This window comes from Macaca fascicularis, chromosome 16, assembly GCF_037993035.2.
Source record: "Macaca fascicularis isolate 582-1 chromosome 16, T2T-MFA8v1.1".
NCBI classification, from domain to species: Eukaryota; Metazoa; Chordata; class Mammalia; order Primates; family Cercopithecidae; genus Macaca; species Macaca fascicularis.
Window position 1 is genome coordinate 17,073,577 of NC_088390.1, and position 271,093 is coordinate 17,344,669.

The 271,093-nt window shown below is 51.3% G+C and overlaps 3 protein-coding genes, 1 long non-coding RNA gene and 1 other non-coding gene across 40 annotated transcripts; 3 read left to right on the forward strand and 2 right to left on the reverse strand.

Moving 5' to 3' along the window:
* Positions 1 to 68,474: 68,474 nt before the first annotated feature.
* On the forward strand, positions 68,475 to 212,526 carry MPRIP (myosin phosphatase Rho interacting protein). 19 transcript variants are annotated; one of them, XM_074018688.1, is made up of 25 exons: positions 68,729 to 68,988; positions 101,868 to 101,945; positions 104,229 to 104,294; positions 153,203 to 153,354; positions 158,143 to 158,227; positions 162,612 to 162,855; positions 164,298 to 164,811; positions 169,014 to 169,152; positions 169,947 to 170,060; positions 172,393 to 172,449; positions 173,673 to 173,741; positions 176,750 to 176,839; positions 181,165 to 181,274; positions 184,930 to 185,500; positions 187,725 to 187,841; positions 190,594 to 194,400; positions 198,790 to 198,937; positions 199,760 to 199,877; positions 200,990 to 201,149; positions 202,385 to 202,504; positions 203,514 to 203,600; positions 204,338 to 204,500; positions 206,952 to 207,037; positions 207,553 to 207,615; positions 211,793 to 212,526. In XM_074018688.1, the coding sequence occupies exons 1-24, from the start codon at positions 68,866 to 68,868 to the stop codon at positions 207,583 to 207,585; spliced, it is 7,251 nt and encodes a 2,416-aa protein (XP_073874789.1). In that variant the 5' UTR covers positions 68,729 to 68,865; the 3' UTR covers positions 207,586 to 207,615; positions 211,793 to 212,526. The 19 variants fall into 19 exon arrangements, with proteins under 19 accessions (XP_045231229.2, XP_005583061.2, XP_005583060.2 ...); XM_045375295.3 differs by having other exon boundaries at positions 164,298 to 164,457; XM_045375294.3 differs by lacking the exon at positions 207,553 to 207,615 and having other exon boundaries at positions 68,475 to 68,988.
* Positions 196,868 to 196,974, forward strand: LOC123569679 (U6 spliceosomal RNA). Its single transcript, XR_006693480.1, has one exon. It is a non-coding gene; the product is annotated as a U6 spliceosomal RNA (small nuclear RNA).
* Positions 212,527 to 224,332: 11,806 nt separating the features above from the next.
* On the reverse strand, positions 224,333 to 230,648 carry PLD6 (phospholipase D family member 6). Its single transcript, XM_005583006.5, has 2 exons — positions 230,137 to 230,648; positions 224,333 to 227,128 (listed from the first exon to the last, which is right to left on the reverse strand). The coding sequence occupies exons 1-2, from the start codon at positions 230,561 to 230,563 to the stop codon at positions 226,881 to 226,883; spliced, it is 675 nt and encodes a 224-aa protein (XP_005583063.4). The 5' UTR covers positions 230,564 to 230,648; the 3' UTR covers positions 224,333 to 226,880.
* A 5,201-nt stretch (positions 230,649 to 235,849) lies between these two features.
* FLCN (folliculin) lies at positions 235,850 to 262,037 on the reverse strand. Of its 17 annotated transcripts, none has more exons than XM_045375287.2 (15): positions 261,789 to 262,037; positions 261,290 to 261,493; positions 257,903 to 258,016; positions 256,906 to 256,996; positions 253,099 to 253,371; positions 251,363 to 251,509; positions 248,811 to 249,032; positions 247,377 to 247,537; positions 246,086 to 246,177; positions 243,654 to 243,844; positions 240,717 to 240,830; positions 240,039 to 240,162; positions 238,840 to 238,971; positions 238,640 to 238,745; positions 235,850 to 237,489 (listed from the first exon to the last, which is right to left on the reverse strand). In XM_045375287.2, the coding sequence occupies exons 5-15, from the start codon at positions 253,345 to 253,347 to the stop codon at positions 237,288 to 237,290; spliced, it is 1,740 nt and encodes a 579-aa protein (XP_045231222.2). In that variant the 5' UTR covers positions 253,348 to 253,371; positions 256,906 to 256,996; positions 257,903 to 258,016; positions 261,290 to 261,493; positions 261,789 to 262,037; the 3' UTR covers positions 235,850 to 237,287. The 17 variants fall into 17 exon arrangements, 13 of the variants coding, with proteins under 13 accessions (XP_045231222.2, XP_015293197.3, XP_005583067.3 ...); XM_015437711.3 differs by having other exon boundaries at positions 261,759 to 262,037; XR_012425315.1 differs by lacking the exon at positions 261,290 to 261,493 and having other exon boundaries at positions 239,866 to 240,162; positions 261,759 to 262,037.
* Positions 262,038 to 262,527: 490 nt separating this feature from the next.
* On the forward strand, positions 262,528 to 266,419 carry LOC102132969 (uncharacterized). Of its 2 annotated transcripts, none has more exons than XR_012425319.1 (3): positions 262,528 to 262,631; positions 264,854 to 264,948; positions 266,044 to 266,419. It is a non-coding gene; the product is annotated as an uncharacterized lncRNA (long non-coding RNA). The 2 variants fall into 2 exon arrangements; XR_001485887.4 differs by having other exon boundaries at positions 266,003 to 266,136.
* The last annotated feature ends 4,674 nt before the right edge of the window (positions 266,420 to 271,093 follow it).

The window sequence follows — 271,093 nt, forward strand, 5'->3', positions numbered from 1 at the left end:
CCGGCCACTGCACTCCAGCCTGGGCGACAGAGCGAGACTCCGTCTCAAAAAAAAAATAAAGAGAGAGAGAGAGAGAGAAACAAACAAACAAACAAACAAACAAACATGTGGTGATGCTCTGCTCTGTGGATCTGAGCTGCTAGTGAATACTCGGTCTCTCCCCTAGAGAGCCCACTCTCAGCCAATCGAGGCACTAACAATCAGGTGGCTATCATGAAGGGAATGAAATTATTCTCAATTGTCATTGCCCTTATATTTGCATGAATAATATTGTCACCTAGTACTTATCACCCGCTTTCTATGTGCCAGGCTTTATTACTTTACTCACTTTATTTGATCCTCTCAGAAATTTATGTATTTATTTTCAGATAGGGTCTCACTCTGCCACCCAGGCTGGAGAGCAGTGGCACAATCACAGCTCACTGCAGCCTCAACCTCCTGGGCTCAAACAATCCTCCCACCTCAGCCTTCTGAGTAGCTGGGACGACAGGTGTGAACCATCATGCCTGCCTAACTTTTAAATTACTTTTTAGTAGAGAGACAGTCTCACTTGTTGCTGAGGCTGGATTTGAACTCCTGTGCTTGGGTGATCCTCCCAGCTCGGCCTCCCAAAGTGCTGGGATTATACACGTGAGTCACCTTGCCAGGCCTAGGAATTGATTTATTATTTCTATTTTTCTGAAAAGGAGACAGAGGGTCAGAGAGGGACAGTGACTTGCCTAAGGTCAGAGAGCTGGTAAGCGATCTGCTTCCAGAGCCCAAACCCTTCCCTCTACAGTATTGCTCCTCCACACTCCTCCCAGATGCCCAGACAGTTCCCAGGGAGAATAAAAGATGGTTTCACACTGAAAGAATAAGATTTGTTCTGGTTTTCTGGTCTCCTTACCTGGTTCCTATGGCTATGAGCAGAGAAGTTGTTTGTTAACCAAAAATTATAGCCTTGCAAATAACTCCCAGCCCATTTGCCCAGGTTTCTGGGTAGGAGACAAGCAGAGCAGGCAGTTATAGTATAGCCGGCCCTTCATATCTGCAGTTTCTACCTCCACAGATTCAACCACTAACCACAAGTAGAAAATAGAAAATAATGGCCAGGCACGGTGGCTCATGCCTGTAAACTCAGCACTTTGGGAGGCTGAGGTGGGTGGACTGCTTGAGGTCAGGAGTTCAAGACCAGTCTGGTTAAAATGGTGAAACCCTTTCTTTACTAAAAATACAAAAATTAGCCGGGCGTGGTGGCGGACACCTGTAATCTCAGCTACTCGGGAGGCTGAGTCATGAGAACTGCTTGAACCCAGGAGGCAGAGGTTGCAGTGAGCAGAGATTGCGTCGTTGCACTCCAGCCTGGGTGACAGAGCAAGACTCCATCTCAAAAAAAAAAAAAAAAAAAAGAAAAGTAAAAGAAACAGAAAATAATGCAAATGAAAATAATACAGTATAACCATCTATATAGCGTTTACATTGTATTAGGTGTTATAAGTAATCTAGAGATTAAACTGTATGGAAGGATGTGCATAGGTTATGTGCAAATACTACCCATTTTATATCAGAGACTTGAGCATCTGCATATTCTGATATTCTTAAGGACCTGGACCAGATCCCCTGTGGACACTGAGGGACAACTGTGCTTCTTTCTCACTCCAGGTTAGGAAGGAAAGTGGGTTGGTAAACTCTTAATCTCTTCTAGTTTTTGGATTGGTTGTTGCCTGGGGTGGCGGGGTGGGGGTGATCTGGGTGTGCAATGGAGCCACAGAACTGAACATTCAAGAAACTTTTAGATCCTAAGTTGGGAAAAAAGAATCTCTCTCTCACTCGCTTTAAAGTCCTCTGTTGTACATGTGGCATTGGGTAGAGATATGTACAGGCTTCTCCGGCGTCATCAGAACTTCAGAGGAGCGGTGGCTTCCAGGTGGATGAGCCTTCAGGACTTCAGGTCCAGTCTGACCATTTATAAATAGGAAAGCAGAGGCATTGAAACCTCTAGGTCCTGGGCTGCTTAAGGACATCAAAGTTCCTGACTGGTCCTCAGAGCCTAGCAAAGTATTCAGCTTACAACATACATTTCATGAATATTTGTTGAATGAATAAATAAATGGACAAGAAGGCCAGACGCAGTGGCTCACGTCTGTAATCCCAGCACTTTGGGAAGTCTAGGTGGGCGGATCACTTGAGGTCAGGTGTTCAAGATCAGCCTGGCCAACATAGTGAAACCCCCGTCTCTACTAAAGATACAAAAATTAGCTGGGCGTGGTGGCAGGCACCTGTAGTCCCAGCTACTTGGGAGGCTGAGGCGGGAGAATTGCTTGAACCTGGGAGGCGGAGGTTGCCGTGACATGAGATCGTACCATTGCACTCCAGCCTGGGTGACAAGAGCGAAATCTGTCTTAAATAAATAAATAAATAAATAAATAAATAAATAAATAAATAAAGGACAAGAAGTTTGGAAACTTAAAACAATTGCACAAAACCCCCAAGCTTTTGATTCCTTTGGGTTCTGATGGGTGGAGGGGACCTATTTGAGGAAGGAGAATCAATGAACCGGGTCCTTCGTGAGAAGATGGGGCCAGGTCCTGCCGTGAGGCCCTGGGTGACTCAGTGAGCACTCCCTGTCCACAGCTCAGCGACTCACAGATGTCCCCGGGGAGAAGTACAGAAGCTGAGAGTCTGGATGAGGCCCCAGGCTGCCTGGCCCCTGCCTTCCTACTCTTCTCTCCCACCTCTCCCCATTCACTCTGCTGCAGCCACAGCCATCTCGGTCGTGAGACAAGCCAGGCCCATTCTCCGCTCCGGGGCCTTGCCCCTGCTGCTGCCCTGCCGGGAGTGCTCAGCCCATGGCTCTTTGAAGGACTGAGTCCTGGTTCCAACAGCACCTCCTTAAAGAGGCCTTCCTGGGCCGGGCGCGGTGGCTCAAGCCTGTAATCCCAGCACTTTGGGAGGCCGAGACGGGCGGATCACGAGGTCAGGAGATCGAAACCATCCTGGCTAACACGGTGAAACCCCGTCTCTATTAAGAAATACAAAAAAAAAAAAACTAGCCGGGCGAGGTGGCGGGCGCCTGTAGTCCCAGCTACTCGGGAGGCTGAGGCCGGAGAATGGCGTGAACCCGGGAGGCGGAGCTTGCAGTGAGCTGAGATCCGGCCACTGCACTCCAGCCTGGGCGACAGAGCGAGACTCCGTCTCAAAAAAAAAAAAAGAGGCCTTCCTGGAAATCCTGGCCAGAGTTCCCACCCTGACCACCCCCAACCACTCCCATCTGGTTTATTCCCTGAGAACTTGCTCCTGCTTAGACTGACCTGGCACGTTCCTGTGCTTGCTGTTGGGCTATCTGCTTCCCTCATCTGAATATCACTATGTCCCCAGCATCTGAGGCTGCGCCTGGCATGTGGCAGGCACTCAACAGACAGCTGGTGCAAGAATGAAAGAAAAAGAGGCTGGGGCTGAGCGCCATGCTGACGCCTCTGGCAACGTTTATCTCTGAGCAGTGAGGAGCCCCAGCTGGAAAAGGCCACGTGGCTCATGATGAAGGTGATGATGATGATGCATGTGTGTGCACGGCAGGTGTTAGACTAACAATAAGTGGCCACAGTTAGCTGAACACCTACTATGTGCCAGACACGAACTTGATTTTTAAATCAGCCTATCCTCAGAATAAGGCAGATGCTGCCGTGACCTCCTTCTCACAGACAAGGGAGTCCAAGCCCAGAGAGACTGAGCGTTTTGCATCCAGCCTGGGGTGTGGGGAGCTGAGATGTACTCCCACAAACACCTGACCCCAGAGCCCAGGTTCTTTCTAGTGGGCAATGAATAGCTGAGGCTGTTACCAATTTTCATCAGGCCCTGAATAGCAGCTTAACTTCCCGCTGATCTTGCTGTTCTTTCTGCCCAGGGACCCCCTACCCTCTCAGAGCAGAAGACAGGCCCAGAAACAGAGTGTCCACTCACTCAGTCCACAAACATGTATTAAACACCTACAGTGTGCAGGGGTGCGGGGATCCAGCAGGGCTTAAGTGAAAGCTCACGCACTGGTGGAACTCACAGTCTGCAGGGGGCATAACAAAGAAGTAGGCAAAGGAGTGGGCAGCAGATACTGGTCTGAACTGGGACAGTCAGGGGACAGGACCAGGAGAGCTGGGGCTGGGGACCTGGGTGTGGGGAGTCAGGCAGCCTCTCTGCAGAGGAGAAGCCAGCTTGCAGCAGCCCAGGTGAGGGGCTGCCCAGCAGCTGGTGCACTTAGGAGAGAGTGGACCTAGCACACTAGTGGAGAAGAAAAGAAGGCCCGTGGGGGCAGGGGTGGGGAGCAAGGTGGAAACGGTTACTGAGCTAACAAATATTGAAATATCATCTTGGGTTCCCCCAGTGCCTGGCACAGAGAAGCCCCTCCAGAAATGTCTGCAATGAATGGAATTGGATCAGGTCAGTGCCCCACTTGGCAAAAACACAAAAAAACAATTTCTGGTGCAGCCTGTCTCACAGAAAAATTTCCTTCAGGGAGGAGGATGAAGGTGAACCTTCTGGTTTTCGCAAACCAAAACAATAAATTCAGATGGAATAAGGCAGATTAGCAATTCTCAGGTTGCAGGTTGCAGAGGCAGAATTTAAACATTTTGGGTAAAAAAACAAAAATCCACTTAAGATCTTTTTTTTCCTTCTTTTTTTTTTTTCTTTTTGAGATGGAGTCTCATTCTGTCACCCAGGCTGGAGTGCAGTGGCATGATCTGCAACCTCTGCCTCCTGGGTTCCAGCAATTCTTCTGCCTCATCCTCTCGAGTAGCTGGGATTACAGGTACCTACCATCGTGTCTAACCAATTTTTTTTTTTTTTTGTATTTTTAGTAGAGATGGGGTTTCATCCTGTTGATCAGACTGGTCTCAAACTCTTGACCTCAAATGATCCACTGCCTTGGCCTCCCAAAGTGCTGGGATTACAGGCGTGAGCCACTGCACCTGGCCCCACTTAAGACCTTCTATGTTGCAGGATTTGAGCTTAATCTCCCATTGCTATTGAAGGTTTATCTATTTTTCCCTTTTTGCAGATAAATGAGGAGTCGTCTCTGGTACAAGAACTAAACCAGCTTTGGGATCCCTAATGGCTGGGCTGGCCTAGTTGCTTCAGCTCTGGATTCAAACTGGCCAAGGATGCAGGAGCCCGGGGGTGGGAATGGTAAGATCCTGCTTCCAGCTGCCTGCCAGAATCATTGACTTAACTATATATAATAACAGGAGCTAACATCTAATCATCTTAATAAAGCTATGAGGTGAGTATAAGTATGGCCCCACCCAGAGATGAGGAAAATGTGGCTCAGAGAGAGTAAATTACCTACTAAATGTAAGACATCCCGGCCGGGCGCGGTGGCTCACCTGTAATCCCAGCACTTTGGGAGGCCGAGACGGGCGGATCACGAGGTCAGGAGATCGAGACCATCCTGGCTAACACGGTGAAACCCCGTCTCTACTAAAAAATACAAAAAACTAGCCGGGCGCGGTGGCGGGCGCCTGTAGTCCCAACTACTCGGGAGGCTGAGGCAGGAGAATGGCGTGAACCCGGGAGGCGGAGCTTGCAGTGAGCTGAGATCCGGCCACTGCACTCCAGCCTGGGCGGCAGAGCGAGACTCCGTCTCAAAAAAAAAAAAAAAAAAAAAAAAAAGACATCCCAAACCGCTTCCTTCCCGAGTCTTTCCAATTTCAGTCAATGACACCACCCCTTACTGTACTAAATTGCTCATACCAGAAATCTGGGGGTGACCCTTGATTCTTTCTTTGCCTCACCCCCACATCTTACCCATCACCAATTTATCTGTTCTATCTTCCAAAACACAGGATGTCCTCAACGTGGCTATTGCTCTTCCATTCCTCCCTGCTGTCACCATCACTGTACCCACCCTCTGCTCTCTGCTGAGCCACTAACTGCCCTACGACTACCACCCATTCTCCTCCAGCAGTGGCAGGTGATCTTTTTAAAACCTAAGTCAGATGCCGTGTCAGCCCTTACTGAAAACTCTCTAATGGCTTCTCATTGCCTTTATTTTTTTCTCTGTCTAGTTGTAAGATTTTTTTCTTTGTCTTTGATTTCCTGTAATGTTATACTGTGCCTAGGGGTGATTTTCTTTTTTTTGAGACGGAGTCTTACTCTGTACCCCAGGCTGGAGTGCAGTGGCATGATCTCGGCTCACTGCAAGCTCCGCCTCCCGGGTTCACGCCGTTCTCCTACCTCAGCCTCCCGAGTAACTGGGACTACAGTTGTCCGCCACCACGCCCAGCTAATTTTTTGTATTTTTAGTAGAGATGGGGTTTCACTGTGTTAGCCAGGATGGTCTCGATCTCCTGACCTCGTGATCCACCCACCTCGGCCTCCCAAAGTGCTGGGATTACAGACGTGAGCCACCGTGCCCAGCCGGGTGATTTTCTTTCTATGTATGCTGCTAAGTGTTCACAGTCCTTCTCAAACCCATGACTCGATGTCTTTCATTTACTTACAAATATTCCACACATACTCACAGCTATTTCAAAGTCTGTGTCTGATAATTCTGCTATCTGGATCCCCTTGGACCTGTTTTTGTTGTTTGTTTGTGTTTTTCCCTCTGAATTGTGGTCAGGTATTGTATTCTTATGAGGATAGACATTTAATAGGAAAAATGGTTGAAATAATTTATGTCATCTTCCTCTTTACTTTTACTTCTTCTTAGGGATTATACCTGGATCTCTGACCTTTGGGCTCCCTACTTCCCTGGTGCCATGTTTCTGCCCTCTGCCTCTCCTGATATGATTATTAATTTTATATGTCAACTCAGCTAGGCCACAGTACCCAGCTATTTGGTTAAATACCAGTTTAAATATCCCAGTGAAGGTATTTTTTAGATGAGGTTAACATTTAAATCAGTCAACTTTAAGAAAAGCAGATTAGGGTGGGCGTGGTGGCTCGTGCCTGTAATCCCAGCACTTTGGGAGGCCGAGGCGGATGGAGCGCTTTGGGAGGCCGAGGTCAGGAGTTCAAGACCAGCCTGACCAGCATGGAGAAACCCATCTCTACTAAAAACACAAAATTAGCTGGGCGTGGTGGCACATGCCTGTAATCCCAGCTACTCAGGAGGCTGAGGCAGGAGAATTGCTTGAACCCAGGAGGGGAGGTTGTGGTGAGCCGAGATCATGCCATTGCACTCCAGCCTGGGCAATAAGAGCGAAACTCTATCTCAAAAAAAAAAAAGAAAGAAAGAAAAAGAAAAAGAAAAGAGAAAGAAAAGCAGATTGCCCCAAAATGTGGGTGGGCCTCATCCAGCCATTAAAAGGTTTTACAAGAAAAGACCTATGGTTTTCCTGGGGAAGAGGAAATTCTGTCTCCAGAACACCTTCAGGCTCGAGTTGCGATATCAGCTCTATCCTGGGTATCCAGCCTGATGGTCTGTCCTGCAGATTTCAGATCCACTAGCCCCACAGTCACCTGAGCCAATTCCTTAAAATCAATCTCTCTCTCTCTCTCTCTATCACACACACATGCACACACACACACACACACCCAACTGGTTCTGTTTCTCAGGAGAACCCTGATACACTTGGCCTGTGTTCAGTGACAGCACCCAAATTCCTATCTGCAGTCTGGGCCTCCTTCCGGGCTTCAGAACTGAGGATTCATTGGCCTCCTCTGTGTCTCCTCTAGGATTCCTAGCGGGCATCTCAGTCTTAGCACAGCTTCACCAAAGTGAGCACCTGACTTCAGCTCCACGACCTGCTGTGTCTCAGCCATCCTGGTCTCAGGAGCTGGCACCATTCTTCTGGTGGCCCAGGCCCGGCTGTGGTCTGAATGTGTCCCCCGAAATCCATGTGTTGGAAACCTAATCCCCAATGCAAAAGTGTTAGGAGGTGGGGTCTTTGGGGAGGTGTCAGGTCACGAGGGCTCTACCCTCAGGAATGGACTAATGCTGCTATAAAGAGTCTTGTGGGAATGGGCTCTCCATTCTCCTGCTCTTCCACCATGTAAGGACTCGTTCATCCCTTTTTGTCCTTCCACCTTCTGTCATGTGAGGAGCCAGCAAGACGGTCCACACCAAATGTTGGCACCTTGATCTTGGACTTCCAGCCTCCAGAACAGTAAGAAATAAATTCCTATTCTATATAAATTACCCAATCTCAGGAATTCTGTTACAGCAGCACAAAACGGACCAAGGCAAATATCGGTACCAGGAATGTGGCTGCTGTAACAAACGCCTAAAAGTGTGAAAGCAGCTTTGGAACTGAGTAATGGGCAAAGTCTGGGACAGAATGGAAGTGCATGCCAGGAAAAGCCTGTATTGCCATGAACAGCCCATTGAGGGTGATTCTAGTGAGGGCTCAGAAGGGGACAGCTGTAGGAAAAGCCCGAATCTCCTTAGAGATTACTTGAGTGCTCAGGAAGAGAATGCTGGTAGAAATATGGACAGTACAGGCCATTCTGATGAAGTCTCAGATGGAAATGAGGAATAGTGTATTAAAAACAGGAGGGAAAGTGATACTTGTTCCAGAGTGGAAAAGAACTTGGCTGAATTATGTCCATGTGCTAGGACTTCATGGAAGGCAGAACTTAAGAGTGATATATGACTAGGCACAGTGGCTCATGCCTGTAATCCCATCTCTTTGGGAGGCCAAGACAGGAGGATCATTTGAGGCTAGGAGTTCAGGGCCAACCTGGACAACATAACAAGATTCTGTCTCTACAAAATTTTTTAAAAATTAGCAGGCATGGTGGAGTATGTCTGTAGACCCAGCTACTCAGGAGGCTGAGGCAGGAGGATCACTTGAACCCAAGGGTTCAAGGCTATAGTGAGCTATGATCACGCCACTGCACTCCAGCCTGGGTGACAGAGTGAGATCCTGTCTCAAAAAATAATAATAATAATAATTGAAAAAGTAATGAACTAGATATGTGGCAGAAAAAATCTCTAAGCAAGAAAGTGTGCAGGATGCTATACATCCTCTCTTAGCTGCTCATGGTAAAATGCGAGAGAACAAATGATTTAAAGATGGAATTTATAACCACAAACGAAGCAGAACACAAAGATTTGGAAAATTCTCAACCTGGCAGTGTAAAGAATAAAAAGGTGTGTTTAGGAGAAAATACCAAGGGTACGATCAAGTGCCCATGTGATAAGGAGATGAGTATGGCTAGAAAGAAGCCAGGTGCTGTTCATCAAGATAGACTCTGAAGGGATTTGAGAGATCTGGATGACTCATCTCATCATAAGCCCAGAACCCTTGGAGCTTGAGGGCAGAATGATTTGGGGGAATGGGCCAGGGGCTGGCTGCCTTGGGTCTCTGCTCCCTGTGTTTTGGCACAATGCTCCTTGGCCACCCCAGCTGTGGCTCAGGTGGGCCCAGGTGTGGCTTGGGCTGCTGCTCCAGAAGGTGCAAGCTGTGAGCCTTGGCAGCGTGCATGTGGTGCTAATTCTGCAGGCACACAGAGTGCAAGAGCTTTAGGGGTATCGTTGCCTCCACCTGAATTCAAAGAATGCCACAGAGGGATAGCCCCCATTAGGGCAATGCCCACCAGAATTGTGGAGTTGGGCCTAAGACTAAGACAGGCCCTAAATTCCTGGAGTCATCCTTGACTTCTCTTTCTCTCCCTGTCTCCTTCCCTTCCACCAATCCATTAGCAAACACCTTTGGCTTTACTTTCAAATAAGCCCAGTCATCTGAGCACTTCTCACCACCTTCATGCCTGCTTCAAGCCATCCCCCACCGGCCCCTCCTCAGTGGTCCCCCGCCCCCAGGTGCCTGTTAGTACCTGAGCTACAGCTGAGCCCTCCACTGCCCAGGACCCTCTGCCACTCCCCAGCTGCTCTGACTGGGCACTGGATCCTTATAATGGCCCTGGGCCTTGAACCTGGGCCTTCTCTCCCTGAGCCATCTGCTGCTCTCCCCTGCTCACACCAGGCCAAGGCTGACAACTGCCCTCTGTGCCGTTCCGCTGCCTGGAATGCTCTCTGCCCCGACGTGTGCTTGGGTGACTGCTCGCCTCCTAGGAAGCTTGCTCAGATCTTGGCTCCTCAGTTAGGATAGCCCTGGCCATTCATCTCGAAGGCAAGGGGCACAGAGTGTGGGCTCAGTACGCGTATGGGGGAGGAGGAAGGAAGGGAGGGGGAGGGGGAGGAGGAGGAAGGGAAGAATGCACAGGCCATTTCATTCCAGTGAAAACGGGTTACAAGGAACACCCAAAAGCAACCCGGGCGGTACAAAATTAAAGATGACCAAAGGCCACCATGAATGGGCGGGAGAGGGCAGCTCTGCTCATCAGCCCTGGGGCAGATGTGGAGACTCCAGATGTGTCACATCTGGCCAGCCCCTTCTCTGCCCCTTCCTACCCCCTGCCCCACCCATCCACCAAGGGTTCAAGACAATACAGGAGACAGCTGTCCTTCTCTCAGGACCCTGGGAATGGCTGGGGCTGGGGAAGACGCTCAGTGGCCCTTGAAACTCAGCTCATTTTTGCTCCAAACGGGCGACCCTGCCACCCCCATGAAAAGGAAGAGCACTAGAATGAGAGTCCAGACTCTCGACTCTAGTCCTCTTCATGTCCCAGGCTCAGTGTGTGACCTCAGACTAGGCACTTAGCCTCCGTGGACCTCAGTTTCCCCTTCTGTCCAAATCAGGGGGGTTGGATGTGGTCACCCAACAAAAAGCCCACTCTATACACCAAGCTTCTACAAACACAAGGTACACAGAATCGCTTTGTTAGGAAACCCATCAGGCCCATCTTGACCTAGATGGGTTTCACTCTGACGTTGTGCAGTCAAATGCTCTACCCCTGAGCTACACCCCCTACTCTGACGTTGTGACCGCTGCACCTGGGCTGATTGTACCCCAGACCAGGGGCAATGTCACCTGGCACCACCCTTTCCCACTACTCTTCCCTCTCGAGAGAGACTGGGGTTTCACACAGAGCCGCCAAGTCCCATAAATAGCAGCTGGCCACTCACAGGCCAACCCTCCCAGGCCCCAAAAAGGAAGTGAGAGACAGGCAGACACTTCTGTTCTTCCTGCTGAAAGTGCTGCTTCTGCAGTAACTCCTCAGATGCTCCCCAGAGCCCGGCACAGACCCAGCTCTGCCCACCTCTGTGGGTTGGCCAGTTGAGTGAGAAACACAGGCACAGCCAACGAGAGGGAGCTGAGGCCGGACCCAGGAGTCTTTTTCCTATGGCAGGGGACATCTCTGTGTGAGGAAGCCCCACGGGGAGTCCTTGGATGAGTTGACAGGAGGAGGTGACTCAGGATAAACTCCGTTAGGAGGTGCATTCACTTCTAGATCCAGAGTCATCCCCTACCTCCTTAGGGTAAAACTAGATTTTGAGTATCCCAGTGTTTGTGGATAACTTGGCCCCAGTAAGTCCCCTTGCAAGGGCCTTTGGAGATGCTTCTGCACATGGACACAAGGAGCCATGAGCAGAGACAGTCCCCGCAGCAGCATCTGAAACCACGAACCCCGGGAAGACAACGTGGAGCTGCTTTCGTCAGCCCTGCCCACGCCTTGCTAAAGTCCATCCATTCAGCTCTTTTTCATGTTGACCGCACCACTGTTTCCTGTTTCCTGCTCAGGTCCTGCCTGATACAGTAACAGCGAAAGGGATGAATGGAGCATCACAGAGCAGGTCAAAGACATGAGCCACACATTGATGAGTGCAGACAGGCGGGGCAGAGCGCAGCTGCTGTAAGTCCATTTTAAACATGGACCCCAACATAGCACTAGACATTGTTCATAACACCTCCCTACATACGTAAAACAGAAAAGTGGATTGGAGACACACAGAGGGGAGACTGCAGGGGCCTCAGCCTCTCATCCCTCACCTCTTCTCACAAGGCTGTCTCTACACTAGCGGTTCCCAACCAAAGTGCTTCTGCCCTCACTGTCAGGAGACATGTGGCCGTGCCTGGGGACATCTGGGGTGTCTCAGTAATGGAGGTGGGAGGGATTGCTACTGGCATCTAGGGAGTAGAGGCCAGGGATGTTGCCAACCATCCTAGGATGCATGGGACAGCCCCACAGCAAAGCAGGTGTGGCCCCAGCTCCTTCACAGCTGTCTACTCCATCCCGGAGTAGCTGTGCAACTTGTACAATCAAAAACAACACGTATTTGTTTTACAAGGAACTCACTGGGGACAGCACCCAGTCTGAGAACTTTGCACTATGGAAGGGTTTTGTTTTTGAAAACCGAAATTACAGAATAAATACTGAGAGAGAGAGAGAGAGAGAGAGAGAGAGAGCAAGAGCGAGAGCGAGAGCTAGAGAAAGAGAGAGAGAAACTTCACCATATGGGTTCAAATGAGCAACCTGAGTATTCTCAGCTCCTGTGGAAAGGGAGGTGCTAATCTCTGGCGAGCCCATCTGCTGTGGCGTGGGGCTTGGTTTTGAGCTGCTCTTTCCATTCCTGGCACAAGAGGAGCAGATGTTTAGGGCAGCCACGTGACTAACTGGGCAGCCAAGACCAAGACTCCTGTGCACGCCAAAACTCATGTTCTCGGTGGAAGGGAAAGATCTGCTGACCGCTCACTCAGGATGAGCGGTGTGGTGAGTCACCAGCGGGGCCTCTGTGTGCCCAGACCAAACAACTGGTTTTGAGCATGGCAGAAGTCAGTGAGGCAAGGCCCTGATGGGTGCTACCTGGCTAATCTGTTCATGCAGCTCACACGCTACAAGTGGCTGCTAGTCTCTTGTGGAGATTTAAATTTAAAATCTTGCTTCTCAGCCCCACCAGGTACATTTCAGGTGCTCAGCAGTGCACATGTGCCTTGTGGCTGCCTTCTGGACAGCACCGATGCAGACCATCTCCAACCATCCCAGAAAGTTCCATCACAGGCACTGAGCTGAAACTGGCCTTGATAATGGAGCTGCCAGGAGGGTGAAGCCTAATCTCACTTTGGTCAACATGTCAACACCCAGGGACAGGTGCCCAGGGGCTGGTGCCTAGTGGCAGAAAGGTCTTCAGGGAACCTCCCTGCTCACAGGCACTCTCTCAATGTCATCTCCTGCCTCCCAGCCCAATCATGCTCCATCCTCTCTTGGCTCCTCTCCTCCACTCTGCCCCAAGCCTGAAGACGTCTGTCCTTCCTCTAAGCTCCTGGAGTCTCTGGGAGGTGTTTATGGGTTAACTCTGTTGAAATGCACAGGGATTGCTCAGAATAAAGCTCACCAGCCTTTGTTGGCCTGGAGGCCCTGCCTGCCCTGCATCTGCTGACTCTCTGTCCTCCCCCCGGCTCTCTCCACCCCAGCCCAGGTTCCCCGAACACATCGGGCAGGGCCTGCTTGCGGCCTTTGCAGCTGCTGTTTCCTCTGCTCAGAATGCCGTTCTCCAATGCCCCCGGTCATCCCCCTGCCCCGCACTGCTTCAGTCAGATCTCTCAAATATCACCTCATCAGAAAGCCTCCCATTCTAGCCAAAAGAACTCAGGTATATGCACACTTACACACACACACCCCCCCACACACACATTCACACAGGCACACACACTCTCACACACTCTGATGCTCACACACACTCTCCCACATTCACACTCACACACCCTACATGCACACCCCACACACCCCACAGGCACAACCCCCACACTCACACACCCCACAGGCACAACCCACACACACTCACACATCCCACAGGCACAACCCACACACAATTACATACCCCACACACCCCACACACAATCACACACCCCACAGGCACACCTGCCACACACTCACACACCCCACAGGCACAATCCACACACACACACATCCCACAGGCGCACCCTCCACACACTGACACATCCCACAGGAACAACCCACACAAAATTATACACCCCACACACACACACCCCACACACACACCACACACACACTCACACATCCCACAGGCACAACCCACACACACTCACACACCCCACACACACTCACACCACACACACTCACACATCCCACAGGCACAACCCACACACACACCCCACACACACTCACACACACCCCACACACACTCACACCACACACACACTCACACACCCCACAGGCACAACCCACACACACTCACACACCCCACACACTCACGCACCCCACAGGCACACCCCACACACACTCACACATCCCACACACACCCCACAGGCACACCCTCCACACACACCCCACATGCACACCCCACAGGCACATCCCACGCACTCACACATCCCACAGGCACACCTTCCACACACACACACTCCACACACACACCCTACACACACATCCCACAGGCACACTCCACACACACTCACACACCCCCCACACACACACCCCACACACTCACACACCCCACAGGCACAACCCACACACACTCACACACCCCACAGGCACACCACACACACACACACACACCCCTGCGCACACGCCCTCACCCAGGCCCAGCCCACAGGCTCCATGCGCTCCGCACGCCCATGCTGCCGGCAACCGGCTGTGATTTTCCTAAGCAGACGCCCCCTGGCGGCTGTCCCTCCACCGGTGCTGGAGGAAGCTGGCACCCAGCAGCCGCTCCCAGGCTCAGGGGCCCGAACACCTCCTCTTTTCTTACCTGGCTGGGATTCGTGCCAGCCAAGGGCCTCGGAGGAGATGTGATGGGTTTCTGAGAGTCAGAGCCCTCGAATAGGGGTCGCAGCCCTATGCTTTGGCTTCCCCAGCTGTAGGAAACCCGTGTGGCAGGAGGACAGGTCACTGAACTCAGGATCCAACAAGCTGGGCTCCAGTTCCGACACTGTCCTGACTAGCTGTGTGACCTGGAGCAAGTCACTTAACGTCTCTGAACCTCACTCTCCTCCTCACTGAAATGGGGCAGTCAATGTGTTGAGCAGGGTTTGGTGAAAATGTTTCTCTCCCCGATCCTGAGTGGTGGTATAACTGACTACACATTCTCTGGAAGGGGATTTGGTAATATGAATCTAGAGCAGGGGTCTCAAACTCAGGTGCCCCATGAGCCAGGTAGGTGATGTAATAGAGGGAGAGCCCATTAGCATAAGGGCAAGGGCAGCTCTGATTTTTTTTTTTTTTTTTTTTTGAGATAGGGTCCTGCTCTGTCGCCCAGACTGGATTGCAGTGGTGCAATCTCAGCTCACTGCAACCTTGACATCCTGTGCACAAGTGATCCTCCAGCCTCAGCCTCTCGAGTAGCGACAGATGTGCACCTCAATACTCGGCTAAATTTTTAACTTTTGTAGAGATAAGGTCTGCTTGTTGCACAGGCTGGTCTCAAACCCCTGGTCTCAAGCAGTCCTCCTACCTCAGCCTCCCACAGTGCTGAGATTACAGGCCTGAGCCACTGCACCTGGCCTGATTTTAAAGAAAAAAAATTGGCCAGGTGCAGTGGCTCATGCTTGTAATCCCTGCACTTTGGGAGGCCAAGCTGGGTGGATCACCTGAGATCAGCAGTTCGAGACCAGCCTGACCAATATGGTGAAACCCTATTTACCAAAAATACAAAAATTAGCTGGGCGTGATGGGTGTGTGCCTCTAGTCCCAGCTACTTGGGAGGCTGAGACAGGAGAATTGCTTGAACCTGGGAGGCGGAGGTTGCAGTGAGCCGAGATCTCACCACTGCACTCTGGCCTGGGCAAGAGAGAGCAAGACTCTGTCTAACAAAAAAAGAAAGAAAAAAAGAAGAAAAAAATTTGAGGTAAAACTCACATAACATAAAATTCATCATTTTAAGTATTATAAAGTGTACAATTCAGTGGTGCTTAATACACTCACAATGTTGTGCTACCATCAGCAGTATCCCGTTCTAGAACATGTTCAGCACATTAAAAGGACACCCGTACATATTAAGCAGTCACCCCCCATTTCCTCCTTCCCTCATTCCTTTGAAAGCCATTAATCTTCTTTCTGTCTTTCTGGATTTACCTATTCTGGCCATTCCACATAAATGGAATCATACCGTATGAAATTTATGTCTAGCGTCTTTCACTTAGCATAATATTTTTATAGATTTATCCACATCATAGCATGTATCAGTATTTCCTTACTTTTTATGTCTGAATAATATTCCATTATGGATAGACCACATTTTGTGTATCCATTCATCAACTGTGAACATTTGGGGTGTTTCCATCTTTCGGCCATTACAGCAATTACAATGTACTGCTGAGAACATTTGTGTACAAGTGTTTGTTATCAATTCCTTTGGGATACACACCTAGGAGTGGAAATGCAGGGTAATTCTATGTTAAACTTTTTGGGGAACCACCACATCGTTTTCCACAGCAACTGCACCAGCTTACATACCCACCAGGAGTGTACAAAGCTTCCAAGTTTTCCACATTTTCACCAATACCTGTTATTCCCCCCACCCCAAAATTATAGCCATCCTGGTGGGTGTGAAAAGGTATCTCACTGTGGTTTTGATTTTGTGTCCTTAATGATTAATGATGTTGTACAACTTTCCCTGTGCTTATTGGCCACTTGAATATCTTCTTTGGAGAAATGTCTATTTAAGTCCTTCGCCCATTTTTAAGTTGGGTTATTTGGGATTTTCGTTGTTGAGTTGTGAGAGTTCTTCCTCTATCCTGGATACTAGATATTTATCAGCTATATGCTTTGCAAATATTCTCTCCTATTCTGTGGGTTGCCTTTTCACTCTCTTAATAGTGTTCTTTGCTGTATATAGATTTTTAATTTTAGTGAAGTCCATGTTATTTGTTTCTTTTGTTGCCTGAGCTTTTGTTGTCATAGCTAGAAAACCGCTGCTAAATTCAAGGTCATGAAGATTTACCATTATGTTTCCTTCTAAGAGTTTTATAGTTTCTGCTCTTATATTTACAATTTTAATCAATTTTAAGCTAATTTTTGTAAATGGTGTGAGGTAAGGATTCAACTTCATTCGTTTTTATGGATATCCAATAGTCCCAGCACCATCTTTGAAAAGGCTGGCCTTTCTCCACTGAGCAATGTTGGCATTCTTGTCAAAAATCAATAGACCGTATATCTCAGGGCTTAATTCTGGACTCTTAATCTATTTTATTGTCTATATGTCTGCATTGTCTCAATCCATTCCATTGTCTATATGTCTATATTCCATTACATAAGTCTGTCTTTATGCCAGTATCATAGGCTTTTGATTGCTGTAGCTTTGTAGTAAGTTTTGGAAATCAGGAAGTGTGAGTCTGTCAAAACTTTGTCCTTTTTTCTTTTCAAGATTGTTTTGGCTGTTTGCAGTCCCTTGCAATTCCATAGCAATTTGGAAATCAGCTTTTCCATTTCTACAAAAAAAGCCATTGGAATTTTGATAGATATCACATCAAGTCTGTATTTTGCTTTGGGTGGTATTGCATCTTAACAATATTAAGTCTTCCAGTCCATAAACACGAGTTAAGTTTCCATGCATTTAGGTCTTCTTTAATTTCCTTCAGCAATGTATTATAAGTTTCAGCGTATAAGTCTTTCATCTCCTTGGTTAAATTTATTTCTATGAATTTTATTCTTAAGGATGCTATTGTAAGTGGAATTGTTTTCTTAACTCTCTTTTTCGATTGCTCATTGCCGGCATATAGAAATACAAGTAATTTTTGTGGGTTGGCCTTGCACTCCACAATGTTGCTGAATTCCTTTGTTAGGGCTGATAGTTTTTCAGTGATCTCTTTCTATATAAGATCATGTTATCTGTGAATAGATACTTTTATTTCTTCTCTTCTCATATGATGCCTTTTATTTCTTTTTCTTGCCTAATTTGTCTGGCTAGAATCCCAGTACTATGCTGAACAGAAGTGATGAAAATTGGGCATCCCATCCTGTTCCTCTGTTGGAGTAAATGCTTTCAGCCTTTCATCATTGAGGGTTTTTCACAAATGTTCTTCTTTGCATTAAAGAAGTTTCCTCTGTTCCAAGTTTGTTGGATGTTTTTATCATGAAAAGATGCTGGCTTTTGTTAAATGCCTTTTCTGCATCAGTTAGGATGATCATCTGACTTTCTCCCTTCATTCTCATAATGTAGTGGATTACATTGATAATTGTATATTGGGCAGCTTTGATTTTCCAAGATAAGCTGTAAATCTGCATTCTGACAGGAAATCTTACTTTTAAAAATGTGTGTACAGGCTGGGTGGCTCATGCCTGCAATCTTAGTGCTTTGGGAGGCTGCGGTAGGAGGATTGCTTTAGGCCAGGAGTTTGAGACCAGTGTGGGCAATATTACAAGACCCTGTCTCTACACAAATTTAAAAAAAACTTAGCCAGGCATGGTGGCATATGCCTGTAGTCCCAGCTACTATGAAGACTGAGGCAGGAGGATTGCTTGAGCCCAAGAGTTTGAGGCTGCAGCGAGCTATGATCACGTCACCGCACTCCAGTCTGGGCAACAGAGTGAGACACCATATCTAAAAAACAAAACAAACAAAAAACTGTATGTACATTAAAAAAACTTGAATAGGCCAAATGAAACTCAGCTAACAGCCAAATTGGCCCTGGCCCACCAGTTTGAAATTGCTAATCAAGGGACTTAAAAGTCCTCCCTCCTTTTGACTCAGGAATTCCACTTCTAGGGATCCACCCAGAAGAAATAACCCAAAATGTGGGCAAAATTTGACACATGCACTTGAGTATCACCTTGAATTGCCAAAGCTAGAAAGTCCCTGAACACCCAGAAATAGGGGACACAAAAATGTCATGGTCAACCTAGTAGAGTGAATGTTTTGCAGCCACTTAAAAATGGCTTTCATGAAGACTATGAAATGTCATCAATAGATACAGGTGATATCATTTTAATGATGATTGTTCAATATCACCATAATTGTCATCTACTATGAACATACACTTTTTTGTGTGTGTGACAAAAAGAAGAGGGGTTCCCCAAGGCCTCCTCTTCTGGCTGGGGTAGTGTGGCTCAACAATAAGTCATCTCCCCACTGCCCACCTTTCCTCTATTTCCAAATTTGGATTGATGTCCTGATATAACATTTCTTGGCACTTCCCACATTTGATTCGCATTTTAAGCACTTGACTCTCAGGAGTACATCTCCGCACATCAGTTGCCCTTTGGCTGGCTGCATGCTAGTCCACAGCCATTTGCCCTGCTGGTCCCACATAGGAAGTGCTTTGGGCAGAAATCCACACCCTGTCCTACCCATCCCTGTTTTTCATAAGCACTTGAATCAAAACAATCTTTTATTTTATTTTAATTTTTTTTACTTTGAGATGGAGTTTCGCTCTTGCTGCTCAGGCTAGAGTGCAATGGCACAGTCTCAGCTCACCACAACCTCTGCCTCTCAGGTTCAAGCGATTCTCCCACCTCAGCCTCCCAAGTAGCTGGAATTACAGGCATGCACCACCAGGCCTGGCTTATTTTTGTGTTTTTAGTAGAGACGGAGTTTCTCCACGTTGGTCAGGCTGGCCTCAAACTCCTGACCTCAGGTGATCCACCTGCCTTGGCCTCCCAAAGTGCTGGGATTACAGGCATGAGCCACTGCACATGGCCGAATCAAAACAATCTTGAACATCATTTCTCATATCGCTGGCTGACAGGGATGCACCTGTCTCCAAGAAATCGACACCATGGACAACAGGATTCACTGGGCTACCATTTTGGACCATTGCAACTGCAGCCCTTTCTCTAAGCAGCTGGGATCACAGCCTCTTCCATTCTTCCCTCTTGTACATCGTGTCACGGAGCAGATGTTACACCCAGAAACCCGACAGTTCTTTCCAGGCTTCAACCTGTAAAACCCAACTCCACTCTGAGTATTCTAGGCCCACACATCAATGACAGTGCCTTGAAAACAGATCAAAACAAGGGTCCCCTCCCAGAGGGGAGGGCTCAGCCTCCACGAGGAGATGCCGCTCAGCTGTGTGCTGTGAGGTAGATGTAGAGAGAAAATGCTTCACAACCAGCAAGCCAGGTGCAGTGTGGTGCAGGCCCATCCAGCGGCCCACAGCGCCCTGCTGGGCTCAGAGGACAGAGGATGCTGCAGGGGGTGGGGCAGGGCTGCGTGGAGGGGGCCGTGTTTGAGCTGAGCCTCTGTGCTGAGTTCAGTAGGGACCTCCCCAAAAGTCATGTCCACCCAGCACCTGTGAACGTGACCTGATTTGGGAACAGTCTATTCGCAGATGTGATCAAGGGAAGATGAGGTCTTGCTGGATTAGGGAGGGCCTTAACCAATGGCTGGTATCTTTATAAGGCAGGGGACATTTGGACAGAGAAACGGGAAGGAAGGCTATGTGAAGACAGAGGCAGAGATTGCATCCAGAGCCCAGGAACACCGAGGGCTGCCAGCCACCAGCAGAAGCCAGGGAAGGGGACAGGAGGGGCGGAACCTGCCGATCCCTCGATCCTGGACTCTGGCCTAACAGGATAAACTTCTGTTGTGTTAAACCCAGTTTGTGATACTGTGTGATGGCTGCCACAGGACACCCTGGCAGCTTGAAGGAGGCCTTATCTAAAGGCCCTTCAGCACCTGTGGATGGGCGGGCACTCCTCCTGGGTGACAGCCCTCCTGGGTGACAGCCCTGGTGACAAATCTCTTGGGTGACAGCCCTGCTGGGTGAGAGCCCTCCTGCCTAACAGCCCTCCTGGGTGACGCCCCTTGCTGCCCCTTAGTGGCTGCCTAGCGTGCAACACAGCACCAGGCTCTGGCACTTCCCTATGGTCACCACCAGGTGGCGCCCCTGACCTAGGCGCTGGGCTCCTCTGCACCCCCCCCCCCCCCCCGCCGCCCCCCCCAGGTTCCTTGTTGGACTGGGAGGAGCTAGCTTGGGCGGAGTGGAGCCCTGGGCCGCCAACCCTGGACCAAAGGCAGGTGGTGAGCATGGGTGGATCTGGCTTCTTTACCTTCCTGAGGCCTTGGGCGAGGGGCTGGCTGCCTGCCCTGTGCAGAGGTGCAGAGGACTTTGTCCCTGGAGCGGGTGGGTGCAATGAATTTCAGGGCTCTGACCGAGGGACAGAGGGGCACAGGAGGGGAAAGCGTCTCTCACTCTTGCCTAGCCCCTATTCACAATCTGGGAAAACTTCCAGAGGTTGTGCAGTGTGGGGTTTTTCAAACCAGTCCAGTGGCTCGAAACCAGTCCAGCCTCCCCTCTGACTCTGGGCCTGAACCCCTGACCCCATGCAGGCTGACATGAGTGGGAGTGTCTGTCCCAAGGACGGCAGGAGCAGCCTTCCCTTCTGAGGATCTGCTGGGGTGGGTGGGCTTCGTCCTTCTCCTGGCAGAGGGAAACGCTGGCTCCTTGAAGGACCATTCCTTAGGGTGGGGCGGGGTGGCGTGGGGATGGGAATGGTGGAAAGAGCACAGATCAGGAGGGAGACCCAAAGTCCAGGCCCTTCTGCTGCTTACTTGCTGGGTTCCTCCTTCCTCTGGCCGAGTCTTGGTTTTCTCCATTGTAAAATGGGTCTGACTCTGTCCCCATCTTTCACGGATGGGGCATCAGCTGACCGGATAACACACAGGAAAAGCTCTGCAGAGAAATCTCTCTGGGCGTTTTTGGTTTTTAGTCTGGGGTTTTGTTTTACGTGTGGTAAAATGCATAGAACATAAAAGTCACCATTTTAGGCCAGGTGTGATGGCTCACACCTGTAATCCCAGCACTTTGGGAGGCCGAGGTGGGTGGATCACGAGGTCAGGAGATCGAGACCATCCTAGCTAACATAGTGAAACCCCATCTCTACTTAAAATACAAAAAATTAGCGGGGCGTGGTGGCAGGCGCCTATAGTCCCAGCTACTCAGGAGGCTGAGGCGGGAGAAAGGCATAAACCCAGGAGGCGGAGCTTGCAGTGAGCCAAGATCGCGCCACTGCACTCCAGCCTGGGTGACAGAGCGAGACTCCATCTTAAAACAAACAAACAAAAGGTACTATTTTAACTATTGTTAAGTGTCTAGTTTGGTGGCAGTAAGTACATTCACACTGTTGCGCAACCATCCCCATCGTCCCTCTCCAGAACGCTTTCATCTTGTAGAAATGAAACTGCCCCCGTGAAACACTGACTTCCCTTCCCCCTTCCCCAGCCCCTGGCAAACCCCATTCTACTTTCTTTTTTTTTTTTTTTTTTTTTTTTTTTTTTTTGAGACGGAGTCTCGCTGTGTCTCCCAGGCTGGAGTGCAGTGGCATGATCTCGGCTCACTGCAAGCTCCGCCTCCCGGGTTCACGCCATTCTCCCGCCTCAGCCTCCCAAGTAGCTGAGACTACAGGTGCCCGCCACCACGCCCGGCTAGTTTTTTTTTTTTTGTATTTTTAGTAGAGACGGGGTTTCACCATGTTAGCCAGGATAGTCTCGATCTCCTGACCTCGTGATCCACCCGCCTCGGCCTCCCAAAGTGCTGGGATTACAGGCTTGAGCCACCACGCCCGGCCCCCATTCTACTTTCTATCTCTAGGGATCTAATTACTCTAGTGCCTCACCTACGTGGAATCATACATGATTTGTCTTTGTGTGACTGGCTTATTTAGCTTAGCATAATGTTCTCAAGGTCCATCCATGTGGTGGCATGTGACCGAATTTCCTTCCTTTTGAAAGCTGAATAACATTCCACTGTGCAGATGTCCCACGGTGCGCCTCTCCATTCATCCGTGGAGGGACATCCGTGGAAGGGACACCGCTTCCACATTTCAGCTATTGGGAATAAGGCTGCTGTCAACACGGGTGTGCACACATCTCTTTGAGACCTACTCTATTCTTTGGGGTATGTTCCTGGAAGTGGGATGCTTGGATCATGTGGCAATTCTGTGTGTGTGTGTGTGTGTGTGTGTGTGTGTGTGTGTGTGTGGAATCTCCTTCCTGTTTTCCTCAACAGCTGCACCAGTTGACATTCCCACCAACAATATGCAAGCATTGCAATTTCTCCACATCCTTGCCAGCATTTGTTATTATTATTTTTTTACAGTGGCCATCACATTGGGTATGAGTGATATCTCCAGGTATTTCAGCAGCTAGGATTTGATGCAGGCATCCAGCACTTAGAAAATCCCTGGGTGAGCTGGAGGAGAGGTCTTGGGTTGCCCCTGCCCCATGGCTCCCAGAGCCCAGCAGAACCAAGCTGCCCAGGAGGTAGGAATCAGGGGTGCCACTGAAGCACCACTGTCTTCGTGGGGTGCAGGGAGTTGGGATCAGGGCCACTGGGCAGCTCAAGACCAGACACTGGAACACTGCTTTAGACACTTCCACGTTCCTGTGACCCTTCTGGGTGGCAGAACACAGCCCAGAGCTGCAAAAAGATGCCCCCACCCCCACCTCCTTGGTCTCACCTGAGCATGTTTACTAGTGGATCCTAACGCACACCTGGAAGCCATTGCAAGGGATCTGGAAATGCAGCCTTCAGCTTCCCAGCCCCTGCAGGTCAGGAAGGCACAGAAGGAGGAGGTGGGAATGAATGTGGAGGGCCACACATCAGGCCAAGGCAGCAGGCACTCAGAACACAGCAGCCTAGAAGCAGGGTACAGGAAGGGACGCCCCTCAGCCACACCAGCCTTCAGGGCCCCAGGCAGCCTCCCTCCTGTCACAGGCCTTTGTGTATGTTGTTCCTGCCTTCTCAAATGTTCCTCCCTATCCTCTCTGCCTCTGCATAGCAAGGTAGCTTCCACTCAGCCAAAAACTATCACTCTCTAGCATAACCCAAATATCCATAAACAGAACACATCAACAAATGACAGTGTATTCATGCAATGAAATACTATACAGCAATGAAAAGGAATGACCTCCGACCACATGCAACAATTGAGAGGATCTCACAGATGTCATTGTTGAGTGAAGAAGCCGGACTCAAAAGAGCACCATCCACAAACCTCCATTACTAGGAAGCTCAAAAAGAAGCCGAAATAATCTATGGCACAAGGGCTGAGAAGAATGGTTACTTCTCAGGGGAAGTATTGGATGGGAGGGGACAAAGGAGCCCTTTAGGGGCTGGGCATGAACTTGGTCTTGTCCAGTTTGCTCTGGGGGCTGAGCCTGAGTGCACCCATGGGTAAAAGTTCATCAAGCTGAACACTTAAACTGTGCACTCTTCCTACGATGAAAAAGTAAAAGTAAAACAGACCCCTTTCTCTGAGAAGACTTTTCCCAGACTAGAGCACCTTCCCCAGGATGAGCTGCCAGGGTTCTGTGCACCCCTCCTGCAGGCTATTGTCCTGCTGTGATGGTCTGTTTCCCCATGGGATGGTCAGGTGGTCGGCTCCCCCAGACAGTAAGCTCCATACAGGAAGTCTCTCTGTCTTCCCAGGGCCTGTATGTCCAGTGCTCAGATCTTAAGCATCTGCTGCAAGCGTGGGTGACCACCATCATGGAATGAGCCCACTCTCTAGCAACAGCAATGTGAACCTTCTGCTGGTAATGTAAATTTGAAACCCAGGGCCCAAAAGAGATTCCTCAGATTTGCTGTGCAGCCATGGAAGGCAGGTTTTTGAAACAGAAACTCTTCTTCCTAAAAATATTCCATGTTCAAATCTGTTCTCTGCAAAAAAAGACGGAGGAGGAAGAAATGAAGTTGCCTGTGCCCACCTGGAGGGCAGCAGCCCAGGAAGGGCCAAGGGACTGACAGTGACAGCTCAAGCGTTACAGCACCTGGGCCTCCTGCTCTCCCAAGCCAGCAGGATTCTCACTGGCTTAGAGTCTCCCTCCATTGCCCAGGCATGAGTGCGGAGGTACAATCTCAGCTCACTGCAAGCTCCACCTCCCAGGTTCACCAGATGGCAGAGCCAAGCCAGTGAGAGACAGATGTTGGCTCAAGTGGTTTTGAGAGCTGATGAGTTCCCTGTCCCTGGAAGTATGCAAGTAGAGACTAAAAGACCACTTGTGAGGAATACTGTGAGACAAGCAGGGCTTGGGACTGGAAGGATGGCCCCTGGAGGACCTCAGAGACCCAGGCCTCTTGTGTCTGTGTCCTTTTGGAACTCTTGGTCCTCGCCGAGGGAGGGATGCCCTCCAGGCTGCCTGGGACCACATAAGATCTTGGGAGACAGGAGCAGCAGTAACAGCTTCGTGTATGAAGGTGCTCGCAGTGCTGGGCACTGTAGGGAGGGCCTTCCTACCGCATCCTCTCAACGAAGGGCTTCTGTAGAGTATGGTTAAGAATGCAGATTCTGGCCCAGTAATAAGAATGGGATTACTGGCTCACACCTGTAATCCCAGCACTTTGGGAGGCCGAGGTGGGTGGATACACGAAGTCAGGAGATGGAGACCATCCTGGCTAATACCGTGAAACCCTGTCTCTACTAAAAATACAAAAACTTAGCCGGGTGTGGTAGCGGGCACCTGTAGTCCCAGCAACTCGGGAGGCTGAGGCAGGAGAATGGCGTGAACCCGGGAGGCGGAGCTTGCAGTGAGCCGAGATCGCGCCACTGCACTCCAGCCTGGGCGGCAGAGAGAGACTCCGTCTCAAAAAAAAAAAAAAAAAAAAAAAAAGAATGCAGATTCTGCTGTGGGTCATACCTGCAATCCCAGCGCTTGGGGAAGTTGAGACAGGAGGATGGCTTGAGCCCAGGAGTTCGAGGCTGCCTGACCCCTGCACCCCAACCTGAATGACAACGAAGTGAGACCCTGTTGTCTCTTTATTTAAAAAAAATATTGGCCGGGCGCGGTGGCCCAAGCCTGTAATCCCAGCACTTTGGGAGGCCGAGACGGGCGGAACACGAGGTCAGGAGATCGAGACCATCCTGGCTAACACGGTGAAACCCCATCTCTACTAAAAAATACAAAAAACTAGCCGGGCGAGGTGGCGGGCGCCTGTAGTCCCAGCTACTCGGGAGACTGAGGCAGGAGAATGGCGTGAACCCAGGAGGCGGAGCTTGCAGTGAGCTGAGATCCGGCAACTGCACTCCAGCCTGGGCGACAGAGCGAGACTCCGTCTCAAAAAAAAAAAAAAAAAAAAAAAAAATATTAAGGTTCTGGAGCCCGAATGTTGCAGAGAACCAGGCGGTCACCAGCAGGTGGCGCCGCTGACCAAGGCGCTGGGCCCCTCTGCACCACCCGCCCCCACCCCCCCGCCCCGCCCCCCGCCCCGCCCCCGGTTCTGGGTGGTGCTGGGAGGAGCTAGTTTGGGCGGAGAGGAGCCCTGGGCCGCCTGCCCTGGACTGAAGTCTGGTGGTGGGCACGGGTGGACCCGGCTCCTTTACCTTCCTGAGGCCTTGGTTGAGGGGCTGGCTGCCCGCCCTGTGCAGAGGACTTTGTCCCTGGGGCGGGTGGGTGCAATAAATTTCAGGCTCTGACCCAGGGACAGAGGGTCACAGAGGGTAAAGGGTCCCTCACTCTTCCCTGGCAGCGGCCCCTTGTCACAATGTAGGAAAACGTCCAGAGACTGTGTCGGGCGGGGGTTTTGCAAACCAGTTCAGTGGGTCAAAACCAGTCCAGGCGCCCCACTGAATACAGATTATGTCGTGAGTCACACCTGCAATCCCAGTGCTTGGAGAGGCTGAAGCAGGAGGATGGCTTGAGCCCAGGAGTTCGAGGCTGCCTGCTTTTTTTTTTTTTTTTTTTTTTTTTAGATGGAGTCTCCCTCCATTACCCAGGCTGGAGTGCAGAGGCGCGATCTCGGCTCACTGCAAGCTGCACCTCCCGGGTTTACGCCATTCTCCTGCCTCAGCCTCCAGAGTAGCTGGGGAAAAAAAATTTTTTTAAAGGTAAGTTCTGGAGCCCAGCTGTCTGATCCAACTCTAGCTTTGCCACTGTCTCGGGCAGGGGCTCAGGGTCAGACCCCAGGGACAAGGATTCCAGAGCAAGTGCTTGGTTTGGGAGATGCAGGAAGCCACAGAGGAGGGCACAAGAGGCAGGGGAGGGAAGAAGCCAGTAAAGTATGCGTTATCAAGGCAGTTACCAGTGAAGCGCCAGGCTCCGTGCTGCGGGGAGCCCTGGGAGACAGCATGGAGCAGGCCCCAGAGGTTGCCCCACTGAGAAGCAAGGGGCTGGAGTAGTTGTCCACCACCCCCACAGCCACTGTTGGCTGAGACCCTCTCCTGGGGCAGGGACTCTCCAGGCCTCCAGCTGTGGAGCCTGCCCGTCCTTGCAGCTGGGAGAAGCAGCCCAAGGATCCTGCTCAGGTGTCCCAGGCTTAGACGTGAAGAGGCAAATCCTGCATGGGGAGGGTGGGTGACTGATGGATGGGACACCAGCTGTGTCCTCTGCAGCCACTGGGCAGCTGTGTGACCTCAGGCAATTGCTCAGCCTCTCTGTGTCTTCTCATCCACCTTTGGTAGGAGGCTACCTAAGCCCAGTGAAGGTAGGGGGTCTAGAACTGTGCCTGACACACAGCAACACATGCCAGGATCTCAGGAGCCCAAGAGGGAGTCCCGTCACACCCCGTTTCACAGAGGAGGATGTGGAGGTCAGAGTGGCTAAGACAACTGCTTGATGCCACCGGGCATGAGGGGGCAGATGGGGCATGGGGGACCCCGATCCCACACACACAGGACCCCTGTCCAGTGCGCTCCTGTGATTAGATCAAGGCAACGCTGCCTCCAGGACCACCTCCCTCTTGCCCTGCACCAGCCAGGCATCCTCTGGACAGGGACCACAGCACCATGGCCCCCACCCTTGGCCAGGCCTTCCGGGTCCTCTCCAGAAGGTGTCTTGGCACCACGCTGTGGCATCAGCATCACACACAATGCTGAGATGAAAAGTCCTACGCAGGTATCTTCACACACCTGAGCAAACATTTCTACAGGAATAACTCCCCCCAGCGGGATTCTTGGATCAAAGGGAAGCACACATGATTATTCTAGAAGTTGACAGGCATTGCCCAATTGACGCCCTCACCCACAGGGCTCTTTCCCTTGGCAATACCGGGTCCTTGTTTTTAAATCTGTGCTGACCCGATGGGCAGAGAGTAGCACCTTGTCATGTCGTCTCCTGCCTGTTTGATCCAGGATTTTGTGGACCATGGGTTTGGCAGCTGCTGGCACTTCTTCTGCACGTTCCCTCTTTGTGTCCTTTTCCAGATTGCTATTTCTTTGGGGCTTTTTTGTTAGTGATTTGTAGGGTGCTTTAAAATAAAATCCTGTGTCTGCCATGGTCTGCAGGTGACAAATATTTCTTCTTGGCTGATTGTTTTACTTTCAGCCGTGTTGGTGGGGACTTTGTGATTAGTTTTTGTGATTGGTCTTTGGAAGTTGCTCATGTTTGTGTAATTGGATTTGTCATTCTTTTCCTTTGTCATTTCGGGGTTTGTGTCAGGAATTCTTCCCTCTTCAACCTGTTCCTCTGCCTCCCTACACAGACCAGCTGGCGTTCTCTCTAGATCTGCCTCTCCCTCCATGCCGTGCTCTCGGGCCCTTCGTGGTGAAGCCAGGTGGCCGTCCTCCTGCTCCTGCCCCTGAAGGAGAAAGCTCCAAGACCTGCTGTGTTCATGTCCCCTTCCTGGACCCCACCTCCACATGCCCACCTAACTCCTCGACATGCCTGAGCCCCTATCGCTCTCCTCTTGCAGCAGCCTCAGGTGCAGAGCCCCGGGACTCTGGTCTGACACCGATGGCTTCTCAACTGCAGTCAGCACACCTGCTGCTCACCAGCCCTGGCCAGGCCAAGCCACAGCCAGGCCCAGCCCTGGATTTGAGATTGGTATTTCTGCAGAATGCATCATCCAGGCATCTCTGGGTTGTCTCTGCCTCCACCCCCGTACCCCGTGCCCCGATGCCCCAGGGCTGCTGCTGCTGACGTCTCCTTCCTGCCTACATCAGACCCAGCTCCCCCATGTTCATCCCTGGGGCCCGGGCCACCTGCTGCTCCCGCTGGCTCATCCACTGCTCCTTACCAGCCGCACACAGCTCATCGACCTACAGCCACACTTGTCATACGTCCTTGCAGACCATGAGTCCAGAGGAGCACGTGATGCAACCTCCCACACCTGACTCTTTTACAAACCAGCAGCCTGCTGGGAGGTTGCTCTCCTTGTCTCTGGGGCAGCAGCAGGGGAAGCAGGGAGAAGGAACAGCCTCCAAAACACTCCTCAGACAGAGCCACCATGGAGGAACAAAGGGTCAGCATCAACAAAGCCCATTTAGCCCAATCAGCCTCCTGCCCAGCAAACCGAAGAGGCATGCTCTGCCCTCAGCCAGAGTCCCAGGGGCCTGGCCCTGGCAGCCTCTTTGTTATTCCTGGCTCCCGGGACCGGGACTCTCTGGGTACCCATGCCAGCGAGACCTGTATGGCCGGGAGCAGATGTTTCCTTCTGTAACCTCTGTGGGCTCAGGAAAACCCCACTCTGCAGGTGGCAGGAAGGGGCTGCATTGAGCAAGGGGCCCAGCAGCTGGAGTGGGCCTGGGTCTAACTCTCCACTCCTGTTCGCATTGGCAAAGCACCGCAGCTGATGCGGCTGCGGGAGCGCCACGCTCAGGGAAGCCGGCGACGGCTATTTCCCAGCTGCTTTGCAATTTGCTGAGTTCAACATACACGTATTGACTGCCCACTGTGTTTTTTGTGCTCACTTGGAAATTCTGTTGAGCGCCTACTATGTGGTAGGCACTCGTCTGTGTGCTGGGGGTATGACCTGGGGCAAAACTGTCAGTTCAGGTCCCCTGGGAAGTAGACAACAGATTGGAGTTAGAAATGCAAGAACTGTGTTAGGAGAAGGAGCTGTAAAGGAGAAAGGGGCGAGGGGCAGAGTAGTCAGGGAGAGCCTGGAGCGCACCAAGCACAATGCTTGTGAAGGACAGGGGCCATTGAAGAGCTGGGTGGGGGAATCTCAGCTGGCCCCAGGGGTCTCTGGAGCAAGGATGGCCAGTAGTGGGGTCCCAGGGTGGGCAGGATGAGTTGAATGTGGTGGAGGATCCCCAAGTAGCTGGAGGCTGTCAGCTGACTGCACTTCTTGGAGAGGCTTCTCTCTCGAAGGCTGACCTGAGAAGAGCACCTCCATGGCGGCCACCAGAGATTAAATGCAGCTGCCATCCTGTGGAGGGGATGGACAACACACCAAGCAGCAACGGCACCCCCTTCTAGAACAGAGGCCCCAAATGACAGTGCTTCAAGGGAGGTGGTAGTTGGCTGCTCATGGTGGCTAATGCCTGTAATCCCAGAGCTATGGGAGGCCGAGGTAGGAGGATCACTTGAGGCCAGGAGTTCAAGGCCTGCCTGGGCAACATAACGAGACCCCATCTCTACGAAAAATAAAAAAAAAATAAAAAAAAAAAAAATTCAGCTGGACATGGTGGCATGTGTCTATAGTCCCAGCTACTCAGGAAGCTGAGGTGGGAGGATTGCTAGAGCCCAGGCTAGGCTGCAGTGAGCTATGATGGTGCCACTGCACTGCAACCTAGGTGACAAAGTGAGACCCAGTCTCTAAAAAGAATTATTAAGTGGGAGGGCAAGCCCTTTTCCAGCCTTTCTTAACCCTACTGTTTAGGATGTGGACATGATGGTGCACTGTCTTGAGCTACATGGACGAGAGAAACACCTTAGGGATGGGAGAGAGGAGGGTGGATCCCTGTATGACTGCATGGAGCAGAGTTGCTACCACAGCCCTGCTGTGCCATCACCAGACGGTGTGCTGTAGAAATGAACCTCCATCTTGTTAAAGCCATTGTTGCTAGACGTAGCTAAAACTAGATCCTAAATACCAACGTAGCATGTTCTTTTTTTTTTTTTTTTTTTTTAATTCTGAGGCGGAGTCTCGTTCTTCACCCAAGCTGGAGCGCAATGGCGCAATCTTGGCTCACTGCAACCTCTGCCTCCCAGGTTGAAGCAATCCTTCACCTCAGCCTCCCGAGTAGCTGGGACTACAGGCACATGCCACCATGCCTGGCTAATTTTTGTATCTTTAGTAGAGACAGGGTTTCACCATGTTGGCCAGACTGCTCTCGAACTCCTGACCTCAAGTGATCCGCCCGTCTCGGCCTCCCAAAGTGCTGGGATTACAGGCATGAGCCACCACGCCTGGCCAAACACAGCATGTTCTTTTCGTCCACATAAAACTTACCATCTTGACCATCATGAAGTGTACAGTTCAGTGGCATTAAGCACACTCACATTGTTGTGCAGCCATTACCACCGTCCATCTCAAGAACTTTTTCGTCTTCCTCAAATTGAAACTCTGTCTCCAGTGAACAGTAATTCCCTATTCCCCTTCCCTTAGCTCATGTAAATGGAATCATATAGAGTTTGTCTTTTCGTGGCTGGCTTTTTTCATGGAATATTATGTCCTCACGTTCTTCCGTATTGTAGCATGTGCCAGAATTTCGTTCCTTTGTAAGACTGAATAATATTTCATTGTGCGCATAGACCACATTTTGTTTATTGATGGTCATTTCGGTGCCTTCCACCTTTTGGTTGTTGTAAAGAATACTGCTATAAACATGGGTGAACAAATATCTGTTGGAGACCCTGATCTTAATTATTTTGGGGGTATTTTGGGATATTTTTTGGTATGTACCCAAAAGTGGAATTACTAGATTATATGGTAATTCTGCACAGTGACTTTTCAACTAGTGTTTAACATGGTGTTTTGACAGAATAGTTGTAAGATTACACTGAAAACACAGCTGGGAAAGTGCTGTGAAGGCGGCCCATGAGCTTGCAGGAAAGGTGGTCAGCAGCACACCTCCACTGTAATGGGTTTGTTTACCTGCTTGCCTACCAACAGCTGCAGGCCCCTTTCCTGGCCCTGCCCCACATTGCCCCCCACATTGGACCCAGCTGTGCTGCACCTCTGCCCTTCTGCCCGGCTCCTGCTTGTTACAGGGAAGGGCTGGAGGGCTCTTTGTCCAGGTTTGTCATCCAATATAAGCGCTTAATGCACACGGATGGCTTTACCGGCTCTCAGCCAGTGAACTCAGCATCTGCTCCAGCCCTTTAGCCCTGAGCTAGGCTATCTACCTTCATAGGCCAATCACAGGCTGTCACAGGTAAATGACCACACGTGGTTTGTGCCTCACTTTCTGACTTTGGAACATAATCCCACAGTGGGGGTGGGGGAGGGCCATGTTTCTGGAGCTTCCTCCTATTTTCAAGCTTTATCTTGCAGAACAAAACCTCCTAAGCAGAAGCCTCGATGTCCTCTTTCTGTGGATTGAATGTGTCCCCCAAAAGGCATGTATTCAACACTTAACCCCCAGTGCAATGGTATTGGGAGCAGGGGCCTAATAGGAGGTGTTTAGGTTATGAGGTGCCCACTATCACGCATGGATTAATGCTGATTATAAAAGACCTTGAGACTGTGAGTTTGGTCTCACCCTCCTGATTTCCACCATGGGATGAGGCAGCCAGAAGGCCCTCACCAAATGCTGGGCTCAGGCCAGCACCATGTCCTTGGGCTTCCCAGCCTCCAGAACTATGAGCCACATAAATGTCTGATTATTATAAATGACCCAGTCTCAGGTATTCTGTTATAGCAGCACAAAATGGACTCAGACATCTGTCTGCCAGTCCTGCCCTCCTGAGGCCTGGAATGCTGTTCGCCGCACTTCCCAGCCTCTCTGCTTTGCCTTATACTAACTTCCTTCCCTGGAACCAGCAGTTCCTGCTTGTCTGGGCATTTTCAGATCTTACTGATCTTTCAAGGGCACCTCCTCTGTGAACTTACCTGGGTCCTTCCCAGCTTGGAGGGATCTCACAACACATGCTGTAGCCAGCACCACGTTCTACCGTCTCTTCTCTTCCTGGGCCAGAGCTTCAGCATGGCCTGCAGGCTTGTTGGAAATGCTAATTCCAGGGCCCCCCACTAGATCTCCTGACTCAGAAACTGGGGGTGGAGCCAACAATCTGTGTCTTATTGGCATAGATACTTCTAGGTCTACCAGGCTGCCAGGAGGCCTTAATGGCCCAACAATCACGGGGCACGAAGGCAATGCCTGCAAGTCAGCAGCAAGGTATCCCAGCTGGTCTCCCCATGGGTTCTTCTTCCCTCCTCTTCTTCTTAAAGTGGAAGCAAAATTTACACCAAAGCACACAAATGTTGGTGTGCAACTCAATGCCTTTTAACAAATGTGTCCACCCCGTCATCACACCCCAGATGAAGACATGGAACATTTCCAGGACCCCAGAAAGCTCCCTGGTGCCTCCTTCCCGTCAATAACCCCATCCTCCACCAGCCCCACCAGGAAACCACCACCCTGACTTCTGTCTCCATAGATGACTTTTGCTTGTTTTTGAATTCCATACTGTGCATGCTCTTTTGCGTCTGGATTCTTTCGTCCAACTTTATCTGTGAGATTGATCTAAGTTGTTGCATGGCAGAGTCATTTGGTCTTTTCCTTTGCTATGCAATGCAGGAGAACATTTGTTTGTTTTTAGTTTATAGAATGCAGTAAGTTTACTTTTGATGGACAACAGCACTTGTTTCTCTTGGGTGTCTGACCCTTTCCCATGATTTCCAACCCTAGCTTCTAAGCTCTGTGAGGGTAGAGTTTGCGTCTGTCCCTCCTGGCCTGGCATGCAGGTTGCTCCTGTCAGTATTTACTTAGTCCAAATTGCAACCGGGGCAGGTCCCTGCCAGCTGAGGGAGCTATTCTTCCAGCTCAGCCAGGGGTTGGCCAGTCTTGTACCCTGGGACAAAACCCAGCCAGAGCTCTGGGCACTGTGGTTCAGAAGGCCTGAGACACATGGTTTTACCAGGGCTGGGTACCAAGAACCATGCTTGAGGCTGATGGCATTTCACCGGCAGCGTCTCTGGGGGCCTGGGGGACTCGACCGTGGGAAGCCTGTTCTGCACACAGCCATGGCGCAAGAAATGCTTTTTCCTGTGACGGTTCAGTGAGAACCATCATGGCAGTGGTGCAGCATCCTCCCAGCTTGGTTTTTAAACACGGGAAGGGCTTCTAAAAAGTCACACAGCTGGTTAATGTTTGAACCAGGGTGGAAGAGGTTTGTTTGAAGCAGTGGGTGGAGCTGTCTGAATGCCAGGACGAGGGTCACCCTGGAGGCGGGTGACACAGGGGGCAGTGCAGGTCAGAGGCAGAGGCTGGGCCCAAATGCCATGCGAGCTCCAGGCCACTTTCCCAGAGAAGTGAGAAGTGGCCAGGCTACCGGAGACGGTGTGGCCTCTTCAAGCCCTCACTGGTCCTGATTTTGAGGGGTGACTCATGCCGGCTTGGACATCCACTTCTGGCTCAAGTTGCTCTGGGTTCCTCCACACAGACCAGAGGGATTCCTGCGTCACAGGAATCCAGGAAGCGGTGGGGGGAGTTGCAGGTTGAGAAGACAGAGGTGAGTGGCCCCAGGGCCCCTCCCCTGTTGAGTCACCGGAAGGGAATGGAAATAGTGTGGGCTGAAGCTGAGTCAGGGCCCAGCCTCACCTTCTCAGGACCTCATCTGGGCTCTGAGGTAAGAGGCCCACCTGTCCCTCCCTCCTTGCTGCCTCCTCTGCCGAGCATGAGGAGGGCAAGCAGGAAGGATTGAGGTTAGTTCTCAAGAAGGACTTCCTGACCCGCGCTGGGCGACGCTAAGAGGCATCTCACAAAGGAAGTTGTGAAATCTTCCTTGGGACCAATTTGAGGTTTGGTCTGGGTCCAACCAGGACTATCTTTATGGCTCTAGACTGTTTTCAAGAGTTAGACATTCCTTCCTCGACGTGGCTCAGGGAACACCCAATGTGTGCCAGGCCTGGTGGCAGGAGCAGGGCCAGCTGAGTGTGGGACATGCCCCACTCTGGAGGTCTCTAGGTCAGCATTACAGCAGCCTTGGAGGAGACCACCCCCACCCCTTCCCTCCTCCCCTCCTCCTGGCTCCCTTGGGCAGTCTGCTCTGCCAGCCACACCACACTCCACTTTCGGATTCCGGAAGGAAACTATGGGCAATAAATAGGACAAAGGGTCAATTTCCTTCCTACGCAAATCCCAGTAGCATTTGCAGTGTGCCAGGCTTGGGAGGGCGCCCTCCTAAGTGCTTTACCTGCCTTCACTCCGCCACAGCCCTGTGAGGAAGGTGCTCCCCTTTCACAGAGAAGGAAACTGAGGTTCAGTGGGGTGAGCAGCCTGGCTACAGTGGCACTGACAGCGAGCAGCAGACCCAGCCTGTGACCCGGGCAGTGGCATGGCAAACAGCCAGCAAGCACTGGGTGCTTTTCCTGTGCTGGGCCAGCACTTTGCAGGCATCGACTCAATTGAATCCTCACAACCACCACACATTGGTAAGAAAACCACCCTGACAGTCCCGGGAAAATGCGCAGTCTTCGTGCACTGAAGGAAACAAAAATGGACACATCAGTCATCAAAGAAAACAGAGAGATCCATCTGGAGTGCCTTGAGTTGGCAAATGGTTTAATTTTGCTGTATAGGGACACTGGCCTTGCTGGGGCACCGTGGAGCGGGGCCCCGTGCTGGTGGGTTGTTCACTGGGACCACCTTTCTGGAATGCTGGAAGGCAGCGTGGCAGGACCCACAGAATGCCTTCAAAAGCCGGTGGTCAACCAGGCACAGTGCTCACGCCTGTAATCCCAGCACTTTGGGAGGCTGAGGCGGGCAGATCACGAGGTTGGGAGATCAACGCCATCCTGGCTAACACAACATAGTGAAACCCAGTCTCTACTAAAAATACAAAAAATTAGCTGGGCGAGGTGGCGGGCGCCTGTAGTCCCAGCTACTCGGGAGGCTGAGGCAGGAAAATGGCGTGAACCTGAGAGGCGGAGCTTGCAGTGAGCTGAGATCGCACCACTGCACTCCAGCCTGGGCGACAGAGCAAGACTGTGTTAAAAAAAAAAAAAAAAAGTCAGTGGTCCATGCCCCGTCTCCTTCCTTAGACTCTTCCAGAAGAGACTGGTTAGAGGTACAGCACAGATGAACTTACAAAGCTGTTCATGAAAGCATCATTTACAATGGTGAAAAGGCAGAAGAATCACTGAATTCCACCAAGGCGGAGCAACCGAGGAAATCATGGGTAGAACACTAGGGAGCCACAAGAAACGACATGTTTTAGAGGATATTTATAGCACAGGAAAATGCTCATGATCTAATGCTACACAAAAAGGGCAGGATAGAAAACAAGGCGTATTTGAAGAAAGAGGGTGGCATGGTTGTCCATCCACTGCTTTCAGGGACTGGACTAAGTGACCCGGATCAGAGGGGGCGAGAGATCTGCTTCCTGCCTGAGCCCTGTGAGCAGCTGAAATCACTCGTGTGTCTGCAGGAATCATTCTTACATTTGCTATTCTGAGATAACTTCAAACCTACACAAAATTTGCAAGAATAAAAAATACCCTGCCACATATTCTTCACCTACATTCACCCATTATTAACATTTTATCGCGGCCGGGCGCGGTGGCTCACGCCTGTAATCCCAGCACTTTGGGAGGCCGAGGCGGGCGGATCACAAGGTCAGGAGATCGAGACCACGGTGAAACCCCGTCTCTACTAAAAATACAAAAAATTAGCCGGGCGCGGTTGTGGGCGCCTGTAGTCCCAGCTACTCGGGAGGCTGAGGCAGGAGAATGGCGTGAACCCGGGAGGCGGAGCTTGCAGTGAGCCGAGATCGCGCCACTGCACTCCAGCCTGGGCAACAGAGCGAGACTCCGTCTCAAAAAAAAAAAAAACAAAAAACATTTTATCGTATTTATTTTCTCTCTCATTCTTTGTTTGTTTGTTTGTTTTTGACGGAGTCTCACTCTGTCACCCAGGCTAGAGTGCAGCGGCGCCATCTTGGCTCACTGCAACTTTCATCTCCTGGATGCAAATGATCCTCCTGCCTCAGCCTCCCCGGTAGCTGGGACTGCAGGTGTGGACCACCATGGTTGGCTTATTTATTTATTCGTATTTTTAGTAGAGACAGGGTCTCACTGTGTTGGCCAGGTTGGTCTCAAACTCCTGATCTCAAGTGGTCTGCCCGCCTCAGCCTCCCAAAGTGCTGGCATTACAGGTGTGAGCCACCACACCCAGCCTGTTTTTCACTTTTCTATTTGATGCTCCGGAATTCAGGAGCTCTAAGAGGAGGCTGCCTGGGCGACCTGCCTGCTGTAGGGGTGGACAGGCTGCCTCCCAGCTGCTCTGAGGATGGCCCTGGGTCTGAGGGAGGGCGTTGCACTCTGGCGTGTTTGGGACTGGCCTTTGCAGATGTAAACACGGAGCCTCCCTCAGGAACCCAGGGCAGGCGCCCCTGGGAAGAGGAATGGCTCCTTCTTTCCTCCCTCAGTCCCTTTCCTGAATGCCTATGTCACTTCTGGGCACACAGAGGCTCAGCTTGCAGGGAGGCACTCTCCAGGTGAGGCTGAGGTCTGGGGGCTCTCTGTGTGCCCCATCTGCTCCAGCACACTCTCCTCAGATGGGCCTCCTCTGTTCTCTGCTCTGTGCTCCCTGCAAGGAGTCCAATCCTTGAAGGTAGGAAAGTCCAGAGACGAAAAGAGCCAAATGGAGGAAGAGGACCCTGGAAACCCTTGGGTGCAGCAGAGCTTGGGAGGTGACGCATCTGGCCCAGCTCTGCTCCTCTCTGCCAGTTCCCGAAGCCAGAAGTAGGCAGCTCCCTTTTCCCATCTTTTCAGAGGAAGTGTTGAGTCCAACAGGATGGGGTCCAAATCCCAGCCTCACCACCAATTCTGGACAATTTTATTCTCCTTTCTTAGACTCTGTTTCCTCATCTGGAAAGGGGGGCTGTCTGAGAACTAAACCTGAGAAGGCGCAGGAAGGGCTTCCCGTGGCTTCTGCAAAGAGTTCCACGAACACTCGCTCTGCTTCATCCGAGCAGCAATCCTCGCTGGGCCTCAGGTGCAGGGGGTAGCGGGGAACAAAACACCGTCCTTGCCCTTTTGCAGCTTCCAATCTAGTGATTCTCGTCATCAGTACATGTGGCCAAAGGCCCCTGGCTGACTTGTAGGCTGTAGGGTTGAATATGAGCTTCTGGTTGGTGTGGAAAATCTAGGAAACAGGTGGAAAGGGCAACTCTTTGGACCCTGCAAGAGTGCCAAGGCCATCAGGTTATAAGTGGCAGCACAAGTGAACTCAGGTCTTCTTACCTGGGGCTTGTCAGGTACTAGGGACAGGAGGCACCCAGACTCCTCTGAGGAGCCACAGGGCCAGCCAGGCCTCAAGAAGAACAGAGTGTCAAAGTTCAGGGAACCCTGTCTCTCACCCCTTCAGGAGCCAATGTCCCTGCAGGGCCCTGACAAAGCACAGCTGAGCGTATCCCATTTTCTCTGTATCTCTTTCTGCCTTCAGCTTCCTCCGTGGCGGCCTTTGTTTTACCTGACCGTCTTCGATGGCTCTCAAATGTCATCCCTGCCCCACAGAGAAAAGGTTGCTGAGTGGCCAGCCATCCAGCATGAGGGTCCCCTGCAGCAGCACGCTCAGGCCAGGGCCCCCCTCAAGATGCTGGTTCCATGAATGGACACAGGCTCCTGCCTGTCTTGTCACTGGGGCCCTGGTGGGGAGGGACAGTCAAGGAGCACGGAGTCTCACTCTGTCACCCAGGCAGAATTTGTGCAAAAGATCTGGCCTGTGGCTCCTTCCTTGGTAGGGGCTGTGGGCCTCCATCCTTCCCAAGATTCCCCATGCAGAGCCAGGGCCTAAGCCTTGGACCCTTTGGTCATCCAGGCCCCTCCAAGGCCCTGGGCCCACCGAGACCTCTGGCCTGTGGTCCTCTGGTCCCCAGCTTATGTAAAACGTGGCATGAGTGAGAAACTCAATCACAGCGGGCGAAGACTGCCACCTCTTTCCAGCCTGTCTTTCCTCCACCACACTTCGGGGAGGTGAGGGGGCTCAGGCTTGATCATCAGGGGGTGTTCAGGCACCTCTTGCATAGGAAAGTTGTTCCTCGGCACCCCAGCATGGGCTTGGCTTCCAGGAGCCATTCCTCCTCCTGGGCTGACTCACCTGCTTGGCACCAGGACATGGGAGATTCAGGGCCAGGGGTGGGGTCCTGCGGTTGTGGGCTGCATGTGGGTGGTGAAGGCAAATCCGAGTTGAAATGCATAGAGGCTCTCTAGGACACAGTGCAAATGTACCGGAAATCCACCCACTGATTCCAACACCTGACCAAGATCCCCGGATGCAGAGCAGGCAGGCTTTGCCCGTAGCCATGGAGAAACCAAACCAGTGGGAGGTTCCTTTCCCATCTCTGCAAACCTGCTGTTCCCAAGAGCTCTGCCTACCTTGAATGTCCCATTTCTAGCTCTAGGATTTGCATCTGACAGTGGGATGTGTGTTTATGAAGGGAAGACCCCAGAAAAGAATTTTTTGGGAAAATAAATGATCTTCCCTCTTGGCGTGCTTTGACAATACAGATTTTCCTTGCACTTGGAGCTTTCCTTCTCTAGGCTATTTTCAATATAACAGTGGATGTGATTTTGGCCCTGGAGCCAGACTACCTGGCTTCAAAGCCGCTTGCCACTTCCTAAGTGTGAGCCGTGGGAACTAAGGTGAGCCGTGGAGCTCTAGGTCCCTCACCTGTGAAACGGGAAGAACCACGGTGCCCACGTTGCATCATACACTTGCATACGCAGGCACAACCTGCTTGCAAAAAGCAAGGTGCAGGGTAAGGGAGCAGCTGTCTTGGTCACGTTCCCCAGAAGCAGAGCCTGATTTGTATGGCAGTGATTGATGAAGGACAGGCACCCAAGGAGAGCGGTAAGGGAATGGGGGTCACTGACGGAGAGGGGAGAAGCCATGCAAGGCTGTGACCCCAGGCAAAATCCCACAGAAGCAGGTCCCTCGGCAGACTGTGGAGTGGAGTCACATCTCCGTTTCCCAGCCTGAGCTAAGGATACACGTGTCAGTCATTAGTGAAGGGCCATCCTGTGGCAGGGGGACACTTCCAGCTCTCTGCAGAAAGGGCCAAGGGACTCCAATAGCCTGATGACAGTCTTGCTGCAAAGAGTCATAGGTGTGGACAGTTGGAAACCAAGGCCACTCAGGCCAGGAAAGGGGCGCATGGGAAGGTGCGAGGGGTCACACTTCTGTGACCTACCTGTGGAGAGTGGACAGTAGCCACACAAGACAAAGGTGAGCGTTCTGAATTCAGAGACCAGAAATGGAGGCTTTCACAAATATGCATGCACCATGATTTTTCATGGGATAGTCTATCTGGAAGATCATTCCAGGCTGCAGTGTGTAAAGCTACCTCATTCCTCTTTTTCACAGTTGCAGAGTTCACTGAGTGGCTACATTATTATAGAGTTCACCATCCTCTATTGATGGGTATTTAGATTCTTTCCAATTTTGCTATTACAAGAAAAACATACCACAATAAATATCCTTGTACTAGGGCCATCAGCACATTTGCAAGTGTCCCTGTAAATTTCTAGGAGTAAGTTTTCAGATCAAAAGGCATGTGCATTAAAAAAAAATGTTGATAGTGGCTTTACCAGTTTATACTCCCACCAGTAATGTACGAGAGAGCGTGTCTCCCACACCCACGCCAACACAGTGTTATCATAGTTTTGGATGATTGCCAATCCGATAGGTGAAAAATGGTCTTGAACTATAGTTTTCATTCACACTTCTCTGATTATAAATAAGGCTAAACATTGTTTATAAGCTCCAAGGCCATTTCTATTTCCTGCTCTGTGAACTACCTGTTCATGTCCATACTTGTGGACTTTTTTTCTGTTTTATTTTTTCTATTGCAGTTTTATTTGTCTTATTGATTGGTAGGAACTCTTTATATATTAAGGAAATTTGGATCTTGCATAGAGTGACTTGAGGATAAAAGCAGAGAGAATTCATTCATCCAAGGGCTTCCCATTGGTTCTGCTACCTAAATATCATATCCAAACCAGTTATTTCCAGTATGTGAATTTTTACTTCTTCTTTTGGTTCTGTGAGCTAACCTATAACTTCCTGGCACATTCCTTGCTTGCTTTACCTTGACTGGACTTAGCCAGAGTTGATTTTGGTGGTGTAAGGAGTCTTGATGTATCCACTCTCCCTCACCAGGTTGAGTTTCCAAAGAGGAGGGTCTGAGTTGATGTCGTTCCCATCTTCCTGCTGAGGGTTCCTCAACTTCCAGGTCCAGACAACTAGTGACCTTCCTAACCAGCTCGCTCAGGGGCGTTTGCAGCCGCCTCTGCCCTGTCCTCGTGTCTAGGCCAGGGGTCTTGCTTTCTTCACTTGGAAGATGATGTCACTGATTGATTTAAGAGCTTGTTTGGGCTCTCAGCTCTGGGAGTGTAGGCAGCGGGTCTCCCTTGATAATTGTGTCCCAGAGCTTCAAAGGTGAGGGCCAGCAGAGCCCCTGGGGATCTTGGGGACCAACCACCACAGTGGACAAAGGACATGCAGTGCAGAGGGGGAGGTGGTGCAGGCCACACACTGTGTTGGGGGACACCTGTGGACCCAGGACCCTTATCTGAATCACTGTTGAGGGCTCGTTCATTCTCTTGGCAAGCACTCCTCAATGGCTGGATTCCCCAGCTTAGAGGCAGGGCCGTGCCATAGTGAGAACCGACTCCACATGCAAAGGCAACCATAACTGCCCTGCAGGCCAGGGACAGAGGAGCCTGTTTGGGGAAGTGGGGAGGTGGCTCAGAGGGGGTGGCCTGGAAAGACTAGCTTGTGTTGGGGCATCGCAAGTGCAAAGACCCTGAGGCAGGAGAGAATGAGCATTTTGAGCATGGAGGCCACAGGGAGAGAGTCCCAAGTGCAGGGATGTCGGTTGGAGAGACTGTCCTCCAACCAAAACCGTAACTAAGACCTGGCAGAAATGGAAACAGCGGGCAAAGAGCTTTCTAGGCAGGGGAAGTGGCCAGGGAAGTCCGTGCAGCTGGAAGGAGCTGCAGCGCTGCAAGGAAGTGTGGCTCCAGACTGGCGGGGACAGAGAGTGTGAGCCGGAGCAGTCAGACAGGATGGGGTGGACACAGGCGGGATCCCGCTCGTTGGTCTGGCAGGCTTTTATTCCAAGTGCACCTGGGAACACTGCGGTGGCCCTGGTGTTTCTAGTGGGCAGGCCGTGGCACCATGTGGGAGTGACCGCTCCTTCCATGGCCATGAAAAGGGCCTTAGAGATTGTGGCAGAAGCTGTCCCAGCACCCACACCCCGGGCCCGGCCACAGGGATATGGGCCACGCTTCTGGCTGCCTGGGGCTTTCTCTGCGACACACTGCACCCTACGAGGAACCACAGAACCAACTCCAGCACCGTCAACCCAGAACAGCTGGCAGCCAATGCCCAGTGAGAACTGGGTTCAACACCCCAGCTGGCTGGCCGGGCTGGGGAGCCTCTGAGGTATGTTCTGCTCCCCCAGGGAGGGAGCTCCATGTACCCGCAGTGCTCCCTGTCACCCCCTCCACCCCGCCGGGAAGGAATCCTCCCCCAGGGATGGAGGTTCAGGTGCCCAGAGCGCTCCCTGGCACAGCCTGTCTTGGCTCCTTCTCTTGCCTGCCTCACTTCCTGCCTCATTTCCTGATTCAGCAACTGGTGTTTTCTGGAGCTCTCCACATAAGCTGAGATCCTCCTCTCAGGCTGGGGGAGCCCACCGTAGCCAGGGCTCTTCCCAGAGACATGTGTCCCCACTCTCAGGCCCCAGCCACTCGATATCACCTGACGTTCCTGAACTATGACTCCCCCAAAAGGCTAGGATCCATCCTTCCCGCTCACCGCTGAACCCCCAACTCCAGGCAGAGCCCCTACGCATCACAGACGCCCGGTGGGTGTTGTTGGAGGGATGGCGAGGCGGGCCCCGAAGGCCAGAGGGGCTGAGGAACAGCCCCCAGGCCAGGGAGAGAGAGGCTCAGCCAGACCTCCTGGGCCAGAAGCCCTCAGACCTTGTACCAGGTAACCGGCTGCAGGTGAGGGACTGGCCGTTCTGAGCAGAGGCTGAGTCCTGTCCACAGCAATCCTGTCGAACCTGTCTGGCCGGGTACAGAGCTGCAGGGCCCACGTCCACGCTCAGGGGCAGGTGTCGTCAGGCGAGGACCATCGGGCAGCTTTCCCCCTCCAGGGCCCCTCCCTAGACAGGGCTCACACCAGACTCGCCCAGGGCCACAGCCCAAGACAGAGTGTTTGGCGCGTCTAAGGACCAATATAGATTCCAGAATTCATTCATGGTTGCTGAACATTTCAATGCCAGACTCCAGGTCTGGGGCTGGGGACACGGGATGGGCAGGAGGGGTCTGCTGCCTGATCTGATGGATCTTCCATCCTGGTCGGGCAAGGGGCAGATAAGAACCAAGTGGACACACAGGGAGATGGGAACTCAAGGCTGGGTTGACAGGGGCAGCTCTGTGGGCTAAGGACAGAGGAGACTGTTTGGGGGATTGGGGAAGGTGACTTGGAGGGGGCAGACTACAAAGACTAGCTTGGGTTGGGGCATGGTGAATGCAAAGGTCCTGAGGCAGGAAAGAATGAGGATTTTGAGGCCCTGAGTACAGGCTGGCAGTGGGGAGAAAGGAGGCAGGAGACGGGGGTGGGGGGGCAGGCCTCAGGGCCAGGTAGCCATGGCGGCAACCAAGTGTGGTTCTGGGGGCATGGAGGAGCCAAGAGGAGAAGGTGAGGTGGAAGGTGGCCAGACTCCATTTGTGTTTTTAGCAGACCCCTGCAGTCAGGACTTGGGATCTGGACCAGAGGAAGGGAGAGTGACATCTGGGCTGTGACCATTTTCACTGCAACAGACCTGGGAAGGGGAGAGGGCGTGAAGCGGCCCTGATGTGGCTTTCCATTGGTTACCTCATGCCCCACTCTCCGCTGCCCCTTCCCACTTAACACTTCAGGAAACAGGTTCAGAGAGGGGAAGGGAATGGCCCGAGGTCCCGTGGCCCGGAATTGTACCTAGACAGGTGCACCTGGTCCCCAGACTGCTCTCTTCTCACCACCCCACACTGCCCCCAGTCTGTCAGGTAAGAAACTTTGGGCGGGGGAAGGGAGAAGGAAATTGAACAAGGAGGTGATTATGGCCTCTCATGCACAACTGGGAAGCAGGTGAAAGGCCAGGCGGCCCAGCCCCTGCTTCCAGGGTCCCCAAAGCTTGTTATTAGTATGTTGTGCTCACCTCCCTGTCCAGGAGTGAGAATTGGCTGCGTCTGACTCCCCGGGGAGGCTGTGCCCCCAGCCTGGGCCCTGTGGGTACTTAGTCATCTCGCACCCCAGAGTCACTCTGAGCTCTGACGTGAACTGACCACTGAGCTTCAACGAATTGAGTGTCAAGTGCAGGAACAAGGTTGGATCCCACCCTCTTCTGCTTCCTCAAGCCACAGCCTGGAGTGAGGAGCCACCTCCACTCTGACCTCACCTCCTGCCAACTCCCTGGCTCCTTCGGCGGGGGGCCTGGCCAGCCTGTTCAACCACTCTGGGTTCCAGGCTCCTCAACTGGAAGGAGATGTTCCTTGGAGTTCCTCCTGGCAAGTCTGGGCAAGCCAGCCTGACGGCCAGCCTGCGACTGGTACTCCTTGCCCAGAACTCTGTCAACTCCACCAGTGCCTGTCACGGAAACCACATGGCCACCAGCTTCAGGTGACAGGCCTCTTGCCTAGGTGATGAGCTTCCCAGGCCCATGCTATGGTGTGTACTTTTTCTTAGGAAGACAGTCGAGAGCAAGGGTCCCATCCTGGTGGTCCTCAGCCCGCAACTGGCCCACAGATGTTTACTTGGGCTGACACAACAGTTTTACTTATTTATTTATTTATTTATTTATTTTGAGACAGAGTCTCCCTCTGTCACCCAGGCTGGAGTGCAGTGGCGCCATCTCAGCTCACTGCAAGCTCCGCCTCCCGGGTTCCCGCCATTCTTCTGCCTCAGCCTCCCAAGTAGCTGGGACTACAGGCACCCGCCACCACGCCCAGCTAATTTTTTTGTATTTTTAGTAGAGAGGGGGTTTTATCGTGTTAACCAGGATGGTCTCAATCTCCTCACCTTGTGATCCGCCCGCCTTGGCCTCCCAAAGTGCTGGGATTACAGGCATGAGCCACCACACCCTGCCTAGTTTTACATTTTTAATGCATTGCCAACATTTGAACATGAGTAGTTTTCACACAGAAAGATGGCTCATTGGCTCCTCTGAAACACTGGACGACTGGGTGCCCTGCAGGGCCACAGTGAGCCAGAGGTGGGGGACATGGGCTCCAGACAAAGCCCATGCTCAGCAGGCCATACCAGCCATCGACACTGCAGGCCTGGCCCTTGGGCATCGGAGTAATGGTCTAGAATTTCCTTCACATTGTCAAAGGAGCCTGTGACCCAGAAATGGTAAGTAAGGTCCAATTCTCACCAACAAAGCAGGCATGACCTCAGACAAGTCCCTACCCCGCTCTGGGCCTCAGTTTCTCCTTTGGTAAGGAGGTGGGTGAGGTTCCTGTCCTGCTCCGGGAACTGGCGATTTGGGAAGGCGGAGACATTCCCAGAATCCCCCAGAGTCCTGAAGACGCCCACGCCCTTTGTCCCAGTGATCCTGAGAAAGGCCACACTGATAAAGCTGTGGGTGGCCAGATGACAGCATTCTTGAGCCTCAGACGAAGTGGGAGGGGCCCACCCGCTCGGCTCCTCATAGCCCAGGGCAGCAGGGACAGTGCCTGCTGGGGCCGTGGGCGGCCCGGTGCCAGCCCCTACTGGCATTTCAATGATGCCACAAGTGCTGGGCCACAGCAGGGAGCCGCACAGTCATATTTTGCAAGGTTTCGAGGAAAGAATGCCAGTGTGGTAGGAGGGAAGACCAGTCCCCTCCCTCCCGCCCCTCTGGGCTCCATCTGAAGCTGGTTCCTGAGAAGCACGATTGTGCCTTTCCCCTGAAGGAGGGGCCCCCAGCTGTACTATGGACCCCCTGACTTGTTTCGCAGCCCAGCCCACCCTGAGAGCAGAGCTAGGCAGGGCCTTGGTGAAGAGGGTGCAGGGCTGGCTTGGCCTGGTCATGACACTGGGATAAGGAAGCCTGCTCTCCTCCCACCACTTCCAGCTCACAGGGAATCTGAAACAACCTCTTCTCTAGACCTGGGGGTGCCTTTCAGCCACAGCACCTACAGTCCCATCACAGCACATGCTTGTCAGATAAGGCATCATCTTGGATGAAAAATGTAGATTTTCCCTCCTGTGAAACGCAAGTAGGATGAAATCCAAAAGGACTTAGGGAAACACAGACACCTTTGTTTCAACGCCTGGCCACAAGGCCCCCCAGAAGCTTCTAAAAACAAAAGGGCTGACAGATCTAGCTCAGCTGGTAGGCCCAGAGCTTCCTCGTCCAGGGGTGCCGTGCAGGTAACCGACCCCGGGCTAGGGCAGTGGGGGCTTGAAGACCAGGTGAGCTGGTCTTCCCCGGGCAGAGGCAGTTCTCATGGTCCCAGGGCCTTGGGTCTGCTGCTGGGTGTGATGAGTTAAGAAGGAGCGCATCATGTGCAGAATGAGCTCAGGTCCTGGCTATGGGACCTCTGGCCAGCACTGTAACCCTCAGAGCCCATCTTTCCATGGGGTCTTTAGAGTCCTTCTCTTGCAGCTGTTGGGAGAATGAAACACTGGCCCAGGGCCAGTACCAGGCACAGGTCAGTGGCGACAGGTGAGATCACGCCATGTCCCCAGACACATCTGTCCTCTGAGCCTTTCACCTTGGGCACGCCACTGGACTGTCTCTCAAGTAGGAGGGGCCATGGGCGCCCCTCCCTGGTGGTCAGCAGCGGGGTGACCACTTCCTTTTTTTTTTTTTTTTTTTGAGACGGAGTCTCGCTCTGTCGCCCAGGCTGGAGTGCAGTGGCCGGATCTCAGCTCACTGCAAGCTCCGCCTCCCGGGTTCACGCCATTCTCCTGCCTCAGCCTCCCGAGTAGCTGGGACTATAGGCGCCCGCCACCTCGCCCGGCTAGTTTTTTGTATTTTTTAGTAGAGACGGGGTTTCACCGTGTTAGCCAGGATGGTCTCGATCTCCTGACCTCGTGATCCGCCCGTCTCGGCCTCCCAAAGTGCTGGGATTACAGGCGTGAGCCACCGCGCCCGGCCTCATTTCCTAAAGCAGTGAGTTCCCCATCAATGCACGTGGCGGTTACTGAAGTGGGGCTGGGGCTGAGCCTGCTGGTGGGGAGAGGGGAAGGCTGCAGTGGCTGGGGAGCCAGGTCCAACCCAGCAGCCTGGCGGCCCCTTCCCACTCTCAGGGAATATCCCACGCCTTCCCTGAGCGCTGCCTCTGGGCCTGGCCCTGCTGGGAAGGGAGCTGAGAATACCACAGACAGGTCCCCAGCCTCACGGGCTGAGGCTACTAAGTAACATCCCTGTCCCTGTGACACTGGGAAGAGGAAGTCGGGAAAGAAGGTTCAGGAATCCTTTGCTATTTTCCTAACACCAGACCCATCTTTTTCTTTAGCATGTCAGCAACTCCCCTCCCTTCTGTGCCTGGAGACTCCCCTTTCTCCTCCAATACATATTTTAAAATTATATTTATTAACATAAAAACTATAAAACCTTTCAAACATCCAGAAAAATATAAAGAAACATACCAAATATCCATGTTCTCACCACTTGAATTTAACAAATGTGAACATTTGCCATGCTTCAGATCCTCCTTTTAAAACAAAATTGTATGACATAGCAAACGATGAATGGATCATCAACACAACGGACTGTTTTTCAGTCACAGAGAGGAATGATGTGTGGACTTGCCACCGTGTGCATGAGCCTCGAAGACATGATTCTGAGTGAAGGAATCAGACACAAAAGGCCGCAGACTGTCTGATCCCATGTTTTGAAATGTCCAGCTCAGGCAAATCCATGGAGACAGAAAGCAGGCGAGTGGCTACCAGGGACTGCCGGGAGGGGATGGGGAGTGATCACTTAGTGGGTACAGGGCTTCCTTTTGGGGTGAAGAAAATCTTTTAAACTTAGGTCATGGTGATGGTTGCTCAACTCTTTTTTTTTTTTTTTTTGAGACGGAGTCTCACTCTGTCGCCCAGGCTGGAGTGCAGTGACCGGACCTCGGCTCACTGCAAGCTCTGCCTCCCGGGTTCACGCCATTCTCCTGGCTCAGCCTCCTGAGTAGCTGGGACTACAGGCGCCTGCCACCGTGCCCGGCTCGTTTTTTGTCTTTTTTTTTTTTAGTAGAGACGGGGTTTCACCGTGTTAGCCAGGATGGTCTCGATCTCCTGACCTCGTGATCCGCCCGTCTCAGCCTCCCAAAGTGCTGGGATTACATGCTTGAGCCACCGTGCCCGGCCACAACTCTTTTACTAGAATAAAAATCACTGAATTGTACACTTTAAATGAACGAATTTTCTGGTATGCAGATTGCATCTCTCTCTCTCTTTTTTTTTTTTTTAAGACAGAGTCTCTCTCTGTCACCCAGGTTGGAGTGCGATGGTACGATCTAGGCTCACTGCAACCTCTGCCTCCTGGGTTCAAGCGATTCTCTCACCTCTGCCCCCTGAGTAGCTGGGACTACAGGTACCCACTACCACACCGGGGTTAATTTTGTATTTTTAGTAGAGATTGGGTTTCACCATGTTGGCCAGGCTGGAGTGCAGTGGCCGGATCTCAGCTCACTGCAAGCTCCGCCTCCCGGGTTCACGCCATTCTCCTGCCTCAGCCTCCCGAGTAGCTGGGACTATAGGCGCCCGCCACCTCGCCCGGCTAGTTTTTTGTATTTTTTAGTAGAGACGGGGTTTCACCGTGTTAGCCAGGATGGTCTCGATCTCCTGACCTCGTGATCCGCCCGTCTCAGCCTCCCAAAGTGCTGGGATTACATGCTTGAGCCACCGTGCCCGGCCACAACTCTTTTACTAGAATAAAAATCACTGAATTGTACACTTTAAATGAACGAATTTTCTGGTATGCAGATTGCATCTCTCTCTCTCTTTTTTTTTTTTTTAAGACAGAGTCTCTCTCTGTCACCCAGGTTGGAGTGCGATGGTACGATCTAGGCTCACTGCAACCTCTGCCTCCTGGGTTCAAGCGATTCTCTCACCTCTGCCCCCTGAGTAGCTGGGACTACAGGTACCCACTACCACACCGGGGTTAATTTTGTATTTTTAGTAGAGATTGGGTTTCACCATGTTGGCCAGGCTGGTCTCAAACTCCTGACCTCAAGTGATCCACCCACCTTGACCTCCCAAAGTGCTGGGATTACAGGCATGAGCCACCGCACCTGGCGAGTGGATCGTATCACAATAAAAATGTGCATTAGTCTACTGGGGCTGCTGTGGCAAAGTACCACGGACTGGGTGACCGAAACAAGCGATTTTCTTAGAGTTCTGGAGGCCATAAATCCTAGATCAAGGTGTCTGTGGGCAGGGCCCTTCTGAGGGCTGTGCAGGAAGGCTCTGTTTTGGGCCTCTCTCCTCGGCATGGCAGTGCCGTCTTCTCCCCATATCTCTTCACCTCATCTTCCCTCTATGCACCTCTCTGGGTCCAAATTCTCCCCCACCCTTTCTTCCCCCCTTTTTTTCTTTGAGATGGAGTCTCACTCTTTCACCCAGGTTGGAGTGCAGTGGCACAATCTCGGCTTCACTGCAACCTCCACCTCCCAGGTTCAAGCAATTCTCCTGTCTCAGCCTCCCAAGTAGCTGGGACTACAGGCGCACACCACCACGCCTGGATAATTTTTGTATTTTTAGTAGAGACGGGGTTTCACCATATTGGCCAGGCTCGTCTGGAACTCCTGACCTTGTGATCCGCTCACCTTGGCCTCCCAAAGTGCTGGGATTACAGGCGTAAGCCACCGCGCCCAGTCCCAAATGTCTCCTTTTTATAAGGACATGGGTCATGCTGGATAAGGGCCCACGCTACTGACCTCAGTTTAACTTGATGACCTCTGTAAAGAGCCCATCTCCACAAAAAGAGAGATCATTATTGCTCCTGTTGCTGTGGCTATTGATAACATTTGGGGATTCGTGGGAAGAAGGATGTACTGAGAGCGTCCGTGACATTGGGATCCAGGCTGGCAGCATCTCCCTGGCCATCCGAGATGGCTCTGTTCCCTGCCCGGGTGCTTGATCCTACCCTCCCTATGCCCTATGGTCCCCAGTGCTAAATTCCCAAAAAAGCTGGTAGGCCCTTGTTGCCCACGAAGCCCCCAAGACCCCAAGTGTAAAGCACAGCAGAAAGTGTGGGGGCAGGGGGAGCCAGGGCAGGCCTCGGAGAGCTCAGGGAAGGCCACAGAGCTCTGGGCTTCTGCCTGCTGTCCAGAGGCTATTAGCAAGAACAGAGCCTGGGGCCAGAGTTCAGGGCAGGCGGGCAGCAGGACACCCTGAGGCACCCATTCCTGGAGCAGGGTCCCAGCCAGGCTTGCTGGGAAGTACCTGACTCCATCCCCCATGCCCCACATGTGTAGGCCCCTCTCCCTTGGGTCAGGGCCAACCACATGGTCCTGCTGAAAGCCAGCCCCCTCCCTTCTGTGGCACGGCCTCCCGAGGGACTCAGGGTTGGGAGAGCAGCCAGGAGCAACTCCAAAAGCCAGGACCTGACCAAGTCCAGAGCTAGACCCCTTGCTCTCTGCAGAACCTTCCTGAGAAAGAGCAGGGCTCCTATCTAGTTGGGCCCACATCCCCAACCGGGCATCCCTGCCCCCTCTGATATGCCACCCTACATGGCCCGTGGCCGGTTCTGTTAAGGGGCACCCTCAAAAGCAGGCTCTGAAATAAGGGCTGGGGACAAGTTGTTTTGGGGGACATATGATCCCAGGAAACACCGGTAGAGGAGGGAGGAGGTAGACGTGAGGGAGGGAGGCCAAAGTGACCTGCGTTGAGTGGGGTCACGCTGTGGGCCTGGCTCCCCTGGAGACCCTGCAGAGAGGCTGTCCCTCCTGGAGCCCAGCAGTGGGTGTCACTCACTAACTCACGACCTCATTGCTCTGAGCTTCCAGGATTTCTGTCCCACCTCTCTGGAAGTGACAGGCACAGGAGCCCTGGGCTGGGCAGGGACTATCCATCAGGACCTCGGGAATGCCCCAAGCACAGGCAGCAAAAGCATATGCTTCCCCCGCAGAGGGGCCGGGCTTGGGTCCCCTGAAGCACTTCTAGCTGTGCAGCTGTGTGTAAGTCACAGTGAGCTGTGGCTGACAGCAAAGGCACTAGAATGTCAGCTCCCTGAGCGGAGGGGCTGGGTCTGTTCTGTTTCCTGCTTTATCCCCAGAGCCCAGCCCAGGGTCTGGCACACGAAGTGCTTGGCTAATATTTGTAGGTAAATGTCTTGTGGCTCATGGTGTAAATCTCATTATCAATCATTGCTACCAATTCATAGACACTTCCTATGTGCCAGGCACGGCGCTGGGTGCTTGGCGCCTCATTTCTGCTCTGGATAATCCATTGTTGTTACAGTAGTAGGATCACCCCCAAACGGACACGTGACGAAACAGGAGCAGAGAAACCAAGGTCACCTCGCCAAAAGTAGCAGAGATTTAAGCCAGGTTCCCGAGCCTGCATTTCTTATTCATTGAAAAAAATTAGGCCGGGCACAGTGGCTCACACCTGTAAGCCCAGCACTTTGGTAGGCCGATGTGGGAGGGTCCCTTGAGGTCAGGCGTTTGAGACCAGCCTGGCCAACATGGTGAAACTCCATCTCCACTAAAAATACAAAACTTAGCCAGGTGCGGTAGCACATGCCTGTAGTCCTAGTTACCTAGAAACTGAGACAGGAGAATCACTTGAACCAGGGAAACGGAGGTTGCAGTGAGCTGAGATTGCACCACTGCACTAAACCTGGGCCACAGAACAAGGCTCTGTCTCAGAGAAAAAAAAAAAAAAGAAGAAGTAGAAGAAGAAATTATATGTGGAATCGAAGAAAAAAGTCAAATACACACAAAGAATAAAACAAGCCTAGAGATCTAATGCACAGGATGGGAATAACAGGTAAGAAAGTTGCACAGTGCGTGGGATTCATGTTAAGTAGATTTTAGCTGTTCCTGCCATAAAAGCAGAAACTACGGGCCACTATTAGTATCTCAGATGATGGATCTGTTCATTTGTTTCATTATAGTTATACTTTTACTATCTTTATATATGATATAGCCTTTGTACCGTAAATATACACAATAACATTTATTTATTTATTTATTTATTTATTATTATTATTTTTTTTGAGACGGAGTCTCGCTCTGTAGCCCAGGCTGGAGTGCAGTGGCTGGATCTCAGCTCACTGCAAGCTCCGCCTCCCGGGTTCACGCCATTCTCCAGCCTCAGCCTCCCGAGTAGCTGGGACTACAGGCGCTGCCACCTCGCCCGGCTATTTTTTGTATTTCTTAGTAGAGACGGGGTTTCAACGTGTTAGCCAGGATGGTCTCGATCTCCTGACCTTGTGATCCGCCCATCTCGGCCTCCCAAAGTGCTGGGATTACAGGCTTGAGCCACCGCGCCCGGCCTATTTATTTATTTTTAATTAATTTATTTTTTTGAGATGGAGTCTCTCTGTGTCTCCCAGGCTGGAGTGCAATGGCGCGATCTCAGCTTACTGCAACCTCCACCTCCTGGGTTCAAGCGATTCTCCTGCCTCAACCTCCCGAGCAGCTGGGATTACAGGCGTGTGCCACCACGCCCAGCTAATTTTTGTATTTTTAGTAGAGACGGGGTTTCACCATGTTGGCCAGGCTGGTCTTGAACTCCTGACCTTGTGATCCACCCACCTTGGCCTCCCAAAGTGCTGGGATTACCGGTATGAGCCACTACACCCAGCCAAAATGTATTTATATATATATATATATATATATGCATGCATGTATTTATTTTTTGAGATGGGGTCTCACTCTGTTGCCGAGGCTAGAGTGCAGTGCTGCAGTCATTGCTCACTGCAGCCTCAACCTCCCAGGCTCAAGTGATCCTCCCACCTCAGCCTCCCAAGTAGCTAGGACTACAAAGGGCACACAATCACACCTACCTAATCTTTGTATTTTTTGTAGAGGCAGGGTTTTTCCATGTTGCCCAGGCTGTTCTCCTGGGCTCAAGAGATCCTTTCACCTCAGCCTCTCAAAGTGCTGGGATTATCAGCGTGAGCCGCAATACCCGCCTTTGCCTGTTCTTGAAATTCAACCAGAGCCTGGCCTTTTTGCCATCATGGTATGCTGTGTCGTTTGTTCAATAAAGATCTTGAGCAAATTCTGACCAGGCCCTGTGGAGAGGTAGGTGGAATTCAACCCTCACACCCAGTTTTCTCAGCCCTACCCTCTGGTTCCAGAGTGAGGGTTGTGTGCACGATTCTGAGGGCTGTGTGTGGTGCTGCTCAGGAGCCAGGAGGACACTAAGCCATAGTGGGTGTGAATCCTGGTACCCTGCTTCCTGGCTTCCAGTTACCCAGACCTCAGTTTCCCCATCTGCAAAATGTGAGTAAGGATAACACTTCCTCTTCAGAGAGTTGTTGTGAGGATCAAGATATGGTGCTTAAACCGGGTGCAGTGGCTCAGATCTGTAATCCCAGAACTTTAGCAGGCTGAGGCAGGAGGATCACTTGAGTCTGGATGTTCCAAGAGACTATGAGCTATGATCACGCCACTGCCCTCCAGCTTGGGTGAGAGAGCAAGATCTTATCTCAAACATTTTTTTAAATTAAAGAAAAAAGAGTCCATGCTTAGAATAATTCTGGCATTGGGCAAGTCATACAGAAGTTGTTTTTATAACATGTGTTTTTTTTTTTCTCTCATTATAAAAGTCACACATGCGTGTGGTTGCAAAGTCAGGTGGCAATGGATACTCTGGTCCTTTTTCCTGGAGCTGCTGGACCATCACAGGGCAGAGGGGGTCAGCCTTCCTTGGGCACCTCACTCAGCTGCCCTTGTCCGCCTGGACAGACTTGCCTCTGGGTGTGGCCATGGTGAAGGAATCCTGCCCCATCGCTGACAATGAGCTGCATTCTTCAGAGAGGCTGCCCCAGTCCCCCCAGCTGACGTAAGCCCCGGGCGTGGCAGGTGCACTCAGGAGGCAGGGCTGCCTGCCCAGTGATGGGTGGAGCCACATGCCTGTCCAGGGCTGGGTCCACCCAGTGTGGACTGAGGCCACCATGCGCACGTTTTTCAGCTATGCCTCATTCGCTTGCTGTGTGAATCTGGGCTACAGGGTCTCCTGCTGTGCGCCACAGGCTAGTCCCCTGCATTGGTGACTGTACCTGAGGACCCTAGGTGGTCAGGGATGCCCCAGGTGGGACTTGGCAAGGGAAGCAGGGCCTGTGGATGGATGGAGAGCTGTCATGTGGAAAGGCAGTCTGTCCCCAGGTCCTGGCCCAGCCTCCACCCCTCCAGAGCCCCCTCCAGGCCTCTCCAGACCAGGCCCACCACATACTGCCTGTGCAACCTCGGTGAGTGACCTCACCTCTCCAAGCCTCAAAGTCCGGATCCCCATTGGGAGGGTGCAGTGAGAGGGTGAGTCTGAGCCCACTGGTGCCTGGCAGGCTCCGTATGCATGGCATCTACCTGCCCACACTCACCCCAGACATCTGCTCATTCCAGAAACTTCCTGGGAACATCCACCATGTGCCAGGCACAGTGTCAGATAGGAGGGGACAGAGAGAAATAAGATCAACAACCGCCTTGCCCTTGTGGAGCTGGCGTTCTAGTACAGGAGACAAAGTGCTTCCGAGAAGGGAGCCGTGCTCATCAGGAAATCTGCCTCACCGCTCAGGAGAAGACTTCGGAGCAAGATGGAGAAGGAGCCACCTGGGGTCTTGGGGGAACAGCATTCCAGGCAGAGGGAACTGCAGCTGCAAAGGTCGTGAGGAGGAATGAGTGCCCAGTGTTTGAGAAGCAGAGCTTGCCTCTCAGTGCCCACCCTAGGGAGCAGATTTTCTACCTCATTCTTAGGGCCCTAGGGGATCCCCTCCACTGTGAAGGCAGGAATGCATGAAGATGACATCGGCCCTTCTACAGAGCTGAAGTTCTTCCCACAAACGAACCAAAGTCCCTCCGGGGGACTTTGCAACTGAAGCTGAGCCTTCTCTTTTGGTTGCTCCCACCCCCCAGACCCAGAGACAGCTGGTTCCTCCTGCCTCCTGCTCACAGCTCCGGGAAAGCATCCTGGTGCGGAAAGTCAGTGAAACACCAGGTGGCCTAAGGTATCTTCCCAGGACCCCAAGGTGACTAGATGGGGCTATCTTATCAACCCTGGGATGCAATGAAAGGGGCAAAGCCCTGCAAAAGAAACTGGACCCAGGGCACTGAGGGAAGCCTAGGTCCCATCTGAGCGCTCTGCACAGGGACAGGAGGAGACACAGTCGGGGGTTTTGTAAGGGAGGGGATAGGTGGGTGGTAGTCATGAGGGGTGTTCAAGTCAGTGCCTAGCAACCAAGAGGAGGAAGAAGGGAGTGGGGGATCAAGAAAGCCGTAGCTTCAGGCACAGCTGGATCCACAACTCTGAGGCTTGGGCTATGATGGCTGCTGCCCATCTCCTGCCCCCATATCACCCAGGTCTCAGTCACCTTCCTCTCTGTGACATAATAGCCTCATAGCCTCCTCCCTAGGGCTCCCTCCTTCCACTTGCCACAAATCCATTCTCCATATATTGTTAAAACCATGCCACTCCACTGCTTAACCCCACTCCCCATGGCTTCTTGATGCCCTCCACATAAAGCAGAAACTCCTTACCTAGGCCCCAGAGGCCCCCGCTAACCTCCCCAACCCCACCTTCTCTCCTCTCTCCTCGATGCCTCTGTCCTTTCTGTCCCTTGAACACACCAAGCACATCCCCACCTGGCCAACATTGCACCTGCTGTCCCTCCTTCCGGTGCATCGCCATGTGGCCACCCCTTCTCAGTGGGACAGCCCAGATGTCGCTGTCCTCGGCTGCCCAGCCCCCAGCCTTCTGTCCATTCCCCACACCAGCCCTGTCTGCAGCTCCTTCTGCCATGGAAGTGTTCTTTGTCCACTGTCACCAGCCTCTGTCAGAAATTACCAGCCCCATGTGGCTAACGAGCCCCTAAAATGTGGCTACTGCAATGGAGGAACTAGACTCTTAATTTTCAATTACTCCAATTACTTGAAACTCAAACAGCCACATGGGGCTAGTGGCCACCATTTGGACAGAGCGACTCCAATGTTCCACGTGTTGTAATTTTATTTACTAGCCCTTAACACAAAGTGACATGATCTTACTTCACTTGTTTTCTGTCTCTCTAACCAAAGCATCAGCTCTGTGAGGTGAGGATCACCTCTGTCTTGTCCACTGCTGTATGCTCGGGCTTAGAAGTGGGCCTGGCATACAGTAGATGATCAATATGTAATTGCTAAATGAATGAATGAATGAATGAATGGGTAAATGAATGACTCCTAGGGCCATGAACTCTGAATTTCTCAAAAAGGAATGTTAGAGCTGCCAGGGATTGCTGCTGTGTGACCTCAAGGCAGGATCTTGCCCTCTCTGGGCTCAGCATCCTGACCAAGGGGTACCAGGGCCCCTCTGGTCCTAAGGCTCTGAGACTTCCTGCTGCTTACTCTGCCCAAGCTGCCCCCATCTATTCTTCATCCCCGATGCCCACCCCCAGCCTCCCCAGCCATCTCATAGGAAGGGGGCCAGACGGGCTTCCTGTCCCCGGAGTCTGTGTCTAGAGAGCCATCAAAGCAGGCTCCTGTACCTGTCTCCTAGCAACAAATGGCCTTCGGAAGTATTTGGGGGCGGGATAAAGTGGTGGCCGCTGTGGGGCTGTGTTCCAAATCAACAGCTCTCCAGCTGGCCAAGGGCAAGTGTTTCCCAAGAGCCAGGCCAGGGCAGGCTTATGGTTGTGGCACGTGCACCAGGAGTTGGTTCCAGGGTCCTCCAAGCCTGGGTCCTGCAGTCGGCCACCCTCACCCTCTCGTGCCTGTGCTTGGGGTTCAGAGGGAGCAGGGGGTGCTTGGGCCCGACATGCTTCTTGTGGGGACCTGTAGGAACCAGGAATGAGGAAGTGAGGAGCAGGTGCTGACTGTGAGTGACTCGAACCCTGACTACCCCAGCATCCAATGCTCACACGTATGCACATGTGCCTACTTAGACAGACACAACACACAGTTATCCACACTGACACACACTCATGCAGAGGCATGGGCACAGACATGCACTTATCTTATTTTATTTATTATTTTTATTACTTTTATTTTTAGAGACAAGTTCTTACTCTGTTGCCCAGCCTGAAGTGCAGTCACGCCATCCTAGCTCACTGCACCCTCAATCTCTTGGGCTCAAGCGATCCTCCCACCTCAGCCTCTCAAGTAGCCGGGTCTACAGGTGTGTGCCACGATGCCCAGCTAATTTTTTTTTTTTTTTGAGACGGAGTCTCGCTTTGTTGCCCAGGCTGGAGTGCAGTGGCGCGATCTCGGCTCACTGCAAGCTCCGCCTCCCTGGTTCACGCCATTCTCCTGCCTCGGCCTCCCGAGTAGCTGGGACTACAGGCGCCCGCCACCACGCCCGGCTAATTTTTTGTATTTTTAGTAGAGACGGGGTTTCACCGTGTTAGCCAGGATGGTCTCGATCTCCTGACCTTGTGATCCGCCCACCTCAGCCTCCCAAAGTGCTGGGATTACAGGCATAAGCCACCGCGCCTGGCCTCTAATTTTTAATTTTTTTTGTAGAGATGAGGTCTCACCATGCTGTCCGGGCTGGTCTCAAACTCCTGGCCTCAAGCAATCCTCCTGCCTCAGCCTCCCAAAGTGTTGAGATTATAGGTATGAGCAACTTGCCAAGCCCAATCATGCACATATAGATATGGACACATAGACCCGCATATATACAACAGACATGCAAACATACAGAGCTCAATCAGACAGAACAGATACACACACACAATGACACTCAGACAATCACATAGAAGCCCAGATATATATGCAATGGGTACAGTCAGATAGCCCAGTTGCCCACAAACACACATAAATAGGTACCATCATCTCACAGATCATATAACAGATATGCAAAGATGGATTCATCTGTATAATTCACATGCATATTCATAAGTCAGAGATGCAGGCACAGACTCCCAGATAAACAAGCCAACATGCATGTAGATACATAACATGGTCATTTTTAGAGACACCCTCAGAGATAGCCAGACCACCCCCCAGACACGCACAGACACAGACACATAAGGAGATGATATATCCATGACTCTTATACACACACACACACACACGAGTCACAGCCCCTGAAGTGATCTGGTGAACTAGAAGTGTCAGCCCCCATTCCTGTGGACTCTGAGCAAACCTCCACTCCCCAGCCTGGCCGCACACAGGCACGCAGGCCAGAAGGGCTGCCGCCTCCCCCTGCCCCGGCCAGCTGGCTGTCCTCCAGGCTTGGTGCAGATGGTGGGGCCAGGGCCGGGACAGCCCAGCCTGCGGCCTGTGTTGTCTGCCTCGAGTTCCAGGCCTCTTCTTCTTGGCTGTGTGACCCTGAAGGCTCCCTCCCCACAGCTGAGTGGGCACTGAAAATTTGTGTAACAACCTTGATTTCCGGTTTATTTTGGAAAATTAAAAGATCCGTCACGACTAGGCCCAAATCCTGTAGGACAGATGGCTACGACCGAGGCCATGGAGCTGTTGTAGGGGCACGGACACCCCAGCTCACTGAGGCCACTGCCGTCACCTGCCTGGCCCTGGAGGCCTCTTAGTGTGCAACCCTGGAACTACATGCTTCCCTGCATGTCTTGAAAAAGAAAAACATGTCAATCCAGAGAGTAGGTTACTACAACTTTCCTGGCGCTTTGTTTAGTGATACTTACCGAGAGCCTTAACAATGTGTTTATCTTTTGCCCTAGCAATCCCAACCCATGAATTTATTCTAAGAAAAAAAAAATTAAAGAAGTACACAAACGGCCAGGCACGGTGGCTCATGCCTGTAATCCCAGCACTTTGGGAGGCCGAGACAGGCGAATCACGAGGTCAGGAGATCGAGACCATCCTGGCTAACACAGTGAAACCCCGTCTCTACTAAAAAATACAAAAAACTAGCCGGGCGAGGTGTCGGGCGCCTGTAGTCCCAGATACTTGGGAGGCCGAGACAGGAGAATGGCGTGAACCTGGGAGGCGGAGCTTGCAGTGAGCTGAGATCTGGCCACTGCACTCCAGCCTGGGCGACAGCAGGAGACTCCGTCTCAAAAAAAAAAAAATTAAAAAAAGAAGTACACAAACATTGTTCATGAATGGTTAGATATGCACATACACATACATATGCAGCCTCGTGTCCCTGCGTGTATGTACATGTGCATATACACACATACATATACATATACACATATATATATATGGCTCACAGAAACCTCTACTTCCTGGGTTCAAGAGATTGTCCTACCTCAGCCTCCCGAGTAGCTGGGATTACAGGCACGCACCATCATGCCTGGCTAATTTTTTTGTATCTTTAGTAGAGACCGGGCTTCACCATGTTGGCCAGACTGGTCTCGAACTCCTGACCTCAGGTGATCCGTCCACCCTGGCCTCCCAAAGTGCTGGGATTACCGGCATGAGCCACCGTGCCCAGCCTACATGTACATATATACACATTCATGTAGACATACACCTTGTTATTAGTGTTTTTACAAATACGGCCTCATTCAGCAAAAACTATGTGAGGCTATAAATACTTTCCCCTTAATATGCTGTGAATACATTTTTAGGCTAATAAATATCTACACCCTGATTTTTTGAATAATTTTTGTTTAGTGATTTTAGATTTACAGCAAAGTTCCACAAAGTTCCCATACTCTTCCCCCACCTTCCCCTAATGTGAATATCTTACATAACCATGCTACATTTGTCAAAATTAAAAAGCTAACATTAGTAAAACATTATTAGCTGGATGACAGAGTTTATCAGGATTTCGCCAGTTTCCCACTAATGCCCTTTTTCTGTTCCAAGATCTCATCGGGCATCTCACGTGGCATTCAGCCTCCGTCATCTCCTGAGGCTCCTCTGGTTCCTAACAGTTCTGACTGTTTTCTTATATTTCACGACCTTGACACTTTCGAAGAGTGCTGCTAAGGTATTTTTTAGAATGCCCCTCATTTGGGTTTGTCTGATATTTTTCTCATGAGACTGAGGTTACTAGTTTTGGGGTAAAAGACCACAGAGATGAGGCGCCCCTATCATTGTGTCAGGGGGTACTCAATAGCCACAAGATTCACCACCAGCGATATTGAGGGAGCGTCTGCTGAGTTTCTTCACTATAAAAGGACTGTTTTTCTTCTTTCCATAGTCCATTAGAGGATGAGGATGAAGCTCCACCTCTTGGAAGGGATGGTTATCTATGTGTATTATTATAATCTGATTTTATATGACAGAACAATGTTTCATTTTATGGATCTGACCTCATTTATTCAGCCAGTACCCTCATGTCACACACTTCCATGACTTTCAGCTTTTCTTTTACAAACAAAGCTGCAAACCACAGCAGGAGCTCAACTTCAAATTCAACAAAAATTGTGTTTTTGGTTTTTTTTCTTTTGAGATAGGGTCTTGCTCTGTCACCCAGGCTTGAGTTTTAGCGATACGATCACAGCTCACTATAGCCTCGAAATCCTGGGTTCAAGCAATCCTCCTGTCTTGGCCTCCCAAGTAGTTAGAATTATGGGCATGAGCCAGCCAGGCACAGTGGCTCACACCTGTAATTCCAGCACTTTGGGAGGCCGAGGCGGGCGGATCACGAAGTCAGGAGATCAAGACCATCCTGGCAAACACAGTGAAACCCTGTCTCTACTAAAAATACAAAAAAATTAGCTGGGCATGGTGGCGGGCGCCTGAAGTCCCAGCAACTCGGGAGGCTGAGGCAGGAGAACGGCATGAAACCAGGAGACGGAGCTTGCAGTGAGCCGAAGTCATGCGACTGCACTCTAGCCTGGGTGACAGAGCGAGACTCCGTCTAAAAAAAAAAAAAAAAAAGAATTATGGGCATGAGCCACCATGCCTGGCTAATTTTTAAAAAATGTTTTTGTAGAGATAGGGTATTGCTGGTCTGGAACTTCTGGCCTCAAGCAATCCTCCTGCCTCAGCCTCCCAAAGTACTAGTATTACAGATGTAAGCCACCTCATCTGGCCTCAACAAATAGTTTTCAAACAACTTCTCTGTAACAGACACTGCACACTCTAGTGAACAATGTTTGTATACCTCTTCAATTTTTTTTTTTTTCTTAGAATAAACTCACAGGTTGGGATGACTAGGGCAAAAGGTAAGCACATTGTTAAGGCTCTTGATAAGTATCACTAAACAAAGCTCCAGGAAATTTGTACTAATCTACTCTCTGGATTGACAATTTTATCTTTTTCAGCCTTTTTTTCTTATTACAAAAATAATTTCTGTTTTTAGGAGATAACTGGAAATCACTTACTGGGCATTTAATGATATTAAAGAATTATTGTTTTTTAGGTGTGATAATGGTATTGTGGCTACTCTTTGAAAATAGTTCTTATCTTTTACAGACACACAGAGTGGATAAGGGAGTGTGGTTGAAATAAGACTTGTCCTGAATTGATATGGAAGAGGGTAATGGATACATCCACCTTCATTATATGATTTTCTCTATCTTAGTAAGAAAACAAAAGCTTGTATTAAAAATTTTAAACATGGCCAGGCGCGGTGGCTCAAGTCTGTAATCCCAGCACTTTGGGAGGCCGAGACGGGCGGATCACGAGGTCAGGAGATCGAGACCATCCTGGCTAACACGGTGAAACCCCATCTCTACTAAAAAATACAAAAAACTAGCCGAGCGAGGCGGCGGGCGCCTGTAGTCCCAGCTACTCGGGAGGCTGAGGCAGGAGAATGGCGTGAACCCGGGAGGCGGAGCTTGCAGTGAGCTGAGATCTGGCCACAGCACTCCAGCCTGGGCGACAGAGTGAGACTCCGTCTCAAAAAAAAAAAAAAAAATTTAAACATGATATAAATCTCTAGCTTAGATGTGAGTCCCCATTCTTTCACCTCCCAGGGTTAACTGCAATAAACAGTTAGGTGTATGTGCCCCTGACCTTACCCACGCAAACACTAACTGTGAATATTGCTAACACACATGCTCTTAAAACAAGGATGAGCTACTACAATGCATACCATTTCTCCAATAGCTTTTCACTTCACCATGTTTTGAGATGGTTGGCCACGTCAACACTATCTCAGTCTTTAACAGCTAGCTCCATGGTACTCCCTTACGTCAAAGAACCATAATTTATTCATCCGATTCTCTAATGATAGACAATTGGAGTATCTCCAATGTTTGCTATTAAGAACAATGATGGAATGAACGTCCTTGTACATAACATCTGTGTACCCGTGTAAGCGATTTTACAACCTATCTTTCTAGAAGTGGAATCACTATGTCAAAGTGGTCACACACTTAAAATTTAAATAACATGTCCCACTTGCCCTTCCGGTGGACTTTCTGTGTCCAGTGCACTACATTCTTTCCTAGTGCACATCTGGAGACTATGGTCATTTGATGACTGCTGTAGAAAAGCCTCACGGAGTCACAGCTGGAAAGGGCCTGGGAGATCTTGTGGTCTTGCCTCCAGGGAAGGCTGGGGCCCAGCCCCCAACGCAGTCAGGGCTGCGTGCAGCTCCCTGGGCTGGAGGTTGTGCAGAGCAGTGCTCACGAAGATACTGCCCATGTCTGAATCCCAGTCTTACCATTTACTGTTGTATGACCTTGAATACTTGCCCTGTCCGTGCCTCAGTCTCCTTATCTGTGAGTTGGGGATAATACTAATTCTGGGGTAGCAACTGGAAAGGGGCTAGGAGATTTTTCTTGAAGCTACATTTACTAAGTATATATTTATTTGGGGTGGCTTTCAGGGGATTGATGGAAGATGGGGGGTGGGCATTAAGGACTCCCATCAGGCACCACCAGCGCTGCCAGAGCTAATTTCAAATGAGGACAGCTGGACTTAGTGAGACGTGACGAATGCCCAGCACATGGCACAGAGCCTGGCACACCGTCAGTGCTCGATCGTCATGACTTCTTTAGTGCTGACAGGTGCTGGCTGGGACAGGGAGACCAACATTTCAGAGAGACTGTCCAGGAGAGGGAGGCCTGAGCAACAGGAAAAGGGGGGACCCAAGAAACAGCCTAGTCTGGCCTGCCACTTACTACTGTAAATCAAGTTTGATCGCAACACAGCTGCGCCCCTTCATTATGTATTGTCTATGGATGCTTGCACGTGACAATATCAAAGCTTAGTAGTTTCGACAGAGACCATACGGCCTGAAAAGGCTAGAATATTTACTATCTGGCCCTTTACAGAAAAAATCTGCCAACCCCTGGCATAGGGGTTATAGGCACACTAATACATGCTGACAGTTCTTGAGCTCACCCTGTGTTTCAGGGACTGTTCTAAGCACATCACATATATTAATTTCTTTAGTCCTCACAATACTCCTATGACATGGCTACTATTTACGGTAGCTAGTCTCAACGGAGGCCCCAGTGAGCCACGTCTCCTGAGGCTCATGCCCCTGTGGGCCCCCCACCTTGAGTCTGGGACATCCTGTGCCGCGTGCTGACTAATGGCATGCGGTCGAGTGCCAGGCCTGGCGTTTAGGACGGGCACTTCTGCTTCCTTGCTCTGGGGAACACTGAGGCGCTGCATGCAGAGCAGAAGGGGAGGCCATGGGAAAAGGAGAGGCTCTAAGGCTGCAAGGAAAGGACGAAGGTTCAGCCAGCCCTGTCTCAGTCCAGCCTCCAGTGACCTCACCCAGCTACCACGCAGCCACACTTACAGCAAGCAAGACCAGCAGGACTGCTGGGCAGAGCCCAGTTAACTCTCTGAACCAGAGAGATAAGAAAACGGTGCTCAAGCCACTCTGCTTTGTGGAGTGGGGTGGTTTTTTGCAGCAATAGCTGGCTGAGACACACCACGCCAGAGCCATCACCTTTCCACCCTTTATCCAGTGGTTCAAACTCCTGTGTGGCTATGAGAATCCCCCGAGGAGGCTTTATCAACACCAGTTAAATCAGAATATCTGGGAATGGACCAGAATAGGAATCTTTTTTTGTTTGTTTTTTTTTTTTTTTTGAGACAGGGTCTATCTCTGTCACCCAGAGATAATAGTACTGTGGCACAATCTCAGCTCACTGCAACCTCTGCCTCCCAGGTTCAAGCCACCCACGTAGCTGGGATTACAGGCCTGCACCATGATGCCCAGCTAATTTTTGTATTTTTAGTAGAGATGAGTTTTGACATGTTGGCCAAGCTGGTCTCGAACTCCTGGCCTCAAGTGATCCACCTGCCTCGGCCTCCCAAAGTGCTGGGATTACAGGCATGAGCCACTGCGCCTGGCCTCCAGAGTAGCAATTTTTTTAATCCCCCATGATTTGAGAACCACAGCTCCACCCACTATTTCCAAAACTTGCTTAGCAGAAATATTTTAAAAACAGATTCTTCGGCTGGGCACAGTGACTCATATCTGTAATCCCAGCACTTCGGGAGGCTGAAGCAGGAGGATCTCTTGAGCCCAAGAGTTTGAGACCAGCCTGGGCAACATAGTGAGACCCTGTCTCTATGGGAAAATTAACAAGCAAGGTGGCACACTCCTGTAGTCCCAGCTACTTGGGAGGCTGAGGTGGGAGGATCACTTGGGCCTGGGAGGTCGAAGCTGCAGTGAGCCCAGATCACACCACTGCGCTCTTGGGCGACAAAGTAAGACCCTGTCTCAACAACAACGACAAAATAGATTCGTGCACTCCAACAGACACACAATTCCATGGGAGGCTCTAGAAACCTGTAGCAGTCACACATTCCTCCAGATGAAGTGTATTATCAATGATTAGCAGAAAAAGGGTGAGATGAGAGCCCAGCTCTCAGATGTGGAGAACTGTTCAGCAGTTTCCCATCAGGTTAAACATTCACTTCCCACAACCTGGCCATCCCCACTTTTGGGTATTCCCAATAGAAATAAATGCTTGGCCAGGTGCAGTGGCTCACGCCTGTAATCCCAGCACTTTGGGAGGCAGAGGCAGGCGGATTACGAGACCAGGAGATTGAGACCACCCCAGCTAACACGGTGAAACCCCGTCTCTACTAAAAAAAAATTAGCCAGGTGTGGTGGTGGGCACCTGTAGTTCCAGTTACTCAGGAGGCTGAGGCAGAAGAATGGCTTGAACTCAGAAGGCAGAGCTTGCAGTGAGCCAAGATCCTGTCACTGCACTCCAGCCTGGGTGACAGAGCGAGACTCCATCAAAGAAAAAAAAAAAAAGAAAGAAAGAAATAAGTGCTTATGTACACCAAAGACAAGCACAAAGATATTTGCAGCATTATTCATAATGACCCCAAATTGGAAACATCCTGAATGCCTACCCACGGGAGCATGGACAGATAAATTGTAGTATTTCCACACAAGGGACTACCAGGCAGCAATGAAAAAGAATGAAGTACTGATACATACAGTAGCCGTGTGGATTGATGAACTTCACAGACATACTGTTGAATGAGAGGAGCCAGGCACAGCTCGCAGCGGATTCCACTCATCTATGGTGATGGAGATCAAAATAGTGGTTACCTCAGGTTATGTGTGTGTAAATTCTGCTCCCTAACAGGACACAGGGAAAACGTCCCAGGATGGCAGTCAGAGCCACAAACCAAGACTTAGCTGCATTTGGGGCTCACCTGAGCGGCCTTTTCTTGCTTGCTTGTTTGTTTATTTGAGATAACCACTATACATCGAGGTGTACACAATGCAGTGAAAAAAGCGTACAGCCCAGTGAATCTTTACATGTTTACACTGAGTATTGAACTTCACGAGAAGTGAAGTTCCAGGGGCTATTCTAGGCCCCTGGAAAGTGAACTCAAGGTTATAAGACACAGACCCTGTCGGTATGGATTCCATAATCTGCTGGAGGAGATATTACAATACAAGGTGGAATGATGGCTTTTCAACCATTCGCCCATGGAGTGTTTTCAGTTTGCTCTTTTTTTTTTTTGTTTTTTGAGATGGAGTCTCTGTCGCCCAGACTGGAGTGCAGGGGCGTGATCTTGGCTCACTGCAAGCTCCACCTCCCGCGTTCACATCATTCTCCCACCTCGGCCTCCGGAGTAGCTGGGACTACAGGCGCCCGCCACCATGTCCGGCTAATTTTTGTATATTTAGTAGAGATGGGGCTTCACTGTGTTAGCCAGGATGGTCTCAATCTCCTGATCTCGTGATCTGCCCTCCTTGGCCTCCCAAAGTGCTGGGACTACAGGCGTGAGCCACCGCGCCTGGCCCCCATGGAGTGTTTTTGAGCCCCTGCTCTATGCCAGGCACTGAACTAGACAGGGGAAATGGAGTAGCAACCAAGACCCCACCCTACCCTGAGGGTTTTGGAGAGGAGGACAACTAATTGATTCTACCTCCTGAACATTTTCCAAATTCATTCCCTTGCCTCCCACCGACCCTATCCTGGTCAGGCTGCTACCCTCTCTCCTCTGCAGCTCTCTTAGTCCTCACCTCTGATTCATTCTCCAGATCAGCAGCCCCTACTTAAGTGCTCAGCCGAAAAAACTGAAAATTGATGACTGCCCCTGGCCCAGGCAGCTCCGGTGCTGGCCTGTGTGGGCTCAAATCTTCACCTGTAGATCTATAATTGTGACCACAGGCAAGTTCCTGATATGTCCTGAGCCTTGTTGTTTAACAACAAAAACCACATCTGTCTCCCTGAAGAGGCTAGGCTTGCACCATCCGCTACTCCTCCCAGTGCCTCTCAGTGCTGGTCACTCCCGCCTCTCCGAACTATCCAGTGATAGAAAGCTGCTTCTGTTCATGAACACACCCTTTGGTTTCAAGGCCTGAGACTCTGTAATTGGTGCCCCAGTTTGAGGTGTCTTTGCTTTCACTGTCTCTGGCTGGGTTTTACTCAGCTCCAGACTCAGCCTAGACATTGTCTCCTCCAGGAGCCTTCCCTGAAGCTGCCTACAGGGCTGGGTGCCCTGTGTGGGCCCCCACAACACCCTGGATTGAACTTGTCTGTCTCCTGTTTCTGTTTATCTCCACTTGCTGGAGTGTGGGCTTCTGCTGGGCAGGCAGCCTCTGAGTCGCTGAATGAAACTCTTCTTTGCACCCCTACTGTGGACCCCTCCAGTCCAGTTCAGGTGCTGGATGTGCCTACTGACCGGAGAAGAACATGCTGAGCACTTTAAGGGAGGTGGCCTTGAGGCATGGGTAGGACGTCAAAAAATTATATATATATATAAAAACAAGTTGTACATGCACACGATACTAAATTCAGCAGAAACAAAAGGGATTGCAATGAAAATTAAAAGTAGGTCACCTCTCAAACACCCAGCTCTCCTCCCCAGTGGCCACCTCTCCTATCAGTTTCTGAGTATTCTCTGCAGGGCAGAATTATCAGTGCTCCGCCCCCTTTTAATTTTGCAAAAATTTAAAGCAACGGAAAAGTTGTAAGAATAATATAATAAACACCTTTTGCCTAGATTCACCAATTAACATTATGTTACTTAACAAGCATTGTATCATTTAATGTTCACATTAATTAATTAATGCCAATTTTGTAGATGAGGTCAGTGAGGCACCAGGCAGGTTAAGGGACTTGCCAAAGGCCACAGAGGTCCTGCCGGGTGGAGCTGGGCTTTCCCCCTTAGGCTGCCAAAGACTTTGATCTGCTTTCCCACAGCTCCCTTTGGAGGAAAAGCATTTTCTTACACTAAGTTGAAATCCACCTCCCTGGGATATTTACCAGATGATCCGTGGAAAAATACACAGCTCTGGAAGCATCTGCTACTTCTCTTCCTAAAACCTCCCCATTCCCTGAGCAACAGCTGCTGTGGCTGCCACTACCACATGCTCCAATGTCACCTCCTCTGTGAAGGCTGGGTTAGCTCACTCCCCTGTTTAAAGACTCACCATGACTCCCAGCTGCCAGTGGGATGACATGTGCACGCCTGGGCTTGGAATACAAGGCCTGGGTGATAGAGCCCTCTCCCAATCCCTCTTGCTCCTTCCCCTATCTCCACCTACAGCCACACTCGACCCTCTCACTGTCCACTTAAACCTCCCCCTCCTCCTTGAGGCCACCCGAATTTTTCTAAAGAGCGCATTTCTCCCCTCTCTGGGCTCCTGCAACCTTCTGCCTGAGCCTTTGACAGCCTTTTCCAGGTTGTCTTTTGGCCAGGAGGCTGGACAACGGAGGATGGGAGTGACAGCTTGGCCCCTTCCTAACAGAGTGATCCTACACAAATTATTCCAGGTGTCTGAACCTTCTTTTCCTCAAGCACATCATAGGGGAAAGAATGCCTAGTTCAGTACCTGGCAGAGAGTCAGCCTTCGCTCATCTCCCCTAATGGAGCTGACAGCTCTTCAAGTCCGCTGACATCTTCTCTTAGTCATCCCTTGAAACATTACCCGCTGTTACTTCTCTGCTCCTCAGTCTCCTCCTGTGTAAAATGGGGATGAGAATGGAGAGGTTGTGAAACTTTAATGAGCGAGCCCTTGGAGCAGTATCCAGCCCTTCCCGACGCTAACTATGACTCCTACGAGTGGGCCTGGTACACAGTAGGTGCTAAACTAATCCTCTCCGAGCTGGGCTTGGGGAAGATGCCTCCGTTGGGTGTACAGCATGGGCGCGGGAAGGCGAGCCTGGGAGCAAGGGGGTTGCCGAGAAGCAGCCTGAGGTCGGCTCCGCCTTCCCCTACAGCCCCCTCCCGGACCCTGCAGCTGTCAGCCGGGCCGGCCTCGGCGCCAGTCCACCAAACCTGAACGTCCCATGCCGGCGCCCCCACCTTCCCGGCCTGCACAACTTACCTTGCGCTCGGCGGCCCTCGGTCCCGCCCCCAACTTCTATTGGCCCAGAGATTCCTTTGTTAGCGAGAGCGCGCCACCGCCATTGGCCAGTGGGGCTGCCGATCGCGTCGGGCGCGGCCCCGCCCCGTACGCCCCGGCGCCTCCCCGCGCCCGGCCGCCCGCCCGCCCCGCCCGTAGTGCGTGAGGCGCTCCGCTCCCATTTGCAGCGGCCGCGGGGCGCCGAGGGCAGCGGCGGCGGCGCGGACTAGCCGGGCCGGCGGGCGACCGGCGCCTGAGAGGCGGGCCGCAGCGGGAAGCAGCGGGCCCGAGGCCGCGTCCATGGGCCCGCGGCGGCCGGGCGGCGGCGGTGCGGGCGGGAGCGGGGCGTCGCGCGCGCTGTGAGGCCCGGGCGGCGCAGGAGCCTCGGCGCGTGCAGCGAGCCGCCGGCCGGGGAGGAGGCCGGGACGGGCCTGCGGCGGGGCCAGCGAGGGATGCGGCGGCGGCCACGCTGAGCCCCGAGCCCGCCGGGAGCTCCAGGCCGGCCGGGCCTGCGCCTCCGCCGCCGCCGCCGCCGCCGCGCTGACCATGTCGGCAGCCAAGGAGAACCCGTGCAGGAAATTCCAGGCCAACATCTTCAACAAGAGCAAGTGTCAAAACTGCTTCAAGCCCCGCGAGTCGCATCTGCTCAACGACGAGGACCTGACGCAGGTGAGCGACCGGGGCCGGCCGGGACACCTCTGTTCTGGGAACCGCGGACCGGGGGCAGGGGCTCCGCCAAGGGCTGCAGGGAAAATAAAAATGGAGCAGGGAAATGCGCGAGTCCTGGGGCATGGGGACGGGGACGGGAAGTGCATTGACAGAGCTGGGACAAAGGGAAAATCCTCGAGTATGCCGAAAAATAACATCCTTTCCCGTTCCCATTGCCCGGCTGTGTGATTCATGCTTTTTGGGTGACTCAAAAGTGCCTGGTTTCGCTTAGTAGGAACAAAGCGCTTAGTGATTGCATGCCGCTTGACGGGACCCCCTTCAGAGTCCGGCTTGGGACTGGTCTTGGACTTGTCCAGCCAGAGTGGCCCGGGGGTCGGATTGTTGGGAAGGACTGTGGGCTTCCGTCTAGTGGGACGCAGCCTGCCCGGATTCTGAATCAAAGTCACTGTCAAGGACTGGAGAGAAGTGAAGGGTGTCCAAGTCTGGCGAGGAGAGTCTTGTTCTTGAACTTAGGCTGGCAGGCCGTAGTTGAGTGGGGAGCTGGGACCAGTTCCCTGGTCACTGGCCGAGGGGTGAGGAGACCTGTGGGTCCTGGGGAAAGTTGATTTCTGACTCCCAGCCTTATCTGTCAAACAGGGCTTTGAACTACTTGCGGCTCCCAAACGTGCATTAGAGTCACAGCCCAACACAGAGTTCTGGGGCCCCCGCTCTGGAGTAATTTGGGAGATGGGGAATTCGTATTGATCAAAGGCTCCAAGAGGCTTGGCTGCGGTCACCGTGGCCCTTGGGAACCCCTGCAGTGATTGCTCTTTGAACTCCTAGTGTTCCAGGATTCCGAGCCTTGTGTACACCTCCTTTGGATGTGCCTGGGTACCCTCCCCACAGCCATCATCTCTGTCCTCTTCAGAGCTTTCTCAGCCTCCTGAATGAAGCCAGGGGAAGTCCCTTCACATTCCAGTCCAGTGTGACCTAGTTGTAGCCACTGCTGTCGCAGAGGAACCCCTTAGACTGAAAACGAGTGAACGGGCCTGGTTGTTTTTAATGCCACTTCAGTGCACCCAGGGTTTGACTAGTTTACATGGCCGACTGGAGTAGGGTGGTGGGGCATGGGTTATGGCCTGGGGCCTTTCTCTGAGGTCAGGTTTCCAACTGCCAGGAAAAGATTCTTTTCATCTAAACCTCAAAAGCTTAACCAAACACTCAAGGCTGCAAAGTCGTAGATGGTTAAGATACCAAGAGCTTTAAGGACGGTCAGCTTGGGATGGGTTGAACTCGTTTACCTCGGAGGGTGTTCTGGAGTATAAAGGAGAACTTGATTCCTCCTTCTCATCTGGATGCTTTTTTGGGGGGAACAGTTTATTCGATGAGGAGTTGTTAGGAGACTTTGCTTCAAGTCTTGGTTGTCACTTCCAGCTGTGTGACCTTGAACAAATCCCTTTACCTCTGTATCTTAATTTCCTTATCTGTAAATTAGCAATCCTGGTCCCCAGCTTACCTCCTTCACTGAGCATTTGTGAAAAGCAAGAAACGATATTTTATGAAACTTTTTTCTTTTACAATTTAACAAACCAAAAAAACCTGTCACTTTAAGAAGTTTCTGGGCAAGGGTTGTTCTGAGAGAGGATTGTAAGTTTCCTGGTTATTCTAAGCAACTGCCAAAATTGGTAAATTTACACCTCATAGGGGCTATTTGCGAATTCTTAAGCTTGGATAAACTAGGATGGAATCTGCATGTTCGAGTCCAGTCTGCTAAGATTTTTAAAAATCTGTTGATTATTAATTGGATTCACGGGGAGAGGCAAACTTAAAATACTGTACTCTCACTGTATTCAAAGTTGAATTGTGGGTTTTGAAACAGGCCTGAGACCTTCAGGGCACAACTGGAATGGTAGTTTCTGAAATAATGAGTGGGGTTATTTGTGCTGGGAGAGATTAGCCCAGCCTTCTACCTCCTGGGATCTTTCAGGAAGAAACTGCTCTTGAAAAGAGAGGAGGGAGACTCAGGGCTGTTGCCAACAGCCTTCTCTGCTGCTCTCTGCATCCGGCCCTCCCCCAGCCTCTCACTCTCATCCTTATGGCTCCATTAGAAAACCTCAACCAATCGTTTCCCATCAGTCTCCCCCAAGCCCCTGCTTCCTGCTGCCCCTCCCAGCCTCGAGCTTATTTTAGACCGTCAAAGCTGGAAGATACATCAGCCACCATCGAGGGCACCTCCTCTTTAAGAGGAGAAGATACTGGGCCCAGAGAGGTGGTGGGCAGCCTTGGCCGGCTTTTGCTTTTGAGATGTCATCTTCGCAGGAGCAGACATTTGTCTGAGCCTTTTGGTTTGAGGTTTATTTCCTCAGCTGTAGGTTTTGTTTGTTTGTTTTTCCCCTAGAGAGGCACAGAAACCTCTTGCAGGGACTGTATTATGGCATCAGACCTGGAAGGGACTTGGAGATCAACTAATGTAACCACTTCCTCTTACCGGTGAGAAGATTGAAACCCAGAGAAGGGAAGCTACTTGCCCAGTTCAGGGATGGAGCCAGGATTCTGAAGCCAATGTTAGTTTCCCTACTCCTGTTCAGGGTCTACATCTACAGTGGCCACGCCATGAGCACGTGATGAGGACAATAATGTCAGGGATGGTTATGTTGCAGGAGGTGCCTTGAGAATGCTGGCTTGGAGCAGAGGAGTTCTTTGCCTTTTTCTCCTCACGGGAATTCGGAGTAGTCTGGGATAAGTGATAAGTGACCATCCTTTATTACTTGTTCCAGGCCCCTGTTCACAGAGTGTCATTTATCCTCCAGTTCTCCTGTGCGTTTCTCAGCGAAATATGGACTCAGATATACAGTTAAACCTTTTTATCCTGAACTGTGTGCATGTATTTGCTCTGCGACATGCTTTTTGTTTTCTGCTTAACAGCATGTCTTAGCGTTCTTTTCATGGTGTTGCATATAAAGATGTCAGAACCATTTTGCATTTTGGGCCTTTAGGAGTGTACTATAATTTAACCTGTTTCCTTATTGATGGACATCAAGGTTGCTTACGGGTTTTGCTGTTATATACAGTGAATGTTTCGGCAAACAGCCTTATAAATACTTTTGGGTGTGTGTGCGTGCACGCATGAATGCAAGTATTTCTCTGGGGGCAGATACCTATAAATAGAATGGCTGGGTTGACATCAAGCGCATTAATTTTTTTTCAGATACCACGAAGTTGCCTTCCAAAAAAGGCTGTGTCATAACGTTTCCAGGACTGGATATTATCAAATGATTTAATTCTCTAATAATTTTCCTGATTACTGGCGAGGTTGAGCCTTTTTTAATACTATTTACTGAGTATTTTTGTTTCTTTTGTGGATTGCCTGTTCGTATTGCTTGCCCAGTTTTCTGTCAGGTTAGTTTTTCCCCCAGTTGATTTGTAGGGGCTTTCTATAAGTGCTTTAGGTCAGGGGTCTGCAAACTTTTTTGGTAAAAGGCCAAATAGCAAATATAATTTAGTCTCTGTGGAGTATATGGTCTCTGTGACAACTGTGCAGACTTTGCCATCTCATCACAAAGGCAGCTGTAGACAACACATTGACGAATGAGTTTGTTATGAGTTATGAGTTCGAATGAGTTACTGTGTTCCAGTAAAACTTTATTTACCGGCAGGGTGCAGTGGCTCACGCCTGTAATCCCAGCACTTAGGGAGGCTGAGGTGGGCGGATGACCTGAGGTCAGGAGTTCAAGAGCAGCCTAGCCAACATGGTAAAACCCTGTCTCTACTAAAAGTACAAAAATTAGCTGGGTGTGACAGTGGCACATGCCTGTAATCCCAGCTACTCCTTGGGAGGCTGAGGCATGAGAATTGCTTGAACCCAGAAGGCAGAGGTTGCAGTGAGCTGAGATCGCGCCAGTGCACTACAGCCTGGGCAACAAAGTGAGACTCCTTCTCAAAAAAGTAATAATAATAAAAAATTTTAAAAACTTTATTTACAAAAACAGGCAGCTGGCGTGATGTGTGGCCTGCGAGCCATGGTTTGCTGACCCTGCACTGGATACTAGTCCGATGCTTGCCATGTATTGCAGGTATTTTTTCCCAGAATGTCACTTGTCTTTTATGTGTGGTCGTTTTTCTTTTTCATAATATGAATGCAGTTGTCTTTTTTTTATTTTATTTATTTATTTTTTTATAGTTTGTAGTTTTAATGTCATGTTTAAGGCCTACTTTCCAAGATTCGTAAAATAATTTCTCATATTCTTTTATAGCTATTTTTATGCTTAGCTTTTTAATCTATCAGACTTGTTTTTTAGGAAAATAATTCTGGCTAAAGGCAGAAGATCTACTGGAGGCTATTAAAGTAGGTAAATTACAATCAATGCCTTCTCTCCAGATCAGTGCTGATGAGGATGGAAGAAATCAGACTCTAGGGACAGGATGTTGTTGGTTGATCAGAGGTGGGTGTTGAGGAACCTGGGGTACCTTTATAGGTACTTAGAAGTACCTTTAACAGAGATTGAGAAGAACAGATTTGGAGTAAATGGGGGGATGGGGAGGGGTAAAAAATAATGTGGTAAGTTTGACCAGAGGGAGGCTGGGTTGGAATTCTTAAGTCTTGGATGTGGAGGTGGTTGCTGAAATCATGGGAGTGAGTGTGAGCACTCAGGAGGCTGCATAGAGTGAAAGGAGAGGAACCAACCTAGGGAGCCCCCATGTAGTGGGCAGGCAGAAGAGGAGCAGGTGCAGAGGCCAGGAGGTGAATCAGAGGGGTGGGTGTTAGTGGGAGAAGCAGGTCTGGAACCCAGGGTGCTCAGCTTCTACATCCATGTGGGCTCCCAGCAGGTGTTGATCTGGGGGTGACGTCTCATTCTCCTGCTGACTGTGTAACTTCAGGCATTGCCTCTGTGGAAGGAGCCTGCCAGCTTCTTTCTAGTTCTTTGTCTAGCCCTGTTTTTTTGTGGGACCTTGGCTGGGTCATTTCATTGCTCAGGCCTCTGTTTTCCCACCTGGGAATGAGCTTGTTTTTGATCTCTCCCAGAGTTCTTAGTCTTCCTGGTATGATTCTGCCTTCGCTGTGCCCATACCCCACACTGCCAAGGCTGCGGGGGCCTCGGGTGGGAATTTCAGACATAGAGGGTGTGGGCCAGGACGAGGTCTTAGGGAAGCATTTCATCAGGTTCCCTTTGTTCCTGTAAACCTTCATAGAAGTTCTAAGGCATAGGACTTACTGATTTCACTTAATGTGTATCTCAGAAACAATGGGGAGATTTCGCATCCTCCCTTGTAGAAGATCTGTAACAGGAGTCGGTGTGTTGCTTGGCAGGGAGTGTGTCAGAAATCTCAGACACACAAAGTCCCATTTCAAACGGCCAAGCACCATGAGAAATGCTCAGCGTTGTCATCAGTGAAACCCAAATGGAAACCACAGTGAGATATCACTTTATACCTGTCAGGATGGCTAGAATTTAAAAAAAAGAAAAAAAAGGATATAACATGTTGGCGAGGACGTGAAGAAGTTATAACCTTTACGCGTTGCTGGTGGGAGTGAAATGGTGTAGCTGCTGTGGAAACAGTTTGGGGGTTTCTCAAAAAGTTCAGCATAGAACCTACCACATGAGCCAACATTCCCACTCCTAGGTATGTGCCCAGGAGAATTGAGGACAGGTGTGTTCATAACAGCACTACTCACGATAGCCAAAAGGTGGCAACAATCCAAGAGTCCATTCACTAATAAGTAGATAAGCAAATCATAGTGTATCCATACCATGGAATATCATTCAGTTCTAAGAAGGAGCGAAGTACTGAGACGTGCTACAGCATGGACGAACCTAGAAAACATTGTGCTAAGAAGCAGACATGAAAGGTCGTGTGTCACATACTGTATGATTCCATTTGTGTAAAATGTCCAAAACAAGTAAATCTGTAGCAACAGAAAGCAGATTGGTTGTTGCCAGAGCCTGAGGGTTGGGTGGGCGATGTGGAATGACTTCTGATGAGATTGGGGTTCTATTTTGGGGTGATGAAATGTTTTGGAATTAGATAAAAGTGCTGGTTGCACAACATTGTGAAATGTATTAAATGCCACTGAATTGTTCACTTCCAAGTGCTTCTTGACTTATGATGGGACTTATGGTGGGGATACATCCAGGTAAACCCATCAGACCTATCACAGAGTCAAAATTGTAAGTCAGGGACTGTCTGTACAAGAATCGCTCTCACACACACACACCTGTCTTCTGCTCCTTGTGTCACCCGGAGTGAATATCTGATTGTTTCTAGAGTCTAGACCAGGGCTTGGCAATTTTTTTTTTTTTTTTAAGACGGAGTCTCGCTCTGTCGCCTGGGCTGGAGTGCAGTGGCCAGATCTCAGCTTACTGCAAGCTCCGCCTCCCGGGTTTACGCAATTTTCCTGCCTCAGCCTCCCGAGTAGCTGGGACTACAGGCGCCCGCCACCTCGCCTGGCTAGTTTTTTGTGTTTTTTAGTAGAGACGTGGTTTCACCGTGTTAGCCAGGATGGTCTCAATCTCCTGACCTCGATATCTGCCCGTCTCGGCCTCCCAAAGTGCTGGGATTACAGGCTTGAGCCACTGCGCCCGGCCAGCAATTTTTTTTTTTTTTTAAAGGACTCTTCTTTTATCCTGGGGAACTCCTTCCCCAAGCCACTCTTTGCCACCTGAATGACACAGTTGGACCAGGTCAGTGGTTTTCAAGCTTTCATCAAATCCCAGAGCCTTATACTCAAAGGAATCTTGTATATTTTAGGTTTAGCAGGCCAGTAGGCAAAAATCGAGGAGGTTGTGTAGGATATAGCCATTTAAAAACGTAGAAGCCAGTCTTGGTTTTGGGGTCTTAGAAAAGCAGGTGATGGGCCGATTTGGCACAGGGGCACAGTGTGCCACCCCTCAGTTAGACCAGCCCTGTCATTTAGAGCTCTAATGGAAGCCACATAGGAAATTTTAAATTTTCTAGCGGCAGGCACCCGCTAGAAAAGAGGGGCCAGGTGCAGTGGCTCATGCCTGTAATCTCAGCACTTTGGGAGGCCGGGATGGGTGGATCATGAGGTCAGGAAATCAAGACCATCCTGGCTAACACAGTGAAATCCCGTCTCTACTAAAAAAAAAATACAAAAATATTAGCCGGGCGTGGTGTCGGGCATCTGTAGTCGCAGCTACTAGGGAGGCTTAGGCAGGAGAATGGTGTGAACCTGGGAGGTGGAGCTTGCAGTGAGCCAAGATCCTGCCACTGCACTCCAGCCTGGGTAACAGAGTGAGACTCCGTCTCAAAAAAAAAAAAAGTAAGAGGTGAAATTAATTTTAATTGTATTTTATTTAACCAGACATATCCAAAATACTGTCATTTCACCATGTAAAAAAGTTATGATGTGCGCATTTTACCTTACAGCACATTTCAGCTCAGACCAGCCACTTTCCCACTGCTTAGTAACCCAGTGGTGTGGCTGCTGCCTACAGTCCTGGCGGCAGCCCTGGGGTGCCACAGCTGGTGGTGAGTTTCCTCCTCCCTCCCTTGGGCCCTGGGTTGGAAGGTTTCTGGAGTGCTGCTTCTCTGGGACTTCTTACTCCTTTTTGTGTCCCCACTCCTCCTTGGCCCTTGGTGTCTGTTGCCAACTTTTGAAGTTTCTTTCTTTGACTGTCATGTCTTTGATGGCATCTTTTGGTGTGTTAGAAGTTCTGTTCTGGGCTGTGATCCCCACTCCCTGCCCACAGGCAGAGTTTATGGGGAGAAGGGAGGAGGGTCCTGGCCAGGGCCTCACGTCTGTCCTGTGGGGGAGCAGGTGAGGACCTTGGGGGGCAGGCTGCCGTATCCCCCTCTAGACTGGACATGCGATGTTCCAGTATTATGTAGTTGCACCCTAGCTTTTTTCCCTGGGTTCTAGCCTGTTACCTGACCTTTTCCTCTGAGTTCTGTTTCCCTTGCCACGCAGAAGGACTATAGTCCAAGGCCTGTGTTCTCTTCCTGACACAAATGTGCAGGGTGACCCTGGAAGGTGACTTATGTCTCCCACCTGTAAAGCGGGTGCCTGCCTTCTCTTTGCAGGGGAGGAGTAGTGTGCTGATGGATTGGAGGAGTTCCTGAACCCGCCATGTGGTGAGGGATGTTCCAGGAAGCACGTTGGCTGCCGCCTCTGGGGGAAGTAGCCTTTCTTTGGGCAATCTCATGCTCTTTAGCAGAAATAAAGAAATTCAACTCGGAATGTTTAAATTGTTCCAAGCTGCCACTTAGTCTTGAAAGTGGGAGAGAGCGTGGCAGCGAGGCGCAGGGAAAGACATGCTACTACTGGACATGGATGATCATTGGGTGCTAATTTGGAAGCATCTGACCTAAGAAAAGGGGCTCTTCTTTTATCCTGGGAAACTCATTCCCCCAGCCACTCTTTCCCAGCTGAATGACACAGTTGGACGAGGTGGATGGTTTTCAAGCTTTCACCAAAAGCAGCGCGGCTCTGGGCAATGCAGCCAAAGCCTGGAGCTTGGCCTCCCATCCTGGGGGGGGCAGGTGGGCGGGGAGGGGGAGGGCCTCTGGTCATCTCTGGGGCCACTTGGGGCAGGTTCAAAAACTCTGTCCTAGATTTTGTGCTTTTTCCTTTTTCCAGTTTTAGCAATTGAGGCAGTCTCATAGCTGCTCTGGGTTGGAAACCCCATGCCCTACCCACCACTCTTGAGGCATTGTCACTTCCATTGGGGGCAGGAGAACCTGGGGGGTTGATTCACTGACATTTTGTCTCTGGAAGCTGGAACTGGAATCTTCCAAACCACTCACTGGTTTTCTCAGTCAGGGTCATCCTAGTTCACATGAAACCACAGCCTGGTTTTTGCCTGGAGCCTGTAACCCATCTGGCTGCTTCCCCTTGGGCGCAGCTTGGCAGTTGCATGCTGTGCCAGAGGTGGCCCTGGTGTCAGAGCTGCCTTGCAGCAAGACTCTGAGTGGATGGGCTTGCTGGATCCTTTGAATCTCTACCTACTATATCGTATCATAGCCCGTGATTTCACACATACCTCAGCAGGCAAGCGTTGCCAGCAGGGCTGGTGGCAGCAAGGCCTCCCTCGGAGGAGGGGATGCTGAGTTTTCAGAGAGCTCGAGTGACCTGCTCAAGGTCACTGAGCTGCTCAGTGATGGGGCCGTGATACAGAGCTCAGTTCCATGAGGCTCCCATGCCAGAGTCCACCCTGGCTCCAGACTCATCCTCCCTGTCCTTGGGAAGGCCACTTTGCTTTGTAAACTCCTTAGTGTTTTTGTTTGGCTCGGGGCAGATGGGTGGTAGGGAGATTGGTATATTGCAATGCTGCAGAGTAAATCACAGCTGTTTCCTGGACTTCTCTAATTCCTAGCCCTGGAAAGAGGGACCTGCTGGGGCTGTCTGTACCTGCCCTCCCTGCCTTTGCCCCACATTATGCAGGTGAGGAATTGTCTTCAGTTAGCAGATGGAGCCTCCAAGACCTGGAGAGGTTCAGCAGAAGAGGTTCAGCCACCTGCCTAGGTCACAGGAAGGCCAGCATGGTTTTTTCCAAAGTCCTGTTTGGCCACCTTGTCTCTGATAAGTGTTAACCTTTGCTATCAGGAACAGGGCCTTGCCCCAACTTGGACTCCTTAGTTATTGAGTGTGTGGTGGGGTGTGTGTGTGAATGGCGCAGGCTGTTGTGCAGGGCATCGCCTAGGTCTTCTCCTCTCCTCCGCCTCGGGGTGCCCCACTTCCCCAACATGGGCTACTGGCCTAGGCAGCAACCACACCTTTGGCAAAGCTCTGAACAGGAAGCACAATTTTTTCCCCTGAAAGAGGAATTCAGAATCAGGAAATAGCTTTGTCCTTGATCTCTGTAGTTTCTGAGGCACTGGTTTTAACAGACCCATAAGCAACCATGGTGCACTTTCCACACAAGATTTCTGACCTCCTCATGGTCCTGCCCATAAAGGGGCCAAGGGAAGGGGGAGCAGCTGCAGGGAGCCCCAGCTGAGCCAGAGAAAGGGGCCATGTCTCCTGGGTCTCCTGATGCCATACCCAGAGCCTCACTATCAGGACTGGGTGAGCCACTTGGGGCTCAGGAGCCTCAGGGCCCCAGGAGGGGTGGTTCAGGGCATTTGTATGGCTTCTGCTTGGGGACCTGCTCTGACCTAGAAATCTGACACAGTCCCACTTTTCATTTCAGTGTGCCCAGGCAAGGGAATTGGAATGGTGGCGAGCCTAGATTTGAGTTTCCATTCTAGCTCCATTTTCCATGCTGATGGAGCAAGTTACTTAGAACTGAGGCATCTGTACCCCTCATCTGAAAACTGGGGGATTATAATAATAGTGCCCATGGCTTTGAGTCGTGATAAGGATGCTGGAAGATGCTTGCAAAGTCCTCAGCAACCGCAGGATCTGTGGCAAGGGCAGAGTTTGGAAATACTGGGTTATATGGTGGGTGCTTAGTAAATGGGGTCCGTTTTATCAGCAATAAACCATGCAGTATGGAGCCTTGTGTGGGACACGGATCTTGCCCTTGGGAAGCTCTCACTTAGCATGCTGGCCCTTCCGCTCTTGAATGTCCACCATGGGCCAGGCCATGGACGAGATGGGACAGGGGCAGTGCAGGGGGCGCCAGGTCCCCATCCCTCTTAGGTTCCTGCTGAGAAAACAGCCCAGGAAGGGGACCTTCCACTGTGATTTTGTGGGCGAGCGAGCCCTCAAACCTGTTTCTGTGTGTCCCATGCCCATTAAACAGAAACTCAGGCCCATGCCCGTTAAACAGACACTCAGGCTGTCTCCTCTCCCACTGAGCTGCTCTGCACCACCCTAGCAGCTTCCTCATGTCAGCCCCTTGAAGACTGGAAGGAAGTAGTCAGTTTGCCTTCTGTGTGTTTGATTTTTCAGAATGAATAAGTACAGTAAGTCCTCACCATTGTTGGTAGGCTTTTGGAAACTGCTACTGTAAGCAAAACAACACACAACCAAACCAATTTTATCATAAGCTAATTGATATAAACAAGATTTAAGTTTCTATGGCATATTTCAGGTTACAAAAAAATAACCAAACTTCTAAATAAAGATCCAAAATATTTCTAATATTAAACATGGAAATATATGTGAGTTATTACATACATTTCAGGAAGATGAATAAAAATAAGATCATTATCCAAGTTTTGGTGAATCAGTGAGTGACGACAGTCATGGTGGTGGTTAAATCAAGGAATAAATGTCTGCAAAGTGAAAGTTGTAAGGCACACCTCCTACCACCAGGAAGTTCAAAAACAAGAACAAAAGTGGCGGGCTCGCTGAGTGCTTCTTACTGCATAGTTTATTGTCATGTATTTGTGTGATCATCGTAGACTTGATGACTTTTTAGTTGGCAGTTACCTGTATTCATTCATTCATTTTCCTGTTCGCTTATTCCAGTTCAATGTCATCGGTGGCTGGAGCCTCTCCCAGGGCATAAAGCCTGGACAGGATGCTGTTCCATCACAGGACACACTGGTACCCACACCTGCTCGGACTGGGACCACTTAGATGTCCAGTTTAGTGAATGTGCACATCTCTGAGATGTGAAAGAAAGCAGAGTACACAGAGAAAACCTACAGAGTTGTGAGAGCACACAAACTCCACACAGACAGTGGGTGCAGGAATTCTTTTTTTTTTTTTCTTAACATTGTTATAACAAATCAATGTTGAATGAAATGACATTATTTGAGGACCTGCTGTGTAAGGACTGAACTGATTTTAAGAATTTTTAGGTCAGGTACTGCGGCTCACACCTGTTATCCCAAAACTTTGAGAGGCCAAGGTGGGCAGATTGCTTGAGCCTAGGAGTTCGAGATCAGCCTGGGCAAGACAGGAAACCCTGTCTCTACAAAAAAGTAAAAAACATAGCCAAGCATGGTGGCACATGCCTGTGGTCCCAGCTACTTGGGAGGCTGAGGTAGAAGGATCGCCTGAGGCAGGAGGTGGAGGTTGCAGTAAGCTGAGATCACGCCACTGCACTCCAACCCGGGTGACAGAACGAGACCCTGTATCAAAAAAAAACAAAATTTTTTTAGAGGGTAGGAAGTGAAGGGGCCAGGCGTCATCAGCTTAGGATTTAACATTAGAGGCCACTTCTGTGCCCCTGTCAAGCCCAGAGAAGTCATGCAGGTCCCATGAAGGGCAGAGCAGATCCTAATTTTAGGAATTTCTTTGAAGGGAATATAAGTTGCCATGGGCAGTGTGGGAGAAGATTAAGAGAAGCCATGCACATCCCACTCATATCCGTGGAGCAACTGCCTTGCAGTTGTCTGGGAAGGAAAATCCTTGTGCTGGGCCTAGTTGAAATGCCCAAGGAAGGTAGAGAGGAGCCCAGAGCTGGGGAGCCGGGTCTAGTCCCAAATCACTGGGTGGCTGGGAGATCTGGCCAGGATGTTTCATGGCCTCCTGGTCACCAGTGTTGAGTGGGTCCCCTCAGTTGGCAGGCAGGTCCTTCCAGCCTCTCTGTCCACCCCACCCCCAGCCTTTACAAGTCATTCACCCTTACAGGAAAGGGAGCCTCTGCTGAGGGGACCCTTCTGTGAGATCTAAACAAGAGGAGTCTCTTCTTTTGAACCTGAGAACGAGCTTTTCTAACAGACAGATGTCACCTCGGCAGACAGCCCACTACTTCTCAATTCCACATCTCCCTTCCCACCTGGAAACCCCGTGAGCCTGGGAACTTAGGAGTCCTCTTCCTGGGGGCCCAGCCAGCTAGCACCTGGCCTTCTATGGTGTGGAGGTTTTCCTATACGGAAATTGCTAAAGGGTGGCCTGCCCTGGCATTGTGTTGTTGCGCTGTTGGTGGTATTCATAGCTGACAGGAATTGCCCTGTGCCAGGCCACTATTAGCTCATTTATGTTTCCAGCAGCGTCAGAAGGCGGAGATAAGAGAAGGGTAGAGAGAGGTAGTGTAATATGCCTAGAGCAGCTCCTCTGTTGGCAAAGCCAGGAGGAAACCCAGCTGTGGGACTCCAGGCCTTCCCGGTCTCCACATGACCCGAGAGGACTGAGCTCGGCCTTGAGACCATCACACTCTGGCTGTGTGTGGCCCCCTTGACCCCTAGTGTCCAGGAGCGGGGCTGACCACCTTGGTACGTGCAGGGAAGGGTGGGGCTGACCTCGTTTAGCTTTCCTGTCTCGTTTTTGCTCCTCCTTCCACCATGCTTCTGTCCTACCTGTTTCTGAATGGGAAGGACGGCTTTTTGAGGAACAGGGTGTGACTCTCTCTTCCCCGCAAAGATGTTGCCCCAGAAATTTGTCCCCACGCATTCTCCAGCTCTCTTCCCTTTGCCATGAATGGCGTCATGTTCCAAAAATCCTGTGGCCATGAGCTGTTTGTCAAGACCGAACAGGGAAGAGGCTTTTAAAATGTCACTTTCCCCCTCCAGCTGGAGTACAGTGGGGAGCTGGGGCTGGGCTTTCAGGACATGCGTGTGGGCAGAGGGGGCCCAGGAGCCCAGTGGGAGTCAAGGGAGAGTTTATAGCCGGCCAGCAGCTGTGGGCCCTGCTGTCCCCGTGCTATGATGGGGTGAACTGTGTGTGTGGTTTCTTGGTTTTGAGGGTCTTTTTTTTTTTGAGGTGAAATTCACGCAACATAAAATTAACCATTTTAACATGTACAATTCCATTGCATTTAGCACATTCACAGTATTGTACAACTTCCACCCCTCTTCAGTTGGAAGCATTTCCATTGCTCCAAAAGAACCCCCCCACCTTAACTATTAAGCAGTTCCCCCACCTTTAGTCCCCAGCAACTACAAATCTGCTTTGTGCCTCTATGGAGTTACTTATTTTGGAAATTTCATCAAAACAGAATCATACCATACCATATGTGCCCTTTTGTCTGTGGTGTCTTGCATTTGGCCTAATGCTTTCAAGGTTCATCCACCTTGTAGCCCAGGTCAGAATTCATTCCTTGTATGGATGGTGGACACTGGGATTGCTTCACCCTTTTGGCTGTTGTGGATAGTGCTGCTGTGAACACAGGTGTGCGGGCATTTGTCTGAACACCTCTTTTCAGCTCTTTTGAGTGGACCCCAGGAGAGGACTTGCTGGCCTGTGACCGTTCTGTCAGTGAGCTATTTGGCATCAGCACCTGGAGCCAGATGTCAGCCCTGCAGACTACTGGGTGGGAGGGCTATGGGTGGGTCCCAAATAGTGCCCGCCCAGAGCCTGGTGCTCTTCACAGAGGAGTCTGGGATGGAAACTGGGTTCCTGGAACATCCCTCAAGAGTGGCACACACGAGTGCCACTATGAGGCAGTGGCACAGGGGGCCATGCAGGTGCAGGGGTGGCTCAGCTACTCGGAGGTTCACGCCTTCTTTCTTCCCTTTTTGTCTGACCTGAAGATCAGCTGAGCTGCCAAGAAACAGGCAAGTTAATCCTTAAACATTGTTGGAAGAGGGGCTGTGGGGCATGGGAGTTGAAGGCTGGCGACCCCAGGGAGATGTGGTGCCTTCCCAGTGCTAGGTGCTGGGAGCTGCTGGCAGAGGGCACACAGAGACCCACAGTGGTCCCCAGAGGACCTTGGGCCTAGCTAGAGGGAAAAGGCCTTTGCTGCGCTGTTCATCACTGTTACCAGTTTTCAAGCTTTATTTCTTTGGCAGCAGAACACCCACCCCCTTGAAATGAAACATGGAGCTCACGTATATGATGCGTGAATGTTCTCATGTTGAAGCCCAGGAAGAGAAATGGCACCAGCTGTGAGACCAACTTGACCCCCACGCGCTGCCCCATCCTACACCTGAGGTGGCCCCTGAAGCATGACCTCCGGGGATCTTCACAGTTTGAAGAACCACTGATGTACTCTAATACTTGCAGTAATATTTTTTAATAGAATGCAATATTGGATGTACACAAAAGGATACAAGCAGCATACATTTACAGTATACATCTGAATAATAAAAATGAATGCTCATGAACCTGCCACCTGACTTAAGAAAGAGAACACTGACATCCAGTCAAAGCATCCTTCACGCCCCTCCCCAGTGGTATCCCTTTCACAGAGGTGACCTGGGATGATTTAGGGGTGGGAGCCGAGGCCCAGTTGGGTAGCTCAGGCATTGCCCTTCACGACAGTGCTGGTTGAGCTGTTCTAGGGAACACGGACAGAAGCACATTGCAGTGGAGTCCCCTGCTTTTCTGACTCCTCCACAGGCTCAGGGATATTATTCCTATGGCACAGTAAAGGTGTTTATGTTTGTGGTCCTTCAAGCCTTTCTTTGCAAGCAGGGACCCAGGGAGAGGACTCCAGGGGCCATGGGGAACAGGGACCCAGGGAGGAGATCTAAGCACATGGGGAATGGGGACCCAGGAATATTAGGAGTAGGGACCCCGGGAGGGGAGCTCCAGAGCTGTGAGGAGTGGGGACACAGGGAGGAGAGCTCCTGAGCTGTGGGGAGTGGGGACCCAGGGAGGAGAGCTCCAGGGCTGTGGAGAATGGGGACCCGGGGAGTGGAGCTCCAGTGCTGTGGGGAGTGGGGACCTGGGGAAGACAGCCCCAGGGGCCGTGGAGAGTGGGGACCCAGGGAGGAGAGCTTCAGCGGCTGTGGGGAGTGGGGACCCAGGGAGGGCTCCAGGTCCACTGGAAAACAGGTGTTGCCTCTGTCGCAGCCCCTCCTCCTGTCCTCGTCACCAAGGCAGAGGTCCGCATTGTTGAGAGAAAGGTTTTCCTGTCTGCCTGTGCCTTGGAGTCTGTTTCATTTCCAGATGGACCGTATGTAACACAGCCACCAGGAGCAAGTCTAGGGTTAGATGTCGCCTTTTAATGCAGTGCTGTTGGATAGAAAGGACTCTTGAGTAGAAACCAGGAGATAGACTTAAACACATGTTTGTGTTTGGGCGCATGGCAACTGAGAAGTGGGATCAGCAGGGCTGCTCCCCAACAAAGGTGCAGAAGGGGTGGGGATGTGCTAGGGGAGTGGGTGGCTAGGCCAACAGTTCTCAAACTTTCTGGGTTCCAGACCCTTTTATGCTCTTGATTATTGAGGCCCTCAGAATGCTTTAGTTTACCTGGATTATGTCCGTTGGTATTTCTTGTATTAGAAGTTAAAACTGAAAAAGTTTAAACTATTCATGAATTCACTTAAAAGTAACAATAAGCCTATTATGTAGTCACATAAGTAACATATATTCTGAAAAATAACTTTTCTAAAACAAAAAATTTGCTGAAAAGCCCCACATTTTTGACTCTTTGCAGAGCTCTTTACTGTCTGTCATAGTGAAAAACGGCTGGGTTCTCAGAACTTCTGCAGTCTGTGGCCATAGCATGTCCTGTGTCGCCTTTGGGCAGCTCTACTGTACACTCATGAAAGAGAGAGGAGTCCAAGGATGTCATAGTATTTTTATTAAAATGGTTTTGACTCAGGGACCTCAAAAAGGGCCTCTGGGACTCCCACCTTTGCAGAACACTGGTTAAGTTGGGCCATGGGCCTGAGGAGCTTGCTGGCCTCGATAGGAGGGGCAGTGCAGTTCATTGTTGCAGGCTGCGCTGCTGCCTGGGGGCCTGCTTGGCTGTGGCTGTGTCAGCTTCCCATAGGTGGTGTCCCCTGACTTCCATTTCTGAAGTCTGTCATTTGCCCACTCCCAGGGAAGTCTCCCAAACTCCTCCCCTTTGCTCCCCAGCATGATGCTGAGTTCCTTTCCCTTTGCACCACCTTTCGTGCCTTTGTCTCCTTGTTGGTGTTCCCAGAGGCTTTGCGATCTTTGCATCAGTGGCCTTGCGGAGGCTGGTAGACATCAGGGTCATCCCTGACCTGCCTCCATAGAGAGCAGCAGAATGCGGGGGCGGGAGTGGCCCAGTTGGGAGGTGAGCCAATTGCAGTCTGCAGGGGCTGGGGTGGGCACGGCTGTTCTGAGTCCTGGGACCAGCAGTCCTGGCATAATTAGCAGAATCTGTTTTCCTTCCCCAACTACCCCAATTAAGACAATAAATTACACTGAGCACCTTACTGATGAGGTTCTGAAGTAGGTGGCTTATTGGCCCAGCTTTTCCTGGGGTGGGTGGAGGTGGTAGCCTGCACCCAGGTTTGATGTCTTTGCACAGGTAGGAAAGAGTCCTTCTGGAGGACAGCCCCCAATCTCTGCCAGCTTCCTGAACTCCTGCGCGGCTGACCAGGCTGTGTGCTGCGGAAGGGTGGTCTGTGGCTGGCTCATCCAGAAGTAAAGGCTGTAGGGCTCTTCCTTCCATGTGTGCCTCATGGGCAATGTGCTTTGGGGCCCCACTGGGTCCCTAAGCCCCCACTTGCAGCCTCCCAGGGCCGTGGCCCCAGCTGCATGGATGTGGGGCAGAACTGAGTGCTGTGCTGGTGAGGACCAGACCCCTACCCCTGGGAGCACGTCTCACTGGGGAACATGCCCGTCACCTGTGCCACCCTTTACCTTCTGGAGTGGCCTGCTAAACTGGGAAGGAGTGTCCCGTGGGCCAGGGCCAGTGTGGAGCTAGGTAGCCTTGGCACCTGTTTTGCTTCTACTACTTCCTGGCTCTGTGGCCTTGGACAGACCACTGAGTCTCCGTGTGCCACAGTTTCCTGGGGTATAAAATGGAGGTCATGAGAGCTCACATGCCTTAAGTCCTGGGGTTAGCTCCAGTGCCAGCAGGGAGGAGTGCAGACCTGCCCTCAGGCTCCCATAGCTGGGATGTGTGTCCTCCCCGCAGAATGCTTTCCTGCCAGCTGGTGAGCAGGCGTTCTCCCTCGGAGGCTGGGCTTCCTCCCCAGGCACGGCTCTGGATCCTGATGATGTTGAAACACTTGCAGGGGCTGTAGCTCCATCTTCAATACCTGCACGGTGGCTGGCTGTTCGTGGAAGCCTGTGCTGAAGCCTGTATTGAGGACGGTAGTTTGGGTCCACAACTGTGGCTGTAGAGCAACAGAACAGTATTCTCCAGGGCTCAAGGCCCCATGGACAACTTTTAGTAGTTCTAGCATAGTTTGGTCAACCCGGGACAAGCCTGTGGCCTCTTGAGGGGTCTGCAGTGGTGACCAGTGTTCGTCGGCCCTGGCAGGCTTGTTCTGAAAGAGAAGCCCCCATTCTGAGCATGGTCAGAGGTGTGTGCTAACCTCACTGTGGGTGAGGCAGGTGGGCACAGCTCTGCCAAGAAGCTTCCCTCCCCAGGTGCTTGGATTCAGAGCCACTGATCCTCTCACAGTCCATCTGGGTGGCCACAGGACACACAAAGTCTTGTCAGGGGTGAGGCTTGAGACGGAACTTTGATGTGTGCTCACCCCTGACTTTTACTGACTTACATCAGAATGTCCCAGAAAAGACAGGCAACCTTGAAGTCTCCCATGATTTACAAGCTTAGAAAGAGGGCCAGACGGCTGCTACCCAGGTATCCTTTCTCTTTGGAATTGAAATGCAGAAAACATTATTAAACAGCCTATTTGCTATGAGTATGGAAGTGTTTCCACAGACACCCTTTTGGTAAAAAGAAAAGGGCAAGAATCAACCTGAAAACTACAGAGGATATATTAGCCACAGTTTGCACACATCCTGCTTATGGATCTTTCAGTGACTCCAGTGAGGGGCCATCTGTCCCACCCAGTGCCTGGGTGCAGCCCCCACCCCCACCTTTGGTCCAGATAAGTTTTTGCCCCAAGAATCTGCCCAGAGTTGGGGCATCAGCCCCCACAGGTGTGGGTCCTTCTTCAGGACTGTGTGGAATTTTTCCTCTTGAAGAGCTTTCCTGGGGATGACCGCTCTGCTTGGAGTCTAGGGTGGAGCCTGGTGTGAGGTATGAGGGAGCCCGTGTGGGGTTTGGGTGCCTGCCCCACCCTCAGAAGCAGGAGCCCGGCTGCCTTTGGACTAACCAGTGCTGTTCTGGGGCTCCCACTGGCTGCTTCCACTGTGGAGCACTCCCGTGAACACTGCTTTGGTTTGAGTACCAATGTAAGTGCTGGGTGTATCTTTCTGACCTTGAGGCATTCTTGATTGTGCAGTTACCCAGGGTATACTTGTGTCTGACATAATTTTTTTTTTGTTAATAAAAAATGGTATGGAAGGAATATGTGTATTTTTCTATTATAGATGATGAAACTGAGAATCACAGAGATACTGCCTTGCCCTGGGCCACACATCAAGTAGGTCGTGGAGCCAAGACTTGAATTGGCCTTCTCGTTCCCAGGCCAGTGTACATTAAATACCTGGTCCTGTTGGTGGAGCCCAGAGTGTAGGGGTTCCCTAACTGCACCTACTTCTTGTTCTGCCAGGAATGACCAAGACCTGCCCTATTGAAGCCACTCTGCCAGGGTTATATCAGAAGTCCTGCATGCTCAGTCAGGCAGACATCTTCCCCTCCCCTAAATAATAATTGATAAGTGCCGTGTAGTGGCGTTTACATTACAAAAATGGTAAAATCAAGCAGAAGCCCCCAAACCTGCTGCTGATCCCAGCAGTCTGCACAATAGCTGTTTTCTCATCAACTCTCAATCTTTGTCCATCCTTACATGTGTTATAAACAGAACCAACCATGAGCCCCTTGGGAGGCGTGTGTGCTTCATGTTTTTGTTTGCAGAGCCTTGAGTGGTGCCAGCTTCAGGGCAGCTGCTGGAGAAATTCTGTTGCACACTTCCAGGGGGTGCCATTCACCAGCGGACAGAGCAGCAGAGCCATGAAGGCCTGTGCAGGACAGGCTGGCTGCGTTCGATAGTGTGGGTGGTGCCCTGGAGAGCATCTTGTTTTTTGTTTTGTTTTTTTTTGTTTTTGAGACGGAGTCTCACGCTGTTGCCCAGGCTGGAGTGCAGTGGCGCGATCTCGGCTCACTGCAAGCTCCGCCTCCTGGGTTCACGCCATTCTCCTGCCTCAGCCTCCTGAGTAGCTGGGACTACAGGCGCCCGCCACCGCGCCCGGCTAATTTTTTGTATTTTTAGTAGAGACGGGGTTTCACTGTGGTCTCGATCTCCTGACCTTGTGATCCGCCCGCCTCGGCCTCCCAAAGTGCTGGGATTACAGGCTTGAGCCACCGCGCCCGGCCCTGGAGAGCATCTTGAATCCTCGTCCTCGCTGGTAATTAATGGCCAGATAGTGTGTTAGGGAGTGGATGTATTGTCACTCGAAACTGTTTCTCTGTTGGGTGTTGAGCTCTTCCCACATCAGGAATGAGACTGTTTGCTTCTCTCTTGTGTGAGTTCTTCAGGCCCAGGCTCTGGACGTGGGCTCACTGTATCAGGAGTGTGGAAGCACCATGGCTCTTGCATGGGGCCGTGTGCTGCTGTCTGAGTGCCAGCTTTGTCCACACCCTGTCTCTTATCCTTGGTGGCATAGTGCACACAGTGGCACAACTGGAGACTTGGACTCAAGAAAGGAGAAGTACAAGTTGGATTTAGCCGTGTTGGGGGGCAGGCCCTGGCTCGTGTCTACTTGTGTCTCAGTGCTGATGGTCCATCACTGCTGGGTGCTGACCAGCGTTGTCCTAGTGACCTGGGAGCTGGGGTGTGGGAGGCAGAGCTGCAGCCTGGCTCGCCCAGGACTAATAAGTATACCCGTAGACTTGTTCACGTGTTTTATTTATTTGGTCATTGGAGCCCAACTTTGTACTGGGTGTTTCACTGGATGAGGCAGGATTCTTGTCCCCAGCGAGGAGATGTGGTGGTGTGAGAGAGAAGGAATACATGTGGCCTTGGGGCCGGTTAGTGTTCTTGAAGGAGGTGTGGGATTTTGAGGGGTTTGTGTATGGGGCAGTGTATCCTTATTCCGTGGAGTAGAAGATGTTTGTGTATGGGAGGTGAGAGGTGGCAGGACGTGATGGGGTGAGAAGGGTGAGACTCACCTGTCTGCATCGACTGTTTGAGGCCTGCCCTCTTTGGTGCCAGATTGTTCAACGTGTCTGACTACCTTTCTCCTCGCCCACTGCAGTCTAAGGGCAGGTGAGTCCAAGGGGACAGGAAACCTGGGTTAACCACTGTTAGAGATCTTGTCACCGACTGTTCCTTCCTCCTCTTGGAGCCACAGGCCACGTGGAGTGAGAGCCAAGAATGTTGTGTGGGCTAGTTGTGATGGGGTGGCTGTGTCCAGAGACCTGTGCACGTCTGGGAAGCGTCAGTGTTGGTAGCTTGACAACATCAGGTATAGCAGGCTGAGATGTTTTTCCATCCCTTGCTCCTGGCTGCCTGCTTGGGGCAGTTGGGCAACCCAGAGTTGAGACAGTTGGGTTCCTCCTGGCATGCATCCCAGATTTGCCTGGGGAGGGTTGTGAGGGGAAGGGACAGAAGAACCCCTGAGAGAGGGGATGTGCGTGACCTCCAGGGAAGTAGCTGGAGAGGCCAGCAGAGCATACGCAGTGCAGCTCAGGGCCATGGCAGACAGACGTCACTGGAGGAGGCCTGTGGCCATCCACCATAGACCCCTGAGGACTGACTGCAGAGGCCACAGTGGCTGAGTTTTGTTTTTCTTTTTCTTTTTTTTTGAAACGGAGTCTAGCTCTGTTGCCCAGGCTGGAGTGCAGTGGCACGATCTCAGCTCACTGCAACCTTTGCCTCCTGGGTTGAAGCGATTCTCCTGCCTCAGCCTCCCAAGTAGCTGGGACTACAGGTGTGTGCCACTATTTTTCCTTTTTTATTAAACTACTTATGTTGAGATAATCGTGTTTCTCCTGTGGTTGTAAGAAATAACAGAGATCCCATGTACCCCTTTGCCCAGGTCCTCCGATGGTGACCTTCTGCAACACTGTGGTACGGCATCGCAGCTGGGATACTGACTACAATGCAGAAAGTACCCAGTGTCTCCATCGCCTTCTCCTCCCATCAACCCAAGCCCAGCCACCCAGGAATCCTCCATTTCCATAAATCTGCCATTTCAAGAATGTTATGTGAAGAGAATCATACAACCCTAACCCTAACCTTTGAGATTGGCTTTTTTCACTCAGAATTCTCTGGTGATTCATCCAGGTTGTTGTTTGGATCAGTAGTTTGCTTTTCATTGCTGACTTACATTCCGTGGTATGAGGGGACACCTAGGTTGTTTCCAGTTTTGGGCTGTTACAAACAAAGCTGCTGTAACCATTCACATGTAGTTTGTGTGTAAGTGTATGTTTTCATTCTCTGGAATGAATATCCAGGAGTGCAGTTCCTAGGTTGTATGGTAGTTGCATGTTTAGTTTTTTAAAAAACTGCCCAACTGATTCACACCAGCAGTATATGAGTGATAGATATACTTACTTTGTGACCTTGCCAGCATTTGATGTTGTCACCATTTGTTTTTCTAGCCATTCTGATAGGAGTATGGTAACATCTCATGTGGTTTTAATTTGCATTTCCCCTGTAGCTTTTGGTATTGAACACCTACCTCTTCATGCTATTTATCTTCTGTAGAAAGTCTTCTCGTGTCTTTTGCTCTTACTCTAATTGGATTGTTTTGTGTTTTCACTATTGAGTTTGAGGGTCTTTATGTAGTCTAAATACTAGTGTACAGTCTAGATACTAGTCCTTTGCAAAAGGATGCTTGCAAAATATTTTATCCTACTTTGTGGCTTATCTTTTCATCTTCCTTAGCAGGACTTTGTGCAGAGCAAAAGTTTTTAATTTTAATGAAGTCCAGTTTATCCATTTAAATTTGTTTCATTTTGTCTTTTTTTTTTTGTATAACATTACTTTCTGTATTAGCTTGAGATAATTTTTTTTTCTTTTCTTTTTTTTTTTTTTTTTTTTTTTTGCCTGTGGATGAACGGTCACTCTAGCACCATTTGTTGAAAGACTGTCTTTCCTCCATTGAATTCTTTCTGCACGTTTGTCAAAATTGGGCATATTTGTGTTGGTTTATTGCTAGCTTCTGTTCCATTGATCCATGTGTCTGACTTTCCACTAATACCACACAGTCTTCATTGCTGTGGATATGTAGTAAGTCTTGTAATTGGGTAAATAGATTATACCCTCTTTATTTGTTTTAATTAAAAATACTCTAGTTCATTTGCATTTACATGTAAATTTTAGAATAATCTTGTCCATATCTACAAAAAATCTTGCTGGGATTTTGATGGGAATTGTGTTAAACTGAATATCAATTGGATGAGAATTGATATCTTAGAATCTTCCAGTCCATGAATACATTATGTCTCTCTTATTTAGATCTTCTTTGATTTCTCTCATCAGTGTTGTATAGTGTTCAGCAGTTCCTGTACATATTGTGTTGTATATACACCTAAGTATTTCTTTCTTTTCTACAGCAATTTTACGTGGTATTGTATTTTAATTTCGGTGTCCGTGTGTACATTGCTAGCATATAGAGATACAGTTGATTTTTGTATGCTGATCTTGTATCCTGCAACTTTGTTGAACTCACTAGTTCTAGGAGTTTTTTGTAGAATCTGAGATTTTCTATACAGACAGCTATGTCATCTGTGAAGATTTTATTCCTTCAATTTTAATCTGTATGCCTTTTATTTCCTTTTCCTGCCTTATTGCACTAGCTAGAAATTCTCGCACTATGTTGAATAAGAATTCTGAGATGGCCATCATTGCCTAGTTCCTGATATTAGAGGGAAAGCAATGAGCATTTCCCCATTATGTATAATGCTAGCTGGAGGTTTTTTTAGAGATGCTTTTATGAAGTTGAGCAAGTTCCCCTCTATTCCTACTTTCTGAGAGGTTTTAAAAATAATTATGAATGGATGTTGGATTTTGTCAGATGCTTTTTCTGCATCAGTTGATAGGACCATGTGGCTTTTCTTCTGTAGAGCATTAATTTGGTGGATTGGATTACATTGGTTGGTGTTTGAATATTAAACCAGCTTCACTAGAATAAATCCCCTTGGTCATGGTGTATAATTCTTTAAATATATTGCTGAATTCTGTTTGCTAATATTTTGTTGATTTCTGCATCTATAGCAGTCCCCCTTTATCTGCAAGAGATACATTCCAACAGCCCCAGTGGATTCCTCAAACCACAGATGGTACTGAACCTGATTGCTCTCAGTCGGAACACATTTCTGATTGGAAACAACCTAGATACCCCTTCGTATCAAACCCACCAGTACTTTTTTCATCTTTTTTTTTTTGAAACAGGGTCTTGCCCTGTTGCCCAGGCCAGAGTGTAGTGGTGCAAGCATAGCTCACTGCAGCCTCGAATTCCTGGACTCAAGTGATCCTCATGCCTCAGCCTCCCAAGTAGCTGGGCCTCTGCCAGCACTTACCACCACGCCTAGCTATTTATATATATATATATATATATTTTTTTTTTTTTTTCGTAGAAACAGGGTCTTGCAATTCCCAGGCTGGCCTCAAACTCCTGGCTTCATACCATCCTCCTGCTTCAGCCTCCCAAATGCTGGAATTACAGGTGTAAGCCACCACACCCAGCCATAAATACTTTTTCTATCTTAACTAGGTACTTTATCACACACAAGGGCTGTAACATTTGCAGTTCGAGGTGTGATAGAAAAACTAGCATGAATTTCCTTTTCCTTCTCAATTTCAGCGATGGAAGATTTATTCTTACTGTGCATCTTAATAACCTCAGCATATGATTTTTTTTTTTTTCTTAAATTGAAAACTTTTACCATTTCACTTAAGGGAAGCACTTTATGGCTTCTCTTTGGGATATCCAAATTGTTGTCATCACTACTCTTGTGCTTTGGGGGCATTAGGTATAATGCTAGCTGGATGCACAAGCACTGCAACACCACCACAGTCCATCTGATAACTGACGGCTACTAGGTGACTAAGGGGCAGGTAGAGTATACAGCATGGATGCGCTGGACAAAGGGGAGGATCCACATCCCAGGAGGATGGAGCAGGACGATGCAAGATTTCATCACACTACTCAGAATAGCATGCAGTTTAAAACCTGCAAATTATTTCAGGAATTTTCCATTTAATGTTTTCAGGCTGCGGTTGACCGTGGGTAAGGGAAACCGTGGAATTGTGGATGGAGTAGGGGTGAACTACTATATGTTAATGAGGGATATTAGTCCATAGTTCGTTCTTTCATTTTTAAAAAATGTTGGGGTTTTGTCATGTAGTTTTGTTTGGTTTTGGTGTCAGGGTAACACTAGCTTCATAAAATGAATTGGAAAGTGTTTCTTCTGTTGTTTTTTTTTTTTTTTTTTTAAAGATTATATAGAATTACTGTTAGTTCCTTAAACACTTGGTAGAAATCTCCAGTAAAATAATCTGGGCTCGAAGATTTCTTTTTTGTGAGTTATGGAATTACATACTCAGTTTCCTTAATAGTTACACGATCATTTAAATTATGTGTTTTTTAGAGAAATGGGTCCATTTCCTATATGTTGTCAAATTAATGTTTGTAGAATTGTGTTAGTATTCTTCATTATCCTTTTGATGTCTGCAGAATCTGTAATGCTATCCCTGTTTTATTTCTGATAATAATTTGTGCCATTATGTGTTTATGTGTTTTTTTTTCTTTTTTGGTCTTGGAATTTGTTTTTTTTTTTTTTTTTTGAGACAGAGTTTCGCTGTTGTTGCCCAGGCTGGAGTGCAATGGAGCGATCTCGGCTCACTGCAACCTCTGCCTCCCAGGTTCAAGCGATTCTACTGCCTCAGCCTCCCGAGTAGCTGGGATTACAGGCATGCGCCACCACGCCCAGCTAATTTTGTATTTTTAGTAGAGATAGGGTTTCTCCATGTTGGTCAGGCTGGTCTCGAACTCCCGACTTCAGGTAATCCGCCCCTCAGCCTCCCAAAGTGCTGGAATTACAGGTGGGAGCCACTATGCTTGGCTGAAGTTGATCAATTTTATCAGTCTGTTCAAAGAACCAGCTCTTTGTTTCACTGATTTTTTTGTTTCAATTTCATTGATTTCTACTTTTATCTCTTTTTTTTTTTTTTTGAGATGTCTCGCTCTGTTGTCCAAGCTGGAGTGCAGTGTTGCAATCCCAGCTCACTGCAACCTTCACCTCCCAGGTTCAAGCAATTCTCCTGTCTCAGCCTCCCGAGTAGCTGGGACTACAGGTGCACACCACCACACCCAGCTAATTTTTGTATTTTTAGTAGAGGTGGCGTTTCACTGTGTTGGTCAGGCTGGTCTTGAACTCCTGACCTCGTGATCCGCCCGCCTCGGCCTCCCATAGTGCTGGGATTACAGGCGTGAGCCACCGCGCCCAGCCCGATTTCTACTTTTATCTTTATTATTTCCTTCTTTTTCTTGGTTTTGGTATATTTTGTACTTATTTTTCTAGGTTCTTGAGATAGAAGCTTAGATTATTGATTTGAGACCTTTCCTCTTTCCTAATGTGAGCATCATGGTTACATTAGTTCCCTTCTAGGACTGCTTTAATTGTGTTATTAAGAGGAATGTTGAAGTCTCCAACAATATTTGTGGATTTATTTTTCCTTTTAGTTCTATTAGTTTTAGCTTCACGTTATTTTGCACTCTGATGTTTAAAGGTGCATGAACATTTAGGCTCACTATGTCTCAGTGAATTGACCCTTTTATCATTATGTAATATTCTTGGTTTCTAGTCATTTTCTTTGTGCTGAAATGTAATTTATCTGATCATATAACAACTTTGCTCTCCTTAGATTAATATTTTCAGGATGTATCATTTTTAGTTTTTTCTTTTCAACCTGCCTGACATCATTATATTTGCAGTGAGTTTTTTGTAGACAGTGTACAGTTGAATTATTTTAAAAATTTACTCTATCAATCTTTTAATTGGAGTATTTAGATCATATACATTTAAAATATTTACGGATAACTTAGAGCATAGTTAATGTGTCTCTGGTTATTATTTCTGTTTTGTTTTTTCCTGCTTCCTTTGGGTTACTTGAACATTTTCTTTAGAATTGTATTTTGATTTATATATCAAAATATGAATAGTTTTTAAGTGTATCTCTTTGTATATATTTTTTAGTGGTTATAATAAGATATGACTTTATATATACATAACTTGTCACAATCTCTTGGTGGTGTCATTTTACCAGTTTGAGAGAGTACCCATCTGTCCACTGCTTTACCTTTTCCTTGTATGATTGTCTTAAGTGTTTCCCTTAGATACCTTTAGAACCACATTAGACAGTTTTTGCTTTAGTCATGAAACAATTAGAGAACTCAAGAGAAGGAAAGCCTAATTACTTACCCCCTCCCCGCTTTTTTATTGTGTTCTTGCTTCCTTTCAGATGTTCCAGAATTCCTTCTTCTATGATTCGTTTTTTGTTTAGAGAACTTCCTTTGGCCATTTTGCTAGGGGTAAGTCAGCAAAGAAATTCTCTTAGTTTTCCTTCATCTGAGAAGGTCTGGATTTCCCTTTCATTCCTGAAGGATATTTTTACTGGTTATAGGATTCTAGGTTGACAGTTGTTTTCTTTCAGCATCAGAAAAGTAGTGTGCCACTTCCTTCTGGTCTCCATGGTTCCTGATAAGAAATCTGTTGTCATTCTGCTTAGTTTTCTCAAAACTATAAGGTCTTATTTTTTCTGGCTGCTTTTGAGATTTTTTTCTTTGTCTTTGTCTTTCTTTGTCTTTTAGGTTTTTCTTTAGTTTAATTATTATATGTCTTGGTCTGGATTTCTTTGGGTTTATCCTTTGATGTTCACTAAACTTCTTGAAGGTGTAGGTTGCCACTTTTGCCAAATTTGGGAGGTTTCTAGCCATTCTTTGAGCCCTTTTTCTGCTTTACCCTCCGTTCTATCCTGCGGACTCTGATGACATGAATGTTAGACTTCTTGTTACAGTTCCACAGTTCCCTTTTATTTATTCATTTTTTCCTGTTTTTCCTCTGTTGTTAGATGGGATGATTTCTGTTGTTCTGTGTTCCAGTTCACTGATTCTTTCCTTGCCCCCAATCCTTCTGCTCTCGAGCCCACCCAGGAGCTTTTATTTCAGTTACCCTATTTTTCAAGTTCAGGATTTTTGTTTGGTTCTTACAGCTTGTATTTCTTTGCTGTCTTTCCTTTTAATTCTAGTGTGCTCATAATTTCTTGTTGAAGCATTTTATCATGGGTGCTTTAAAATCTTTAAATGTGGGATAATTCTAGCATGGCTGTCATCTTGGTGTTGGCATTTCTTGGTTGTCTTTGTTAATTCAGTTTGTGACCTTCCTGGTTCTTGGTATGATGATAATTTTTGGTGGAAATGAAGTGTTTTTATATTCTGTTGGGTGACTCTGGGTCTCATTTGAACTTTCTATTTCAGTGGGTTTTTCTGACAGTGCTTCCGTGGGGGAAGGGAGTCACCATGACCACCTAGTTACTCAGATGGAGACAGAAGTCCACCCCTTGGCCTCCACTGATGCCTGAACTGGGAGGCTCCTCGTCATGGGTTGCCTTCCTGCTGGGCAGTGGTAAAAAACCCTGACCCTCCACTGGGCACCCTCTGACACACACTAGCACGGAGCAGGAAGGGTCCTCATTGCTGTTGGTGGGATGTAAGGCCCTTGTGTCTTCTCGCGCCACCCTGGCTGGGATGTGGGGCACCTCGTAAAGGTGGAAGTCCAACCTTTGCTCACTTGGGGTGGCATGCTGGCTTTCCCATAGCTTTTGGCCAGAGTAGGGCAATTCTTGGCTAAGAGTTTTCTGTCTTGCTGGGCTGCTCCTTTCTGGTTTCTTCAGCTATGGAAAGTAGCTTTTTGTTGATTCTTTTGGTTGTGTGCCCATTGGCATTTTCAGGTTGCCAGTTCTCCTCTACCCACTCCGGGATAGTGAGACAAAAAGAAAGTCTGGGAGAGTCACCACAGTGTCCCTCCTTGGGTCCTGGGTCCTTGGCCCACCTGTCTTTTTTTCTCCACCTTTCAGAGTCTTCTTGTGTTTGTCTTGTACATGATGGCCCCAGGTTTTTGGTTGTACTTAGCAGGAGGAATAGGGAAATCTACATCTGCCCCATCGTCCAGGAAACAGAAGTTTCAAGGCACTGTTTTTGAAAGAGCTTCAGGTTGAAGGCACACCCAGACCACCAGCAGTCTCTTCCTAGAGGCCAACCAGAAGTGGAGCCTCCAACTTGTGTGGGTCATGAGTGAAGGCCGAGTTTAATTGGAGAGGAGGTAGCTCAGGGGAGTCTCTCATGTGGTCACTTTTATATGGGATCCAGAGCCACATGCATCCTCTGGGAAGACCTGCATAGAAAGGGGCCCTGTGTGCAGAGCTGCTTGAAACAGGACTCGGACCCCATCCTTTGGGTCCTTACAGCCCAGCTCAGATCCCCCGTGTCAACAACAGATACCTGCTTCTCCTGCCTCCCTCCAAAGGGCCCACCAGCTCAGCCAGAAAGCAGCAAAGCTAAGCCTACCCACTCAGTGTTTCCAGAGCACACTCCCTCCTGCCCGCTGCCTTTTGGGCTGTTTGTTTTGTTTTAGTGTCCCAGTTTCAGATTATTACAGGGCTCTCTGGAAGAGAATACCTTAGGGCCTTTTAGAGGCGCTGCCCCAGGAGCAGGTGGGCGTGCGTGGGAGCCTCTGCCCGTGGGCACTTCTGCACTTGCAGACACTGTGGTCTGCTGTGTGGGGGAGGATGCAGCATTTTTAGATAGTCTGACATAGAGGAGCAGCAGCTCTTCCTGGGAGGCCTTTCCCACGCCTGGGGGATGAGAACAGGTTGTCTGAGTCAGGACCTAGGTTATGTAAGGAGAAGGAAGCTCAGAGAGGGCACCATGCACCCACTGCTGGCTTAGGCCAGCGGGCACTCACCTCCACTCCCTCTGCACACCTACCTCAGGATCAAGGACACAGCCAGGGCCAGGCAGACCCCATTCCTGCCTTCCTGGAGTGAAGGTTCTGGGGTAGGGGTGGGGGGGCAAGTCATGTCATAGCAATGTAATTACATACATAATGAAATGGTAGGTAGAAATTAGTTCTGTGATATGCAATGACGGTAATGGCAGAAGTGAGTCATTAGAGACTGAGGGGGAGGGTCAGGACTGTCCCCTTGAGGAAAGGACATTTCAAGGAAGCCCTGAGGGATGGTAGAGAAGGCCAGGTTTTGGGAAGCTGAGGAGGCTGGGAGAGGCTGCGCAGCCCATGTGGCTGGCTGTGAGAGGGAAGAGTGGCGGTGGTATAGCTGGCCAGGCCCTGTCCCTGGCTCCCTGGGCTTGAGGAGTGAGTTCTCAGTAATTACAGATGGCTACTTGTGACCCCATGGCTCCCTCATTCCTGCCTCTGCACCTGTGTGTCAGCTGCACCCCTGCCCGGAGAGTCCTCTCCACCCCAGATCTCCCCGTGTATCTATGGAGTCCTTACCTTCTTCAGGGCTTTTTTAAACAGTTTTGTTAAGATGAAATTCACACATCATGCATTTAACCCATTTAAATGATACAGTTCTATGATTTTTAGGATATTCCCACAAATGTGCAGCCATCATCACAGTCACTTTTAGAACATTTCATCATCCCCAAAAGAAACCCTGCACCCCTTGGCTGTCACCCCCATCCTTCCGCCCCCCGCCCCCCCCCAGCCCCAGGCAGCCACTCCTCTGCTCTCCATCACTCTGGAATTGCTTTGATGAATGCTGGATGAGGTGTCACCTGTGTCTCAGCCTGCTCCTCCACCCGGAGACCTTGCACCTCGCCCTCTGCTCTGTGTCCGCCCCACCTGCCCACCTGGATCAGTCCCCTCTGTGGTGATCCGTATCAGGAAGTCACAGCCCAGCAAGGTGGCTGCTGCAGGCTCCCTGGTGTGCAGCACCCAGGGCCATGCACATGGGGGTCCTGAGCAGAGGTTTGCTGAGGATGTCTGGGTTGAGACCAGGGCTTGGGTTCTGATAGAACAGATGCTGATCCCTCGGCTCCCCACAGTTCCTCCTAGAGAAAGGTCGGGTAAATGTAGCTGATTATGTGACAACACCCCAAACCCTGCCTCCAGCGGTGAGGGTGGTGGTGCACAGTCAAGATGGAGATGGAGGAATGGCTTGGCAGGCTGGCCTCTGACCTCACAGGTGGGCACTTGTGGCCGGCAAGAGGCCCAGCTGGGAGTCACAGAGTCCGGATACACACAGGGAGTTGTCCAACTCTGGCTTTCCCGTGCAACGCCTCTGGGTGGGGTCTGCTTAGGATGTGTGCTTCTGGATGGGGTGTGGAGACGCCAAGCGTGTGTGCCCACCTGGAGGCTTGCTGGGCACAGCCGGAGTTTGTAGAGAGCACAGATCTCTCCTTGCCTTTGCTTCTGCCTTCCCAGGTGGGATCTCCACCACACACCTTTTAGCCCTCCTGCACTATGTCTGCAGCCAACACCCATCCCCTGTTGTGTCAAAGTAAGCCTCTCCTGTCCTTGCAGCTTTCCCCCGACCCCAGGCACACAGCTCCACTTGCACCATTCATGAGGAAAGCCAGTGCTCCTGGGGACCTTGAGGACCCTGCAGAAGAAGCCAAGAAAACAGGGGTTCTTGGTTCAGCCTGGAGGCTGTGTGGCCTCTGGCATGTGGCCTGCCCTCTCTGACTCACAGTCTGCAGCTACCAAATGAGGTAGTGTGGTGGGGCCTCCTAGTTTGGAGAGCACTGAATAAAAAGCACATCAGCAGGGCCCATGAGGGGTCCTGCGTGTGTAAGCAGCGGTCAGAGAACTTGTGTTTTAATTTGTGTTACCTCCCTCCGAAAGGGACTGGATAAATGGGCCTGGTTGTACCTTTTCCAGCGCGTTCTCGCCAGCTGGGTGTGGCTGAGGAAGGAGATGGAGCCAGAGTGTCTGTCTAGATCCCCGTGTTGAGCTCCTACCCGTGGTTTGGGGAGTGGGGACTCTGTGGATGGTAAAATAAAGCAATGCCTCACATTTGTTGAGACCTCACAGGCCAGACACTGCTCAGTGTTCTTTGTGTTCATGCAGCTTTTTAAATTGAGATATAATTCACCTATCTTAGGACTCACTCTCTTAAAGTATACAGTTTGGTGAGTTTTAGCATATTTACAATGTTGTGCAACCATCTCCACTGTCTGATTCTAGAACATTTTAGTCACCCACGAAAGAAACCCCATACCTGCTAGCTGTCTCTCCTTATTTCCTTTCCTCCAGTCCCTAGCAACCGCTAATCTGCTTTCTGTGCTGTGGATTTGCCTATTCTAGACCATTTGTGTAAGTGGAATTCTGTAATATGTGGGCTTTTGTGTCTGGCTTCTTTGACTTAGCATCATGTTTTCGGGGTTCCTCGGTGTTGTATGTTAGTGCTTCATCCCTTTTTCTGGCTGAATAATGTTCCCTTATGTGGATCCATCAAACTTTGTTCATCCATTCGTCTGTCCGTGGATATTTGGGCTGTTAACCACCTTTTGGCAAGTGTGAATAATACTGCTATGAACATTCATGTGCAAGTTTTTGAGCCCCTGTTTTCCATTTTCTTGGGTGTGTATACATAGGGGTGAAATTGCTGGGCCCTGGTAACTCTGCCTTCAACTTTCCGAGGAACTGCCAGACTTTTCCAAGGTGGCAGCACAGTTTTACATCCCTGTGCTGGGTTTTACTGATTGCATTAACTCATCAGTCCTCACATCAGAGTCATGAGGTTTAGGTAGAATTGTCATCACTCTCACTTTTCAAATCGGAGAGTTTGAACTGAAAGGGTTTCTGCACGCAGCCACACAGCCAGTCAGTTGATCATTCTTTGGCCAGAGCTGGCTTTGATCACAAAAGCAGTCTCTTCTCAGGCCCTGTTTTGTGTCTTCAGCATGAGGCTTTTTGACTGTGTTGTTCATGTCCTATTTCCTGGCTCCTGGCACACATTGATGCTTACATATTTGTTGAATAAAATGTCATTTTTTCCTGATCTTGGTGGCTTGATCAGTAGCTTGCAGGAGACAGCATGTCTTAAGGGATCCTGTACTCTCCAGGTTCTCACACTCCTGCCAGGGCCTGTGTGCTCTCCACCCTGGATGCTGCAGAATCCCCACCAGCCTCTGACTCTCAAGCAGCCACAGATGCACTGCGGTGGGAATAGCGTTATGACCTCTGCAGAGCAGAGGCAACGTCTGTTTCCAGCGAGTGCTTGCTGTTAACGTGACCTGTTCTCTCTTCTGGGTTGAAGGCCGCTGGTGACCTGCCCTCTTTTTTCTCCTCTAGGCAAAGCCCATTTATGGCGGTTGGCTGCTCCTGGCTCCAGATGGGACTGACTTTGACAACCCGGTGCACCGGTCTCGGGTAAGCGCATCAGAGCCAACTCTCAGGGTGGGACAAACCAGAGAAGGGACCCATCTAAGGGTGAACTGGAGAGTGGAAGAGGGAGATGGAGAGTTGAACAGTGGATCCTGGGATGGCAGGATCAGCAGGGCTTCCCCATTTGGCGCACTTGTATGTTGTACAGAAAAGGTCTCAGTTATATGTAGTTATGTGTAGTGCTCCCTTCAGAATGAGGAGCTCTCATGTGGATGTTGCCTGTTTTATGGGTCAGCTTGACTGTAGGAACAGTCAAATGGAAGAGGCAAAAGAGTGGTTAAAAGTTTGCGTTATGCTGAGCAGCTCCCAGTTCCTTCCATGCCAAGGCCCGTCCCTGTAGTACCTCTCTTCCCCGTGAGCCAGGGGTTCAGCACACTAGCACTAGTGAAGGGTTGGGGGCCCAGAGGCCTTGGCTTACCTCTTACTAAAATGTACATTGCCCAGGGCGGGGCCCCGCTAGAGCTGGTACCACCATTGGCCTGACCTGTGGTTTGTTTCTCTGCCAGGAAGCCCCTCTGTATTTGACTCCAGTTACAAAACTCTCCTTCTTCACAAACTAAAGTGCTGCCGCTCGCACCCTATAAATTGCTTCTACTCAGCCCCCTCCGTCCCTGGGAGGTCCTTTTCCTCTTCTTAGTTTCTGCTGCCCACCCCTTCCCCACCCTGAATATTACACTTTGGAATAGGGACCTTGGGCTGTGTATTCTGGTCCCACAGGCCTTGCATTGTGTCTCTGGTCTTTGGGATTTCTTCTGTAATGGGTTTTGATTTCAAAGGCAGCACATAAGGCCCTTGGAAATGTTCCTAGGAAACATGTTCAGGTGGCCTCCTCTACACACCCAGCATAGACCAGCCCTCTACAGGGCCTCTTTGCAAGGCCCTTTGAGTCCCTGTTCATGCCACCCACACAGGAGGACTCAGGAATAACTGGTCCAGCTGGACTGCAGTTTCCAGGGAGTAGTTCCCTTTCCTATTTTATATTGAGGTTGTACACAATTGCCATTTCCAGCCTCTGACAGGAGTCATTATTATAAATGAGAACCCTGACCCAAAGCAGAAAGGTGTGCTTTTATAGTCAGTTCTTGTGGCCTTACTGCCAGTTAAACTTTGAGTATTGTTGGGCCCTCCCCTCTCCTCCTGTTACAAAACTCTCCTTCCTCACAAACTTTCTTACAGTGCTACCGCTCCTTTCCTTCCCTTTCCCTTTCCCTTTCCTTTTTTGGAGACAGAGTCTTGCTCTGTCACCCAGGCTGGAGTGCAGTGGCGTGATCTTGATTCAGTGCAGTCTCGACCTCCCAGGTTTGTGTGATCCTCTTACCTCAGCCTCCTGAGTAGCTGGGACTACAGGCATGCATCACCATGCCTAGCTAATTTTTGTGTTTTTTTGTGGAGACAGGCTTTCAGCATGCTGCCCAGGCTGGATTGGGCTTGTTGAAATGTTGAAAATAGGTCATGGACCCTTGTGATGATTTGGGGCTGGGAGCTGTGCCTGTCATTCATGACCTGGGCCAGCAGACTCGCATTATGGACAAAGCCCTTCTCCCCACACAGAGGAAGACATACACCTCATAGTCCTTTTCATTTCAGCTCCTGGTGGCATCTGACCACTGTGGGCATTTCCCAGTGGTCTGGCTTTTGGAGGGAGAGTAGAGCGGGGGACGCTCTGTGCCATTTGATCACTCCTTGGATATTGGAGTTATTTCCACTGGTCTTGCTGCTCCTGTGTTTTGATTTTCATTAGCTCGTTTCACCTCAGTGAATTCTGGAGCCTGGCTGTTTTCGTGCGTCCTCTTTGCCAGTGGATCATCAGAACAACCCCTTTTGTAGCAGTTTCCCAGATTTTTTTCAGAAGTGGTGAATCCGTGCCTTGGCATTCCTGGATTATTCCATGTCATGTCAGATCATTCATCAAATATTGACACATATCATGTGATGCATTCTGTGCTGGGCACCATCAGGAATACAAAAAGGTAACCACACATTGTTTCTGCTCCTGAGGAGCTTCCAAATGTTTAAAAAAAAAAAAAAAAGCTTCTTGTTAAGCCTCAATCACTCATGTGATTTGGGCCTTTCTCCCAGCCCAGTCCTGGCTGATGAATCAACATTCTTATACCTCGGGTCCCTCTTTTCCTGCCACCTGCCCCAGAAGTGGAATCTGTGGAGCCACCTTCCTTAGATACGGGCTTGTCAGACACGGGAACTCCAGAAGCCAAGCTCTGGGGCCAGGACCCAGATCCTCCTAACCACCCTCCTTATGCTCCGTTGCAGAAATGGCAGCGACGGTTCTTCATCCTTTACGAGCACGGCCTCTTGCGCTACGCCCTGGATGAGATGGTAAGTGTTATCTTTGCCTACTCCCTGTCCCCAGCCTTCACCAAGTCCCTCCATTACAGTGCCCTTGCGTTGTTGTGTGAGAGCACAGCAGCTGTGTGCTCTCACTTGTGTCTGTTTGGGAGTGTGGAATGTTTTGAAGAATTTGTGGCACCTGCTGGAGACAGCTTTAAAAACCCAGACCTTTGGTTTGAAGCATCATCTTCTGTGGTCTTGAGTGAGAGGAAGAAGTGAGGGAGGAAGTCATTTCTGTTCAAGGCTAATAGTGTGGACTTGGCTGGAGCACTCCTGGTTAGGGGAAAGTGGGGGCAAAGTCCTGGGTCACAGTGAGGACGTTTGCAGGCTGTGGACCTGTGGGTGTGGGGCGGGGGCTGGCCCATGTCCTCACGTGCCTAGTCCTGGGGCTGCCTGTCAGTTCTGAGACTGTAATTGGTTTTGCTTGTCTCATTTTAGCTTGGCATAGTTTTCTGAGCTGACTTCAGAGGCCTCCTGGTCACAGGGTCAGCGTTCTTCTGGTCACTAAACCAGGCAGACAGGCTCCTTCCTGCTCCCCACCTCCCTGGTTTTCCAGCTACTAACTGGGCTGGATGAGTGTTTGCTGCTGTTGCCCCAGAGGCCAAACCTGAAAATCAACTAGGTGGAATTTCTGGCTTTTCTTTTTCTACCCATTTTATCTCCTGACTTTTTCTGTAAAGGAGATTAGTCTCTCCTAATTAATCTAAAGCAGGACTGCATTCCAAACTTTGTAAAGGGTTGAAGATGGGAGATTTGATTGCCTTTTCCAGTTCCACTTAGTGGGTGAATGTTTGTATGCACATATGTGCAGCATTGTAAAATTGGGACTGTCCTGGAAAGTCTGGTCTCACTATGAAATAGGCAGCCCCTGCCTATCCTACCCAGAGTTCGTTTCTTTGCTGCAGGGGCGAGACAGACTCTGGAAGTATGAGTGGAGATAACTGTGCCCTCTACGGACCTTCCAGACTGCGGGAGGGGGTGGCGGGGGCGCCTGGGATTTTTGGGTAGTCATTATAGCTCACATGTGCAAAGACCAGAAGTGGGCGTGTTTGTACTCCAGTCCTAACCTTTGTGATGTGATACTTTTTCTACTTTTGTTTCTGGGGTGAATTAAGAGGATGATACTGTAATCCTGTATCAACTGTCACCTCACTGGTTCCTTCTTAAAAAGAGTTGTCTTCCTTTTCATTCTTTCTGGTGAGCATATTTGTACATCATGATTAGAGCATAGGGGGTTTTTGCTGTGGGAACATCTGTGCTCCAGGGTAGTGGATTAGAGGTGAGCACCGATGGTGGACTTGGCTGGAAGTAGGAGCAGGGAGACAATGCATTTGGACACTCCATTCCTTTGAGGCAAGAAAGCAGACCTGGAGGATAGACTTCACACTTCTTGTTCTCCTGGCTTAGCCCTTACACAGGGAGTAGCCCTGGAGTCAGCTGGGCTCCTGCAGCTGTGAGGTTTACCTTGCCTCCCTGTGGCTGGCTGACTGGCTAAGTCCTGCAGTTGACTCAACAGTATCAGAGGAGCCTCAAGAGGTCACTGGATTACATTCAGGCTGGGCTGGGTCATGAACCATCCCAAAAAAACAGAGCTCCCTGCACTGTTTCCTTGGGGACTGATCATTTCAGTCAGGAAATCTTTCTTTAGGTCAACTAAAGTCAAGCAAAATCCGTTATTCCCTCTGGCTCAGTTGCACAAGCACAAAGAGAGTAGCTCCTGGGGACGCCTTGGTGCTGGCACAAGTGCAGAGCACATGCTGCCTCCCAGGCGTGGCTTCTGGATAATTGAGGCCGCCTAGCCAGGAGCACCGACACTGGTTTCCCAGCAACCTGGATATGAGTTGCGTATTATTTCATGGAGTGCTCAGGGAGAGGTGGGACTGTGTCAGGGATGTGGGGAAAGAAAGAAGCCCCAGGGAAAACTTGGACTGAGCGAGGGCATGGGGACAGGCCCAGAGCTGGGAGTTTTGGGCCATGGGCTGCTTTCTGGCAGATGACCTGGGAGCTGGAGAGACTGACCCAGTGAGCCCATTAGTAAATACTGCTCTGCCTAGTCGAGGCCATGGAGGGGTTTCCCTGTTGTATCTGGAAGGTCACAGGAGACGGTTGCAAGGAGGCAGTTGGGTAGAAGCCAGGTGGGAGGAGGCAGAGGCTGGAAGGATTTCTCCAGCACCCAGTGCTCTGCATCAGGGTTTGTTCCTCAGAGCCACTCCCCAAGGTGAGCAGACAGCCCGTGGCCCAGGAGCTCCAGTTTAACGGTCAGCCACCCTAAGCTGAGAGTCCCACCCAAAACAGGCTGGCAGGATCCTGAGACCTGGAGCAGGAAAACTCCATTTCAGGCAGGCTCATGTGTGGGTGAACTCAAGCCAAGCTGGAAGCTTCCTTTGTGAGTGCCTGGAAATAGACCAGTGGTCCTCAGCGTCGTGCCTCCCAGGGCCACTGGCCATGTCTGGAGTCATCCTTGATTGTCACAACTGGGGCAGGGCTGCTGCTGGCATCTAGTGGGTGGAGGCCAGGGATGCTGCTGAATCTCCTCCACTGAACAGCCCCCAGAACAAAGAAGGCTCCAGCCCAAAATGTCCACAGTGTCAAGGCCAAGAAACTGAGCAATTTTGACAAGGGTTTATTTAAAATCTTATTTATTTTTAAAAATGAAAATGTAAATGTGATTTGCTATTAGCTCTGCTCTTAAACAGCGCAGGGCTCACCTGTCAGATTTCCTGGGAGTGAGGGGGATGATGGCGCAGAGTCAGCTTGCTGATGGTACAGTGCCAGTCGTGGAATGGGGTGGGCCTGTTTCTGATCTGGAGAGGCCTGTGGGGTGCTCCTGCACACCAGGCAAACCACAGGGCCTGCAGAACTGCGTGTGTGTGTGTGTGTGTGTGTGTGTGTGTATACCAGGGAACACATAGGTGGCACTCCCTGCATGGTGCCCTCAGACCACGATGTTGCAAAGCAAGCCCTACCTCAGCATTTGTCTTCAAAAGCAGCAGCTCTGAGCAGCCCCTGGCCACCTCTGACCCTCCCAGGCTCACATAATAAACTGTAGCATTTAATGGCTGGTCTGTGCCCTCCACACTCAGTCACCATCTGTTTCGAATTGTTGCTGACATTTATACAGTGTTACCGTTTGATTTCATTTGAGTGTTACCTTGCCAACTAGACTGACTTCTTGTTGTTGTTGTTGTTGTTGTTGTTGTTGTTGTTGTTGTGGATGGGCCCCTGATAATTCTTGGTGTTTCTCCCCATTGTCTAGCATGGGGTTTGGGCGGCACAAATCTAGCCAGGCAGTAAATGCTTGTGGAGTTGAACTACCAACTTTGTAAATGCCTTGCTGCATAATTTCTGCTCCCAGCTTGAAAACCTTAAGACAGAGGGTAGGTAGGAAAAGAGAGAAGATAGGATAAGGGGTGTTCCTCGGAGGGAGATATACGGATGTAGTGACCCTTAGGGATTACTCAGCAGAAGGGAGAAAACCTCCCAAGAGCTCCAGAGAACCGGGATGGGGAAAATTCAGTTACCTCAGCCCCACTGTGTTGGGACCTGGAGAGGAAGATGGACATCAGGAGGTCACAGCGTGCAGGAGGAGGAGGAAGGCAGCAGTCCCTGGATCTGGGGACAGTGGCTTCAGGAAGCCCTTTCTGCTCGGGGACTTCTGCAGGGGCTGGGGCTGCTGGACCTCATCCAGTTCCGGAGGCTGACCATTGCCTCTCCAGGCAGCCCAGAGATGGGACTTACTTTGGGGAATCGCTTTTCCTTTTTTGGGAAATTTCTTTCTCGATACACCCACGTACCCTGTAACTGGTGGGTGTGGAAGAGAGGCAAATTTCCCGAAAAAGGAAAAGAAATTTTTCAAATGCAGGCTGAGGTGAGATGGGGTCCAGGCTGCCTCACAGACAAGTAAGAGCCTGAGAGGTTTGGCTGGGCCCCTGTTTTTTCAGGAGTGGATGAAGCAACAATCTAGAAACCTGGATTGCTGCCTGTGTCCTCTGCCTTTGTTTCTCTGCCTATAAAATGCTGCCCAGGATTTTACCTAATTCTGCCACTGAGTTTTTGGGGACTGATGTCAAGCTGAGGTGTGGATGTCACCAGATGTCACTAGAAGGCTCTTGGGAAGAGCTCCAGGTCTAGAAGGAGAATGGGAGCTCCGGGAGCTTGGGGTGGAGCAGGCCAGGCCATGAGGCTTTGGGATTCTCACAGACCTGCTCTCCAAGGCAAAAAGCTCATCAAATGCTTTGTTAGAATGTTTTTAACTGTGGTAAGTACACAGGAAGTTCACCATCTTAATCGTTTTTAAGTGTGCAGTTCAGTGGCATTAAGTACATTCACATTGTTGCACAACCACCACCACCGTCCCTCTCCAGGACCCTTTTTGACTTGCTAACTGAACTGTGCACCCATTGAACTATAACTCCCTTCCCCAGCCCCTGGAAACCCCCATGCTACTCTCTGGCTCTATGAATTTGACTCCTCCAGCACCTCACATAAATGGGATCGTGCAGTGTTTGTCCTTTGTGACTGGTGTATTTCACTCAGCGTAAGGTCCTGAAAGATCATCTGAGTTGGTGTCAGAATTTCCTTCCTCCTGATTATGGTAGGTCTAATGCTTTTGGACCGTGTCTGCTGACCCCGAGCCTCTCACACATGGAAGCCATAGAGAGACTGAGGCCACCTTCTGTGGCAGGCATGGTGCTGAGGGCCGGCCTGCATGGTGTGGAGCTCTGCTCCGTCCTAGCCTGGAGAGTGCTTGAGCGTCGTGAGAGATGAGAGCTGCCTGACTGTAGGGGCCATGCTAAGGACTCAGCTCAGCTCATATCCTCAGACATAGTAGAGAAAACACTTTTAGCTCTTGGATATGTGCCTTTTTCAGGGGCAACCTGGGAGTTTGTCAGTTCCATAAGATGTGAAGATCCAGCCTGATAAATTAATTTGGGGTGCCTGTGTACTTGTGTATAAAGTAAATAGGCTTGGTCCAAAGGATCTTCAGAGCATTCCAAGTGCAGACAGGTTAGGATTCTGGCTTCTTTTGAGTTTGCTTCCTATAGGAGAGGTCCAGGAGGTTGCCTTGTTCTTGGGACCTCTGCTCACCTCGCTCTTGACAAATTTCTGCTACTTTTGGTAGTGTTAAAGCCATGAGCAGCCCAAAGTTGCCTGGGCCTGTGAGAGCCTAGGAGGAGGGGCATTACCACTGAGCCCTGCTGTCTTTAGGATCTGTCATTTGAGGTTTCTCCCTTTTCTGCAGCTAATCGCCCAGTTCCCGTTGCTCCCCAAGCCATTTTTTTTTGCAGATGTTGCCCTGCATCAGAATCTGCGGGGCGAGGCTGGGAAACCAGTTTAAATAACCACTCTACGTGTTTTTTTGTTTGTTTTTGTTTTTTGTTTTTGTTTTTGAGACGGACTCTCACTCTGTCACCAGAGAGACAGGGGCGTGATCTTGGCTCACTGCAACCTCCGTCTCCCAGATTCAAGTGATTCTCCTGCCTCAGACTCCCAAGTAGCTGAAACTGCAGGTGCATGCCACTACGCCCGGCTAATTTTTTGTATTTTTAGTAGAGACAGGATTTCATTGTGTTAGCCAGGATGGTCTCAATCTCCTGACCTGGTGATCCGCCTGCCTCGGCCTCCCAAAGTCCATGTGATTTCTAACCACTCCATTTGATAACCGCTGCTTCAAGCTCTGACTTTGTGTCCTCTAGTTCAGAGCTTTCCCAGGCAGGCGAGAGGAACCATCTGCTCCTCCTTGGTGCTGAGGCACCTCCCGGGTATCTGATTCTTTGGGAACCATAGTGGCTGCTGTGTCCATAACAGAGCAGTTGAGAGGACACTAGGCCATAGAAGGCCCCTTCTGTGGTGAAGCTCATACCTTTCAGTACCCATATAAGCACATGCAGACTAAATCCCTAGCAGAACCATGATGTGTAGGCTCTTAAAGGCGGTGGGTGGTTGGGGAGGCAGAGAAGTCTTCTGGGAGGAGAAAGGTGGCACTTGTCTGCCTTCCCACTCATCACAGAGATTCGGGAGGAGCCATGTGCCCAGCCGGGGCTCCTTGCTGGCACTTTCTGCCCATTTCTGTCCTGCTCCTCACAATGGTAGATACTATGTCCATTTCACAATTGAAAAGACTGAGCTCAGCCCACAGAGATTGTGAGGTGTCTGAACTAGTGAGTGACAGACCTTGATGTGTAGGCAAGGCAGACTCCTGCTGAGAGGGATGGTGTCTTTCCTTCCCCAAGTGATCTTGTCCTTGACATTCAGAGAGGCCGCTCCACCAGCACCTGTTGCCTCATGCGGGCGGGAAATAGGGCTTGCTGGAGGCCAGGCAGGGCTCTCAGCATCCTTCCTAACCCTCTGGCTTGTCTGTTGCTGCAGACTGACCCAACTACAGTAGTTGACCTGTGTCTTTATTAATGTGATTGAACCAAGCTAGCGGCAGGCCTGCAACGTTGTAGGGTCCACCTGCCTTTTTTACAACATGGGCATATGAATATATATTCAGAGAGATTTATAGAAATCAGAACAATAAGAACGTAGAGCCTGTAACTGTCTGAGAGGCAGAGAAGCTTCCTCAGGCCTGGAGACCCTTCATGTTTTAAAGGACAGGAAGGGGCAAAACAGGGAACCAAGGAATGTGTTTTATGGGTCAGTCTTGTACTTTCAGATTTAACTTTAAATCTGTCATGTTTCAGCCTTGCCCTGGCCTTTGTGCTTTCCCATGAGGTCCTGGTCGCAAGGGGAAGGAGGCAGGTCCTGCTGTGTGGTATATGGAGCCTGAGTACCTTAGGGAGGGCTTGTTGGGGTGGGGTCAGTGACTGTGGGGTCACCCAGGCCCTCTCTCCCTGTGTAGGCACCTCCTAGGCTGTTCGGACCACAGGAAGCCCTGTGTTCTTCCCTCCTCTGCTCTGCTCCTCACTCAGTTCTGTGCTGTGTGTTTTCAGAATCAGATCATTTTAAAAAACAACTTTGGACTCAGGTGTGTTTTCATCTTTACATGAGCCCCATGAGCAAAGTATGAGGGGCTGTTAATGGGGGAGGCAGCCCTCCAGCCCCTCCTCATGCATCACATTCCCCCGGGGTCCCTAGGTGCTTTCAGACTTTTGGTTGAGAGACTTCGGTCTTTAAGTGGAATTCTGAACGGAGTCTTAATACAAGTTTTAAAATGTATACAGTTAGATATGTTGCTTTATTTGAAGTTTTGGAATATTTCTGACCTCTCCCTTATCAACAACCCCTGCCTCTGGCAGCTGCAGAAAAGAATACATACTGACGGCCGGGCGCAGTGGTTCACGCCTGTAACTCCAGCTCTTTGGGAGGCTGAGGCAGACAGATCATGACATGGTCAGGAGATCGAGGCCACCTGGCTAACACGGTGAAACCCCGTCTCTACTAAAAATACAAAAAAATTAGCCGGGTGGGGTGGCAGGCGCCTGTAGTCCCAGCTACCCAGGAGGCTGAGGCAGGAGAATGGCATGAACCCAGGAGGCGGAGCTTGCAGTGAGCCGAGATCGAGCCACTGCACTCCAGCCTGGGTGACAGAGCAAGACTCCATATCAAAAAAAAAAAAAAACACACACACTGACCAGACCGGACCAACCTCCTTCTCTGCAGAATTATCCAGGTGCCCAGAGGCCCAGATCACAGGCTCGTTCAGGAAAGGCACCTCTTCTTATGCAGTCATTTGATTATTTTTCCAAATGAATACATTTATTTTTTAAAGATTTCCCACAGCAGTCAATGTCTTCAAGCTCTTTGCCATTGGTGACTGGTGAGTGAGCAACGCCCATGTTTATAGGTGAACTCTCAGGCACACAGGGGCTTGTGTTCACAAGAAGTGTCCGAGCCTGGGGCACAGTCCACTGGCTTTCAGGGCTGGCATAGCCACGAGATGCCAGAAATTGAGGCCAAGCCAGGGTGTTGAGAAGGTTCTTCCAGGGTGTTGAGGTTTTTTTTTAACCCCTGCATCCCGCCCCACTTGACTTTTCTGGGCACAGAGCCTTAGATGAGTCCCCATCCCGTCTTGATTTGGTCATGACAATTGGGATGTTGCCTATTTGTAACAATGAATTCCTAAATGAAGAAAGATAGATTCTTGACTGGAAGGTGAGGTCTGAACCAGTCCAGTGGAATCTGTGTGATGCTCTTTCAGCAGCAGGGAGTTGGTGGTATAATAAGTGGGACAGGGAGGGCCCTGCTGGACTGAGCTTCCTGTAGGCCACTTTGCCTTAGAGCATCTGTGGCCAGATTTTATTTTGAAACACTAAAGGTGAGTGAGCCAGGTCTGGGTGCAGGTGAACCCAGGTGGGATGGAAACACTTCCTAAGTGCTGTGAAAGTGGAGGGTAGGGGTCATAAGGGAAGCTCAGAGCCATTTGCTGACAAGTGACACTCACTTTTTTCCCCTAAAGTGTAATTTACGGTGACTCATGAAAATTCACCCATTAGAATGGAGCACGTAGAGGTCAGAGCATTCTCTGTACCTCTGTGGGACCTTCGAGATGGATGTTGTTCTCAGGAAACTGGCGGCTGAACTTTAAGCCCCCTCCCTTCCTTTTATCATAGTTGGGAGGTTGGGGGAGGAGAGCTAATGACAGGTCCGGGAAGGGCTTGGGACCCAGTCTTGTAAGACTCTTGGACCCAGATCTGTTAGGCAGCGGCAGGTTCTGCCTTCGGGAGCTTTCTTGTTGTTTGCATCTCTGCCCAAAGTGGCATTTCCCACACTGAAAGAATCAGGGAATGGAAGCCAGCAATGGTTAATCATGGGGCTGTGTGGACCAAAAACAGCCAACTCCTGAGGGTGACAGTCGGGAGTTCCCGCTGTGACCTGATCCAGACCTTCCATTTTGTGGTGAGGAAGCTCAGCCACGGGGAGGGGTCGTGAGTGACTGAACCACAGATGTGGACAAGCAGCCGGGTCCCTGAATCTCCTGTCCCGACTTAGAGCCTGGGAGTTGCCCTTCGGGGAAGAGTGAGAGGGAAGGGACTGGCCCTGTGTGGGGCAATTTGGATGTTCTGTGTCTCCAGTATTGGATGTTCTGCACCTCCAGTATTAGAGTCGTACATGGATGGCTGAGCCTTGTAGAGGGAATAAGTTGGAGAAGAACGTGCCAGAGTGAGCAGGCAAAGAGAATCAGAGGAAGGGACCTCTCTGCAGGTCACCCTGGGTCTTTCTGGAGAGCCATGAGAAGACACAGGTTGGCCCTGGCCAGACGCGAGTCCTCCCTGTGTTCCCAACCCCAGGACACCTGTCAGAGCATGGGGAACACCGTGCACTTACTTCCACGAGGATCTCCCTCTACAGGACGGTGAGCGCCTCTAGGCAGCACTGGTGTCTGCCTACCTAGACAGGGCGCATGTTGGCTGGCTGGCGAATTGGGCAGCTGTCCTCCCCAACTCTTTCCTGCTTGAGTTTTTAATGTAAAGATTTCAGATAGGCCACTCCCAAAACCCCCCTTCTTTGAATCTCAGGCCGCACTGAGACGATTTAGTGACCTCAGGTGCCCAGTGAGTGCCTTTCTGTCTCATCAGGACTGTCCCGTGCGCTTACCTTCCTGTTACATAAGTGGTGAGTCAGGGACAGCAAAATAGGAATTAGCTGCCCGCCTGTGTTCAGGGCTATAATGAGATACCCACATTCTCTCTCTGCCTTCCCTGTGTTGCCTGAGTGGAGCGACTGCTGGCCACCCACAATTAATTATCAAGGGGCTGAAGAGGGGTTCTACTTAGTTGTCCACTTAGGTGCTCTCTGTCCAGACTTTTGCCATATGCACAGCTCTTTCAGTGGTGGGAGGAGGTGATGGGAGTGGCGAGAGCTGTTGTGAGGGTGAAGGGGTTTCTGTGGCCCACACCCCGCACTGGGGAGGCAGCCGGGAAGATGGGCTGTGATTGGCACCGTTGCTGGGCTATCTTCAGAGCTGTGGGTGGACTTCTCTGCAGCAGCTGTGACGGTGCCCTGCAGCGTGAAGGCTCGTGATAATGCACTGGGCGTCTCCCTCCCACACAGAGAGAAATGACTTTAGGTATTAAGAAAGTGAAAAGCTTGGAATAGTTGGTTAGGAAACTAATTAAGCAGCAGTGGGGAAAGAACTGTCAAAAAAAAGTCATTTCATGGGAGTTGCAACAGAAAACATTTAGAGTTGAAAAAGCAAAGCCACGTGGCTGGTGCTAGTGTGTTCACGTGTTTGCACAGCGCTCACACACTTGCACAAACAGGGCTGGCACTGTGGTGCCAGACTGTAAAGTCCCCCAGGGGCATATCCCCTCCACTGTCACCTTTTAGGTGTCCCCTTGCTCTGCCTCCTACTCAGATCCCCACCTGCCTGGCCATGTCTTTTGCCTGGGGCATTTCTGGGAAATATGTCATGTCTGAAAACAGTCTGATGAGCTGATCCACGTAGGGCACCACTTGTGGCAGGCAATGTAATATGTCAGTGTCTTAACCTCTCCTGTCCTCTGCAAGACTGTTTTTCAGAAAAATCTTTTCTTTGGCCAGGAAGGAAATGTCCTTTATGGTGTGGAAAACACTCTGAATCCGGAGCGGTTGCACTGGTGGGATCTCAGAGATGCAGGTCAGCAGCACAGGGACCTTAGGAAGGAGGTGTCCTTCACCTTGTGCCATGTACTAGCCTGAGGGCTGGTCCAGCCACACACAGGTACGGCAAACATCTGCCAGCAGTGTGTCAGACTCGAACTCCAGGGTGACTTCCTTCGTTGGAGGTGCCGGTCACAGCACACAACATGGCAGGTGTGTTTGTTTCCTGTGGCCGCTGTAACAAGTTGCCACAAACTTAGTGGCTTAAAACAACACATCTTTGTTCTCTGATGGCTCTAGAGGTTGAGAGTCCAAAAAGAGTATCACTTGGCTAAGGTCCAGGTGTGGGCGGGGCAGCGTCCTCCTGAGGTCCCAGGGGAGAATCCTCTCTCCACTGCTTGCAGACTCCAGTGGTCACCTGCCTTCCTTGGCTCGTGGCCTCTTCCTGTCACAACTACAGTCTCTTTCTCCTGACATCACATTTCCTTATCCTCTTTGTCACGTTTTCCTCTGCCTCCCTCTTAGATCAGAATCTGGATGCCTTTTTCTTTCATTTTTTATTTTTTAAAGATTGGGTTTTGTTTTGTCACCTATCCTGGAGTGCAGTGGCACAGTCATAGCTCACTGCAGCCTTGAACTCCTGGGCCCAAGTGATCTTCCTACCTGAGTCTTTCGAGTAACTGGGATTACCAATGCTCCAGTGTTAGGCTCTGGGGAGTTCAGCAGGACTTGTGGGGTCTGCTGCTAGGTGTGAGGTATAGGCACGAGAAACAGGGAAAGGAAGATGGGGCCACCAGAAACTGCCCTGATGGACGGCATAGTCCCCACCTGGGTATCAGCATCACCCCCCTTCCAGAGCATTTGTGTTTTCAGTGTGAAGCAGGATCAGGGAATGTCATTGTAGGAAAGGACCTAGAAGAGCCAGCCCTGTCCACAGTTGGGGGCAATGGAGAAGTGGCTTTTGCCCTGGTTGGGGCAGCATGGAACCTGGCACTGCGGAGCTTTGAAGGCTTCCCTGACTCAAGTCAGCGTGGAAGCTGAGCCCCTCAATGTGTAGAGCGCAGTAGACACCACGCCTGGCCTCCTCTTCACTGATTCAGCCCAAGGGGGAGGTGGGGAGACAGAAAACACTCCTTGTCCTTGAGCAGTGTCGTCTTGTGGTGAGACTGGTTTTGTGTTTATTTCTCACTTGTGAGGTGCAGACAGGCATGGTGTTGCAGACCAAGACCGTGGGACACAAAGGTGAAGGAACAGGGACAGAACAGGTGGAGGAGGAGAGAGACTCCCTGGAGCAACAGGCTCTAAAGGACTGTGCTGTCCCAGCTGTGACCCACCTCCAACCAGCTACACTAAGGCAGGCTTGTCCTGCGGGGGCAGAAGGGTCTTATGGCCCCAACCCGTCCCCCACTCTCAGTCCCTCCTCAGGTAGCTAATGCTTGCTTTTGGGCTTCTGTCTGTTGCTCTGCCTTGATGGAAGGGTGGTAGACAGGCTGCTTCACAAAGTCTAATAAGCAGTGAGTCATTGTCTTCCTCTGAGCCCACCATGGTTGCACCTGGTGACGGAGGAATGCTTTGTGATACCCAGGCCCCAGCTGAGAAGCAGTGGTGCTGGGGTTCATCAGTGGTGTTGGCCATCTGCAGGGCGCGGTGGCTATCATGGGGCAAAAGTCCGAGGCTCACTTCCTCCAGATACTGAGTACAGTTTTTGGAACCAGCAAGCCTCTGATCAGTGTAGAGGTAAAAAGTAATCACACACAAACCACAGTGCTAGCGTCCTCACTGTGGTTGCATTTAATCCTTAAAGTGGTGGCATGAGGAGAGCAGTAACTTGCCCAAAGTCAGGGTTTTTCTGGGAGAGCGGGGGGTCTTGTGTTGAGCCACAGGTTGGAGACCTGGTGAGTGGAGCTGCTCTGGCTCCATTCCCATTCTGTGAGCTGGGGCCCAGACACCCCCTGGCCTAAGGTTTTGGAGCCTTACCTGATTAATGTTTGAAGATCTCAGCTATGCCAGGATAAACTGGAGCAGGTTTTTACACCTCTGCCAGGTGATGGGCACTAATGCTGTCAGGTGGCCAACACTTGTGGAGCATGCTGGCCATGGGGGAGCACAGGGCCAGGAGTCCTCTTGACTTCATCCCCTAAGACAACTGAGGTTTGACGATCTCGGGGGCAGTGGTGGCAGAGGGTTTGACTTGCACCTGGATATGGAGGGCATGCTTGCCTGGCCCTGACTTCCAGTGGGTTTTCAGCAAGAGACCCACCCAGGACGACCTTATATTCTAGTCCCAGCAGCGGACCCAGAGGCCGTTCTAGCGGTATCTGAAGGGGCCATGAGAACAGTAGGTGTGGGGTGGTCTGGGAAGGAGGGTCTTTGGGGACATCATCTAGTCCAGCCCTCACCTTTGACAGATGAGGAAACTGAGACCCAGAGGGCAGGCAGGGTCCCCACTGTCACTCCCAGTAGGTTTTCAGGGACAGATGCCGCTTGCCTCTGTGCAGCAGCCCTCCCTGCCTGGGTTGGTGTGAACAGGGCAGTTGTCAGCGAGCAGTGAGCAACTAAGACACTCCTCAAGGCCCAGCCCAGCAGATGCTCGCGCGTGTAGCAGGTGCTGGGTGACTGCGGGCTGAATGGAATGTGTTGTCCAGGGTCATGCGGCTCGTTGTCCCAGAACTATGGCTGGACAGGCAACCCTCGTCCAGAGCCCTTTTCACTACACCATATCCCTTGTGGTCCTCCCAGCCCTGTTTAAAGAAGCAGGGTTGGTGCGACTCGCCCCCAGGAAAAGCCGAGGATGCAAAGAAGGGGGAGGGTGAGAGGCTGTGATGAGAGACATGGACTTGCAGTGGGAGAGGTGGGATGTATGTTGCAAGAAAGCCTTGGATTTCTTGTTTCTTGAGGCCTCCATTCCAAGATGGAGAAGAGAATACTATTTGTGCTCCACAAGAAAAGGTTAGGAAAACAGCCCCACTCCAGTGGACCTGGCAGCATTCTATATAAACATCGACATCTGGGAGAGAGGTCCAGTTGAATATTGTTGCAAACGGAGTTGTGCTGTTTTCGGGTGGTGCTATGGTGACCCATACTAGGGGAGGTAGAGCCCAGCGTCAGGCCAGGGCCCTCTGTGGGAAAAACCCCTTACCTCCCTGGGCCCTGCCTGGCTTGCTTTGTTTGACTGTCTGTAGCGTCTTGTTGCTTCTTCCATCATATTCCCCATGACATCCTCTCCCCCCACAAAGATGGGTGGCATAAGCGCTACAAAGTGGGGCAGATGGCTAGAGCCACAGGTGTCAGAGTCATTCACATCATCCATGTGGCCAGACTTCAGCTTCCTCTTTCTCATGGTCTGAAGTGTGTTATAGTCATGTTAAATGCCCAGCGCTAGAATCTTAGGGAAGGAGAGTGGCTGTGAATATATGTCAGGTGCACACTGGTTGGTCATCTGCTTGACTTGTGCTAGGCACTGTGCTGTGCAGGATATGTCAGTGTGACAGCTGCATCCTTGAGGGTCGGCTTAGGAAGGTGGACACTTCTAATCTTTAGTCCCTCCCTTCTTAGCAGAATGGGAGTGGGGGACGGAGAGGCTAGAGCACAGCTGGTGGGAATTCCCAAAGGCTTCCCTCACCCTTTTCTTTCTCGTAGCTTGCTTCTGTTCACGTTTCTGTCTCCCTCAGCCCACGGGATCAGACCTTGCGCTGAGCTCCTTCACTGTGTGTCTGTTGTTGAAGTAAATGCAAGCCCTGTCCTTTCCAGAGCAGGAAAGGGGAGTAAAGTTTTCCTCCTAGGGTCATTTCACCTTTGTTCTCTCTCTCTCTCCTACAGAGACTCTGCAGGGAAAGACAGGTGTAGGTAATGTCAAAGGACATCCAGCTTGTGTTCTAGGACCACAGCCTCGCCCTTCTGCCGTGGCCCCCACTGGGTGAGGAGAGCGCCCCAGTCCCACCAGGGGTCAGTTGTCGATGGAAAGGAATAGACATGCAAGTGTGCATTTACTGTTTGTTCTGTCACTCACCAGCCATTTGAGAAGTCCTGGGTGCTGTGAGGTGGCCTGTGCAGTAGTTTGAAGGGTGGGGAGGGGTAAGAGGGCTGTTGTATAGAAGTTTAGCTTTAGAGTAACACATTTGAATTTTGAATAAACAGGTGGCCATTTTGGCCATGCTGGTTTCCTTCATATATTGTTAGCCTTTTCCTGGCTGGGAGAAAAGCATTTGCCTAATTTTAGAACACATCGGTCATTTGGTTGAAACATCATATTTCCCCCAAAGTCAAGTGTTTGAATTGTAACAACTTTGGAGGCTTGGAAAGGATCTCCATATAGTTCCTGCATGAACTCTCCTGAGTGGATGCCCTCTCTGAGGAGTTTGACTTAGGACTTAGGGAAACAATCTTTATTTCCAGTGAAGAATTTAATGTATGCACACACTGAAAGAGAAGTGCAAACTGCTTGACCTGAGGACCTTGCGAGCAGTCTCTCGGACCTTTAAAACTTATTCTGTATTCTTATTGGTGTGATAGTGGGGCGGTAGTTTGTTGTTATTTTTTCCGGGGCAGGGGGATTACATAAGATGTACCCATTTATCTCCCTATCATTCAGTAGTTACCCTTGGATCTTACTGTCCTCTCTGATATATGTGAAGGCTGAAAATGGGCCAGATGGGAATTTTAAAGGCATTGAGGGGCTTTAATTTTTTTTTTCAAAATAGTATACGTGCAGTAGTTCATAAAGTCAGATATGTAACCACAAAACTTATACTAAAAGAGTTTACTGCTCCATTTCTTCTTACTCCTGAGTCCTGTTCCCAGAGGAAGCCATTTCGGCTCTTCTAGCCAGAATACTCCAGTGCCTACCTCTGTGTTTGTAAATAACTGGTTTTTACTGATACTTCTTGAGTTTTAGAAGATATTATCTATTGGTTTTATACACCATAGCTTTTTCATCGGCCTGGCTCCTTGCTCCTACCCCACTACCCTTGTTTTTCCTGGTAATGTTGCTCACAGAGCTGGCCGTCCTCGTGTTCCAGACTGGCTCTGGCTGTCCTCTGGACCTGCTGCATAGCACTCCATCTGGGCTTGACCTTCCCCATCATCCTGGGAAGCCTCTTTCTCCCCCTGCTTCTCCCCCACCCATTTTGTTTGTTTGTTTGTTTTTGTGTTGTTTTTTGTTTTTTGGTTTACTTCATTTGGTGAAACTTCTTGAGAAATGCACAGGGAGGAAAGGTTTTGTGGCCTTGCCTTTCTCAGGATGCCTGTCCTGCACACACTCTTGACCAGCAACTGGACTGGCTGTAGGATGTTAGATGGGACCTAATTTTCCCTTGGAATTTTGAAGGTGGTGTTCATTTTTAACTTTATCATTGCTATTGAGAAGTTCATGTGCAAGGGTCTGATTCCTGATCCTTTGCAAATAAACCGAATCTTCTTTCCAAAAACTTTTAGGAGCTTCTCTTTATCCGTTTATCCCTTGAGTTCTAAAATTTCACGAAGATATGCCTTGGTGTGGATCTGTTTTATTTTATTAAGCTAGAGGCTTGTGTATATTTCAGTGTGGGAAGTTCTGACCTTCTAGTCCAGAATGTGTCTTGTATTTTCTTTCTCTGGTAATTTATTTCTTTTCTTTTCTTTTTTTAAACTCATCATCTCTCTCTTCTCTAGTCTTTTTTTTTTTTTTAAGGTGGAATCTCGCTTTGTCACCCAGGTACAGTAGTGCAATGTTGGCTCACTGCAACCTCCGCCTCCTGGATTCAAATGATTCTCCTGCCTCAGCCTCCCGAGTAACTGGGATTACAGGTGCCTGCCACCACGCCTGGCTAATTTTTTGTATTTTTAGTAGAGACAGGGTTTTGCCATGTTGGCCAGGTTGGTCTGGAACTCCTGACCTCAGGAGATCCGCCCACCTCAGCCTCCCAAAGTGCTGGGATTGCAGGCCTGAGCCACTGCACCAGCCAGTTTTTTTGAGACAGGGTCTTGCTCTGTCCACCAGGCTGGAGTGCAGTGGCGCTATCACTGCTCTGTAGCCTCAACCTCCTGGGCTCAAGTAATCCTCCCTTCTCAGCCTCCCATGTAGCTGGGACTACAGGTATGTGCCACCACGCCTGGTTAATTTTGGTATTTCTGGTAGAGATGGGGGTATCACCATGTTTCCCAGGCTGGCCTCAAACTCCTGGACTCAAGCAGTCTGCCCCCCTTGGCCTCCCAAAGTGCTGTGATTACAGGCCTGAGCCACTGTGCCCATCCTGGTAATTTCTTTTTATTTTTCCTGGTCTTTACTTCTGAAACTCCTGTTATTTGGCTATTAGTCCTTCTGACTCGATTCTCGAAGTTTATTGTCTTTTTGTGTGGCTTTGTTGTGCCTGAGAGCGCATTAACCTTGCCTTCTTACCCTTCTGTTGGGATCTGATTCCAGCTATTGAATTCTTAATTTCTTAGAGCTTGTTTTTTGTTTCCATGTGTCCTCTTTTGTAGCATCCTGTTTGTGTTTCATGGGTGCAGTACTTTCTGTAATCATTACAGTTATTTTGAAGTTGTATTCTGTCTCTGGTCTTTCATTCTCCTAGTTCCCTTTCTGTTTGTTTTGGTCTTGAGCTTTCTCACATGAATGGTGACCTTCAGAAGGAGGCTGTGTGTGTATATGGGGTGCGTGTAGGAATATCAACTGGTAGGCCTTGCCTTAGAAGTACAGGCAGGCAGGGTACTGGTTTGTTTTGGGAGAGACCCTAGAATGTCCGCAGGTGCAAGCCCTCTCATCTCCATTACATGGAGAATGACAGTTTTAGGAGGTCTTTCTCTTGGGCTAGTTGGTTTCCCCTGATAGTTCTCTCATCTCCAGTCTAGGGAGACCTATGGGCAGCAGAAGGACTTGGGATGAGGGACTCAACTTTTAGGATGCAGATTTACTTGGACTTTTCCTGCTGTTAGTCCTTCACCCCTGCCTCCCCTGCCCCCTCAGCTGTGCCTGCTGCCCCTGATTCTAGGGCCCTCTTAGGGCAACCCTCGGTGCTGGTCAGTAGGTAGGATTCTCTGGCCAGAGCCAAGTCCTGGGGTCTGTCTGCCCTTGTACGGGTGCTGATCAGTCCTGCTCTCAGCCCTGCACCTGCTGTTTGAGTCCCCTCTGCCCCCAGGCCCTGAGCTTTCTGGTGTCTGCAGCAGTGCCAGCCTGCCTCCTCCTGGCTGTCCTCAGGAAGCTTCATCTGTGCCACCAGGCCACTTTCCATGTTATCCAGCCACTTCCCACTCAAAGTTTACTTGATATCTCATATCTGCTCTTGTCTCCTCTCCAGCTTTTTACCCTTGAGAGTTTATACCTCCCCTGCACACTCACACTTTATGGTCATATTAATTAGGGTTTTAGCAGGAAATTGAACATTCTGGTATGTTAAGTCAGCTGTGTTTAACTGGAGGCCCCTCTGTGTGTCAGGAACTGGCCCGCAGCCTGTCGACACATGTTGGTGTCCACCATGGGCACATCATGCCTGCCTCACATCCACCCGTTTCCGTGCCACTGTTCCCTGTCCTTTCCCACACTGTCCCCTGTGTGGGTCATATTGTTGGTCTGGGCCTGTATAGCTCTTTTTATGTGCTTGGCGGTGTGTGTGTGTGTGTGTGTGTGTGTGTGTGTGTGTGTGTGTGTGTCAGTGTCAATGTCAATGCCAGGGACCTGCCGGGGACCTGTGTGTGTTGGCATCCTGCATTAAATGTACCATCTATAATTTGCTCCAGTACCTTGGAGCAAATTTTATGAGGAAAAGGTACTTTCATAAATAGTTGAAATGCCAGATTCTTCTGGTTGGAATCCCAAGGGTTAATGATGACTGTTGTTCCAGAAAGGTTGGAGGGAGAGGAGACAGTTTATCTCATTTCCCTCTGGTGAATAAGGCCATTTACTGATGGGGCCCAGTCACCTACCTGGGACTAACAATAAGGCCCTTGTTGTTGACTGGGCAGGTTCCACAGCTGGTACTCTGGCTGCCTTGAGCAATAATATCAGGCATATCTGGGGCTCAGCCCTGTCCTTACCCAGGGCCACAGAGCACTAATATGTTTTCCTTTTCCTCACTCCAGATGTCTTCTCAGTGACTCTCCTTGGGGCCTAGGGAAACCACAAGGGAGCTTGGATTCATTCACCCATTGCTGCCTTGCTGTGTGCCTCAGAGAGGCTTGAAGGTGGAAAATAAATACGAAAAAGCGTCCTTGTCTTCTAGAATCTCGTTGGATGGCTGGGAAGACCAAGGGGCCAGCCATCTCAGGGAGCATAAGTGCTGAGACAGGCACATGTGCCTGCCCGGCTGTCGTAGCCAGGCTGGCAGCCTTGCAACTCCCTGGGGAAGAACAATCTAGGAACATTCTGGGGTGTGGAGTAGGGAGGGAGTGCCCCATGCAAAAGGCAGGATCAGGCAAAGTAATGGGGCTGGAGAAGCAGTGATTCCCCCTCTAATGTCAGAAGTAAAATAGGTTCATGGTGAAAATTTGGGGAAACAAAATCATGCAGCAAAATTGCCCATTAAACCCCACCCGGAGGTAAAAATCAGTTCATATTGTGGTTATGTATCTATTTTCTTATGATGTATATTTATGTGCTTATGTAAGAACTAAAAACAAGAATTTTTAAGTAAACCAGTTATTTTTAATAAGAATATTCTGGCCAGGCATGGTGGTTCCTGCCTGTCATCCCAACACTGTAGTAGGCCAAGGTGGGCGGATCGCTTGAAGCCAGGGGTTCCAGGCTGCAGTGAGCTAGGATCGCACTACTGCACTCCAGCCTGAGTGACGGAGGGAGACCCTGTCTGTTAAAAAAAAAAACAGAACAAATTCTGTCTCACAGTTCCTTTCCTATCCTTCTATGCATGATCTTTAATAGCTACACCGCATTCCATTGGGTGGCTGTATTTGATTCCTTTATTATGTACTTTTGGACATCCAAGTTGTTTTCAAATTTTTACTTTTTTAATATAGTGCTTCAGAGAACATTCTTGGAAGTAAAGTTGCCAGTGCAGAGATGCAAGCATGTTTGAGACAGCTGATAGTTACCTCTCTCTAGAACTGGCCCACTCCCAACAGCAGCAAGAGGCACCCGGGGTCTCTCACTTTCCTTTCCATTTTCCTTTCTCCACATCCTACCCCCAGATTTGTCTGACTTTTCCAGAGGCTATTGAGAGAGGCTTTTTGAGTTGAGGCAGCACACAGATGTTTAAGACTAGGTTTGTGGTCTTTGAGAACTGAGGTAGCCTGACCCATTGGAAGCGTGCAGATAATTGAAAAATCTTATTTTAGATCCTGTTTCGTTCTTCCACTATCAAACCAGAGCCAGCAGCAAAGGAAGCCGGGGGTGATGGGCCTTCATCCACCTGCCATGTTACCTCCCTGTGCTGCTTCTGCCAAGAGTGGGCCACTAGGGGTGTTCTGCTGGGGCCAGGCACCAGAGTCCCATTGCCAAGTAGTGGCATTCACCCAGCTTTTGATAAGCAAGGAAACCACTAGGCAGCAGGAAGAAAGGGTAAAGCAGCTGCAGGGAGCTTAGCACTCAGCCTCAACCTCTTTCCCCAGAACCTGTGCCTGCCCGCTCCACCTCCAAAGCCCCTCACTCTCCAGCACCCATTTGGCCTTTTGGAATTGGGACTGGAATTGTTTCTGGCTCCAGAAGGCCCCTGCCTGCCTAATTCCCATGTCTCTAAAAATATCTGCAAGCCTCTTCCCACCCAGGCCTGTCCCCACAGAGCCCACTTCTCTCCCCCGACCCTCGGCTGGGGGAGGAAATAAGATCCCCCCTCTTCACAGGCTTAGAATGGAATAAATAAGAAAGGCTGAGTTTCCAGAGTTGAAAGGGTAGGGCTGCCTTTGTTGGGTCTGGAGGACTGGTGTGGCATCAGTACAGGCCCATACTCGGAGGAGGGAATCCAGGATAAAAAAGGAAGGGGAAAAGAGCAAGAACCCCTTTCTCCCCTCTGCATATGGATGGCCAAGAGAAGCCAGGCCCTGCTGTGGGTCCCCGGTGGGAAAGAAGCTGGCTCCCAGGGCTCCCAAGCCCCAGCCACGCCTGGTCAGCACAGGCGAAAGGAGTCTGTGGGAAGCCTCCAACCTCCAGGCTGCCTGAGGCCCCTGGAGCTTTCTCAGGCATTCCTAGATTGGGACAGAGCCTCAGACCCCTCCCTGCCCCACCCCCCAGCATTGGATGCCTGCCTAATAGAGGCTTTATTTATCTCCACATTTTCCCAGCTCTGTATAAAGAGACAAGCACGTGGGTGAGGCCTACAGATATTCCAAAAGCAGGGGGGTAGGGTGGGGGATGAAGAATACGCAAGGATCTGCTTCCACCATCCCCTAGAGGGGCTTTGGAGGAGGCGGCAGGGGGGTGGGGGGGGTTAGGGCGAAGGGTGGCTGTGCAAAAGTCTTCTTTTCTTTCGTTTTCCCCCACTCAGAAACCCAAAAATAGCCATGTCAAAGGCACATATATTGCAAATAACAGCCGAGAAGAGCCAGCTGAAAGCCATTTGCTTTTCCCTCCCTCCTCCTTGGACACACTCCCCTTCCTCTGCAGTCCCCTTCTTTCCATGCTCTTGCTGGGTCAACAAGTCCTGCAGCCTTGTAGGGTCCAGCACCTCCCTATAGGGTAACTGAGTTGCATCTAAATTCACTTAACCGGCGGTCACATCTTTTTGTGAAAACCCATGAGGAAATGTGAAAAGTCCTCCTTTGGTTTACTTTTCTTGCAAGTTTGAATTTTCCTACTAAGAGTCTTTAAAGTAAAGCAAACCTGTAGCCAAAATGAAGACAAGAGCCAGGCACAGTGACTCGGGAGGCCAGAGTGGGAGAGTCAGTTGAGGCCAGGAGTTCAAGACCAGCCTGGGCAACATAGCAAGACTGCTGTCTCTACAAAAATTTTAAAAATTAGCTGGATGTGGTGGTGCATACCTGTCCCAGGTACTCGGGAGGCTGAGGCCAGAGGATTGCTTGAGCCTGGGAGTTGGAGGCTGCAGTGAGCCTTGATTGCACCACTGCAGTCTAGACTGGGAGACAGAGAGGGAGACCCTGTCTCTTTTTTTTTTTTTTTTTTTTTTTTTTTTGAGACGAAGTCTCGCTCTGTAGCCCAGGCTGGAGTGCAGTGGCCGGATCTCAGCTCACTGCAAGCTCTGCCTCCCGGGTCCACGCCATTCTCCTGCCTCAGCCTCCCTAGTAGCTGGGACTACAGGCGCGCGCCACCTCGCCCGGCTAGTTTTTTTTGTATTTTTCAGTAGAGACGGGGTTTCACCGTGTTAGCCAGGATGGTCTCGATCTCCTGACCTCGTGATCCACCTGTCTCAGCCTCCCAAAGTGCTGGGATTACAGGCTTGAGCCACCGTGCCCGGCCGACCCTGTCTCTTTTCTAAAAAAAGCAGATAATAAAAAATATATAAAGATTGGATTTGATCTCAAGTCAAGAGGAGTGGTTATATGCAAGAGAGCAAATGCCATGAAAATGGTCTGCTCTCCCAAGTGTTTTTCCCAATTATAAAACTAACGTATGTCTTGTACAAATTTTGTGAAAATAGGTAAGCACAAAGATGAAAAGATGTTCTCCAGGAAGAATCCTTCCAGGTGGGACATCTCCACCTGATGTCACTCGCGGCAGGCGAGGGGACACTTACCCTTGTGTGGTGGTCTTCTCCTGGGATGGTGCTGGGTGGGGAGGCCCACCTTTTGGAGGTCCTTCAGTGGCTCTGACCAGGCTCCACCCCTGCACTATAGCTGTCCTGGATGGAGGGTTAATAGAAGGGTACAGGTTTAGAGTTGACTTGGAAACACATTAATTTGGAATTCTACCTTCACCATCCCAAAGAGATTCTGACTTGAGATCCAAGGTTTCCAGAGTGCCTAAATGCCCCTCCTGAATCACCACGTTCAGTCTGGCTTGGAGAACGTGGCACGGCTGACCCAGTGAGTCCAGGGTGCAGAGGCCATACTCACAGCTCTTTTCAAGCTGGGCTTTTTCCCCCTTGTCGAACCAGTCAAACGAAATTGGATTAGTCTGTCTTCAAGCAGTTTGTCAGAAAATACATAAATTGGTGTGTGTGTGTGTATTTCAGTTCTGCCATCTGTTGGCTCAGGGGTCCCCAGTGCCCAGGCGGGTACATGGCTTATTAGTAACCAGGCTGCACAGCAGGAGGTGAGCGGCAGGCGAGCGAGCATTACTGCCTGAACTCCACCTCTTTCAGCATTGGATTCTCATAGGAGCGTGAAGCCTACTCTGAACTTCGCATGCGAGGGATCTAGGTCGTGTGCTCCTTACGAGAATCTAATGCCTAGTGATCTGTTACTCTCTCCCATCACCCCCAGATAGCACCATCTAGTTGCAGGAAAACAAGCTCAGGGCTCCCACTGATTGATTCTACATTATGGTGAGTATGCAATAATAATAGAAATAAAGTGCACAGTAAATGTCATGCGCTTGAATCATCCTGAAACCATCCATCCATTCCCTCCGGCCCTGGAAAAACTGCCTTCCACAAAAGTGGTCTTTGGTGCCAAAAAGTTTGGGGACCACTGTATTAGCTAACCTTGAGCAGTGTTGCAATCTCACTAAACCTAAATTTCCTCATCTGTAGGATGGGGAGAATAAGAACAGTTTTTTAGGATGACTATGGATTTAAACCAGAACTCAGTGGAGCGCTATATTCTATCTTCTCTGCCACCCTTCTTCTTCACTCAGAATTTATCTTAAGAGTTGGGGAGAAGGTAGGGGAACCTTTTGCCAAGTCCTCCTGTGCTTGTGTGACCCTCTAAGCAAGGGACAGCTTCGCTTCACCCTCAAGAAAGTATCTTCCTGGTCTCAGGCCCAGTGACACCTGCCAACTGGTTAAGAAGCAGAGTTTAACATTTCAGTAATATTATATCCGGATATTAAGAAAGAATAGGCCGGGCGCGGTGGCCTACGCCTTTAATCCCAGCACTTTGGGAGGCCAAGGCAGGTGGATCACCTGAGGTCAGGAGTTCGAGACCAGCCTGGCCAACAGGGTGAAACCCCATCCCTACTAAAAAATACAAAAATTAGCCGGACATGGTGGCGGGCGCCTGTAATCCCAGCCACTCGGGCTGAGGCTGGGGCAGGAGAATCACTTGAACTCGGGAGGCAGAGGTTGCAGTGAGCCGAGATCACACTACTGCATTCCAGCCTGGGCAACAGGAGTGAAACTCCATCTCTAAAAAAAAATTTTTTTAAAGAAAGAAAAAACATATATATATATAGAGTTACTTCAAAGAAAAACCTTCAGCAACATTAAACAGTAGTGTAGACAGCAGTGAGGACTTCAGTTGTGTATATATTTTCCTTCCTGGGGAATTGTTTCCTGAGGATGGAGTTCTAGAAATAGAACGGAAAAGGCCAATAGCTGTAGGTACTGCTGTGGCTCCTGTGGCAGGTTTGCAGACTGCTCGGACAGCTGCAGTTCAAATGCCCTTTCCAGGCCATGGTCTCCCTTGAAGCCATGCTCAGAAAGCCTGCCTGCCTTGGCTCCCCATCCTGATGTCCAGGAGGTCAGGCTTCGCCTAAAGGAGGGCTGGCTTACCCTTGGCTCAAATGTCACCTGCAGGGAGCTGGGGGCTGAGGAAGAGGAAATGTCCAGGTGGGTGTAGTCCTCTGGCTTCTAGGCTTTCCTTTCCTATATATATATATATTTTTATTGTTTTTATTTTTTAAAAATAGAAACAGGATCTCTCTGTGTTGCCCAGGCTGGTCCCAAACTCCTGGACTCAAGCAATCCTCCCGCCTCGGCCTCCCAAAGCACTGGGATTACAGGCATGAGCCTCCACACCCGGCCTCCCTTCCTGTCTTTATGGGCCACTCCTGTCTCCATTGCCCATAGTCAAGGCCAGGCCTTGGGCCAGGAAGGGGGCTGTGCCATCAGCTCCCCAAGTGTACAAGGCCCTTGCCTCTCTTTTGACCTACATGAGCACCTGATTTGTGCTCTATGTTGTGCCAGGCATTGTGGGAGATGCCAAGAAAGCCAGTCCCTCTGCTGCCCCTTCAGTGCTGAGACTGAGGCCTGGTGCAGTGAGGAGTTGTCAGGCTTTCCTCTCTGCCAGGTCCTTGTGATGGGGCAGGTGATGGTCAGGACATATGTGGAGTATGCGAGCAGGTCCACCCGTCACTAGTGGAGCAGCCTTGACTAAGCCACTTTCTCAGCTGTGCAGTGGTGACAGCCCCCTCCTCAGGGTCATTAAGAAGTCAGTGAGATGGCCATGTCTCATGTCCCATGTGCTTGGTATGCACACCCCCAAGAGAGGCCAGGCTTGGCCTGACACAGGTACCCCTCACTCTGTGGCCCAGGTGGCATGTACTGGCAGCACACCTACCCTCCCTGTCTTCTGCACTTCCAGCCCAGCTAGTAGACACCTGTCCACAGAGGTCTCTGAAGGAAACATCTCAAAGGTTAGGGGCCTGCTTGACAACATTGGTGTCGACACTGTGGACAGGCAGCTCCATGTAATTCTTCTTCCTGCCCTTACCCAGCCAAACATGCACCCGTCTGGGGGTGGACCTCTGTTTATCCCGTTTGTAACCACTTCTGTCTGGCATGGGCTCCAAGAGTTGATGCTGCATGCAGACCTCATGTACTTTGACACAAGTGTGAGTGTGCTCGGGTTGAAAGACTCCTGAGCCAGCCTCCAGGTACAGCTGGCCTGTTTCCTCCATGCCAAGGCATTGTCTCCCTTGAGGCAGAGTGGTGAGTGGCGGAGTGAGTACTGGACCAAGTCAGAAGGCCCAGGCAGTTCAGGCAGCCACAGATTAAATCACTTCCCCTGTCTGCCCATGGGGTCTTAGTAGGATGAGGAGGTTGTGTCAGATGCACTTTGGTGAAAGTATGGGAAAAAAGCATTGGTGATGTGTGGAGCTACGGAGATCAGGCTTGTCACTAGGAGCTGGCCCTGTCCCGAGCCCTGTGTCCCCATCAGCACTGCTGGAAAGCAGCTCAGACCCCAGGGCCAGCGGCCGTGAGGATATCTTGCAGTGGCGCTTTGGGAGCAGCAGCTGCTATTTTTAGTAAGCTGCCTAATTGGAGGCCCTGGTGGAGCTTAACCAGCTCACCTTGTGCTTTGATCCTTCTGTTTGGCCTTCTCTTTTTACATGGAAAGAGTTGAAGTTCATGCACTGACCAAAGCAGATTTGTTTTTGCAAGAGACAGACGCTTTTGCTATTAAAAAACTGCCCCTCCCGGGCCCCTGCTCTGTCTCTTAAGTAATTTCCAGTGGGTTGTCAGCATTGATGTTGGTTCCTTCCTGATAAGATCTCCCTCTCTTATCTGCTATATCAGGACATCAGGGGTGGGGGCTGAAAAAGTATTGAAAAAGATGGAAGCATAACTCTCTGCAGGAAAACAGATTGGTTTAAAAAATACTGTCCTACATCCTGCCTCAGATGATGGCCCTTCGCACATGATTTCTCTCACTTTTGATGCCCTCACTTTATTTTAAGCTGAAAGAACCAAACCTTCGAGTAAAGCCTCTTTGTTCCTTTTTAGCAATGAGATATCTCCTAGGATGGGAGACCAAGTGTTTTCTCGGAACAGTCATCATTTAGCTTTTTCCCAAAGGAAAGGAACTCTTGTGTCCCTGGTGGCTCTGGGAATGGCGTGTGAGCCCATTTCCTCAGAAGTAAAACTAAGATGATAATGAATAATGTCTGTCTTATTTGTGTCAGATATTCACATGACACAGACACTAAGTGCTCGTAAACATTCTCAATTAATCCTCGTGACAGCCTTTATGGAATAGGCCTCATGCTTACCTCCATTATACAGATGAGGAAAACTGAGGCCTAGAGAGTCTGAGTCATCCCACTGCTATGTGACCATGTTCCTGCACCATCTAACATGGTGCCAGCGCTCCTGGCGCATGGATGTGAGCAACTGTTTTCTGGATGTGCATACAGCAGTGTGCCAGGCCACATGACCATGGGGTGCTGCCGCGTAGAGCCTTTGGCCGTGAGTGAGTTATTGGTGAACTAACAGAATTCATTGTCCCCTTCCTGGTAGAGAATTGCTTCTGTGTCCTGCCAGTAGAGGAGATGTGGCGTGAAGGGTGGGCAAGGATTGTTTCTGCTGGCTGGGTGGCGGTGTCTTTCATCCTTCCTTCCTCCTGACCAGTCCACGGCAGCAGCGTTCAAGCCCGGTGGGGAGCCATGAAGGCAGAACCGTTTCTCCATCCTCCTTTTGTCCCTGTCACCTTCCCCTGGCTGCTAGCAGAGTACCTGTCCTGCGTCACAGACAGACAGAGCCCCGATTGTTTTCTTTCCGCTGCGTCTGCTCTTTGCCTCCCCCTCAGCCACCCACGAGGTCTCAGTGCCGTGCCAGCTAGCTTGCTGGAGGGAGCCGCTACCTCCCTTCGGAGCACCCACCCTTCCAGTCTCCCTTCCCTCTTTCACAAAAGCATGGGCCTGTGGCTCAGTGGTAGGGGCCACCAGCTTTGTCCTTAAGCCCCCTCTTCATTATTTCCCTGAGCCCACTCTGGGGCCCAGTGTGGGCACTTGTTCAAGTTTCTCTGTTGGTGTTCTTCTTGGTTTAGGAAGGGTGGTTGGCATGTGGTAGAGTTGAGAGGGGCCTTTTGCTTCCAGGTGCTTTGGTAGAGTGGTCCCAGGTATCTGCTGGGCATGTTTGCTGCTTTCTCCTGTCCACTTTAGGGTTATATAAACTGCACACAGAAGCCTACAAATAGACTTTTGTTGTTCATCCTCCAGTAGACACTAATTCCATTTGATGGAACCTCGGATGGGCATCGCTTCCTCCCAGGGCAGGGAGCACTGCCTGCTATCCCACAGCATGTCTCACCCACCCTCGTGGTAGGGCAGGTCGAGGGCCCAACAGGGCTGCTGTTGGGCTTTTTCACTGCAGGCCTTGGCCAGCACCCCCAGGCAGCCCCTATTGCTGCTCTCTGGCCAACAGTCTCCTAAGAGTCCAGGGTTGCCCATTGCTATTGTGGGGTCACACATATTTTTACATCCACACTCCTAGGGAGGCGGAGTCGGTCTTGAAACCGGGTAGGGACCCTTCCATTCCCCCATGCTCCTCTTGACTGGGGCAGGACTGCTCTCGCCCCCTAAGAAGGGGGTAGGAAAGCTCTCACCTCAGAGATGGATGGGTCCCTTGGCCACTGAGTCAGCCACTGAGGCAGAGGAGGGCAGGCAGTCACTCACTGGTGGTGTTGTGAGAGGTGCTATCTCTGATTATCCTGTAATGAGATGCTTTTCAGTGAGGGCTGTTCCCTGGAAACAGTGTGACTCCAGGACTATGTGAAGGGGGTCTGATTTGGGTCCTACTTCCAGCTCAGCCATTACCAGCCCGGTGGCCTAGGCAGGGCCTTCCTTTCAAGGATTTGATCTTTATACTAGTTTTGATCTTTATTTAGGGTTAGGGTAAGGTTAAGGTTTTGATCTTTAAAATAGTTGTTCCCACCCCGTATAGGACATCTGCTACTCAAAGGGAGGCATGTTAAAGAAACCTTTTATTGCAGTAAGCCATAAGACAGAAAAACATGTGCATCACAGGTTCAGCTTGATGAACTTTCACAGACTGAGCACACCTGTTAGCCAGTACCATGATCAGGATCTTCCTGAGTCCCTCAGTGGCTTTGAGGGATCTCAAAGCACGGCATCTCCAGGTGGGCGTGGGAGCTTGTCCAGGGCGAAGCGTCTGCAGAGTGTTTTAGTGAGGCATGGTGTGTCCTCACCACCATGTCTCTCTCAGCCCTGCCTGTGTCCAACACAGCAGGGGTGCTCAGTACCCCATTGTCCACTGAGTGACGGAACGGGTGAAGGGAAACTGGATTCCTGTACTCTTGGTCTTTTCCAGGGAGTCTGTGGCCGTGTCTTGGTGTTTCTGCTTCTTCACCCTTTGTGGTCGACTTGTAGAAGCCCCTCTGCCCAGAGGACTTGATCCTGGGCAGGCAGCAGCAGGAACACGCCATGCCTGGCGTGGGCAGAACCCGTGATGTTGAAAGAGTTGAGCCTCCACCACTTCTGAGAGAGGGTGGCAAGAGCGCTCCGGAGCCTGCCCTCCGCAGAGCTTGGTGCTTTGAGACCTGAACGGTGCCCACCAGACAGAATCCACAGAGTGTTTCCTCTCCTCCTTCCAGAACTGGATCTTCCTGAGTCCCTCAGTGGCTTTGACTGGTGAAGGCTGGCCAGGCCCACTGGAGAGATCCAGAATGGAGAACTATTTAGTCTGGGAGGCAGATCAGTCCCAGAGGATGGGTGGGTCAGGGCTGAACACAAGGAAAAAAGACGCCACACATGGAAGGAAATCACCACTATGCCATCATAACTGACCAACTGTACATTTTCCCAACCTTGGAAGGACAAGATGGGAGTGGCAGGCTAGAAGGATGGGTCTTCAAACATCACTGTTGATGCAGAGCTCCCATAACAAGTTGGATTTCTGAGAAGCAGACTGGGAATTCCCAGTGGGAGAGAGGCAGATGAGAGCATCCAAGATAAGGACTTCTTTCCCAGATGCTGGCCTTCCTGGAATGCTGGCAGAGGATCTCAGTTCTTAATAATTATTTTATTGGGTGGGGAAGTCTTTGGAAGCAGAAAATAAACCAAAGAGGAACTTAATGTCATACCCCCTTCTCAAGGAAAGTTTTATCTACAACATATTTGGTTGATTCTTAGTTTCTGCTCCTGTCCTTTGGAAAGATAGCCTAGAGGGTGTCGGGATTTAATGGGCTCTAGCCCCCTGCCCCTCCCTTTAGAGTGAGGAGGTGGGTTGGTGTTTGTGGGTTTTCTCTGTGAATCACTTTTGAGAACACCAGGGTGCTTCTTTCAGGGTTCTGGACTTACAGTCAGGAGGCCCAATTCCTCCCAGTGACAAACCCCAAGAGTCTTCAGGAAGGAGCCTCAGAGCCTGGGCAGGGCGGGGTCTTCGAGGCTGCTGCCAGGTTTGGGTAGATGTGGGGAGCAGGAGCCAGACAGAGGCTGGGTGCTATTCAGGTTGCTCTGGCATCTGGCATTTGGGCAAAAGACCTGTCCTTAGAAGGTTTGGGGCTGGCAGATGCCTTGTGAGCCTGACACTGTTGGTGCAGGGAGACACCTGCGTCATCACACACAGCAGCTTCCTCTGGAGTTCAGTGTCTAGGGAGGCAGCAGGGAGGGCTGTGACCTGGCCTGTATTCAGGTGGATTTGGCACGCAGGCCCAGGCTGGTCCTGCACATCCCCTGCTAGAGGGAAATCCCTACCCTCCTTTGTCCTCTTCATGTCTGAGACCCTGATTGATGGCGGGGAAACCCAGAAATTCCTGTTGTGTCTGGAGCTCATTCTTGAGTTCCCATCTCTCTAGCTGGTTTGGAATCTTGAGTTTCTCCCAAGCAGGTGATTTGAAGTCCTTTGGGCTTCCAGCTTGCACGGGTTCCTCTGTGCCTGCCTGCTGCCTTCTGGGTCTGTAAGTGGTTGGCAGGAAGGTGCATGTGTGAGAATCCATGGTGTGCCAGCTTAGGGCCAGGGCTACAGAGGTTGCTCGCTACTCAAGGGCCTGCCCAGAGCCCTGGCCACATCTCCCGCCTCACATACCTGCAAGGGCCATTTCCCTGTAGACAGAGCAGTTGCTTGACACAGCCACCACCTCTCCCTTTTTCCCAGGCCTGCTGGAGAAGGATGGCCCTCCCTCCTGCCTTGTCCCTCAGGCTGCCTGAGGTTTTCGTTTTCTTTCCTTGTGACTGGCATGGCCTTTCAGGGTACTGCCCCCAAGCACTTTATGAATCATAATCACAGCTCCATTGCGTCCATTCACCCCCACTGCCAGCAGGCTCTTTACAGCTGCGTTTTGTCTCCACACTCCTCTGTCTGTCTTTGCCTTCATCGGGCTCTCTTTGGCCCAGCAAAAAGCTGTAAGTGACTTAATACAGCTGGGTGACCAGCCTGGGACAGACAGACAGCCATTGGAGCCAAGCCTCTGGCATCAAATACAGATCAAGGTCTCACTTTGAGGCAGTGGTTCCCAGCTTTGGCTGAACATTAAAATCACTAGAGAAGCTTTTAAGAATTCTTATGCCCCAGCCTTACGTCTGAGAATTTAAATCCTAGTCTCTGGGCATAGAACGTCTATTTTGAAATCTTCCCAGGTGATTCCATTATTCAGCAAAAGTTTGGAACCATTGCTTTAGGCTCTAAAACCTTCCATTTTAAGCCAGCTGGCCTTCTTCTGTAGCCTCTAGAGAGGTCTGGGCTCCCTGAAGCTGCTTCTCCCTGCTTTAGTTCCCTTAGGGGTAACTGGGAGGGTGCTGGGGATGGGGCTGGGTTAATGTTGTGGACCTCACAGCTGCGTTGCTTTCAGTCTCACTGCAGCAAACAGCAGTTTGCTTTCTTTAGATCTGCGTGGCAGGCCTTTGGGCAGAAAAGGCAGTTATACCATGTGGCATGGCAGTGCCCTCTCCCTCTCAGGCTCAGGCAGACTTGGAGACCAGGCGAGCTGGGACACAGGAAGCTCCATCCGAGGCCACCAGCGGCAGTACTCCACCTGCCTGTGTGCCAGCGCTGCCTCTTCTCCAGCGCAACTTCTCCCGCTGGCCCTGGTGCGCAGATTTCTGAAAGCCATCAGACAGGCTAAGGAGCCCCCTTCTCTCCCTTTCCTTCTGTGTTGTCTCCTTACCCTTGCCACTTTGTTCCCCTCCGTTCTTATCCAGACATGCCTTGGAAAGGTCTCAAAAACTCATGCCAAAGGTATAAAATATTCAATCGATATCTGTTCTGCCCACTGCTGAGCTCGTGGGTATATAGGGCACTGTTGCAGGTTCTTCTCTGAGAATTCACCAGAGGGACTTCCAGACAGTGGTGTAAAAAGGAATGTGCACTTTTGCAGTGGAATAGAGTCTGCAAGCCTAGAGGCCAGAGGAGCCATGCATAGGCTCTGTGTGCAAGGTGGCAGGAGCCACTATTGCACACAGTGACAAGGAACAGGCAGACAAGGGAAGGAGGCTAGAGTGATCCACGGAGGTATTAGTGTATTTAGTTGATAGAGACTTTAATAAAGATACATAAGGATACAGAGAGAAGTGTTTATAGATATGTGGTATGCCCAGGTTATATACACCTCTGTTTCCTTGTTCCTTTAGCAGAGAGGGCCTAGAATCTGTGAGACCCGCAGAGCAATGAGCACACCTGCCACCCAGATCTTGATTTTTAATGGCACTTTCCAATAAAAGTGAAGCAGGGCTTCTGAAGGAAGTGATCGATACTAGGGCTGGGGCGGGAAATATACCCCAAAGGTACATGAAGCACCTTGCAGTGCCAGGAAGTGCTTTGAGGCTGCACAGGTGCACGTGTGAATGTGAGTGTGTCAGGGGGACATGGGAGCCGGCTGAAAAGCTCCCAGGGGCCAAAGCTGGAACACTTTGAGCAACAAAATAAATACTGTAGTGTTGGATTATGGTGTAGTATGGATGTTTGTCCCCTCCAAACCTTATGTTGAAATTTGTTCCCCAGTGTTGGAAGTGGGGCCTAATTGGGAGGTGTTTGGGTCATGAGGGCAGATCTCTCATGAGTGGATCAATGCCCTGCCCTAGATGGGGGCGGCAAGTGGGTTCTTGCTCTGTTAGTTTCCTGGAGACCTGGTTGTTAAAGAGTGCCAGGCAACTTCCTTCTCACTCCCCCCCTCCTCTCTTACCATGTGATCGCTGCACACACCAGCGCCCATTTGCCTTCCACCCTGAGTAAAGCAGCACAAGGCCCTCCCCAGATGAGATGTCCACCCTTGAACTTTCCAGCTATCCAGAATTGTGAGCCAAATAACCGTCTTTTTCTTTATAGATGACCCAGCTTCAGGTATTCCCTTATAGCAGAACAAAACAGACTAAGACAAATTATAATCCAAAGTATAAAATCCACAAGTCCATATTGGCATAAGGAAATGATTTAGTAAAGAAAGAAATAAATGAGAGAGAAGAAACAAAATGTCCTGTGCAGAATTTCAGGTAATTTATGCAGCTACTTAAGGAGACGGCCATAGCTCCCCATTCCGTGTTGAGTGGTGACTTCTTTCCGGAGAACACGGGTAGGGAGCAGCTCTGCAGCAGAGAAACTGACAGGCACGACACCAGCCACTCGAGGTCATCATCAACAGTGATCAGTCGTGAAGCCTTGAAAGGGTGGGAGGAGAAGGAGACATCACCTCTATGGTTGTCTTCCCTTGAACACATAAGCACAGTCTAGTCATGAGAACAACATCAGACAAACCCAAATTGAGGTGCAGTCTACAGCACACCTTGTCAGGTCTGAGAAACTGGTCAGGTCAGGTTTCACAGAAGGTCTGATAAACTGTTGCAGCCAAAAGGAGCCTCAGGGGACAGGACACTTAATGTGATGTGGGGTCTTGGGTGGGATCCTGGAGCAGGAGGAGGGGACAGTAGATGCAAGCTGAGGCCACCTGAATCAAGTTGTGCTGAATGAGGTGTGAGCTTTAGTTAATAACAGGTCAGTATTGGTTTATTCATTGTAGCAAATGCACTGCACTGATGTGTAAGGTATTAATAACAGGGTAAACTGGGTGAGAGGTGTAGGAGAACTCTTCACACGCTCTGTCAACTCTTCTGTAAATCTAAATCTATTATGAAATTAAAACGTTATTTAAAAAGTTAAAAAAAAAACCCTCTAGGCACAGTGTCTGTGGGGGAGCCCTGTTCCACACGGAGTAGTACCAAAAAAAAAAAAAAAAGTACCATAGAGACTCAAAGAGAGAGGAAGCCACTGCCACTCTAGGTCAAGCTGCTAGGAAGGACCTGGAAAGGGGGTGCCAGTGGCCTTGCCCTTGAAGGACAGGGAAGACCAGCAGCCCGGCCATGAAGATCCCAGCAGGTGTCCTGAGGCAGGACTGGGGCCCCAGGTCATGAGAGGAAAGCTGGAAAGTGGGGCTCAGGTCATGATGGGAGCCTCACCAGGGGCTTTCTCCCATCTCCCCTGCAGCCTGGGCACCTGCCTACTGGCCTGTGTGTCCAGGGGGTCTCTGTTTTCTGCTTCTGCTGAGGAGGGAGACCTGGCAATGGGTGGTCCCTGAGAGACCGTGCTGGGAAACAGCTGTGGAGGCTGAAACTAGCGTCCCTCTTGGGACCACACGTTCCGTTGTTGTAGGACTTATTCAGACTCTTCTGCCTGTTAAACTGAGGCAACAGGACCAAGTGGTAACTGCGGACTGACTCGGCCGTCATGAGCAGTGCCAACAGCAGGCAGTCTCCTACTTTTCTAAGTGTGACCTTTCTAAGTGTGATGTCTGGTCAGACCTGTGCGCAGGCTCCCTCGAGCGGGCCACCTTCCCCAGCACTGCGCGCTCACTCTCTGTCCCCAGGAGGCCTTTCCCACCGTATCTACTGGCTTCTTACCAAGGTCCTTCGCTACACTGTGGCATGCTACACCCACCCCGGTATTTGTTTAGCTTGCCTGACTGCTCTGGAAGGGCAGTCGTCCAGGCCAGGGTTCATCAGTTCTGTTCATTGTCACATGACGGTCATCGGCACCGCACAGAGCAGCTGCTGGGTAAATGTTAATAGTTACGAGGTGTGCGGGTTCTGCGGGCAGTGTGATCCACCTTGGGCAAGCTGCTGCGCTTTTCCAACTGGTATCCCTGTGTAGGCGATGGCAGTGATGCACCTCACGCTTGGCGGGACAGAACATGCCTGTGTGAAAGGCCTGGGTAACTGCCCTTTCTTATCTCCAGCTGAACTCTGTCTCTGCCCTCCCGCTCCTTGGGCCTAGCTCTTTCTGTCGGGATCTCCCAGGTCAAGTCTCGAGCCTTGTGCCTGGAGCCGCCTTTAAGACATCTGAATCCTCCGAACCTGGCCTCCTTGCCTCTGCATCCCACAGGTGTTCATCTCAAAGCGGCTATGTATGCCCTCTCTTCCCCTGGGATCATGAAGTCTGAGGCAGGCACCATGTCTGCCTCATCACTGTGACCCCAAGCCTGATGTCCAGTAGATGCCATGGAGTTAAAGGATTTAGGGGACGGTGGCCCTGCCCTGTAGCCCCAGCCCCTCCCCAGCTGCCCCCGTCCTCTGTACGTGAAACAGCCCTGGCTCCTGCCATCTGCTCCTGCAGGGCTCACTCAGGACCCTCATCTGCATGGTTCATCGCTCCCATGAACTGAGTTCCACTTATTCCCAGCCTCCTCCCCTCTGCCCCTTTAAGGGGAGCCCAGCTCAGCGGGAGGAGGACGGCCTCCTGACGACAGGGCTGCGACTGGGCTGTGGGTTGGTGCCACTGGATAAAGGTGTTTCAGGGCAGCCGATGGCATTGAGGGGGAGGGAGGGAAGATGAGGCGGCCCTTAGGCTGTGGATGTACTGCATTCCCCACTAAGAGGCACACGGGCCTCGGGAGAGGCTAGGCATTTCTGCTGGTGACACAGCCAACTCACGCTGTCCTTTCTTCCTGGCCACAGGAGGCCAGTGAGACGTCCTCAGCCCTGGGCTGTCTCCCAGCAGCCCTCCCAGCTCAGATACCTGGGATGGAACTTGGGGTCTCACTAGCTCCCATGAGCTTTGGGAGCTGTCCACTTGGGGACTCCCCAGGGTTGGGGCTGGAACTGTTTCATGCCCTGGGGGGTGGCAACTTGGGGCTGCCCTTGCAGACGGCTCCTGGCCCTGTCCTGCAGTCTCTTCCACTGATTGGTATCCCTGCCTGCTCTCCCCATCTGAGTCCATCACTAGCGGTATAGCCCTAAAGAGTTTGTTTTCTATGAAGACAGGGACAGAAGTGCCAGAGAAGGGTAGCTGGGGTATAGGTCAGGTACAGAATTTTTTAAAAGAAATTTGCCAGTACCTATTCTCATCCTGGCAACCACCATTCTACTCTGTACGAATTTGACTACTTTGGGTGCCTCACCGGAATCATACAGTATCTGTCCTTTTGTGACTGGCTTGTTGCACTTAGCATGTTTTTGAGATTCATCCGTAGTATAGCACATACCAGAATTTCATTCCTTTTTATGACTGATTTAAATGGCAGTTTATGTACATACTACATTTTGTTTATTCATCTATTAGTGGACACTGGAGTTGCTTCCACCTCTTGGCTATTGTGAATAATGCTACTATGAAACGCGAGTGTACAAATATCTGTTCGATTCCCTGTGTTCAGTTCCTCTGGGTATATACCTACAAGTGGAATTGCTGGATGAAACAGCAGATCTATAAAGTCCAGTTTAATTTTTTGAAGAAGCTCCATACTGCTTTCCAGAGTGGCTGCGCCACAGTTCCAGTTACTCCATGACCTCACCAACTCTGACAGTTTTCTGTTTTTTAACTTATCTCTACCCTAGTGAGTGTGAACTAGCATCTTATTGTGGCTGATTTGGTTTGCATTTTCTTTTGTTTTCTTTTTTTCTTAAGAGACAGGGTCTCACTCTTTTGCCCAGGCTGGAGTGCAGTGGTGCCATCACAGCTCACTGCAGCCTTGAACTCCTGGGCTCAAGGGATCCTCCCTGCTCCTGAGTAGCTGGGACTGCAGGAGTATACCACCACACCTGGCTATTTTTTAATTTTTATTTTTAGAGATGAGGTCTCACTATCTTGGCCAGGTTGGGCTCGAACTTCTGGCCCCAAGCAATCCTCCTGCTTTGGCCTTCTGAAGTGCTAGGTGACTTTCATTTTCTAAAGACTAACGATGTCAGGCACCTTTTTATGTGTGTCTTGGCCATTTGTATATCTTCTTTGGAGAACTGTATATTCACATCCTTTGTCTATTTTTAATTGTCTTTTGTTGTTGAGTTTTAGGAGCTCTTTATTCTAGATACTAATACTTTATCAGATACATGATTTGCAAGTATTCCCTTTCCTTCCCTAGGTTGCCTTTTCACTCTTTTGGTAGTGTCCTTAGATGTACAAAGGTTTTTAATTTTGATGAAGTCTAGTTTATCTTTTTTTTTTTTTTCTTTTGTTGCTTATGCTTTTGGCGTCATATCCAAGAAATGGTTGCTAAATGCAGTGTTACTGGGCTTTTTTTCCTTGGTCTTCTATGCCTTTTATAGCTTTTGTTCTTGCATTGAGGTATCTGCTCCATTTCAGGTTCATTGTTGCATATGGTGTAGCGTCACCCTTGGTTGGTGGATCCTGCTAGCTGACCATTGTGGTGAGTGAGGGAGTTGAAAAGCTGTTCTTCCCCAGTTCCCAAGCCTCTCCCACCCTCTTCCCATCTACCCCCACACCAGTTTTAGGAGGAAGGTGGGCCTTCGCTGGGTGAGGGCTCCCAAGGGAAGCTCCTTTGGCAGAGGGCCCTTGACCACTTGGCGGGGGCCCTGGTATCTTGCTGCCCAGGCAGCGGCTGGAGCCAGCAGGCCAGCCTGGCACAGCAGGTGTGAGGAGGAACTTCCTGGTCTTGGCAGCAAGTGAAAAGGGTCCTTGTTTTCTTATTTTCTGCCTTAAAAAAAAAGTAGTTTAGTGGTTCTAACTACGCCCCTGGGAAAGCCCTGAACAGGTCATTTCCTCAGCATCCCACAAAGTCCCTTCTAGCAGAAGGCCCAGCCCATGCACTGCAGCATCAAGGCTGGGGCGAGGCCCACACTGCACTGTTGCTGCTGGCATTAGGAGATGCTGCGCATCTTGGAGGCCCCTCCTGCTAATCCATGAATGCCTCAGAAAGCCCACACTGTCTCTAGGGCCAGAGCTGAATCTTAAAAGAGGGCCTACTTGGGATGGGAGCAGTAGCTCTGCCTCTGCGGTGACACCCACTGTCACATCCCAGTAGAGGGAAAGAAAGGTAGGGCCTCGGGATTTTGGCCCTGGCTGCATGGTTCCTGCTTCCTCTGTGGTGGAGGCGGCATGTTGTGGTGGGCTAGGAGTTAGGAAACCTGGGCCTCAGTTTCCATGTCCAGACATTAGGGGAGAGAAGGGGTGTAGAGAACCTTCCAGGCCTGTGTTGGTAGGGAGGCGAGCTCTCTCTCCTCATGGAGCCTTGAAGGCCTATTGAAAGGCCTGGCCTGCTTGGTGCTGAGCCCATGGTTTCTCCCTGTTATCTGTGCAGTGTTCTGTTTTGTTTTGTTTGAAGTGTACAAGTCATTGTCTTTTAGGATATTCACATGGTTATACAACCACCAACACAATCTGATTTCAGAGCATTTTTCATCAACCCCCAAAGAAACCCTGCATCCCTTAGCTGCCTCCTCCACTCCTCCCCTCTTGCTTCCCATCTTTATCGATTGGCCTGTCGTGGACGTTTCGTGTAAATGGAGTCATGCAGCATCATCTCTACAACTTTACCATCTGCTGATTGCAGCAGAGTCCTTGGCCCAAGGCTGGAGTGGTGGCTTCAGACCAACACCATGGCCTTGGTGGCCTAGGTGTTGTTCATGGGAAGGCCATTCCTCAGGGGCCTGCATCTCTTTCCAGACAGCTTGTCCACCTCATGCCCTGCAGAGCCTGTCACTGTCTGGTCTTTGCACACATGTCATCCTGTTAACCCTTAATGAATATGGGATTTTGGTAAAGATGGTTTCTATTTTATTTTATTTTATTTTTAGTTTAGTTTAGTTGAGTAGTGTAGTGTAGTGTAGTGTAGTTTAGTTTAGTTTAGTTTAGTTTAGTTTAGTTTAGTTTAGTGAGATAGAGTCTCGCTCTGTCGCCCAGGCTGGAGTGCAGTGGTGCAATCTCGGCTCACTGCAAGCTCCACCTCCTGGGTTCACGCCATTCTCCTGCCTCAGCCTCCCGAGTAGCTGGGACTACAGGCACCCGCCACCAAGCCAGGCTAATTTTTTTTGTATTTTTTTAGTAGAGACGGGGTTTCACGGTGTTAACCAGGATAGTCTCGATCTCCTGACCTCATGATCCGCCCACCTCAGCCTCCCAAAGTGCTGGGATTACAGGTGTGAGCCACCGTGCCCAGCAATGGTTTCTGTTTTATAAATAAAACATATCTATTACATGTATAAGTAAATCTATAATATAAATCTAGCAGGGTTGGCTTGTTTCATTGTTCAGAAATGTTTACTGAAGCACATATTGGAAGGTGCTGACCTAGGTGTATAGAGTAAATAAATACAAGGAGTTTTATCAAGCACCTTACAGCTTAGTGTACAGAGCAGTTGGGCAGACCTGTGAATGGGCCATGGCCTCTGCACAGGGGCTCCCTTCAGGGAGCACAGAACAACGATCCAGGAGGGGAGATGTGTCAGGCAGGCCTCTCCGGCAGGGCAGTGATAAACGAGGCTGTCCTGTGCAGTGGGTAACCGTGGGTCTCCCAGGTCAGCAAGCAGGTCCAGTAGGCAAGGTGGGGCAATTGGTGCAGGGAGCAGAGCTTGGGCTGGGAGCTGTTGGAGCAGTCGAGTCTGGGGATGGCCTGGCCAGATCTGGGTTCATGAAGAATGGTTCTGGGGCTGTTCCTATTGAACTATTCTGAGGCTCCGAGTGCTGCTATGCCTAGGAGGGTAGAACCCGTGGGCCTCTTCACTGTGTACTAGATGTTCCCAGCTGGCCGCATCTGGCCAAGCCTCCCATGGAACTCCCAGAATCACAGGTCTGAGGCCTCCCTCCTGCCAGTCCCCAGTCTGTATTGGTGGGCAGTGGGAAAGGGCCTGCCCTGCGTGCATCTGCAGCTGGGGAGAGGGGTCAGAAATGTTTTGCAGGTAGCGTCAGGGGCCAGGTGCTGTCGGCCTGGGGCTCAGCAGAGGGGCAGACCCTGCTCTCCCCTGGATTGTGGCCTGGGAAACCGGCATCTGGTGCTCCCCAGGGCTCCAAGGCAAGAGCCAGAGAGGCACAGGGAGAATCTGTGAGGTACTCAGCTGCCTTTGGATTGACCCCTCGGCTTGGTCCATTGTTTTCAAGAGCCCTCATCATCCATCTTAGCACAAGTAGCTGGCCGTGGTCTTTTTTTTTTTTTTTTTTTTTTTTTTGGAGACGGAGTCTCGCTCTGTTGCCCAGGCTGGAGTGCAGTGGCCGGATCTCAGCTCACTGCAAGCTTGGCCTCCCGGGTTCACGCCATTCTCCTGCCTCAGCCTCCCGAGTAGCTGGGACTACAGGTGCCCGCCACCTCGCCCGGCTAGTTTTTTGTATTTTTTTAGTAGAGACGGGGTTTCATCGTGTTCGCCAGGATGGTCTCGATCTCCTGACCTCGTGATCCGCCCGTCTCGGCCTCCCAAAGTGCTGGGATTACAGGCTTGAGCCACCGCGCCCGGCCAGGCCGTGGTCTTTGAGTAGAGGATGTGCCCCCTCCCCTTGCAGGAGATGGTGGCCCATGATGCCCAGAGCTCCTCAGTCCACTGAGCCCTGCCTCTCTTGCCCCAGGGTAGGAGACGGAACATGCCTGACACTGTTCTCCCTCCTTCCCAAGCATTCAGGGAAAGTTGTTGAATACATCGTCTTCTGACCACCACCCTTGCCTGGTAGGAGAGTGATGATGTGCACTGAGAAGCAACGGGGGACAGCACGGGTATGCCAGCCTGAGCCTGAGCCTGAGCCCGAGTCCGAGTCCCGCTTCAGCTGTGCAGTATCGTTTGTAGTCTTGTGACAGAAGGGGGTAGATTATCACCCCAAAGGGAAATCTCTAGGCGAAAACATTAGGCCACTCCTCATTCCCCTCCCCTAGTCCCTGGCAACCACTCCTCTGCTTTTTCTCTATGGGTTGGCCTTTTCTGAACATTTCACCAAGATGGAATCACACAGTATGTGTACTTTTGTGACTGGATTCATTCACTTAGTGTGATGTTTCCAGGGTTTGCTCATGTTGGAGCATGTGTCAGGATTTCACTCTTTTTATGGCTGAATAAAATAGTATTCCATTATATGAATATTGCATGTTGTCTGTCCATTCGTCCACTGATGGACATTTGGGCTGTTTCCACCTTTTGGCTATCGCGAATTATGCTGCTACAATATGATTTGTGTACACATTCGAGTACCTGTCTTCTGTTCTTTTGAGTGTATATCCAGTAATCAACTTGTTGGGTCATATGGAAGCGCTTTGTAAATTTTTGAGGAACTACTGAAGTTTTCCACAATAGCTACACCATTTTACAATCAAAATGAGACCTATATTTACCACCATTTTACGTTAGGGAAACTGAGGCTCACAGTTTGTGACTTGCCCAGAATTACAGAGCCTAGTGAGTGTGGAGCTAGGACTTGACTCCGAGGGTAGGCTCTTCTTGGCTAGAGAACTCTGAAAACAGAGAGCTCAGAGTCTACCTTAGATCTCAGAACTTCTACGGAGGGAAACAGCTGGGAGAGCAGTGTTTTGTGGCTCCAGCTCTCCCTCCTGTCCTGGACTGATGGAAGCCCCATGAGCTGGTCTCCCTTGCCTGTGCCGTAGGTCCAACCTAGGTAGCCCTGGCTGGCCAAAGCTGCCTAGGGTCCTGGGAGTCTCACGGGGGCTGTGTGGCTGGCCCAGGTCATGGAGTTGTCTCCCTGCCCTTCTTGCTGTAGCCAAACTGCTTGTAGGGGCCTGATCTAACAAATCACAAGCCTGTCTTTTGAGGAGGTGCTGGTGACCACCCCAAAGGCCACAGGTGTAGAATGGGCATCCAACTCTTGGCCCAGAGTCCCTCTGAGGCTGCAGGACCCTCTCTGGGGTTCGCCAGGTTGTAGCATGCAGGTTTCATGTGAGACACCTGAAGGGTGGGGAAGGGTGCAGAATCATGGCTGCCTTCCCAAGGAGATGATATGACCGGGAATCAGACCTGACACCTGAGGACATTGGGATGTTGGGATGAGGGCTTAGCCCAGCCTAGGGGCTATTCCATGCAGCCCCAGGAGGCTACAATGTGGAGGATGATTGTGGAACTGCCCTTTGAACCATGAGGACTGTGGAATACACCAGGACTGGCAGTGATGACTGGGAAGGGGGAAGGGAGTTCTGCCCAGCAGGTACCTGCTACGACCTTTTGTCAGTCCCTAGGCGTGGTTGGCCTAACGCTTCTCCGAGTGTGGCACAGAGGCCAGGCAGAGGCTTTGCTTACTCCGAGTCTGCGTGGGATCATGACCCCCTTTCTGCGGCTCTGTCCAGTTTCCTCAGAGGACTTGGGCTTTGGGGATATGTCTCTGTGGAGAGTGCTGCGCACTGGAGAGGTCTGCAGCCCCGGAGGGACTTTGGGTCAAGAGTTAAGTGCCCTTTCTACACCTGATGGCCTTTGGGGTGGTCACCAGTACCTTCTCAAAAGAGAGGGGCTTGTGATTTGTTAGATCAGGCTCCTAGAAGCAGTTTGGCTGCAGCAAGAAGAGCTGAGAGACCACCTTTGACCTGGACCAGCCACGCAGCCCCCATGAGCACCGCTCCTGTGTTGTGCCTCCCAGGATGTGGGTTCCGGGGGCACCTAGGGACTCAGCTGGTGCTCCCCAAGGGCTGTGTTCCTTCCTGAGAAAACTATGGAGCCAACCTCCTGATTCCAAAGAAACCAGGGACTTCTCCTTAGACCTGGCTCGAGCAGCCAGACCAAGTATGCAGCACAGCCCACCAGCCCAAGGGAAGAGGGAGTTGGTGTTCCTGCCTGCGCGCTGCCTTATCAGGCCATAGCTCAGTGAAGGTCCAGGCTGAAGGCAGGGGCCGGGCTGGGCAAGTCTCCACGTGGTCCAGGCTGGGTGGCCCTGCCTACAGTTTCTCCGATAAACTTAGGCATGACCTTGTGCAAACAATTGCAAAGTCCAGGGAGGAAAGATGCCAAGGAGAGAGGTGCAAGGACCAGACTTGTTCTGGGTGGCACCATGGAGCGCCACGTCCTGTAACCACTTGGAGCCCCAGCTTGTACATCTGAAAGTCAGAACAGTGATATCCCTGCCTCCTGAAGCTGTCATCAGTACCTGTAGCTACTCAGGGCCCGGCCACAGTGAGCACCCGGGAAGTGGTGGATGCACTTCTGACTTCTGCTGCAAGGCAATACCCCGTGTCCTCCCTGGAATGTGCTAAGCCACCTGTCCCTGCCAGAGTGCAGGTGAGCGAGTTGACCACTCAGCACCAAAGTTTGCAGGCAAAGCTTTTCATACTCCTTAAATGGGTCACAGTGCATATGAAAAAATAATAAATACGTGCACGTGGTAGAAATACTGACTCACCGTTGTCCATGTCATGTGCGTGTGTGCACTTGTGTGTGTGCTCATCATGGTATGAATGCGGTATTCCTTGTGGGCCTTGGTTGGATGAGTTTGTGAAACATGCTGTCTCAGGACCTCAGGTGTGGGGGGAGTCAGGTTTCACCTTGAAATCCCCTTTCTGACCTTGAGATTTTGGGAGTAATTCTTTGCCCTGGTGGAGAGCCTTTGTTTCTTGAGTCTCTGTTTTCCAGTCTGAATGAGGGATTAAGGGATAAAGGGAAGACTCCCACCCAGGTCTCACGTGTAACTGGTTCTGTAACAGCAGCTGCCTGGAAGGAAGGGCCTCCTGACGGTAACGCCAAACGGCCCCTCACCATATTTCTACTTACTTTCCTCTTGTTTCCCTCTGACTTGGAAGCTTGCCTTCCCACACTCATGGGGTCAACAAGAAGCAAAGACCGGTTTTCCCAAAAGTGCACCTGTTTGGGCCAGGGATGTGGTGGAGGGTCCCCGGTTGGAGAGGCTGCTGTAGCAGTATTATCCTAACCCAGGAAGGTTGCTCTGGCCTCTGACAGACGCCCTGGCTGCAGTGCACAGAGCTTCCAGTCTCCTGTGGGCCTGTGGACAGAGGACAGGCAGGAGGAGCACGGTGTGCTCATCTCTTTGGAGAGAAGCCTTTGTCCTGTGTCCTCCTGCCTAAACAATCTGCAACCTGTAGCACCTCTGCCCTCTTAGCTGGGGTAGGATGGAGCCTAGAAGAGGACCAGAGGCTCCTGATAGCTGGAGGGCTATGTGGGGGCTGAACCCATAACTTGGTGACATAGCAGAGTCAATGACCTACAGAGGGCCATCTCTTTTTCGGAAAATAAATCAAGCAAAACTAGGTGAAGCTCGGCCTCCTAGGAAACCTGGATTCCTGACCTCTGGAGTTATAGAATTAGGGCAGGGAGCTCATCAGAGCTGCTTTGCTGACAGCGTTAGAGCTGAGGCATTCCTTCTGGCTGGATTTGGGTTACAGCCTAGATATTTGCCCTTACTCTCACAGCACAAGGTTCAGGCCTACCCAGACATAGATGGTTGTGTCCTGCCCCCTAGGCAGAGGCAGGGGAGGGGAGAGGTGCTGGCTGAGGGGCTCCCAGGAGCCATTGGTTGAGTCTGCTCCAGTCTTGTAAGCCCTGGAAATGCTGCTGAGTGTAGAGCAGCAAGGGGACCAGCTCTGGAACCAGAGTGCCTGGGTTTGAATCCCAGCATGGCTACTTCGTAGCATTGTGGCCTTAGATCTAAATTACAGCCCTGCGTTGTTTAATGACAGGCACACATCCTGAGAAATGCATCCTTAGGCAGTTTGGTCCTTGTGTAAATATTCTAGAGTGCGCTAACACAAAGTTAGACAGTATAGCTTACTGCACAACTAGGCTTTGTGGTAGAGCCTATTGCTTCGAAGCCATAAACCTGTACGCATGTACTGTAGTATCGCAGGCAGTTATAACACAGTGGCAAGTATTTATGTATCCAAACCTAGCAAAACATAGAGGGCCCTGTTGACTAACACCGTTGTGCAGTGCATGACTGCACTTAGCTTCTTAGCAGTGTGCTTCCTTGTCTGTTGAATGTGGGGTGACAGTATTGCCTGCCTCATAGTGTGTTCGGAATGTTCAGTGAGAGGACGCAGGGGAAGAGTTTGCAGCAGTGCCTGGTATTCAAGGGCATGGGCACAAACGTGAGCAGCATTGCGCCCTGCGCCTGTGCTGGTGCTGTCGTTGCTGCTTCCCCCATCGGCAGCAGGGAGAGGGGAAACGCTGCGCTACTGAGACTTGGAGGGAACTGTTTTCTTTTTCCTTTTTTTTTTTAAGTTCAGGGGTACAAATGCAGGTTTGTTACATAGGTAAACTTGTGTCATGGAAGTTTGTTGTACAGATTATTTTGTCACCCAGATATTAAGCCTAATACCCATTAGTTACTTTTCCTGATCTTCTCCCTCTTCCCACCCTCAACCCTCTGAAAGTCCCCAGTGTGTGTTGTTTCCCTCCATGTGTCTATGTGTTCTCATCATTTAGCTCCCACTTATAAGTGACAGCATGTGCTATGTTTTCTGTTCCTGTGTTCGTTTGCTAAAGATAGAGGCCTCCAGCTCCATCCATGTCCCTGCAAAGGATATTATCTTCTTTTTTATGGCTACGTAGTATTCCATGGTGTGTATGTATATATCACATTTTCTTTCCCTGGTCTGTATCATTGATGGGCATTTAAGTTGATTCCATGTCTTTGCTATTGTGAATAGTGCTACAATGAGCATACATAGGAATGTGTCTTTATAATAGAATGACTTATATTCCTTTGGGTATATACCCAGTAATGAGATTGCTGGGTCAAATGGTATTTCTGTTTTCAGGTCTTTGAGGAATTGCCACACAATCTTCCATAGTGGCTGAACTAATTTTTACTCCCACAACAATGCATAAGCGTTCCTTTCTCTCCACAATCGAAGGGAGCTATTTTCATAGCAGGTCCTCGGACCTGGACCTGTCTTCCAAGAGTGCTGGTTAGAAGCAGTACATAAATACAATTTGAAAAGTTAGTCCCAGACCTTCACACAGTGGTGGTGGGAATGTGAAATGGTACAGCCACTTTGGGAAATAGTCTGACCCAGCACTTCTGCTCCTGGGTACACACCCGAGAGAAATGAGAGCACATGAACACTGTACAGGAATGTGCATAGCAGCACTATACACAGTAGCCAAAAAATGGAAACAGTCCAAACGTCCATCAACAGATGAATGGATAAACAAAATGCAATATAGCCACACAATGGAACGTTTTTCAGCTGTAAAAAGGATTGAAAGACTGACACATGCTGCAATGCAGAGGAACCTTGAAAATACGCTAAATCCTTGAAAATATGCTAAATGGAAACCAGATTTTTCCATGTATGCAAGGTATCCAGAAGAGATACATCCACAGAGGCAGGAAGCAGGTTAGCAGTTGTTGAGGTGGGGACAGGTGTCAAAGGGAAGTGACTACGAATGCTCCAAGGCTTTTCAAGGGGAGATGGAAATGTTCTGCACTTAACTGCTGTACAGCTCTGTGAACATGATGCTAAAAGCCATTGAACTGTACACGTCAGGTAAATTGTATGTAAATTATATCTCAATAAAGCTGTTGTTAAAAAGAAAAGCTAGGCCAGGGGTGGTGGCTTCACGCCTGTAATGCCAGCACTGTGGGAGGCTGAAGCAGGCGGATCAGTTGATGTCAGGAGTTCGAGACCAGCCTGGCCAACTTGGTGAAACCCCATCTCTACTAAAAATACAAAAATTACTATAAAATACAATACTAAAAATACAAAAATTAGCTGGGCTTGGTGGCAGCCACCTGTAGTCCCAGCTACTCGGGAGGCTGAGGCAGGAGAACCACCCCCAGGAGAATCACCCCAGGGGGTGGAGGTTGCAATGAGCCGAGATCACACCACTGCACTCCAACCAGGGCAACAGAGCAAGACGTTCTCCAAAAAAAAAAAAAAAAAAGCGAAAAATTAATACCAGGATTAAATAAAAATGAGATCATCTGATTAAGAGCAGGAAGTTTTTTTTCCCTCCTCCGGGGAAATAGATTGGACTCCGGAGTTAAAATTTTCCCCTCTTTGATAACTGTTATTTACCCCCATTTGCTCTCCTTTCTCTGTGCGTGATAGGGTTCAGTGATGCCCGCCTCACAGTAAGTAATATTTAAAGGGCATAAAAGAGAGTGTAACTGTGAGATTCTGACACACAGGTAGTTAATATATGCTAATTTCCTTCAGTTCTGGCCCAGCTTGGTATGTTTTTGCCTTTTATTAATGCTTCTGAAATCCTTTTTGGAAGGAGGTAGAACCCTCACTTTGCACATGAGGAAACTGAGGCCCAGAGAGGTGGAGAGGTGGTAGGCATTGCTTCATACTGAGTTGGTGAAGCTGAGACACAACCACGTTCAGCGACAGAGCAGGGGTTTCGTTGGGCTAGGGGCCAAGTGCCCAAACAGTTACTGTCGCAAGAGGGAGGAGTGGGCTTCAGGGACAGTGAGCAATTTGGTGACACTGAACCCTGGAACCGTGGCCTCAGAGTGGGACCTGTGCCTCCAGGAGGCCAGTGGATGATCCCTTGAGAAGAAAACTTTGGAATTTCATTATGTTCCATCTAACGTATATCTCTATGTGTGTGTGTGCACACGCATGCACCCTCATAGTAGACTGGCAGCTCATTCAGGGCCTGCACTGTCAGCATTTTGAGACCACGGTCCCAAGGACCAGGGTGGGAGTCAAAGACCAGAGAGGAAGGGCCGCCTTAGGAAAGCCCCTCTGCCTCCACGGTTGTTCCTCTACGATGGCTTCTGGCTCACTCTGGTAACGAGTGCACTGGCCACTTTACCATTTCATGTCATCCAGTCCTCACTGTGGTCCATGGAGTTTCCTCAGTTAGCAAACAAGAGAGTCCACCTCAGAGAGACAAGATGCCTTGTCTAAGGAGGTGGGGGTGGGGTGTGCTTTTACATGGGGGTGTTGGGCTCAAGAGGGAAGTCAGAGCAACCCTTCATTTGTCCAGAGGGTTCAGACAGGCACCTCCACCATGCCAGGATGCCCAGGATGAGAACTTCTGTCAAATAGAGTAAAGGGGCTGGAGCTGGAGAGAGGGGATTGGGAAAGCCAGGATCCCTGCCTTGGGCAGGAAGGCCCACCTGTCCTGTGGCTGTGGCCATAGCACTCAGTGTGGGCCTCCCCAACCAGAAGGTGGCAGGGGCTTGGATCCAGCCCTCCTGGACTAACTTAAAGATGGGGTCTGAGGCTGCCTCCTCTACCCTCTCCTCCTCAAGACTTAACACCCACTCCACTGTTGGAGAGCACTGAGCTGGGCTTGAATATGGCTCCTCCTTGTGTCCCCCCGGGGTCATTGCTGAGGCAGGATACCAACGGTGTGTGCTGAAAGGGTAAAACCACTGAAAGAGGCTTCCCTGTGAGCCCAGCCTCCATTCCACCTGCTGTGCCACCTCCATTCTGAGCTGGACCCACAGGGGATGGCTGAGTCCAGAGACCCCACAAGGAAAGGCTTCTTGGACCTGGGCATTTAACCATGGAGAAAAGAGCCAGCAGCCATGTAGGCAAGGGCTTTGCAAAGCCAGCAGTCCTAGGGTCTGACTCCTGCAGGCAGGCATCAAGGGGTGTAGAAAGAGGTGGCAAGTAGGTCAGAGGAAGTAACAGGAAGATCACAGGAGCTTGAGCTGGAGGGACGAGGAGGTTGCATCTAACTCGTATCTGAAAGAAAGAAGGTCGGGGGTGTGGAGAGTGGTTGGTCTGAACTCAGCGTGGGCACCAGACCCAGCATCCTGCTCTTCAGACCAAGCCCCCATTGACTGTCAGCGAGGAGCTTGAGGCTGGATAGTGGGAGGAACCTTCTCAACCTCTGGGTGGAAGGCAGCCCAACTGCAGGCCACCCCTCAGATGGATCAGAAGCATCTCCTGCTTCTTCAAGAATGAGAACAAGGAAATGGTGGGCTGTTGGGGGTGCTCGGTGGAAAGGCCAGCAGCTGCCCATTAGTGGGGTGGAGTCAGTGTGGAGCATGTTAAGGACAGGGGCACCCCTGGTGTAGTGGTAGTGGTAGCCATGGCGACCTATCTGCTCTCCCAAAGCTCTCCCAAAGCATCCTTACCTTGGGAGAGTAAGAAAAAGGCCAGAGGGCACAGGGCTAAACAAGTTATCTCCATAAAGGTCCTCTTGCCTAGCCGTTCGCCTCAGTAGGGACTTCTTAAAGGCTTCCTTTCCTGCTTTTGGTTTTCTGTCCCTAATTTCAGTGTCTAACAGCTTTTGCTGTAAGAAAAACAGTTACCGTTTGCCATGCCAGAACTGGCGTGGCAGCCTTTGCTGGGCTCTGCACTGGCCCTGGGAAGGTGCCGTGGGCCAGGCTGCTGGGTGTGCTCCTTGGCCGCCTCTAAAGAACACACAGTGCATCCACCCCACAGCCTGCTCTCAAGGATGTGGCTTCTCTCTGGCCCCCTCGTTGCCTCTAAAAATAACCCTGCTATTTTGAAACTGCCTCCTCTGGAGCTTTTTCTTGCTTCTCTGTGGGATCAGCAGCCCTTCCGAGACCAGGATCTCGGCTGCCCCTGTCACCCCAGCTGTCCCCATCCTGTCCTCCCCTGCACATCCCCTCCAGTGCAAGTGGGATGTTGCTTTCCAAGTAGGAGGGGTATTTAGCTCGGTGTCCGCTGGAGAGGGCCAGGCCTGTCCCCCTCCTCCCTGGGATGGGCGCAAAGGAAGAGGATCTGGGGCTGGGGCGAGGGAGAGCACGCCTGGAGGCCCCACAGGCTGTAAGGGTCAGGAATGGCCTAGAGCTGTGGGACGTCTATGGCCCCGTTGGCTGGCCTCTGGGTGACTCTCTGCCACCTTCTTGCAGCCCACGACTCTGCCTCAGGGCACCATCAACATGAACCAGTGCACAGACGTGGTGGATGGGGAGGGCCGTACGGGCCAGAAGTTCTCCCTGTGTATTCTGACGCCTGAGAAGGAGCATTTCATCCGGGCAGAGACCAAGGAGATCGTCAGTGGGTGAGTATGCTGGTGCTGTGGAACAAGGCGCCACCACCTGCTGCGGGGCCAACACCAAATGGGCCGCCTGCCCCTGTGGTGATGTCGACGTTGTCTACTTCCCCACGTGTCTCTATTCTTGGGCTCTGTCTCTGTTCTCCGCACTGCCATGTGCTGAGCAAAGCAGAAATCAGGATATCCGCCATTCCACCTGCAGCCTCTGGGGACCCCTCTTTGCTCTGGCCACCTTACCCTCCTCGGGCCTCCCCACCTTTGCACTCACCACACCCCCAACTCACCTGCCCCTCCACCCGGAAGGGGATCAGTCCCTGAAGCGCATGACCTGGGCACGCCTTCCCCGAGTCTGGGGTGGCTGCTCCTCCTTCCAGAGAGGGTGTGGGCTCCACCACCTATGAAAGCACCAGGTTACTGCTGTGTCCACGTGTTTCTCCCTCAGTGATGGTGGGGGTGGGAGGTGTCTCAGTCACATCCCCAGCACCTCACACCCGTGCCACTCTGCTGTCACTGCACGGATTGGTTTCTGTGAGTGGAGAGAATGGATAAGTCTTTCGCTCACCCAGGTCCCCCAAAAGTGGCGGACTGGCTCAGGTTGAGAGATCCCACAGTCCAGGGGCCTGAGCACAGTGCTCCTGAGCCCAGGGCAGCATCTGCCTTCCCAGAGCTCCCAATCTAGCAGGGGATTCTTTGCTACCCGCATGGCCTGGGCCGTGGTGAAAAGCTGTATGTGGTCCGTGCAGGTGACAGGCTCATTGGGCCTGACAGGAACTCACAAACTGGATCTCCAAGAATCCCTGTCTTGCTTAAGGCTGAGAAGGAGGCACATGAGTCTAAGAAACTCTGGGAGAAAGTAAACCTGAGGCTTGCTGGGCCAGGCTGACTGTAGCAGTACAGAGTAGAGGGAATCAGGAATATGAAGCCCTTGGGTTTGAACACACAGATGACTTGGAGCACCAGCCTTGCTTTAGCCTCTCAGCTGCAGCCTGGCCAAGCCTGGTGAGTGAGCACGGCCATAAGTCCAGGGTCACGTGGCAAGGCATCCGGGAGCCAGTGCTGGGCCCCGGGGGGAACTCTCTGCAGATGTGTGCTCTCCCCTAGAGTCCTCCTCTGGAGAGAGACAGGTTTGCATTTCTGAGCACCTGGAGCTGAGCTGGAGGAGAACTTGTGTCTCCCCCGATCTTAATCCAGAACCATATGATGAAGAATGTCAAGGGCTTCTGAAGAACCCTTATGGCACAGTCGAGGAGACCCAGGGCCTGGAGACGGGAGCCTGGCCAAGGGCACCTTCTGCACTTCCTGGCTAACACCTGTTGCTGCTATTGGCCGGGCGGGACACAGCCGAGGCTCCCTCTGCCCAGGTGGCTTCCCTAGGAAACCCTCACCCTTTCCAGAGGAGCTGGGTCCCAGGGAGGGTGTGGGAAACAGGTGGGATGGATGGGAGTTCTGGGTCTCCAGAGCAGGCTGGGAGTGTCTGGAGCAGGGTTGGTTCTAGGACCAGCCCAGAGAGGTACGTGTTGTACCATGTGGTATTAGGAGAGGGTGATGTTTTGCATTTGGACTGCCTCCAGCAGGCAGCCTAAGTCCTGCCAGAGGTCCTCACTCCATCCCAAGCCCCTCTCCTATTTCTGCTCTCTTCTGTTGCATGTTCAGGCTTGCCATACCCATGCAGCTTGGATAGACAAGATCATTAATGGACCAAGGTACCAGGTGCATACGCCATTGGGGCCCCACATGTGGTGTCTCAGTGGCATATCCAAAGCCAGGATAAGCTACCTGAGGCTCTTCCGCTTCCCCTCGCCCTGGTTGTGAGCCATGTTAGTTTGTGTCCAACAGGCAGGTTCTCACGTGGCAGCCTATCCTGGGCCTCTGCAACCCCTCTCATGAAAGTGGGCAGCCACTTCCTCACCTTCCCATAAGCTGGGATGCTGAGCTATGTGAGGGAGTCAGGCGTGGCCTGTGCACCCTGGGGACAAGTACTTTTGCCTCCTTCTCCCGTTGCTCTGTGTCCTGCCCTCGCTGACAGCCCCCTTCCTCTGCTCCCTCTGTTGCCCATTATAACTCCTCTTCCCAGTAACCCCATCCCTAGGCTCTGGAGCGCCACTCTGCGTCTGAGCTCTCTGATCACATCAAAGCTGGTCCCTAAGGAGGTGCAGACACTTCTGCCAGGCAGCTGGGAGCAGGGTGGATTGGGGACAGTCCTACCCAGCCTTCTTCCCAGGTCTTCTCTGCATAGCCCTGACAGCTGCGTGGGCTGCCAGGTCTCTCCTGGGCCTGGGTAGAGGAAGTTGGCAGCTCTTTCCAATTCCCACTTCCAGGATGCTGGACCACACTTTACACAGCTCTTTTAGACGAGGTGGGATTTGGGTAGGAGTTGGCAAGGAAGCTCAGCTGGGTGAAGTCTGGGCTTCCCTTCTCCCTGCCCTGCCTTTTAACCTTACCCACTCATCTGGGCTCTGCCGTCCCCATCTGGAGAGCCCCAGCACCTACCAGTCCCATATTCACACTCACCCCGCTCCTCTCTTCTTGCGGTTTGTTTTGTTAACATTTATAACACATCTGGGTGATGTTAGATGCTTCCTATTGGACTTCCTTGAGAAATCCAAGTGCAGAGGACACAGTCCATCATCTGTTCCTGGACCCTGCATCTCTGTGACTCCAGCCACAGACTCCAGTCTGAACAGAGATTAAGGTGTGTAATGGGACTGAGGCCACATGGGACACCTGCTGTCCTGGCTCCTCCCGAGTCCCGGGCTTGTTGGAGCCAGCCCAGGAGAGCTCAGCAGCTCCACGTAGTCAGCAGAGCACCTGCGGTGCAGCCTTCTCCCCTCCCCTCCAGGTTCCATCCTGCAAGGCCATTAGTCATTGCTGACTGATGGAACCTGGGCCAGTCTGCAGGGGCTTGGGGTACCTGGCAGGGTTCTGCAGCTCCAGCATGCTCCACACCTCAGGGAAGTTTTAAGTGCAACCTTCTGCAGGCACGGTCCCTCAGAGTGGTCAGGAGAAGTGGCCGCTGCCATGGCAGACTAGAAGGGCAAACATGTTTAACCCCATATGCCTGTGAACACCCCAGGTTGTATGAGCGAGGCCCTTTCCTGGGACCTCTGCTCCCAGCCAGCCTTAATGAGAAATGTGACCAGGGAGGAGAGGGGCTCAGGACCCTCAGAAGGCCTGCCTGTCTGCTGGCTTTGCAGATAGTCACAGCCTCCTTTCTTGTTTTGGGGCCGTGGAGGAATGACCCACAGGACCTGTGGCTTGGGTCTCTGGCAATGCAGTTGTTTATTCATTCTCTTAGCAAATCGAGCATCACTGGCTGTGGGCTGAGCTGGGCTGAGGGTGGCCCTTCAGCTCTGTTGCTGTGGTTCCTTGCGTTAAGCCTGGCCTCTGCTGCCACCAGATGTCAACCGCACACCCATCCTGAGACTGTCTCAGAAGCCAGTGACTCTGACTGACCCTCCTTTTGTCTGTTCGTCTGTCCTTCCCTCCTTTCTTCATTTTCTCCTTCCCTCTCTTCCTTTCCTGCTTCCTCCCTCCTCCCCTCCCTCCTCCTCCCCATCCTCTTCCTCCCCATCCTCTTCCTCTCTTCCCTCCTCTATCCCTTTTTTCCTTCCCCTCCTTTCCCCTCCACCTCAAATTAAAGAAACACCTCTGGGCACAAAAGACTCGAGCCCTTCTCCTGCCCCAGGCTCAGTGTGCTGCTGGGTGCTGCGCCCGTGTGATCTCTAGCAGGGTGCAGCAGTACAGACCGCCCCCATCCCCAATCCTGGGCCCAGGCTGCCAGCAGGACCAGCATGGACCCTGGTGCTGGAAGACCTGGAGCAGTGTCTTCTGAGGCTCCTTCCACTCTGGAGAGGACACTAGGGCTGTCCTTGCACAACCAGGCCCAGGGCTGGAGCCAGGGCTTCAGAAGCAGGACCTACACTGCCCTCCGCTCCTCCCACCCCCGTCCTCCAGCCCCTACAGGACTCGCAGGCAGCTCTGGCAAGGCGACTGCTGTTAGTTCCTTTGTCTGTTGTAAAATTCTATATGGTGGAAGTAGTCGTCGTGCCATGATCCGATCTAGCTTCTGATTTCAGACATGAGAAGATTAAAGCTCCTAAGGGGCCAGGAGCTACCCAAGATTGTGGTGGGATGGAGGCAGAGCCAGATCCAGAGTCCTCCTGCTGGCAGTGCCTGCTCTTGCTGTACCCCTGGTGTCTATCCAGAGTGAACTTCCCACATACAAGCCCTGACGGGGTCCCTGGGCAGCTCTGCCCAGCCTTCCTCAAAGCCAGGGTGCCCAGCACCCTCCCTCTGCAGGGACTGTGGGAGTTCAGCTCTCCCCCGACTCTAGTCCCTCAAGAGGACCCGTTGTGGGAACTTGGCCAGCATAGCTCCTAGATTCTCGCCTCAGGGCCAGCACCTGCCTCTGTTGCCCTAAATGGCTCCCAGTCACAGCTCATCTGTGTTCTCGCCAAACCCCCTCTGGGAGAGCAGTGTTAGGGCAAGTCCAGGCCCTGGAGACAGGGTCAGTAATGGAAGTTACATGTCCTGTGCCCTGAGGCCATGGTTAGGCCTGGCCTCTCTGCCAGCATGGAGTCTGTGTCGTGTCCTGAGCCTGCTGTGGTTGTGGCAGGGTCATCGTCCAGACTTGCTCTGTGGGCGCTTCTAGCCCCAGCATAGCAGTCTGTCGCTGGGGACGATGCCCTGCTCTCCTTGGTGCCCAGAGACCTGGACTACCCTAGCAAGGGCCGGGGCTCCTAGTCCCCGAGTGCCAGGATCTTACCTGGTACTTGTCTCCTTTTCCCTTCCCAGGTGGCTGGAGATGCTCATGGTCTATCCCCGGACCAACAAGCAGAACCAGAAGAAGAAACGGAAAGTGGAGCCCCCCACACCACAGGTAGGCAGTGGGTTTGCCAGGTGACATCCCCTCAGTGGAGCCAGGGCTTGGGAAGAAGTGAGGGCTCTCTGGAGGTTAGAGGGTGAGGACGCAGTCAGGCCAGGGCTGAGGCGGTCACCACCTCTGCACATCCTTGCTGTGGGCTGCGGTCTGCAAGATCCTCACTGAGCCACAGGGGAACCACAACAGGGACAGGATGGCCTGCTAGTGTGCTCTGGGGCTGCCCAAGGGAAGTTTCCAGTCAGCCTGCAGTACACAGCTGTGACACTTCCCCTCGCTATCCTGCTGGCAGCTGGGGAGGGGCAGCACAGGCAGCCTGCAGCCACAGGCAAAAGGACTCTGCACCCACAGATGGCTCTGCAGGCAGCCGGATGGGGAGGAGAGTCCTGGAGTGGCATGGCCCCTGAGGAGCTCACAGGGGCCCTTGCTCCAGTTCCCATGTGACCTGAGCAGGGCGTGGCTGGCTGGGGTGGTCCCTCAAGGCCCAGTCCTTCCATCCTTCCCCACAGGCCATGATCCTCCTTTTCTCCCTGGCCAGTGTGCAAGGCTCAGGGCATAGAAGGGTCCTACATTGCCTTACCACACTCCCCACGTTCCTGGGTCCATGGGGAAATGAGATAACCTTTTTGAGCCTCAGTTAATCAACTTGCAAAGCGGGCCTGTTGCTGCCTAATCGCCAAGATTGTTGTGAGCATGAAAGGAAGTTTTGGACCTATTATGGGTTCTCAGTAAATGTAATTCCTTTGCCTCTATACCATATGCTACTGTTCCCAAGTGCTTTGCCTTGTCCTGAGCCTCCTAGTCACCCTGAGAAAGAGCAGGGTGGGGATGGGAGTCCCTTGGGCATTACAAGGCCAGAGGCCCACAGAAGTTAAGAGAACCAGCCCACAGGCTGCAGAGGTCAGGGGGCATGCACTAGCCTGGGTCCCTTTCTCCTCTCAGCCCCTTGGGCTGCCCTTGGATGTACCTGCCCTGGGCTGCTGTATTGGCCCTCCTGCTGATGGAGTCAGCCTGGGCCACTCTCAGCCTATGGTCATCCACCCTCCATTCTGGGGTTGAGGGTGGGGGACACCCAAGCCAACATCCACTGGAAAGGAGATGTCACTAGCAAGAAGCTGGCAAAAAATACAGAGTGGTTCCTGGGACTGAAAATGGAGCTTCCTGCTGGGGAACAGCAGTTGATACGTAAATCCCCCAAAGCTACCCGGTTTGAGAGAAACAAAAAAATCACAGGCAGAATAACAGCGTTTAGGGTTACGCTACGTTTCCATGGTAATGCCTTGGAAACAGTACAGAAGCAGAGTTCCTGCCTTCAATAAGGTAACTCCAAGTGCAGAGGCCACTGTCAGCCCAGGCCAGGGAACTTGCTTGCTCTCCCTCCCCCATGACACCCAGCTCCCCAAAACAGCTACCCATGACCAAGCGTCAACTTTTTTGTTGGTAGAAGGAGCCACATGATCCCAGGGTGGGTAGATTACCCTCAGGTAGGTTCCCTGAGGGTCTCTTAGAGTCTGGAGCACAGGGTTCCTAGCCTGCACTCAGCCCCTCCTGAGACAGCCTTGTGGGGTCTCTCCTTTGTACCCCTTGGTCCCTAGAGCATCCCATTTGAGGCTGCTTGTTTCCAGAAGCTTTGAACTTTAATCAGGGGCCATCTCTTTGTCAAGTCAGTCTTGTGGGGTGACGTGGGGACCCTGCAGCGGAGCAGCAGGACCATGGTTGAGATGGGGTCTTTGGGCAGGCCTCCCCTCTGCATGCAGCCTGATGCTAAAGGCATTCTCATGGCCTAGGGTGGGGCTGGGGGTAAACCTCACACCTGCAGAGCACCTGGAGAGGCGAAAGCCCGAGACTCTATACTTCTTTCTCCATGGCCCAGTGTAGGTCCAGGAGAGTTTCACATTGAACCAGTGGAGGGCTTGAAGTGGTGGCTGTCCGTTGTGCCCAATAAGAATCAGCTTCTGCCCTTGAGGAACTCAGGTGGGACCTTCTGGAAGGTTCTGCTTCCAGAAGTTGGGGCCAAGGATCACACTGCAGGAGCAGCAGACAGCCTTTCAGCTGAGGGCGGGAGTCTCAACAGAGTCTAGGGCTGGGAGAGGAGAAGGGCTTGGCCCCGACCAGTGTTTCCAAAGCCTGCAGCCTGAGAGGCATGGGCTCCAGGCAATAAAGGAGAAAGCCTGGAGCAGAAGGAAGTGATGACCCATGTAAGTGTGAAGGGCAGGAAGGATGGAGATGGATGGGAAGCCCAGAGCTATGTTTCCAGCCAGGTCTGCAGGCCCCGGGTCTCCACTCCTCTGGTGGAGCTGAAGGAGGCCCGCTGCTCCATCTCCCAGCCCACAAGGTTCTGCTTTTCTCCGGCTTTCTTCTGAGTTCAGTGTGAGCCCAGCCAGCACCACCGGGCCCACATGTGTGTCTCCTTCTTTAAGAATCCTGTTTTTTACTGGGGTGTCTACTGCCACCACCACCACTCCAAGTTAGAATTCTTCCTTCGTGTTGGTTGCCGTGCTCCGTGTTCCTGCTAGGGAAGTGGGGAGCCTTCTGAAACCCCTGCAGAGAGAGGCCCTGCTTGGCAAGCAAGACTGTAGAGCAACTTTGTTTTGGGGAAGCGCTACTGCCATGGTGGGCAGTTAGGGTGGTTCTGCATCCAGTACAGCTGCTGGTTTCCCATGGGTAAGCAGCCCAGGGCGCGGTGCTTGCTACAGGGACAGGCGGTCCTGGGGTGGCATACCCTTGGGTCATTGGAGCCATTGGGAAACTTCTCAGGAGAAACCTTCACTATTTGCTTCCGAGAAGCTGGCTTCTTCTGAGGGGAGCCTTCAGCCTGGGAGTCTGTCTGCTGGCAGCCCTAAGCTGAGTAGATGGTCAGGTGTGCGTCCTGGGTCTGTGGGAACAGCCTCCCTGCCTTTATCCTGTCTGTGAGGCCTGGAATCCTTGCAAAAGTACCAACAGCTTTGGACCCAGAGCCCCACCCAAGACAGTGCCCCACCACTGGGTGAGACTGGATGTTTGGAGCCCAGCCAGGCTATTAATAAATAGTCTGGTGGTGATGCTGCATCTGCAAGTGTGCACACATGCAATAAAGAACCTGTGTCATCTGCAACCCTCTCCAAGGGCCTAAGCCAGAGAGGGACTAAGGTGGGTTTCTAAAAATGAGGCTTGGCCATCAGGATGGGAGTGGGAGGTGGGCACTTGTATATCATGCTCTTTTGCAAGAGAGCTGAGATGTGCTTCACTTTTGGAGAGGGGCCAAAGCCATCCTGTTGGCTGCCCTCTGGGCAGGGTTGTTGGGGCTCAGGATGTAACCTGGCACTGCAGAGCAGCTGGGGATCACAGCCCTGCTGTTGTCTGGATTCTGTGTTTGCAGAGTCGAGTTAAGGTTCTCTGCCCAGGGACTGGACTCTGCATCTGCCTAAATGCCTGCCCCACAGACACTTCTCCCTCGGAGCAATACCACTTTCACAACCTGGAGAGATTGGGGTTTGACACCTTTTCCATCTGGGCTACTGGCTTGTGCATGTGTGAGCTTGTGAGTGTGAGAGAGCGAGCATGTGCACATGAATGTGTATATGCATTTGTGAGTGTGTGCCTGTATGCAGATTCAAGTGGGGTGTTTGGTGTCTTTGTGTGTTCTGTCTGCTATAATAAAATACCACAGACTGGTCAGCTTATAAATAATAGAAATTTTTCTCACAGCAGGCTGGTTAGTCCAAGATTAAAGTGCTAGTACTTTGGGTGTCTGGTGAGGGCCCCCTTGCTGGTCCTCACATGTTAGAAGGGGCAAGGCAGCTCTCTGAGGCCTCTTCTATGAAGGCACTGAACCTGTACATGAGGGCTCCACTCTCATGACCTAATCACCTCCTAAAGGCCCCACCTCCTGATACCATCACCTCAGGGGTTAGGATTTCAACACATGAGTTGTGGGGAGACACATATATTGAAACCATAGCATTTAGTTTGCATCTGAAAACTCTTTCCTTCACGTAGCGTCTGGACACTCCATTTTAGCCTCTTAGGAGCAAAAAGCAGATGGTGGGTAAGGCCTCAGGGCTGGCCCAGACTTGGGTGCTGTGAACTTGTTCTTGCGTTCACCGTAAGGAGCTACAGATGATGCTGGACCTGTCTCGAGGGCGTGCTCTCTTTCCACACTCTGTTCTGTCTCGCCTTATTCGAGTCTTGAATGTCTAGGAATGACAGACTCCACATCTACTACTGTGGTCTCACTGTTAATGCCTGACCCACTGTTACGGGGCACTATCTGAAGATTCCAGGCCCCTGACATTGTATAGTTAGTTGGTCCTGGTGTTCCCTATAGCTGGGCAGCCAGGACATGTGACCCATCCTGAGCTGTGTGCTCCTGCACCTGCACAGACACCACTTTCTCCTTCTCCAGGAGCCTGGGCCTGCCAAGGTGGCTGTCACCAGCAGCAGCAGCAGCAGCAGCAGCAACAGCAGCAGCAGCAGCAGCATCCCCAGTGCTGAGAAAGTCCCCACCACCAAGTCCACACTCTGGCAGGAAGAAATGAGGGCTAAGGACCAGCCAGATGGCAGCAGCCTGAGTCCAGCTCAGAGTCCCAGCCAGAGCCAGCCTACTGCTGCCAGCTCCCTGCGGGAACCTGGGCTGGAGAGCAAAGAAGGTGAGCAGGGGCCAGGCTGGCCTGTATGCACTGGAACGGCCCTTCCTCCCATCAGAGCTGGCCCTGGGGATTCAGCCAAGGCCTGTAGCGCCCAGTCACAAGCCCTGGACCTCCATTCCCTTTGTCCATCAGCCCTGTGGGGAGCATCTAGCCCGGTATGGACTGAGATTCCTGGGCTCCAGTCTTGGCCTTGCCCCTTCTAGCTCTTAAATTCCATCTTTAAAGGAGGAAGACAGCTCCTGTTCTCTCAGCCCCAGTTGCTTGTCAGGAGAATCAAAAACGTTTTGCAGCAGGGTCTGTGGATGGGAAGGCCTCTGTCACTGCACCATCGTGTTTCTGTGTGCATCCTGCCCCAGGAAGCAGCAGTCAGTTTCATCCCTCACCATCCGCATTCTGCCTGGGCCCCTGGCAGAAGGAGGGGAAGGGGTGCTGGGGAGGCAGCAGTTGGCATCCTCGTGCCCTATCTTTTAGCACTTTGGAATTGCCTGAGCTTCCATCTTTGCCTCTCTTGTTCCCAGGCTCTAGAGGGCTTTGTAAGACACAGGCTGGGTTTTCCCATCTGTATTTTGTCTAGATTGTTAAAAGTAAGTGAGCAGCTGGGGCCAGCCCAGCTCACTCTGGCTGCATGTTTTACATGCACTCTGGGTAGAAGGTGTCTCAGTCTTCCTCTCAGGCCTATCCATGTCAAAAATCTGTTCACTCTGTCTCCCTTCTGTAGAAGTCCCCTGCCCCTTCCCACCCCCAGAATACACTAAAAGACTGAAGGGGCTGGGCATGGTGGCTCACGCCTGTAATCCCAGCACTTTGGGAGGCTGAGGCAGGTGGACCACCTGAGGTCAGGAGTTTGAGACCAGCCTGGCCAACATATTGAAATCCCATCTCTGCTAAAAATACAAAAATTAGCCAGGCGTGGTGGTGCATGCTTGTAGTCTTAGCTACTTGGGAGGCTAAGGCAGGAGAATCACTTGAGCCCAGGAGGCAGAGGTTACAGTGAGCTGAGATCGCACCACTGCACTCCAGTCTGGCGACAGAGCGAGATTCCGTCTCAAAAAAAAAAAAAGACTAAAGGGCTTGTTGACTGTCAGCTTCCCCCTTGATGTTGGTGAGAAGCAGTTGGTGGTGGTTGTCTTGTGTCCTGAGGTACAGTTTTGCTCTTCCAACCAAGCCCCCAGACCAGAAGTACAGGGCCTGCCTGCCAGTCTGGCTGAGAGGCAGCCAGCTGCAGGGGAGAGATGGATGAGAGAAAAAAGCATTCACGGAATATTGCATTCCCATCCATGGTTCTTTCCATCTGACTGTGCCTTTGAGTGGGCTGTGCTGGACGTTAGAGATGGAAAGTAGAGAAGGCCCCTGCTTGGATCCTACATGGACTTTTAAAAAAAGTCCTCAAAGCAAAGCTGCCAGCAGGCTGAGTGCGTCCCGTCCCTCCCACTGTCTTCCAGAGGAGAGCGCCATGAGTAGTGACCGCATGGACTGTGGCCGCAAAGTCCGGGTGGAGAGCGGCTACTTCTCCCTGGAGAAGACCAAACAGGACTTGAAGGCCGAGGAGCAACAGCTGCCCCCGCCGCTCTCCCCTCCCAGCCCCAGCACCCCCAACCACAGGTACAGTTGCCCCGAGTCGCCCTCCCGGGAGCTCGGTGGTCCTCTTCCTTCCCCAGGTCCTCGACTCCCCCACCGAATGGTCTGCAGCATCTCCCTCGGCTCCCTGGATGTGGCCAGCCAGCCACCTGCCTACGTGGACTCTGGCAGCACTAGGGGGCGGGGGACAGAGACACTGGGGAGCACCTTTGCCTTTAAAGCCAGCAGGCAGTATGCCACCCTGGCCGACGTCCCTAAGGCCATCAGGATCAGCCACCGAGAAGCCTTCCAGGTGGAGAGAAGGCGGCTGGAGCGTAGAACTCGGGCCCGGAGCCCTGGCAGGGAGGAGGTGGCCCGTCTGTTTGGCAACGAGCGGAGGTAAGGAGCAGGTTAGAGGGCTGAACACCCAGGCCCACACACCATGCACTTCCACCCACGCATATACACTCACGCTGTTTCTCTCACATACAGTCCCCAAGCCTCCCTTGTGAGGGGAGCGTGCTTTCTGTTCAGAGCATAGGGGGATTTTCCCTCTGGGCCCAGAACTCAGCTCTTGTAGCCAAATGCAGAATTTCTGACCATCAGAGGTCGAGGCCAAGAATAGCAGTTTTCACATCAGTGCCTCCTAGGACTGGGGCCTTAAGGTTCCCTGGTGGGTTCTCAGCTGCCTGGTTCTTGTAGGGCTGGATCTTATCCTCCTGGACCATTTCTGTTCTCTGAAGTGGCATGGAGGCAGGGAGACCCTAAAGCTACATGTGGTGACAGAGGCGCTCCTCACCCTGTCAGTCCCAGGGTGGGCAAAGGGTATTGAGAGAGGTTCAGAGACAGACAGTTGTGCCCAGGAAGATGGGGGCAGCACTGGTTCATCTCTCAAGGACATGCTCCCTGGGGAGCTTCCTGCTCACCCAGGAAGCCTGAGGCAACCTGTGAAGCAGCCGAGCACCCAACAGCATTGCTTTTGCCCTCCAGGGGAGCATTGCTTTTTGCCCTGTAAGACTTTGATTGGCTGGAGAGAGACAGAGTTTGGACATCTGGACCTAGGGCAGGGACCAAGGGGCACAGGTGCAGAACTTGACTGCTGCCTAAGAAGAGGCGGGCCCATGCCCTGCCCTGCCCTTCTCCAGAGTTTCCTGGAGAACTAGAGAAAGAACTGGATGCCATCTGAGGCCTCGAAGCCCAGATCCAGACCCAAGTGCCCAAGCACACCTTCAATCAGGCTTGCACCGCTGCGTCTATAAACTCAGGCTTTGCCTTGACACCAGGGTTCCTCAGCCTGGTTTATGGATAGACTTCTGGAGGTCCATGATGACCTGCCCCCTCAATAAAACATTTTCACAGTATTCTTCCCAGAAGAGGATTAAGGTTAGGCACTCTTCTGGGAAGAAAACCCGTAGTTTTCATTAGGTTCCCAAGGTTCACTGTCCAGAAAAGAGGTTCAAACCATAGTTCTGGAAGTCTTCTCAGAGTGTCCTCCCTTCCCCAACCACAACCTCGAGCTCAGTTAGAGACACTACTGGAAGGGACAGGTGAAGGCAGCCATGAGCTCCCGTGTCTTGAAGGGCAGGTGGAGGGAAGTGTTTTTTACCTTCTGCCCCCTTTGCTTCCAAACACCCACCATTGCTGACAGCCCACCCACTCTTCCAAACATCCCAGATGAAAAGGACCTGTGAGCCTGCAGGTTAGTCTCCAGGATAAGGAAGTGTCTCCCAGAGATGCTGCTCTTGAGAGGAAAATGACATGTTGACTTCCTAGCGAAAGGAAGGGCAGCCAAGTGGTTCCCAGCCCCTGCCCAGTGCCCTGGGGTGCTCTGCTAAGCACTTGGCTGCCTTAACATTTCATAGTAGCCTGATGAGGACCTGTTACTACCACCCCGGTTATAGACGTGAACACTGAGGCTCGGGAGTAAGTGTCTTCTCACAGTGGATAGCTGGTGCAGATCCCAGTGGGGCCTCAGCTGGGAAGTCCCTGTTCCCATCCTGTGACCCAGGACTGATGCCAAGGGTGCTCTTTTAAGCAATTAAGAAAATATATAAGTAAAGGGTTTTGCTAGAGAGAGGAGGAGGCCAGTGGGTAGGCAGGGGAGGCTTCATGCTGGCTGGCAAGCAGGCTGTGTGTCGTGGTGGCTCCAGAGCAGGATCGGCCACGTCCTGGTTTAGCGCCAGACCACAGAATTAGCATTCAGCACACCTGCTTGGCTTGGCTTCTTCTCAGAGAGACTCCTTTTGAGCTCGTTCTTGTCTCCTGTCGCCTGGGACAGGTGCAGTCTCGGGGGCTTTGTACTCTGCATGCACTGCCACACGGATGGGTTTTCACCTGGTGCTGGCACCACCCTCCGCCAGTTCTGCATACTAATACTGCAGCATCCCTTTCTCCTGACCCTGGTGACATCTGATTGGCTGCTGTCGCTTTCCGAGGCCTGCTCACTAGATCCCTAGTAGCCCACCCTGTGCTTGGTTGGATTCCTGTCCCCTAGTTGATTAGAGCAGAATCTCCAAATTGGCAAGAGATTGGCCACACCTTCCTGGAATGGCAGCCACAACAGGTGTTCCCAGGAGCCAGACTGCTGGGACTATGGGGTTGGTTTTTTGACAAGCCACAGTCATCTAGGCAGGCCTATCTGAACCTGACTGGCTCTGGGCTTCGATGTGTCTATTCCTCTGACGTCCAGAGTGTTTCTTGGATAGCCACCTCTGGCTGTTGAGTGGGGGAAGCTGTGGTCCTGGTTGGCCTGCTGGTGACTGGCAGCAAGGCCAGCTCCCCATGCAGCCCTAACCCCTCTACCCTCAGCACAGCACATAGTGTCCTGGGAACCCTGGAGCTGCAGGGTGCAGGCCCCGTTTTCTCTGCTGACCAGTAAGGTGCTTGCTGTCCCACCTCCAGTGCTTCCAGGGCACCAAGTAATAACTTTCCACCTCGCCCAGTAGATCAAGGCAGCCGGTGCCTGAGCCTGTGATCTTACAGGATCTCCCCAGGCCCCCATGCAGTGCAACTGTAGCAAGTGCCTTTCCTCTTCTCCACCATGACTCCTCTGTCTGGATCCCCACAATACCACGGCATGTGATTTGCATGGGGTTCAAGCCCAGCAGCTCCTCACTGCTTTCCTGGGGCTTTCTAGGCCCCAGTGTTGGGCAGAGGAGCCCTCCTCCGGGAAGTGGCGGCACTGAAGCCTGTTGGTGAGCCTTGAATCTCACCAAGATCCCACCACAATGGCTCAAGTGTGGTGGACGCCTGGCCTGCACTTAACCAAGCTTTCCCTGGGTGCCCGGGAACTCCAGCAGCTTCCTTAGCTTCCTGCTCTCACAATGCCGTGGCCTCTCCTGCTCCCCTACCCCAGCGCCTGCCTCTGCTGCCGGTTCTGGCAGGCTGGCACGGCACAGGCTTCTTTCCTGAGGAGGACACTTTGTGTCTAAGCACAGGGAGGAAGGGGAGCTGAGGAAGACACTTTGTGTCTAAGCACAGGGAGGAAGCAGAGCCCGGGGCCCTCAGAGTCCAGCCCTGGGCCCTCCTCTCTGAGGTGAAGACATCTTAGGCGGCTGGTTTTCCCTCGCCCTCCCTGAGAAGCACCTGGCCTCTTGGGGGAGGTGGGGTCTCAGGAATTGATCTAGTTTCCTCTTTTCCTTGTGGAGATAATTAGGCTTCCAGGCTTGGAAGCCCTTCACCCACTTCCTCTGGGTTCTTATCCTTGTCCAGAGCACTAGTGACACCCTCCCCGCCAGGTAACTTAGGTGTCCCTAGGAGAACAGGCCCGGCACCGTGAGCTGAGCCTCAGCGGGCATGTCCCCCACCTCTGACCCCACCAGGGTGACTTCTTGCAGCTGGAGGACAATCATGGTCTCTCTCCCTCTTCAGTGATTATGTTGGGTTTTTGCTTCTTTAATTCTTTGAATAATTTTGGTTCACCATTATTTGATTTGAAAAAGCAGTGCTTTTCCGTGTATTCATTTCCCAGCCTTGTTTTCTTTCAGGTCTTGCCTCTGCGCTCTCCTGCTGTGCCGCTGGGTGGCGCTGCGCCTCCTCCACCCGCTTCGCCCCCATCTCAGCTCCGTCTCCAGCCGTAGACAGCCTGAGGAGGCCGCCAGCCCTCTCATATGAAATCAGCCTGCTTTGTTTTTGTTTTTAATTTGGTCTTTGATTCCTTTTACTGTTGGCAGAAACAATGTTAATTCCTGGGCCTCTTTCTTGCTAAATTTTGGGGTGGGGCCTTCACTGTGATCATGAGGGATGCAATGAGAATGGAGGCCGCCCTCTGAGGTGGTGGTTGCCTTTTGATCATGTCTGTGGCTCAGGAGAGGCTGCTGGGTGCCAAGCTGTGTGAATGCCGAGTGGGTCAACACCACAGAGCCTGCGGGGTCTCCAGCGCGGGGCAGAGGGCAGGGGCAAGCGCAGGCCTGGTGGGAGGGAGGGCCGTGGAGGGGAGCAGGCGGAGCTCGGGTTGGCTGAGCACGTGTCTAGACAACCTCGGTGCTGTGCAAGCCTGAGCGAAATCAGGCCCAGGCAGGCTGGGCATGGGAGGAGTCGGCTCACTGCCACCTCACAACTCACCTCACTGCCACCTCAGGGCCTCGTGTCTTCTCTTGCAGGAGGTCTCAGGTGATTGAAAAGTTTGAGGCCTTGGACATTGAGAAGGCAGAGCACATGGAGACCAATGCAGTGGGACCCTCGCCATCCAGCGACACACGCCAGGGCCGCAGCGAGAAGAGGGCGTTCCCTAGGAAGCGGGTGAGTTCCTGGGGCCAGGCAGCACCTCAGGGGTGGCTCGGGGGCGGGTCAGCATGCACCCCATGCGCCGAGTCCCCTCCACACAGGCCTGGGTTGTGCTCCTGCCAGGCTTCTGCTCTCCGACTGCCTCCTCTGCATAGTGACCTTCTCGAGGGCAGGCCTGTCTCCTGCAGCTTCATATCAGAGCCTTCTCCGTCTCTGCTGAAGGATATTCTCACACATTTTAGATCCCAGATTTAATTAGGATCACTCTTTTCCTCTCTGAGGCAGCCCAGCAACAAGGCTGAATGTCATACCTTCCTAACTCTTTCTTTCAGTACAGCTGCACCCTTCGTTTCTCCACTCAGCCCAAGGTAGACTCGGCTTCTGAAATCCTCCTGGGTACCCGCCTGCTGCTTTTGTAGCCGGCCAAGTCCAAGCTCATCTTCTCCTGGCTTCTCTCTTGTTCACAAGGTGCCTAGTGCCCACTGCCTGGCCCATGGCTTGCCACCTGCTGCCACAGAGCCCAGGGCTCTTCCTTTTGTGGCTCAGAGAAGCTAGGGGATGAGGTGGGGCCAGGAAAGTGACAGTGACTGGGAATCCAAAAGAAAAGGCTGCTCAATCAACGAGGACATCTCAGGACCCGGGTCCTGTCCTGGTCCTGCCGCAGACTTGCTGTGGGGGCTAGGCAGATCACTGCCCCTCGCCAGGAGCAAGGCCCTGGCGGCTCTTGGAGGGGTGGACAGCACCAGCTCGTCCCTCACCTGCCCGTGTTGCCCTGGGCTGCGCTGACTGGCGGCTGCTCTCTGCCACAGGACTTCACCAATGAAGCCCCCCCAGCTCCTCTCCCAGACGCCTCGGCTTCCCCCCTGTCTCCACACCGAAGAGCCAAGTCACTGGACAGGAGGTCCACGGAGCCCTCCGTGACGGTGAGCCCAGGCGCCGTGTCCTCCGGAGGCCGTGCTCCTCTGCTTCTGTCACTCTGAGGCACTGTCTGTTTCTGTCTATGCATCCACGCCAGCTGTCCCTCTGTGCACAGGCCCTCGTGTCCGTGAGCACCCCCACCCACCAACCCACAGGCCGTCGAACGCAAATTCTGTGTTTCTTCCCTTTTCTGGTCCCAGCAGAACCAAGAGCTCCATGGCATCCTGAGCTCTGGGAGGAGGCCCTGCGGAGGAGGCCACCTTGGCCAGGCAGACTCCCGACTCTAGGAGGCAGGGCTGCAGTGGGGACCCTCTGCTCCTCTGGCGTTGGGCATTGCTTTCTGTGGCACTTGGGAGGCAGAGGCTACGTCTTGCTGGAGCTTGTCTCATTCTCTGCGTCATGCCTCAAGTGGAAGAGCAGACCTTGCACCGGGTCCTCCATGGGCCTCAGAGCTGTGACAGCAGAGGTGTGGAAGGAGTGGTCAGGGTACAGGAGCAAAGCCAGCTCAGCATGCTGACCCAGCTCTTCCCCGTTCGGTCTTCAGCCTCCAGGGGAGCCTGGGGCCTGCTCACTGCCTCTTGTCTCCTTGCTGCCTGCCCCAGGGCTTGGGGGCTCCCAACCACAGATTGATGTGTAATATGGAGTGTGAAGAGGAGTAGGGTTTGGGTTTCTCCTTCAGTCTGGGTTTTGCTTCAGGTGTCTCAAACAAAACCCGTTATTTCTCTGTTAACTTATCTGGGAGTTCCTGTCCCCAGCAGAAAGCACCACCAGGGAACCCACCTGCATAGGCCTTGCCATCGGGGTCAGATTGCAGGCTTGACTTCAGTGGCACAACCATGATATGGAAGTTACAAGTTTTTGTTAAAGATCCGCAAGCTAGGCCAAGTGCGGTGGCTCACGCCTGTAATCCCAGTACTTTGGGAGGCCAGGGCGGTCAGATCACAAGGTCAGGAGATCGAGACCATCCTGGCCAACGTGGTGTAACCCTGTCTCTACTAAAAATACAAAAATTAGCTGAGCATGGTGTCGTGCGCCTGTAGTCCCAGCTATTCGAGAGGCTGAGGCAGGAGAATCGCTTGAACCTGGGAGGCGGAGGTTGCAGTGAGCCGAGATCACGCCACTGCACTCCAGCCTGGCAACAGAGCCAGGCTCCATCTCAAAAAAAAAGAAAGATCTTCAAGTTAAGCAGGCTGTCAGAGAGGGGCAAGTGGCAGTCCCACGTCTCAGGTCTTGTGCCACAGTGGCAACTACAAACATGCAGGAGAGGACCTCCCTATTTAAGGGTCACTTGGGGTAGGGTGTCCTAATTTCATAGTGTTGCTTTTGATTGGGTGCCTCAACTGACTCTGGCGGCAAGGACAGTTGCACAGCTTGGCAGGACGTTGGGGTTGAAACAGGGCTCTGTAGAGGGACTTCTTATCTATCTGGGTCAGCCTTAGCCAGACCTAGGCAGCAGCCAACTGTGGTTCCTCCCTCGCTCCGCAGAGACAGGGTTCTGAGCAGAGGCTCCCAGAATGCTTTGTCCTGGTAGCTGTTGTGACAATTCTTGCCTATTCTCACTGTCACTCCTTGGAATAATACAAAAAGACACCAAAGCTGGTTTCTGCTCAGATGGCTGTAGAAAAGACAGCACCTGGGACCAGAGGTGGAGTGACCCATGTCTCTGTGGGGCCAGCCAGGTGGGCTGTAGGTGGCAGTGCTCTCTCAGTCTGTTCTTCAGGGCCCAGGTGTGTCTGGGTGGCACAGGTGGAGGAAGGACAGAGCCCTTTGCCTGGGCGCTGTCCCCCTGTCTGCCATCCTGCTTGTTGTGGGGAATACAGGTCAAGCCTGTTCCTGGTGGAGAAATGGCCTGAGGGTCTCAGCGGGGCTGCAGCTGCTGCTTCCTCAACACCGCACGTCTCTGTTTCCCAGGCTTCCTGTGGCTTCTGCAAGAACTTTTGAATCAATTCTCCTTTCAGCCTTCCCTGCAGATGTTTCCCTTCAAATAAAATGTTCTGTAACTCTTCATCTGGGCTTGTTTTCTGCCCCCCAGATAGGCCCTGTGCAGTGGGCCCTGTATAGACCGGAGCCCACACCGCTCACAGGGCAATGAGACCATACCTTCTCTCCTGCCAGCCTGCCAAGCCCAGCATCTCCTTCCTCAAGGTCGCGCGCACCTACAGAAGGCGGGTTGCAGGCAGCACCCACCAGGGTGAGGGGGCTGCACAGGCTTGTCTGGCAGGTGGAGAAACCCCTTTCCTGGTACCCGCCTCATCTGGACAGAAATAGTGGCCCCATCAGACACTCATGACACTAGAGGAGTTTCCTCTGAGCTGTTCTTTTTTCTCCCTTTCTCAGCCCGACCTGCTGAATTTCAAGAAAGGCTGGCTGACTAAGCAGTATGAGGACGGCCAGGTGAGTGTACAGGGTTGCCATGGCCCCTGAGGGGTCTGGGGCCAGGGTGAGGGTGAGCTGGCCTTGTCCCCAGCCAGTCCGCGAGTGCTGGCTCCATGCCTTCCTCCTCCATGCCCCTTGTCTCACGGACCAGGGCTGTGGCTGAGACTCCCATCTGCTCCTAGAAGTGCAAGCACGCAGCCTTCATTTCTGCAGTCAGAGGTGCTCTGGAGGGGCGCTCGGTAGGCCTGTCTGCTGATGGCAAGGGAATCTTGGCCTCAGGCCCTAGGGATGCCTTGTAACACTGGCCCTACCTGGTAATCTTTCCTAAAAGTTCTTCAGAGGCCTGGCTTCCCCAGGGGCAAAGAAAGTCTCTGGCTGTGAGATTGGCTTGTGTTTCCATGCAAGCCAGCTAAGTAGACAGTAGCCTAGCACTGCAGGACTCTCATGCCCGAGACCCCTCAGCTGCAGTGGCAGTGTTAGCTCTGGAAGGAGCAAACATGGTACATTTCTTGCCATCAGACTCAAGCAGGAAGAGCCATCTGAGGCTGGACCTGCCAGCCCACCTTGACCCTGTGCCATGAGCTGGAAGGCCGGGCCTCCCAAGGAGGCATGAAGTCTGCTGGGTCCTTACCTAAGAGGCCCTGATGCCCAGCCCATCCGTACTCCCTTCCTGCTTCCTGAGCTGCTATCCCAAGACATTCTCTTTCTTTCTCCTCCATATCAAATGCCCTTGGCCTGACATGAAGACTCAAGTTCCCCTCCTTACTGCTCACAGTGAAGACTTGGTCTCTAGCTGGTTAGTTACCCCTGCTGGTTAGGGGGCCACATGGCCTTGGCTTGTGGGTTGCCACCTGCAGGTGGAGATGCCATTTCACAGCCACCTTTCTGTTCTGATGGGCCCAGCCTGTTGTCTGCAGCCTCTGTAGTTATGGAGGACCTCACGGCCTGGCCACCAGCCACACTACTGGTCGTAGAGCCCACAGCCAAGGCCTGCTCAGCTATCTGTGCTGCCTCTTCACTGGAGGGTCGCAGCTTAGTGAGCGTCCTGAGGGAGTGAGCGCATGGCTGCCTGCAGTCCCAGCGGAGTCCTCTATGTGCTGTCAAGGAGGCACCAGCCTGTCCCCTGCTTTCCCTGTGCTCTGGGTGGGTCCCACAGGCTCTGGCTGTGCATCGCCATGGAGTGGCAAGTGTGCTGTTATAGGAGTTGGTAATTGAGTCATTTTTCTTTTCTTCCCCCTTAGTGGAAGAAACACTGGTTTGTCCTGGCCGATCAAAGCCTGAGATACTACAGGGATTCGGTGGCTGAGGAGGTGAGTGTCTGGGCTTTGCCTCTGCTGTGGAGACAACTGGAGGGGGGTCCAGGCGGCATCTGGGGCTAGTAGATCTGCTTCCCCTCGGGCTAATGTCCCCACTTCTAAGGACGACGCCCTTCGGTGGTGTTCCGTTGCCGTAGGTGTATCCATGTTGCCCTCTTGGGTTTCCCAGTCCTGACCTGGTGGGAACGTGAGCACAAGACCAGCCTTTGTCCTTGTGATCATTTTTCTGGCTGTGATGCCGGGCTTCGTCAAGGCCCTGAATTAAGCGCTCAGTGAGTGGATTCAGGCAGCTTTTGTTTTCTCTGTTCTTTGAAGAACACTGAAATTTGAAAACTCAGGATGAAAACTTTTGTTTTTTCCACGAAGAGATTTCATGGTAAATGGAGTTGGAAGAATTGAACTACGTCTTGTGCCCTGCCTTCTGGACAAAGACAGGATATGATAGATGAGCTTTGTTGGGCCCCTTGACAGTCCTGATTCTGTGGTCAAAGACCAACTAGAAGAGGCTTCACCTACAAATAAAAATAACCTCTTCTAAACAGTTTGGCAAGTCTCTTTCGCCTTTTCCCCAGTAGTTCCACTCCAGGAATCCCTCAGATATACTCACACATGCGGAAAAACGTCTGTGTTTCAGGTTAGTCATTCCCACACGTTTGTAATAGCCAGATGATTGGAAAGAGCCTAAATACCCATCATTAAGGGCTAGAGTATGTATTAAATACTCTGAGCCAATCTTTACAGACTGAAGGGGAAAAGGCGGTAGTGATAAGAAGTAGGGGTAGGAGAGTGTGGGCGGTGGGCCTCTGGTGGTGTCCAGTGTTGGGGAAGTAAGGAGCCTGTGTAAGTGTTTGGTTGTGTGTGCATAGAAGAGCACTTCCGAGTGTGATCTGTAGACCTCTGGGGGTCCCTGAGGCCCTTTCAGGAGAGCAGTGATGGTTAAAATAATTTATAATATTAAGATATCATTGACTTTTTTTTTGCATGTGGCCATCTGCACTGATGGTGCAAAAGCAACAGGAGGTAAAGCCACTAGTACTTGGCACAGCCCCAGCTGCAACAACAAGCTGGACCAGTGGTCACTGGATTCTTCACTGCCATACATTTTAAATAAATAATGGTTTTAAAATAAATAAAGGTCCTTGAAGGAGCAACAGAAGTTACTAATTTTATGAAGCCGCAATCTTTAAATGCCCATCTTTTTAATATTCTGTGATTTGAAATGGAAACTAAGCATCACCTGGCTGCATACCAGAGTATGCAGGCTTTCTCGTGGAAAGGACTCGTGATTGTTTGAGTTGCCAGCTGAACTAGCAGCAGCTTTGTGGAGCACCATGTTTACTTGAAAAACAACTAGTAGGCAAAACCGTAGTCATTCATTTTGTGTGTTTGGCATATATTTTCATGAAAATGAACCAAGTTAGCTCATTCCTCTAAGGAAAACAACTGACAGAGTTTGTTGCTGGTGATATAATTTGAGCTTCTAACCAAAAATTAGAACTTGGGAAAGTTTGTATTCACCATCGTGAACTTCCGTTTACTTACACTCTCCTGATGAAATAGGTGGTGGTATTAGCAAAGGCGATATTTTGATCTTGCATAATGAAATGTGTAGACAATTGGAAGCTATGCATAACTTAATATTTTCCATGTGACCAATACCACATGTTACAAAAGCATGCATGGGTTTTAATGTAACACAGAACAGAGAGTTCATTGGCATGAACTCAGATACCACATTGCAGTTAACCTTTAAGAGCCTACTAGTCAAAGAACAGCCACAACTGCTTGAAAAAGCTATTAAAATATTTCCTTTATTGTCTGGTGAAGGGCATTTAAAGATTGAGGCTTCATAAAATTAGTAACTTCTGCTGCTCCTTCACCTTCTTACAGTGGCTCACGCCTGTAATCCCAGCACTTTGGAGGCCGAGGCAGGCGGATCACCTGAGGTCAGGTGTTTGAGACCAGCCTAGCCAACATGGTGAAACCCTGTCTCTACTAAAAATACAAAAATTAGCCAGGCGTGGTGGTGGTCATCTGTAGTCCCAGCTACTTGGGAGACTGAGGCAAGAGAATCACTTGAACCCAGGAGGCAGAGGTTGCAGTGAGCCGAAATCATGTCACTGCACTTCAGCCTGAGTGACAGAGCAAGACCCCATCTCAAAAAAGAAAAAACCTTCCTGTATTGAACAGATGGAATTAAGAAATAAGAATCCAGCTGTCCTTTCTGAAGACAGATGTTAGAGAGATTTGCAAAAGTTCAAAGCCGTGTGACTCTTATCACTGATTTATCAAATTTTTACTTTAAAATGAGTTTATTTTATTCTCAAATGAACAAATATATTTGAATTTTTTATCTCTATTAGTATATTTTTTCATATGTATTTAAATACATATTTTATATATTTAAATACATTAAATATATACGTTTGAGTCTAGGATTTCGAGGCTGCCGTGAGCCATGAGTGTGCCACTACACTCCAGCCTGGACAGCAGAGTGAGACCCTGTCTTGGGGGAAAACAAAAAGAAATGGGGGCAGATGTGGCAGTCCAGAGGATATAAAAAATATACATTAAATATATAAAATATGCATTTTATATATTTAAATACATTAAAATATATTTAAATATTTTTAATTTAAGAATAGTAAAATATTTACATTTTAATTTCTAACATGGTAAATACCATCAATAGATGAAATCCACGTAACAGAAACTCTTCTAGGGTCCCCAGTTTTTAAGAGTGTGAAAGGATTTCAACAGCAGCATGTTTGAGGACCACTGGTGTGGACTATCTTTGGCTGGATACAGGGACAAATGGTGGTATGGTTGCACCCAGGGAGGGGCCTGGGTCATACAGTAGTAGGATAGACAGTATCCTCACTTGTCAATGTGTATACTATTAAAAATAAAGTCAGTGTAGGAAATCACTTACGGAAATTTGCTCACCTAGGTGTTGATTCTGCTTCCTAAAAATCTCAAGACATTCTCATTTCTCTCTGCAGGCAGCCGACTTGGATGGGGAAATTGACTTGTCTACATGTTACGATGTCACGGAGTATCCAGTTCAGAGAAACTATGGCTTCCAGATCCATGTGAGCCCAGGGATGGAAGTGGGGCCACAGGCTTGACAGGCAGGGACACGTGTCAGAGTGCCTGATATCTGGGCTGGGGGCATTTCTGGACAGGCCTGATGCAGTGTGTGTGGTCAGCACTTAGTGTTTCCTACTACCCTTGACACCTCTGTCCTGTGGCACCTGACCCTCTTCCCCAATTCGTGATCTGAACAGTACATTAGATGTTAGTATCTTTTTTCTGAAGACTGCTTAAAGATTTTTTGTTTCTGAAGGTTCTTTTTTCCTTTTGTTTTTTGTAATGCTAGAGTTGGGGCAGTTGGAAGGATGTAGGGTATGGGGAATAAGAATGAAAGTGTCAGTCAATTATTTACATCGGTTTTTTACTCACTTATTCATGTGGTTGTTCATTCATTTACTTACAAGGCTATTTTTTCCCAAAATCTTGTGAGGTACTCAGATGAACAAGGCATTGCCCTGTTCTCAAGACACAAAATGATTCTCATTGGCTGTTTCTTCAAAACTATGTGGATTAAGGGCTGCCTGCAGTCAGCCAGACTCCAGGTTAAGGGCACAATCCTCCGGACTGCCACATCTGCCCCCATTTCTTTTTTTTTCCCCCAAGACAGGGTCTCACTCTGCTGTCCAGGCTGGAGTGTAGTGGCACACTCATGGCTCACTGCAGCCTCAAAATCCTAGACTCAAACGATCCTCCTACCTCAGCCTCCAGAGTAACTGGGACTACAGGCGCATGCCACCATGCCCAGCTAATTTTTATTATTATTATTTGTTTTTTGGAGAGACAGGGTTTCACCATGTTGCCCAGGCTGGTTTTGAACCACTGGGCTCCAGCGATCCACTTGCGTTGGCTTCTCAAAGTACTGGGATTATAGGCATGAATCACTATGCCCAGTCCTTCCCCCACTTCTGACACCAGTTGTGAGTCTGGAGGTTTTCAGAACCACCTTCAGTTTCGAAAATTCACTAGAATGACTCACAGAATTCAGGAAAATAGTATCTCTACAATGAGTTTTATTGTAGAAAAAGTATACAAGTCAGAACCAGCCAAAGGAGAGCCATGTGGAGTAGAATCTGGGACTAGGGGAGTCGCAGATGCCAAAAGTTTCTGCATCCTTGGGGACACGGTGTCCTCTTAGCCCTGATGTGGGACAGCATGCAGAGCATTGCCAGGAAGCCCACCTGAGCTCTGGTGTTGAGCTTTAGGAGGCTCTGTAGCTGCTGTGGTTGATGGAGTTATTGTCCTCATGGTTGAACTCCACCTAAAGCCCTTCCCGCCATGGTCGGCTACTTCACATGGCCCAAACCCCAACCCTCTGATTTAATGGGTTTCCTCTGATTTCCTGCTTCTGACCAGGCCAGCCTCCACCCTGAGTTGTCTTGTCAGCATGGTGTTAGGTGGGGTCCCAGGGGACCACCATGAGTAATGAAGACTCTAGTCATCTAGGAAATTCCAAGGTTTGGAAGTTCCCTCCCAGGAGCCAGGACAGAAGCCAGGCCTCTCTTTGGGTAAAGTTAGTTCGTCACTTGCAAGAGCTTTAAGATGGGTGGAGAGTGTGATGAGTAGAGAGCTGCCCCCGTGGGACTGGACCCTGGCCCTGGGACTTGGTTTCTCACAGAAGGCTGGACTCTGGTGGGCTCACCTGTAGCAGGGTCATACCTTCACATTTTGGGGCCCAGAAACTCAATTGTATTGCTGTTTTGAGAGTTGATCCAGTATTTGGGGCTGACTCAGATTGACCCAATTTAGGGGAGACTGAAGTATAGACCCAAAGGCCAGTGTGTTCATTTACTAAGAAAATCCTGGCTGCCAGCCCACTGGGCTGCTGGCTGTGGCTTCCTGCATGCCGGCATCTGCGAAAGGAGCTGAGTCACAGTTGGAGGCTGCACTGACAGCCTGGCACCAGGGCTAGGTGTGAGTTGCCTGCTCTTAGTGGCCTGCACTGCCCAAGTTTCGAGGCTCCTCTGTCCTCAGCCCCTGTGGGAGGGGTAGTCAGGCATAGTGCCTGGTGAGCCTCCTCTCCTGCCATCCACCTCACATCTTCATGAGCAGCTTCCTCCAGGCAGGGCACACCTGAAGTCTGAGAACTCACCCCACTCTCCTAGTGACAAATGAGGGCACCAACCAATCTCACCCACTGATCAACCCCTCCTCACTTCACCCTGGTAGGGCTTATCCTGATGACTTTCTGTGAACCCCAACTACTGAGAGTTCTAAGGAATGAGGAGTTCCTTCCAGTGTGGAGAAGGCTTCCTGGGGGAGGCTTCCTGGAGGAGAATCCCTCGAGGCTCAGCAGGAGGGCTGAGTGTGAAAACATGTCCCAGACTGGACTCCAGACTTGGTGGCACAGAGAGCACAGAGCCAGTCTGCGGCTAGAGTGCTGGGTGGAGGGGCAGGTTGGCACTGGTCCAGTTTTTGTGGAGAGCACTGAAGGGTGTTAGAAGATGCCAGACAGTTGTGCGTTCATGATACATGTCTGGCAGGATATGCAGGTCCATTAGAAAGGAGCCAAACAGGCTGGCACAGTAAGGCTGGGCAAGAAAGGTAAGAGCAGCACCCGGGAGTAAGAGTTGAGGGCAGCACCAGGACCCAGAGCATGGCAAGGCCCCGCCCGCTTAGAAGCCAGCAGAAGAGCTGACGTCACAAAAGCAGGGGGATCCCCTGGAATTCCGGCTGTGATCCATTTGAGGCATGATGGGCTCTCAGAGAACATTAGGTAGCCGCTGGGTAAGAAAATTCAGCTGGAGAAAACGGCTGTATGTGGAGCACTGAGGCCAAACTCCAGCAACGCCCTCACCTGGGGGTGCAGAAGGTGGGGCCCCCAACTCAGCTCATGTGGACGTGAGAACTGATGAAGGAGGACCGAGCTGAGCAGTGGCGGTGTCTCGATCGGGCATGTGGAGGGGCAGGTCAGGTCCCTCCCAGGTGTGCTTTGTGACACATTAGGCTGGCGCATGATCTCCTGTTTTGACTTCTGGCCAGGCCACTAGTGCCCATCTGAAAACCATCCTCATGATTGCATCCTGCCGTCAGCTTCACTACTGACCTGGCTGCTGAGTCTGCTTGTGAGCAGCTGTCAGTTCAGGACTGCAGTCCTCGCTTCTGTTGGGCAGGTGCCTGTAAGTGCAGAAGCAGGCCTCCAGCTCCATGCAGGCCACTGGCCCTCCCCTTTCTGAAGGTACCCAGGCAGGTCTGCTCAGGGGTACAGCAGTCATGTCCCAGAGCCGTGTGCTCTTTGCTTCTTTGTCCTACCTGCTGCCCCGTTCCCCACCCAAAACAGGCTCCTCCTCTGCTGCCTTGGACAAGCACCTAGGACAAGCCCTAGACTCCACCTCATCCAAGCAGGAGTCTAGGGCTTGTCCTAGGTGCTCCCCAACCCAGCCAACCAGACACTGTCCATACCCCTTTTGTTACTTCTGAGCTGCCCTATCCCCTGCCATCACCTTAATTCTCATCACTTGGACAGCTGCAGTAACCACCCAGCAGGTATCCCTGCCTTTTCTCAGTGTCACTAACAAGACCCTGATACCCCTTGTTCTTAACCACTCCCCAGCCCCATCATGCCATGTGCCTGTGTGGATTCAGACTGCAGGTGCCACTCCCCACACCCAAGAAGCACGCCCTTCCCCATTCCCCACCTCCACTGCTGCTCAGCACTTGCTGATTCTGCCCTTCCCCCAAGGCAGGGAACTCCTTAAGGAGGGGTGCAGTGGCTGGGCACGGTGGCTCACGCCTGTAATCCCAGCACTTTGGGAGGCCGAGGCGGGTGGATCACCAGGTCAGGAGATCGAGACCATCGTGGCTCCACTAAAAATTACAAAAAATTAGCTGAGCGTGGTGGTGGGCACCTGTAGTCCCAGTACTTGGGAGGCTGAGGCAGGAGAATGACGTGAACCCAGGAGGCGGAGCTTGCAGTGAGCTGAGATCGCGCCACTACACTCTAGCCTGGGCGACAGAGCAAGACTCTATCTCCAAAAAAAAAAGAGGAGAGAGAGGGGTGCAGCATCCTCCTCTATCTGAATGGGCAGGCTGCTGGTGCGTAGTGGGTGCTCGGTAACTGTGAGCTGACCTTACTGAGAGAAGATACTGGATTTACCATTGCCACAGATGCACGTCCCTCCCACGGCTTTGCCGTCTCCTGCTCTCCAGCTCCCTCTTGTTCCAGTAGTGGGCACATGTGGCGCTCCTAGAAGGGTCACCCAGTCACAGGCTTTCTCCCTTTGGGACTTTGTACCCAGTGCAAGAAGCTTCTTTGGAGATGGAGGGCAAGAGGGCAGCAGGTACCCTAGGGGACAGTCACTGATGGTGCCTCATCTTTTCTCTGTAGACAAAGGAGGGCGAGTTTACCCTATCGGCCATGACGTCCGGGATTCGGCGGAACTGGATCCAGACCATCATGAAACACGTGCACCCGACCACTGCCCCGGATGTGACGAGGTAGGATGGTGAAGATGCCAGGGAGCCCCTTGTGCATCCTGTGGGTGCCACTCTCTCCAGGGCAGTATCAGACTCAGGTCTGAAGTCTGAGACCTGAGCTCAGTGCATCCCAGTCTGCTGCTCCTTCCTTCCTGTGTCCTTCTGTTGCTCAAGTTCCTGTCCCAAGCACATCAGAACAAACATTTCCGGTTCTTTTCTTCTTTTAAGCTCAGGCGTTTTCATCTTGCGGGTAGTGTGTATGCTGGTCATTAGAACTGGGCTTCGGTGGAGAATCTTCCATCTGTGTCAGCAGGCACCTGGCCAGACCAGCCTGAGCCCCACAGTCGGTGCTCTCAGGCCTTGAGCTCTGCTGGCATGAGGATGGCCCTGTGTGCAGCATCCATAGGCCACCCAGCACTTCTTTGCCTTGGCCACCTTCTCACCTCACTCCTACGTCTATTTGATTTCTGTGCAGCCAAGTTGAAAAACTCTCCTGTGTTAGCATTCTGTGGTTCATGCGCCTCAGATTTTGCTTTGGGCTTTCTTCCTCCTGCCCTGAAGGTTAAAGACCTAGCTCTCATTTTAAAAGAAAGTGGAGAATCAGAAGACTCAGACGTCTCCCAAAAAAAAAAAGCAGGGAAGATTCCAGAGTGGGGGCTGGTCCTTTGAGGGCCAGAACTCTGCTGTTCCCACCTCAAGGCTTCAGAGCCTCCATGCATCTGAGCACCTCTGGTGCCATTTCTCAGGTCATGTGATGTAGATTACATCTCAAATGTATTTCTTGTGCTGTGGGTTAGGCTGCTTGGGTATGGCAGTGTCACAGCAGGGGCTGTCCTTGGAAGCTTTGACCTAAAGGCATGTTCTTTTTTTTTTGAGATGGAGTCTTGTTCTGTCACCCAGTCTGGAGTGCAGTAACGTGATCTTGGCTCACTGCAACCTCCACCTCCTGGGTTCAAGCAATTCTCCTGCCTCAGCCTCCCAAGTAGCTGGAATTACGGGCGCCCACCACCATGCCCGGCTAAGTTTTGTGTTTTTAGTAGAGACGGAATTTCATCATGTTGGCCAGGCTGGTCTTGAACTTGTGACCTCGGGTGATCCACTCGCCTTGGCCTCCCAAAGTGCTGGAATTACAGGCATGAGCCACTGTGGCTGGCCTAAAGACACGTTCTGTATCCAAACCTTTGCCTTCTTCCTGCCGACTCCATACCTCTTTGCCTAATTGATTATTTTCTTTTTAGTCCTCTTTTCTGTGTCTGTCATTTGTTCATGACTTCATTTATTAAACAAACACTGTCTAGTAAGGTCAAGAGGCCGTGGCCAGGACAGGTTGCCCTCTGTCTCTCAGGATCCTGTTCAGAGAGCTGGCTTGTTGGTTAGGGACAAGTCCTCTGCATGCACAGCCAGTAGGAGGCACCCAGGGCTGCCGCAGGCTTTCCCCCGCCCTCCAGTGGCCACATCCTGTGGTGGCCTCAGCTACTGCCTCCATGGTTCTCCCATCAGGAGCAGACACCCAAGCTTGGCAAGCTAAGAACTCTTTTCCAAGCACCTTTAGGAAGCCCCCAGAGCAAAGTGAGAAAGGCCCCAGCTTCTTTGCCCAGGCTGTTGGCAGCAAACAGAGCTTATCACAGGGGTCCAGGACGGGGAGTGGTGGGCGTGCATGTGGGTGGCTGGCCTGAGGTCCTCTGCTTCCCCTCTTCCCCGCCAGGCCTGGGCTCGGTGCTGTAGATGGGCCATCCTGGCTGGAAGAAGTCAGCTTTGGGATGTCCCAGGGCAGGTGTCAGGAATGCACCTGTGCACATGCCTGTGCCTGCACACGGCTCAGGAGAGGTGCCTCCACACTTGAGTGCCTGCTTGCCTGTATGCAGGGGCTTTGGGCCCAGGGAAATGAATGAGGAGACAAGGGTTTTGCTCTCCTATGAAAGCTGACCTGGCAGTTGGCCTCCTAATAACTACTTCATAATCTAGCATATCTGTGTAGTCTGGTAGAGTGCTCACCCTCTACCAGTTTGTTTTCAGCGTTTCTTCTTCCTCTGTGTAGGCTTTTATTATTTGAGGAAAAATGTGAGTTTTTTAGTGCTGCCAGGCAAAATCACAAGGAGGCATGAAAACAGAAACTGCAGTTTCAGAAGCTGCTGTCCTCATCCTGCTCTCGTCGCCTTCTTGAAATGTGGGAGTGGGGAAGTTGCAGGGCGCTTCCTGCCTTTAGTGCTGGAGGAGCCTTGTGGGGAGGTTTCTCCTGGGGAGTGCGGCAGGTTCTGGTGTGGCTGTGACTTTGGCGGCTGTCAGGGCCCGGCTGGGGGCCTCCGTGCACAACCTGCCCTGTGTGTCATCCTGACACTCTCCATGGCCAGAGATCTGCCCTGTGTCATTTTCCTCCAGATGTTAGCGTACTCTTACAGTGGACACCTGCAGATCCCCCTACTCTGAAGCACTTTGCCTGTCACCCGATTGCTGCCTGGACGGGTGACCCTTGCTCCAGGTGGTGATGGCAGCCATTTCCTCTTTTCGTTGGTTCTCTCTTTAAAGACTCCTTTCCTTTTGGACCTGATTGAAACACATGTGCTCCCTGGAGCTCCTCCTTGGGCCCTCACTGTTCCCAGGTGGGCTTGCAACTGCCTTCTGAGGGCCTGGGTGAGATTAAGGGCCACTCAGTCAGCCTCGTACCAGCTGGCAGTCTCTAGGGCCTATCCCTAGAGTCTACAAACCTCTGTCTCAGACACTCCAAGCCTCCTTGACAAATTGCCATCGGCAATGTCCCTGTTCCTCCGCTGCTGCAGACGAGGCCTCCCCAGGAATCTCTGCTTCTAGCAGATGGGGACTAGGCATGGTGGATTCCTTTGGCAGACCTGGCTTTGCCATGAGCACGACCTGTGCAGCTTATGTCCCGTTGCTGGCTGCTGCTTGCCTCCTCAAGGTGGCGGGTAACCAGCAGCTGGATTGGGCTTTTAAAACATAGATTTAGGATGGGCACAGTGGCTCATGCCTGTAATCCCAACACTTTGGGAAGCCAAGGCGGGCGGATCACCTGAGGTCGGGAGTTTGAGACCAGCCTGGCGAGCATGGAGAAACTCCGTTTCTACTAAAAATATAAAATTAGCCAGGCATGGTGGCACATGCCTGAAATCCCAGCTACTCGGGAGGCTGAGGCAGGAGAATCACTTGAACCCAGGAGGCAGAGGTTGTGGTGAGCCTAGATCGTCCATTGCACTCCAGCCTGGGCAACAAGAGTGAAACTCCATCTCAAAAAAAAAAAAAAAAAAAAAAAAAAAACTGATCATGTTACCTGCTTATTAAAAGGTAAGCCCTTCTAGAGAAGTGCTAGTTTTCCCTCATTTTGTTACCACTGTCTAGTCCAGGGATGCACAGAGGCAAGGCCTCACCAGGCGAGTACAGTGGCTGTGCCCAGGTGTAGCCTGATGCAGTTCTTGGCCCTGAGCAAGGCAGGGCTGGCCCGTCCTGCCTGTGAGGCTGTGGGAGTCCTGGGACTCCCCTGGTTCCATACCCTGGCAAAGGGGCCACCCCAGTGAGCCCCTCACAGCACCTCTTCAGGGATTAGGATAGAAAAGGATGTGGTGCCCACAGGGGCTGGGTCGTGGCTCAGCATTGCCAGCTTCTGCCTGGCAGGCCACACCAGAGTCACCCCTGACAGTCTTATGTCCATCCTCCTGCTCCACAGCTCGTTGCCAGAGGAAAAAAACAAGAGCAGCTCCTCTTTTGAGACATGCCCGAGGCCTACTGAGAAGCAAGAGGCAGAGCCGGGGGAGCCGGACCCTGAGCAGAAGAGGAGCCGCGCACGGGAGCGGAGGCGAGAGGGCCGTTCCAAGACCTTTGACTGGGCTGAGTTCCGTCCCATCCAGCAGGCCCTGGCTCAGGAGCGGGTGGGTGGCGCAGGGCCCACTGACACCCATGAGCCCCTGCGCCCTGAGGTGGAGCCTGGGGAGCTGGAGCGGGAGCGTGCACGGAGGCGGGAGGAGCGCCGCAAGCGCTTTGGGATGCTCGACGCCACAGACGGGCCAGGCACTGAGGATGTAGCCCTGCGCATGGAGGTGGACCGGAGCCCAGGGCTGCCTGTGAGTGACCTCAAGACGCATAACGTCCATGTGGAGATCGAGCAGCGGTGGCATCAGGTGGAGACCACGCCTCTCCGGGAAGAGAAGCAGGTGCCCATCGCTCCCGTCCACCTGTCTTCTGAAGATGGGGGTGACCGGCTCTCCACACACGAGCTGACCTCTCTGCTGGAGAAGGAGGTAATAGCCTGGGACCAGATCCTCCCCCTGCTCCCAGCAGCCTTTCCAGAGCATCAGCTGTAAGCTGTGGCCTTAGGGGTTCATCTACACAGTCCTAACCTCGAGGGACTTGCAGACCCCTAGGGGAGACAGACGCACAGATGAGTCCTCATAGTTGAGGCAGACCTGAGAGCTGTGGGAGCGTGCCAGTGCGTGCAGGACAGGGAAGGGGGCCTTCCAGGCACAGAGGAATTCATCCCATGGTGCGGGCCACTGCCATTGAGAGGCAGGCGGCGTTGCAGGTCCCCAGTGGTTTCCTCGCTCTGACTCCCGATGGCAGGAGGGGCGTGAGCAAGGTGAGGCTTTTGCGTTAGGCAGCCCTGGCTTGGACAGGTCAAAGCTGGAGGCAGAGATCAACCCCAGGTGCTCTTACAGTGGCTTGGGGATGGCTGATCAGATCTAAAGCCAGGGGCATCCAGCAGGAGATGACAGCTGGGTCCCAGGTCATGAGGATGTGAAGCAGAAGGCAGTGGTGAGGTGGGGTAGGCCGTGGATGAAGGCTGCCCTGTGACTGTCACTCCTCCATGAGGCCCTCAGTGCACCTGGGTACAGAGATGAACAAGCCGGCCCCCAAACTATAAAATAAGATGTTATTTCATTGAAATGTATCCAGAAATGCAGTCTGCAGAACTACAGCGGTGGATTTACATGTCTGGACAGGGAGTCTCGTAACCAGGGACGTATAGCATTACGGTTTTTGTGGAACTCCCTGTTTCACTCTCAATTTAGGGACAGTTTTCAACACTGTGTTTCAAATATGTTCTCTTACGTAAGTAGTTTGTTAAAGATTTGCCACTTGGGTATGCCTTATGCTTCTGATCTTTTTTGTATTAACTGTATGAGGCTGAGTTATCACCAGCACTAATACTTGTACTTTTTCATTTTCCTCATCCATTAACAAATAACAAAGGCAAGATGAAATAAAATAACAGTTGAAACTCACATTACTTCAAGCTACCAAAATGGACCAGCCAGCAGGTGACACACTGGTTCAACAATCTGAGGGGGTCAGTCTTCACTGTTTGAAAGTCAGGGGTCAGCTGGGCGTGGTGGCTCATGCCTGTAATCCTGGTACTTTGGGAGGCTGAGGTGGGTGAATCACGAGGTCAGGAGATCAAGACCATCCTGGCCAACATGGTGAAACCCTGTCTCTACTAAAAATACAAAAATTAGCTGGGCGTGGTGGCATGTGCCTGTAGTCCCAGCTACTTGGAAGGCTGAGGCAGGAGAATCACTTGAACCCAGGAGGCAGAGGTTGCAGTGACCTGAGATTGTGCCATCGCACTCCAGCCTGGCGACAGAGCGAGAGTCCGTCTCAAAAAAATAAAGGAGGTCTCCCCGCCTCTCACAGCACAGCCTGGCAACAACCTGGGTGGCACTGGCGTGACTGCCCACTACACACATAGCTCCACTCAGCACGAGCTCTGGAAGCAGGATGGGTAGCCCTGCACACAGCCAGGCATCAGGAGGCACCTGGGAGGTGTGTGGGGAAGAGGTGGACGGATGAATGAGTAGCTGAAGCTGTTGAAAGCAAGAAGAGTATAAAATAGCTTACTCATGAGTGTCCACACCTTGTTTGAGAGAACTGCGGGAACCGTTTTTGCAAACAGAACTTTGTGGAATCCATCATGTAAAACTGGTCAAATGGAGTGGTTTCCGTTGAGACCATTGTGGGCCCTGGAGTGAGGCCTGCTTGAGGCCACCACTCGCAGTGGTCCATGTAGAGCCTAACCTGGCCTGTGTGACCAGCTGAGGACACTCACAAGGACCCCATGGGGTGGTCTTCCTCTAGATACAGATGCAAAACCCTTGTTCCCCAGTGGACACAGCCCCCTTCTCAGAAATGAACACCCCTTATGGGCCTTGGTGCCTGTATAGGGCGTGCACGTTGGAACCTTGAGCAGGCGTGGGAATTATGTGGACACCCAGGGCTGCCTGGAGTAAGAAGGATAAGGTAGTTCCTTGGTCCCCAGAGGGTACGGAGTCTGTCATTGTTACTGATGGCTTGCATTGGAACCTTCACTTCCAAATGCTGCTGGTAAAGGCCATATCAGCACATTTGCTGAGATGTGGAGACTCCAAAACTCTTGGGCCGCATGGAAGACCAGTGAAAGAGTCTGTGCTGGGCAGCTGCTTTGTTTGTCGTTGTCATTTTGCATAAAAGTGTATGTCTTTTTGCCAACAGCTGGAGCAGAGCCAGAAGGAGGCCTCAGACCTTCTGGAGCAGAACCGGCTCCTGCAGGACCAGCTGAGGGTGGCCCTGGGCCGGGAGCAGAGCGCCCGTGAGGGCTACGTGCTGCAGGTAGGGTGGAGGGGCTGCTGTGGCCCATGGTGCGCTCAGGAGCTTCAGTGTGAAGGGTTCATGCTCAGGCAGGCTAGGAGTGTGCAAAACTTGGCTCAGCAGGGGCCGCCTCCTGGGAGCTCACACCCCTGGGCTCTTCTGCCACAGGACTGGACTCTCAATGTGCTGGGGCCCGGGGGGGTGGTGTTTTTTCCTCCTGGTATGACATTTTGGGGAATCTCCCTGAAACCTCTATATCTAAGGACTTTTTTTGGTAATAAAATCATTGTGGTGCCCTTTCCTTTTGACTCTGAAAGTAGCCAATGTACATTTATTATGAATACCATACATTTGCATGTGATTTCTCATAGTTTTCACTATAGTAATATTGGGCCTGTTGTACAGATTGAAGACATTGAATCACACAGCAAGTCCGGTGCCTGCTTACAACCAACAGCAAGTCAGTGACAAAGCTAGCACTGGACCCCATTCCCATCTGTGTTTATACCACATCTGCAGGCAGACTTGGGGCTCTTACCACTACTAGTCCAACCCCGGGATACCTCCTCTGAGATCCTGTACCACAGAGCCCTGGTATAGGGGTGTCACAAGGCTGGAGCTAACCTGGTCCAAGGGCAGGCCTGTGTCTGCTGACTTTCTTGCAGTGTGCCAGGCCCTGTGCCAAGTATCGGGCATGAAACAGATATACTCCTGTCCCCATTGAGCGGTAGGGGAGATTGTGATAGGAAGATTGATACATAAATACTGCAGGAGAAGTGAAATGGGGTACCAGAACAGGGAGCCTGAGTTCTCAGCAATGGCTGAGGGTATAACACTAGAATCAGGGTCCTCGGTTCAAGACTTGGCCCTGCTACTGACCCCCAAAGCAAGTGCATGTGTCCCCTCCTCTACAGCGGCAGCCTACTGCCTGTGTAGACTTAGACCCAGGGATCCCTGAGGGCCCTTCCAGCTCTTAGACCCCGAGTCTCTGTCATGTATTGAGTGTCTACATTTCCAGACCGTAGTGCGCTGACCTTGGTCTGAGTCGTCCCAGGCAGCAGGTGAAACGGGCACTCAGCTGGCCTCTGACCATAGTCTGCCTCTTTGCAGACTCTCTGTAGTTTCTTCTCATGCGTGCTCCTTGGGCCTTCTGTTCCTCTCTGCCCCACGTTCCCTAGACTCTCCTCTCCAGCCTCTTCCGCCATAGTCATTGCCATGCCCAGTTCAGACCTGGTGACGGTGGGCCTCCCCGCCAAGGTCATTTGCACTTGCCCTCCAGGTTTGAGGAGCATCTTTTTAATTCTTGATTGGGCCTCAGCCTGTAAGAATTGACTTCAAATCAGGTGGTAAAGATACAAGTTCAGCATGCCAAATTCAAAAATCTGAAATGCTCCAAAATCCAAAACTGAACGCTGACATATGCTCAAAGGAAGCGTTTACTGGAGCATTTCAGGTTTTGGATTTTTGGATTGGGGATGCTCAACCAGTAAGTAGAATGCAAATATTTTAAAATCCGAAATAGTTCTTGTCCCAAGTATTTTGGATAAGGGATACTCAGCTTGTACTAGCAGTGGACGTTGCACATTGCTAACCTAGGAACCTGCCTCTTTGTCTAACTTGGATAATTGCATGAGCCTACACTGAAGCCCCTGTTGGTCAGCACTGGGCAAAGCTGGTCTTTAATACCTTTTCCCTAAGTCTAATAACCTGTGACTTTTCACCACCCTTTATGCTTTGGAAATGCTTTTAATCACGACTCAGAATGCACAGGGGGTCTGTGGGGTTAAGGGTCAGGAGCCAGCTGCTGGGGTGGGTGCTACACTAACTGCTGGGAGGAGCTTGCATGGTTTGGACATTGAGCGTGAAGTGTAACTTGAACTTAACATAACTGAGTGTCACATCTGTGGCTTCCCCGGCCAGCAGACCGAGAGGGAGCCACAGGCAGGCCAGATTCTTAGGCTGGGCTCAACTCACTCTTGTTTGTGTTGTTTTTCCCTACATTAATGAGTTCTGTCTCTGCATGCCTTTCAGTGTGGGGAGTTTTGTTTCATTTACGTTGTGTTTTGTTTTTGCATGCTTCACTTTTTCTCATTTTGAACTCCACAAAGGTTTGTTTGTTTTGTTGATTGTTGTATTTTACTCCATGGTTTCCGTTCCCCCCTCGTTTTGTCTTCTTACAGGTAGAGATTAGTTCTTCCTGTTACTCTAGAGGACTGACTACACTTTCCACAGGAAAATGTTTGGATGTCACCTTGCTGACATCTCCCGAGCGTTACCTTCCTTCCTTCTCCTCCTGTCTTAGAAGGAAGTGGCATCATTTACCTACACCTTACGTCCTGCGCTTGTTTAGGATTTGTTGTCAAGACTGCATACTTTTTGTTTTGTGAAACAACAGCTGCAGGTGCTCTGCTCCTCCCGCCTGTCCCTCTTCCTGGCGCTCTCTTGTCCTTTAGTCTTTGTTTTGCTTCTCAGTGTGTTCCATTATTCAGTTTTGTTTGGTTTATTTCTCCTAGAAGCTATTTGGTTAAAGCTGTTTTCTGATGTTATTGTCCATGTTTTCTGTTTACCTGGAAGCAGCTACTTACTAAAAAAAAAAAAGAAAGAAAAAAGATAATTTGTTGGATTTTTTTAATGGGAAAAAAGATAAAGTTGTGCAAAGGATAAAAGCCAAAGCCATCAAGGAGCTTTCTGTGGTTGTTCCTGGCCAGAGGTGTGACACTCAGAACTGGGAGGCCCGAGTGTTACTAACCAGTATTTAATCGGTTTTTTTAAGACTGAAGTGGCCGCCTCCCCATCGGGTGCCTGGCAGAGGCTCCATAGAGTCAACCAAGACCTTCAAAGTGAGCTTGAAGCCCAGTGCCAGCGCCAGGAGCTGATTACACACCAGATTCAGACCCTGAAGCGTAGCTATGGGGAGGCCAAGGACACGATCCGGCACCACGAGGCTGAGATCCGGAGCCTCCAGGCACGGCTCAGCAATGCAGCCGCCGAACTAGCCATCAAGGAGCAGGCGCTGGCCAAGCTCAAGGGCGACCTGAAGCGGGAGCAGGGCCGGGTCCGCGAGCAGCTGGAGGAGCGGCAACACAGCGAGGCAGCGCTGAGCAGCCAGCTGAGGGCTAGCGAGCAGAAGCTTAAGAGTGCTGAGGCCCTGCTCCTGGAGAAGACGCAGGAGCTACGGGGCCTGGAGACACAGCAGGCGCTGCAGCGGGACCGGCAAAAGGAGGTCCAGAGGCTGCAAGAGCGCATTGCTGACCTCAGCCAGCAACTGGGTGCCAGTGAGCAGGCCCAGCGGCTGATGGAGGAGAAGCTGCAGAGAAACTACGAGCTGTTGCTGGAGAGCTGTGAGAAGGAGAAGCAGGCATTGCTGCAGAACCTGAAGGAGGTGGAAGACAAGGCCAGCGCCTATGAAGACCAGCTGCAGGGCCAGGCACAGCAGGTGGAGACCCTGCAGAAGGAGAAGCTGAGTGCCACTTTCGAGGGCAGTGAGCAGGTGCACCAGCTGGAGGAGCAGCTGGAGGCGCGAGAGGCCAGTGTGCGCAGGCTCGCAGAGCACGTGCAGAGCCTCTGCGATGAGCGGGACCTCCTCAGGCAGCGGTTCCAGGAGCTGACAGAGCGCGTGGCCACATCCGATGGGGATGTGGCTGAGCTCCGGGAAAAGCTGAGGAGAAGAGAGGCCGACAACCAGAGCCTGGAGCACTCCTACCAGAGGGTCTCCAGCCAGCTGCAGAGCATGCACACTCTGCTGAGAGAGAAGGAGGAAGAGCTGGAGCGCATTAAGGAAGCACATGAGAAGGTTCTGGAGAAGAAGGAGCAGGACCTCAATGAGGCTTTGGTTAAAATGGTTGCCTTGGGGAGCAGCTTAGAGGAAACAGAAATTAAGCTCCAGGCAAAAGAAGAGATTTTAAGGAAATTTGCAAGTGAATCTCCAAAGGACATGGAAGAGCCACAGCGTACCCCTGAAGAGACAGAAAGGGATGGCACTTTGCTCCCAGGCCAACCAGTCCAAGTCACTAGGGCCCCTCTGGGCCTCCCACACACAAGGCTCGAGGATGAGGACGAGGACCTGGGGGCTCCTCTGGGGGAGGAATATGGTGACAGCAGCCCCAGTAGGGAAGACAGCATGGTGCCCCCAAAGTCAGTGGAAGTTCTTGACAGGGAGGGCCATCAGCAGGGCACAGCCAAACTCGACCAGGGGGCACCTGGTGTTAAAAGGCAAAGAATCCGGTTCTCCACAATCCAGTGCCAAAGATACATTCACCCCGAAGGGTCCGAGAAGACCTGGACCAGCAGCACATCTTCCGACACCAGCCAGGACCGGTCACCCTCAGAAGAAAGCATGTCCTCAGAGCCTGCACCCAGTGTACTGCCTGCACCTGGCGACTCTGACACGTACCTCTCTATCATCCACTCCCTGGAGACCAAGCTCTACGTCACAGAGGAAAAGCTCAAAGATGTGACCGTGAGGCTGGAGAGCCAGCAGGGTCAGAGCCGTGAGGCACTGCTCGCACTGCACCATCAGTGGGCAGGCACCGAGGCCCAGCTGCGTGAGCAGCTCCGTGCCAGCCTGCTCCAGGTTGGTGTGCTGGCCTCCCAGCTGGAGCAGGAGAGGCAGGAGAGGGCCAGGAGGGTTGAAGGGCATGTTGGAGAGCTTGGGGACTTCCAGGTCAAGAACAGTCAGGCCCTGATGTGCCTGGAAAATTGCCGAGAACAACTGAGATCTTTGCCTAGGGCCAGCCAGGAGGATGAGCAGGACGCACGTGCAGCCTCCCTGGCCAGTGTGGAGAGTGAGCTAGTCAGCGCCATCCAAGCCCTACGGCACTGGCCAGCCCCAGCCGTTGGCGGGTCCCATGCACAACTGGAGACAGGTGGCACCGAGGAGAACGGGAAACCTGCCTCCCTGCAGCAGTGCCCCCAGCCTGAGCTGACAGAGCAGGAGCGGGTGAGGCTTCTTTCTGACCAGATTGCTCTGGAGGCCTCGCTGATCAGCCAGATAGCAGACTCCCTGAAGAACACAACATCAGATGTCTCCAGAATGCTCCATGAGATTTCTTGGTCAGGACAGCCACTGATGGAATCTGCTGGGGCCCCCGTAGACACCTGGGCCCAGAAGGTGCTGGTGGACGGTGAGTTCTGGAGCCAGGTTGAGTCTCTGAGGAAGCACTTGGGGACGCTGGGAGGAGAGGCAGTCGGTGCCTCAGGAGACGGGCAGCAGAGCATCCCACAGGGCCTGGCCCCCATCCTGGCCAATGCCACGTGGGTCAGGGCAGAGCTCAGCTTTGCCACACAGTCAGTGAGGGAGTCATTCCACCGCAGGCTGCAGAGCATCCAGGAGACCCTGCGGGGCACCCAGACAGCCCTGCGGCAGCACAAGTGCCTGCTGGGGGAAATCTTGGGAGCCTACCAAACCCCAGACTTTGAGAGAGTGATGCAGCAGGTCTTGGAAGCCCTCAGGCTTCCAGCGGGCCATGAAGATGGTGTGCAGCTGTCCTGGGACCTGAGACCCTTAGGAGAAGTCCTGGGCCGAGACTCAGACGGCTCTCAGGAGCCCTTCCATGTGACTGACCAGAGCCCTGGGGCCTTTGTTGCTATTCAGGAGGAGCTTGCCCAGCAGCTGAAGGAAAAGGCCAGCCTCTTAGGGGAGATAGCTGCTGCCTTACCATCTCTGCCACCTGTGGAATCGCTGAGAGATTGCCAGAAGCTTCTCCAGGCATCACAGAGTCTCTCATATAGCACTTGTTTTGGAGGCCTCGGTCAATATTCTTCATTGTTGGTTCAGGATGCCATTATCCAGGCCCAGGTGTGCTATGCGGCCTGCAGAATCCGGCTAGAATATGAGAAGGAGCTCCAGCTCTGCAAGGAGTCCTGGCAGACCCGGGAGTCCTCCTGCTCAGAGCAGGCACAGGCAGCCCAGGCCCTGAGGGAGGAGTACGAGGAGCTTCTCCGCAAGCAGAAGAGCGAGTACCTGGATGTGATCGCCATCGTTGAAAGGGAGAATGCAGAGCTCAAGGCCAAGGCTGCCCAGCTAGACCATCAGCAGCAGTGTCTGGAGGATGCGGAGAGCAAACACAGCATGAGCATGTTCACCCTGCGGGGCAGGTATGAGGAGGAGATCCGGTGCGTGGTGGAGCAGCTGACCAGGACTGAGAGCACACTGCAGGCTGAGCGCAGCCGGGTCCTGAGCCAGCTGGATGCCTCGGTCAGAGATAGGCAGGACATGGAGAGGCATCATGGCGAGCAGATACAGACCCTGGAGGACAGGTTCCAGCTCAAGGTCCGGGAGCTGCAGACAATCCATGAGGAGGAGCTGAGGACCCTGCAGGAGCACTACTCGCAGAGCCTGAGGTGCCTTCAGGACACCCTCTGCCTCCACCAGGGGCCGCACCCCAAGGCCCTGCCGGCCCCTGCCCCCGACTGGCAGGCCACCCAGGGAGAGGCTGACTCCATGACTGGGCTGAGAGAGCGCATCCAGGAGCTGGAGGCCCAGATGGACGTCATGCGGGAGGAGCTGGGACACAAGGACCTGGAGGGCGACGTGGCCACACTGCGCGAGAAGTACCAGAGGGACTTGGAGAGCCTTAAGGTCTTAACGCCCCATTCAGTTTGCAAAGCAGATCCTCCTTGATAACGGGGTGGGTGTGGGGATGTCTGGCTCAGCTACTGTGCAAGCAGAATTGAGGGGATGTGCTGCTGTCCCTCTGCTTGCTGACCGTGGTGTGGTCTCAGCAGGGCCTGGGCCGTGGGCTTAGCCTCTTGTTCGGCATCCCCCGGCGTCCTCCACCAGGAGAACTAGCAGGAGGGCCGCCAAGGTCCCTGGTGGGAGAGGAGCATGTAGTCTTTCCAGCATTTCTCTGCCTTCCTAATGTGGCCTCTCCGTATTCCTGAGAGTAGTCCCCAATCCCTTTGCCAGCCTTGCCTCCTTCCTGACCCCGCCCCCAGAACCTCACCTGGCCCAGTCCCAGCCCAAATCTGAGGCAGCTGCCTGAGGACAACCTTGCAGTCACAGCAACACCCCGGAGAGCCAGGGCCCGGTTGGAGGGCAATCTCCCCCTGATTGCCCTAGGAGAGCACGGTTGGGCAGAGGGTCCCTCTCTGGAACTGGCATTTGATGTGTGCTCTGGTGAGAAGAGCTTTCCCACTGAGCACAGCCTCCAGCCATTCCTGTCCCCTTTCCCAGGACCTTTACAAGTAGCTTTTCCCCAGAACTGCCCTGCACCCCCACCCCTGAGGTCCTGGAGCACAAAGGCGACATGCCAGGGCCTGGGGGTGGGGGTGGGCTGAGTGGAGGTCCAACTCTCTGGCCCCACTCTTTGTAGCTACAGACCACACCCACCATGTGTGGCTGCCAAGCGTCATCCCTTAGACTCAAAAGTTTACCATGATACCTATGCCCTTATGTTCCTCCCACTCAGGAAGCTGCCCCAGTAAATGGCTAGGATGACTAGGCCCCTCAAAAGCCATGTTCAGGTGGCATCTCCCACGCTCATGTGGCAGAGCCGGGTGCACGCACAGCCAGCACCATTGTGCAGCGAGCTTCTGACTCCCATGCGGCTGCCACTGCTCCTGTCCGCACATCCCCACGGCCACTGTCCGGCAGGACACCTGTTTTTCCCAGCCCCTTACTCCTGTAGCTCTGAATGGAATCAGCAGCTCACACGTCACGTCTGTGTGATGGACTCGGCCCCACCAAGACACACAGGTTGTCAGCGAGCACCTCTGGAGAGCTGAGAAGCTTTTTTTTTTTTTTTTTTTTTTTTTTTTTTTTTTTTTTAGACAGAGTCTCGCTCTCTTGCCCAAATCGGAGTGCAATGGCGTGATCTCAACTCATAGCAACCTCCACCTCCCAGGTTCAAGCGATTCTTCTGCCTCAGCCTCCCAAGTAGCTGGGATTACAGGCGCTCACCGCTACACCCGGCTAATTTTTTTTGTATTTTTACTAGAGACGGGGTTTCATCGTGTTAATCAGACTGGTCTCGAACTCCTGACCTCAGGTGATCCACCTGCCTCGGTCTCCCAAAGTACAGGGATTACAGGCATTAGCCAGAGAAGCTCTTTTTCACCATTCTTTCCCCAAATCAGTCAAAACCTTTTAAAAACCATTATGAGTTGTGAGAAGGTTTCAACTGCTATCTTTTGAAAGTGTGTGTATGTGATGACACTGTGGTCAGTTCACCAAAAGCAGCACCCAGATGGGGCCAAGTGCACCTTGAAAAGTTAATTGCACAAACCTTTGCTTTGACCCCAAACATGCTTGCTAGTGTCCTTCCCTGCAGCATCCCAGACAATCAGCAGGGTCCACAGGGGCAGGGCCTGGGCACAGCGATGCCCTGCTTCCTGTCTGCATCTGTAAGAGCCCCCTCCACACCGAGGCTGCTTTAGGTTTGCCAACCAGGTGCAGGCGAGGCCCCATGGAGGTGCCATTATACCACCAGTGAGCAAGAAATCACAAGAGAGAGGACTGCCTCATGTTGAGAACTGACCAGAGATTGTGCTGGGCCAGTGTCACCAGCAGGGAGAAACAGATGATACAGGTCAGGATGAGGCCCCTCCCAAGGGCTTGGACACTGTCCACTCCCTGCTGCCTTAGCTGCCATTGCATAGTGTCCCCTCCTGTGCCTGGGAGCTTCTAGCCCAGGTGTGGGGTTCTCACCCACCCCTGCAGACATACAGAACTTGTAAATAGACAGCACCTTGAGATTTCATCACTTTATGCAGATTTCCACTTGGGTCGTTGGGGACAGGGTCTTGGCCTAACAGCCGTCCTCTAATGTCCACAGGCTTCCACCACACCACAATTGTAGTCATCGATGAACTTCTTTTGGTCCCAGGAATGACTGGCTTAAATTAACATTTGTTTGCAAGATCAGTTATTTTTTAGCATATAGTTTCTCTCCAAAGAAGCAACTGGGTCTTTAAAGAGTCCCAGTGCTTCTGTTAGATTTTTGACTCTTACCTGCTTAATATTCCAAAGCACTCAGATCAAAATAAGGCTTTTCCCAGCAAGCAGACTCAAAAAAAAAAAAGACCTAAAAGATCTATTAATACTAGTTGTGCTCGCTTTAGCAGCACCTCTACTAAAATTGGAATGATACACAGAAGATTAGCATGGCCGCTGCACAAGGATGACACACACATTCGTGAAGTATTCCATATATTTTTTTTTTAATTAAAAAAGACCTATTAGTTAAATGTGTTAACGAGAAGCCACATACGAACCAAAGCAAGTGGGAGGGAGAAAGAAGAGCTCAAACGTGGGGTCTGAAGACCAGGAGCTCCAGAGCTCCGAGCTCCTGCAGCCATCCTGAGGTGTGAGGGTGGCAGGAAGAGACAGCTGCTTCCAGGTGGAGCCACTGGGAGAGGGGGTGGGATGCCCAGTTATAGTGGCAGTAGCTGAGCTGTTCGCCCAGAGCAGCACATAGGTTACAGTCAAGTCCAGACTGACCACGAGTTGGGAAATACTGCCTGAGGCTCTCAGAGATGGCCATCGCTAAAAGTGGGCCCAGAGAAAGATGCCCAGGCATGCTGATAGGATCTCTTGGTATCCTTTCTTGAATCCACATGCAAGAAGATTAACCAAGTGATGCAGGCTGTGAGCCCAGAGTGGGGAAGCCCCCACACTTGAATTTCGAATGGAATGTGGCCACGTTCTTCCAGTTTTTAAAACTCAGCGAGAGGCCCAGTCCCTTCTCTGAAGCAGACCATGTGAAGGATTTAGACAGAAAGTGTGTGCCTCCATGCTCAAAATAGCTGCACACGCACCCCTCCCAGCAGCTGTGCAGCACGCTCACCTGCTTTGTTAGTGAGTGCAGCTCTGATAACCAGGCCTGGGCTTCCTGGTGTGACTTGCTCCCATCCTGGGGCATGCATGTGTCGCTCTAGTGAGGTACAGGAGAGCTTGGAAAGCAGGTCTCCTGTCTTGTTGGAGTTAGCAGAGGTACTAAGTCATTGGTGCCCTTCTCCTTTAAGAAAAGAGTAAGAAAGGGCCGGGTGCGGTGGCTCATGCCTGTAATCCCAGCACTTTGGGAGGCCGAGGTGTTCAGATCACGAGGCCGATCAAGACCATGTTGTCGAACACGTTGAAACCCTGTCTGTACTAAAAATACAAAAAATTAGCCAGACGTGGTTTTTTAGCAGACGCCTGGTCCCAGCTACTCTGGAGGCTGAGGCAGGAGAATGGTGTGAACCTGGGAGGCGGAGTTTGCAGTGAGCCGAGATCGCGCCACTGCACTCCAGCCTGGGCGATAGAGCGAGACTCCGTCTCAAAAAAAAAAAAAAAAAGTAAGAAAGAAGACACAGGCTAGAAGGAAGGAGATCCTGTAGCCTCATCTTATTCCCTCAGTCAACACCTGAGCATTAAGTGACCAGCTGGAGGTTGTCAGCTGGCTAGTGGCAGAGCCCAACCCCCAGCTCCCAGAAGTGGACTGTGTGTGCCCCCAACCCACTGTGGGTTGAGAGGTTCCCAGCCTGGTGCCCGCTAGGCCACTCCCTATACGTGGAATGGCCTTGGTTCCCTCCAGCAGACAAGTCCCTCATCCCTGTTTTACGGGCCTTTCACTTTGTCCCTCCATACCAGATGCAGCCAGCCCCTGCACACGTGCTCTCTCCTCCCTCCTTCCTATGGGACCCACCTGGCAGCAACGCAGGAAGGTCCGGGATTGGCTGATTTCCATTTCATAGCAGCCTCTCCCAACCCACCATACCAACTTCTTCCAGGAAGAAATGGGGCACAGCACAATCACAGAAATAAGATGTAGAGTTGACTAGAAACACCCTTTTTTGAAGGCTCTGATAGCATCACTGAGAATCCCCAGACAGCCCCAGGGATCCTGCTCAGGAGGCCCATGGTGAAGCACGCTCAGTGAGTGCCCAGTCACAGCTGGGCCTGGAAGGGGTGGGATTTCTGGCTCATTTACTAAAAAGGGCCCCAACTTAGAGGTAAAGAAGTCGATGAAGCCCCTTTTGCATTTTGCAGGCCACGTGCGAGCGAGGGTTTGCAGCAATGGAAGAAACGCACCAGAAGAAGATTGAAGATCTGCAGAGGCAGCACCAGCGGGAGCTAGAGAAACTTCGGGAGGAGAAAGACCGCCTCCTGGCCGAGGAGACAGCGGCCACCATCTCAGGTAGGGGGTGGGGTAACTCTGAGGGCAGGGTGACCAGCTTTTCTTGAGCCAGACACACAACTCAGAGGAATGGCCGCTTTTGAATTGCCTTTTGGCTGAGATGTAAGCTTCATTGTTGAAGGCTTCTTTGACTGTTCACTCTGAGGCAAAGGCCAATTTCAGGTCCCTTTTGAGAGTTTGTGAGCTGAGAGCGCACACTTCAACCCGACAGCCCCGTCGTGGCCAGCTGCACACAAGGAGCTGTCCCAACCTGTGACTTTCCCATCCCAACAAGTAGACTGACTAGTGTCAGTCCAGCCAGTGACTTACCCCCTGACAGACTCCTGTCAATGTGGGACCACTTCTGGCCAGAGTGCCCCTGCCCTCAGCATGAGGATATGTAGCCTCACCGGCAGGTGGCCCTAAACAAGCATGTCCCCTGTGCCTTGCGCTGCCTTCTCTTTATGTAATCGCCACCTCAGTGGTTTGTTAATTTAGTTCCAAGGAATAAAATACACCAGCACAAAAGCTTGCTTGTTTTATAAACTCATGTTGGCATTTAACATTGACATTTATTTAATCAGTTTGGTTTTCTTCTAACACCAAAAAAAAAAAAGCCAGACGTGCATTCCTTCCAGGGGGAGTTCATGGAGAATTCTCCCAGCCCGCGCCCACCTCAGAGAATTGGTTCATGAGGGGCCAGCCTGTCATGCAAAATCCGACTGCTGATTGAGTAAGCAAGCATCAGCAGTGGCAAGTGCCACTCCATTGTATGGAGCTCCCCACCCCTGCCAGCAGGAAGGGCATGACCCCTTGGTGCTGAGGCCGTGTCCTTGCCTGCAGCCATCGAAGCCATGAAGAATGCCCACCGGGAGGAGATGGAGCGGGAGCTGGAGAAGAGCCAGCGGTCCCAGATCAGCAGCGTCAACTCGGACGTTGAGGCCCTGCGGCGCCAGTACCTGTAAGTGGCTGGGCCTGCCCATCTGCTTTTGGGAGGGCCTCTGGAAGGTGGCTGGCCAGGCCACAGCTGGGCCCTTCCTGTGTCTTTGCAGAGGCCTCCAAAAGTTGGGGCCTGGGGCCCATGGGTGCTGGGAGCAACTCAGATGCCCTCCTGTCCAGTGCAGGATGTGGCCCAAGTGGGGCCTCCTCTATTCAGAGAGACTGTTTCTTGAAATGCCAAGAACGAGATGCAGCAAACGAAATCTTAAATTCCCCTCTTGTCCAGGGCTGATCCCAGCGACCACCCAGATATGTTCCTCAACAGCTGCCCCGCTAGCCCACCAGGAGCTAGGCAGCTGGACTTAGTCGTACCGGGCAGAAGTGAGAACTAGCACTGAGGTTTAAAACCACACATGTGCTGATTCCCTCTGCACAGGCAGAAGGATAGAACAATACTAGAGTAACTGCTGTAAACTTTTTTCACTTGGTAGAATTGACACAGCCAAGAGCCCACAGATTGGCCACCATGAACGTCACGGCACTCAGGCTCTACCAGGAGCCTTTATAGTATATCTGAAGCTAGGGGTCCTGCCTCAGGAGCTGGCAGCGGTCAGTGGCACCCTGTAGAGGCTCATGCTGACCTCGGTCAGAGCAGGGTGGCTCACCTGGAAGCCCCTCATCCCTGGTTCACCTGCATGAGAGATGGCCCTCCTGGATCCAGGGTGGCAGAACAACCTCAGGAAGCTTGGTTTTTTGAGTCTTGTGTAGAGCCTGGTCCTGGCTATCAGACACAGATGGCTTCGAAAGTGGGTTTACTGAAAACAAATTCTGAGTCAGAAGAGAGTCTAGAAATGGGAGGTCTGTGTGGCCGCAGACTGGATTCTGTCCTGACTGGCATTCCAGAGAAGTGCTAGCTGTAGGACTGTCAGACTGTGAGAAAGGACCAGGGAGGGATGTGAGGGTGAGGTCATCTCTGTAAGGGATCCCTTGCTCTATATGACCCAGGCTGATTAAGACAACAGGCTGTGCAGGCTTGACCTGTGCTTGGCTGTGTCTGATGTCAAGGAGGGACACCGGCCTCTGAGAGGCCTGTTCCTGAAGCAGGCAGAGGAGTGAGTGCTGCCCTCTCCCCAGGGAGGAGCTGCAGTCGGTACAGCGGGAACTGGAGGTCCTCTCGGAGCAGTACTCGCAGAAGTGCCTGGAGAATGCCCACCTGGCCCAGGCGCTGGAAGCCGAGCGGCAGGCCCTGCGGCAGTGCCAGCGTGAGAACCAAGAGCTCAATGCCCACAACCAGGTGAGCCTGCAGCCAGGTTAGCCCAAGGTTAGTCAGGGGCACTCAAGGTCAGGTAGACCCATAGTCAGGTGAGCCAGTGCTAGAGCCAGGCCTCACTTTCAAAGTGGCATGAAGGTCCCTGAGCCACAGAGTGGTCACCTGCCCCAAGGCTTCTCCCTGCCATCCAGCGTGGCCATCTGTGTTGTCAGAATCGTCACCGCGGATAGCTAGAGCAAGGCTGTACTGCCACGTGCACCACCTGCATACACATGACGTCACTCTAGCTTTGACCCTTTCCGAGACTCTCGGGTGTCTTGGTGTCTTCTCTCTGCTCCTCTGAACCTCTGGCTCACTGTTTCTGGGCAGGGCCTGGCAGGGTCATCCTAGTCCTCCAGGATCCTGTCCCTCAGGGACTGAGCTGACACTGTTCAGGGTCAGGCTTACTGCTCACATTTATTTTTGTCAGATTTTTTTCTTAAGATTTGCTTGCTCTGGCTGGGTGTGGTGGCTCACGCCTGTAATCCCAGCATTTTGGGAGGCCAAGGCAGGCAGATCACGAGGTCAGGAGATCAAGACCATCCTGGCTAATACGGTGAAACCCTGTCTCTACTAAAAATACAAAAAATTAGCCGGGCGTGGTGGCGGGCACCTGTAGTCCCAGCTACTCAGGAGGCTGAGGCAGGAGAATGGTGTGAACTCGGGAGGCGGTGCTTGCAGTGAGCTGAGATCATGCCACTGCACTCCAGCCTAGGAGTCTCAAAAAAAATAATAAAAATAAAAATTTGCTTGTTCCTTAGTTAATTGGGGTGCATTTAAATCCTGGCTAATTGAAAGGTTCGAGTCAGGATTCGTTCAATATTGGCTTTTATGTGGGCACCAAACTAAACAGCCCTCTATGACCCCGCCCTGCACAAACACCCGCTGGGACTGGGCACATAGTCTCATCCTCACCTGAGGCCTTCCCAAGGGGTATGGCTGCTGCACAGGGCTGTGTATGAGGCTACTCAGGCAGGACTGGGTCCACTCATTACTGCTGTGGCTTAAAGATGACCCCACAGGAGCTCAGATGGGACCAGCCATGGAACAGATTGACACTAGTTATTGTGACAGAAAGGAATTAAGGATTATCAATTGGATCACACCTACACAGTTCCACAGAGACACAAAGAACCCAGGGAAATGGCCTTCCCGGGTCGTGTCATGCGACTTGGCCCCAGGCAGCTCTGGAGTGTCACTGTTGTGTTGCTGTCCCCCAGGAGCTGAACAACCGCCTGGCTGCAGAGATCACACGGTTACGGACGCTGCTGACTGGGGACGGCGGTGGGGAGGCCACTGGGTCACCCCTTGCACAGGGCAAGGATGCCTATGAACTAGAGGTACCATCAGGAGCCAGGCCCTGCCTGACTCAGCTCTGCACCCAGGAGCCCCAGGGGAGTGCGGCATGGCCCCTTACAGGGTTGTGGGAGGGACAGACCTGAGACAGCAGGAGTTGCAGGGTCCAGGACGATCCAAGTCACCTGGAGGTGGTGAGGAGCAGTGAGCTGCCAAGTGGCGTGAGAGCCACTAGCCGAGCGGGGCCCTCGAGAGGCTGTGGGGATCCTGACCCCATCTCACTCTCCCCACCCACTCCTCTCCATTTCTGCCATGCCGCAAACACTGACCACTCAAAAGGACACGTTCTGTAGCCATGTGGCTGCTGCAGCTCAGGTCAGGGAGGCTCGCTTTATGTCAGAATGATAGATTCTGGAGTATAGGGTGTCCTTTTAGGAAGGCACTTAGATTTCTCCACGTTCAATTAAAATTTCACCCTAAAATGTGCTAAAATTTCAGCACTCAGCCAGCCAGAGCTCATCCGGCTGGGCCGGTTCTGGTGGCTTCGAGCTTCGTCTCTGTAGTGGAGCCACCTCCTGGCAGCGACACTGAGAGGCCAAGGCTGGGAGGGAGCAGTGCTTGGTGTGATCAGCTCCTGCCACAAGTCCAGGTGTGGGGCCTCTGTCTGCTGTGCCTGTGCCTTGTACTAAATGAGTGCTTTACCAAAAAGGCGGGCAGGAGAGGCTGAGTGAGTCTGACACAAGTGTCAGTGGTAGCATTTCCTGATTCTCGCGGGCTTGGTCCCCAGAGACAAGCAGGTCTAGCTCACAGCACCCCAGGCTGAGGAGGGAGTCTTGGCACTGGGAGGAATCACGGCCGTTTCTTTCCTCTTCCTGTTTCTGTATGTGAGGCTGAAGCTGTGAGCGGTGTTTAAACAATGCTTCCCCGCGTTGGGCACTGCGGGGCTGCCCTGCTCACTGGTGATTGGAGAGCCCTCTGCACGCTTCAGCCTGCTCTGGAGACCCTGGTTCATTTACTCCTGAATATTGGTCCCTAATCTCTCTGTCATTTTAGGTCTTATTGCGGGTAAAGGAATCGGAAATACAGTACCTGAAACAGGAAATTAGCTCCCTCAAGGATGAGCTGCAGACGGCACTGCGGGTAAGGCCACCGCACCGCAGGAGGGCGGGTACAGGAACAGGCTCTAGGTGACATGCGCCTCCTGAACTCAGGCTGGGGCTCAGCGTGGATTCTTCTGAAGCAGATTTTACTCTTGTGAGGAAGGCACTTTCCAAAATCAAGTTCTCTTGAAAGACCAGCCTGCAGGCAGGTGCTATGGGAACGTGGACATGAGCAACCTGCCTGGCCTGGCTCCAGCATCAGTGTGTATGTGCTTTTTGTGTCCTTTGGGAGGAATGTTCCAGAGAAAAGGCCTGTGAAGTGAGGCAAGGCTTGACTTCCATTTGAGCCACCTCCTGGCTTTCACCAGCCTCCTCCAGGGACACCTGGAATCAGGGGAGACGACAGAATCATTGGTGGTCACTCAGTCACCTAGGGAATCCAAGACACAGAGACGGTTTTCCAGGCTAAAGCCCACAAGGGAGGGGCCTGGGCACTCAGAGCCACACCAGGCTGGTCGGGTAATCCCGGAACTGCCTCCTGCACTCACGGGGCCTGGAGATTATCCTTCCACGTCCTGATGGCTGTGCCTGTGTCCTCAGGCCCCATGGTTTTTCCTCTCTGCCACTTTCTGCCTCTAGAAGACAGAGGTGAACAAGCCTCCTCTCCTGCCCAAAGCAAGCCTCCCCACCGTATTCAGTCCCCAGGGAGACAGGCCACGTTGTGCGTGCTCCTCTTTCCTGGATTTAACTACCATTCTCTGTCATTTCACTCCCAAGGACAAGAAGTACGCAAGTGACAAGTACAAAGACATCTACACAGAGCTCAGCATCGCGAAGGCTAAGGCTGACTGTGACATCAGCAGGTTGAAGGAGCAGCTCAAGGCTGCAACGGAAGCGCTGGGGGAAAAGTCCCCTGACAGTGCCACGGTGTCCGGATACGGTGTGTCCTTGGGTCATGCCCTCTGGGCTATTGCTGGGGGGCTTCTGGGGGTTTGGTCATAGAGGTTTCCCGGTGCTTGACTCGAGGCAGAAGAGTCCCAGTGATGCTTGTAGACCCAGGCATCCCAGTGGAGCAGGAGCACCAGCCTCACACAGCTGCCCCAGACAGGCCTTGCTCTCCCCAGCGCAGCAGTGGATGCTGTGCTGATTGCTCTAGGGAGAACCCATAATATCAGCATAATATTTTCGAAGTAATAACAAGTCTTATTTTTCTAAAGAACTCAACCACTGGGCCGAAGTAGCTCTCACTAGCTGCTTGATCCTAGGATTTGACTATAATATCTGTAAAAGGCCATAGAGTGGAGAATGGGAGGGAGCCCCCTGCTTTCTGAAATGAACAGCAGGACTTTTTTTTTCTTGGCTAAAAACATTTAGGTACCCTGTGAAAAATAGATGGCAGGGAGGATGAAAGAGTTAACATTTTATCAAGCACTTTCAGCTCATACGTAATTTTTTTTTTGAGACTGGGTCTTGCTCTGTTGCCCAGGTTGGAATGCAATGGCGTGATTTCACTGCAGCCTCCGCCTCCCAGGCTCAAGGATTCTCCCATCTTAGCCTCCCCAGTAGCTGGGACTACAGGCGTGTACCACAACACCTGGCTAATTTTTATATTTTTAGTAGAGACAGGATTTTACCATGTTGCCCAGACTGATCTCAAACTCCTGGGCTCAAGCGATCCAGCCACCTTGACCTCCCAAAGTGCTGAGATTACAGGTGTGAGTCACTGCACCTGGCCAGATTATACATAATTTCATTTCACCTTCATCTTGATTTTTATATAAAGACCCACAAACAGGAAAAGATGTGCTAGCTCACTAATACCCCCCCCCAAAAAAAATCAACTTTTTTTCTGTCAGGCAAGGAATAGTGATTATGGTGGTACTGACAGATGCTGGGAGGAAGACTCCATTTTTCCATAAATACCTTGAGTAGTCAGACTTGGTGGTAGGCCTGGCTACCCAGGAAGCTGAGGTGGGAGGATCACTTGAGCCCAGGAGTTCTGGGTGGTCACGCACAAAGCTAAGTCGATCAGGTATCCACACTAAGTTTGGTATCAATATGGTGACCTCCTGGGAGTAGGGGATCACCAGGTTGCCTAAGAAGGGGTGAACTGGCTCAGGTCAAAATGAAACAGGTCAAAACTCCTGTGCTGGCCAGGCACAGTGGCTCACACCTGTAATCCCAGCACTTTGGAAAGCTGAGGTGGGCAGATCACTTGATCTCAAGAGTTCAAGACCAGCCTGGGCAACATGACAAAACCCTGTCTGTACAAAAAGTACAAAAAAACTAGCTGGGACTGCTGGCATTTATACACCTGTAGTCCCAGCACTACTTAGGAGGCTGAGGTGGGAGGATCACTTGAGCCCAGCAGGTGGAAGTGGCAGTAAGCCATGATTGCACTGCTGCACTCCAGCCTGGGTGACAGAATGAGACCCTGCCTCAAAAAAAAGAAAGAAAAAAAAAAACCTGTGGTGAGCTGTAGTGGAATCACACGTGTGAATAGGCACTACATTCTAGCCTGGGCAACACAGCAATAATCTGTCTCTTAAAAGAAATAAGAGGGCCGGGCGCGGTAGCTCATGCCTGTAATCCCAGCTCTTTGCGGGGGTCGAGGTGGGCAGATCGCGAGGTCAGGAGTTCGAGACCAGCCTGGCCAACATGGTGAAACCCTATCTCTACCAAAAATACAAAAATTAGCTCTCCGTGGTGGCACGTACCTGTAGTCCCAGCTACTCAGGAGGCTGAGGCAGGAGAATCGCTTGAACCTAGAGGTGGAGGTTGCAGTGAGCTGAAATCGCACCACTACACTGCAGCCTGGCGATAGACTCCGTCTCAAAAAAAAAAAAATAGAGAAAACAAAACAAAAAACCTCACACATGCACAGGATGTGTGTTATGACTCAATATATGTTTGTGTTACAGGTATTTAAGTAGACATTTGTAAGAAGCCTAAAGGACTGCTGTCTGGGTGGGTGGATGATGAGAAGGCCTTGGCCTTACCATCTTGCTTTAGACAGTCTGCGCTACCAGGAGGAAGGTGGAGAATCATGGATAATGGGGGTAGGGGTCTGCTCAGCATTGAGATCCCACAGTGGAGTGAGAAGACCAAGTCACTTTGGAGGGAATGCTGTTCTGGGCTACAGTCACAGTGCAGGAAGCCCTGGCAGGGCCCCACATACACATTCTCCCATTGTGCTGGTGTTTTGTGGTGGTCTGAAAAGATCTAGCATGTTTTATGGTTATTGGCTTTTAATTCCCTTAGAGTTGTTTAAGGAAGTGTCCTAAGTATGCTGCAGTAGGAAGCTTGGGAAATGTTTCAGGATTCAGTCAGGTTCCATAGGGTTTTAGAAAGCAAAGATAACAGGTCTGTTTGTTTTCATTATATACTTCAGATATAATGAAATCTAAAAGCAATCCTGACTTCTTGAAGAAAGACAGATCCTGTGTCACCCGGCAACTCAGAAACATCAGGTCCAAGGTGAGACTGGGGTCCAGCCCCCTGGTGGGAAGGGCTTGAGGGACACTGGGGAGAGGAGCCCAAACTGAAGTAAGGGTGCTCCTGTGGGCCGCAGCCGCGAAAGCCCAGGGCCCAGCACTCAGCCAGGCCAAGCTCACCCTGCTGGGCTGGTTCTGGTGGCTTTGAGCTCTGTCTGTCTTAGAGCCACCTCCTGGCAGTGACATTGAGAGGCCAGGGCTGTGAAGAGCAGTGCTTGGCATGATCGGCTCCTGCCTCGAGGCCGGGTTTCACCCAGCCCCGCTCGTGTTGGCCTGCTGTCAGCTGTGCCTGTGGTGTTCCTTGCATGTCACTGTTGTGACACTGGTTCTGCCTCCAGGAGACGATGCTGCCTGCTCTCCTTCCCCAGCCAGGAAGCAGCATATCTTCAGTGTGCTGTCCAGAGCCAGTCATGCACAGGAGGGCGGGCAGAGGTGGGAGCGGCACCGCGTGTGTGAGGGATTGGTTGTGTGTCTCATGTCTGCTCTCTCCTCTGACAGTCCGTAATTGAGCAGGTCTCGTGGGATACCTGAAATGCACCCGCTTCCCGGCCCATGCAGGAGGTAAACCGCCTCTCCCACTGCCTGCATGCACTGCTCACACCCCCATGGCAAACGCCTGCGTCATGGTTACTTTATTTCAATTCATCCTGCTCCAACATACCAAATCCAAGTGAGGTTTCTTTAACCTGCTCTGGGGAGTTAATTGGCACTCTAACCTCTTAACAGAGATGACCCTGGCAGTGAGGCACTCCTGTAGCCTGGTGGGCAGGCAGAGAGCCAGGCACCCATCAGCATATGCATGTTGGATAATCTGTGCACAACGGCTGAACTCCCTCCACCCTTTCAGGGGACACCTGTCTTGCCCTCTGTCACGAGGTAGTTTACAGATGTCCACACTGGCAAGAGAAGTCTGCCATCACCAAGGGGCTCGCCCACCTAGTGACCCACTTAGTGGCCTCTGTCAAGGCTAACAGGCTGGTCGTTCTAGGAATGGATAAACCAGGACTAGAGCTTGGTGAAGATGGTTCAGAAGAGCATGATAACTATAAGCAATAAGGGCAAAATATTTACCAGTTTTGTTTTTTTTTTTCTTTTTTAATAAAACAAAAGCTTCTCACTAGGTGCCATTGAAGGCTCTATCCCAGAGAGGAGGTGGGGGCAGGCCCATGGTGGGAGATACCCTGAGAATGAGTAGTTGCTGGCTCAGTGGCTTGATCTCATACATTCGGAATGAGAACGTGGAGGAAAGCAAGAACCATGTCTTCCTCCTTATGCTGGTCCTTTCTCAAGCGTACCCACAGCACCCTGCCGGCCGAGGGACTTCAGCCTGAGGCTTGGCTAAAGAGTTGAGGGTTTTAAGCCTGGTCAGTTTGGTTTTATTTTTCTACAGTCCTAAGTCACCTATACCCAAATATGGTTTAGGGTTGATTGAAAACTTAGCTTGGGCGTTTTTCTTTAAACATAAAGAACATTTTGTTTAGCAAAAGGAAACTTGTTTTTTGGTTCATGGTTTTCTTACTGAAGATTCTACTACTAATTCGAGGCTAAACTCTAGCTAGTATCTTTGAGCTTTTCTTGAAGGAGTTTGAAGTTTACTATTAGTGATTTGGGCTTTTGGACCATGCCTATAAGTGACAGTCAGGGGAGGGGACCAGCTGTCACTGACAGGACCCTTCCAGGGAGGCTGTGTGACACCCACGGGCCCCTGACAGTAACTCTGTGCAGTAAGTGGGTGGGGGCCTCTCACTGTGGCTGGGAACCAGCCAGAGCAGGGATGAGGGAGCAGACTGTCTGGGCCCCAGGGAGGACTGAAAAGGATGGAGAGAAACCCCAGGATGGGGTGCTCCTGATGTGTTTTTAAGTTGATGTTTGGCTTGGCTGGGTTTCTGTAATAACAAAGTCCTTGGAGTGCAGGGCCAGTCCAAGGACTTCACAGATGTCTGCGGTGCAACGGGGCAGGATGGGGCCTTGTTGGCGCTCCCAGGAGACATTAGGAGGCACAGGCATGGGTGGGTATCATCCTTTTCCTCAACTATATCTGAAAACTCCACCCAACCCTTTAAGAAGACAGGAATGAAGTTGCCCAGAAACCGTACTTCTCATTGGTGTTTTTGATATGGCATCTGATGTGCACTGATCTGTGTCTTTCGTTCTATTCTGTTGTTCTGTCCTGTCTCACTGAAAAGGACCACAAGTTTCAGCTGCTACAAAATCAAAGCCAGCAAGTTGCTTAAGAGCAGCATAGCCTCTTCTGGGATTGAGATCAGAGAATGCTTCCCTTGGGGTTCTTAAGGGGCCCCTGTGTTAGTGCTCAGCTCAGTATGCGGGGCTGCAGGAGGCACTCAGTGGAGAGACCAGCCTGGGGGAGATGAACCCCAGAGGGAGCTGACTGAGCCCCGAGGGCCAGGCACGGCAGCCGAACCTGTGCAGGGGTCCTTGGGCTGAGCAGCCACCAGGAGAGAATCCAGAGGACGTAAAGAGAGAGAAAGCCTCCCGGAGCCAGTTTGGAAATAGCGTAGGGGGTTTCGCTTACTTCCCACCCTTGGAATTGTAGCAAGCCCAGCATCACCCGAGCCTGAGCTCTGCCCTTGTCACTGGGGCAGGAGCCAGCAGCGAGCATGCTGGGTGCTATGGCTGTCAGGGCGCTCCCCTCCCCTGGGCCTGCTGTAGCAGAATTCTGGGGCTTCTCATGCAGTGCCTGCAAGGAGCAAACCAAGGCCTTAGGGGTGTCCAAACTCACTACAGTCCTGACAGAAAGTCCTCAGCAAGCAGGAACCGGGATATGACAGTGACATCCCCCAGCCATGCTCCGGGGCGTGCCTCTGAGTAGCACTTAGGCTTCGGGCTGCCTGCCTGGCTTGGCCCCAGCCCCTTTAGTGGTGACCAGATGTCTACACAGGTCCTCTGCAAGACTGACTGCTGTGAGAACCCTGCACTCTGCGGGGAGGGACCCCAAGGGTACCTAGGAGCAGGCATGGGTGTTGAAGCACATCTGGGCTCAGAATGGGAGATGGATTTTCTCCCCATTCCCCTACCCACTCTCTGTGGCAAGCTTCCAAAGAAACCCTCTCAGACACACAATTACCAAGCTGTACCAATTGCTTGAGGTGAGGCTCACCTGGACCAGTGAGTTTTAAAATGCTTAGCAGCAGAACCATTTATTTAAAAATAACATTGTTTATTTATTTACACAGACACATAGCTCCAGAATATAACAAACAAGCAGGTCTGTTCTGGGTAGAGCTGGGTGGGGTGGGGGACCCTGGAGCTCCCCCTTCCCTTGAGCTTTGGAGGGAGCCTCAAGCTGGCCAGCCCATGCTCAGTCCCCAGTCCATCACACCAGGGCCTCCAGGACGGTGTCAGAGTGTGCCTGAGCCTAAGCTAGAGACTCCCCAGTAGATGGGGTATAGCCTGCAGTTTCACGTTGCTCAGGTTTTTGGTTGAAACTGGTAGAATCGGCCGGGCGCGGTGGCTCAAGCCTGTAATCCCAGCACTTTGGGAGGCCAAGACGGGCGGATCACGAGGTCAGGCGATCGAGACCATCCTGGCTAACACGGTGAAACCCCGTCTCTACTAAAAAATATAAAAAACTAGCTGGGCGAGGTGGCGGGCCCCTGTAGTCCCAGCTACTCGGGAGGCTGAGGCAGGAGAATGGCGTGAACCCGGGAGGCGGAGCTTGCAGTGAGCTGAGATCTGGCCACTGCACCTCAGCCTGGGTGACAGAGCAAGACTCTGTCTCAAAAAAAAAAAAAAAAACTGGTAGAATCTTGCAGACCCTGAGCTAGAGACCATCCCTTCAGCTTCTGATTTCTCAGTAAAGCCTGTACCTGCACCAGCTCTGGCAAGAGTAAGCCATGGGGAGTCGGCAGGGCTGTCTGACGGCGACACTTAGTGTGAAGAGGGAAATGAGTGAGGAGCCACGGCACTTTCCAGTCAGTACTGGAATGCCCTTCATTTCCAGTCATTCTCTGAAAAGTGCTCTTCCTTTTCTTACTCAGAAATTGAATCATTGAAGAAAGTCTAAGAATGAGATGGAAAATATTCTGTCCCCCAGTTAGTAAGATCTCATTCATCTCTGGACATACAGATTTAAGCTTTAGCAAGATCCCACGTGAACAGAGTATTGGTTTTACGTTTTGAAAATCTTACTATACATGTTGGCGTGTTCCCAAATCCCCATAACACAGGCCTCTGATCAGGGAATGCCAGAAATGGGTCTGAGGGCAGCGGGCGCTGCAGAGGCGCTGTGAGAGCGAGGCCCTGTCCCGGGACACCCATCCTGCTGGGGATGCCCTGGAGCATCTGGTCCTCCTCAGCGGAGGCTGTCAGGTGAAGAGTCTCTCTGGAGCTGGATGTGGACAAATCCACACACAAGACAAGACACGGGGATGGGCAGTCTCCTCGCTCATTGCACTGTTTTCCCTGGCTGGATTCGTCTGATCACTGCTTGTCTAAAGAGCCCTCAGCTCAGAATTTAGCTGCTTAAACACATGGTCTTGTGTCTCTGATTTTTTTTTCCTTTTTCATCCAAGTAATTTTCTGAAGGGGAAAACATCCTCCACCAATAACAGCATTTCCTGGGACCTCTCCTCCTGGCATGCCCACTAACCGCACCTGCACCCGGCTCTCTGACTGATGCCGGCTCCACCAGCGGTCTGGTCTGGTCCGGTCCGGTCCGGTCCAGTGCAGGAGGTCTAACGGTGTGTTTATTTTCTCCTCCTGCTTTGTCTCTACCCAGAGTCTGAAGGAAGGCCTGACGGTGCAAGAACGGTTGAAGCTCTTTGAATCCAGGGACTTGAAGAAAGACTAGCTGTGTCCCATCCAAGTTGAGCACGCGCCTTCCCCAGCTTGCAGCAGCACACCCCGAGCGCTGCTTTTCACCTGTACCTTTGTTTTATTATTATTATTGCTGTTGTTGTCATCGTTAACTGTGGGCATGGAATGTGTGAGGCTGGCTTCTGGGTTGTCCACACCACTCTGCTGTGTTGACTTCCTGTTGTCTTCATCAAAGCTCTTTTCCGTGGTATTCTAAAATTAGGCCAGCAGTGGGGGCTGGGAGGGCATCTGTGTTAGTCCCTTCTTGGCTGTGATCCGCTGCACTCACTGTCAGTATTAAGGCCCAGCAGCCTGTTGATAAGCTACCCTGTCTCACCACGCGCTGGTGTGGAAACAGGGCCCAGCCAGCACGCCTCAAGGTAGATGGAATCCCCACTGGTCAGAGAAAAAGCCATGCGGACACTCCAGCTTTTGGCCTGGGTCACAGCACTGACTCCTCACCCGCTAGTCTGGCTGTTAAGAGGAGAAGGTGCGCTGCCTTCCGGCCTGGGAGGAAGACAGCATTTTGTATCTGTTCCACTGATGCAGCTTAGAACCACACACCCCTGAGAATCGTGGCAAACCTTTCACAACCTGGAAAATGTTGAAAGCAACCATTCCTATTTTTGTTTGTTTTTTATTAAATCTTGCACAAAACCCCCGGCCCCTCTCCTTCCTTCCTTCCTTCCTCTGCTCGTTCCTTTCTTGGTCTCCAGTAACCCTGGTCTTTTCATAACTACTCAAGATTGTTGACCTGCAGCCCAGGTTTCAGACTCTGATTGCAAAAAGTGAATTCCCTCCAGGAATCATTCAAAGCGGGGGAAGGTTTGGGGGGTTTGGGTTTTTTTAACCTTTTGGAGAAGAAACCGTCACATTGCTTTGGAAAAGGTTGAGAGGACACCCCTGTTAAGTCAAGAAGAAAGTACAGAGGATGTCAGAATCTGATGAGAACAGCACATTAGTGTGTATTCAGACTCTGATCTTAACTCTCATTTAATTAATCTGCGCTCTGGAAACCTATCTTGCAACATTTACTTTTAAAAGAGCCTGTTTAAAGTAAACCTATACTACCAGTTTTGCTTTTTCTGACAGTTTGAGGAAGACCTTTTTAACTACCACAAAACATTCTACAACAATTCTTGAAAATCTCCTAAATTGGAGTCTCTATTATGGCCCCATGAAAAGCATTAATTCCATTAAGATAAGGAGTATAAACCCTGGCTGGTGGAATAGGTTCTGCTACTTTAGGAGCAAGGTGGGGTGTGAGCAGATGATTTTCATGCCAAGAACATGCTTTCACTTTGTATTCATGCTTGAGTTGGTGTGATGGTCTCTGTGGGTGTGTGGATGCTTTGGGAGTAGAAATCTAGAAATCCTGTTGCTCAGTTTCTAGATGAAGTCATGAGCATGGTTATCTGTGGAGCTCTGGCCCCGCCCCCAATGTGCAGAAAGGCTGGGAGAAAGGCCTGGAGTTTTCATGTGTTTTAAGACCCAGGTTTAGGTGCTCTCTTCTCACTGGAATAGCTAAGTGCTCTCCACTGGCATCGAGCCCTTTCCACAAGTTTTTAAGGCTCTTAACCCACACTTTCACTCCTCTGCTACTAGTCTTCAGTGTTGTTAACAGCAAGAGAAAATTGGGTTTGTTTTAAAATCTACTTCTCTGAGGTGGCACAGTTGCGCAGCTGTAGTCCCAGCTACTCAGGAGGCTGAGGTGGGACGATCGCTTCAGTCCAGAAGGTTGAAGCTGCAGTTAGCCATGATCACGTCACTGCACTCCAGCCTGGGCAACAGAGCAAGGCCCCATATCAAATACAGATACACTTATCAGACCCCCCTGACCATTTAGATTAGCAGTGCTTTGAGAAATGCACTATGACCTTTCTGTGTCAATGGGAATATACAGAAGGAACGTTCGGGACCCCACTGTCCCCCACAGCCCCATTGTTGTCTCCAGCACACTGCTGGGACACACGAATGCTCCAGGACAGACAGGGACCTGGTGTGCATCAGGATCTGACCAGACAGGAGTTTTTGCCTGTTATCTGGGTGCTACGATTTCGTGCCATTCTCTGAGGTCCACCACCTGCCTTGCCTGGTGTGGTTTCCTTCTGCCCCGGGGACAGACCCACTGGCCCTTCTGCAGACAGCTTCCTGCCTTCTGCCCTCCAGGGGGTTCTGGGCAGAGTCCATGCTTGGAGACAGGATCTCTCTGCCTTCAGCCCTCACAGTGCTTTAAATTAAAGCAAGTTTGCCCATAGGTCAAAAGAGCATTTGATTCACTTTTTTCCATCACGTATCCCTTGAGGCTGGACTTCAGGAATCCTAGAAAATTAATATGAGTGCAGCATGTAAGGGGTCAGAGACAGGCCAGCTGGGCATCTGTATTCCTCCCTGCCACAGGCCTCTCCCCCGGGGCTGATTTAGTGTAGGGTATTGCCAGGAAATGGACTGAGGCTGCTTTGCTAAGAGCTCCTGAAAATGCCCTGGGCCTGCCCTGGCGTTTCTGAAGAGCCCTCACAAGGGACAGCCACCATGTGGGTCAAGGAAGTCTGGGTTCCCTGCTGGTGGGCTCCATCCTGCGATGGATAGTGAACCAGGCGAGAAAGGATGACGATGTTCTTCATGTTCCACCTAGACATGCCCCAGGAACAGAGACTTGCCCAGATGGCAACACTGGCACAGATGTTGATGGCTACCCAACTGGTGCCACACTGAGCAGGGAGCATTGTGCTGCACAGGGCTGGGCCCTCTCTCCAGTTTCCTTCCTGCAGGCATCCAAATACCCTGGAAAGGTCTTAGCCCCTGAATTCCAGGGAGAAGAAAGAAGAACAGTGAAGAAGTAGAACTGGTTTCTGTGTGGGGAGAGGAAAGTCTTAGGGGCAGCTGCGGGCGGGGTCTCAGGCTGCTCTTTGGCACCACCCACACAATAGTGAGCTTTCCCAGCTTTACCGATGAGGAAGATGTTCAAATAGATAAGACTTCAGCATTTTAATTATTTTCCTATAAATGTATTTATGTGTAGTATGCTAGCACCAGCCGGTAAGCTGTGCCCCACATATGAATGGGAAAGTGAGGCTTGTGTGAGTTTTTGCGGGCATGTGCGTAATTACCTTGTGTGCACACCTGCACGTGCAGAATAGTCACTTTCTGCTGGTCAGTTTCTTTATCCACACATGGTGCCTCAGCCCCAAGCAGGTGTGGAGACCAGCGTTTCAGAGGACGCACTGTCCACAGCCTCCCGGGTCCGAGTGGATCATGGGGCAGGGGTGGAGGCGGACAGTGCGCTGCCCTGTGAGCTGGAGGCCTGTGCTTCAGGGAGTCATAATGGGCCTGTGCTAAGTGGGTGATGCGGTGAACATCCCAGGGTGACTAGAGATAGCAGCATCGCGAACTTGTGGGTTTATTGAACAAGAGGTAACATCAGAGAGGATCTTGCCTTCAGATTCAGCAAGTATGAAGGCAGAAGAGCATGGAGACCAAGGCCCCACAGCCTGCTTAGTGATGTGGAAGGCCCAGCAAGAACCTGTTTCTGCAGCAGCCACCAGCTCCTGTCACTCTGACCCTCCAGCTCATGCAGCCATACAGGGAGAAGAGGGAATTTTGGCTGTTTAAAGAACACAGTTGTGAATCTCAGAATGTGCCTGAAAGGAATACTGACAGATAAGGCTGGAAACAAAACTGATGGCTTGAAAAACATTTTTATCGAATGTGTTTACTACCATTTGTTTTACTACAGAGGTAGATGGGACTCTTAACTTTTGGGTACATGGAAACATGCTGAGAAACACAATCCTGATCATCACTCCTGCCTGGCCATCTCCTGGGAGGCTGCTGGGTGCCACAGAGCTGGAACACACCAGAGCCCGCTAGGTGTTTGCAGGGCCCTGGAGGCCAAGGCCACTCTGTGTGGGGTCCCTGTCGGCAGCCAGGTCCCCACACAAACAAGTAATCCTGTTCGGCCTACTTGGCTTTGAACATGACCTACAGCCTAATTTGGGGTGTAGGGGAAGCTCTGCTGTCCCCTGCTCCTTTGTATGTTGGGTGACTTTAATGGCTGGCCACATACCCCTTTCTCCCAGCTACTCATTCACAGACTTGCCTGAGTTCTAAGACAGTCGCACTTAGAAAAGAATGCGACACATCAACATTTACTGTTCCCGAAAAAAAAGAGTTTGCTCAACATGGTCCTAAAGAAGCTTGGAATTTATAAGACCTTCCTTTATAAAATACAGTGTTTTTTGGGGAGTTGTTGTTTGTTTGTTGCTTTTTGTTGTTGGTTTGTTTTTTGTTTTGAGACAGAGTCTTGCTCTGTTGCCCAGGCTGGAGTGTGGTGGTGCAGTCTCGGCTCACTGCAACCTCTGCCTCCCGGGTTCACGCCATTCTCCTGCCTCAGCCTCCCGAGTAGCTGGGACTACAGGCGCCCGCCACCACACCTGGCTAATTTTTTTTGTATTTTTAATAGAGATGGGGTTTCACCATGTTGGCCAGGATGGGCTCGATCTCCTGACCTCGTGATCCGCCCGCCTCAGCCTCCCAAAGTGCTGCTGGGATTGCAGGTGTGAACCACTGTGCCTGGCGTATAAGATAGAGTTTTTTTAAAAAAACCTGTGACCCCATTGTCACTAAGGGAGAAAGAAATTAAGTATTGTCAAAGTTTTATAAAGAATGGAAACGTATGATATTATACTTCGAAGGAATTTGATGTTGAAATTTTAAAGAAAATTTGTCATGTTGGTGAGAAAGCTTCACTTTCCTGGGAGCATCATTCATTTTAGAGTGTGAGATGAAAATCCTGGCTAGGCGAGTCACAGGTCTGATGTACAAGGAATTTGCGTTCTAAACAGGTTGTAACTTGCCGGAAGGTCCATGTTGGAGCACTAAGAGGTGACACAGGCCAGAGACGTTTCGTTTCCCCTTTCCTGCAAGCTGGCATCAGCCCTGTGTTTTCTCCTTTCAGCTGAAATGAGCGAAGGTTCTCGGTGCGGGCAAAACAGCCCCATTTCTGAAAGGATTTGGGAAGAAAGCTGCTGGTAACTTGCTTATTAAAAAGTTCCTTAGAATTAAGGCATCTACACACTGTTTTCCCACCTTTCACCTTCCTGGGCTTTCCTGCCCTCCAGCATTCTTCTGAAGAGAGGTTCCTAGCCCACTCAGCGCAAGCGTCTTCAGTGGGTACTCAGCAGCTGAACGTGGGTTTTCCACGCACTTCAGGCTTGGAGGTTGGCCATGTACAAGCACACTCCTTCCCTCCCCGGGCCTCTCCATGCCACCACCCGCTTTAAAGATGTAAACTCAGTAGATTTCTCATCCCATAAAAGGTCATCTTCACATCGAAAGGTGAAGGCCGCCGCTGTTCTCAATGCCAAGCAACAGAGCGTTCTGAGATGGGCGTTCCTTGCACAGCAGCTATGGCAGGTTGTTCTGCAGCCACCCCTTAGAGGGGGCTGTTCGTTGTACCCTTGTACAGTTCTTGTGTTTACACACTTGGGCCGAACACTTTTCAGCAAGGGCGTGTGTCCACAACCGATGGCAGTAAGAACCACCCTGAGCCGAAGGCTAGTAACACGGTGCTGTAGGCTCTTTAAAAGGAAAGCCTGGCATAAACCCAGTATGGAAAGGAACATTACCAGTTCTCTCAAATGTTGACCCGTTCATTCTCTTGCTCTTTTCAGAACTGTGAGCTTCAAGTATTCTTGCTTCTCTGTAAAGAGAACACATCTCCCTTCTCTGAAATCCTTCAACAAAAGAAAAGACTCTTGGCAGGGTAGGGGAGTCAGTAGCTCAACACTAGACGTCCCTAGAGATGGGACAAGTTTCGTCTGAACACGTCTTGGGTCCGAGTCCTTAGGTGTTTGGATGCAATACTTTGTGAATACTGAAGCTACTGCATGCTTGGTGTAGCTTTCAATTTCTCTGTATTTAAAAGCACTGTGTTTATTTTCTTCAAAATAACCTGTATATTATTCAGAGCAAGCAATGTAAATATTACTGAGAAGTTACTGCAGGGATTTTTGTGACAAAGTTTGTATGGGTTTTTAAAAAAATCTTAGACACCCCTTTTTAAGATGGGGAGAACAGGGTTGACTGCACCGTTGAACCCCGCCCAGCATTATAAGGAAATGTTTTTAATGACTGCTGCATCTTGGTAAACATTTGGTCATCTAACAGATGGTTTTAAAGTATATAATATCTAAAATAACGATAGCCCTGTATCCATACGTTGTTTCATTGAAATAATTCTATATTGCCTGTTCTTGATAGAGCCAGTGTCCTCAAGGAAAATCAGGAAAATGAAGAAAATGATGGCGCCATCTTGACCAGACTTCTGCACAGTAATTTAAGGCTATCATAGGGAGACTTGGTTCAAGGCACAGTTCTGGGATCGGGGCCTAAATGTGAAGTTTCTGAGAACCTTCAAGACCACTCACTGGGCAGGGCTCTGTGTGGAGCACCGGAGCTGTTTGGATTCCCCAGCCCTTTGGTCATATCCTAGAATTCCATGGAGGCTGCAGAACTTCGATGCAGCTGTTTTTTACAACACGTATTTTTGTCAGATTGGTAAGGAAACACTGAGTCACAGAATACTTAAGAATTGGAGACTCTAGTACTGTAGGATGGCCTGGGAGGATGCCCAAGTCCCAAGGGGTGGACACGGCATGTTCCTCGGGCATGGCCTCAGTGGGGGCCTTCCCCAGGCACAGCTTGGTCACCTGAGGAAAGGGTGTTTCAGAGGCGCAGCCACACACACACACAGCGCTTGCAGCCTCACAGTCACGCCCGTCACTCCCCGCCCCCCCCACCCCCCTTGAGAAGTTAGTGGTGTCACATACTTAGTTTTATAGACAGCTAGGAATAGATTGTGAAGAACACTCAGTTCACTACTGTGTTATGTTTATATCACAAGCTTCAATTAAAATGGATTTTAAAGGATTTTAGGATTTACTTTTAGTATTAACAACTTATCTACTGACATACTGTTAGGATTCAAAACCAGTTAAGTGTAAGAATTACTTCATGTGGTTTTCCTAGGGTGATATTTATAAAAGGTAGAAAGCATCCAAGTGGCTCCTCAGTAATTACAATTCTTAATGATTTTTCTCACAAAACTGTGCCCTTCTGTCAGGGTCAATGTCTCAATTTATTATCAAAGACAAAACATACTGTGCCAAGCTGGGGCACTGTATGTGAACGGAGTGGAAATGCTTCAGTCACCTCTGCCGCAGCTTGTGATTCCAGCAGTTCTGATAAACGTTCTGTCACATGATAAAAAGAAGCAGCTTGTGTAATTCCAACTGGCATTTCATTTCTGTCCTAATGCTAAATGGTAACGCTTAACAGACTAAAAGCCATGTGCAGAAGAAAGGGCTGAATGAGTACCGCCTCCCCAGGTTCCAGCGCAGTGCTCGGCTCTGAGAAGTAGAGGCCTGGAGTCGGGTGAGCCATCCACTGTCAGGCCAGTGTCTCAAGAAAGCGTGATTAGCTGAGCTGCTGCTCTCTTTTTTGGGGGGGGACTTTGAGGCTTTTTTTTTTTTTTTTTTTTTTTTACAAAGTTTGTGATCAACTATTCACTACAATTGAAGTGTTACTTTGTCAGAATATTTATTCCTTTGTGTGACATGCTAGATTCCCTGGATGTAGCTGATCATTTTTATTTTGTAAATATTACCTAACTTTACATAAACTATATCATAATAAACTATTTTTGCATCACCCTTTGCATGCTGTATAATGGGATTTTGTTTAGTTGAGAGACATCTGCAAATAAGCATGCAGGTCGAAAGTCAAACTGAGCAGTAGCCTCCAGTTCTAGAGTGGGTTGATTTCAGTTTCATTACTTCCTTTTTTTTTTTTGAGACAGAGTCTCTCGCTCTGTCGCCCAGGCTGGAGTGCACTGGCGCGATCTTGGCTCACTGCAACCTCCGCCTCCGGGGTTCAAGCGATTCTCCTGCCTCAGCCTCCCGAGTAGCTGGGACTACAGGGGCCCACCACCACGCCCAGCTAATTTTTTGTATTTTTAGTAGAGACGGGGTTTCACTGTGTTAGCCAGGATGGTCTCCATCATGATCCACCCACCTCGGCCTCCCACAGTACTGGGATTACAGGCGTAAGCCACCACCCCCGGCGTTTGTTGTTGTTGTTTTGAGCAGGTCTCACTCTGTCAGCCAGGTTAGAGTGCAATGGCACAATCTTGGTTCACTGCAGCCTCTGCCTCCTCGGCTGAAGTGATTCTCCCACCTCAGCCTCCCAACTAGCTGGGACTACAGGCATGCACCACCGCACCCAATTAATTTTGCGTTTTTTGTAGAGATGGGATTTCCTCGTGTGGGCAAGGCTGATGTCGAACTCCTGGGCTCAAGCAATCCTCCCACCTTGGCCTCCCAAATTGCTGAGATTACAGGCATGAACACAGTGCCGGGGCCTCATTACCTCCTTTTGAATTACAGTGGATTTTGGGGGGTTTTTTTGTTTTGTTTTGTTTTTTGAGACAGAGACTTGCTCTGTTGCCCAGGCTGGAGTGCAGTAGCACTATCTCAGCTCACTGCAACCTCTGTCTCCCCAGTTCAAGCGATTCTTGTGCCTCAGCCTCCTAAGTAGCTGGGATTACAGGCATGTGCCACCACACCTGGCTAGTGTGTGTGTGTGTGTTTGTGTGTGTGTGTGTGTTTTTAGTAGAGACGGGGTTTCACCATGTTGCCCACACTGGTCTTGAACTCCTGACCCAGGGTAATCACCTGCCTTGGCCTCCCAAAGTGCTGTGATTACAGGTGTGAGCCACCACACCTGGCCAGTTTTCAGCATTTTAGAATTATGGTATTTCACATAAAAATTTGGATTTTACCTGTTCACACACAAGCCATTGTAAGAAATACTTTACATCCAGAATCTAATTAAGGTACACTGCCTCAGTTAAAGAAGCCTTCAGGGGCTAAAGGGACGATGAGAAGTGCTGATAGTGGTGATGCTTTTATTAATCAAGGTCCTGTAATTCCCCATCCCTGTCCCTCTTATTAATAGATTTATTTACAATAAAATTTTACCTTTTGCTTAAAAAAGAAAATGCATTTTACATCATGACCCAATATACACACACACCAACAACCTGAAATTTAACAAAATAGTGCACCCTTACTATATACACTTTATTTTGTTCACTTTTTAAAATTCTGATTGTGATCTGCTAAATAAATTTAAAATAACAAACTGGGATTTTTAGGTTGGGTGCAGTGGCTCATGCCTGTAATCCCAGCACTGTGGGAGGCTGAGGCAGGTGGATCACTTGTCGGGAGTTCAAGACCAGCCTGGCCAACATGGTGAAACCCTGTCTCTACTGAAAATACAAAAATTAGCCAGGCATGGTGGCGTGCACCTGCCTATAATCCCAGCTACTCAGGAGGCTGAGGCATGAGCATTACTTGAACCCGGGAGGTGGAGGTTGCTGTGAGCCTAGATCATGCCACTGCACTCCAACCTGGGCAACAGAGCAAGACCCTGTCTCAAAAAAGAAAAACTGGGTTTTTTAAACAATGTATTCACAACCTTTAGAATGAAATGGGTGAAATTTGTGGGAATCTAAACTTTTATCCAGATAACATGGAAAAAAAGTTGATTCTACCAATAGATCAATTTAAGAGGCCAGGCATGGTGGCTCATGCCTGTAATCCCAGCACTTTGGGAGGCCGAGGCAGGTGGAGCACTTGAGGTCAGGAGTCCAAGACCAGCCTGACCAACATGGTGAAACCCCATCTCTACTAAAAATACAAAAATTAGTGGGGCGTGGCAGTACACATCTGTAATCCCAGCTACTGGGGAGGCTGAGGTGAGAGAATGACTTGAGCACGGGAGACGGAGGTTGCAGTGACTGAGACTGCACCACTGCATTCTAGTCTGGACTATAGAGCGAGATTCTGTCTCAGAAAAACAAAACAAAAAGTCAGCTTACAAAATGTATAGGCCGGGCGCGGTGGCTCAAGCCTGTAATCCTAGCACTTTGGGAGGCCAAGACGGGCGGATCACGATGTCAGGAGATCGAGACCATCCTGGCTAACACGGTGAAACCCCGTCTCTACTAAAAAATATAAAAAACTAGCTGGGCGAGGTGGCGGGCCTCTGTAGTCCCAGCTACTCGGGAGGCTGAGGCAGGAGAATGGCGGGAACCCGGGAGGTGGAGCTTGCAGTGAGCTGAGATCTGGCCACTGCGCTCCAGCCTGGGCAACAGAGCAAAACTCCGTCTCAAAAAAAAAAAAAAATACAAAAACAAATACAAAAAATTAGCCAGGCGTGGTGGCAGGCGCCTGTAATCCTGGCTACTCAGGAGGCTGAGGCAGGATAATCACTTGAACCCAGGAGGCAGAGGTTGCCATGAGCCGAGATTGTGCCACTGCACTCCAGCCTGGGCGACAGAGAAACTGTCTCAGAAAAAAAAAAAAAAAAAAATTGTGGGTTGCTTTAAAAACCTATAGAACTGGCTGGGTGTGGTGGCTTACCCCTGTAATCCCAGCACTTTGGGAGACCGAGGCGGGTGGATCACCTGAGGTCAGGAGTTCGAGACGAGCCTGGCCAACATGGCAAAACCCCATCTCTACTAAAAATAAAAATAAAAAAAATAAATTAGCTGAGCTTGGTGCTGGCACATGCCTGTAAGCAGGAGGCCGAGGCAGGAGAATCGCTTGAACCCAGGAGGCGGAGGTTGCAGTGAGCCAAGATTGTACCATTGCACTCCAGCCTGGGGGACAAGAGCGAAACTCCGTCTCAAAAACAAACAAACAAAAACCCTACAGAACCAACATAGTGCTTTAAAATATGGCATCATTGCATTGGTTCATTCCAACAACCTAAGTATATTCAACAGTGTGGGCAGACTGTTAAGGGCGTATGGTACTATCACAATTTTTTGTTTTGAGACAGAGTCTCGCTCTGTCACCCAGGCTGGAGTGCAGTGGCATGAGCTTGGCTCACTGCAGCCTCCACCTCCCAGGGTTCAAGCAATTCTCCTTTCTCAGCCTCCCGAGTAGCTGGGATTACAGGTATGCACCACCACATCCAGCTATTTTTTGTATTTTTAGTAGAGATGGAGTTTTGCCATGTTGCCCAGGCTGATCCTGAACTCCTGACACCCACCTCGACCTCCCAAAGTGCTGGGATTACAGGCGTGAGATGGTGCACCTGGCCAGCTACTATCACAATTTTTAAAATCACAAGTGTTGCAAGAGTTTAAAGTATTTTAAATTTAATTGTGCTAATATTTAACATGTACATCATGTTTTGTTCTCAAGCTGTATCACTGCCCACATAGTTAACAACATTGAATCCAAACCACTAACTCATGAGAGGCCATCCCAGGAGAATAAGGCAGTTAGAGGGGAATCTTCCTAGAGCCTCTTTTGTGACTGTTAAGCCTACTTCGGGAACGTATTACTTCTTTTGAAGTTTCCCTCTGGGAGGAGCCAAGATAATCTTACAGGCAAAAAGAGGCTTCAGGTGACACACAGACATTATACAACCCCCTGCCCAGCCCTCACCTTCAGCGAACCCCTGCCTTCCAGCATCACTCGCCTCAGGTGTTGGAGCAGAGGCCGGCCTGCAGTTCTAGGGTCTCCTGGGCATGCCTGCCTGTTACTGGCACAGCAATCTTTGTGTGTGGCCCAAGGATCTTCTATACCCATGGCTGGGGCAGCAGGGCAGAAAACAGCCTCCACTTTTGAGGGAGATTTTAGCACTGCATGTCCTCAGACCCCATTCCCTCAAGGGACATCTCACTTCAGTTCTTTTCAGAAAGGCCCACTGGGCTGGGTGCAGTGACTGGCCTGTAATCCCGATACTTTGGGAGGCTGAGGCAGGAAGATCACTTGAGCCCAGGTATTCAAGACCAGACTGGGCATGAGACCCCTGTCTCTACAAAAAAATTTTAAAATTAGTCAGGTGTGGTGGCTTGCACCTGTAGTCTCAGCTGCTTAGGAGGCTGAAGCAGGAGAATCCCTTGACCCCGGGAGGTTGAGGCTGCAGTGAGCCATGATCGTGCATCTGCACTCCAGCTTAGGCGACAAAGTGAGACCCAGTCTCAGGAAAAAAGAAAGGCTAACTGGCATCTGAAACTTCTTGTGAGATTCAATCTCCCTCTGCTGCTAAGATAAAAATAAAGTATTACATATATGAAATAAAATAATTTCACATTTCTTAAAATATTCCTGTAGGCAGCTTGGCCAGGTTACTTTGTATCCATCCAACCACGGATGGCACTGGAATGCCTTCCACCTGTGCTGGGAGTGGGGCAGGTCCCCAGGTGGCAGGGTGCATGCCACACAAGTCAGGACAACAGCGGGGACTGAGCTTCGCTCCAACTTTTGGTCTAGAGAGACCACCCCAAAGTCTGGACATTTGGAAAATATTTGAAATCTAGGAGGCACCCAATGTGAGGAGCAAACTCACCCGTCCAAACCCAAAGAATGGACTCAGAGACCCGGACAACAGTGAAAGAGGCTTTTAATAAGATCGTGTGTCTAATGAGCAGGCACACCCGGCACTGTTTCAACAAGCAACGTATCCCCTAGTGTGCACGCTCCTCCTTCCTTACAGGCTGAGTACCATGGGGTCACAATCTTCCCAGACGGTGCTTACTGGTTGTCAGCCAGGGGCTTTAGGCGTTTTCTTTAGGACTGTCTTGCTGCATTTTGTTACAGCCTGCAGTGCACTGCAATCTTAGTCCACTTAGGAGCTCTTCAAGTATTTGACTTATGACCTAAGTAGCTAGGCTGGCTGGTAGGAACAGACAAAGTAAGCTATTTTGCAGGCCAGTAAACTTTCCTTTTAGACTCAACTTTTTTGGTTCGGGTGAGGGCAACTAAGAAAGTGGGGAGGGGGCAGAAGGGGGAGGCGACAAGAAGGCATCGGCTAGCCTGAAGGGCCTAGCACATCCCGTTTCTTCCGTAGTTTGCTGACCTAAGCCAATTCAAGGCACTTTGTCTTAAAAATGAACCACTGTATACCTTATTTCCTTCACCCAAGTAACAGCTTAAAGTTTTACTTTGAGTCACCTGTTCTTTGACCAACAGTTTCTAAATAGCTGTATACTGCCCCCCAAAAAAGTTGTATTTAACAAGGAGCAGCCCCTATTTGAATGATTTAGCAGCAAGCTAAGGCGAAGACACACAGTGCTCACATTTCAGAATAAGAACACATTTATTCAGATGAGCCAGAAGTCCAGGGTCACGCAGCTTCGCCTGCAGGAGATGCTTTACACACTCTCCCATTTTCTTTTCAGAACATACACTGTGGGAATTCACAAACTAAAACAAATCTCTGGTGACTTCCCATCTGTACATTATGCTTTACAGCTTCAATTGAATTTTTTTAAAACTTAACTTCCAAGCTGGCTTGCCTAACACTGTGAGTCAAAAGTAACCCTAAAAAGCAAAAACACACAGCACTGAAGGGTCTCTGGGTGGTAATGTCAGCGTGGGCTGGGGAGGTGAGACCAAGCACATGGCCAGCAGACCGCAGGACGGGCCCTGGGGCTCATCATACAGAAATACGACAAGAGAGTGAAGTCACAACTTCAGATGTCATTGGAGCTATCTATATATGACACACACATTATAAACAAATAACCTGGAACACTTCACAACATATGACACCTGTTCTACCTGGGAATGCAAACCCTGAGCTGAAAATAAGAACACCGATGTGGGAGACACCACAGCCTGAAGCTGCTCTCCTCTTCCCTCCTCTCCTCTCCCCGCCTCTCCTCTCCTCTCCCCTCCTCTCCTCTCCTCTCCTCCAGTCCCGTGATGGGTTACGCTGAGCCAGCAATGTGCATGCACTAACTCCACAGGTGTTAAAGGTAAGGTCACTTCTAAACACACAACACAATTACCTTAAACATTAGGACGTTAAAAGTTAAAACCCCAGCCAGGCGTGGTGGCTCACACCTGTAATCCCAGCACTTTGGGAGGCTGAGGTGAGTGGATCACTTGAGGTCAGGAGTTTGAGACCAGCCTGATCAACATGGTGAAATCCTGTCTCTACTAAAAATACCAAAAAAAAAAAAAAAAAAAAAAAAATTAGCCAGATGTTGTCGCGGGCGCCTGTAATCCCAGCTACTCGGGAGGCTGAGGCAGGAGAATCGCTTGAACCCAGGAGGCAGAGGTTGCAGTGAGCCGAGGTTGCGCCACTGCACTCCAGCCTGGGCCACAGAGTGAGACTCCATCTCACAGAAAAGAAACAGCTGCTGGCCATCAGTCCTGACGGACCACGGCACTTACTACCCACGGACAGGCTGCTTCAGAGCTTGGCACTGGCGGGCACACTGGTTTTAAAGAGGAATTATGCAAGGAAGCAAGGGAACAGCCAACCTTTGCTGGCAACGGCGCTCACGGGGTTGCCCCGAAGGCTGCTTCTGCCACCCACACCGCACACTCACATCTTCCCTTCCTCCTGACTTCCATTTCCTCTCCCCGCTCTGAGGATCGAGCCCTGACAGGGACAGACTGTGAGGGACAAGGAGACTGTTGGCCCCAACCAACCCCAGTCGTGCCACACGGAGAGAGGCAAGAACTCTCAGGGAGATGCCGAAAGGGGCCACGTCAGCCAAAGCAGAAGGGGCTTTTTTAGAATCAGGGAAGGGAATGGGACCCACCCGGAAAAGGCACTGTGCCTTTTCTGTGCTGTGGCAGAAGCTTCGATTCCAAACCGAGATACGGACCACACTCTGAAAGCACCCATGGCAGGTCGTGACTGAAGTTATTTTGGCAAAGGGCCGAAGAAAAGGTCTGGCCCAAAATAACTGACCTGAAATAACAGAAATTTCCCCTTCCTAACCTTCTTTCGTTCAACTTAGTATTCTAATAGATGAGAATTTGGTTTAACGTGAGGCCTCCCTCCCTCAGAAGGCATGGCAGCCCGCAGGGAGGGCTCAGCCCCATTCTTGGTTAGGTTTGGTTTTGCCTGGAGGTGCGGCAAGTTCTGTGCCATGAAAGCGATTTCCCTCCAGCTCTGGAGACAGGCGGGGCACAGCTTCAGTGACTTTTCTTTTTTTGTGGGAAAAAGGTGTACTTTGTAGGGTTAAACTCTTCCCAGATGCGCTCAAATTCTTCCAGAAAAAGCCGCACGTACTCGTCGTCCTCCATGATGAGAACGTTCTCCCTGTTGTTCTGGATGGCTTGCGTGGTCCAGTTGAGCGAGCCAGTGATGAGCACCCGCTTGTCCACGATGGCAAACTTGTGATGCATGTAGCCCAGGTCCTGATCGTGCCGGACCTGGATCCCTGCAGAAAGGACAAGGTGGTGATTTCATTCCATGCAGGAGTCCCGCCTCCAGTGTGGACTGTTCCTGGGGGCTACTGGCTTTGTGCTTCCAGTTTGGTGGGCCAGGAAAGCCCGCCACGCTTTCACAGAATGGTGGCGGCTAAGCTCCCAGGAGGGACACTTGAGAACCACAGAGGGGACATTACACACGGGGCCAGAGCATCACACACAGGCCGTGGGGGACTGGGCGGGCCGTGGTCTGGGTGAGACCACACCTCCGAGTCTATGGCAGCCAGTATACTGCTTGCGGTCGAAGCTGTCACTAACCCGGTCAGAGGTGACCAGGGCAAAGACAGAGTGTGAGCCTTCAGGTTCTGACTCCTCCACAGCTAAGGCTGAGAGCCGTGCCCACTCTGCTCAGAGAGGCCCCGGTGTCTGGCAGCACAGCCCAATTTGCTGGCACAACCTCGGCCACCAAGGCAGGAAGGGCCCTACCTAACAACGCACAAATGAATTCTCTTCTGCACCCCCGTTTCCTTCACCAAAGAACCGGGCATCCCCGCCTCTGCTCTTCCCAGCTTTCAAACTCCTCCTGGGAAGGGCCTGTGTCTGTCTCCCCTGGAATCACTCATGACCTGCCTCACTCATGACCTGCTCAAGGAATGAGGCCGTCAGAAATGGGGGTTAGAAGAAGTTTTAGGCTGGGCGCGGTGGCTCAAGCCTGTAATCCCAGCACTTTGGGAGGCCGAGGCGGGCGGATCACGAGGTCAGGAGATCGAGACCATCCTGGCTAACACGGTGAAACCCCGTCTCTACTAAAAATACAAAAAACTAGCCGGGCGCGGTGGCGGGCGCCTGTAGTCCCAGCTACTCGGGAGGCTGAGGCAGGAGAATGGCGTAAACCCGGGAGGCGGAGCTTGCAGTGAGCTGAGATCCGGCCACTGCACTCCAGCCTGGGTGACAGAGCAAGACTCCGTCTCAAAAAAAAAAAAAAAAAAAGAAGAAGTTTTAAACAGGCTGCCATGGAACACAGCTGCCAGATTTTCCAAATCAAAATACAGGACATCCAAGTTAAATGGAATTTCAGATAGAGAGTCATCTTTGAAGGGAAGCGTGTCCCACGGAGTACTGGGAACATAACTTAAAAATCACTCCCTGTGCATGGAACTCACATTTAATTGTGCCTCCCGAATTGGGCCTGGCAGGATGGGGACTTGGTGGCTTCCTTACCTCGGGGATCCAATCCTTTTTACACTCTGGCCACTCCGCCAGCACGTCCTGTCGGCACGGCCCTCCAAACACATTCCTCCACATGGTGGGCAATCTAAAACCCCACCATTGCCGACATCTCCGCCTCCGCTGGGATCCACTGCCCACCTCCCCGTCCCCTCCCCGCAGCCCACCACCTCTGGCCACAGAGGACTCCCTGCCGTTCTTCACAAGGAAGTCAGTATGTGACCCAGGGCGTCTGTGCTGCTACCCCTTCCAGCTGCACGCCTCTCCCTCCGGACAGCCCACGCGTGTCCGCAAGGCCCCTGCCCTGAGTGTCACTGCCCCTGGGCAGCTGACCTGGCCCACGCCACTTCCTCCCACACCACTGCCTCCTTACCCTGCTTTATGAAATTTTCTTGGCCCTTCTTAGTGCCCTAAATGAAATATTCGTGACTTAGTTGGCATCTCCATGGGAACCTGGCCTTGTGCCCTAGGATGTTCCAGCTCCTCACAAATACTGGCACGCAGGGGACATTCCTTGAACAGATGAATGCCACCGGACAGCCTCGAAGTCAGCGAGGATGTTGGGAGGCCATCCCAGAGGGAATCTGATGGGACCTTGGTCTAGGGGCCCTTGAAGGGTCTTCACCAATCTCAGCTTCTACGACTCGAAAAGCAACTCAAACAGAACTGTACTGTGCACGCCTGGAGGTCCCCAAACCTCCCGTTAAAATCACCAACGCATTGGACGACAGCTCTTGAGGCTCGTGCCCCACTCTGCTTCCACGTGGGGTGCAACATGCCCCACACCACCCAGGGCAGGCAGGGACCCTGGCTGACTCTGGAGAGGCTGCTCTGCGGCCCAAGTCAACGAGAGGCCATGGCTGTGCAGAAGGAACGGGCGGCAGTGACCACTGCCCAGCTCGGACAGTTGCCAGGCTCCACGTGTCTCTCAGTCACTGCGACCACCAGAATGATGAGCTCCAGCGGGAGCACATGCAGGCGTGACTCTCTGGGTGCCTGAGTGATGGAGACAGGGAGACGCCCAAGAGTCTGTGGGTGCACAAAAGGCAAGAGTCGGCTGGGCTGCGGAACTGGGCCAGGATGGACTGAGAATCCTCAGGCGGGACAAGGATCCCAAATATTCACACTTCCTGGTCCCTTCTGTCCCCACCCCATGAGAGAGGTGCCCCCGCCAGCGAGATATGTGTTCCACTCCTTTTGCAGCTGGGAAAACGAACGTCCTGGCGCTGCTTTCTGGAACATATGTTTAGGTCTCCCAGAGCCCGGTGGCCTGAGGTTCACTCGGCAGCAGGTGGCCGCCTCTCCCCAGAGCCCTTCAGTCTGGAAGTCTAAGCACAACCCTGGCGTCCAGGTCCCCGGCCAGCAGGATCCAGGTCACCACAGGCCGTCCGGGGGTCTCCAGCAGCCTGCAGGAGGGCGAGCCCGGGCTGCAGCAGTCCCGAAAAAGTTTTTCGCTGGCGGCGCCCGGGGAGTTGCTAGGGGAGCCTGCTCTGCCTCCAACCCGGCACACGCAGGCCCACCCGCTTCCAGCATGCCAGGACAGGTCACTTAGAAAACTGCCCCCACCGCGGAGGCACCGAGGGCCCGGCTCGCTTATGCCAGCGCAGCCTGCTAGACCTTTCGTGGGGGCTCTGCTTTCTCCGCGTTACACCACCCCTACTCCACAACGCCACGAGGAAAGTAAATGAGGCCTTAGCCCGTTCCCAAACCCCCTCCCCTAAGTGTCCACCTTTGCCTAGGACCCCGCGTGGCTCAGGCCGGCCTTCTCCGCCTGGACCCCCGCCGGGCCTACCTGCCTTGCGCAGCAGGCCGATTTGCGAGCCGTTGAGGGCCATGTAGTCGCAGTCGGTGACAACCCTCACTCGCACCCCGCGCTGGTGCAGCAACTGCACAGCGCGGCCCAGCTGCGGACTGGAGAAGGCGAACAGGCAAAGCTCCAGGCTGGCGCGGGCGGCCAACAGGGCACGCAGCAGGCGGCTCAGCGCGCTCTCGCCGTGGGGGAGGCCGCACGGGCAGCCCTCGGGGAGCTCAGCCAGCGCCGCGCCCGGAGCCCGCAGCAGAGCCTCGGTACAGGTCACCTGCGACGGGAAGAACAGCACCTCGCGCCGCGGCCGCCGCCGCCTGGACCGCAGCCAGCGCAGCACCCCGGGCAGCGCCTCCAGGGCCAGAGCCAGGCCCATAGCCGCCGCGGCCGCCACCTGCCACCGCAACCGCCCCATGCCGCTGCTGACCGGGGCCCCAGGGGCACGCCGCCGCACCCGAGTCTGCGCGCCCCCAGCCCCGGACCGCCACGCGCCAGGCCACGCCCCCTCACGCGCCGCCAACGGCCACGTGCCAGGCCACGCCCAGCCCCCCATGGTCACATGCCATGCCACGCCCCCGTCACACCCCGCCAACGGCCACGTGCAAAGTCACGCCCCCAGCCCCCGAGGGCCACGCGCTAGGCCGCGCCATGCCCTCACAACTGCCACTCACCAAGCTGAACCCACCCCTCCCACTAGCCCACCCCCAGCCCTCAACGGGTGACCACGCCTCCCTCCACGCACCAGGCCACGCCCCCCGCCACAGGCCCCCTAAGGCCAGGCCGCGCCCTCCATTTTCCTTCCAGCATGGCGCCCGGCCCTGCCCCCCTGGTCCCACCTCCCACCACGTGCCAAGCCGCGCCCCCAAGCCCGCGCCACCAGGCAGCACCTGCACACCTGCGGGCCACGGGCCCTAGCGCACCCGTCACCTGCCCAGGCCAGAGACCGCCCTCCGCCCTATAAACCTGAGCAACCCCGGCTCTCCTCGCTTGGAGCACAGCAGAGCTGCTCCGGAAATGTGGGGTCACACCTTCACTGTCTTCGCCCGAGCAGCTAGGCTAGGCTGAGGAAGGACCTGGGAACACAGATATCAGGGAATCAGCACGGCTGGAGGCAGCATTGGAACCCAGCGTACTGGAGGCGGTGGCAGAGTGGGGATGCCCAAGCGCAGAGCTAGGCCCCTAAAGGTTTTTTCCCAGCCCAACGGGATCTCTGGCGTTGTTGGAAGGCCTGCCCTGCTTTAAGCATAAACAGAGGAAGAGACAAAGGCAGCTGAGGGCACTGGCCCGGGGGCATAGGGAAATGGGCAATGTATTGTTCTGGGCTGGATCCTGGAACAGAAAGAAGGCATTCACGGAAAAACTGGTGAGAGCCAAATAAAGTCTGGAGCTTAATCGCATTGTACCAATGTCAGTTTCTTAGCTTTGACAAATACATGAAAGGAATGTCAAAGGCTAACAAAGGAAGCTGGGTGGGGGTAAATGGAACTCTCTGTTCTACGAAACTTTTCTGTAAATCAAGTTATTCTAAATTAAAAGTTTATTAAAATATTCAACTTGCACCTTTCATATGATCCAGCTATCCCACTCCTAGGAGAAAGGATGGGATCCATTAACACATGCACATGTTCACCAGTGTTCCTGGCAGGCTTGTGTGCCTAGAACAACCCAAACGCACATCAACAGGTAAATAGGTAAATAAGCTTTTGTATATCTATACAAGGGAATGCTATTTAGCAGTAAAATAGAATGAAGTGGCCTGGCACAGTGGCCCACGCCTGTAATCCCAGAACTTTGGGAGGCTGAGGCGGGAGGATAGCTTGAGTTCAGGAATTTGAAACCAGCCTGGCCAACATGGTGAAACACTGTCTCTACCAAAAAATACAAAAATTAGCTGGGTGCGGGGGCATGTGCCTGTAATCCCAGCTGCTCAGGAGGCTGAGGTGGGAGAATCGCTTGAGCTCTGGAGACTAAGATTGCAGTGAGCCAAGATCATGCCGTTATTGCACTCTAGCCTGGGTGACACAGGAAGACCCTGTCCCCCCCCTCAAAAAAAAAAAAGTACTCATATATGCTACAACGTGGATGAATTTCATTAATACTGAGTGGGAAAAGCCAGACAGAAAGAGTACATACTGTATTATTCCATTTACATAACATTCTAGAAAACGCAAACTAGACAGAGGGAAAGCAGACCAGTGTAGCCTGGAGGGGCCAACAAATCCACAAGGAAGTGGACTGATGGATGTGTGTTTATCAACTTGACTGTGGTGGTTTCACGGGTATACACGTGTCAAATTGTATGGTTTAAATAAGTAAAATGTATGTCAGTGATTACGTCAATAAAATTATTTATTTATTTTTTTTTGAGATGAAGTCTCACTCTGTTGCCCAGGCTGGAGTGCAGTGGCACAATCTCGGCTCACTGTAACCTTCACCTCCCGGGTTCAAGCAATTCTCCTGCCTCAGCCTCCCGAGTAGCTGGGACTACAAATGCACACTATCACACCCGGCTAAATTTTTTTTTGTATTTTTAGTAGAGACGGGGTTTCATCGTGTTAGCCAGGCTGGTCTCAATCTCCTGACTTCGTGATCCTCCCGCCACGGCCTCCCAAAATGCTGGGATTACAGGCGTGAGCCACCGTGCCCGGCCAATAAAATTCTTAACAAAGAAAACGAGCACTTGGCCGGGCGCGGTGGCTCAAGCCTGTAATCCCAGCACTTTGGGAGGCCGAGACGGGCGGATCACGAGGTCAGGAGATCGAGACCATCCTGGGTAACACAGTGAAACCCCGTCTCTACTAAAAATACAAAAACTTAGCCGGGCGAGGTGGCAGGCGCCTGTAGTCCCAGCTACTCGGGAGGCTGAGGCAGGAGAATGGTGTGAACCCGGGAGGCGGAGCTTGCAGTGAGCTGAGATCCGGCCACTGCACTCCAGCCTGGGTGACAGAGCGAGACCCCGTCTCAAAAAAAAAAAAAAAAAGAAAAGAAAACGAGCACTTGAGTTTAGTGCTGGCTCCCAGGCTTCCTAGTTGCATGGTCTAGGGCAAGTTGATTCATCTCTTTGAACTTCACTTTCCTCATCTAAAACGATAATGAGAGGAGGGACTTGTAGTTATGGAAGTAAAAAGAAGGACTCAAATCCCTCCAAAGAGGGATAAGCAAAAATAAAACTGGGGGAAATGGTCAAAAACAGCCACTTCATGGCTGGAAATCTACCAAAGGCAGACAACAAAATGAGAAGCTTTATTTGATTTTTATTTATTTTTTGTCTTTCAGTTTCTATTTTTAACTTTGTGGGTATATAGAAGTTATATGTATTTATTGGGTACATGAGATATTTTGGTACAGACATGGAATTTGTAATAATCACATAAGGGTAAATGGGATATCCATCACCTTAAGCATTTATCCTTTGTGTTGCAACATTTAGTTACTAGTTTTTTATTTTTACTTTTTATTTTTTTTTTTCAGATGTAGTCTTGCTCTGTCATCCAGGCTGGAGTGCAGTGGCATGATCTCGGCTCACTGCAACCTCCATCTCCCGGATTCAAGCGATTCTTCTGCCTCAGCCTCCAGAGTAGCTGGGATTACAGGCACCCACCACCATGCCCGGCTAATTTTTGTATGTTTAGTGGAGATGGGGTTTCACCATGTTGGCCAGGCTGGTCTCAAACTCCTGGCCTCAAGTGATCCACCCACCTCGGCCTCCCAGAGTGTTGGGATTACAGGTGTGAGCCACCGTGCCTAGCCATTTGTGTTTATTTTTTATTTTTTGAGACGGAGTCTCGCTTTGCTGCCCAGACAGGAGTGCAGTGGTGCCATCTCAGCTCACTGCAACCTCCACCTCCCTGGTTTAAGTGATTCTCCTGCCTCAGCCTCCCGAGCAGCTGGGATTACAGGTGACTGCCACCACGCCCAGCTAACTTTTGTACTTTTAGTAGAGATGGGGTTTCACCATGTTGGCCAGGCTGGTCTCGAACACCTGACCTCAGGTGAGCCACCCACCTCGGCCTCTCAGAGTGCTGGGATTACAGATGTGAGCCACAGTGCCCGCTATAATAACCATTTTAATATATGTGTGTGTATGTAACTCATAACATCATGTTGTGTACCTTAAATATACACAATACAATTTATTTTTTAAAAGGTTAAAAGGTTATACAAAGTATATTATCAGATAAGGGGTTAATTTCCAAAATATATAAGAGCTCAAGTGATTCTCCTGCCTCAGCCTACTGAGTAGCTGGGACTACAGGTGTACACCACCAGCCTGGCCAATATTTTTTTGTATTTTTAGTAGAGATGGGGTTTCAGCATGTTGGCCAGGCTGGTATCAAACTCCTGGCCTCAGGTGATCCTCCTGCCTCAGCCTCCCAAAGTGCTGGGATTACAGGCGTGAGCCACAGTGCCTAGCCCTGAGTGTTAAGTATCTTGAATGTAAAATCAGGAAACCCTTGACTGCCTTCAAACACACGGGGAAGGTTCAGGATCTGGAATTTGTTTTGTCTCTTCCACTTGGTGTGAGAAACTACAAAATCGGGAACCCCCATTCCTTCACAAGGGCAGCAGAGTCTGGCCTGGTCTTGGGCTGGCATAGATTCCGCTCAGCCTCCTGCTCTTCTGCACTCATGACCAATAGGAAAAATCTTCAAGAACTGCATGCTTGTGGGGAGAAAAAGCCCACAGCTGCCTAGAAATACCATTCGGCGTAGGGCCCTGCCTGCCCCCTCGCCAGCGAGCTTTATTAGACATGGAGAATCCAGGTCATACACGCCCCTGACATGAATGCAGAGCTAACTTACACTGGGCTCCTACTTGCCAAGTGGATTCAGCCACTAGACCGGCAGACAACTGGCAAAGACTGAGCACAGAACCGCGTTCCCAGGAATGCCATGCACATGAGAAACAAGAGGAATCTGTACCCGAAGTTGGGGAGGACAGTGGGTGGTCATCTCTCCCTTAGTTTTCCCTTGACCCACACAGGCCAGGGGGTCCCCTCCCACTCGGGTAGATGACTAAACCACAGGGAGCCCTGCAGTCTTAGGGATTGTCATGGTCACCCAGGGTGATTCCAGCCATCTTCCTCTCAGATGGACATATCTTTAAATATCATTATTAAGGGATGAGCTATTTCCTAAAGCTGAACAAAATGCCAAGCGCATAGGCATGGATGCTCAACAGAGGTCCTTGGGATAAATGAGTGTTTGCTTTTCTCCAACACCAACTCTAACGACTAACTTGGAAAAGATTGTCTATGATCATTACAGCAGCTTAAACATGTGAATTGGCCACTGACTGGTATTTTGTTTTGTTCTGTTTTTTGAGACGGAGTCTTGCTCTGTCGCCTAGGCTGGAGTGCAGTGGTGCAATCTTGGCTCACTGCAACTTCTGCTTCCTGGGTTCAAGTGATTCTCCTGCCTCAGCTTCCTGAGTAGCTGGGATAACAGGCACCCACCACCATGCCCAGCTAATTTTTTGTATTTTTAGTAGAGACAGGGTTTCACCGTATTAGCCAGAATGGTCTAAACTTCCTGACCTTGTGATCCGCCTGCCTCGGCCTCCCAAAGTGCTGGGATTACAGGTGTGAGCCATTGTGCCCGGTCCACTCACTGGTATTTTTTAACCATAGTATTTCCTGTGCCTGAGCACAAATAAATAAATAAATATTAGGCATCAAACCAATAAACCATGTAGTCAACAATTTACAAAAATACATCTTTATTGTGTTCCAATGTTGTTGTGTTATACAGATACCTAGTTATATAAACTTGGTCTTCATGTTAAGTATAAATTAAACACAAAAAACTAGAAACAAATCAGCAAAACCACCAGAAAATCCCTCTGAGCCATGAATCCTCATTAAAAATGTATAGTTGGGGTACCTGTAGCTGTAGGTTAAAGCAGGACTGCTTGAACTCAGGAGTTCAAGACCAGCCTGGATGATACAGCAAGATACCATCTCTTAAAAAAAAAAAAAAAAAAAAGGGCCAGGCACAGGGGCTCACACCTGTAATCCCAGCACTTTGGGAGGCTGAGGTGGGTGGATCACTTGAGGTCAGGAGTTTGAGACCAGCCCGGCCAACATGGGGAAACCCTGTCTCTACTAAAAATATAAAAATTAGCTGGGCGTGGTGGTGGGCACCTGTAGTCCCAGCTACTCTGTAGGCAGAGGCAGGAGAATCGCTTGAACCCAGGAGGCAGAGGTTGCTGTGAGCCAAGATTGCGCCATTGCACTCCAGTCTGGGCAATAAGAGTGAAACTCCGTCTCAAAAACAAAAAAGTACAGTGGGATGATGAAACTGTTTTCAATCACCACCCTCTGAAAATAGTTATTGGTAGCCAAATGTAAATGTTGAAAGCCACAATAAAGACAAAAGAGATACAGAATAAAAGCATGGTGGGCCTCCCCATATCCAGGGGACTGCACAAGTCAGATGCTTGCTCTGACCCTCAGCAACCTATGTTGAGCAAAATAAACCATCAGGGGCTCCATTGTTAAGCCCCAGGTTACCTTCACCAGTACCTGCAGGGGAACACCCCAGAAGATGAGCCCATGGCTTCAGAACACACAGTTCAGAGGACCAGAAGATGCGGAACAGGTCCACTTCACTCCCCAAAGTCTCTCGCGGAGCCCTAACTCAATCACTCAGTGACCAAGAGCTGGCAATGTGTTGAATATTCACAACGCAGCAAAATGTACACTCAAACATGAGGCCCAGAAACTCTTGCTGAATTTCAAAATAGAAACGCTTGAATGTTAACCTCGGGAGAGGATATGTCATTGCGACTGCATGCCGAGTTGGACCTGTTTCTCCAACAGGTTTTGAGATCTAAGTCCACAAGGGGCCTGAGAGACAAGCTATCCTCCTAAGCGTCTCTCCAAGGGGTTTGAACACAGAGTCCACCATCCCTCCGCCTTTCACTGCCATCTTCAGCGATTCCAACGGCTTGAGGGAGGGTGTGGGAAGCACACAGGCCCCAAACCTGACAGAGAGCCGAGCCAAGCCCGGACGGTTTCCCTTCCTTACCAGGACACAGCTCCTCCCAGCAGTTCAGAAACTCAAGGGACAGTTCCTCTCGCGGGGCTGGAGGAGTCTGTGGACAGCCATCCCCGTCTTCGGGCAGGTGTGTGGGGCGGGTCAGTTCCGAGACTCCGAAGCCGTGGGGCTGCGGACCGTGGACATGAGGTGTGACTTGTAGGTCTTGCTCAGGCCAGTCATCCAGAACTTCAGCAGCTTGACGTTGTCCTCCTCGGACGCACCCAGGATGCTCAGCAGCTTCTGTGTGTCCTCTTTGGGTCGACTGTCCACCTTGGTGAACTTAAAAAGCACCTTCACTTTGCTGAAGAGAACGAAAACAAAACACTCAGACGCCACAGCCCAATCCCCCAAGCCCTGGTCACGGGGGCCCAGCGGGGGCGACGCGGCTGTGGCACCAGCAGGAGCTGTGCAGGCAGAGCTGGAATCCACATGCTCGGGGCAGTGGGCTCGGCTCCTGAACTGCTGAAAGGAGCTATGTCCCAGCAAGGAAGGGAAGCTGTCGGGGCTGGGCTCGGCCCTCGGCCCTCTGTCGGGTATGGGGCCTGTGCGCTTCCCACACCCTCCCTCAAGCTGTTGTCAAGATGCCAAGAAAGAAAGAAAAACCTTCCTTAACCTCACGGAAGACACTGGTTGCTCCTAAGCTTCACTGCCTGATTTTAAATCAAGACAATGTTTGATTAATAAATTTGACCAAAAAAATTACCAAGAATCGAGGCAGGAGGAAATAAATTTGCTTTAAAAAAAAAAAAAAAGAAGCGGTGGGGCCAGGTGCAGTGGCTCACACCTGTAATCCCAGCACTTTGGGAGGCCAAGGTGGGTGGATCACAAAGTCAGGAGTTCGAGACCAGCCTGGTCAACATGCTGAAACCCTGTCTCTACTAAAAATACAAAAATTAGCCAGGCATGGTGGTGGATGCCTGTAATCCCAGCTACTCAGGAGGCTGAGGCAGGAGAATCACTTGATCGCTTGAACCCGGGAGGCAGAGATTGTGGTGAGCCAAGATCATGCCAGTGCACTCCAGCCTGGGCAATAAGAGTAAAGCTCTGACTCAAAAACAAAAAAACAAAAACAAACAAACAAAAAAAAAAACCAGCGGGGCATGGGTTACTGGGCTTTCAGGTTTTGAAGTTAATTGCACAGCAGATGACAGCTTCCATTACGAACCCTCCTGTGAGCTCAGAGCCCTTGCCCAAGACTCAACCGTTCTCTGAGGCAGGCGCCACCCCCACCTCCCCATGCAGGAGCCAGGGGCAGAGATGACGACCACTTCCCGAGGCCACCTTCCCGAGGCCACCGTGAAGTGACGGGCAGACCTGGAGTTGGAACCCCGCCCCCAACCTCTTCTCTCAGCTCCTCCCTCAGTGGCCATGGCCCAGCTCCTCTTTTGGAAACAGCTCCAGGTTTTCTCCAGGGTCACAAGCAAAGGGGCCTCGCCCACACTGTCGCTTACTTCATCCACTCCTCCTTGAGGCACACGAGGCACTGGTCCACCACATCCACAGACAGGTTTTGGTTGGTCAGAGCCGCTTCAATCTTATTCAGGATGGTGGGGCCGACTGGGAAGAAGGGCAGGGGCAGAGCAAGGGCAGGCGTCAGCGCGGGGCGGGAGCATCTTCTCACAAAAAGGACACTCTGCCTGGGGGCACCCACCTCGGTCTGCAGCTACAGGGCTCCCGCTGGTCACCACAAACTCGTACTTGCTGAGAGACTGGTCATCCTCACACCCCACAGGGTGGAGGGTGGAACGTGCGGCTGCATGGACCTCCACGATGACGGCAAACTCTGTAACAACACAAGGTCCGTGGCTCCTCACCTCCCCCGTGCTCCTCACCTCCCCTGCGCTCGCCCACCACAGGCCCCACTCGGCTCATCTCAGGTCGGTGGGAAAGGCTGCCGGTGAAAAGGCTGGCCCAGATCAACATTTTGGTATTAAAAACCTTTCAGGTTATTTGTGTATAGTTAAGGGTTAACGTTTGCCTCAGTTAAACTAATAATTTATTATATTACAATAATCACAAAGTACTTTATATACATCAATTTACCTCTTACTAGGCAGCCCTACGAGGGTGGTCTCACCATGACCCTATTCTACAGATGGGGAAACAGGCCTGGAGATGTTAAATAACCTGCTGGTAGTGGTAAGAATTTCAAGTCTGTTTGAAACCAGAGCCTGTGTTTCTAATGCTACCCAGAAAAAAGACACTGTCTTGCAGGGAGTCAGGACCCAGCCTGGGTGCTGATCGGGGGCTCAGGGCAGCTCCACTCAGACCACGCGTGAGTCAGCAGCTGCTGCGCACAGCTGTGCTGGAGGAAGTCACTGACGAGCCCCTGGGGGCTGCCCCCTGGATATCCCCAAACCAAAAGACCAGGGGTTTGCTGAGCCCTGACCGCACCAGTGAAGGCCGGGAAGACTTCGGGCACATAGAGGAGGAAAAAGGCTGGAAGAGAGCAGAAGGCTGGACAGGGGAACAGTAGAAGAGTAAGGAGAGGACGGTGGGGCCCACAGAAGCAGGCGGCTCACGCCCAGCGTTCAGCAGGCCTCTGTCTCATGGGCACCCACTCACCAGGACAACCAGGATCCTCCAGCCAGGGACACATCCTCCCACCCCAGGATGGTGACCTGCAGCCCACTGACGACAGTCCCTGCCAGCCACCCTTCCCATCAGGTCCACTCACCCACTGCTGCCTGTGTGAAGACAGAACACGGAGGCCCAGAGCCATGGGGGAAGCTGGCCCTGCAATGAGGCCTCCTCTCCACAACCCATGACAGAGATCTGGTTCCACTCTGGGCCTGAGGCATGGGGACCCTCAGCGCAGGGCATGGCCCCACAGCCCATGGTGGCACGCACCTGAGGAGAGCACGTGGGGGGGGATCTGCACGTGTGGGCTGAGCCCCAGGAAGTTGCACCGATAGGCCTCCTCGTACTGGCTGCTGTACGGGATGATGCGGACGCAGCCCACGGGCAGCATAGTCTGAGGAGGACAACAGGACTCAGACCAAGGATGTGAGGAAGCCCTCAGCCCCAGCTGTCCATGCTCCATTACCCAAACCCCACACGCCTCCTGCAGCCCAGTCCAAGCCCTCCCTCCTGCCAGAGGAGTCCCCAGACTCTCAGCCCACTAGAGGGCGGAGGGGGGTGGTCCTCCACCACCAGGTCCCTAACTCTTGTCTGGACCGCCAGTCACACACCAGCTTGCACCGCCCCTGGCTCTGTGGTGTTAACTCTTATATTAATCTTTGCCTGCACAGATGTTTGTCTCTTACCACATCCCACAAAGAAGCTTTTTCCAAGACTGTGTCATATGCATTTTTGTTCTCTCTCAGGCCTAGGCACACTCATCCTTCTGATGATTTAAACATCATCAGGCCAGACCCGGGTCTCCACGCCCACTGTGCTCCAGGTGGAGACGGCGTGGTGCACGCGGTTCTGCGCTGGACGGTCGGTGCAGCTTAGCATCCCCACCCGACACCAGGCACCAGGCCAGTACTGCCCTGCACCGCACACCTAAGGAAAAGACGTTCTCACCCGAAGCACTTCAAAAGCTGACTGGACGAGGTCCACGTCTCCACTTTTCCAGATCACCTGGTTCCCCATGAGAACGTGCCAGGCCAGCATGCGGAAAGATGGGGCACCCAGGACCTAAACAAGAGAGTGCAGGGCTTTCGGCGTGACTAGCAGAAATGGTTTTTCTCTCCCTTCCCATTAAGTTATTTATTTGCGTGTTCATAAAACTTTGTAGAGCAAAGACAGGGCTCAGGAAAAAGCCACTCATCTTCTCAGGGAGGCAGAGCCAGCCAACCCACAGGGCATGGGGGTGGATTCCCAGGCTTTGTCTTTCCTGACCAGGTTCCACTCTTGCTAAGAGTCCACTGGCAAAGCTTATTTGAGGGCACGCCTGCACTTGCCTGCAGAAACACCTCGAAATAGCTCCAGCTGTTTGGAAGGCCGGTCATTTGCAAGCAGAAGCATGGGAAGCATTATTAATGACTCACGGTGTGGAACAATGGTCATAACCACAGACCTGTAGCACCAAGATCAAATCATCCCTGATGGAAAGCTTGGCCAAGACTGGCCCAGTGCTTCCAGGCTGGTGACACAGTGCCAGGATCCCCAGCCCAGGATGCCCAGCCCAGGGTTAAAGGGGCAGAGACAGAAGCTCCAGGTTTGCATTGAAACTCGATTTCAAAGCTCTGGCTCCAAGATCTTTCTCCCAATTTTGTTTTTAAAAATTTGCAGCAAAAAAATGTTAACCTTCTGCAATATTCACCTTCTCTCTACAGACACTTTCTGCTGAACCATTTGAAAGCAAGCTATAGGGCCCTCGACATGGCAGCACCCAGGAGAACAAGGGCATCTCCACAGCTGAGACCATGACTGCAGCCAGGAGGGCCCGGACGGATGCACCTGATATCCAGCCGCGTGCTCAAGCCCGGGGCACCTGCCTGCTTGACGGCTGCTGTTCTTTGGATCCAGGAGCTACTACAGGACCATGATTGCTTTTCGTTGCCATGTCCTTTTTCTTTCTTTCTCTTTCCTTCCTTTTCTTTTCCTTTCTTTCCTTCCTCCCTGCTCTTTCTCTCTCCTTCCTTCCTTCCTTCTTTTTCTTTCTTTTTTTTGAGACGGAGTCTCGCTCTGTCGCCCAGGCTGGAGTGCAGTGGTGCAATCTCGGCTCACTGCAAGCTCTGCCTCCTGGGTTCACGTCATTCTCTGGCCTCAGCCTCCTGAGTAGCTGGGACTACAGGCGCCCGCCACCACGCCCAGCTAATTTTGTTTTCGTATTTTTAGTAGAGACAGGGTTTCACCTTGTTAGCCAGGATGGTCTCCATCTCCTGACCTTGTGATCCGCCTGCCTCGGCCTCCCAAAGTGCTGGGATTACAGGAGTGAGCCACCGCGCCCAGCCCCTTTTTCTTTCTATTTTTTTGAGATGGAGTCTTGCTCTGTCACCTAGGCTGGAGTGCAGTGGTGCGATCTCAGCTCACTGCAAGCTCCACCTCCCGGGTTTACGCCACTCTTCTGCCTCAGTCTTCAGAGTAGCTGGGACTACAGGCGCCTGCCACCACGCCCGGCTAAATTTTTGTATTTTTAGTATAGATGGGGTTTCACCGTGTTAGCCAGGATAGTCTCGACCTCCTGACCTCATGATCCGCCCACCTCAGCCTCACAAAGTGCTGGGATTACAGGCGTGAGCCACCACACCCGGCCTGTCCTTACTCTTTAACCTAGAACAGCCTCTCCCCACACCCCATTATTAACTTCTGTGACACTGACACCTTAGGAAAGTCCAGCCTGCTGTCTCATGGCTTCTAAGAAGACAAACACAGCTTTGAAACACAGTGTAAGAGAGAGACCACAATACCACGTTTCACCAAACCCCAACAGCCTCAACGCAGTCCCACCTCCAGAGGAATTCCAGAGCCCTTCCAACCTTCATCGACATAAGCAATGGACAAGGAAGGTTTCAGCCGAATGCAGGATTTTGATGGAATGAGTGTTTTCATCCAGAAGCCCCAAGGACATCTGCCATGAAATCAGTCTCACTCCATTTTCCAAAACAAGTAACTCTCTTCTGATGAATCAGTGCTCATTGGAAAAACACACACAGGAGAATCTTGTAAGAAGGCAGCCTGCCCTTGTAATCCAGCAACCCGCACCCCTCTCTCCCGGCATCTGACTCGCTATACCCGGAGGCAACGCTGTTAGATTCTGTCATGTCTGGCAGGCACACATGTACATACATCACCCTAAACACACACTGCCTATTTCTTCTAATTAATCATATTCCATGGTTTGGCTGCTGTTTACTACTATGGTTTGTATGCAGGTTCTCTCTTTTTTTTTTTTTTTTGAGATGGAATCTCACTCCGTCACTCAGGCTGGAGTACAGTGGCGCAATCTCGGCTCACTGCAACCTTTGCCTCCCAGGTTCAAGTGATTCTCCTGCCTCAGCCTCCCGAGTAGCTGGGACTACAGGTGCACACCACCATGGCCAGCTAATTTTTATATTTTAGTAGAGATGGGGTTTCACTATGTTGGCCAGGCTGGTCTCGATCTCCTGACCTCGTGATCCGCCCCCCTCGGCCTCACAAAGTGCTGGGATTACAAGTGTGAGCCACCGCACCCAGCCAAGAATGACCATGACTTTCAATGGGCAGGGTCCAGGCTGCATCCAAACCAATTATGGTGCTGTTCAATGCCTTTAGGAGGTTCTTAGAGGATTAGAGGACCATGGGATGCCAACTATGTGGGCTTTTCTTTGAAGATACTTAGGTCATCATTGAAAGGTGAGCACTGATCCTAGGGCTAATACCCCCGACACCCCGTGCCCCCAGCCACCCACCGAGGAGGCTGTCAGTCACTTCCTGCAGGGTTTTGAAGATGCAGGGTCCAGAGGCAAGGCGTGTGGGCAGGAACGGCTGGGCTCTCCTCCCGAGTTCCTGATGTGCTTTGCCCCTGCTGCCTACCTGCCTCATGTGCCGGAGGGACTTGAAGACTGGCAGCTTCCGGGGCTGCCAGCTCCCACAGCCTGAGAGAGAGGAGGACTCTGCTGGGCCCTGGGTCAGCTCCCGCCCTTCTACACCCTCCGTTAACACAGGGGCTTTCTCTTCCTCTTCAGCCTCAGAGTTGTCCCAGCTTTCTGATTCCTCTTCTAAATCTGCAAGACAGACAACACGGACAGTTACAAATACAGTCTTGTCCCCTGACTTCAGCCCAAGGCACATGGTGGGCTGAGCCAGTCAGTGTAGATTCCTGGCTGCGGCCAGATCCCATGCTCCCTGCTGCTCTGGGAGCCCTGGGGTGGGAGGGAGGGCTCAGTTGCTGTCTACTTAGCCCAGGGCACCACACATCTCTCTTAGAAGCACCTACGGAAAGACCGTCAGCTGTTCTTTGCTGGTGAGAAAACTCAAACCAGTGAGAAAAACGCCAACAGTGTGTCTACGGAGCACACCCAGTCGGCCACAGTTCTTGAGGATCTACACATTGTTTCTTTTTTTTCCACTTTTTTTTTTTGAGACAGAATCTTGCTCTGTCGCCCAGGCTGGAATGCAATGGCACCATCTCGGCTCACTGCGACCTCTGCCTCCCGGGTTCAAGTGATTCTTCTGCCTCAGCCTCCTGAGTAGCTGGGACTATAGGCGCTTGCCACCACACCTAGCTAATTTTTGTATTTTTAGTAGAGACAGGATTTCACCATATCTGCCAGGCTGGTCTCGAACTCCTGACCTCATGATCCGCCTGCCTCGGCCTCCCAATCCACTTTTATTTTAGATTGAGGGCGTACGTGCGCGGCTGTTACAAGGGTATGCTGCGTGGTGCTAAAGTTTGGGCTTCTATGAATCCTGTCACCCAGACAGTGAACCACAGGAAGTAATATGCCCAGATAGTATCCGATAGAAAGTATTTCAGCCCTTGCTCCCCTCCCTACCTCCCTCCCTCCCTCCTTCTGGAGTCCCCAGTGTCTATTATTCCCATCTTCTTTATTTGAGACACGGTCTGGCTCTGTTGCCCAGGCTGGAATGCAGTGGCACGATCGCGGCTCACTGCAGCCTCAATCTTCTGGGATCAAATGATCCTCCCAATGAAGCCCTCCAAGTAGCTGGGACTACAGGCATGTGCCACCACGCCCAGCTACTTTTCATATTTTTTGTGGAGGCTGGACCTCCCTATGTTGCTCAGGCTGGTCTCAAACTCCTGAGTTCAAGCAATCCGCCTGTCTCGGTCTCCCAAGTGCTGGGATTCCAGGCATGCACCAGTGCCCGACTTCACTCTTCTTTATGGCTGCATCCAACATCATTTCATTTAGTCCTCTCAGCTGTTCTGACGTCAGCACTATTATCTCCATTTCGCAGATGAAGAAATGAGTATTTGCCATTTCAATGAATCTTCATGGAGCCCTCACAAATGACGACATCTCCATTTCATATCACGAGACCCAAAGGGAAGGGTGCACGTGAGAAGCAGAGCCAGGATGCGAAGCCAGGTCTGTCTGAGGCCCTGAGCCCGAAACCCCACACTTCGCATGCCCAGCACACCTGCGTTTCCAGCTCTCACAAAGGCTTCGACAGACCCAGCTCTTTGTGCTAAAAAGCTCACCAAGACACTGCCCTTGCCATCTGTACCTGCCTAGAAACATGACTGGCACTATAATAAATGGCTCCAGGGCCAGCCAACCCACAGGGCATGGGAGTGGATTCCCAGGCTTTGTCTTTCCTGACCGGGTTCCACTCTTGCTAAGAGTCCACTGGCAAAGCTTATTTGAGGGCACGCCTGCACTTGCCTGCAGAAACACCTCGAAATAGCTCCAGCTGTTTGGAAGGCCGGTCATTTGCAAGCAGAAGCATGGGAAGCATTATTAATGACTCACGGTGTGCAACAATGGTCGTAACCACAGATCTGTTGCACCAAGATCAAATCATCCCTGATGGAAAGCTTGGCCAAGACTGGCCCAGTGCTTCTGGGCTGGCGACACAGTGCCAGGATCCCCAGACACAGGACCCAGAGCCCCAGATCAGGAATCTGGGGAAGCCCAGGCACCTGGGAGGTCAGGGAACCACTGCCCTTGATGGAAAACTTGGGTCCAACCAGGCCAAGCACTTGGCTATCACAAAATCGGGACGAGAAGCCTTCAATCAGCCAGTTCTCTCTAGGGACAGCCCACCTGTGAATTTTCCCCACCTAGCTGGGGAACAGATTCTTTCACACAGCGGTCAAGGCAAATGAGACAGGAAATCACAACCATCACACCGAGATCAGAGGGTGAGCTCCCCGAAGGCTCCTCCTGGGCTGATTCAGAGCCGCATTTCCCTCCCTCAGCTCTTCCTGCCAGGAGAGCAGAGAGCTGGTACCGCCCCACGGCCATCTGGGCCAAGGCCCCGGCAACAGCACCCCGCCTCACCAGCGAGCTTCTCCATCTGGACCAAGGTGTCCTCGGTCGGAGCACCTTCCAGGAGCTTCTCGGTCAGCCGGCTGCCACACGCCTTCAGGAGCCTGGAGAACACAGCGCCAGCTATGAGCCTTCTTGCCAAAGAACAAAGCAAACCTGATGCTCACCCAGCCCCTGATCCTACCAGTTTAAGGAAAACATGGGTATAAAAGAACACCACCAGGGCACAAGCAGCCAGATCCCGCATGCAGGCAGTTCCATAAGCCAATGACTAAGGTCCTTCAAAAGACAGATGGGAGGAACCTGGACAGGAGGGGATGCAAGGGGGAGCTGTTCTAAACCAGAGAGACTTGGGGTGCTGCTCCGATGCCAGCGCAGTCACTTGTGAGACAAAAGGGAAACTGCACAAGGGCCTGCAGCCTGGAGAACACTCAGGAGTCTGTCCATTTTGTTGGACATGATCACGGTATTATGATCATATTTATGGCTGGAACGATACAACTCAGATTTGCTTTAAAAAACAAAAAATGGGCCGGGCGCGGTGGCTCACGCCTGTAATCTCAGCACTCTGGAAGGCTGAGGCGGGTGGATCACATGAGATCAGGAGTTTGCAACCAGCCTGGCCAACATGGTGAAACCCTGTCTCTACCAAAAATAGAAAAATTGGCTGGATGTGGTGGCAGTCGCCTGTAGTCCCACCTACTTGGGAGCTGAGGCAGGAGAATAACTTGAACCCAAGAAGAAGCGAGTTCCACCTCAGTAACTTTTCTTTTTTTTTTTTTTTTTTTGAGACAGAGTCTTGCTCTGTCGCCCAGGCTGGGGTGCAGTGGCCGGATCTCAGCTCACTGCAAGCTCTGCCTCCCGGGTTTAGACCATTCTCCTGCCTCAGCCTCCCGAGTAGCTGGGATTACATGCGCCCGCCACCTCGCCCGGCTAGTTTTTTGTATTTTTTAGTAGAGACGGGGTTTCACCGTGTTAGCCAGGATGGTCTCGATCTCCTGACCTCGTGATCCGCCCACCTCAGCCTCCCAAAGTGCTGGGATTACAGGCTTGAGCCACCGCGCCTGGCCAACCTCACTAACTTTTCTGCACACTCAGGGGAAGAGGCCCAGAGAACAAGGACTCTCGGCCCAGATCTGTGCTCACTGACAAGTGCCCACAGGCCAGCGCTCCTCGCAGAGGCAGCAAGAAAACTTGGCTAAGCACTGTTCTCCCAAATCTGTGGCAGAACAGATACAAGCCAACCAATGTATCGTGACTGCTCTACACTAACGGATATGCCAAAAGCGGAGGCGCCCGTTACCAGGCAAAGGAGGTGTGCAGGCACGCCCACAAGTTGTCATCACTTGTCAGCGATGTCAGCGAGCGGGCGGCATTGCCGTTCCTCTGGTGTAGGAATGGCGTGAAGGCTGTGTTCATCCTCTGAGCACGCTGTGGGCATCCAAACTGCTCTGCCTCAAACACCTGAAATGCAAAGGGAAGGGACGGCCTCTTTTAGCCAAAGCTGCCGGCAGCCCAGACCCCCATTCATTCACAGCCACCTCCAGGACCTGACTCCTGGAGGCTCAGTCCCACTGCACTCTCTCCGTGCAGAGCACACACGGTGCCACCAGTCCAATCGTTCCCAACAGCATAGCTCCGCCCCCGGCTAGATCAGGAGCCACCTGAGCACAGGAATCAGTTGAGCTTCTCCTGTCCCCTTCCTAATGAGCGACCCAAGGCACCCGGGGGGATTCTCGTGAGTGGCCATCTGCGCTGCTCCCCACCTGTCTCCGCCTCCCCTTCTGGGTACACTATTTGGCTAACGCACACGTGACTGGCTCTGGCCAACAAGCTGAGAGAAACAAGGCTCCTAGCACCGTCCATGCTTCTGGAGGGCAGAAGGAGCAACATTTTTTCTTTTTCTTTCTTTTTTTTTTTTTGAGATGGAGTCTCACTCTGTCACCCAGGCTGGAGTGCAGTGGTGCGATCTCAGCTCACTGCAACCTCCACCTCTCGGGTTCAAGCGTTTCTCCTGCCTCAGCCTCCCAAGTAGCTGGGATTACAGGCATGTGCCACCATGCCCGGCTAATTTTGTATTTTTAGAAGAGAGGGGTTTCTCCATGTTGGTCAAGCTGGTCTCAAACTCCCGACCTCAGGTGATCTGCCCACCTCAGCCTCCCAAAGTGCTGGGATTACAGGCATAAGCCACCGCACCCAGCCTAGGGGCGACATTTTCATACAGCTACCACTCTGCCTGCCAGGACAATCACAGGAAGCAGAGCCCCGCTCTCCTGGAAAGCACACAGCATGAGCAAGAAACAGGCCCTGTGGCTTGAAGGTGCTGAGATCCAGAGGCTGTTTGTTACCAGAGCATGACCTGGCCTGGCCTGAGCCGCAGCTCCACAGCTCCACCGAGCCTACGTTCGGTGGTGCAACTCAATGGGATTAATAGACATCCCTGAGACAAAGGCCAGAGGAAACAAAGATACCAGAGGTCTGACTGCAGCAAAGAAACCAGAGCTCAGCTAGAACCAGGACAGCGGGGGCAGGAGAGACCAGTAAAGCAGGCAGGATGGCCTGGGAGGCTCCTCACCACGACCTCCAGCCCTGAAGCCGAGAGACTACAATTCACACAGTGCAGCGGCTGCAAGCAGAGAGGAAGACGCCACCCGGGCTCCAGGCTTTAACCTCAGCACAGAGCGACTCCTGCAGTGCAGGGGCCCCTGCCACCCTGGCATCTCGCCTCTGCATTCACCTTGAGCGCCTTGCCCTGGAGCTCATCGATGATTCCCCGGACCTTCCCCAGCAGGAAGGGCCAGGAGTTGATGAGGTAGATCCGGTCCATCATGATGGTGATGATGCTGTACCAGCGCTGGAAGCCCCTGGCCAGGCTGTCCTTGATGAAGAAGGTGTGGCTGAACACAAAGCCGTGCTGCTCATCTCCGAAGAAGATGGGGCCTTCGCGGCCAGGGCAGACCTGGAGGGACACCAGCGACTCAGATAGCCCTTTCCTCACTTAGTTGTACCAAATCAAAGCCTCTTCTTCAGACTTTTCAGTCAGCTGGCACAAATCAGCCAGCGTTAAGAACAGGGGAGAGTGGCACGGTGGGGACCATGAGAGCTAAAGACTGTCCTCTTCTGCTCCTGTGGTCAGGCTGCCAACGCCACTTGTCATCGTGGACTGCAAGGGCCAGCAACAAGGTTCACTGCTTTTTTTCCACCTTGAGCCATAAATAACTCCCATGCATATGTCACACCTCTCCCAGACTCAAATGTACCAGCTTACTCACCCGGAGCATGCAGAAGAACCAGCAGGTCAAAGCAGCCACTGCACTCTCCCTGCACTGAAATCTGCACATTTTATTCTTTTTTTTGGGGGGGAGGGAGGCAGTATGGAGTCTCGCTTGTCGCCCAGGCTGGAGTGCAGTGGCGTGATCTCGGCCCATTGCAACCTCCGTCTCCTGGGTTCAAGTAATTCTCCTGCCTCAGCTTCAAGAGTAGCTGAGATTCCAAGTGTGTGCCACCACGCCTGGCTAATTTTTTTGTATTTTTATGAGACAGGGGGTTTCACCATGTTGGCCAGGCTGGTCTTGAACTCCTGACCTCAGGTGATCTGCCCACCTCAGCCTCCCAAAGTACTGGGATTACAGGAGTGGGCCACCACGCCCGGCCCCACATACTTTCTTCTTCTAAGAGGACTTCGGTCCCTCCTCACAACATACTTACTCTTCCTTAACACACAATTCTAAGACATGCTGAGCTGCCTGCTAGCAGACCAGAGGTAGCAAATTAAAAGGAGAAGACAGCTGAGGGCAGGCACACAGCCACACTGAATGAGAACAGCAAGGGAGCTCGGTGTGTCTGACTGGGTGGAAACTGATAACAAGGAAGTTTAGTAACTGAACGACGAATTCTTTTTTTTTTTTGAGATGGAATTTCGCTCTGTTGCCCAGGCTGCAGTGCAGTGGCGCAATCTCGGCTCACTGCAAGCTCCACGTCCTGGGTTCACACCATTCTCCTGCCTCAGTCTTCAGAGTAGCTGGGACTACAGGTGCCTGCCACCATGCCCAGCTGATTTTTTGTATTTTTAGTAGAGACGGGGTTTCACCATGTTAGCCAGGATGGTCTTGATCTCCTGACCTTGTGATCTGCCCGCCTCGGCCTCCCAAAGTGCTGAGGTTACAGGAGTGAGCCACCACACCCGGCCGACGAATTCTTTGTAACAGACAAAGACCTAAGAGCTAAGGGTCAAGAGCAACAGCAGCAGCGACGTAATTTAGGAACAAATCATCCACACCTCAGCAGGCTGAGAGCAGCAGGGGACCATCACTGAGACTTGGAATGAGGACTGAGATAATAAAAAAAAGGTGATGTTGATGCAATGAACCACCTAACCAAAAATGCTTCCTATCTTAGGAATACATCCATCAAGAATGGACACACAGGGCTGGGCGTGGCGGCTCACACCTGTAATCCCAGTGCTTTGGGAGGATGAGCCAGAGGATTGCTTGAGTTTGAGACCAAACTGGGCAACATAGTGAGACCTCATCTCTACAAAAAAATTTTTAAAAGGCTGGGCACAGTGGCTCCCATCTGTAATCCCAGCATTTTGGGAGGCCGAGGCAGGCGAATCACAAGGTCAGGAGTTCGAGACCAGCTTGGCCAATACGGTGAAACCTCGTCTCTACTAAAAATACAAAAAATTAGCCGGGCATGGTGGCGCACGCCTGTAGTCCCAGCTATTCAGGAGGCTGAGGCAGAAGAAGCGCTTGAACCTGGAGTGGAGGTTGCAGTGAGATTGCACCACTGCACTCCAGCCTGGGCGACAGAGTGAGACTCTGTCTTAACAGAAACAACAAAAAATCCCCAGCTGAGCATGGTGGCACACACCAGTGGTCCCAGCCACCTGGGAGGCTGAGGCTGGAGGATCGCTTGAGCCCAGGAGTTTGAGGTTGCAGTGAACCATGACGGCGCCACTGCACTCCAGCCTGGACGACAGGGCGAGACCCTGCCACAAAAGAAGGAAAAAAGAAAACACTAATAATAAAAGGACAAATAATAAAAGTTTGGTGCTTAAAGTGCAAAAGCTAGCACCCATTCAGAAAATGCTCGGCAAGTCCAACATGACTTCTTCTGCAATTTTGGACAACGGAGGCATCCTGTACCCTGTGCTGTGCTGATCTGCGGGTCTGCCCTTAGAGAGGCCCAGTGCCTGCCTCCCTGTGCAGTGCTGACTCCGAGCCCATCCAGAGCACCTGGGAGCATGTGGGCTCCCACAGAGACAGGTTCTGTGATCGCGAGGCTCACCTCACAGCTCAGGCTCCGGACACAGGCCTGGCGGACGATGCTGAAGAGCTGGGGGTGGCTGGGGTGCTGGTGGCTGACGTATTTAATGGAGGTCTCTTTATCATGGCTGATATACCCCGGGTGCCCTGCAGCAAGTGACCGGCAGCCCTGTCCATGAAAAGGAAAAGTAAATCTGTTAGTTGGAAAGCAGGGCAACAAACTCTTAGGTTTATGCAAATCTGAGCTTGGAAAACTCAAGCTATTTTTGTATAAAAATAATTGGCTTCCAGATTTATACTTATCTGAAGATTTAAATGTTTCCTAAAGAGGAAAACAGAACACAGAGATCACAGAGATTGCCAGAGGCTGTTCCCAACAGATACTTGCTGAGCGCTTACGAAGCAGACAACATGAAAAGGGCCCTGCATGCTCCATCTCATTCAATCCCAAGTGCCACCCTCTGAGATAACGTCTGTGAGAAGCCCCATTCTACAGAAGACAAAACTGAGGCTGAGGTGAGAAGCAGCTGGCCGGAGGGTGAGGGGCTCTGTGGTGGTAGCATTACCCACTGCCCCCCAGCCTCTGTCATTGGCTCTGAAATAACACCTGGAAGGGGCCTCAGCACAGGCGAGAGGCCTAATAAAGAACAGGCCGGGCACCAAGCTCCAGGATGTTGGTGTGGCAGCTCACCCCGGCAGCCCCACTGCCTCGCTGCCCCGCTGCAGCCACCGTCACTCCGGTGCTGAGGCTGTACGCCCTGGAGCTGCCCCGACCCCAAGACTGCGTGGCAGTGCATCAGGCAAGCCCCTCCCCACAATGTCACAGGATTCCTCCAAGGGCAACCCCAACACCAGCTCAAGGACGCCCCAGCGGCCTGGCAGTGCCCTCCTTCCCCGGTCTGAGGTGCTCCCCACCCCCCATTCCTCACAGGCGTTTCCAGCAATGGACGCAGCTCTCACACGTCCTCTGCTTCTGCAGCGGAACCAAAAGAACAAGCTTGGGTTCCTGTTTGCACTGCAGTGACAGGTCCGACACTCAGCCCTGATTTCGGGCCCTGACCCAGGTCTTCCACACAAACAAGTGGCCCACGGGGGAAAACTCACACTCATTCCCAAGAGATCGAGAGCTGATGGAGTGACCCGCCGAGAACACTGGGGGTCCTGGGAGCAGGAAACTCCGCTGGGAGCAGGAAACTCCGCTGGGAACAGGGGTCTTTGGGGACCTGCCTCCAGGACAGGCTGGAGTGTGTGAATACAAACATGAAGGCCATGGCAGGGAGGCAGAGTGGGTTAAAGAAGTTAACACAGGCGGGGCAAGATGGTTCACGCCTGTAATCCCAGCACTTTGGGAGGCCAAGGCAAGTGGATCACCTGAGGTCAGGAGTTCAAGACCAGCCTGCCCATATGGTGAAACCCCATCTCTACTAAAAACACAAAATTAGCCGGGCGTGGTGGCAGCCACGTGTAATCCCAGTACTCAGGAGGTTGAGGCAGGAGAATCGCTTGAACCTGGGAGGCGGAGGTTGCAGTGAGCCATGATCATACCATGGCACTCCAGCGTGGGCAACAAGAGCAAAACTCTGTCTCAAAAACAAACAAACAAACAAAAGCTACAGTCAGGACAAGCAGAAGGAACTGAAGGGCCCCTGAGAAGCAGTCTGTGTCACCCTGGGAGGCTCCATCCACTGCTCTCAGGTCCTCCCGTCCATCCCACACCTACTGCAGGGATCGCAAAACGAAGACCCCAAAGACACTTGCCTCGCACATGTCTGACTTTTTGGGCCCTGGGCTGCTGGACTCAACGCTGGCCCCCTCTGCGGGGCTGTGTGCACGCATCCGACTGCTCATCTGAATGCCGCCTTCCTCTTCCTCCGCCTGCTCGCCCTGGCCAGGACTGTCCTCATTCCCAGCCCCTTGGGGAAGTGGGGCGTGCAGGACCTCCGTGCAGAAGAGAGTGCGGGGGCCGTGGAGCTCACAGAAGTGGCAGAGAGCCACGATGGCATTCATGGTGCCTTGGAGACTGCGAGAGGCCTGCGGAGGACAGGGGACATGTCAGCTCACCAATGCCTATTCACCCCATGAAACCTCCCCAGCCCCTCTGGAGCACAGGGAGCACCTGGGTGCCATGGTTGCCTGCCCAGGAGAGGCCACCCGCCAGTTCCCCATCCCCTTGCTGTGCCCCAGTGCTGCACTGGATGCAGGCGAGAGGAGAGGAACAGAGACAGGATCTTCCCACCGGAGTCACAGGAAACAGGGGAGGGGACGATGTGGACCAGTGATAGCACAGCTGGAGTTGTGACAGAGCCAGAGTCGAAAAGCCAATGGCACAGGGAAGGAATGTCCTCGAGTGAATGAACTGCAGCCAAACATGGCAAACCCCGTGGGAACAAACAGATAAAAGGCCACGGGGAGAGGGTCCTCCACCCAATACATATCTGCTGGGCACCTGCTCTGTGTGAGGCGAGGCACTAGGTGACACAACGCTTCCCTCCGCAGCTTACCTCCTGCAGGGGGTGGGGGGCGGGCACAGGAAAACTGCTTCCTGCGAGAGGCCCGCGTGGGGAATGACCAGAGGAGCCTGGAAGGACTGGCTTACGGGCCAAGCAAGAGATGAAGGGCAGGGTGGGTGCTGTACTGCCGGAGGGGCGTGTAGGGTCCGGTGTTTGGAGAGGAGCAGCAGACAGGGTGGAGGCTTTAGGAAGCAGATCTTACAGCTCCTCCAGGCCACCAAAAGACCCTGGATATGTTATCAGAGACTGGGGAGGCTTTGGGGGTTCTGATGAGACATGAGAGAATGTGAATTTCACTTGAAAATGTTCAGTCATGCCCATGTGCAGAAAAGATGGCGGGGGCCAGGGTGGAGGTGGGGAACAGGCTGAGGCACCCTGCTGACTGATCTGAACAGGAAGGGACAGTGGCCCGGGCCAGGGTGGCAGATGGTGAAGCGGCACAGTGCGGGTGGGGGTGCAGAGTGCAGAGGAGGAGTGAGCAGGGGAGGAAAGGAGGCTCAGTGAGTGCCTGCGAAGCCTTCACGGGGACGGGCCACTGCAGCAGAGCCAAGCGCTGCGGTCAGGGATGGCACATGGGACCTCTGTGGAGTACAGCCCTTGCAGGCTCAGAGGTGGAGAAGGGAGGACAGCTAGCCAAGGTGACCAAGCTCAGGCAGTGAGGCCAGAAGGGAGCTCCAGGGTCACCCCAGTGACCAGGTGAACAAACTACTTTAGCAAGGTGGGACTGGAATGTCACATGGCCTTAAAAAGGAAGGAAACCCTGCCACAGCTATGGCACGGCTGAACCTGGAGGACATTACGCCAAGTGATCTACATCGGTCACAAACAGATAAACACTGTAGGATTCCACTTAAATATGAGGTACCTAGAGCCCTCAAAGCCACAGAGACAGAGAGCGGAATGGTGGCTGCCAGGGGCGGAGAGGGAAGAGCAGGGCACAGTTCTAGAGATGGAAGGTGGCGATGGCTGCACAGCACTGTGAACATACTTCATGCCACGGCACTGCACGCCCAACGGTGGTTCAAATGGCGCATTTTAGGTCATGTATTATTTCACCACAATCTTTTAAAAAGGGGGAATGGTAACCTGCAGAACAATGATGAGGTCAAAGGTGACCTTAACACAGTTTCCGGTGGAGAAAAAGCTCACAGGAGTGGGTAGAAAGAGCCCTTTGGAGAGTTTCTGTGGCAGAGCCAGCAATGGGACACCTGGTGCGGACATGGAGTCAAGGGAAGCCCCAAGCTTGGCCACAGTATGGCTGGGATGCTGGCGGAGCCATGCAAAGGCCAAGGGCAGCTACAGGCACAAAGTCTGAGGGACACCACGCACACACTGCAGAGGGCTGGCCGCGGCGGCATCCATATACCTTCCTAACGGATGCAGGAAAGCCAGAGAAGGCTTTACAATGGGGGTGTGTCATGGGGTTCTGACAGGCAGAGAAGTTCGGGAAACGAGACCGCAGAAGCAAAGGTGCACAGTGGGGACAGCCACAGCCAACAGCCTAACATGTGACACAGCCTGACACATGCAGCCAGACCCACACTGTCCATATGGTGGCCACAGCCATGTGTGACAACTTAAATTTAAAATGTAAATTAGCTAGGAGAGGCCGGCACAGTGGCTCACGCCTGTAATCCCAGCACTTTGGGAGGCCAAGGTGGGTGGATCACTTGAGGTCAGGAGTTTGAGACCAGCCTGGCCGAAGCGGTGAAACCCTGTCTCTACTAAGAATACAAAAATTAGCCAGGCGTGGTGGTGTGCACTGGTAGTCCCAGCTACTCAGGAGGCTGAGGCATGAGAGTCACTTGAACCCAGGAGGCAAGGTTGCAGTGAGCCGAGATCGCATCACTGAACTGGAGCCTGGGCAACAAACTGAGACTCGGTCTCAAAAACAACCTCCAAAACAACAAAAACAAAACAAATTAAAACAAAAAACTTAGCTGGGCGTGTTGGCAGGCACCTATAAACCCAGCTACTTGGGAGGCTGAGGGAGGAGAATTGCTTGAACCTGGGAGGTGGAGGTTGCAGTGAGCCAAGATCACATCACTGCACTCCAGGCTTTATGACAGAGCGAGACTCCGTCTCAAAAAAAAAAAAAAAATGTAGCCTGGAGTGGAGGCGCACGCTTGTAGTCCCAACTACTCGGGAGGCCAAGGCAGGAGAATCGCTTGAACCTGGGAGGTGGAGGTTGCAGTGAGCTGAGATTGTACTACTACACTCCAGTCTGGGCAACAGAGTGAATGAGACTTCATCTCAAAAATATTAAATAAAAGGCCGGGTGTGGTTGTTCATGCCTGTAATCCCACACTTTGGGAGGCCGAGGTGGGCAGATCACTTGAGGTCAGGAGTTCGAGACCAGCCTGGCCAACATGGCAAAACCCCATTTCTACTAAAAGTACAAAAAAATTAGCCAGGCATGGTGGCGCACACCTGTAGTCCCAGCTACTCAAGAGGCTGAGGCAGGTGAATTGCTTGAACCCAGGGGGTGAAGGTTGCAGTGAGACAAGACTGTGCAACTGCACTCCAGCCTGGGCGACAGCGAGACTCCATCTCAAAAAAAATAAATAAATAAAATAAAATAAATAAATACATTAATAGGACAAAAGTTCAGCCCTTCTGTCTCACTGGCCATGTCCTGAGTGTTTGCTAGGCACACGCAACTCATGTCACCCCTCTGAACAGCCCAGGTCACAGAATATTTCTGCCTTCACAGAAAGCCCCATTGGTCAGTCAGACTTGCTTGGGATGATGAAGAATCATGTAAGTTTCTGAATGTTTGACTGAGTAGTGGACACTGGCCAGGACTCAAAGCCTCTTCTCTTCTGGGGAGCCCCCACCCCCATTACGGATCCAAAAGTCAGATGTTCTGTCTTCACTCCTGACAGGCAGGCTGTGGACACAAACAAGACATGGCCTGCCAAAACTGCTAACTCTAGGAAGAAGCGAAGTCAGAATGTGCACAGTGTGGGGGGCGGGGGGGCCGCCATCAGCCTCCCTGCCAGTGGCCCATGCCTGGAACTGTTTCTCCAGCGTGCCCATGAATGCTGCCACCCACCTGACGTTTCTGCAGTTGGCTGCTCAGCTGGCACGAGCTGCTCCAGCACCTGTCCTCCTCCCTGAGATACAGCTGAGCACGAGTGGTCACACTGGGAACGGCAGAGGCAGACAGAAAACAGACATTTGAAGAGAACCTTAGCTGGGCTGGCAGTGAGGCAGGTGTGGGAGTCAGAGATAGAGACCCTGAGTATGGCCGGCAGGGAACACAGGGCTGGTGCTCTGTAGGTGCACTCTGAGAGGGAGGCAGGCAGGCAGCGGGAGAGGAGACGTACAGCATTTAACAGACAGCAGAACTTCTAGCTGGAAGGCCCTGAGGACTCAGCAAAGATGCAGGCTGCAGGACAGGAGAGGGCAGGGCTGGGGACAAAGGTCAGGAATGCTCCACACACCTTCACCTGGCTCACTCCTCACCACTCGGCCTCCACTTGCAGGTCCCCTGCTCAGAGGACCCCCTGCCAGCCCACCAGAAGAGTTCCCCTCTACCCCTCCATCCTCCCCGGCCCTGCTTTGAGTCGTAGTGCTCCTCATCGCAGAACTGCGCCTCCAAAGTGCCTTCCTGACACACAGGAGGCACCAAATTCACGTGTTAAATGAGAGGACTGAGAAGTTGCCCTCGGAAAGATGAGAGCTGTTGCCAAGAAAGGGACAGAATCTAGAGGCGGCAGAGGTTCAGGAGCCACAGCTGTGGGGTAGGCCGGAGCCCGAGTCTAGTGGCACAGGAACCAAACAGACGGAGTTTCAATAAAGGGCCCACAGGGCTCACTATGGTGAGTGGCTTAACAATCTACTGCTCAAGAGGAGATGGGGCAACCACTGATGGAATAAGGGGTAGCAGGACCCAAAGGAAAGGTAAAGGCATTAAATCCCGAAAAAGGAGGCCACGCCTTCCTCTGAGAGGCATCAGGGAAGAGAAACAAGGTTCCTTCTAGCAAGACATGCACAGGACAGCAAGCCTGGGCCAAGTCTCAGCCCACCTGCAGAGCACCCACACTAACCTGACATTCAGCAGAATCACACTTCCACCGTCCACACCAGACCAGCACACACGAGGCTGCAGCCAAATGGGTCAGGCATGGTGGCGGCAGACATCCTTGAAGACCTGGCGTTTTCTAGGTAAGAGAAAAAAAAAAAAGAGCTAATTCTAAGATTAGAGGCCTTCGTAGCATGAAAAATAATGGGAGTAGTTTACAGCCAGTCTCAAGTAAGTATATCTCCGATGAGGATGTAGACACTCCCCAGGGTTCTGAATGGCTTAGCAGGCCTCTCATCTTCTGAGCAGGAGCTGATATTTTAGATGACTCTTGCACCTCTGAAGCACTCTAACCCAGTATTTGATCAAGGATCTCTGTATTTATTTTTTCAGAGATAGGGTCTTGAGGCCAGCTCAGTGGCTCATGCTTGTAATCCCAATACTTTGGGAGGCCAAGGCAGGAGGATTGCTTCAGCCCATGAGTTCGAGATCAGCCTGGGAAACAAAGTGAGACCCTGTCTCTGCAAAAAAAATTTTTTAAAAATTAGCCGGGCCGGGCGCGGTGGCTCACGCCTGTAATCCCAGCACTTTGAGAGGCCCAGGCAGGCGGATCACGAGGTCAGGAGATCAAGACCATCCTGGCTAACACAGTGAAACCCCGTCTCTACTAAAAATACAAAACAAAATCATCCAGGCATGGTGGCAGGCACCTGTAGTCCCAGCCACTCGGGAGGTTGAGGCAGGAGAGTGGCGTGAATCCGGGAGGCAGAGCTTGCAGTGAGCCAAGATCATGCCACTGCACTCCAGCCTGGGCGACAGAGCGAGACTCCATCTCAAAAAAAAAAAATTAGCCGGGCATGCCTCTAGTCCAAGCTACTTGGGGGACTAAGTTGGGAGGGTCACTTGAGCCTGGGAGGTCAAGGCTGCAGTGAGCCGTGACTTTATCACTCCAGCCTGGATGACTGAGCAAGTCCCCATCTTTCTTTTTTTTCCCTTTTTTAAGACCAAGTTTCACTCTTATCGCCCAGGCTGGAGTGCAATGGCGCGATCTCAGCTCACTGCAACCTCTGCCTCCTGGGTTTAAGTGATTCTCCTGTCTCAGCCTCCCGAGTAGCTGGGATTACAGGTGCCTGCCACCATGCCTAGCTAATTTTGTATTTTAGTAGAGACAGGGTTTCACCATGTTGGCCAGGCTGGTCTCAAACTCCCGACTTCAGGTGATCCACCCACCTTGGCCTTCCTAAGTGCTAGGATTATAGGCGTGAGCCATTGCACCCAGCCAAGTCCCCATCTTTCTTACTCTTGGTTATAAGGGTGTGCTCTGGCAGCATCTATATCACACCAACTTACCTTTCAGGCCATAGGCCTGGCAGTTTCCTTCTCAAGCAGGAGAGGGAAACCAGAGGCAATGTTGACAAGCCACTTCCCAGCATTCAGCACCAACATGGGCTATTCTTTTTTATTTTTTATTTTTGTGGCAGGGTCTCATTCTGTTGCCTAGGCTACAGTACAGTGCTGTAATCTCGGATCACTGCCACCTACGCCTCCCAGGTTCAAGCGATTCTCCTGCCTCAGCTTCCCGAGTAGCTGGAATTAGAGCCACGCGCCACCAGGCCCAGCCAATTTTTGTATTTTTAGTAGAGATGGGGTTTCGCCATGTTGGCCAGGCTGGTCTTGAACTCCTGACCTCAGGTAATTCTCCCGCCTCAGCCTCCCAAAGTGCTGGGATTACAGGCGTGAGCCACCATGTCAGGTCAAAACATAGGCTACTCTTATTCGTTTTTCCTTTTAATGAAAAGCACTCGCTAGGCTCGGTGGTTTAAGCCTGTAATCCAAGCACTTTGGGAGGCCAATGGGGGGATCACCTGAGGTCAGGAGTTCGTGACCAGCCAGGTCAACATGGTGAAACCCTGTATCTACTAAAAATACAAAAATTGCCGGGTGCGGCGGCTCATGCTTGTAAACCCAGCATTTTGGGAGGCCAAGGCAGGCAGACCATGAGGTCAGGAGTTCGAGACCAGCCTGGCCAACATGCTGAAACCCCATCTCTACTAGAAATACAGAAATTTGCCAGGCATGGTGGTGGGTGCCTGTAATCCCAGCTACTTGGGAGGCTGAGGTAGGAGAACTGCTTGAACCTGGGAGACGGAGGTTGTAGTGAGCCAAGATCGCACCACTGCACTCCAGCCTGGGCAACAAGAGCAAAACTCCATTTCAAAAAATACAAAATACAAAATATAAAAATTAGCCAGGCCTTGTGGCGCATGCCTATAGTGCCAGTTACTCAGGAGGCTGAGGCAGGAGAATCGCTTGAACTTGGAAGCAGAGGTGGCAGTGAGCCGAGATCGCACCACCGCACTCCAGCCTGCGTGACAGAGTGAGATTCTGTCTCAAAAAAAAAAAAAGAAAAAGAAAAAAGCACTTGTCAGACAAGAGCTCCGACTCTGACTCCATGGATCACGCACGCCAGAGACCCAGGCAGCCCCTGAAAGAGAGGGAGATGCCCTAGAGAACATTTAGCTTTGCGGTCACTGGGGCCTACCCTCACCAGCCAGGTGACACCAAATGTTACTAGACCTCTCTGAATACCACCCAAGAGCTGAGAAACAGACGCCTCTCAAGATTTGCATTACACATGGAATCAGAATTCTGGGCAGCGTGAGGTCATTCTTTACTCACTGGTCAATCCCAATCTCTAGGAGGTGTTTGCTTAAGAAAACAAACTGATTTGAATATGTCTCACGAGTCTGTTTCCAGCAAGCTTTCCAGAACCCACAGGGGAAGCCGAAATCCCCTGGGTGACAGTCTCTTCATCATCACACCCAAAGACAGTATTCAAATTCCCTGATGTGGTAGAGTGTCTGTCCATGTCCTCCTCCCACAATAGCTGAGTCCCAGACCTGGACAGTGACCTCACCACCACCCGTGGTGCGCCCTGACCCTGGCCCATTTCACCCCTACTTCCTATGCTCTTCTCATAGCACCGCGGAGAATTAGAGGCCACTAAGTAAGGGCACTGTAGATAAACAAGGCACTATAACGGATCTTAACCAGCAGTGGACACACAGCTTCTAAAACTAGTCTCCCACTGGGGAGCCTCATTAAGTCAGCAGCTGGGATCCCAACAAGCCCAGGGTGAAAAGTTCTGCAGGGGATGACTGCCAGCTCAGACCCACTCTCACTGTGGCTCTATTTCCACCGTTTCCCTGGATTTCCATTCACAGAGCTCCCTGACATAGGACACTAGAAGGGCAAACAGTGTCACCTGCCACTATTACTCAATTACTTGATGACCACGGTGATAATCTGGCACTAAACTGGTTGTGGCCAAAGCCTGGAGAGCCAGAACCTACTTCCAGCAAGTTCCTCCTTGCCCTGCGTCCCCATTTGAAGAGACTGCTGCTAACCACACCTTGGACGTCAATCCACAAGCCAATCCATTCTTTCCAGGTGACAAGGACGCATCTGACAGTACTCTCCACTGGAGAGAAGCGCGGTCTTCCACCCTCCCTGGAGGACACGGTGCTACCCTATTAGCTTATCAGAGGACCCTCCTGAACGCCAAACTGAGAGAAGAGGAAATCACACACCCTCTCCTCCAGAACGAAGACAAAACCTGGGAGAAGGAAAAGGAAACAGTCCCGTTTCATGGCAAGATCAAATGAGACTAAATCAACGACCCTAACCCGGGGTTTGAACCCAGGTCACAGTCCTCATCCCCAGAAACTTGGTTAATGGGCGTGCCCCCAACCTATCTTCAAATCTCAGGGTCTCGGCGACGCCCTGGACTCTGGCCCTAAACCCTCCCCCATTACTGGTCCACCTGGGACCAACGCAAACTCGGACATGCCCCTCCGCCAAACCCTCAGACCCCCGCCGACCTGCTCCCCGAATCGAGGCCCGCGGGACACCTGGACTCGGCAGCCGGGGTCCCGCTCCGGGTCTCAGCCCCGCCCCTGACTGCGCTGGGTAGGTGGTCGCTGCGGGTCCCAGACAGGCGGGATCACACACAGAGCCCCCGAGCCCACGGCCGGAACGTCAGCCGGGGTGGCGAGGCTCTCAAGCCCCGGTTCGGGCTCTCGGGGAGCTGGCAGAACCAAGAGTTACCACACTCACTCGCGGCCCCACATCCCCGCCGAGACCCTGGCGCGTGACTCTCTGGGCCGTAACACCACCCAGCCCTGCGGTGGGGGTGCAGGCGCCGTCCGAGCGCGTCCTCCACCGCGAGGAGAGCCGAGCCTCGCCAGCTCCCGCAAGCCCAGGAACACAGTCCGAGTACCGCAACTCCGAGGTCTGACGGGGAAGCAGGGGCCGCTGCCCGACAACTACCCTTTTCCGCCGCCCCTATTCCGGTGCCCCCCTCGGGGAAGTTCCCAATGGTTCAGACCGCACCGGCTGGGGATGCTGGGGGAAACCATTTCCTTAAGCGCGGGAGTATGCTGAAACTTAAAAAGCATTTCGAAAAGAGATTTGAGGGTAAATATAATCAACGTAAGGCTCCCTGTCCACATAAAAGAGAAAAATAAAGAAAAAACGTTATAAGGGGTTGTCAGGCCTTTTTTTTTTTTTTTGCTTCACCAATGGTTTTTATTACATTGCTGATGGAACCCGGCCTCTCCCTATATTGAGAGTATGGAAGGTGCGGGCGACAGCCGTCACGTGATGCGGGGAAGGCGCGGCGCCCGGGGGAGGTTGGTTGCGGAACTCGGGATCGGTGTGCGCGCGCATGTTTGGTATTCGGTCTTCCTCCCTCAGTACGTCTTTCTTAAAAATGTGAAAATCAGTTATTGAATAATATTCTTCTTTTGAGACGGAGTTTCGCTCTTGTTGCCTAGGCTGGAGTGCAGCGGGGCGACCTCGCCTCACTGCAACCTCCGCCTCCCGGGTTCAAGCGATTCTCCTGCTTCAGCCTCCCGAGTAGCTGGCGTTACAGGCGTCCGCCACCATGCCCGGCTAATTTTTTTGTATTTTTTGCAGAGACGAGGTTTCACCCTGTTGGCCAGGCTGGTCTTGAACCCCTCACCTCAGGTGATCCACCCGCCTCGGCCTCCCAAAGTGCTGGGATTGCAGGCTTAAGCCACCACGCCCGGCCTGAATAATATTTTTTAAAACTTGAGCGCCTATTACTAAATTTATCTACTTAGAAGTTAATTGGAAAGACATTAGTTCGTGATGTAGTGTGGGTCGTTCCAGCGAAGACCGGAGGGAGATGGGAATCGGAGCCTGACCCGCCTGCGCGCGCTGTCCCCTGGGATGCGGCCGCCTGGGAGCCTTCCACCGCGGCAGAGGCTGTGGTTGCCACAAGGTCTCCAGAGTGTGCTTACCAGGAATACAGTAGAAAAATGGGTGGTTGTGTTTTTGAAATCACAGAGGTCACTTTTTTTCCTTTTAAATTTCCTTGTTTTGGCCGGGAGCGGTGGCTCACGCCTGTAATCCCAACACTTTGGGAGGCCGAGGTGTGCGGGTCACGAGGTCAACACGAGGTCAAGAAATCGAGACCGTCCTGGCCAACAGGTGAAACTCCGTCTCTGCTAAGAATACAAAAAAAATTACCTGGGCGTGGTGGCGCACGCTTGTAGTCACAGCTGCTCGGGTGGCTGAGTTAGGAGAATTGCTTGAACCCGGGAGGCAGAGGTTGCAGTGAGCCGAGATCGCGTCTCCGCACTCCAGCCCGGTACAGAGCGAGCCTCCGTCAAAAAAAAAAAAAAAAATTCCATGTTCTGTTGAAAAAGGGACACGAGAAAATAACGAAATTGCAGCTTGTGTTTTCTGCCGTCTTATAGTAGCCGGGTAAAGATTAAGGAATATGAGGTGGCGTTACGAGGTTAGGCATTGCCTTTATGTGTTTAATTATTCTTACCAAGTGAATTCCTCCCGCTGTTGGACAGCGCAAACTTAATTTGTGAGGAGGTAGTAAGTTACTACAGGGTGATTTTATTTTATTTTATTTTACTTTATTGTATTGTATTTTACTTTATTTTATTTTATTTTATTTTCAGTTTGTTAGTGGAGGTCACCACCTTGCTCAGATTATCCTTATTTCCATGGTGATAGGCTACTGGAGTAAGGTTATTCAACCACTGCATTTTCAGTAAAAGGCAATGTGCATTCACCACAGCTGGGCTCAATTTAGGCCATTAACATCTTTCCCAACACCACTGGCTTCAGCCACCTACCTCTTTTGGAGGTACTTTCACAAACCTATAAATCTTAAAAACAAAATTAACAACTGCCAAATCTTTGCCTCAGTGAATTGTACTAAAGGTTAGTTAAATTGGGCTCTCATGGGGTATAAACTTTCAAGGACATGCAACAAAAGGGACGTCTTAGAAGTAGGAAAATGTACCCATTCTCATGGGAAAGAATCGAAACTCAGCAGTAATGTTCAGAAAGCACAGATATCAATAATGTTCAACCATTCACAACCAAATGAAATGCAATGCTAATCTCAAAGCTTCTATCCCATAGTGGAAATTGTATGAAATGATTCCAGAAGCTCTGGATATGTTACTGCCTGGCACACATACAATCCAGAACGTGTTTTTTCCACCACTAAAGTAGGCTCAGTCGGAATTAAGATTTCTTGATGCTTTTCTGTCTTCTTACTACTGCTAAACCAAGAGGCTTCATTACAGCTAAGTATCCAAACTGATCAATCACTTGTAAGCCATCAGTTGCCAGTACCATAGAGCCAAGTGGTGGGAAAAAGTCACATCTCATTCAGAAATTTCTTTTAGAGTTTTTTATATGTACCCTTAGCCACAGGAGCTCTCATGTAGCTGTAGGATAGACCTGGGCTTTATCTTTCAGTCAAACCACATGTCAATGACTCTTAGTTTCCCGTTTCAGGAAGAAAGGGTGTATTTCATTTATAAGCATTTCAATTTAATATTTTTAATCACATCTCATCATTTTAAAGTGACTATAATAGATTCCCTGTTACAAAAATTGTGATCTAAGCTTTTGTTTCTTCCAGCGACTGAGAAAACATTCCGTTTTTAGATGTTTTGAACAGTTTAGGAGTCTGGTCAGCTGCTGAAAGGAAGCAAGCAATGAGTAACATCTCAGAAGGTGAGATTCATGCACAATTTTTTTTTTTTTTTTTTTTGCGACAAGAGTCTCGCTCTGTCTCCTATGCTGGAGTACAGTGGCGCCATCTCCACTCACTGCAAGCTCCACCTCCCGGGTTCAAGCCATTCTCCTGCCTCCGCCTCCCGAGTAGCTGGGACTACAGGCGCCCGCCACTGCGCCCGGCTAATTTCTTTTTGTATTTTTAGTAGAGACGGGGTTTCACTATGTTAGCCAGGATGGTCTGGATCTCCTGACCTCGTGATTCGCCCGCCTCGGGCTCCCAAAGTGCTGGGATTACAGGCGTGAGCCACCGCGCCCGGCCACAATTTCTTTTATATATATATATATTTTTGAGATGGAGTCTTGCTCTGTTGCCAGGCTGGAGTGCAGTGGCATGATCTCAAGTCACTGCAACCTCTGCCTCCTGGGTTCAAGCAGTTCTCCTTCCTCAGCCTCCCAAGTAGCTGGGACTACAGGCACATGCCACCAGGCTCAGCTAATTTTTGTATTTTTAGTAGAGATGGGGGTTTCACCATGTTGGTCAGACTGGTCTCGAACTCCTGACCTCGTAATCTGCCCTCCCAAAGTGCTAGGATAACAGGCGTGAGCCACTGCACCCAGCCCATGCACAATTTCTAAATTCAGGTTTTAGGTAATTAGACAATCAACTCTGCACATAAGGCGTCCGGTCAGTTGTGAGGTATGAATTATTAGTGGTCCAATAAAGGCGATTAGTATTAATTTAATATTTCTTACCATAGCAATTTCTGTAAGCTTTTAAAAATTAACCTCTCTCCACCAATTAGAATTCATCTGCTATGCCTTTTGTGTTTTAATCTACTGCTAGGTGCCTATTAAATACCAAGTGTAGAAAGTTTAACAGTCAACTATAGAGCCAGTCTATGGATTCAGACTTATTAAATGTTTTTGCAATTAAAGTTCTCTGATTTCAGCCTTTGATGTCAGGAAAGGATACAGATAGGATTTTGTCTTTGTTCACTATCGTTAAGTAATTCAATTTACTTAAAAAGCCATCACATTTTCTTATTCACAGATACCTGATTTACCTAGTCATTTTCTCTGGCCCCTTTGCAGCTGCTCAGACTTTGGTGCAAATAACATCACCTTCTACAAAGTGGGTACTAATTCAGGTTGGAACCCAGAAACTTAGGACTTACAAACTCAAAACTTCATTTTTGTTTTGTGATTTTTGTTTTTTTTTTGAGACGGAGTCTTGCTCTGTTGCCCAGGCTGGAGTGCAGTGGTGCGATCTCGGCTCACTGCAACCTCTGCCTCCCGGATTCAAGCGATTCTTCTGCCTCAGCCTCCCGAGTAGCTGGGACTACAGGCACATGCCACCACGCCCGGCTAATTTTTCATATTTTTAGTAGAGATGGGGTTTTACCATGTTAGCCAGGATGGTCTCGATCTCCTGACCTCATGATCTGCCCACCTTGGCCTCCCAAACAAAGTGCTGGGATTACAGGCATGAGCCACTGTGCCTGGCCGATCTGATGGTTTTTAAAATGGGAGTTTCCCTGCACAAGCTCTCTGTTTGCCTGCTGCCATTCATGTAAGACGTGACTTGCCTCCCACCATGACTATGAGGCCTCCCCAACCACCTGGAACTGTAAGTCCATTAAGCCTCTTTTGTAAATTGTCCAGTCTCAGGTGTGTCTTTATCAGCAGCACAAGACTAGACTAATACAGATGACATGGAGAAGATCTGGCACCACACCTTCTGCAGTGAGCTGCATGTGGCCTCACTTGGTGAGCACCCAGTGCTACTGACCAAGGCCCCCCTGAACCCCCAGGCCAACAGAGAGAAGATGACTCAGATCATGTTTGAGACCTTTAACACCCGGGCCATGTATGTGGCCATCCAGGCCATGCTGTCCCTCTGCACCTCTGGGCATACCACTGACGTCCTGGACTCTGGAGATGGGGTCACCCACATGGTGCCCATCTACAAGGGCTATGCCCTCCCCCATGGCATCCTGTGTCTGGACCTGGCTGGCCAGGACCTGACTACCTCACGAAGATCCTCACCGAGCTCGGCTACAGCTTCATCACCACGGGTGAGCAAGAGATCGTGCGTGACAAGGAGAAGCTGTGTTGCCCTTTGAGCAGGAGATGGCCACCACCACATCCTCCTCCTCCCTGGAGAAGAGCTGTGAGGTGCCCTATGGCCAGGTCATCGCCATTGGCAACGAGCAGTTCCAGTGTCTGGAGGCACTGTTCCAGCCTTCCTTCCTGGGCATGGAATCTTGCAGCATCCACAAGACCACCTTGAACTCATCATGAAATGTGACGTGGACATCTGCAAAGACCAGTATGCCAACACGTGCTGTCTGGCAGCACCACCATATACCAGGGCATCCCAACAGGATGCAGAAGATCACTGCCCTGGCACCCAGCACCATGAAGATCAAGATCATTGTGCCCCGCCCCAAGCGCAAGTACTCGGTTGGATCGGCAGTTCCATCCTGGCCTCACTGTCTACCTTCCAGCAGATGTGGATCAGCAAGCAGGAGTAAGACAAGTCGGGCCCCTCCATTGTCTACCACAAATGCTTCTAAACGGACTGTGAGCCGATGCGTAGCTTTTGCTGCATAGGTTAATTCTGAAGTATAAATTTGCCCCTGAGGCCGGGCGCAGTGGCTCAGGCCTGTAATCCCTGCACTTTGGGAGGCTGAGGTGGGCGGATCACAAGGTCAGGAGATCAAGACCATCCTGGCTAGCATGGTGAAACCCCCTCTCTACTAAAAATACAAAAAAATTAGCCGGGCGTGGTGGTGGGCGCCTGTAGTCCCAGCTACTTGGGAGGCTAAGGCAGAAGAATGGTGTGAACCCAAGAGGTGGAGCTTGCAGTGAGCCAAGATCGTGCCACTGCCCTCCAGCCTGGGCAACAGAACGAAACTCCATCTCAAAACAAAAACAAAAACGTGTCCCTGGCAAATGCACACACCTCATACTAGCCTCACGAAACTGGAATAAGCCTTCGAAAAGAAATTTGTCCTTAAGGTTTGTATCCAGTATCAGCACTGGATTGTAAAACTTATTGCTGATTTTGACCTTGTATTCAAGTTAACTGTTCTCCTTGGTATTTGTTTAATACCCTATACATATCTTTGATTTCAACCCTTAGTACATGTGGCTTGGTGACTTCGTGGCCAAGGTAAGAACTGGCTTGTGGAAGACAGGTCGGTGGCTTGGTGAGTCTGTGTGGCCAGCAGTCTCCGATCTGTGCAGTGTATTAATGTGTCAGAGCTGAGTATTCTGGGATTTCTGTAGAGCCTGGTAAGGGCTCCTGAACCAATTGTTTCTATCTTGCCGGTCTATCTGGGTTAGAAAAGTCCAAGCCGTAGGACCCAGTTTCCTTTCTTAGCTGATGTTTTCCTGCCAGAACACCATGAGCTGCTACTTGTCTTGAGTTGGAAGCAGTTTGCATTTCCACCTGTAAATGTATTCATCCTTTTAATTTATGTAAGGTTTTCTTGTACGCAATTCTCGATTCTTTGAGATGACAACACATTTTGTTTTTTTACCGTTATGTGAGAACATCAGGCCCCGGCAACATGTCATTGTGTAAGGAAAAATGAAAGTACTGCTATAAAAGAAACAAAAAAATTGGCTGGGCACGGTGGCTCACGCCTGTAATCCCAGCACTTTGGGAGGCCGAGGTGGGTGGATTGCTTGAAATCAGGAGTTTCAGCCTAGCCTGGCCAACATGGTGAAACCCTGTCTCTAGTAAAATGCAAAAGTTAGCTAGGTGTGGTGGCAGGTGCCTGTAATCCCAGCTACTAGGGAGGCTGAGGTGGGAGAATTGCTTGAACCCAGGAGGTGGAGGTTGCAGTGAGCCGAGATCACACCACTTCACTCCACTCTGGGCAACAGAGCAAGACTCCCATCTCAAAAAAAAAAAAAAAATCAGGAGTCTCACTGAGGTAGTAGCTACAGTGAGCAGATACCATCCCTTAGGGGTTGGGGAACAAAGGGAAAAGATTGGGATGAATAGAATTTAGAATTCTGAAGGAGGGCACAGTGGGAAGATGGGGAAGGCCTGCCTCCGGCCCTTGTATCTCTAAGGGGCTGTGCTGAGGCTGATTCTAGGAGCATGGGGGAAACTGCACACTGGAAGCAGACTTGCCTGGACAATACTGCTCAACAGAGGCAGATGCAGGGAGCCTGTCGCTTTCTCCTCCAAGCTGTAATCCCCTTCCTGCTGGTTTGCAGAGGGTCTAGCCCAAGAATCACAACGCAGAACACAGAACAGGGGATTCAAAGCTGAGATGATGGTGACCAGCACTCCCCTCAAACACTGACTCAGGGTTTGCAGGTACTGGGACGAGGTTCTAAATAATATGTCCCTTTTCAGTTCAAAGTTTCCAAAAAAAAAAAAAAAAAATGCAGTATTTTAATGAATCCACCTTGGGAAAAAAATTATAATAGCGTCCACATCATTAGCAGCTCACAAGAGAGTTACTTTTCACTTACATAGTCACGATTGATGAGTACTAGCAGTTCGCAGACACATTTTAAGTGATTTTGATTTCAGATTCAGATGAGAAGCTAATTTCGTTTTTTTAAAAAACAGGGTCTGTAATTCATTACACAGATAAAAGATCATTTGCCATTAAATATTTTGTTTCCTAAGTGCAGGTATATGTAAACAAGTGAAAGTGATGCAACCCACAAATAGTCCTAATTCAAGTGCTAGAGAATTTGACAGTTTAGTTGATGGGTCAGAAAACTACAGGCTTCAGGTCAGACCTAGCATGCTGCCTACTTTGGTTTCTTTTTTTTTTTTTGAGAGGGAGTTTTGCTCATTGCCCTTGCTAGAGTGCAATAGCGTGATCTTGGCTCACTGCAACCTCCATCTCCCGGGTTCAAGCAATTCTCCTTCCTCAGCCTCCTGAGTAGCTGGGATTACAGGTGCCTGCCACCATGCCCAGCTAATTTTTGTATTTTTAGTAGGTCAGGCTGGTCTCGAACTCTTGACCTCAGATGATCCGCCCACCTTGGCCTCCCAAAGTGCTGGGATTACAAGCGTGAGCCACCGTACTCGGCCACTGCCTACTTTTTATAGTTTTACTAGTAACATAGCCACAGTCGCTCATGTACAGCTTTACACTTCCCTGCAGCAACACAGGAGTTACAATAGGCCATATGACCTCCAAAGCCTAAGTGTGGACTCTTCTAAGGTAACGTTTTATGTGACTCATGAGGTTTCTTTTTTTTTTTTTAAATACAGAGTCTTGTTCTTGTCACCCAGGCTGGAGTGCAATGACACAATCTTGGCTCACTGCAACCTCCGCTTCCCGGGTTCAAGCGATTCTCCTGTCTCAGCCTCCAGAGTAGCTGAAATTACAGGCACCCACCACCATGCCTGGCTAATTTTTTTGTAGTTTTAGTAGAGACAGGGTTTCACCACGTTGCCCAGGCTGGTCTCAAACTACTAACCTCAGGTGATCACCTGCCTCGGCCTCCCAAAGTGCCGGGATTACAGGCATTCCACCACACCCAGCTGAGGTTTCTTTTTTAAATAATGAAAATATGCCTTACCAGACAACTTGAAACATTTAAGAATTGAATGTTTGTAGTAATTTTTTTTTTTTTTTTTTGAGACGGAGTCTTGCTGAGTCGCCCAGGCTGGAGGGCAGTCGCACAATCTCGGCTCACTGCAAGCTCCGCCTCCTGGGTTTGCGTCATTCTCCTGCCTCAGCCTCCAGAGTAGAGTAGCTGGACTACAGGCGCCCGCCACCACACCCGGCTAATTTTTTGTATTTTTTAGTAGAGACAGGGTTTCACCGTGTTAGCCAGGATGGTCTTGATCTCCTGACCTCATGTTCCACCTGCCTCGGCCTCCCAAAGTGCTGGGATTACAGGTGTGAGCCACCGCGCCCAGCTGAGAGAAATGTTTTTTAAGGACCAAATTTGATGTGTTTTAACCTGACCACACTTTATTCTGCTCCACACGATTCCAGGGCTAAATCAGTAAATCCTAGTCCAAATTCCTGTTATAGGAGAGGCCCTGAATATAATCAAAATGAAACGATCAGTTTACCTGAAATGCTTTGAGAAGAAAAAGTAGGAAAGCCTGCCATTTGTCTCTTAAAAACTCTAAGTCAAGAGGGGGAAAAAA

Bases quoted from the DNA above. Each gene is read 5' to 3' on its own strand.
- MPRIP (XM_045375294.3), top strand. From the start codon at position 68,866: ATGTCGGCAGCCAAGGAGAACCCGTGCAGGAAATTCCAGGCCAACATC. The intron at 173,742-176,749 runs GTGAGTGTCTGG...TTCTCTCTGCAG, and splicing joins GGGATTCGGTGGCTGAGGAG to GCAGCCGACTTGGATGGGGA. The intron at 198,938-199,759 runs GTAGGGGGTGGG...CCTTGCCTGCAG, and splicing joins GACAGCGGCCACCATCTCAG to CCATCGAAGCCATGAAGAAT.
- PLD6 (XM_005583006.5), bottom strand. From the start codon at position 230,563: ATGGGGCGGTTGCGGTGGCAGGTGGCGGCCGCGGCGGCTATGGGCCTG. The intron at 227,129-230,136 runs GTAGGCCCGGCG...TCCTTTCTGCAG, and splicing joins CGGCCTGCTGCGCAAGGCAG to GGATCCAGGTCCGGCACGAT.
- FLCN (XM_045375292.2), bottom strand. From the start codon at position 253,347: ATGAATGCCATCGTGGCTCTCTGCCACTTCTGTGAGCTCCACGGCCCC. The intron at 249,033-251,362 runs GTGAGCCTCGCG...GTGTCCCTCCAG, and splicing joins TCCGGAGCCTGAGCTGTGAG to GTCTGCCCTGGCCGCGAAGG. The intron at 243,845-246,085 runs GTGAGGCGGGGT...TCTGTCTTGCAG, and splicing joins CCAGATGGAGAAGCTCGCTG to ATTTAGAAGAGGAATCAGAA.